The sequence below is a fragment of the Lynx canadensis genome, chromosome A3 (assembly GCF_007474595.2).
Source record: "Lynx canadensis isolate LIC74 chromosome A3, mLynCan4.pri.v2, whole genome shotgun sequence".
In the NCBI taxonomy this organism is placed as follows: domain Eukaryota; kingdom Metazoa; phylum Chordata; class Mammalia; order Carnivora; family Felidae; genus Lynx; species Lynx canadensis.
Genome location: NC_044305.1, coordinates 59843895 through 60132252, shown reverse-complemented (window position 1 = coordinate 60132252; position 288358 = coordinate 59843895). Strand labels below are relative to the sequence as shown.

The 288358-nt window shown below is 37.9% G+C and overlaps 4 protein-coding genes across 19 annotated transcripts; 1 reads left to right on the top strand and 3 right to left on the bottom strand.

The window, feature by feature from the left end:
* Positions 1 to 8276: 8276 nt before the first annotated feature.
* On the bottom strand, positions 8277 to 13102 carry LYG1 (lysozyme g1). The gene is made up of 5 exons (XM_030309024.1): positions 13060 to 13102; positions 11346 to 11450; positions 10228 to 10421; positions 8588 to 8720; positions 8277 to 8395 (listed from the first exon to the last, which is right to left on the bottom strand). The coding sequence occupies exons 1-5, from the start codon at positions 13100 to 13102 to the stop codon at positions 8277 to 8279; spliced, it is 594 nt and encodes a 197-aa protein (XP_030164884.1).
* Positions 13103 to 80106: 67004 nt separating this feature from the next.
* TXNDC9 (thioredoxin domain containing 9) lies at positions 80107 to 97294 on the bottom strand. 3 transcript variants are annotated; one of them, XM_030310415.1, is made up of 6 exons: positions 97144 to 97288; positions 95376 to 95411; positions 94944 to 95162; positions 87194 to 87312; positions 82941 to 83195; positions 80107 to 80697 (listed from the first exon to the last, which is right to left on the bottom strand). In XM_030310415.1, the coding sequence occupies exons 3-6, from the start codon at positions 95130 to 95132 to the stop codon at positions 80580 to 80582; spliced, it is 681 nt and encodes a 226-aa protein (XP_030166275.1). In that variant the 5' UTR covers positions 95133 to 95162; positions 95376 to 95411; positions 97144 to 97288; the 3' UTR covers positions 80107 to 80579. The 3 variants fall into 3 exon arrangements, with proteins under 3 accessions (XP_030166275.1, XP_030166274.1, XP_030166276.1); XM_030310414.2 differs by lacking the exon at positions 95376 to 95411 and having other exon boundaries at positions 97144 to 97294; XM_030310416.1 differs by lacking the exon at positions 95376 to 95411 and having other exon boundaries at positions 97162 to 97288.
* A 12509-nt stretch (positions 97295 to 109803) lies between these two features.
* On the top strand, positions 109804 to 191826 carry EIF5B (eukaryotic translation initiation factor 5B). Its single transcript, XM_032592771.1, is given in 28 exon segments — positions 109804 to 109854; positions 117059 to 117124; positions 130470 to 130501; positions 132946 to 133060; positions 133062 to 133072; positions 133173 to 133257; positions 133909 to 134581; positions 137123 to 137340; positions 137915 to 138065; positions 147818 to 147916; positions 148606 to 148695; positions 150698 to 150772; positions 155561 to 155847; positions 164697 to 164804; positions 164977 to 165087; positions 167647 to 167715; positions 168249 to 168321; positions 168324 to 168361; positions 181550 to 181681; positions 182099 to 182281; positions 182417 to 182578; positions 183955 to 184086; positions 185305 to 185436; positions 185544 to 185620; positions 185737 to 185901; positions 187737 to 187875; positions 189872 to 190033; positions 190402 to 191826. Coding segments are annotated over 28 exon segments (3729 nt in total). The 5' UTR covers positions 109804 to 109818; the 3' UTR covers positions 190510 to 191826.
* A 130-nt stretch (positions 191827 to 191956) lies between these two features.
* REV1 (REV1 DNA directed polymerase) lies at positions 191957 to 284020 on the bottom strand. Of its 14 annotated transcripts, XM_030310406.1 has the most exons (25): positions 283851 to 284020; positions 265181 to 265268; positions 263729 to 263832; positions 254608 to 254671; positions 253096 to 253222; positions 236702 to 236870; positions 231898 to 232050; positions 228312 to 229018; positions 225395 to 225502; positions 223897 to 224013; positions 219343 to 219451; positions 214902 to 215030; positions 212405 to 212559; positions 209885 to 210004; positions 204908 to 205128; positions 204471 to 204643; positions 198964 to 199066; positions 197673 to 197826; positions 197273 to 197475; positions 195799 to 196032; positions 194651 to 194771; positions 193390 to 193610; positions 193132 to 193288; positions 192781 to 192883; positions 191957 to 192440 (listed from the first exon to the last, which is right to left on the bottom strand). In XM_030310406.1, the coding sequence occupies exons 4-25, from the start codon at positions 254659 to 254661 to the stop codon at positions 192329 to 192331; spliced, it is 3750 nt and encodes a 1249-aa protein (XP_030166266.1). In that variant the 5' UTR covers positions 254662 to 254671; positions 263729 to 263832; positions 265181 to 265268; positions 283851 to 284020; the 3' UTR covers positions 191957 to 192328. The 14 variants fall into 14 exon arrangements, with proteins under 14 accessions (XP_030166266.1, XP_030166260.1, XP_030166261.1 ...); XM_030310400.1 differs by lacking the exon at positions 263729 to 263832; XM_030310401.1 differs by lacking the exon at positions 263729 to 263832 and having other exon boundaries at positions 265181 to 265265.
* Positions 284021 to 288358: the final 4338 nt, after the last annotated feature.

Below are 288358 nucleotides of genomic sequence, written 5' to 3'. Positions count from 1 at the left end.
CCACAAACATAAGCAACCTTATTGATAAGAATGTGGTAATTGCAGGGGCCTTTAACACTCCACTTACAGAAATGGATAGATCATCTAGACACACGGTCAATAAAGAAACAAGGGCCTGAATGATACATTGGATCAGATGGACTTGACAGATCTATTTAGAACTCTGCATCCCAAAGCAACAGAATATAGTTTTTTCTCGAGTGCACATGGAACATTCTCCAAGATAGATCACAAACTGGGTCACAAAACAGCCCTTCATAAGTATACAAGAATTGAGATCATACCATGCATACTTTCAGACCAGTATGCTATGAAGCTTGAAATCAACCACAGGAAAAAGTCTGGAAAACCTCCAAAAGCATGGAGGTTAAAGAACACCCTACTAAAGAATGAATGGGTCAACCAGACAATTAGAGAAGAAATTAAAGAATATATGGAAACAAACGAAAATGAAAATACAACAATCCAAACGCTTTGGGATGCAGCGAAGGCAGTCCTGAGAGGAAAATACATTGCAATCCAGGCCTATCTCCAGAAAGAAGAAAAATCCCAAATACAAAATCTAACAGCACACCTAAAGGAAATAGAAGCAGAGCAGCAAAGACACCCCAAACCCAGCAGAAGAAGAGAAATAATAAAGATCAGAGCAGAAATAAACAATATAGAATCTAAAAACACTGTAGAGCAGGTCAACAAAACCAAGAGTTGGTTTTTTGAAAAAATAAACAAAAGTGATAAACCTCTAGCCAGGCTTCTCAAAAAAGAAAAGGGAGATGACCCAAATAGATAAAATCATGAATGAAATGGAATTATTACAACCAATCCCTCAGAAATACAAGCAATTATCAGGGAATACTATGAAAAATTATATGCCAACAAACTGGACAACCTGGAAGAAATGGACGAATTCATAAACACCCACACGCTTCCAAAACTCAATCAGGAGGAAATAGAAGGCTTGAACAGACCCATAACCAGGGAAGAAATTGAATCAGTCATCAAAAATCTCCCAACAAATAAGAGTCCAGGACCAGATGGCTTCCCAGGGGAATTCTACCAGACGCTTAAAGCAGAGATAATACCTATCCTTCTCAAGCTATTCCAAAAAATAGAAAGGGAAAGAAAACTTCCAGACTCATTCTATGAAGCCAGTATTACTTTGATTCCCAAACCAGACAGAGACCCAGTAAAAAAAAAAGAGAACTACAGGCCAATATCCCTGATGAATATGGATGCAAAAATTCTCAATAAGATACTAGCAAATCGAATTCAACAACATATAAAAAGAATTATTCACCATGATCAAGTGGGATTCATTCCTGGGCTGCAGGGCTGGTTCAACATTCGCAAATCAATCAATGTGATACATCACATTAATAAAAGAAAAGATAAGAACCATATGATCCTGTCAATCAATGCAGAAAGGCCTTTGACAAAATTCAGCAACCTTTCTTAATAAAAACCCTTGAGAAAGTCGGGATAGAAGGAACATACTTAAAGATCATAAAAGCCATTTATGGCTAACATCATCCTCAATGGGGAAACAGCTAACATCATCTAACATCACAGCTAACATCATCCTCAATGGGGAAAAACTGAGAGCTTTTTCCCTGAGATCAAGAACACGACAGGGATGTCCACTCTCACTGCTGTTGTTTAACATAGTGTTGGAAGTTCTAGCATCAGCAATCAGACAACAAAAGGAAATCAAAGGCATCAAAACTGGCAAAGATGAAGTCAAGCTTTCACTTTTTGCAGATGACATGATATTATACATGGAAAATCCGATAGACTCCACCAGAAGTGTGCTAGAACTGATACATGAATTTAGCAAAGTTGCAGGATACAAAATCAATGTACAGAAATCAGTTGCATTCTTATACACTAATAATGAAGCAACAGAAAGACAAATAAAGAAACTGATCCCATTCACAATTGCACCAAGAAGCATAAAATACCTAGGAATAAACCTAACCAAAGATGTAAAGGATCAGTATGCTGAAAACTATAGAAAGCTTATGAAGGAAATTGAAGAAGATACAAAGAAATGGAAAAACATTCCGTGCTCATGGATTGGAAGAATAAATATTGTCAAAATGTCAATACTACCCAAAGCTATCTACACATTCAGTGCTATCCCAATCAAAATTGCACCAGCATTCTTCTCGAAACTAGAACAAGCAATCCTAAAATTCATATGGAACCACAAAAGGCCCCAAATAGCCAAAGTAATTTTGAAGAAGAAAACCAAAGCGGGAGGCATCACAATCCCAGACTTTAGCCTCTACTACAAAGCTGTCATCATCAAGACAGCATGGTATTGGCACAAAAACAGACATATAGACCAATGGAATAGAATCGAAACCCCAGAACTAGACCCACAAACGTATGGCCAACTCATCTTTGACAAAGCAGGAAAGAATATCCAATGGAAAAAAGATAGTCTCTTTAACAAATGGTGCTGGGAGAACTGGACAGCAACATGCAGAAGAATGAAAGTAGACCACTTTCTCACACCATTCACAAAAATAAACTCAAAATAGATAAAGGACCTGAATGTGAGACAGGAAACCATCAAAACCCTAGAGGAGAAAGCAGACAAAGACCTCTCTGACCTCAGCCGTAGCAATTTCTTACTTGACACATCCCCAAAGGCAAGGGAATTAAAAGCAAAAATGAACTATTGGGACCTCATGAAAATAAAAAGCTTCTGCACAGCAAAGGAAACAACCAACAAAACTAAAAGACAACCAACGGAATGGGAAAAGATATTTGCAAATGACATATCAGACAAAGGGCTAGTATCCAAAATCTATAAAGAGCTCACCAAACTCCACACCTGAAAAAAAAATAATCCAGTGAAGAAATGGGCAGAAAACATGAATAGACACTTCTCTAAAGAAGACATCCAGATGGCCAACAGGCACATGAAAAGATGCTCAACGTCGCTCCTCATCAGGGAAATACAAACCAAAACCACACTGAGATATCACCTCACACCAGTCAGAGTGCCAAAATGAACAAATCAGGAGACTATAGATGCTGGAGAGGATGTGGAGAAACAGGCACCCTCTTGCACTGTTGGTGGGAATGCAAACTGGTGCAGCCACTCTGGAAAACAGTGTGGAGGTTCCTCAGAAAATTAAAAATAGACCTACCCTATGGCCCAGCAATAGCACTGCTAGGAATTACCCAAGGGATACAGGAGTACTGATGCATAGGGGCACTTGTACCCCAATGTTTATAGCAGCACTCTCAACAATAGCCAAATTATGGAAAGAGCCTAAATGTCCATCAACTGATGAATGGATAAAGAAATTGTGGTTTATATACACAATGGAGTACCACGTGGCAAGGAGAAAGAATGAAATATGGCCCTTTGTAGCAACATGGATGGAACTGGAGAGTGTTATGCTAAATGAAATAAGCCATACAGAGAAAGACAGATACCATATGGTTTCACTCTTATGTGGATCCTGAGAAACTTAACAGAAGACCATGGGGGAGGGGAAGGGAAAAAAAAAGAGGTTAGAGTGGAAGAGAGCCAAAGCATAAGAGACTCTTAAAAACTGAGAACAAACTGAGGGTTGATGGGAGGTGGGAGGGAGGGGAGGATGGGTCATGGGTATTGAGGAGAGCACCTTTTGGGATGAGCACTGGGTTTGACACTAAACTTCATATATTGAAAAATAAAAATAAAAATAAAAATAAAATAAATAAGTAAAAGAAGTACTCAGCAGGAAAAAAAAAAAAAACCTCCTGGAAAATAAAAACATGACAGCAGAAATGAAAAACTTATTGGAAACTTTAGGAGACAAAGAAATTTTCTAGAAAACAAAAGGACTGAAGTAAAAAATATTAGAGAAAAAAATCAGAAATTTAGAGGACCAGTCCAGGAGATCCATGCTCAATAACATAGGACAGAGAAAGATGGAGGGAAGGAAATTATCAGCCAAATTTTTTATTTTGAAATTAAATTTAAAAGGACTGACTGAGTGCCCAGCATAATGGATAAAACCAGAATCTTACTAAAGCACATCATTGTGAGATATCAAATATGTGACAAGAGAATATTCTACAATCTTCTAGACGGGAGGACAGGATACATCATAAATAAAGGATTAAAATTGAAATGACATCAGGCTTCTCAAGACTAACCCTGGAAGCCAGAAGACCAAGGGCACAATGTCTTCAAAATTTTAAAGAAAAATTATTTCCAAACTATAATTTTGTTACAGGCCAAATGACCAATTCATGTGACAGTAGGAAAAATGAAAATGATACTTGTACAAGAAAAGTCTGGGAAAATTTACCTCCCATTCACTTTTCTTCAGGAAGCTCCTGGAGGATGTGCTCTATCAAAACAAAGGACTAAGCTAAGAAAGATGCAAAAAATGCAAGGAGCCACAGAGGACAGCTGCTAAGGGCTGATGGTGAAAGGGATCCCAGGGTGCTCTCAGACCCTTCTGATTTACCTCAGAGAGGAGATTTAGAATTGAATTGGTGTTAAGTACAGAGAAAACTAAGGCAGTACACAAATAAAGGGTGATTATTAACTCCATGGAAAACAAAAATTATTCAGGAAAGTACAGTAATCCTTGGTTACTACCCAACTTTTCTGTGAACTGATTGCACAGTGTCTGCTCTGGGACAACCATTTGTGTGACGAGATTCACAATCTCTAGGAAGAAATTCCTAGCATCTTGATGAAAATCTTGTACTTGAAAAAGAGAAAAACTAAAGAACTTTGACATGATTAAGATTTATTCTGGAACACCAGTTCCTCACACAGCCAGCTGTCAGCCCAGTGTTGAGTGATCTTTAACCAAATATTCTTTTCTTTTTGTGTTGTTAGGGACTTAAAAGTTGAACAAAATGTCAAAAAGAAAGAGCAATTTTATTATTGAATAAGCATAAATCAGAACATGGACACGGTTGATCATCTGCAAAGAAATTATACATATAGAAATAAATTCTATTCTATTTACACAGCCAAGAAGTTATAATCTTTTTATGCTGCTCTATTTTTAGCCTTTATATACATATGAGAAGACCTAACAGCACCATTGGCTGTATATTCTTTAATAGTTTATCCTAAACTCACCTTTATCAGAAGTAATAAAAATTTTCTTGTTTCTATGACACAGAGATGCCCAGAGCTCAACTATCATAGTGACAGGAGCATAGATACTCCATCTTCCTAGATGTTTACATTTCAAAGAGGTGGCTCCCAGACCTTTTTTTAAAAAATCCTGAGTTATAAAGTAGACAAAAGGCTAACTCAAGAAGAGGTTAAAAAAATGTGTACACGCACACACACACACCCCGTCATTTATATAAGGCCTTCACTGGATGAGAACATCCTACCCAGTGTAAACTGCTAGTTGCTTAGCATCACCTCAAAACACCAGTAATGTCCATTTCCCCTGCCAACCTCCTACCCCAAGCATTGTGGCAATAACAAGACAAGGAGTGTGAGGAGGAGGGAGGGAAAGAAGAAAACTGCTCTCCGACATTTTCAAATACCTCCTGCAAGGGACAACACCAAGCTCACCTGGACTGGCCTGAGACCTTTCCCCTTTAACTTTCTCATGTATAGCAGTGAACATCCCATGTCTCAGGAAACCCATCAGCTCCGGACAAACTGGGATGGTTGGCACCCTAACATCAGCTGTGAAGGGCTGATGGTGAAGGGGATCCCAGGGTGCTCTCAGACCTTTCTGATTTACCTCAGAGAGGAGATTTAGAATTCAGTTAGTGTTAAGTACAGAGAAAATTAAGGAAGCAAGCACATAAAGGGCTATTATTAACACCATAGAGACAGAAACACACACACACACACACACACACACACACACACACACACACCATACATATTAATAATCATCTAATTATGTGCATGTGTTCACTTAGGGAAAAATAAAAAGATTTTAAATGGAAGAAATCTGGGTTTGGATTTTGTTTCTGTGACTAAGGCAAGTCCCAAAACAGCTTTGGTTGGCAGTTCTTTGGTCTGTTCAACTGCATAAAAATGGTGTATCCTCTCAGGGCAAGTGTGAGAATATAGCACCTACCTAGTAAAACAGCTTACTTAGCCTCTGGCTTGAATTCAGGCCTCAGTTCTTCACCAAAGTTCCCACATCGATTTTTAGCTATCTCTTCTTTAAAGAAATTCTTATTGTGTCCCAAGTGTTGGTATATCTGTATCCCAATTAAAACAGGAGACTTTGTGAGCATGAATTTTGCCTTTACAGTTTTTAATACAGTGGTTGGCAGTTAGAAGGTTTTGCTCTACAAGTAAGGATTTGTTAGTAGCTGTATAATTAATACCCTATACTTTTACCAACTCTCATGCAGCTGAGCCTTCTCCAGAGCTCCTATTGTGATATCCTGGTGCTCCTAATTGGCTTTCTTTGACTGGAAATTTTCTCAGGAAGGACTCTACCAACATGTACACAAGTTACCCCTACTTACTGGGCATATGTGTCTGTAGTGGGAGCTGCATGACGCTGCCCTAATGGTGTGATTTCAGGAGGATTTTATTCACCCAAATATTTCACCTGTGGGCTGATAACCAGTGCCTCAGAATCTATTTCCTTTGTACTAATGAAATGTAAATCCCCAAAGAGGGTGTATTCATGAGGCTTCCTTAGTCATTTTTCCTTGGTGGGAACGTAGGTCTAGGAAAGCAGTGGGTGGAGAGGCTAAGAAGGAAGTGGCCCTGGGTTGTTCAGTCGGTTGAGCTTCCGACTTCGACTCAGGTCATGATATCACAGCTCGTGAGTTGCAACCCCACATCGGGCTCTGTGTTGACAGCTCAGAGCCTGAAGCCTCCTTCAGATTCTGTCTCTCTCTCTCTCTCTCTCTCTCTCTCTCCCCCCCCCTTCCCCCACTCATGCTCTGTCTCTGTCTCTCTCAAAAATAAATAAAAACATTAAAAAAAAAAAAAAGAAGGAAGTGGCCCTGGAGGAAGTCAAGGGCACCAGTGGTCATAGGCAGGTTCCACAGGCCCCTGACACAGAAGATGAGCACTTTACACGGCTACCTGGTATAGTCCCTGAGTTTGTACCTTGTGCACATGTGTGGTTGGCTGTTATCCCCAACTATACTGTATGATTTAGTTGATTTAGTTGAGCTAAGCACACAGTTGTTGCTTAAAAAAAAAAAATACTGTTTGAAGTGATGACAGTTGTTCTAGAATGACACACTGCAGAGTATTGATATCATGTAGTAGGGAGGAATGGACATTTATTACATTTATAGAACACAAACCTTTGAATTAAATAATTTACCAGTATAGTGTTGGTCAATATCCTTGAGGGCAGTTCTGACTGATGAATCACTATCCTATGGCCTGGCTCTGTTAGACTTAAGTGCCCCAAACAGGGAATAATCTAGGTGAGTTGGGGAGTATGGGCGCAGGAGAAGGTTATGTGGTCCAGGAAAGGAAAGGAAGAGGTAAAATTAAATGACAAAGAGACTGTCCTAGGGTTAAGCTAATGCTGCAAAGGAGCAACTCCTGAAACTTCTCCGCCCAGAAGATGGGGCTGGCCACCATCCCACCCTTTTTCTCTTTGAAAGTTTTCAATTAAAATTTATTTTTTTATGTTTATTTTTAAGAGAGAGAGAGAACAAGTGGAGGAGGGGCAGAGAGAGAGAGGGAGACACAGAATCTGAAGCAGGCTCCAGGCTCTGAGCTGTCAACACAGAGCCCGATGTGGGGCTCCAATTCACGAGCTGTGAGATCATGACCTGAGCCGAAGTGGGATGCTTAACCAACTGAGCCACCTAGACACCCCTCAATTAAAATTAAAAACTATGATTTTTATCAAGGAAATCAGTGATAAGAGTTGCCACATAGAATACCACATGCCCAGTTAAATTTGAATTTCAGATAAACTATGAATAATTTTTTAGGGTAAAAGTATTCTAAATATTGCATGGGACTTATACTAAAAAATCAATCATCATTTACCCAGAACTCAGATTTAACTGGGTTTCCTGTTTTTATTTGCTATATCTGGCAATGCCAGTCAATGAATACAGGATTCATTTTGTGGAAATCCACATTGCAGCTAACTTCCATGGAAATACCTTTAAGGAGACATAACCCTTAATTTACATACATACCACACCACAAAATGCAGACAACTCTTCCTTTAATGTGATTCATGTTATTTTGATGACCTTCAAGTCAAATTCAGATTCACAGTTACAAGCTCCATTGGCTAGTTTTATCTGTGTAACACTTGAGGCCTCCTGTTTGCTCTGAAGCATTAGAAGCCGTGTCTCTTGAAGTATTTGGCTCGTGCAAGGACATCATTGCAGAAGTCACAGTTCAGGTCTTGGCTGCTTCTGATGTAGCCAGGACCTCCAGCATAGGCACAGAGTCCACCTGGAATTTGTGAGATGGGTTAATGCTGACCCTATAGTCCCTCATTGCTTCAGGGTCTAAGCAGTTAGCTTAGATTCTCTTTCCTAATTGCTTCGTAGGAGGCAACTGAAGTTTGGGGGAATCTGATGTAATGTCTTGTATTTGTTCTTCTTACTTCATGCTGTGAAACCACTAACCCTGGGTTACACTTACCTCTCAGGTACTGGTCAGGGGTCCAGGTTGGAAACCTGGTCTGGATTTCTTTGATCCTAAGTGTCAGGACCTCAATTATCTGAGAAACCTGGGACTCGCTGATCCAGGATGTGGGAGCATAAAGGCCAGGGTCCTAGAGGGAGGCAGAGGAAAAGCTAAGTAAGCCAGGTGGGAGAGTGACAGGACTTCATGGGATCAGTGTTGCTTTTTAATTTCCCTTCTTTTTTCTCTCCTCCTCCTCTGGCAGAGCTAATGCCACCTTTAATCTCCCTGGGAATAAACAGTAAAAGTTACAAGGTTTGGGTAAGTGAAGCATGAGCAGACATTTTGCAACTGCTTCATTATAATGGTGAGAGGCAGAATTGAAAACCTAAGGTGACAGAAGTAGTGAACATCCCAGTCTGATGCCCTCCTTCAGTGTTTAAATGTAAGCCCTCCAAACCGGTCAGAAACGGCTTTTTCTATCTGTACTTGTAATTCTCCTTCCAGGTAATCTGAATGTCTAAAAGTACTTCTAATTTTTCTTATACATCTTTGGTTACCATTCCACATGAGTTTCAACATATTTAGAAGAAATGTCTGACTCGGGACAATTCCTTCATCTTCAAAGTAAATGGGCTCATCCTTTTCCCAAGGACAAGATTTCACAAAGGCAGAGCAAGGCATCAGAAATGATGCTGACCCTAACATCGCCCATGTTGGTATTGGTCCCTGTTTTGCATTTTCCAGCTGCCATGTGACTTTGCAGCAATGACTCCATCCTTGTAAAAACACCTCCTCACTTGGAAACGATGGAGTGCATGCCTTCCCCTTCACCCCATCCTCATCAGATTATTGGATGAGTCCCTAAATCAAAATGAGATAAAGTATTTGAAAGTACTTTTAAATTGCAAAGCGTCACTCCAAATAGTAATAGGAAACCAGTTTAAAGATCACTGAGGAGATCACATGCTCCTAAAAGCTAAAAAGATGACCACAGTACTTAAAGACTTCCCAACAATTACAATAATAATGTCAAATGCAATAGAAAAAAAAATCACAGCACCATTGTCTCCTTGTCATCCTTGATCCCCCCAGACACAATGAATTCAACAGTGGGGTTAATGCCCAGTTCCCTGGGAGTTTCTGTGAGACAAGTTGAGACCAGGCAGAATTAGTGCAAAAATAAAACTGGATCTTCAGAACTAAGAATTGCGTAGAAGAAAGAAAAGGAAAAGGAATTCAATATTTGCTGAGAATCTGCCAGATACTAAGCACATTTTCCTATTATTGCATTGAGTCTTCATAACAATTCTATGAGGATGGTGTCTTATAGGTGAGGAAACTGAGGCCTAGGGAGATTAAATGAGGTCACGTGGTTACAAAATAACAGAACAAGGAACCAGACTAGGGGACCACAGATGATATCCTGGAAACACAGTGTAGTTGATTTTGAAAAGAAACCATGGCTCAAAACAAAACAGTGATGCTACTACCTGCATCAGGCAGGGATGTGGCTCTCACAGTGCCAGGGAGCACCTTTCACTCTGTGTTCCATAGAACTGCACTTCAGGGTGTCCACAACAACAAATGTGAAGATGTCCCCTTAGCATCATGCCATGCAACACAACAGCCATATATCATAACTGACAAAGAGTTACCTGCACAACCCCGATTCCATCACCCACATTGCCCACATTGACCATAATGTTGCCACCATGAGACTCCCTGGACAAGACACCAGCGATCACTGCAGGATCCATGCAGTACTTTTGGCCAACAGTACGAATCACAGGCTGATATCTCAGGATGTATGGCATGTCTATTTCAGCCAGCCTTTCAGAAGCACGAACTCCTAAAGCAAACACAGAAGGAAGGATGTGGCTTGTGTGACTTATGCTGACATGGGAGCTCAAGAGGACAGAAATCACACTCCAAGGATCTGGGCAGTGGTCTAGGACCAAGAAGCCCATGTTTCAGTCTGGAATCCCTAGTGGACCTGAAAGTATGATTCTTCTTTGGACTTGAGTTGGTGTCCACTGAGGCAGGGTCCTTTATGGCTTCCAGTGCCTCTTGCTGGACTCTCAGGGGATGCTCTGGCCCACACAAGACAATTCTCTAGGCACAGGCACACTGGCCCCATCCTAAGTACCCCAAACATATATGCCTATCCATCAGCTACAATGGGCACCAGATGTGAAAGAGAGAATCCCCCAACCCCTTTAAGAAGTCCTTGTTTCCCTGACAGGTTTGCTCACTCTTGCCCACCTTTCCCTCCTAAAAGGACATCCAGATATTGCATGATCTTAAACCATTGTAGAATAACAAGGATGTTGGGCAAAATTAAAACTAATACTGATTTACCTGGCTGGCCCGTTTACCTTGTAAGCATTTTTTGTGGTTTCAAAAGTATTCTCATCTACATTCTACCGACCAGAGTTTACAACAAGACTGTAAAATAAGTACTTTAAAGTCCTTTCAGTAGAGATGGAGGGGGACTAAATGACTCATTGAAGAACCACAACACACACTTAGACAAGGTCTTTGGACTCCACGTCTAGTGCTCTTCCCACTACTTGGTAGTGTGGGGCTGTGGGAAATAGTGGGAGCCAAAGGATATGTTGAGAGGACCAAAATTTGTGAGGAAGGACAGGGAGACATGGGTTTGAAGTGTCGGGAGAAGGGACAAGATCCTGTCAAAGTCACCCTTGCCAAAAGGAGGCGCCTTCCGAGAGAAAGGGAAGTGGAGGGTGAGGTGGACATTGGGATTATAAAATACCACAGTAGTTCAGGCCTTGACGTTTTCCAATCCCACAAGATGCTCCAGGGGTGTTGAAGTTTCGGATGTTTCCATAGCATCCCCAGTTGCTGCTTTCAGATAAATCTACAAATTGAGAAAATTTCAATGTAAGGCATTGAACTAGACTCATGTTGATCATCTGTCCATGAATGAAGTACCACTAATAAAAAGAACTTTACCAAAATCCAATTACAAGAACTTCACTCTAAATTGAAACACTTTTGAAATTTACAGTATGGTGACTAGGAAATTATCACAGAAACCCCCTCGATACAAAATTGTCATCTCCTATCCTGCAGGCATGGGGAACTGTTGGAGCAGCTATACTCTTTGCAAAGCCCTGGGCTGTCCAATGTTGTTGAGTTGGTGTCTTGGAATCAAACCAGATGATCTCTTCCCTGTAACTAGTCCTCATCCTGTATCCTAGGGGAACTCTCAGTACTTCACCTTCAAATATTCCTGACCGGTTGGTCAGGTGAGATATTTATGGTTGCTCTGGAGAATCAGAGGGAAGTAAGGACTTCTCATTAGATTGCTCTTTTTTTATTTACTTTCTTCTTTGCTCATATCATCAAATCTTCATGATTTGCAAATCTTTGGAAATAAATCTACTACACATCATCATATGTGTATTGTATATTTATATAAATGCCTTTTAAAGTTCTATTTTCTTACTGAGAGCTTCTTGAGATTGACATCTGAAAATATTAATATTTTGGAGTACATACTTCTACTTTACAAACTTTTGATAAGTAATCTGAAAGAAATATGGAGATGAAAAGACCTGGTCTTTTATAAGTGTAGTAAAAGCTAAATGAGCTGATGTGTCTTTTTTTATTTTTTAATCAGTACATTTTTATATTTATAATTGGTGACAAATACCCTTAATATTGTAATTGGTTGTGTCATTCATTGCTCCTGCCCCATAGCCACTCCCTAGTCATATTAAATGCTCCTTAAAGTTCCTTATATTCCCAAAATATCTTGTTAAAATTTAAAAATACTTGTTAAATAAATGGATCAATCAATAAATGAATAAATGTAAGACCCTATCTGAGTAATCATCAGAAGTTACAGCTATGATAAAATTTGCTTCTCCTGAGAAACTATGCTTCCTCCTTTTATTTATCAAAAAATATGTACTTTTCCCTTTGCCCCAGCTGCAAGGAAACTTAAGACCAAATCTGAAATTTCAAGCATAGCAGCTATGTCAGCCTCAGTGGTTAGCTTAGTCACATGTTTTTGATCTCCTTCATGCTAGTTTTCTATTTGAAATTGCATTTGAATTATTACAGGAAGCCATCACAATTCTTCTACAGTGCTTATCAATGAGTACTTATCAATGATGTATATTTAAAGCCTACAGTACTTATCAATGAGTACTTATCAATGAATACTTATCAATGATGTATAAAGTCTATAGCACTTATAAATAAGTACTTATCAATGATGTATATTTAACGTCCAGCTTCCAGCAATGCTGTCTTAAGCCAAGCCTACATTCTGCGGAACCCCCTCCTTTGTGGGGCATCTGGAAAGAAGCTATTTTTCAGTGGCTGTTATTAAGTCCAGTATTTTTTGGACAGCTTAGAAAAAAAACATTTTCTACTGCAGTTTCAAGTATCAGAAATACCATTTTCTTCCTATGCTTACCCTTCCCATCTCCAAGGTCATGTAGGAGACCCTTACTCACCAGTAAGGGCAAGGAGACCCAGAAGCAGCCACAGCACAGACATATTGATGAGCTGATTCTACTGGTCCTAAAATGATTTTAGAATAGAAATTAACTCAAAGATGTGAAAACATCAATCGTCATCATAACAATATGTAATGTTTCTATGGAAAGAGGTAAAAAAAAAAAGAAAAACTTTTTCACCCATATCTTAACTAAGAAAATTAATTATTTGAATCATAATAAGAAAAGCAAAAGTAAGACATGTGCTCCATCCATCCTTTTAATTAGCTTTAAAATGATGATACTCCTCCTTGGTCCACAGGGACTCACCATACCACCAAGTTACTGGATAGTAATTATTTCAAGAAGACAAGAAACTTTGATTCTCAACACTGAGACTGACCTGAGTTCAGATGCTGAAAAACAAACTTTGGATGCGTGAGCCTTATCTCAGTTGTAGCCCTCTCCTTATGAAAAGATAATGTGAAAAGGAGAATCTTATATTAGTGTTTCTCTTCATTTGGGTTCTTTTTTGTTCAGTGTAGAGGAAAGGTTATAGTGCCTTCAGGATCTTGGAACATACTTTGTTTTGACTGGAGGAAGGAATTGGTAGACCTTTCTCACTGCTCTAACCCCCCAGCCTGGGAATCTCAGACCCCTTTGGCCACCTTAAGCCATGCTCCCCATTCCCCTTCTGCAAGACTCCTATACAGGAGAAAACCTGGGCCAGAACCTGGGAAGATAGAGACACGGGTTGATTCCACCAGCAAAGTCAAAATCCCATGAAGTCAGGTCATGGGCAGGGGGCCAGAATTGAACTTACAAGATGCTCACTAGATGGGAGAAGTGATAAATGGTCAGTATCAAGCACTTGCACTCACCCACTTTCTCTTTCTCCTCCCAACCATTTCTGTAACCAACTTCCATGTGTGCAAAGAGCCTTGGTTCTCCCACTAGCTACCTAACAAATACACAAATGTCACCTAGCATAGTTGACTCCAGGCAATGCTGAAGGAGCTGGCCTTCTGTCCCCAAATTCTCCACCTCCCACTAACCCCTCCCACTGCAGAGTGTTCCTCATCCTCTCCCTAGGTCAGCTGAGCCTGACTACCTATCATTTTGAAATATTACTATCATTATAAGTAAGAGTGTGCATAAAAATACAGCACCTGGCACTTTCTCATCTCTTTTGTTTTGAGGTTATTCTTTTTTTTTAATGTTTTATTTATTTTTGAGAGAGAGAGAGTGAGCAGGGTAGAAGCAAAGAGAGAGAGGGAGACAGGGGATCGAAAGCAGGCTCCAAGCTGACAGCAGCAAGCCCAATGCAGGGCTTGAACTCACAAACCATGAGATCATGACTTGAGCCAAAGTCAGACACTCAACCAACTGAGCCACCCTGGCATCCCTTGAGATTACTCCTTATGGGTGTTTCCTTCCAAACACCCAGGAAAAGATTATGTCTCAAGGTAAAGGAGAGGTATTAAAGAAGTCATTTGAATTAAGTCTTATACCAAGCAATTGTGTGCTCCTCAGACATGGCCATTTGTTTTGTTTTGTTTTTCTTCCCCACAACACTGAGATGGTCTCCCTGATTTCCCTTAGTTGAGTGGAAAATGCCATGCTTAGAAAGTTACAGGAACGTGGAATTTTAGCTGGGTCTGCAAAATTTCTCAGGTTCAAACACTCAACAGGAATTGTTTATTATGTACCCACTGAGCCTCCAACACTGAATGAGAGAGGACACTGAGTCCCAGGAAAAAGAATGGAGAAAGAGCCAGTTAGGTATAGGAAAAGCTCATACAGTCTCATCAAAGTTTGTCTTCACAGAGACTTCTCACTGGCTTTATGGAAAGAATCCTAAAGAAAAAAGCACTGCTGGCATCCAGATGCTAAACCCAGGGCATTTTACTCTTGTTGCTGCTTTTCCAGGGAACAAAAATACTTCCTCTTGGAAACCCAAGTGGAAAAGGACTTAGTTTTCATTGCAACATGAAAGCTACCTCACATTCCAAGAATGGAACTAAAGCTCTGTTGAGCAAGCACTTGAATGAAAAGAGGCTATGTAATTATGTGTGTCAATTACTTAGAAATACAAAGTTACTTTTATTATGTTTTAACTGCATCAGGAAAGAGCAACAGGTGACAATGGAAATAAACACAGCCTACTGAAATAACTCAAACTCTGTGACCCAAACTTACAGATGCCAAAAAGCACTCTGTGTTTTAGAAGGGACTGTTGAGGCATTGCTGGAGGGTGCTCAGGGTAACCAAGTGTCCACTGGTTACTTATGGCTAATTTCTTAATCCCCTGGGGCTCCCTGCACTTGAAACCATTATTAGAATGTCAAGCCAAGACAGCACAGTGCTCATAATTAATGCCAAGCACAGTATCTCTGGTGGCATCCCTCTTCCTCCTTCCTGAAGAGCAAAACAGTGACACACACCACAAGATGTCAACAAGCTGGAGCAGTAGCCTGATGGACACACTGGAAACAGACAACCTGAGCATCCCTTGGGGCCAGTTCAAGTTCCTGATGGCCTCTACCCACCTTCCCTCCACTGAATGCTTTATAATTCCCAAAGCACTGGCTAGGTTTGTAAGGCATAATAGACCATCTTCTCCTCCCTTAAGCAATTTTTCTGAAAAATGTGGAAATAAAAGTTTTTGGTCCTTGTAATTCTCTCACTACAGAACTCATGTTCCTTTTCCATGAATGTGCTCTCAGGTCTTCACCAGAAACCTTAAATCATAGCCACTACACGTCCTTAGGTCCCTCCAACCAGCCTGGAAAATGTGTTGTATCAGCTCCCTGAGGTGCTGATGAGGAAGCTGACCCTGCCGCATCGTGGCCCCCTGTTTGATGCTAGAAGAATTGAGGACTGCCCTACACATGCATGTTAGACAGGTCTCCCACTCCACACTGTCTTGTCGCCTGCTTTTACTGATAACTTGTCTTTCCGTCGGCTTGCTCCCTGTGGGCTGATAGGCCTTTCCAGTAGTATCTCGTCTTAGTCATCCACACTCTTGCTGACCTGTCTTTTCCCTCTCTCCTCACAGCAACACCCCAGCCCATTGCTCTGCAGATGGCTACCCACCAACAGGACTAAATTAAAATAATAGCAATGACAGTCACAAATATCAAATGTTTTCTACTATGATCACGTTTTCTTGAGAAAAATATAACTTTTAGAGTAAAATTTAAGGCTCCTTCTGAACTCACTTTTTGCAGAATTGCATGGTCTGTGAATATGTATGTTTCCTGAATTTGGATTATGAGCAGTTTACCAGTCCCAAAGAGCTTGGAGGTGTGATGGCATCTCTTCACTCTCTGCAGGCAAATCCTTTCTTCTCTCTCTGTAAGCCCTCTGTGCCCTATTCTCCTCATTTTGCCCATCTGGGCAAACTCTTCCCAGAGTTGAGAACTCCAGGAAGGCTCCTTTCCTGGTCCTGGGAGCTATCCCTGGCATATCTCTTTCTGAACAAAGATCAAATGAAAGAGACCATGGTCTCTCTGTTAATCTCCTTGAAGCTTGTCTCTCCTTTTACTTAGCCAGGCTTAAGCTGCTAAACATGTTCGCCTTAGCTCCTTCAAGGTTTCCAGAGAAAATAGGATTCTATTATAGAGCCATTATGTAAGGTGTATGAGGTTAATGCAACGTTGTCAGGAATGTGATGGTGGGGGAGAGATTGCTATCTGGCAAAATACCAACACCTCAATCCTTTGGCTTTGTTGTTGTTGTTGTTGTTGTTTAATTTTTATTTATTTATTTTCAAAGAGAGAGAGAGAGAGAGCAGGGGGAGAGGCATAGATGGAGGGAGAGAGAGAATCCCAAGCAGGCTCTCTGCTGTCAGCACAGAGTCCAACTTGGGGCTCGATCTCACAAACCATGAGATTATGACCTGAGCTGAAATCAAGAGCCACCCAGACACCCCAGTCAATCCTTTGGCTTTGAAATCACAGCAAAGATATCCTATTCAGCCTATTACACCTTCTGTTAAATGTACATCTATTTCTGTTCTTTGTTTTGCACAAATCCAAAAGTAACTCTATACTTGCATTAACAGAAATCTATCTTTTTATAAGTATTATAATGAACAGAAAAAAATCATCCCATCATCTACATAATCTTTTATAACTTGGGCTTTCCTGGCAAAGTCCTTAAGTTTTATCCAACTCCAAATTTTCTTGTTTACTTAGCAGCAAAGACACCATCATTACCAATTGATCACCATAGACTGGATCTTTCATTCTAAATAAGCCTGAAAGTAAGTTTCCCCAGTCCATCTTATACTCACCTGTCTTCTGTTACTTCTTGTCCTTAGAGGCAAGTCAGTCCCCAATGCTTTATATAGAGTCCCTGTCCTGCTTCCTCTTTTTAAAAGTGTTGACTTCATCCTCTTATGAAAAGAGTTATGGCTAACTCTCACAAGTTATAGTAATAATCACAATAATTACAAATACTTTGAACTTATATAGGGCCTTTTATTCAAGAATGTCCTGGCATTATGCAAACATTGACCAATTACTTTCCTAGCACACCTCAGAGGTGGATCATAGTTTGTAGATTCATGTTGATGCTTTCAGTCCAACATTTGCTTTTATTTGCACCAGTTTCTAGGAATCGGGAAAGGGAAGGAAGGAAGGAAGGAAGGAAGGAAGGAAGGAAGGAAGGAAGAAGGAGGGAAGGAAGGAGGGAAAGAAGGAAAGAAGGAAAGGGAAAGGAAAAAAGAAAGAGAGGGGGAAGAAAGAAAGAAAGAAAGAAAGAAAGAAAGAAAGAAAGAAAGAAAAGGAAAGGAAAGGAAAGGAAAGGAAAGGAAAGGAAAGGAAAGGAAAGGAAAGGAAAGAAGAGGGAAAGAAATTGAATTTGGAATGTCAAAAACTCATTCTTGATTGGTGTTTCAAGCAAGGAGAACCACACCTTAGACAAACTGAATTGTTTTTATATACGGGTAGTTCATAAATTTTGTTCCTAAATTCCTACCTCAGTAAATACTTTGAGAAGTTTTATATGAAGTTTCCAGGAAGGACTCTGCCCTAGATTGCCCAAGGGATGAGTTTCATAAGTAGAAGAGGGAACCCTCTCTATTACCAACCACACCCTTTGCCCCATCTCTACTGAATGACTTGATTTTCCCTCAACACAGCCCCATCATTTGCTCTATACCTTCCCACAGGCTCTTCCCCCTGCCTGAAATGTCCTTAGGGACAGGCACTATGTTTCATGTGTCTTTATAACCCCACCCTAATACCCTGCCTGACACATAGGAGATACTCAATAAAATCCCTAGAATAAATGGCTTGCTCATTGTTAACTTGTTTGTAATCTGTCTCCTCTGCATCTCCTGCCTTCTCCCCCTGCCTCCACCCTGACACAACTAGAATGTAAGCTCTGAGCAGTGACCTTGGCTGCTTCATTATGACCGAGTCCTCAGAGCCCAGATCAGAGTCTGACATATTATGGGTGTTTGGTACATATATGTTGAATCAGTCAGGGCATGAAGAATTCCTACAACCTTACCCAGCAAGATTCAGATTGGGTTCCCAATGCCAGGTCCCAGGGTAAGCTTGCATTGCTCATGACCCATGCAGGCAGCCCTGTGGATATTTCTATCACAGCACCTGTGACACTTTTTTTTTTTTTTTTTTGTCAGTCTGAAAACAACTGGAGAGCAAAGACTGGGTCTTTTTTCCTGTATCCCCTAAATAGCACATAAGGAATATTCAATAAATGTTTATGGAAAGAATAAGCGAATGAATTAATGGATAGGATATTTAAGACTGCAGCTCAGATTTTGGGGATTAGGATTTTGTTGCTCTCTACCAGTGGCTGAAATGATGAGGCCACAAGAATGCAGGGCACTGTGAGCAAGGACCCAGACCCAGAGACCCAGGGAGTCTGGACCCAGACCCAGAGACCCAGGGAGTTCCTGAACTTTAAATTTGGGAAGGAGGATATGAGAATGCTTGTCTCCTCTCTGTTATTGGCAGAGTTGGAATATAAAGCAGGGCAATAATGTGCCCTGAAGCCATATCCTTACAAAAAAACGGAGCCCTTTCTTTTCATTTTGTCTAGCACACACCAACAACTAAAATTTATTACAGTGTAAGGGAATATGGAAATTCCTTGACCCCACCTGCCCTGACCATGTCACTAGGGCTGATCTAACCCAGTATCCACATTAGTATCCTGGAAGGTTCTCCCTAGTCGGAGGCCAGCATGTTGCATGACAACAGCTCCGCAGAAATGATGCCCATATAAGCTTCAGGCTTGTTCAGCCCTCGGCCGGTTCCCATATGGATAAAAATTCCTTCCAAAGACCTGGTGTACAACAAACAGTAGGGGAGGTGGTGTGGGTATGGGGAAAAAAAGCTTGCTGCACTTAATCTTAAGTGACACTAAATAGGAACAGTGCAAAATATTCCCTGTCATGCTCCCAGAGCCAGGAGAGCAATGAATGCCTCTACAATTCTGATGCCAGTTCTCATGTGTTTTTTGTTGTTGTTTTTTGTTTTTTTGTTTTTTTCTTTTCCATACAGGCAATTCTGTGACACCAGTTGGGTGTCTGCAATTTAACTCAATTCTGACACTATGTACCTGGAGACAGCATCAGATCTCAGATTAAGGGTTCAGTCTTACAAGAATGCTCCCACCCCAGTTCAGACACCCATCACAAGACCAGGTTGTCACCTGTGCTTCTGACAGACAGACAGACTATAAATCTGAGGTTCTGAATCCTTGGGGTCAATTAATTTGCTAGAATGGCACATAGAACTCAAAGAAACATTTTACTGACTAGATTACTGGTTTCTTATAAAAGGATATAACTCAGGAATAGCCAGATGGAAAAGATTTGTAGGGTGAGATATGGGGACAGGGTATAGAGCTTCTATGCTGTCTCCAGATACACTCCTGTCCATGAATCTCCACCAACCTGGAACCTCTCCCAACCCCCTCGTTTTGGGTTCTTATGGCAGCATTACTTAGCCATGACTGATTGACCAGGGAGATTGAACTCAATCTCCAGCCACTCCCCCTTTCCCAGAGGTTGGGTTAGGGATGAGGGAACTGAAAATTCCAACCTTTTAATCATTCATTTGTCCCTCCTCCCACCCACCCTCCACCTTTCTTTCCAAAACCCACCTCATTAACATAATAAAAGGCACCTTTATTGTTCTCATTCCCTGGGAAATTCCAAGGATTTTAGGAGATCTGTACCAGGAATGGAGATGAAAACCAAATATATATTTCATTTCTTTTTTCTTTTTTTTAAAATAATCCAATGGTATCTTTATAAGCACTAGAAGAGATACCAAGATGCATACACACAGAGAAAAGGCCATATGAGTGATGACGTTTTGGGGTGATGGGGGTTCGTGGGGCCTGGAGCCAATGACCAAGAAAGAAGTCTTGAAGTTGTCTTTGGTGCAAAAAGGTGATTTTATTAAAGCATGGGACAGGACCCATGGGCAGGAAGAGCTGCACTGGGGTTGTGACCTGCTCCTCAGGTTGGGAGGGGTTCAGGGATAGAGTAAGTCTCTAAGGAATTTTGGAAGCAAGATTTCCAGGACCTTGAGAAGGTAGATATTGCTAGGGAAACACCATTTATTACCATTTAACAAAACCTTAGTCATGAGACCCTTAAGATGGATATTGGGGGCCATTAGCTTGGAGTATGATTGCCAGCATATATCTTGGGGCAGTTGAGATAAAGGAAGTAGACTTATAGGATTCTCAAGTTGGGATAATGTTAAGCTAAGGTTCTCTTTTGCCCCTAGCAAAGTGTCATCATTGAAGCAGCTGAGCTCCTGGAGGGAGGTCATTCTGCCAGTTACAAGGACTTGTCAGTGGGCTATAGGCAGTAAGGGAATTTAATTTTTCATTTGCTTTGGTTTCCCACATTACCGTGGCAAGCACTCAAACCCCTTTCCTTTGTTCTTGGGTAGCCAGGAGTGTCCAAGGAATATCACACATATTCCGCCTGGGGGGAAGGGGAGAGGTGCCAGCCTGTATTTTACCCTCAGCTTGCCCCACACTCCCTCATCATGAGGACACAGCAAGAGAGTACCCATCTGCAAGCCAGGAAGAGAAGGCTCAAGAAAATCCCAACCTGGGGTGACCAGTGGCTCAGTTAGAAGAGCATGTGACTCTTGATCTCGGGATTATGAGTTTGAGCCCCTTGTTGGGTGTAGAGATTACTTTAAAAAATAAATAAATAAAACTTAAAAAAAGAGAAAGAATCCCAATTAGCCAATACCTCAATCTTAGACTTTCACCCTCCAAAAACGTGACAAAATAAATTTATGTTGTCCGAACCCAAATGTATATTTCTTATTACAAATCACAATATTGCACTCCTTCACCTCACTCCCACCCCAGCCTTACTTCACAGACACAGGATCTTCTTCTTAGTTTGAGTCTGTGTATGGAATGAACTTAGCTTTCTTACTTTTACCTTAAGGCTGGGTTCTGCATGGTATCCCTCCAGAGGAACATAAATCAATTGACAAAAACCCCCAAAACAAATGGATAGTTTTACAGGAAATTACCTTGAGAGGTACCAAAAAGAGAATCATTCTACACATCACCAAACTTCCTAAAAATCCTCTTTTTTCATCTATCTCTCCAAAGTTTCAGAAAGTGTCTTCTCCCAACCATATTTCTTCTATAAAATGTCTCTTAAACAATATCTTTTTACCCATCCTTCTCTACTCCCAGTACTTCTTGGCATTTTCTAATACCCTAATAATGTAGTATTACAAGATTCTTCTGCATTAAAATTGAAAGCATTTACTGAACATATTGTGGGTGTCCAGATTGAATGGGGATTGGTGGCCTTGAGTGGTGAAAGAATTTGCCCAAGGCAGAACAAAGGAGATAGTTTATTGAATACACTGCAAGGGAGCAGCAGGCTGGACAGCAAAGAGAGGTTGTCTGCCTGGAGGCAGTAGTGAGGGGCTATAGTTATAGGGTAGAGAAGAGAGTATGGGAATGTATGGAATTTTCCGTCTTTTAGTAATCTTAGGAACTATTCCTGGTTGTAACTAGTCAGTTAGGGCCTATAGCTATTTTGAGGTGGGTCATTTAATGAGCCTGTTTGTGTTAGCTGGATGGTCACTGTGGGCCCTATTGCCTTGCTCAGGTTTCCACTTCTCAAGCCTGTTGCCTAAAAGCCAACATATCAGAATCTGTTACAAATGCCATCTCTATTACTCCTCACTTAAACGTCTGAGTTGACAGAGGAGGAAGGTATCTTGCTTGGGAATGGAGAGACTGAGTTAAGCACCCAGCTTCTCTCTTCCCCTGGATGCTGCCTTAGCATTTAGCTCTTAAATTCTGTACCATCTCTTTTAGGCAGGTGCTTCCTGGACTCCTGTTTTGTCAGTCTCCTGCCCTGCTCAGTGTTTAACCTTCCAACTACCTTCAGTCCTGAGTGAAGCTACCATCTTTGGTTGCTGCTATTCATGTCTCTGAGAAATGGCTTCTCATGGACCCTGCCTGTGATAATTTCCAATTCTTCTCCAATGTACCTGGGTCCTCTAACCCTAAAAATCCTAGTGGTCTAAGAGGGCGTTGTCCATGAAGAAAAATGATATCTTTATGTTTTAAAAGGACCCTCTGTCTGTCAATTAGATTAGAGGTGAACAAGAGTTGAGAGATATTGAAGAGGACCAGGTGAGAGATAATAGTTGCACTAGGATGATGGGTAACAGAGAGGACTAGATGCAGAGGACGAGGAAAAGAGAGGGGACATAAGCAACTAGCAGAATGGTGTTGAATCTTAAATGTGAAAGAAGACTAAGAATTGAGTTTTAAACATTGGAATTTGCAGCATGATTTTTCTCAGGTGTTAGAAATAAACCCATTGACCCAATCAAAGGAAGGATGCTGAGACTCGGAACATAGTGAAGGGAGGTTTTAATCAACGTTCTTGCATGAGTGGGTGTCTGATGGACAGGAACACTTGGGGCAGTTACAGCAGACAATTTATCTCCTAGCATGCAAGTCCCTCCCCTGGTTCCTCATTGGCTGAGTACTACAGAGGTTACAGCCTTACCCGGAAGTTGCCTATGCCCATGTAAGGCAAAAAGTAACCTGATTGGAACAGGAAAATGTACATTCCCTGAAGTGCCACAGAGACTATCAGTTCCTCCTCCCTTTGTTCTTTGGCGCATGCTCATTGCAAAGCCCCCCAAAATAAGCCTGCAAAATGGAGAGGGGAAGAAGAACCAGGAAGTGAAGTGTCTAAGGGTTTGAAACTCCATTGTTGGTGTGGTGGTGGTGGTGGGGTGTTCATACATACTTCCAATAAGTTGTAAACCTATTATTAATTAGAACAGCTTTTATTTGGTATTTCTGAAAATGAATCATCTCTCTTACCTTTCACACCAGGAATTGCCCCTATCTTCAATTTCCTGTAACACAGGTGAGTACCATGAGAGTACCCATTTGTAACTTTACCCTACCTCTTGTCCACAGTCTCTTGGATCAGTGGTGGGAAAATTACCTGAGATGAACCAAGAAGCAACTTGGAACCAAGAGAGAGATGTGATAATTTCTCTCCAAATTGCTGAAACCAAGGACATGTGGATTTGGTATTTGTTGGTAGTCTAGAACAGGGATGGACAAACTGCAGCCCAAGGGCCACCACTTGTTTTATAAATAAAATTTTATGAGAATACAGCCATGGCCATTCATTTACATATTGTCTATGACTGCTTTTGTGCTACAACGGTAGATTTGAGTATTTGTGACAGGTACCACATGGCCCAGAAGTCTACCTGAGCCTCTAAGAAAAAGCTTGCCAACCATTGGTCTAGAATTTCCATTTGGTCTGAAGAGCTAAAGCCAAAAAAAGGCAGCTAGAGAGAAAAATGAAGTAGCTGCACAGGAGGAATGAAGAGGAATAATTGAAGAGAATCCTGACAACATCCTAAGCCAGGTTCCAAAAGGCCTAACCACATTCCTGTTCTCAAGTTCAGTTGAGACATCTCAGTTGAGTTATACTACATTCCTGTTATTATTTAAAGTAATTTGAGTTAGGATAATTATAGCTGCAACTAAAGGGTACCATTATTTAATTTACCCACTTATTTGTCTCTCATTCATTCATTCTAAAATTTTATAAAGGGCTTATTCTGTGTCAGGCATGATGCTGGTGAAGAGCACAACTATGACCTTGCCCTTGTAAAGCTTATATTCTAATATAATGAGTTAGGCTTCAAGTGCCTGTGAGACATACAAGTAAAGATGTCACAATGGCATTTGGAGCTCAGAAGTGAGGCCTGGATTGATAACTATAAATTTGGGAGTCATTGCTATATAGAGGGAAGTAAGGGTGGGGAACTAGAAGACGCTGTTTGGGAAGAAACCATCAAGTGAGAATTGAAGTATGCCCTTTACCAGTCCCTGAATAACCCCAATATTTAGGGATTGAGTAGAGGGGGAAGAAAAACTGGAGAAGGAGCCCAAATAGGAGAGACCATACAGGAGGGGAAAACTAGTAGAGTATTGTTAAAAAGAAACAGCACGTTCAAAATGGAGTCAACTTATGTTAGGCCCCACCAAGACTTAATACCTAACCTAATTGCAGTTTCAACCTCTCCCAGGAGTGGAATTTTAAACCAACCAGTTTGGAATGTCCCCAGACTGGTTGGAATGACCCCAGTGAGAAGTCGCCTGCATGATAAGACCCCCTGCTCTTTTCCCTAAGGGAAGGTGAACTGGCCTTTTTTTTTTTCTTTTGGTAATAATTTCCTTGTCCTACCTCTTTAGGCCTATAAAAGCCTTCCAGGGGCGCCTGGGTGGCGCAGTCGGTTAAGCGTCCAACTTCAGCCAGGTCACGATCTCACGGTCCGTGAGTTCGAGCCCCGCATCGGGCTCTGGGCTGATGGCTCAGAGCCTGGAGCCTGCTTCTGATTCTGTGTCTCCCTCTCTCTCTGCCCCTCCCCCGTTCATGCTCTATCTCTCTCTCTGTCAAAAATAAATAAAAACGTTAAAAAAATTAAAAAAAAAAAAAGCCTTCCATTTTATGCAACTCCTCTTTGCCTTCTCTTTGTTAGAGGGAATGCTGCCAGATTCATGAATTGTTGAATAATAAAGCCAATTAGATCTTTATGTTTTCTCAGTTGAATTTTTGTTCTTTAACAATATTATATCACAGAGGCCAAGGACTTAGTGGTATCTTTGTTAAATGCTGTTGAGAAGAGAAGACTGAAAAGAGATTATTGCATTTAGCTACATAGAGGTCACTCAATACCATGCAAGAACAATTTTGATATAGGTGTATCAGGACTCATTTCATTGTAAGTAACTGAAAATTTGACTCAATAAATATTTATTAACTTACGTAACAGGATGCTCAAAGATAGGCTGTTTCAGAGATGGTTTGATTCAACAGTTCAGCAATGTCATTGTGCACCTGGAATTCTTTTGTGCCTTCACTCTTCTTTCCTTCCTTCCCTCTTTCCCTCCTTCCTTCCTTCTTTCTTTCCTTCCTTCCTTCCTCCCTCCCACCCTCCCTCCCTCTCTTCCTCCCTTTTCTTTCTTTCTTTCTTTCTTTCTTTCATTCTTTCTTTCTTTCTTTCTTTCTTTCTTTCTTTCTTTCTTTCTTTCTTTCCTTCCTTCTTAATTGGAGTAGCGTTCACACACAATGTTACATTAGTTTCAGGTGTACAACATAGTGATGTTTCAAGGTTTGTTTGTTTGTTTTACCTCAATACCTGGGGTTCATTGTCTTGCTGCTTTAAAGAATGAAGAGGTGGACACAGAATGAGCAGCAGGCAGAAGTTTATTAGAGTATAAGATTAGAAAGGAAGAATAGTAGGAAAGCTCTCTTTATAGAGAGGGGACATTCAAAAGTGAATGCCTGCAACTATAGGCAAGTGTCCTTGTTTTATAAGGTTCTGGTCAGCCCTCCCTTACCTTCCCCCTTGTTCCTTCTCAGGTCCTACCTTACTGGCTTGATAGTTCTAGGTGCTGGGTTGGTCCATTCATGATTGGCTCATTTTCATTGTATAAGGGGTAGTCTATGGCCATACTGTTCCTTGTTTCATATGTTTCAGGGTCTACTATACTTATTTTCAATTAGGTCTTTTGTCAGTTCCTGAAGGAGACATGAGGGGGGCGGTAGGTGGGTGTTAGTTACATTAAGAGGAACTTTACACCTGAGAGAGTTTGCTGTTTTCAGATGCTCTCAGCATTGTTCCAAAATATGTGTCTATCCCCACCCAGGGACCTCAGGTCCTAATCTTTCCCTCTCTGCCTATTTTATGCTATCTTTTCCTACCATAGTGATTCCCTACACATGTTCACTGCAAGATTGCCTACCATCTGTCACCACACAACACTATTACAATACCATTGACTATATTCCCTATGCTGTGCTTTCATTCCTATGACTCACTCATTCCATAACTGCAAGCCTGTACCTCCCACTCTTCCTTACCCATTTTGCCTATCCTTCCACTTCCCTCCCCTCTGACAACCAATTTGTTCTTTGTGTTTATGGTTCTGTGTCTTTTTAGATTCCACATATAAGTGATATCATATGGTATTTGTCTTTCTCTGTCTGACTTATTTCACTTAGCAGAATATCTTCTAGATTCATCCATGTTGTCACAAATGGCAAGATCTCATTCTTTTTTATGGCTAAGTGATATTCTATTGTGTGTGTATACACACATGCATACACACATACACACATATACCACATCTTCTTTATCCATTTATCTATTGATGAACACAAGCAAGGTTGCTTGCTTTCATATCTTGGCTATTGTAAATAATGCTGCAATAAACATAGGGCTATATGTATCTTTTCATATTAGTGTTTTCATTTTCTCTGAGCAAATACCCAGTACTACACTCTGCTTTCTTTGTGTCAGCCTCATCCTAAGGCTTTCTGCCCCACCACCCACCACCCACGATGGCTTCTGACTCCCAGGGTTAATGCTTTCTCTTTCAAATATAGAGAGTAGAGAGAGAATCACTTTAGCAACTTTCTAAGAAAAGTGAGATGAGGTACTAACTGGACTGAAATGTAGAGGCAAAGGGGGAGTATTTATTATTTATTTGTACAAAAGGGACTATTAGGGCATCTCTGAACACTGACAGGAGGGATCCTGCAAAGGAAGAGCTTGAAAATGCATCAAGGAAGTAAGAAATGGAGCAGTCTCCTTGAAGATGACTGAGAGTAGAATCTTGAGTTCATGCCAGGAGTTGGTTGCCTTTTGCTGGGAAAGGAAAGCAGAGTGACTGAGAGCATGGACTTTGAAATCCCAGAGCTCTGGGTTACCTGTGGCAAGATGATCTCTTTAAGCCTGTTTCCTTGGCTGTTAAAATGGTGATAATGCTCCTACCTCATGGGGAGGTTTTAAGAATTAAATGAGATAATGCTTGTAAATGACAATGGTATTTTTAACATTCTTTAGACCTTCTCTTTTCCATCTCTAATCAACACTACCAACTCACTTAAAGCCAGGGACAAACTTCTGGGCATCGCAACACACTAAAGGAAAGGAAGAGGGGAGTGGGAGAAAGACTAATATAAATTTATATCTGCAAAGCCTTTTCATCTAAAAGCCTCCAAATTACTTACCAAAGAATCATCAACAAAGCCCTCTGGAACTTTCCAAGGAGACAATTAAACAAGTCGTTCTCACAAGGAGATTGGCTGCCAGCAATGCTGTCAGCAGTGTCCCCTTCCCAGATAAAGGAAGGGCCAAGATGTCATTATTCCTCATTCTTGACAGCTTTACCAGACCATGGGCAGTTTTGGCCACAATGCCAGGAAAAAAGGATGTCAGTCAGAAGAAGCACAATCAGAAAAAGGGAACTGAGAATGAGCCATTAGTGCTAGCTTTAGACATGACTGACTTGCTATATTTTATTGTGGAACAGATCTTCTTGCATACTTAGTTTTCTTTTGGTGAAACAATAGAAAACCTATAAAACAAATGAACCAAAACCTTCCTCCTGCTTAGCTCACTGGATTGAGCTAAATTGTTTTTAAGTAGGGGTATTTGGAAATATGGGGAGGTATTTTTTTGAGTTGTCTCAGTTCTAGGGTGTTGCTCCTGGCATTCAGTGCCCCCTTGAGAAATGCTGTTGATTTCACTCAGTAGGAGCTTCCGCTGTGCCAGTCCTTTGAGGACTATGCTATTATACATATTCAAGTCCACGAATTCTCCTGGTGGCCTTTTGTAAGCAGTAGCTGAATGGGGCAGATGTTGTGGTGTGTTCTGCTTGGCATTTCCTTGGGAGAAATTGGCAGGTCTTCTTGCCCTCCCCCGAGGCTGGTCCTACACACAGGTTTGGGGTACAGTCTCACAATACAAGCCAGTACATACTGGGCGTGGCATGCACTTGCTTGGTAGGTAGGCCCAAGAGGGCTTTTCTGTTAGTATATCTTTGCAGCATTTCTCTGAGAGAAAAGGATGAAGTTTATCTGATCTGATGGGCACCTATAGAATCTTTATATTCATTTGAAGAGACCCTAGGATCATATCATAGATTATTCATAGATATCCATAGATTATCTTTCTCATAGATTAGCCAAAACATCAGGAACAATAAAATGTATGCAATTTCTTTTCATACATCGAACATGGAACTTAGGGACTTTTTTTCTATTTGTTTTCACACTGTATGATGCCATCCTTAGAGAACATGTCACAAAAAGTCAACATGTCACACCAAGCATTCTCACTGCAAAAGACCATATCATCCAGTTTTCTTTAAAGTCAATGAAGGAAAGCAATGGTTGAAATTTCAGCATAAGAGAAATTTGACTACCTAAAACTCTCAGATGGAAAAAGGTGCCATGTCTATATATACTGCGGTTTGCTGCAAAGACCATTCAAAACCTTGCTGTGATTCTGTGTGTGATTTCTGGAGGAGAAGTAGATTGATTGCTCTTGCTCAAGAGAAACCTCTGGTAGCTCTGGGGCTCAGAGAGTTGACTTGTTCTTAATAGTCAAACCCCAGTTCATTGAGAGGGTCTACCATGTTTGTCTTTTTCTGGGGGAAAAAAATCCTTTATTTTACATTCCTGCTTTTTATCTTTGGCTGGGCACATCCCTAAAGTGTGAAATTCCCTTGTGTGTTAAGAGCAATGATTTAATACCAATTTATAAATGTGTGGGTAATTAAATGCATTTAAACATGTAAACACATCTTTTATTGACTTTCCCCTTACAACTAATAAAATCTCCAAGAGAAATACTTTTCAAGTAACGTGGGCCTGAGACTACTTTTGCCTGAAAGCATTGGGGAGATAGATCATCTATGAATGAAGGCTGGCTCTTCAATGTGTTTTTGGTTTCTTTTGGTTTATATGAAGAAAAAGAATGGGCACTTGAATTATGAACTTGATAGAAGCTTTTTATGTATTTTATGTTTATATTCATATGACATCTTTTCTCTAATAAGTGAAAAAATATTGACTCCATGTAACAACAACAACAAAATAACAGCACAAAAACAAGGCAAAAAATAAATGTCTAGACTAGTTACAGAGATAGGCAATTCCAGGAAGCAAGTAACACCCTTATTCCTTCCAAAATAATTCTGTTCACCCATTAAATAAATGTTTACTTAGTGTAATGTGTACTTAGTCTACAATGTACCAACCCCTGGGCTTTATGACAGGAATAATAAGACAGCCTCTGCCCTCATGAAGCTCACTGCCGGATATGTGCATTTTTCTGATTTCTGTTGTGTAAAGGGGCTAAATTGAAGGCTCTTCCTGAAGCCAACATTAAACCTTTCATGTACAGATCATAAAACTCCATAGAATCCATCAGCCAGCCAGCAATAAACTGATGAGGCAATGCTAAGTAAATTCTTTATTGTCCACAGGCATGGGAGAGTGAGACAAATAAAACTCTTATCCAGGAGCCAATAAAGTCTTAGATGCTGTGACTCACGCAATTTGTCTGAAACATCCCAAATATGGGAACCTACCCAAGGGATCATTCGGTCACACCTCACAGTTGTGGATTACTTCCCAGGGTATAAAGTACTTTCACATGTGGAGGCATTACCATTACCCATATTTTACAGGTGAGGAAACTGTGATACTCAATGATTAAATGACTTATCCAGGTTACCAAATTAGCAAGGGGTCAATGGTTGAGTAAGGTAGACTTATTTGCCTTCAATCTTATGTCCTGTAACTCCCTAGAGAACATAGGGTTCCTCTCTTAAATTTAGTGGGCTCTCTGGGGAGTACCATGATTTGGGAACCAGCTTCAGTCAAGACCACAAAAGGTTGGATAGAGGTGATTGTCCTCTAGAGGATTATCCTCTAGAAGTGGTTGGATAGATGGTGACTGGGATCCCAGGGATAGGATGCATCCCTAACAAGGCTGGAGAGATTGCCATTGCCTCAGGTCAGGAAATGGAGCTGTGTGTCCCATATCTTGGGGATTTGCATTCAGGAATGGAGGAGACTGGATGCTCTGTATAGCTGCTGTAGAAGAGCATGGAATGAATTCCTGTGGTTATTACCCGAAATCAGTAATGCGGGAAGCCCACATCATGGAGTCACTACTACCAGCTGACCCTGGAAATTCTGAAATGAAGCCTTTTCTCAGTAGTAGGATTTGTTGCCTTGGGAAGCAAAGGTCTGAGTCTCAGGAGCTCATAGGTAGACAGTAATTCCAAGCCATTTAGGAATTCTATAATAGGAGCCACTTGACTAATCAAAGAGAGTGAGCAAATCCTATATTGTTTGTAGATACTCCTTTGAGAAATAACTGCCTGATTTATCTATGTCAGGAGCCTACTGAAGGCTGGCTAGGGCTTCCCATCCCCCTGGCTCAGAATTAACTTTAATTTAGGATGAGACGTGCCAACTGGCTGTTACATCTTGTGATCCCCAAATTAATAATTTATTATGGGATCCACTAGACTTGTGGAAATGAGTGTTATTGTTCAGTTCTAAAATTTCTATTTGGTTCTTCTTTGTATCTTTTTTTTTCTTTTTTCTTTTTCTGAGACTATTTTCAACCATTTTAGATGTGTTTGTAATTGGTGAAGCATTTAGAAATCCTTCAGTTAAGTCTAACATCTCTGTCATCTGTATATTGGCATCTGTCGATTGTCTTTTTGCGTTCCGTTGGAAATATTACTGGTTCTTGGAATTGTGAGTGATTTTCAGTTGAAGCCTGGACATTTGAGGTACTATGTATGAGACTCTGGGTCTTATTTAAACCTGTTTTTATTTTATTTTATTTTTTATTTTTTTTAAATTTACATCCAAATTAGTTAGCATATGGTGCAACAATGATTTCAGGAGTAGATTCTTTAGTTCCCCTTACCCATTTAGCCCATACCCCCTCCCACAACCCTCAGTTTGTTCTTCATATTTATGAGTCTCTTCTGTTTTGTCCCCCTCCCTGTTTTTATATTATTTTTGTTTCCCTTCCCTTATGTTCATCTGTTTTGTCTCTTAAAGTCCTCATATGAGTGAAGTCTTATGATTTTTGTCTTTCTCTAATTTCACTTAGCATAATACTCTCCAGTTCCACCCATGCAGTTGCAAATGGCAAGATTTCATTCTTTTTGATTGCCAAGTAATACTCCATTGTATATATATACCACATCTTCTTTATCCATTCATCCATCGATGGACATTTGGGCTCTTTCCATACTTTGGCTATTGTTGATAGCGCTGCTATAAACATTGGGGAGCATGTGTCCCTTCAAAACAGCATACCTGTATCCCGTGGATAAATGCCTAGTAATGCAATGGCTGGGTCATAGGGTAGTTCTATTTTTTAGTTTTTTGAGGAATCTCCATACTGTTTTCCAGAGTGGCTGCACCAGCTTGCATTCTCACCAATAAAACTGTTTTAACTGGCTTCCTCTGACATTGCTCCAAAAGGCAAAGGGAGAAGTGTCATGTTATTACCACTAGGTGGGGATGGAAGTTCAGGCTCCCCACTTGATGTCCACTGACACTGAGTGGGGTAGGGGTCCTCATTACTGCCTCATTACTGCTGTGCAGAAATGGGACGTTGGTTCCAGAGAAGGCTTCCACTGACATCTCCCTGATATCATCCACTCCCTGGAAGAGTGCCTGTCTGCTGTTCCCCTGATATTGATGGGGGGAGGCAGGGAAGCCTCATTACCACTGGGTGGTGGTTAAAGTCCTGATTCTCTGCTAGATCTCCTCTAATCACCTCTTTTGGAGAAAAAGTGCTCATTACTGCAGATGATGGAGTCCAGGCTCCTCACTTGGTTCCCAGTGACACTGTGGTGGGGACAGAAATTTATTAGCCCCATTAGAATGAAATTCCCAGCTTGCCCTCTGACACCACAACATGAGGAGAAAGTGGGTCACCTTGTTACAGCTTGGCAAGGGTGGAGGTCTATGCTAGGATTCACACTGCTGGCAGAGGTGGGGCTACAGTAGAGTGGTAATTGTATAAACATTGTCTCTCTTACTGGACTGTCCCTTTCCTGGTCTTAAAGTTTAATGGAACAGGCTTTTATTGAGAACTTTTTTTTGGCGGGGGGGCTCAGGTAGGGATGTCTGGGTGCATAGGTGTTTCCAGTTTGCCTGCTTCTTCAGCTTCAAGTTGGGCATACAGTAAGCAAAAACCAAACCAAAACCAAACCAAAAATAATCCCAAGAAACTCACTGCCATCTTATTCTTCAGGTCCTGAGCCAGTCTGGTTGATATGTGTATACCAAGGTTTTTAGTTGTACTTGGAGGGAAACAGGGAAAAGTGTATCTATTAAATCTTCCCTGAGGAAAAGTCCTCCATTTCCTTGCTTTTGAAGGGAAATTTTTTTTCACATTAATATCATTTCCCAAAGGTAGTTTTTAGCTTATTTTCTCACTTAATATTATATTGGTAGGACCCATGCACATGACATATAGCTGCATTCAAAGTTCAGATGGTTTCCAGTGACAGACTTGTGGTCAATGTTCTGCACTATCAGTGAAAGGCTGTTAGGCCCAGTTAACCAGCCACCTTGCTCAGCCCTCACACCCATCTAGAGATGATCCACGACTACACAGCACATTCCCCGTTGGTAGTATTTGTGTAGTCACTCATTCCCCTTCTATTCTCAAAGATGGAGATCCAGGGAAAGTTAGGTGCCAACAGTGTTAAATAAAGATTGAAGTAAGCCATGAATGTGGTCATGGAGATGTTTAGAAATCACTGTGAAGGGGTTGGGGTTTCCCAGGAAGGCTAGAGAAACTTCCTAATTCCTTACAAGAAAAGCCACCAAAAGTTCATGAATGGTGTTTTACTGGGAAATTATGCTAAGTTTGGCTGACTTTATAACATGGATTCCTAGAAAAAATCAGGGACATTCTGTTTTTAAATGTTCTGTTTAAACAATATGTATATAGGGGCACCTGGCTAGCTCAGTTAGCTAAGCATCCAACTCTTTTTTTTTTTTTTAATGTTTATTTATTTATTTATTTATTTTAATTTTTTTTTTCAACATTTATTTATTTTTGGGACAGAGAGAGACAGAGCATGAACGGGGAAGGGGCAGAGAGAGAGGGAGACACAGAATCGGAAACAGGCTCCAGGCTCTGAGCCATCAGCCCAGAGCCTGACGCGGGGCTCGAACTCACGGACCGCAAGATCGTGACCTGGCTGAAGTCGGACGCTTAACTGACTGCGCCACCCAGGCGCCCCAATGTTTATTTATTTTTGAGACAGAGACAGGGAGTGTGAGCAGGGGAGGGGCAGATAGAGGGGCATCCAACTCTTGATACTGGCTCAGGTCATGACCCAACCCTGGTGGGGCTGACAGCTTGGAGCCTGCTTGGGATTCTCTCTCTCTCTCTCTCTCTCTCTCTCTGTCTCTCTCTCTCCCAAAATAAATAAACTTAAAAAAATATGTATACGGTTTTATTTTTTTTATTTTTTATTATATGAAATTTATTGTCAAATTAGTTTCCATACAACACCCAGTGCTCATCCCAAAAGATGCCCTCTTCAATGGCCATCACCTACCCTCCCCTGCCTCCCACCCCCCATAAACCCTCAGTTTGTTCTCAGGTTTTTTTTTTTCAACGTTTATTTATTTTTGGACAGAGAGAGACAGAGCATGAACGGGGGAGGGGCAGAGAGAGAGGGAGACACAGAATCGGAAACAGGCTCCAGGCTCTGAGCCATCAGCCCAGAGCCTGACGCGGGGCTTGAACTCCCGGACCGCGAGATCGTGACCTGGCTGAAGTCGGACGCCTAACCGACTGCGCCACCCAGGCGCCCCTGTTCTCAGTTTTTAAGAGTCCCTTATGCTTTGGCTCTCTCTCCCACTCTAACCTCTTTTTTTTCTTTTTTTTCTTTCCCCTCCCCCATGGGTTTCTGTTAAGTTTCTCAGGATCCACATAAGAGTGAAACCATATGGTATCTGTCTTTCTCTGTATGGCTTATTTCACTTAGCATCACACTCTCCAGTTCCATCCACGTTGCTACAAAAGGCCATATTTCATTCTTTCTCATTGCCATGTAGTACTCCATTGTGTATATAAACCACAATTTCTTTATCCATTCATCAGTTGATGGACATTTAGGCTTTTTCCACAATTTGGCTATTGTTGAGAGTGCTGCTATAAACATTGGGGTACAAGTGCCCCTATGCATCAGTACTCCTGTATCCCTTGGGTAAATTCCTAGCAGTGCTACTGCTGGGTCATAAAGTAGATCTATTTTTAATTTTTTGAGGAACCTCCACACTGTTTTCCAGAGTGGCTGCACCAGTTTGCATTCCCACCAACAGTGCAAGAGGGTTCCCATTTCTCCACATCCTCTCCAGCATCTATAGTCTCCTGATTTGTTCATTTTGGCCACTCTGACTGGCATGAGGTGATATCTGAGTGTGGTTTTGATTTGTATTTCCCTGATGAGGAGCGACGTTGAGCATCTTTTCATGTGCCTGTTGGCCATCTGGATGTCTTCTTTAGAGAAGTGTCTATTCATGTTTTCTGCCCATTTCTTCACTGGATTATTTGTTTTTTGGGTGTGGAGTTTGGTGAGCTCTTTATAGATTTTGGATACTAGCCCTTTGTCCGATAAGTCATTTGCAAATATCTTTTCCCATTCTGTTAGTTGCCTTTTGGTTTTGTTGATTGTTTCCTTTGCTGTGCAGAAGCTTTTTATTTTCATGAGGTCCCAATAGTTCATTTTTGTTTTTAATTCCCTTGCCTTTGGGGATGTGTCAAGTAAGAAATTGCTACGGCTGAGGTCAGAGAGGTCTTTTACTGCTTTCTCCTCTAGTGTTTTGATGGTTTCCTGTCTCATATTCAAGTCCTTTATCCATTTTGAGTTTATTTTTGTGAATGGTGTAAGAAAGTGGTCTAGTTTCATTCTTCTGCATGTTGCTGCCCAGTTCTCCCAGCACCATTTGTTAAAGAGACTGTCTTTTTTCCATTGGATATTCTTTCCTGCTTTGTCAAAGATGAGTTGGCCATACGTTTGTGGGTCTAGTTCTGGGGTAACGATTCTATTCCATTGGTCTATATGTCTGTTTTTGTGCCAATACCATGCTGTCTTGATGATTACAGCTTTGTAGTAGAGGCTAAATTCTGGGATTGTGATGCCTCCCGCTTTGGTCTTCTTCAAAATTCCTTTGGCTATTCGGGGCCTTTTGTGGTTCCATATGAATTTTAGGATTGCTTGTTCTAGTTTCGAGAAGAATGCTGGTGCAATTTTGATTGGGATTGCATTGAATGTGTAGATAGCTTTGGGTAGTATTGACATTTTGACAATATTTATTCTTCCAATCTATGAGCACGGAATGTTTTTCCATTTCTTTATATCTTCTTCAATTTCCTTCATAAGCTTTCTATAGTTTTCAGCATACAGATCTTTTACATCTTTGGTTAGGTTTATTCCTAGGTATTTTATGCTTCTTGGTGCAATTGTGAATGGGATCAGTTTCTTTATTTGTCTTTCTGTTGCTTCATTATTAGTGTATAAGAATGCAACTGATTTCTGTACATTGATTTTTGTATCCTGCAACTTTGCTGAATTCATGTATCAGTTCTAGCAGACTTTTGGTGGAGTCTATCAGGTTTTCCATGTATAATATCATGTCATCTGCAAAAGGTGAAAGCTTGACTTCATCTTTGCCAGTTTTGATGCCTTTGATTTCCTTTTGTTGTCTGATTGCTGATACTAGCACTTCCAACACTATGTTAAACAACAGCAGTGAGAGTGGACATCCCTGTCGTGTTCCTGATCTCAGGGAAAAAGCTCTCAGTTTTTCCTCATTGAGGATGATGTTAGCTGTGGGTTTTTCATAAATGGCTTTTATGATGTTTAAGTGTGTTCCTTCTACCCCGACTTTCTCGAGTGTTTTTATTAAGAAAGGATGGTGAATTTTGTCAAATGCTTTTTCTGCATCAATTGACAGGATCATATGGTTCTTATCTTTTCTTTTATTAATGTGATGTATCACATTGATTGATTTGCGAATGTTGAACCAGCCCTGCATCCCAGGAATGAATCCCACTTGATCATGGTGAATAATTCTTTTTATATGCTGTTGAATTCGATATGCTAGTATCTTATTGAGAATTTTTGCATGCATATTCATCAGGGATATTGGCCTGCAGTTCTTTTTTACTGGGTCTCTGTCTGGTTTAGGAATCAAAGTAATACTGGCTTCATAGAATGAGTCTGGAAGTTTTCCTTCCCTTCCTATTTTTTGGAATAGCTTGAGAAGGATATGTATTATCTCTGCTTTAAATGTCTGGTAGAATTCCCCAGGGAAGCCATCTGGTCCTGGACTCCTATTTGTTGGGAGATTTTGATAACTGATTCAATTTCTTCACTGGTTATGGGTCTGTTCAAGCTTTCTATTTCCTCATGTTTGAGTTTTGGAAGTGGGTGGGTGTTTAGGAATTCGTCCATTTCTTCCAGGTTGTCCAGTTTGTTGGCATATAATTTTTCATAGTATTCCCTGATAATTGCTTGTATTTCTGAGGGATTGGTTGTAATAATTCCATTTTCATTCATGATTTTATCTATTTGGGTCATCTCTCTTTTCTTTTTGAGAAGCCTGGCTAGAGGTTCACTTTTGTTTATTTTTTCAAAAAACCAACTCTTGGTTTGATTGATCTGCTCTACAGTGTTTTTAGATTCTGTATTGTTTATTTCTGCTCTGATCTTTATTATTTCTCTTCTTCTGCTGGGTTTGGGGTGTCTTTGCTGCTCTGCTTCTATTTCCTTTAGGTGTGCTGTTAGATTTTGTATTTGGGATTTTTCTTCTTTCTGGAGATAGGCCTGGATTGCAATGTATTTTCCTCTCAGGACTGCCTTCGCTGCATCCCAAAGCGTTTGGATTGTTGTATTTTCATTTTCGTTTGTTTCCATATATTTTTTAATTTCTTCTCTAATTGCCTGGTTGACCCATTCATTCTTTAGTAGGGTGTTCTTTAACCTCCATGTTTTTGGAGGTTTTCCAGACTTTTTCCTGTGGTTGATTTCAAGCTTCATAGCATACTGGTCTGAAAGTATGCATGGTATGATCTCAATTCTTGTATACTTATGAAGGGCTGTTTTGTGACCCAGTATGTGATCTATCTTGGAGAATGTTTCATGTGCACTCGAGAAGAAAGTGTATTCTGTTGCTTTGGCATGCAGAGTTCTAAATATATCTGTCAAGTCCATCTGATCCAATGTATCATTCAGGGCCCTTGTTTGTTTATTGATCTTGTGTCTAGACGATCTATCCATTTCTGTAAGTGGGGTGTTAAAGTCCCCTGCAATTACCACATTCTTATCAATAAGGTTGCTTATGTTTGTGAGTAATTGTTTTATATATTTGGGGGCTCCCGTATTCAGCACATAGACATTTATAATTGTTAGTTCTTCTTGATGGATAGACCCTGTGATTATTATATAATGCCCTTCTTCATCGCTTGTTACAGCCTTTAATTTAAAGTCTAGTTTGTCTGATAGAAGTATGGCTACTCCAGCTTTCTTTTGACTTCCAGGAGCATGATAGATAGTTCTCCATCCCTTCACTTTCAATCTGAAGGTGTCCTCAGGTCTAAAATGAGTCTCTTGTAGACAGCAAATAGATGGGTCTTGTTTTTTTATCCATTCTGATACCCTATGTGTTTTGGTTGGCATATTTATTCCATTTACATTCAATGTTATTATAGAAAGATATGGGTTTAGGGTCATTGTGATGTCTGTAGGTTTCATGCTTGTAGCGATGTCTCTGGTACTTTGTCTCACAGGATCCCCTTTAGGATCTCTTGTAGGGCTGGATTAGTGGTGACGAATTCCTTCAGTTTTTGTTTGTTTGGGAAGACCTTTATCTCTCCTATTCTAAATGACAGACTTGCTGGATAAAGGATTCTCAGCTGCATATTTTTTTCTGTTCATCACATTGAAGATCTCCTGCCATTCCTTTCTGGCCTGCCAAGTTTTAGTAGAGGGATCAGTCACAAGTCTTATAGGTCTCCCTTTATATGTTAGAGCACGTTTATCCCTAGCTGCTTTCAGAATTTTCTCTTTATTCTTGTATTTTGCCAGTTTCACTATGATATGTCGTGCAGAAGATTGATTCAAGTTACATCTGAAGGGAGTTCTCTGTGCCTCTTGGATTTCAATGCCTTTTTCCTTCCCCAGATTCGGGAAGTTTTCAGCTATTACTTCTTCAAGTACACCTTCAGCATCTTTCCCTCTCTCTTCCTCCTCTGGAATACCAATTATACGTAGCTTATTTCTCTTTAGTGCATCACTTAGTTCTCTAATTTTCCCCTCATACTCCTGGATTTTTTTATCTATCTTTTTCTCCGCTTCTTCTTTTTCCATAATTTTATCTTCTAGCTCACCTATTCTCTCCTCTGCCTCTTCAATCCGAGTTGTGGTCATCTCCATTTTATTTTGCAGTTTATTAATAGCATTTTTTAGCTCCTCCTGGCTGTTCCTTAGTCCCTTGATCTCTGTAGCAATAGATTCTCTGCTGCCCTTTATACTGTTTTCAAGCCCAGGGATTAATTTTATGACTATTATTCTAAATTCACTTTTGTTATATTGTTTAAATCGTTTTTGATCAATTCATTAGCTGTTGTTGTTTTCCTGGAGGGTTTTTTTTTTAGGGGAATTCTTCTGTTTCCTCATTTTGGATAGTCCCTGGAGTGTTGCGGGACTTCGGGGCACTTCCCCTGTGCTGTCTTGAATAACTTGTGCTGGTGGGCGGGGCCACAGTCAGACCTGATGTCTGCCCCCAGCCCACCGCTGGGTCCACAGTCAGACTGGGTGTACCTTCTCTTCCCCTCTCCTGGGGGTGGGATTCACTGTGAGGTGGCGTGGCCATCTGGGCTACTTGCACACTGCCAGGCTTGTGGTGCTGGGGATCTGGCGTATCAGCTGGGGTGGATCGGCAAGGTGCATAGGGGTGGGAGGGGTAGGCTCAGCTCACTTTTCCTTCAGAGGTCCGCTTCAGGAGGGGCCCTGCGGCACCTGGAGGGAGTCAGACCCGCCGGAGAGATGGATCCGCAGAAGCACAGTGTTGAGTGTTTGGGTGGTGCAAGCAGTTCCCTGGCAGGAACTGGTTTCCTTTGGGATTTTGGCTGGGGGATAGGCGAGGGAGATGGCGCTGGCAAGTGCCTTTGTTCCCCGCCAAGAGGCGCTCCGGGGCTCAACAACTCTCCCTCCCGTTGTCCTCCAGCCCTCCTGCTCTCTGAGCAGAGCTGTTAACTTATAACCTTCCAGATGTTAAGTCCTGCTTGCTGTCCAAACACACTCCATCTGGCCCCTCCGCTTTTGCAAGGCAGACTCAGGGGCTCTGCTTTGCTGGTGGGCTGCCCCTCCGCCCGGGTTCCCTCCCGCCAGTCCGTGTAGCACGCACCTACCCTCTTCGGTGGACCTCTCATCTACGCTTGGCTCCAGAGAATCCTTTCTGCTAGTCTTCTGGTGATTTTCTGGGTTATTTAGGCAGGTGTGGGTGGAATCTAAGTGATCCACAGGACGCGGTAAGCCCAGCGTCCTCCTACACCACCATCTTCCCAGAAGCCTCTCCCTATATGGTTTTATTTTAAGTGTACAAAAAAGCTAGGTAACCTTAGTATTGGCTTATAAGTCCTGAAATGTAACCTGTGCCTTACATACTAAAGATCATTTTAAAGTTCCTGGTTATGAGCATATTACTACTTCTTTAAACATTGATTCCCTGTATCAGAACTCCCCAGGCATAATACAGCTTCTGACACTCATCATAGTTTATATTCCTCCTAGAATTTAGACATTAAATGTCTTTTTTTTTTAATTTTTTTAACATTTTTTATTTTTTTGAGAGACAGAACATGAGTGGGGAAGGGGCGCAGAGAGAGAGAGAGAGAGAGAACGAATCCCAAGCAGGCTCTGGGCTCTGAGCTGTCAGCACAGAGCCTGATACGGGGCTCAAACTCCAGACCCATGAGATCATGACCTGAGCCAAAGTTGGATGCTCAACCAACTGAGCCACCCAGGCACCCCTAGACATTAAATATCTAATTAACACCTTTTTGCTTCTAAGTCTAAAGTCTAAATGCTCTTGCAGCTCTACTATCAAGAAGTAAATTGGTGTAGCAGTTACAAGTCAGACAGAACTGGGATCTTTGCTCAACAGCTTCCACCATATTAAATTGGGCAAATTTCTGAGTCTCTTTCATCATCTGTAAAATGGGAATAAAAAAGTACCTATTTTATAGGGTTGTTGTGGGGATTTCTTGAGGGAAAATATTGTAAAATGTCAGCATAATATTAGCACAATTCCCTTATCACAATGCCTGGAATATAAATGTTAGTTGGGTTAAAAAAAAAGAATCTAATCATAAATTTTGCAAAGATCCAATTGGCTTTATTTAACAATTCATGAATCAGGCAGCTTCCAATCTAGCAGAGAGAAAGGAGCTCCAGAGAGCTGTACCAGGTGAGAGATTTTTATGGACCAAAGTGAGCAGAAACAAGGAAGTTATATGGAGCATTTGCTGTCTGGTTAAAGCAGGGTTATCCCTTATATGTGGCAAAGGGAAGTCTTTTAGCCAGGTCAGGTAAATTGTGCCAAGGAGGCAAGCACTGCTTGATTGACCATGGCCTTCCTTTTTTGGCTAAGCCAAGCATAGAAACTTAGTTAAGTTTTGGTTTGCTAACATTGGGTTTAGCATGAAGGATTCCATCTTGGACCTAATGTAGTTACTTTAACAGTTGTTAAGTATAAATGCTTTATTGGAAAGGTTAAATGGTACGTAAATAATAAAATAAATATTCTATTTCTTTGGAGCAGTGGTTTTCAGTGGCTGCTCATTAGAATCACCTGGGGAGCATTAAAAACATCTGGATGCCTATGCCACATTCTAGGCCAATGATATCAGACTCTCTGGGGGTGAGCCCAGGCATCAGTACCATTTGAGATTCCCCAGCTCTGGTAGGCAGAATAATGGCCTCCCAAAGAAGTTCACATCCTAAACCCTGGAATCTATGACCTGTTTTCTTCATGAGTGTTACCCAGCAGAAGGGAATTGAGGTAGCAGATGGAATTAAGGTTGCTAATCAACTGACCTTAAAACAGGTAGACTATATAGGATTATCCAGGTGGGCCCAATGTTAGCAAAAAGGCCCTTAAGTGTGGAAGAGAGAGGCAGAAGAAGCAGTGTCAGGGCAATGTGGTGTGAGGCTCCACCAGCCACTGATGCTTTATGAAGATGGAGGAAGGGGCCACAGCCAACGAATGAGTCGGCCTCAAGAACATGGAAAAGGCAAGGAAATGGATTCATTATAGGACCTCCGGAAGGACAGTAGCCTTGTTGACATTTTGATTTTAGCTCAGTGAGTCCCATTTCTAACTTCTGACCTCCAGAACTGTAAGGTAATAAACTTGTTGTTGTTTTAGGCAATCAGGTTTGCGGTAGTTGTTACAGCAGCAACAGAAACTGATACATGCAGCCAAGGTTAAGAGCCACAGCTGCAGTTTCTGTTGTCTCTCGGCCATCCATTGCCAAAATCTTTTCTCAAATCTTTCTAGGTGTGGCTTTGCCCAAGAGGAAGCGACTTGTCTCACTTGTTTCCAGTTCTTTGTTTGGTTGTTTCTAAATTTTTTTAATTGAGACCTAATTTACATATAACATGTGCAAACTTAGGGTGTATCTGTTGATTTGATAGGTTTATTTATTGCTATATGATTACCACCATAGTTTTAGGTAAAACCTCTGTGATGTCACATACTTACCATTTCTTTTTTGTGGTGAGAACAGTTAAGATCTAGTCTCTTAGTAATTTTGAAGTATATAATACAGCATCAGTGACTATGATTGCTATGCTGTGCATTAGATCTTCAGAATTTATTTATCTTGTAGTTGCAGGTTGTGCCCTTTAACAACATCCCCCAAATTCCCCCAGTCCCAAGCCCCTGTTCTATTCTCTGTTTCTATGAGTTTGGCTATTTTATTTTATTTTATTTGTTTATTTATTTTATTTATTTTGTAGGCTTCATGCCCAGCACAGAGCCCAATGCAAGGCTTGAACTCACAACCTTGAGATCTCAAGACTTGAGCTGAGCTCAAGAGTCAGATGCTTAACTGACTGAGCCACCCAGGCACCCAATCTTTGACTTTTTTTAGATTCCACATGTAAGTGATATCATACAATGTTTGTCTTTGTCTGGCTTATCTCAGTAAGCGTAAAGCCCTCAAAATCATTCATTGGCCCAAATGACAAAATTTCCTTCTTTCTAATGGCTAAATATGTGTGTGTGTGTGTGTGTGTGTGTGTGTGAATCACATCTTCTTTATCCACTAATCTATTGACAGAACTTTCCATATCTTGGCTATTGTGAATAATGGTGCAATAAGCATGGGAGTGCATATATCTTTTGACATCCTGCTTTTATTCCTTTTGGTATATACCCAGAAGTGGAACTGGTGGATCACATAGTAGTTCTTTTTGTGTGTGTGTGTTTGTTTGTTTGTTTGTTTATTTATTTATTTTTGAGAGAGACAGAGCACAGGGGAGGAGCAGAGAGAGAGGGAGACAGAGAATCTGAAGCAGGTTCCTTACTGTCAGAGCAGAGCTAGACATGGGGCTTGAGCTCAAGAACTGTGAGATCATGACCTGAGCCGAAGTTGGACCTTTAACTGACTGAGCCATTCAGGCTCCCCTGATTTTTATATCCTGCAACTTTATGGAATTTATTGCATAGTTCCAACAGTTTTTTGGTTGACTTAAGGATTTTTTTTAAATAAGAGAGGGTATCATCTATAAATGATAATAATTTTACTTCTTTCTTTTTGAATGTATATCTTTCATTTCTTTATCTTGCTCTAGGTAGGATTTCTAGTACAAAGTTGAGTAAGTGTGGTGATAGTGGACATCCTTGTTTTGTTCCTAATGTTATTAAGAAAAACATTTAATCTTTCACTGTTGAATATGTTAGCCATAGGCTTGTCCTATATGGCTTTTATTATGTTGTGATACATTCCTTCTGTATACAGTTTGTTGAGTTCTTATCTTGAAAGCATGTTGTGTTTTGTAAAATGTCTTTTCTGCATCTATTGAAATGATCATATGATTTTATCTTTCTCTTAATGTGGTGTATCATGTTTATTGATTTGCTTATGTTGAATGCTCCTTACATCCCAGAGGTAAATCCCACTTGATCACGGTTATGATCCTTTTAATGTGTTGTTGAGTTTTATTTGTTAATGTTTTGTTGAGAATCTTTGCACCTATATTCATATTCATCAAGGATGTTGGTCTATAGTTTTATTATAGTGCCCTTTTTTGGCTTTGGCATCAGGGTAATCCTGGCTTCATAAAACGAGTTTGGAAGTTTTCTTTCCTCTTAAATTTGTTTTTGGAAGAGTTTGAAAAGGATTGGCTTTAATATTTAAATGTTTGCTACAATTCACCAGTGAAGCTATCTAGGGCAAGACTTTTCTGGTTGGAATGTTTTTGATTACTGAGTCATTCTCTTTACTTGTTTATTGGTCTGTTCAATTTTTTTTTATTTCTCCTGATTGTCTTGGTAAGTTGTTATGTTTCTACAAATTTATCCATTTTTTTCCTAGGTGACCCAATTTGTTGGCTTATATGTTCATAAAAATCTTATGATCATATGTATTTCTACAGTAGTATTTGTAATGTCTCTTCTTTCATATCTGATTTTATTTGAATCTTTTTTTTTCTTAGTCTAGCTAAAGACTTGTCAATTTTGTTTACCTTAAAAAAAAAAACCGGGGTGCCTGGGTGGCTCAGGTCATGATCTCACAGCTCTGTGAGATTAAGGTTAAGCCCGCATTGGGCTCTGTGCTGATGGCTTGGAGCCTGCTTTGGGTTCTGTGTCTCCTTCTCTCTCTGCCCCTAACCCACTTGCATTCTGTCTCTGTCTCTCTCAAAAATAAATAAACATTAAAAAAAATTTAAAAAAACAACTCTTGGTGCACCTGGGTGTCTCAGTCGGTTAAGTGTCTGACTCTGGATTTTGGTTCAGGTCATGATCTCTCCGTTTGTGGGTTTGAGCCCCATGTTGGGCTATGCACTGACAGTGCAGAGCCTGCTTGGGGTCCTCGCTCGCTCGCTCACTCTCTCTCCCTCTCCCCCTCCCCCTCCCTCTCTCATTCTTTCAAAATAAATAAATAAACTTAAAAAAAAAAACAGCTCTTGGGGCACCTGGATGGCTCAGTTGGTTGAGCATCTGACTTCAGCTCAGGTTATGATCTTTATTTTTTTAATGTTTATTTTCGAGAGAGAGAGAGAGAGAGAGAGAGAGAACGAGTGGGGGAGGGGCAGAGAGAGAGGGAGACACAGAATCTGAAGCAGACTCTGAGCTTCAGCACAGAGCCAGACATGGGGCTCAAACACACAAACCATGAGACCATGAGCTAAGCCCAAGTTGGACGCTTAACCCACTAAGTCACTCAGGTGCCCTGTTTTTCTTTTTTGATTAGTGAATTCAGTCTATTTACAGTTAGAGTAATTATTGATATGCAAGAACTTATGAATGCCATATTATTGATTTATGGATGTTTCGTAGTTTCATTGTATCTTTTTCCCCCTTGTTTCTGCCTACCTTTGTAAACTGGTGATTCCATGGTGGTATGCTATGTTTCCCTTTCTTTATCTTTTATGAATCTACTCTAGGTTTTTGCATTGTGGTTGCCATTATTATCCTTAAAAATAAAACTGCCAGTTATTTTACTAGTAAAACTGGGTTTATTGGAGAGTAGTCTAGGATAAGCAAGCCATAGGCAAGTCCAGAGAAAACACTCTTTTATAGACATAAGGAGAAAGCTGGGAGGGCCATTATAAATGAAAAGCCTATTGAAGTAAACTGGGAGTTGAGGTATAGTGGTTTTTGTTGGCTGAGTTGTGATAGGCTCTCATCCGCAGGGCTGTTGCTGGGGGAGGAGAACCTTTCTTCCTCCTGCTGGATAAAGTAATAGCTGAAATCAACTGTAAGTCTCCACTCTTCCACTGGGGTCTCCAATCAGTGATTAGTGGTAGGGTGTGAGAACTGCCTCTCCTGGCCTCCCTACTAATTTTCACACATAAAACATGTTACAGGTAACTGTCCATTTTATTTTTTTCTTAAATGTTTATTTATTTTGAAAGAGATGTGCAAGTGGGGGAGAGGCAAAGAGAGGGGCAGAGAGAGAAAATCCCAAGGAGGCTCCACACTTGGCAGAGAGCCCAATGCAGGGCTCAATCTCTCATTGGTACATGTAAGATTGGTACAACGTGAGCCAAATATCAAAAGTCAGATGCTTACTCACTGTGCCACCCAGGCGCCCTGGTAACTGTCAATTTTATGTTGATAGCAACTTCACTTTGATCACCTAAAAAAAAGTCTACCCTTTTATTCCCACTTGACATTTTTTATCACAATTTACTTCTTTTTGTATTGTGTATTTGTTGACTAGTAGCTATAGTTATTTTTTATTACTCCTTTCCTTTAACCTCTATAATGGTAACTCGTTACCACATGATCCTATTACAGAATTATAGTTTTATATATCTGACTGTATTTTTACCGTTACCAGTGTGTTGTGTACTTTAATATGTTTTTATGTCCCTAACATCTTTTCAGCTTAAAGAAATTCAAGTATTCCTTGTAAAGTAGGTTTAATAGTGATGAACCACATCAGTTTTGTTTGGGAAAGACTATTGCTTTTTCTTATTGAAGTAGTTGACCTATGTTATATTAGTTTCAGGCATACAACAGTGATTAGACAAGTCTATATACTACTCAGTGCTCACTCCAATAATTGTAGTCACCACCATCTGTCACCATACAAAGTTATTACAATATTATTGACTATATTCCCAGTGCCACACTTTCCATCACTGTGACTTATTTTACAACTGGAAGTTTGTATCTCTTACTCTCTCACCTATTTTGCCCATTTCCCCACCCCCTCCCCTGTGGTAATCGTTTGTTCACTGTATCTATGAGTCTGTTTTTGTTTTTTGTTGATTTGTTTTGTTTTTTAGATTCTGTGTATAAGTGAAATCATATGGTATTTGTTCTTTGAGTTATTTCACTTAGCATAATACCTTCCAGGTCCATCCATGTTGTTGCAAATGTTGGCAATGTGCAAGTGGTTACTGTCTGTTTTCTTCTAGGAGTTTTATGGTTTCAAGTTTCACGTTTAGGTCTTTAATCCTTTTTAGTTTTTTTTTTTTTTAATGTTTATTTATATTTGAGAGAGAGTGTAACAGGGGTGGGGCAGAAAGAGGATAGTGGATCCAAAGCAGGCTCCACACTGACAGCAGCCAGCAAGCCAGATGTGGGGCTTAAACTCCTGAACCATGACATCAGACCTGAGCCAAAGCTCATGAGCCAAAGTTGGATGCTCAAATGACTGAGCCACTCACGCGCCCCTTTTTTGAGTTTATTTTTGTGTATGGTGTAAGAAAGTGGTCCAGTTTTGTTCTTCTGCATGTAGCTGTCCAGCTTTCCAGCACCATTTATTGAAAAGGCTATGTAGGGGCGCCTGGGTGGCTCAGTCGGTTAAGCATCCGACTTCAGCTCAGGCCTTGATCTCATGGTTCTTGAGTTCAAGCCCCGTGTCGGGCTCTGTGCTGACAGCTCAGAGCCTGGAGCCTGTTTCAGATTCTGTGTCTTTCTCTCTTGCCCCTTCCCTGCTTGCTTGCTCTCTCTCTCCCTCTCAAAAATAAATAAGCATTTTAAAAAATTTAAGCCTGTCATTCCCCCCATTGTATATGCTTTCTATCTTTGTCATAGATTGATCATATAAGTGTGGGTCCATTTCTTGCCTCTCTATCCTGTTCCATTGATATGTGTGTTTTTGTGCCAGCACCTTACTATTTTGATTACTATAGCTTTGTATAATAGCTTGAAGTCAGGGATTTTGATACCTCCAGCTTTGTTCTTCTTTCTCAAGATTGTTTTGGCTATTCGAGGTCTTTTGTGGTTCCATACAAATTTTAGGATTATTTTTTCTAGTTGTCTGAAAAATGGTATTTTTTATATCAACCTATTTGATAAGGATTCTGTTGAAGTTATAGATTGCTTTGGGTAGGATGGACATTTTAACAATATTCTTCCAGTCCATGAGTGTGGTACATCTTTCCATCTATTTGTGTCATCTTCCATTTCTTTCATCAATGTCTTAGAATTTTCAGAGTATAAGTTTTTCACCTTCTTGGTTAAATTTATTTCTAGGTATTTTATTCTTTAGGGTACCATTGTAAATGGGATGGGTTTCTTAATTTCTCTTTCTGTTGTTTCATTAGTGTATATAAATGCAAGAGATTTTTGTATATGAATTTTGTGTCCTCCAACTTTACTGAATTCATTTATTCTAATAATTTTTTGGTGGATTCTTTACAGTTTTCTATATATAGCATCCTGTTATGCACAAATAGTGACAGTTTCACTTTTTATTTACCAATTTGGATGCTTTTCATCTCATCTGATTGCTGTGGCCAGGACTCCCTATGCTATGTTGAATAAAAGTGAGAAGGGTGCACATTCTTGTCTTGCTCTTGATCTTAGAGGGAAAGCTATCAGTGTTTCACTAATGAGTATGATATTAATTGTGGGTTTGTTTTATACGGTTTTTATTACGTTGAGGTATGTTCTGTTTACACCTACTCTGTTGAGAGTTCTTTTTTTTTTTTTGTCATGAATGGAAGTTTAATTTTGTCAAATGCTTTCCTTGCAACTATAGAGATATCATATGGCTTTCGTTAAAATATATTTTTGAGAGAGAAAGCAAACACAAGCAGGAGAGGGGCAGAGAGAGAGGGAGACAGAGAATCAAAGCATTCTCCTGGCTCCAAGCTGTCAGTACATAGTGCAATGTGGGGCTCAAACACACAAACCATGAGATCCTGACCTGAGCTGAAGTTGGACACTTCATCAACTGAGCCACAAGTCACCCCAATGGTATGGTTTTTATCCTTCATTTTAATATGGTATATCACATTTGAACCATCCTTGTATCCCTGGAATAAATTCCATTTGTTTATAGTGAATAGTCCTTTTAATGTATTGTTGAATTCTATTTGCTAATATTTTGCTGAGAACTTTTGCATCTATGTTCATCAGGGATATTGGCCTGTAGTTTTCTGTTTTTTGTTTTGTTTTGTTTTGTTTTTGTTTTTGTGGTATCTTTGTATGGTTTTGGTATCAGGGTAATGCTGACCTTATAGAATGAACTTAGAAGATTTTTTTTTTCCTATTTTAGGGGCATGGGGGAGGGGAGAGTTTGAGGAGGATAGGTATTAAAACCTGCCTACACCCATTCCTATCCCCATGGCTCCAGCCGGCGTCCCCTTAAGAGGAAGGAAGGGGTCAGGCTGAGCGAGCAGGTGGTGGATGAGAACGTAACTCACCACTGCAGAGTCTTGACCAGAGTCAACCCTGAACTCCTCAAGAAGGAGAGCTGGAGGGACCCTGGGTTCCAGATGCTGCCTCTGTGGGTCTTGGCAGCATCGTTCCACTGTCTCCTAGCACGTAGCATTGTTAGGGAGACATTTAAGTCCAGCTTGATAGTCTTCACAGTTTAAGTGATTTGATCTTCTTGACAGTTGCTAACTGGATTTTTTTTTTTTTTTAATAATCCTTGGAGCCTGTTCACTCCTATTGGGGATTCCATCAAGCAAGGTATGAGATAAGCTGGCACTGCTTCTCTCCTTGGCATGTTCATATCTGATCCACAGGCCAGTTCCAATGCAGCCACATGTCCATCTAATCATCTGCTGGGTTTCCCATCGCTTGCCTTTTTGATTTTTCAGGCAGCAGTCAATAGACATGTTTGAGTCCCTCTCTCTAGGCTTCAGATGAAGGAGGCGGCACCCTCACCACTTGCCCTTGAGGAGAACTGATAGCATATCTCTTTCCAAAGAAATCCTCTCTCCCTCTAATTTCCAACAACTCTGCCAATTGTATACAATCCTAATGTGGGCATAGAGTTTAAGAATGATATGCCCGTTATTTATTTATTTGGGGCTTTTTTTCTTTTGAAATATTTCATCTCAGATTAGCAAATCACTTTAGAATGTCATATGTGTTGTATATCCTAGAACATGAAATCTTGAAATCCCAAATTTTCCAATTTAATATCCTGTTACACTAGCACTTTTTCAGTACTTAATAAGTGACAAATATTCTAAGTGCTAGAGGACTACTAACTTGCTTATCCCCCATAGCAACCTCATGGTGTAAGTCTATTATCATCGTCTGTTACAGAGGAGAGAGATGAAGAGTAGGGTGGTTAAGTAACTTTTTCGGGGGTGAGCAGCTAGTGAGTGGAGAAGTTGGGATTTGAACAACCATCATTGGTTCTGAACTTTGATTTGTTAAGAGCTTATTACCAATTCAGTTTTGTTCTGATTTTCTATTTATTCTTCATTCTGTACTGGAAGATTATAGGTTTCTAATAATTTCTCTATTTCTTCTAGTTTGTCCAATTTGTTAGCATATAATTTTTATAGTAGTCTTTTACAATCCTTTGTATTTCTGTGGTATTGGTTGTTTCCTTTCATTTCTGATTTGAGTCCTCTCTCTTTGTTGCTAAAGGTTTATCAATTTTGTTTCTCTTTTTTAAAGAACCAGTTCTTGATTTCATTGATCTTTTCTATTGTTTTTCTCTTTATTTTATTAATTTCCACTCCAATCTTGATTTTTTTTTTCCTCCTACTAACTTTGGGCTTTGTCCTTTTCCCAGTTCCTTTAGGTGGAGAGTTAGATTGTTTAAGGTTTTTCTTGTTTGTTTAGGTAGGCCTGTATCATTATAAACTTCTTTTTTTAGTATTGCTTTTGCTGTGTCTCATAGACTTTGGACTGTTGTTTCCATTTTCATTTATCTCCAGGTATTTTTTAATTTCCTCTTTGTCTTCTTTGACTCAATGGTTGTTGAGCAGCCTGTTTTTTGTTTTTTGTTTTTGTTTTAGTAGCCTGTTATTTTGTCTTCACATGTTAGTGTTTTTTCCAATTTTGTCCTCTGTAATTGATTTCCAGTTTCATAACATTGTGGTCAGAAAAGATTCTTGATATGATTTCGGTCTTCTTAAATTTATTGAGATTGGTTTTGTGGTCTCACATGTGATCAGTTTTGGAGAATGTTCCATGTGCACTTGAAAAGAATGTGTTTTCTGTGTTTGGGTAAAATGTTCTGTATGTATCTGCAAAGTCTGTCTGCTCTAATGTGTTATTCAAAGACACTGTTTCTTTATTGATTTTCTGTCTGGATGATCTATCCATTGATGTAAGTGGGATGTTAAAGTTCCCTACTGTTATTGTTAATGTCTCCCTCTATGTTTGTTAATATTTGCTTTATATATGTAGGTCCTCCTATGCTGGGTGCATAAATATTTACAGTTGTTACACACTCTTGTTGGATTAATTCCTTTATCATTATGTAATGCTCTTTTTGTCTCTTGTTGCAGCCTTTGTTTTAAAGTCTATTTTGTCTGATACAAGCATTGCTATTGTGGCTTTTTCTTTTTTTTTTACTTCCATTTGCAAGGAATGTCTTTTTATATCCTTTCACTTTTAGTGTGTTATGTGTCCTTAGATCTGAAGTGAGTTTCTTGTAAGCAGCATATAGATGGGTCTTGGGTTTTTTTTTTTTAAGTTTACTTATTTATTTTGAGAGAGAGACTGAGTGAGCAGGACAGGTGTGGAGAGAGAGAGAGAGAGAGAGAGAAGGAGAGAGAGAATCCCAAGCAGGCTCCGCACTGTCAGCTTGGAGCCTGACATGGGGCTCAAATTCATGAACTGTGAGATCACGACCTGAGCCAAAACGAAGAATTTGCTTTACCAACTGAGCCACCCAGGCACCCCTTGTCTTTTTTTTTTTTTTTTTCTTTTTTAATCCATTCAGCTGCCCTGTGTGTTTTGACTGGAGCATTTAGTCTATTCATGTTCGTTAGTTTTTTAATGTTTATTTATTTTTGAGAGAGAGACCGAGTACGAGCAGGGGAGGGGCAGAGAGAAGGAGATACAGAATCTGAAGCAGGCTCCAGGCTCTGACCTGTCTCACGAACCGTGAGATCATGGCCTAAGCTGAAGGTGGACGCTTAACTGACTGGGCTACCCTGGCGCCCCTAGTCTACTCACGTTTAAAGTAATTATCGAGGGGAGCCAGGTGGCACAGTTGTTTCAACATCTGACTCTCTTTTCTTTTTAAAAATTTTTTAATGTGTAATTATTTTCGAGAGAGAGAGACAGAGACAGAGCACGAGTGGGGGAGGGCCAGAGAGAGTGAGACAGACTCTGAAACAGGCTCCAGTCTCTGAGCTGTCAGCACAGAGTCCCAACATGGGACTTGAGCTCACAAACTGTGAGATCATGACCTGAGCTGAAGTCGGATGCTTAACTGACCTAAGCGTCTGACTCTTGATCTCAGCTCATGTCTTGATCTCAAGGTCATGAGTTCAAGTCCCACAAAAAGAACTTTTTGAGGGGCGCCTGGGTGGCTCAGTCTGTTAAGCATCTGACTTCTGCTCAGGTCATGATCTCATGGTTCATGAGCTCAAGTCCTGCATCAGGCTCTGCTCTGACAGTGTGGAACCTGCTTGGCAGTCTCCCTCTGTCTCCCTCTTTCTCTGCCCCTCCCCACTTTCTCTCCAAATAAAAAATTTGAAGAAAATTATTTATAGATATATGCTTATTGCTATTTTGTTCATTGTTTTCTAGTCGTTTTTGTAGTTCTCCTTATTATTCTCTGTTCTCTTGAAATTGATGACTTCCTTTGGTGTTTATGCTTGGATTCCTTTCTCTTTATTTTTTGTACAATTTCTAGTTACTTAAGGTTCATATATAATATCCTAAGTATACAGCAGTCTGTATTAAGTTGATGGTCACTTAAGCTCAAACACATTCCAAAGATACTACATTTTGGGGCACCTGAGTGGCTCAGTCAGTTAAGCATCTGACTTCTGCTCAGGTCATGATTTCATGGCTCACGGGTTCAAGCCCTGCATTGGGCTCTCTGCTGTCAGCACAGAGCCCACTTCAGATCCTCTTTCCACCTCTCTTGCTGCCCCTCCCCTGCTCATTCTCTCTCTCAAAATAAACTTAAAAAAATACTACATTTTTACTGCTGCCTCCACTTTTTATGTATACGTCATCTTTTGCAATATTTATTTTATAAATCCCTTAACTCATTTTTAGATATAATTGATTTTACTACTTTTGCCTTTTAGTCTCCATACTAGCTTTATAAATGATTGATCTACTACCTTTACTATATGTTTATTTTTACCTGTGAACCTCTTTTCTTTCCTAATTTTCTTCTAATAATAACAGCCTTTCCTGCTTAAAGAAGGATTGAAGAGTGCACTTGTGATGAGCACTGGGTGTTCTATGAAGTGTTGAATCACTATATTGTAAGCTCTATATTGTAAAGGCCTTTAATGTTTCTTATAAGGTTTATTTAATGTTTCTTATAAGGTTGGTTTAATGGTGATGAACTCCTTTCACTTTTGTTTTTCTGACAAAATCTTTCTCTCTCCTTCAGTTCTGAATGATGATCTTGCCAGGTAGAGTCTTCTTGTTTGTAGTCTTTTTCCTTTTCATATTTTTCCTTTGAATATATCCAGCCACTCTCTTCCTACTTGCAATGTTTCTGCTGAAAAATCAGCAGATAGCCTTATGGAGTTTCACTTGTATGTAACTAGTTGCATTTCTCTTACTGTTTTTAAGATTCTCTTTATCTTTGATCTTTGACATTTTAATTATTATATATTCTGGCATAAGCCTCCTTGAGTTTATCTTGTTTGGGGCTCTCTTTGCTTTCTGGACCTGAATATCTGTTTCCTTCCCAAGTTAAGGGAGTTTTCAGCTATTGTTTCTTCAAACAAGCTTACTGTCCCTTTCTCTCTTCTTCTGTGACCCCCATAATGCAAATGTTAGTATGCTTGAGGAAAAGCCTTTATTTCTCCATATTTGAAGGGTAGCTCTGCTGGACATGTTATTCTTAGTTGGCAATTTTCCTTCAACACTTTGAATATGTCATTTCACTCTCTCATGGTCTGTAGAGTTTCTGTTGAGAAATCACCAGATAGCCCAACTGGGGGGTTCCTTTGTAGGCTACAATCTTTTCTTCCTCCTCTGTCTCCTTCTCCCCCACTGACCAGTGCCTCCCTGCCCCCAACCCCGGCTCTGGCTGCTTTTAGGATTTTCTGCTTATCTTTGATTTTTGACATGTTCATTATAATGTGTGTTAGAGTAGGTCTCTCAAGTTTTTATTTAGATTCCAGCTAATTAGTATACAGTGTAATATTAGTTTCAGGTGTACAATATAGTGATTCAACACTTCCATAGAAAGTGCTCATTACAGGGGTGCCTGGGTGGCTCAGTCAGTTAAGCATCTGACTTTGATTCAGGTCATGATCTCACTGTTTGTGGGTTCAATCCCCGCATTGGGCTCTGTGCTATCAGCTCAGAACCTGGAGCCTGCTTTGGATTCTGTGTCTCCCTCTCTCTCTGCCCCTCACCCACTCATGGTCTGTCTGTCTCTGTCTCAAAAATAAATAAACATTAAAAAAATTTTTTTTTTAAAGTGCTCATCACAAGTGCACTCTTTAATCTCTGTCACCTATTTAACTCATTCCCCAACCCACCCCTTTGGATAACCATCAGTTTAAGTTAATGATATTTTAAGGGCCAAAATGCCATTACTAGAGGTCAAAATCCTTGTCAGAGGTTGCAATATGCCAAACAAGCACAAAGCTGAGAAGAACTACATTGAATTGGATAAGATCAGATAAACTTTACTGTTCTTTGCCTCTCACCCTTGCTAGCACAGCTCAGTGCCAAGATTACACTAGTCTGTGAGTTTTTTCCTTCAAGGACAAAGAAATGGCATGGTGTGCCTTCACATTTTGAACTTTCAGTATGCTACCCTAAAATTTTCAGTATGCTGCCCTAGAGATTGTTTTTTTTTCTTTTTTCAAATTTTCATTTAAATTCCAATTAACATGCAATGTAATATTAGTTTCAGGTGTAAAATTTAGCTATTCATCACTTTCATACAACACCTAATGCTCATCACAACTGCTCTCCTTAATACCTATCACCCATTTAACCCATGCCACTTCTCATTTCCCCTCCAGTAACACTCCATTTGTTCTCTGTAGTTGAGAGTCTGTTGTCTAGTTTGCCTCTCTTTTTTTTCCCCCTATGTTCATCAGTTTTGTTTCTTAATTTCCACATATGAGTGAGATTATATGGTATTTGTTTTTCTGTGACTGATTATTTTGCTTAGCATAATACTCTATCTCTATCCACATCATTGCAAATGGCAAGATGTCATTCTTTTTTATGACTTAGTAATATTCTATTGTATATACATATCACATCTTCTTTATCCATTTATCAGTCAATGGATATTGGGGTTCTTCCCATAATTTGGCTACCATTAATAATGCTTCTATAAACATCAGGGTGCATGTATCCCTGCGAATCAGTATTTTTGTATCCTTTGGGTAAATACCTAGTAGTGCAATTGCTGGATCCTAGGGTAGTTCTATTTTTAACTTAAAAATTTTTTTTAATGTTTGTTATTTTTGAGAGATAGAGACTGAGCATGAGCAGGAGAGGGGCAGAGAGAGAGAGGGAGACACAGAATCCAAAGCAGGCTCCAGGCTCTGAGCTGTCAGCCCAGAGCCCGATATGGGGCTCAAACCCCCAAATTGCGAGATTATGACCTGAAGTCAGACACTTAACTGACTGAGCCACCCAGGTGTCCCCTATTTTTGACTTTTTAAGGAATCTCCATACTGTTTTCCAGAATGGCTGCACCAGTTTTCATTCCCACTAACAGTGTAAGAGGATTCCCCTTTTTCCAAATCCTCACCGACCTCTGTTGTTTCCTGTGTTGTTAATTTTAGCTATTCTGACTGGTGTGAGGTGATATCTCATTGTAGTTTTGATTTTTCTTTTCCTGATGAAAAGATGCTTAACGTCAGTCATCATGTGTCTGTTGGCCATCTGGATGTCTTCTTTGGAAAAATGTCTATTTGTGTTGTCTTCCTTTAAAAAAAACTGGATTATTTATCAGATATGTCATTGGCAAACATCTTCTCCCATTGTGTAGGTTGTCCATTAGTTTTGTTGATTGTTTCCTTCACTGTGCAGAAACTTTTTATTTTGGTGAAGTCCCAATAGTTTATTTTGCTTTTGTTTCGCCTTCCCTCAGGAGACCTATCTAGAAAGAAGTTGCTATTGCTGATGTCAAAGAGGTTACTGCCTCCATTCTCCTCCAAGATTTTGATAGTTTCCTGTTTCACATTTAGGTCTTTCATTCATTTTGAATTTATTTTTGTGTATGGAATAAGAAAGTGGTATAGTTTTTTTTTTTTTTTTGCATGTTGTCCAGTTTTCCCAACATAATTTTGTTGAAGAGACGGTCTTTTTTTCCATTGGATATTCTTTCTTGCTTTGCTGAAGATTAGTTGACTGTATAGTTGTGGGGTAGATCTCTTTTTCATTGAGATAATAGGGTGATCTATTAGCTTAGTAAACTTGGACATCCAAGTCTTTCCCAGGTTTGGGAACTTTTCAGTTCTTTATTTAAATAAACTTCTGTGCTCTCTCCATCTTTTCTCCTTACGGAATACTAATTATTCTAATATTTATATGTTTGATGGATTTCATAGATCATTTGGGCTTTCTTTGCTCTTTCTCATTTGTTTTTCTTTGTTCTCTTCTGATTGGGTTATTTGCAAGTTCCTATCCTCTTGCTCACTTATTCCATCTTCCCTTGGTTTACATGGCATTTTTTCCCATTTCATTCATTCAATGAATTTTTCAGCTCCAGAATTTGTTTTATCCTTTTTTATGACTTCTTTTGTTAAATTTATCATTCTGTTTATGTAGTCCTGATTTCATTAAGTTGATGTGTGTTTTCTTATAGCTCATAGAGTATCTCAGAATAGTGACTCTGAATTCTTTATCAGCTTGATTGTGAAATTCCATGTAATTGATTTGTTACTAGAGGATTATTATCTTTAGATGATGACATGTTTGCTTCATTCATCATGCTCCTTAAGAGTTTTGCATTGCTGCTTTTGCATTTGAAGTAGCAGAACTCCTCAAATCTTTACTAGTTAGTTTCAGAGGGGATATACTGTCTGTTGGCCCTGTTATATCTGGGTTTTTCTCTAACTTTGTTTGGATGCACCTGCTCCATACTTCTTACTCCCACTGTGGCAGAATTCTTAAGCATTTTGATGTTCTCTGGTTCTTTGAACTAACCAGGTTGGCTGTTGGAAACCTCTCCTTTATTTGCCAGAAGGTGGCATTACCACCCAAGTTTGTGGTTTCTCCCTAGTCCACAGATTGGCCTGATTTTTCTGAGAGCATTCTATATACTGGAGCTCACTCTGGCTGTGGCGCTCAGGAACAAACACTAAGAGCTGGATACAGAGTGAAGTTCAGCACTCTGGGTGATGGCAGTTGCCTATGGGCTGAGTGGGAAATCCTAGGAGAGATTCTTCCAGGGGCTCATACCCTTTTCAACCCCCTTTGATATTCTTATCTGCCTTCTTGATCTCTTTGCTTCCCCCCAGTTTTGGAGGTCCCACCTCTGTATTCTTGGTGCTGTTGTAGAGAAATGGGTTTTTCCAGCAGTATGCTACCCAGCTGGGGTAGCTGGGCACTCAACACTCTACTTTACCTTTGATGGGAGAGCTCACTACCAACTAGTTCAGCCCCATGCTGTATTGCTTTGGGAGGACAGCACTGGCAAAATTCCTCTTACCTTCTGCAGTGTATCCAAATCTGCAAATTTTATTTATCCAACAATATGTTAGAATCTAACTCTCAGGAAGGCTGGACTTCTACAAAGTCTGTCTTGCCTGAGGGTGTCTTTCCCATCAGCACTCTCCAAATTTTACCTGACCATAGGTGACAGGGGTTGGGGCAGGTTCTCCAGCTCCTGCTGGCTCCACAACCTGTAGAAAATAGACAGTCTGTCTATTACTGAATGCGATGCCTATTACTGACTTCTCCCAAGTCCCTTGGTATGGAGTGCTGGATACCACAATTTACAAGTGGCACTTATGTTCATGGATGGATACCTAATTAGTTGTTTAAATGGGGAGAGGGGTATCTGGATGGCTCAGTTGGTTGAGCAGTTGAGCATTAGACTCTTGGCTTCAGCTGGTCATGATATCATTGTCAGGAGATTGAGCCCCGCATCAGGATCCATGCTGGGTGTGGAGCCTACTTAGGATTCCCTCTCTCTCTCTCTCTTCTCTTCTCTCTCTCTCCATCTCTCTCTATCTCTCTAGATAGATAGATAGATAGATAGATAGAAAGTAACTGGGAGACATCTTATGCGCATTATGTTGCTGATGTCACTCCCTGTTTCCAGTTTTCTTGACGAGAATTTTCCCCTTATTAGATTCAGCCTGCTCTAATTGTATTTTTGTTTTTATAAAAGATTAAACTTATTTTTATTGTGTAATTTAAAACCTAGAAAACACAGTTAAAATTTTTTTTTAATGTTTATTTATTATTGAGAGACAGAGAGAGACAGAGCATGAGCCATGGGATGGGCAAAGAGAGGAGGAGACACAGAATCCGAAGCAGGTTCCAGGTTCTGAACTGTCAGCACAGAACATGACGCAGGGCTGGAACTCACAAACCATGAGATCATGACCTGAGCAGAAGTCAGACGCTAAACTGACTGAGCCACCCAGGCGCCCCTAGAAAACACAGTTTTAAATAAAATGGGTTTCTCCATAAGGATGCTAAGGACTAGTACAAATTTAAGTCAGTTGTTTTAAAAATACATGAAGTAAGAATTTATATTATGTATAATAAAAAAAGGGCAAAAGAGCACCCCCCTCCTCCCTGCACAATACATTTAATGGAAGAAAGACTAGAAAATCAGATAGTTTCATGAAAGGGGCACATCTTAACTGTTTGCTTGGATGGAACTGGGAGGAGGAGGAGGAGACTAAAGAGTGTGGGGCCACTCAGAGAAGGAGTGGAAAGTAGTGAGGAAAGACCCTGGCAGTCAGCTCTGAGGGAAGGGAAGCCGCCTCAATGATCTGTACCACCAAAGAAATATCAAAGGGAGCCACATGTGCTCTCTCAACTCACCAACCCCTTCCCACGAAGCTAATCCATATCCTTTATTCTGTGGGATGGCTTCCCAAGTAATCCTTTTACTTGGAACATACTTTAGAACTGGAAGTGCTGAAGAATTTTTATGCTCACCCTCAGACTTTTCAGTGGGAGTGGTATATTCAGTGTTTTCCTTTTTTAAGCATACAATTAAATTTAAGATAGCTATTCAGTCTATTTCATAATGTGTAATATGTGCTTTACATTTTATAATCACACAAAACCTGGTGCTATGATCAAGATTTTTTTTTTAATTTTTTATGGAGAGGTCTTATTTAGAGACTTAGCTACACCTTCCTCTCTTGTGAAAGAGAGGGAAGAAAAGCACTGCCCATCTTGCCAGCTCAGAGCTCCACATTTTACTTCTGTGGGGCCAAAGACACAGGACAAGTTCTTCATAAATAAGGAATTTGGGGTATTAAGTTGAAAAGTCCAGAGATTCTGGACTGATTAGGAAATATTTTCATATACAGTATCTATACAACAAAATACTTTGCATTCATTAAAGAAAGGTAGCTCTACATGTACTGATATGGGAAAATGTACAAACTATATAGTTGAATGGGGCGAAAGCAAGTTGCAGAACAGAAAGTACTGAATTATCCCATTTTTAATAAAAAGTTAGTATGTGTTTATAAAATGAAAATTTTGGGGAAAATGCACCAAATCTTGAAAGATGTGATCAGTGAAAGAGGAGATTACAGGACATTCCTCCTTGTCATGTTTCATATTTCTATGATTGACTGTTGTTTACCTTCTTGCTCTTGTAACCAGAAAAATAATTAACAATAAAAATGGCCAATCAAGTCTTCCCCCACCCCACTTTCCTTTAGGCATTTAAGATATAGTAATTGGATCATGCAAATTCAATCATTTCAATGTTACCCTCAAATGTCTATCTTCTCTCAGCAGATCAACCATCAAAATCATTGTTAGTCTGATGAAAAGTGTGCAGGTTGCCTATTAACAGCATATTCTGTGAACAAGTGCAGAGACTATCCTGATCTCTGCAGGGTACCTCAGATCCCCCTCAGCAAGAGCAGTTCCAGCCTGCCTCTGACAACCTGGGGAGTGGCTTCTCCCGTCCCTTTTAAATTTTTCTAAAATTATTCATATCTCTTACCTATTCCCTTCTTGCACCTGAGTTCATTCCTATAATCCCTCAATATTTGGTTTCTGTCCCAGTCACAATTGTGACAGTACAATATGGGTTTTCCAGGGTAGTTACATTTTATTACATATTTTTATTCAATAGTAGTGATTCATCAAACACATATGATTTGCTTTGGGACCTTTGAAAACACTGCATATAAATAGGTTCATAACTCAATCAAAATCCATCATGTGGCCATGTTTTTCAATTTGCAGGTAATGAAAATGGGCACTGTGGAATTGGTTCCCTTGGTAATTGCTGATGACTTTTGCATTGCCTCTTCTTAGACTTCTTCCACCTTAACTCCTTTGCAGCATTTAGAACTGCTAATTAAATGCTCCTTTTTCAAATTTTCTTAGTTTTCATAAATCTACACCCTCCTTCCTCTGTAAATGCTTAATTTTTAAAAAATTCCTCTTGTATTCTTTTCTCTCCCCGCCTCATGACCACTTCTTTCCTTGGATCTCCTAGATTGGTTAAGAAGTACTCAGGTGAGTTATTTTAAACTACCCTTTCCTTCTTCCCACCTCCATCACCTGAGCACCACATCCAATCAATCCCTATACCCCACCCTTTTCCCAAAGATCTCCTGCAACTTTCTTGGTTGTCTTCCATGTTTTCTGGTACTGCCCTCACTCAGACTTACATCCCTTGCTACTGTGCTTCTAGTCTCTCTTTGATCAGTACTAAAACTGTGTCCTGCCTAGAAGAGGTTTCATTAATTTTTTCTTTCAACGTTTATTTTATTTTTGGGACAGAGAGAGACAGAGCATGAACGGGGGAGGGGCAGAGAGAGAGGGAGACACAGAATCGGAAACAGGCTCCAGGCTCTGAGCCATCAGCCCAGAGCCCGACGCGGGGCTCGAACTCACGGACCGCGAGATCGTGACCTGGCTGAAGTCGGACGCTTAACCGACTGCGCCACCCAGGCGCCCCGAAGAGGTTTCATTTAATAAAGCAGAGTAGTTATTTGACCACACTCATATAAAGGAGTACCTCTCCTCTAGAGCTGAACAGAAAAAGTAGAAAAACAGTCAAATGGACAGGTGAGTTATCCAAACTCAAATATCATATAAAGTCTGAAGACCTGGGTCAATGGGGCAGAACTGGTTTGAGCATTAAGGAATATATGACAGGTTTCTCAGGAGCCAGTTCCAGAACCCTACAGTCTCCAGCCTTTCCACTGTGTTAACTGGACTGGCCAAAGGGGTATCCTTTTGTCTCAGTGGATATGACTGAACAAGTTAGAGTTAAGTCAGTATTAGAACTTTCCTGTGGCTTTTGTTTGGACTGAGAAGGAACTCTTTTCATTGTTAACTAAGAATTGGGTAATACTCTTAGGAAACCTATTTGGAAAATAATATTTTAATGGCAATACATACTGCCTCACAATTGTGGCAAACATTGTCAAACTGTCTCTGTTAGTGTAATTCAGATAAGACAATATAAAATGGTTGGGGCAAGGGCTCAGGTGCAGGGGAACAAGGTGTATTTCCTCATCTGGTCTCTGAAAGGTTCACTGGTCAGTTGTCTGCATTCTCAGCATGTTACTTTCTTTTATTCAGCCACATTATTTATTAAGTTGGTCTTGAGGGGGATAGGGAGTAATGTCTACGCCCTACAGTGCACCTATATCCAACAATACACAGGACCGACAACTCCTCTATAACAGAGGATTGTCCAACCCAAAATGTCAAAAGTGCTGAGGTTGAAAAACCCTGACTCAAACCAACTTTGCTTTTATTAGCATAATTAGTGAACCTTTACCCAAAGCGTGAAGACTTTGGCTATGTTTGCTCTGGCATCAAGTAAAATGTGTTCTGCAGGGCTGCTTTGAATATTGAAATAGAATAACTAAACCCTAACATATTTAAAGGAAATAAGCTTACTTTAAAGGAAAGAAGCTTACAGGGGCACCTGGATGGCTCAGTTGGTTAAGCATCTGAACTTTGGCTCAGGTCATGATCTCACAGCTCTTGAGTTCGAGCCTTCCTTCAGGCTCTGTGCTGAGCTGAGCTCCAGCTCAGAGCCTGGAGCCTGCTTTGGATTCTGTGTCTCCCTTTCTCTCTGCCCCTCCCCCATTCATGCTCTGTCTCTTTCTCTCTCTCAAAAATAAACATTAAAAAGAAGCTTATAGACCATCTAACTCCCACCTCGACACCAACCTGTTTACAGATGAGCAAACTGGAGGCCAGAAGTAGATACCTTACAGGATAAAAGATTTAATTTCTTGGCATTTCAGTTTTCTCATTTGCAAAATGGGGGTGATAATTTTTGCCCTAATTACATAACACACTTTTTGAGGCCCAAATGGGAAAACTTAAAATTAAAAAGATATCTACATATATATAGGGCTTATTGCTATGACTACATAGCCATATACCAAGCCAAGATTAAATTCACTGCTTGGGATTCTCTCTCTCCCTCTCTTCCTCTGCCTCTTCCCTACTGGTGCTCAAGCCATGTGCACACACTCTCTCTGTCCCTCTTAAAAATATATATTACATATATATATGTTATATATATTTTTTATTAAGTTTATTCTGAAGTAAAAGTTCTACAACCATATAGATAATTTTTATCACAGTACTCTTAAATATGAAGATAGATTATATCTGCACAATCTGAAATGAGCAATTAGCAATTGTTTTTCTTTAATAATATTCAGAGATAATTGGTGTTTATAATAATGACCAGAGGAGCAAAGTCTAAAACTCTTGGAATTATAAATGTGAACACTAAGCAATGTTCAGTATATTTTTGGTATAAAGTCTATTTACAGACTTCTGAAATAGTTGAAAATGGGAATCCAAGAATTAAACATGTGGATCAGCTCATTTTCAGAATAGATTCTTTTGTATTAATATTTCTTGTTTTGTGCAATTTAATGGAGTATTTCCCCAGGCAATTTCCCCTTGCACTGATGGTATATGTAAAAGTAGTTCCGAGTCACTATTCTTTGCCTAAAATCTTTTTTCCCCTGATTCTTCGAGCATATATATGTCAGGAGAAGAATGAAATCACCAAGTAAGGGCACTTTCCATGTGTTCAACAAATAGCTTTTGGGGTAGGACTCTTGTTCCAATAAATCTACAGGCATTTAGAGGACCTTATACACACTTCAAAAACAACTGGGGTCTTAAATTTCATTCAGTGTCATTCTGTGTTCAAGATCTGTTTTCATGAAGCCAAATGATACTGAGGGTATATAAACACAATAGATCAGAGCTTTGGTTAGCATAAGCATTGACCACATGTTCTGGGTCAACTCAATCTCATTTATGATTTCCTCAAGAATCATCAACATTAGGGCTGGCCTCCTTTTGTGGCCTGAAGGCACAGGTATTTGCTGCTGTTATTGGTATTGTTTCAGGATTTTTGTTGTTTTTTTCTTCACCCAAACCAAATTCTGCTGCCTTCCTAAATGCATTTGAAATGAGGGTATTTGTAGTTATGGCAAATAAATGTCCCAAATGCCACAATTCTTCAACTCCATAACCAAAGCAGACATGGCTCATTAATCACAGCACTCTTTCTGGCCAAGATTGGATATGACCTCTGAATCTTATTACCATGCTCTAGTCAGCTACTACCTACCAATTAAAGAGAGTTGGCCATAGAGATGGTTGCATATCCACATGTGCAATTATCTGTGAATACACTAAAAACCATTGAACTGTGCGTTTTAAATAGGTGGATTGTATGGTATATGAATTATATCTCAATGCTGCCAATTTCTGGTCACTGGGGAAAAGAATAAAGTGTTTTGAACAGTATCCCCCATCCCAAAAAATTTGTCCAAAAAAGGAGTTGGCACTAAAGTGGAAACCTATTGGTCTGGCCGAGCATAAGATTTTTAAAGTTTATTTATTTATTTTGAGAGAGAGTGCTCAAGCGTGAGTGAGGGAGGGGCGGAGAGTGAGGTGGAGAGAGAATCCCAAGCAGGTTCCAACATGTCAGCTCAGAACCTGTTGCAGGGCTCAAACTCACCAACCATGAGATCATGACCCGAACAAAAATCAAGGGTCGGACACTTAACCATCTGAGCCACCCTGGTGCTCCCAAATAAGAGATTTTCAAAACACAGATACACTATCAACTGGAAAGTGTAGATATTCTTTTTCTTAGTGCAAGGCTTAATCCTTTCACAATTGCTAGAATCACACTTGTGGCGTGTATTGGGACCTCCTGGAAGCTTTGTTGAAACACAGACTGCTGCCTCCCTGAAATTCTGATTCAGTAAGTATGGGGTGGGGCTTGAGAACTTGCAATTTTACCAAGCTCCTAAGTGATGCTGATGCTGCCTGTCTTGGCCCACACTGAGTAATAGCATTGATTTAAATCACTTGACAAGGGGTCCCTTGGTGACTTAGTTGAGCATGTGACTTCAGCTCAGACCACGATTATCATGGTTCATGGTTTGAGCCCTGCATTGGGGCTTGCTGCTGATGCCCTCTTTGGATTCTCTGTCACCCGCAACCTTTCTGCCCCTCCCCCTCTCATTCTTTCTCAAAAAGTAAACAAAATATCACTTGTCAACATCAGAGAGCCAGGGTAAATGCAAATATTGTGTAAAAATAGTTCCAAACCTAATGCAATTGATTACATCATGTTCTTAGAGTGCAGTTACCAAGGAACAGAATGGCATTATTTATCCGCAAAGAGCAAAAACCTGTAACAAAAGCAAATGAGTCCCTTCCTAAGAAATAAAAATAGATGAGGAAGCTTAAAATAGAACTGAACTGTGGCAAACCTGAAGCATGGCCTTTAAATGCTACAGTGAAATATTAGATGTATTATAACTTCATTTTATTACCTGTTAGATTTCTGAATTTTTAGGTAGTTTCTGCATTGCTTTTTTTCTTTGAGTTGGATCAACCTTTTGATGATTAAGTTTCTCTGGGAAAGTCCCCGTAGGCTCTTTATCAAAGATAAATAAAAGTGCCAGTACTTAAGCAATTTGTCTTTTTAAAGTTCAGTTTACTTTTTATTAAGGAGTAAGTGGTTAGCTACATTACAAAATAACATTAATACAACTTTCAAGAACACAGCGGACTCTGTTCATAGGAATTGATGAAGAATCTCAAGTTTGCACCTTAAGAATCAGACACTGCTGAGTTCAGAAAATCATGTTTTGGCTACATATTCAACTTCCACACAAATTGACAAGGGAACACACTGCTGAGCAGTAGATGAACTGGGGAAACGGAAGACTGGTGGAGATTTTCGGAGATGACTGAGAGCTATCAAAAGAGAAACTCTTGCTCAGAGCCTTGATTGTCATTGATTCTCAGCTGATAGAAGTGGAGATGGGGGTGAAGATAATAATTGCCTAGTGAGAGTTTTCAGTCTCAACTTCTCAAACTCCGATACAATGTCCCAGCCAATGGTTCTCAAAGTGGAGCTTGATGACCACGGGCTTTTTTAAAGGTGCTCATTCCCTGATCTCAACCCTAAAGATTGATCCAGTACACCTGAGGTGATGTCTTAAGTCTTTAACAATTGACTACAATACTGTCCTAAGTATTGTCTAAGATTCTGTTGCATGTACACAGCAGTGGAACACACTTTGAAAAACCGTGCACTTGGGATTAAGGGTCACTATAACAGTTAGCAAATGCACTGACAGATGTGGCATATCCCTCAGGTGTGCTGGGGTTGAGACCTACAGCTATTAAAGGAAAATGGAGCTTAAAAATAAGAAAAAATAGTATCCAAAATCTATAAAGAACTTATCAAACTCAACACCCAAAAAACAAATAATCCAATGAAGAAATGGGCAAAAGACATGAATAGACACTTTTCCAAAGAAGACATCAAGATGGATAAAAGACACATGAAAAGATGCTCAACATCACTCCTCATCAGGGAAATACGAATCCAAATCACAATGAGATACCACCTTACACCTGTCAGAATGGCTAAAATTAACTCAGGCAACAGTAGATGTTGGCAAGGATGAAGAGAAAAAGGAACCCTTGTGCACTGCTGGTGGGAATGTAAACTGGTGCAGCCACTCTGGAAAAAAGTATGAAGGTTCCTCAAAAAATTAAAATAGAACTACCTTATGACCCAGCAATTTCACTGAGTTATTTATCCAAAGGATACAAAAATGCTGATTAAAAGAGGTACATGCACCCCAATGTTTATAGCAGCACTATTGACAATAGCCAAAGTATAGAAAGAGCCCAAATGTCCACTGATTAATGGATAAAGAAGTTGTGGTATATTGGGGTGCCTGGGTGGCTCAGTCAGTTAAGTGTCCGACTTCAGCTCAGGTCATGATCTCACAGTTTGTGGGTTTAAGCCCCGTGTCGGGCTCTGTGCTGACAGCTCGGAGGCTGGAGCCTGCTTCAGATTCTGTGACTCCCTGTCACTCTCTCTGTCCCTTCTCTGCTCACACTCTCTCTCTCTCAAAAATAACTATTGAAAAAAAATTTTTTAAGGATGTGGTGTATATATATATATATATATATATATATACACACACACACACAATGGAATATTACCCAGCAATCAAAAAGAATGAAATTAGCCATTTGCAACAATGTGGATGGAACTAGATAAACATAAGAGAAGGAAAAATATAATAAGATAAAAACAGAGGGGGGCAAACCTTAAGAGACTTAAAAATACACGGAATAAACTGAGGGTTGCTGGAGAGGCAGTGGGCTGGGGGATGGGCTAAATGGCTGATGGGAATTAAGAAGGGCACTTGTTGGGATGAGCATCGGGTGTTATATGTAAGTGATGAATCACTAAATTCTCCTGAAACCAATACTGCGCTGTATATTAACTAACTTGAATTTAAATAACAAAATAAGAATATGAAAAAAATAAGAAAGAATTTGGTGTTAGCATTATCTTTTTCAACTGAGATCAAGCAAAAGTCTGGAATAGTAGTCTGTGTTAAGAAGTTGGGACTATTCCTGTCTGCATTCCTTACTAAGCACTTCAGCACAATGAAAGGCTAGGTACACTTGGCACTAGGATTCAGCCTGGTCACCATTTAGGTGATGGTGATACTGGCACGAGTGAATAAGGGACTTCAACTCTTGTGAAGGTATTAGTCCTTATGGCAAGCCGATTCATTGTTCCTCAGCTGAGTGTTCCAGTTAATCTACCTAGTACAATTACTCTTTTATTCTTATGTTTTTACAGTCTGAACTAAGCATAAAACCAATATATTTTGGCTTCCCTTCATTTACAATACAAATAGAGTATTACATTATAAATTTTTTCCTTTTTTCTTTTTCTTTTTAGAGTTTATTTTTGAGAGAGAGAGACAGAGTGTGAGTGGTGGAGGGGCAGAGAGAGAGAGAGAGAGGGAGGGAGGGAGGGAGACACAGAATCCAAAACAGGCTCCAGGCTCTGAGCTGTCAACACAGAGACCTACATGGGGCTTGAACTCGGGAATGATGAGATCATGACTTAGGCCAAAGTTGGATGCTTAACCAACTGAGCCACTCAGGCGCCCCTAGAGTATTACATTATAAATGGGTATTTGATAAACACAGATGATTCAAAATTGTAAAGAATTTAAGATGCATTAAAAATTTTAATATAAATGTCCAAGAAATGAAGATTGTGCAGCAGCAGCTTCTGGGAATGACCTGCATGTGCTCGCTTCGGCAGCACATATACTAAAATTGGGAATGACCTGCACACAAGTCCTCAGTATGTGCTCCAGGAAAAGGCCCAGCAAGGGTGGTAAAACACCTGGTGGGAAACCCCAACCACCCTGGTGTCATGTGCCTCCCTCGACTTAGTCTATTACCAAAAAGACGTGGAAGAGGCAAGGATAAATGACACACTGAGACCATTTGTGCAGGAAGCAAAGCAGCCTGGAACAGAGATTCTGCATTGTAAACAGTGTGAGAGACACTAATCTCTTGTGGTTGGGAGAAGGGAAAGTGAATATATGTCATTGATACACACAATCTTGTATCCTATTCTTGCTAGCCTGGAACCCAGTACCGGTCTCTTCTAAAACTCCTGCAAAGAACAGTTTCAAGAATTCCTCTATTTAAAGATTGTTAGAAATTGTTAGAAAGGAATTGTTAGAATTGTTAGAAAGGATTGTTAGAATTGTTAGAAAGGAACCAACACAGGGTTTAAAAGAAAAGAAAAGAAAAGAAAAGAAAAGAAAAGAAAAGAAAAGAAAAGAAAAGAAAAAGATAATGGGGCTCCTGGGTGGCTCAGACAGTTGAGCGTCCTACTCTTGATTTCGGTTCAGGTCATGATCCCAGGGTCGTGGGATTGAGCCCTGCTTTCAGGCTCTGTGCTGAGTGCGGAGCCTGCTTAAGATTCTCTCTCTCTGCCCCTATTCCTGCTCTCTCTCTTTATCTAAAAAATTAATAATAAAAGAAAAAATAGGAAAAACAAATGACAGATAAAGATCTTTCATCAGAAAAAGTCATCAAGGGGCGCCTGGGTGGCTCAGTTGGTTAAGTGTCCAGCTTCGGCTCAAGTCATGATCTCATGGTTTGTGAGTTCGAGCTCCGCGTCCAGCTCTGTGCTGACAGCTCAGGGCCTGGCTCCTGCTTCGGATTCTGTGTCTCCCTCTCTCTCTGCCCCTCCAGTGCTCATGCTCTGTCTCTGTCTCAAAAATAAAACATTAAAAAAAAATTTTTTTTAAGTCATCAAAACCATAAAAACTTAGAACGATCCTATCCTCACATATTCTAAATCTTTTAATAAGTTATTTGAAGTTGGTTACAAGTTACCACTTATAAAACAAGTGGCAAAAACAGAGACAGGCTTAGGAAAATAGATTCTGGTTTAAAAAAAATGAGATCTCTGTCAGAAATGAGGTTAACACATTGAAGAGTGAAATAAAAGGAAGGGTGTTTTGGTTGTCTGTTACAGTATAACAAGTTATCCCAAATCTTTGAATCTTAAAACTACAACAAAATAATGCTTTTATAAATCTGCAATTTTTCTGGGTTCAACAGAGTTGGCTTATCTCTTCTTTATGAGGCATCAGATCAGGCAGTTCAACTGAACTGGAGAATCCACTTCCGAAATGGCTCACTCACTCACATGGCTGGCAACTTGTTACTAGCTGGTGGCTGAAAACTCAGCCAGGTTTGTTGCCTGCATGGGTCTCTCCACAGGACTACTGGGACCTATGGCCTGCAGGTGTCCACACAACATGGTAGCCATATTCTAAAAGCAAGCAAGCAAGCATTTAGAGTTAGAAAGTAGAAGCTGTTGGTCTCTTAAAAGAGGCTGAGACCTGAAACTTGCAGGGTTACTTCTTCATCTTCTATTGGTCAAAATACAGCTGACCCTCTGAACAACATGGGTTTGAACTACATGGGTTCACTTACATGTGGATTTTTTTTTTTATAAATACAGTGTGGTATTGTAAATGTATTTTCTCTTCCTCATGATTTTTAAAATATCTTTCCTCTAGCTTACTTTATCATAGAAATAAGGATATAGTACATATACAAAATATGTGTTAATCAACTGCTTATGTTATTGGTAAGGATTCTGGTCAATAGTAGGCTATTAGTAGTTAAGTTTTGGAGTAGTTATATGTGTTATAGTTATATAGTTATATAGTTCACATAGTTATATGTGAATCTTCTGCATGGGAAGTTGGTGCCCCTAGTCCTCACCTTACTCAAGGGTCAACTGTAGTTTACAAAGCTCACCCAGCTTCAAGATTAAGAGAGTGAGACCTTCACCTCTTAGAGGGAGGGGTATCAAAGCAAAGACATTTAGCTATCTTTAACCTGCCATAATGGCATATTGGGTTCAGAAAAAGAGATTCTGAAAAGTTGGGAAGAACTGTGGAGGACAAAGTTGAGAAAGAGGAGTGTATTAAACAATTAAACTGGGGCGCCTGGGTGGCGCAGTCGGTTAAGCGTCCGACTTCAGCCAGGTCACGATCTCGCGGTCCGTGAGTTCGAGCCCTGCGTCGGGCTCTGGGCTGATGGCTCAGAGCCTGGCGCCTGTTTCCAATTCTGTGTCTCCCTCTCTCTCTGCCCCTCCCCCGTTCATGCTCTGTCTCTCTCTGTCCCAAAAATAAATAAACGTTGAAAAAAAAATTTTTAAACAGAATTAAACAGAAAGGATTAGAGAGAAAATTATAGATACAGAGTACATACATAGGCATAATTAGTGACTATAAAGAAAATGGAAAGAGAAGGAAATTTTTAATATATAACTCAAAGGGATTTTCATATATGGCAATATTCCTAAAGAGAAATCCTGAATACACTTCAATTATAAAAATAACTAATAAAATATAACATTTTAAAAGAAATGTTTGTATTTTTGTTCTCATGGTTATTCGTATAAACCTTTATATAAAACCTTTCATTCTTCTCTTTTAGTGACTGTTGTTTCCCTAATTTGAACAACATTGAAGTTAGGCAGTAATAATCTTTTTTCTTTCCTTCCCTGAGCTTCTAATTTGAACTAATGCCCACCTATAAGGCAACTAGTAAGTTTATTCTAGATACTCTTTATCCTTTCCTTATTTTAAAAAGGGTAATGTGGGGCACGTGGGTGGCTCAGTCAGTTAAGCATCTGACTCTTGATTTCAGCTCAAGTCATGATTTCACACTTTGTGAGATCAAGCCCCATGTCAGGCTCTGTGCTGACAGCATGGAGCCTGCTTGGATTTCTCTCTCTCCGTCTCTGTCTGCCCTCCCCTGCTCATGTGTGCTCTCAATTGCAATCTCTCTCTCTCAGAAATAAATAAAACATTTTAAAAATTGTATTGTATCAGGGCGCCTGAGTGGCTCAGTTTGTTGAGTGTCTAACTTCGGCTCAGATCATGATATCACAGTTTGTGAGTTCAAGCCCCACATCAGGCTCTGTGCTGACAGTTCAGAGCCTGGAGCCTGCTTCAGTTTCTGTATCTCCCTCTCTCTCTGCCCATCCCCCACTCATGCCCTGTCTCTCTCTGCTTCTTAAAAGTAAATAAATGTTAAAAAGTGTATTGTATCTATATTGTCAGAGCACATAATGATTACACACTGTTCTGTAGCTCTTATTTCCACAACTTGAATTTAGTTTTTTTTAAATTGTGGTGAAATTCACATAACATAAAAATGATTTTGTTTTTTTAAAAATGTTTATTTATTTATTTATTTATCTATTTTTGAGAGAGAGAGAGAGAGAGAGAGAGAGAGAGTGCGCACACACACATGTGTGAGCAGGGGAGGCGGAGAGGGGGAGAATCCCAAGCAGGCTCTCTGCCACCAGTGAAGAGCCAATGTGGGGCTTAAACTCATGAACTGTGAAACCATGACCTGAGCTGAAATGAAGAGTTGGATGCTTAACCAACTGAGCCACTCCGGCTTCCCATAAAAATGATTTTGAAGTGTACATGTTAGTGACATTAAGTACATTCAAAATATTATACAACCAACAGCTCTATCTAGTTTCATGTTTTCATCACCCCAAAAGGAAACTCCATACCCATTACACATTCTCTCTACCCCCAGCCCCCTGCAAACACCTGTGTGCTCTATGGATTTACCTATTCTGGATTCCTGTAAATGGAAGCCTACAATATGTTACCTTTGTGTCTACTTCCATGTGGAATAATGCTTTTGAGGTTCATCCATGTTATAGTTTGTATTAGTATTTCATTATTTTTTTTGTGGCTGAATAATACTATAATGGATACATGAATCACAATGTTTATCCATTTATTCATTGATGGATTTTGGGGTTCTTTCCATCTTTTAGCTATTATGAATAATGCTGCTGTGAACATGCAGGTACACACATTTGTGTATTTCCTTCTGGTAGATTTGGGTTTCGTTTGCTCTTCCTTTACAATCTTCATTAAGATGTAATGTTAGCTTAATTTGAGATATTCTCTCTTTTTAAAAATAGAAATTATTTTTTTAGAGCGCTTTTATTATATTAAAAAAATTTTTTTTAACGTTTATTTATTTTTGAGACAGAGAGAGACAGAGCATGAACAGGGGAGGAGCAGAGAGAGAGGGAGACATAGAATCTGAAACAGGCTCCAGGCTCTGAGCTGTCAGCACAGAGCCCAATGCGGGGCTTGAACTCATGGACCGTGAGATCATGACCTGAGCCAAAGTCGGACGCCCAACCGACCAAGCCACCCAGGCACCCCTAGAGCACTTTTAGGTATACAGGAAAATTGAGTGGAAGGTATAGAGGTCTCCCATATATTCCATGTTCCCACTTATGCACAGCCTCCCTCATTATCATCATTCCCCACTGGAGTCATACATTTGTTACACCTGATGACGTACATTGACACATCATTATTATCCAAAGTCCATAATTTATATTAAGGTTCGTTCTTGGTGTTGACTTTTCTATGGGTTTGGACAAATGTATAATGACATGTAGTCATTATTATAGTATCAAACAGAGTCGTTTTATTGCCTTAAATGTGCTCTACCTTTTCATGCCTCCCTCCCTTTTAACCCCTGGCAATCCCTCATCTTTCTACTGTCTTCATCATACTGTTTCCCCAGAATGTCATGTTGTTGAAACCATACACTATGTAGCATGTAGCCTTTTCAAATTGTTTTCTTTCACTTTGTAATATGCACTTACATTACCTTCATGTTTTTTCATTGCTTAATAGTTCATTTCTTTTTGGCACTGAATACTACTCTTTGGCTGGATGTACCACAGTTTGTTTATTTATTCACCTACTGAAGACATCCATAGCTGCTTCCAAGTTTTAGCAATTATGAATAAAGCTGCTGTAAACATTCATGTGTACATTTTGCTATGGAAATAAGTTTCCAACTCCTTTTGGTAAATACCAAGGAGGGTAATTTCTGGATTATATGGTAAGAGCATGTTTAGTTTTATAAAAAATTGCCAAAATAAACTCAAAATGGATGAAAGACCTAAATGTAAGACAGGAAGCCATCAAAATCCTCAAGGAGAAAGCAGGCAAAAACCTCTTTGATCTTGGTCACAGCAACTTCTTACTCAACACATCTCCAGAGGCAAGGGAAACAAAAGCAAAAATGAACTACTGGGACCTCATCAAAATAAAAAGCTTCGGGGCGCCTGGGTGGCTTGGTCAGTTAAGCATCTGACTTCAGCTCAGGTCATGATCTCACTGGCCGTGAGTTCGAGCCCCGTATCGGGCTCTGTGCTGACAGCTCAGAGCCTGGAGCCTGTTTCAGATTCTGTGTTTCCCTCTCTATCTGTCCCTCCCCTGTTCATGCTCTGTCTCTCTCTGTCTCAAAAATAAATAAACGTTTAAAAAAAAAAAATAAAAAAAAAAATAAAAAGCTTCTACACGGTGAAGGAAACAATCAGCAAAACTAAAAAGCAATCGACAGAATGGGAGAAGATATTTGCAAGTGACATATCAGATAAAGGGTTAGTATCCAAAATCTACAAAGAACTTATCAAACTCAACACCCAGAAAACAAATAATCCAGTGAAGAAATGGGCAAAAGACATGAACAGACACTTCTCCAGAGAAGACATCCAGATGGCTAACAGACACATGAAAAAAATCTCAACATCCCTCAGCATCAGGGAAATACAAATGAAAACCACAATGAGATACCACCTTACACCTGTCAGAATGGCTAACATTAACAACTCAGGCAACAACAGATGTTAACGAGGATGCAGAGAAAGAGTATCTCTTTTGCACTGTTGGTGAGAACGTAAACTGGTGCAGCCACTCTGGAAAACAGTATGGAGGTTCCTCATAAAATTAAAAATAGAATTACCCTATGACCCAGCAGTTGCACTACTAGGCATTTATCTAAGGGATACAGGTGTACTGCTTTGAAGGGACACATGCACCCCAATGTTTATAGCAGCACTATCAACAATAGCCAAAGTATGGAAAGAGCTCCAATGTCCATTGACAGATGAATGGATAAAGAAGTTGAAGCTTCTATACCTTTAGCTTGTGTTCAGCTAGTGTTTTAATGAACTTTCCTTGAATACCCTAAGGGAGAGAGGAAGGAGGGGGTAAAAAGACACAAATAAAAGCCTATGCCACTCTTCAGATGGACTCTGTACTGGGGTATTTGTACAACGCTTGGTCAGAATATCTACACCTCTGCCTTAGCTTTTATTTCTTGCTTTAACTGAACATAGAGATTACACTGAAGTGAAAGCTTAGAGTCTTCTCTGGTCCTTTCAGACCATGCACTCTATCTTGGACATTCACAAGACTCCTGAAATTCTTCAGTGTAAAAGTGCAACTTTGAATGTCTTAATATTCCCAAAGAAATTCTCTCATCAGCTTTTCTTCACAGGCTTTGGTGCTCTATTGTATGCTTCAATTATATAATCTTTTGTCCCAAGTGGCTGCATGTTGCCCATTTACCTTAAGAAGTTTTTGAGGAATCCCTGCTGCTTTTCTTCCTGGGGTTCTGAGTTAGCAAAACAAATATGTGTTTCCCTGTGTCAGTCCTTCAAGTAGTGCCCAGACAGGTAAGAACAAACAATTCTTTGAGAATAAAGTCTACTCTGCTTTCTCCAGCATCAGGGAGTAGGATCCCACACTGAATGCAGGCTGTCTTCAAGACCACCAAACATTCAGAAAGGGGGTGGGACAAAGGCAAATAAAAAATGCCAAAAAGATTTCCTACTGTTTTTAAATTTTTTTCTTGATTCAGCATTTCCTTGGTTGTTAACTTTTGACAGTTTTCCATAATTATGTAAAAGTTAATTGACAGTTTATGCTTAATTTTTTTCAGTTGTCGGAGGGTGCGGTGGGGAGGGGAAAGTGTGCCCTTGGAATTGCCTACTCTACAATTTTTGCTGACCAGGATTAGACTTAGTTTTAAGGATAAATATACTAAATACTTCCAAGCCTTATATTGGAATTTCTCCAATCGTTTCCTGGTTGTCTGAAGCTTGTTTAGATTACTCATTACAACATTCTCTAATTTCTTGCATAATCATAATTTTACATATGGTTTCATTTCTTAAGAATATAAAATCCTTGGGGTACCTGGGTGGCTCTCTCAGTTAAACATCCGACTTTGGCTCAGGTCATGATCTTATGGATTGTGAGTTGGAGCCCTGCGTCGGGCTTCATGCTGACAGCATGGAACCTGCTTGGGATTTTCTCTCTTTCCCCGTCTCTCTTCCTCTCCTCCATTCTCTCTCTCTCAAAATAAATAAACTTTAAAAAATACATAAAATCCTTGGTTCACATTTTCCTCCCCTAAATATATTAAATATGCCATTTTATTGTATTGTGGCATAAAGTGTGGATAAAATTCCAGTGCTAACGCAATTTTTTTTCTCATATAAGTGACCTGGCCTTTTTGCCTGAATGACCAAACCTTACTTTACTCCTCCTTTAAAAGCCAGGAATTTTTACAAGAGTATTTCTCAGTAGTGGCTGTTCTCAATTTTACAAGTATGTGGGATACCTTTCCAACATGTAAGTTTGAATCTTTTACTTCAGTAGAGTTTTATCAAATTATCATTTTGGGAATGTCTTCCTATTCAATTCCTTTGGTTTTCTTCTTCACAAATTAATATATAATTATGGTGGATCTTCTTTGCCTGGCTTCCATATTTAACATTTTTCCTAGAGTCCTTTTAACTGTTGTCTATTTCCTCCTGTTATTTCTTCTCCTTTATTTGTGAAATGTTTTTGTTTATTTCTTTCCTAGCTCTTTTTCATATCCTCCTGTTGTCTTGTTACTTTTTTATTCATTGCTCCTTTATAGTTTCTATCACCTTTAAATGCTTTACTGAGATGTAATTCACAAAAGATACAATTCATTCTATTAAAGTATACAATTTAGTATATTCACAGAGTTTTACAACCATCACCAAATCAATTTAGGAGATTTTCACCATCCCCAAAGAAACCCCATACCAACATCCATCACTCCCTATCCCCTGACAACCCTCTTGTTTTATGCAACTACTAATTTATTTTCCGTTCCTATAGATATGAGTTTCCTGGACATTTCACATATACATGGGATCATACATGTAGTCTTTTGTGACTGGCTTTTTAAACTTAGCATGTTTTTAAGGTTCATCCATATTGTTGTACACATCAGTACCTTATTCAGTACCATATAGGTGTTTGGTCCATTTTAAGTTAAATTTTGTATATTGTGTGAGGAAGAGGTTCAACTTCATCCTTTCACCGATAGATATTTAATAGTCCCAATGTCACTGGTTGAAGAGATTATTCTTTTCCACTTGAATTGTCTTGGCACCTCTGCCAAACATCAATTGACTAAAAATTGTTAAGAGTTTATTTCTGGACACTCAATTCAACTCCATTGGTTTATAGGTTTATCTTTATGCGTGGCTATACCACAGTCTCAATTATTGCAGCTTTAAGATTTTTCACCATTTTTAGTTTGTTCTTTTTTCAATGTTTTAAGGTGGTTTATTGATTTGAGATCTTTGTATCTTTCATACTGATGTTTACTGCTATTTCCCTGTAAGTACTACTTTAGTGGCATTCCGTAAGCTTTGGAATTTTACATTTTTATTTTCATACAATCTCAAAGGATTTCCTACCTTGTGATTTTTCTCTGACTCATTGGTTATTTATGGAGTGCATTAATTTCTACACATTTTTGAATTTTCCAGATTTGTTACTTATTTGTAATTTCATTCCATTGTGATCAGAGAACCATACCTTTTATTATTTTAATATTTTTGCATTTATTGAGGCTTGTTTGTGGGCTCATCTGTCTTGGAGAATGTTCCATGTGATCTTGAGAATTGTGCTGTTGGTGTGGGAATGTTCTATAGATACAATATGTTAGGTAGAGTTGGTTTACAGTATTGTTCATCTTCTATTTTCTTGTTGATCCTCTGCATACTTTTTCTATTCATTGTTGAAAAGTGAGTCATATCTCTATTACTGCTAAATTATCTATTTTCCTGTCAATTCTGTGAAGTTTTGCTTCAGAATTCTGACAGCAAAATATAAAATTGTCAAGAATTTATGGGCTGTGTTGTGAGGTGCAGAGATGTTTAAAATTGTTAATGGCTTCTGATGGAGTCTCTTTTATCACTATAAAATGAGCATCTTTCTGTAGAAGGCTTTTTATTTTCAAATCTTTTTTGTCTGGCCACTCCAGCTCTCTGATGGTTATTTGAATGGTATAGTTTTTTCATTTTAATTTTGGAATCCAAAGTGTGTCTCCTGTGGACAGCATTTAGTTGGATTTTGTTTTTGTAATTCAGTCCAATATTTGATTGTTTAATTCACTTAAATGTAATGTTGCTATTTATATGGTTGGATTTATGTATTTTGCTTTTTGTTTTCTGTATGTCATCTTTTTTTCTTTGTTATTTTTCTCATTTCTTTCTCAACTACTTTCTAGTGTAGTATTTTGATTCTGCTTTTAATAATTTTTTGTATTTTTTTGGATTAGTTTCTCAGTGGTTACTCTAGGCCTTACAAGTATACATCTTGTCAGAATTTGCTTTAGTGGGGCACCTGGGTGGTTCACTTGGTTAAGCATCAACTCTTGATCTCAGCTTGGGTCATGATTTCACGGTTCATGGGTTTAAGCCCCATGTCAGGCTCTGCACTAATGACGTGGAGCCTGCTGGAGATTCTGTGTCTCCCTCTCTGCCCTTCTCCTGCTCATGCTCTCTCAAAATAAACTTCAAAAAAAAAAAAAATCTAGCTTTATAATAATTTAATTCCAGTGAATTATATAAATGTTACTCCTATAAAGCTCTCCTTTTTTGTTATACGTACTGCATCTCTAATATGTTAAAAATATCTCAATACATGCTGTAATTTTTGTGATTGTGTTTTAAGAGTTGAAAGAACAAGTATACACTTATAGTTTTTTACATTAGCCTTTTTATTTACCATTTCTTATTCTCATTTCTTTTTGTGGATTTATTATTGAAATATAGCTTTGCTCCCATCTGCTTTAAGGTGTCACAGTTATTTCTGTTATAGGTAACACCACAATTATATACATAGTTTTATAGAACTGTTTTTTTTTGAGAGCGAGAAAACGAGTGGGGGGGGAGAGAGAGAGAGAGAAAGAGAGAGAGAGAGAGAGAGAGAGAGAGAACCCAAGCAGACTCTGCACTGTCAGCATGAAGCCCAATGCGGGGCTGAAACCCATGAACCATGAGGTCATGACCTGGGCCAAAACCAAGAGTCTGACATTCAACCAGCTAAGCCACCCAGGTTTCCCCAGAATTGTTTTTTAAATCAGCTCAGGGAGGGGGAATAGGTTATTACAATGTCTTTTTATAATTTCCTACATAATCACCTTTACTGGCTTTTTTTTTCCTGTGAGGATTTGAATTACTATGTGGTCTCACTTCCTTTCGGCTTAAAAAACTTCAACATTTCTTGTAAGATTGGTTTCCTAGTAATGAATTCTTAAAATCTGAGAATGTCCTCATTTTGCCTTGATTTCTGATAGTTTTGTTAAAAGATTCTTGGTTGACAATTTTTTCCTCTCCAGTACTCTGCATGTCATCCCACTGCCTTCAGACTTCCATTGTTTCTGATCTGTTAATGGGATTTTCTTGTACATGTTTTCAAGAATTGTCTTTCAGTATTTTTAGTCTGACATGTATGTGGGTACAGACCATTCCACTTTATGGAAGAAACTACTGATTTTCTCAGTTTTTTCATAGATTTGGAATTTTTAAGCATAATTTCTTCTAACAAGTTTTCTGTTTTCCTTTTCTCCTTCTGGCACTCCCATTACACATATGTTGATACATTTCTCTGAAGCTATTTTTCTTCATTCCCTTTTCTCCTGTTCTTCAGATTGTATTATCTGCATTGATAAGTCTCCACATTTGCTGATTCTACTGTAAGCTAAAATCTACTGCTGAGTCCTTTTAATGATTTTTTTTCATTGCAGTTATACTTTTCAAGTCCAGAGATCTCCATTTGGTTCTTTTAAAATACTTTCTTCATTCTCTAGTTGATGAAATATTATCATACCTTTATCTCCAGCATGGTTTCTTTGAAGTTTTTGTCTGCTTCAATCTGGGCCCATTCAAGGGCAGTTTCCTTTTACTGTTTTGAAATCCCTTTGTCTATGGCACACACTTTACTGGTTCTCTACAGATCTTGTAACTTTTTGTTGAAAACTAGAGTTTAGATAATATAGCAGCTCTGGAAACTCATCCTTCCCTCTTCCCCAGGGCTTATTTAGTGACTTAGCCTATTTAAATCCATTTACCTTGCACTGTACAGCCTCTGATGCTCCTTTGCAAAGGGTACAGCCTGGGTATGTGGGATCACCCTGACTCCTCCCTCCAAACCCAAGGACAGTTTTTGGGTTTTTACGGTTTCTTTCCTTGATCTCCTTCTAAGAGCTCCAGTTTGTCTGCCTCTATTGTTATCACACTGTGAATTAACATCCACTAACTACTGGTGGACTTATTATTTTGGACAATGCCCTGGGGCATAAATTGCTATGGAGTTTGATCTAATTAAATTCATGCCCTTGTAGACTCTTTGAGGCTTGTTCTAGCCTTAGGACTACCCTTAGCTGCCTTTCATTCTCTGTTAGACTTATCACTGGTCTTCCCTTTTGCTTGTAGCTATCATGGAGTTACAGTCTTCTCTTGTTTGTCTACTCCCACTCCAAATTTCCTTTGTCTACAGCAACACCCTTAGGTTTGAACTAACCTCTCATTAGAGGATGCTATGGAAGCTGTTTTTATAGCTTGCTACTCCCTCAGAGTCAAGGCTGGGGACAGTAGCCTGCTTTTATAGGAGTGATACCTGTGGTCTATAAATAGAGCTGTGGGTGATAGCTCCTGGTCGTGTTTGCCTCTCCTGGCATGGATCCACTTATAAGCTGGGGCAAGTGATTAGAAAACAGTATTCTTGGTCTGCCATTCTTGGTGTAGATGTTCAGTGCTGTAAGTGGGGACTGGGTAGAGGAAGGAAGGTCCAGACCTCTTTGGTACTGTGACATGGTGGGGGTGGGGGTGGGTAGCATGAGAAATGCTAGGAGTCTACTCATCCTAGGGAGAAACTGTAGGCTGAAGTGGGAAGCTAGGGGCAGAAGGGTATGGGGTCATGGCTCAAATACCAGAGGGATTCACTATTCTTACCAAGCTTCAGTGTTTTCTTGAATATATGTTTCTGTAACAAATGTTTTTGTTTGCTGTATGCTTTTATGACAATTCCCAGAGACTTTAAGTGAAAAAAAAATACACATATATATATTTACCAGTTAGTTGTTTTCACTGAGGAGTGTGCAGATCTCATGTTGCCGTTCCAAACATGCTTCCTGATTATTTTTAATGCATGTATTAAAATACAAGTAATCAGAACTCTAAGGCAAAATGTTCAAAACCTGAAAAAACTTTCTGCTGCCATCAGTTCATTCAACATCAACACACAGCCTACAGAATAAATAAGCAGTTTTTTAATAGTTAAATATATTCCAGAAGTAAAGAGTGTTTATAATTCATTTACAAGTGAGTCTGTTACACCAGTAAATGTAATTTGACCTGTTGTATAAAGGAAATGATGCTGTGTAAGAATTAGTCCTGGAATAATTTGAATTCCTATTTCCAATCCAGTAGATTAAAAACACAATTGTGAATGGTATAAAGACCTAAGAATCATATTGTGATAAAATCAATCTCAAAAATAGAGAATCCAGACCCTTGCTGGATAATTTAAGAACTCAGTTTTCTTCAACACAAGTGCCACACAGAAAATATTAAAGATGTCTTTCAATGTGATGAAACTGTACAAAACTCTAGAATATGACCAATAGATGACCAATGTATCAAAACCAACTGAATTTAGAAAACACATCTAATTTTGAAGCAGAAATAAAAAGACAATTTACAAAGAATTATAATTAATTTCTAATCATCATCAGAGTCTGAATCATATTTCTTCCCTCGGATAGTTTTCTTTTCCAGCTTTGTGAAGTTTGTTCCAAATTTCTTTTGGCTCTGAAATGGTGGCTCCATTAAATTTCCACTAAAAATAAAGCAAATTTGAAAAGCATTTACTCTTTATAATTTTGTACAGTTGGTATGCTAACCTGCACAAAAAATTCTTTTCTTCCTAACATGGAATAAAGTTTTCTTTAATGCTGGTGTTACAGAAGAGGTATATTATTCACAATTATGGTTAAAAGTTTTAAACCTTATTTTGTATTACTAAGTCTCTTTTATCAATGTTTTATTTTCTCTTTTAGCATTAATTACTGATTAACATCTCAGAGAATGTACCAATAGAATTTCTGACTGAAAAGCATAGAAGGAAATGAAATTGTTTTTCCATCTGTTTTGGATATGCTGAACTTGGATTAGATTCTTGCCACTGTAAGAATGACATAGGAAAATGGTGCTCTATTTCTGATAGCTTGTTACGGCTGGTTTGATCCTGTTTAATATCTTATAATGTTTAGATAAACATCAAGAAAACTCATGGAATTCATTATCATTAACCTGGAATTGGTATGAAACTTCAATGATGCTTGAGAAATATATGAAATGAAAAAACAACTTCTTTCAAAAATATCTGGGAAGATGTCTGGCACCTAGATTCTGGTTTTGAAATACCATTTGCCACTGAGAGGAACCATGGTTCCCTGAAGAAACAGCCAATTCTAGGGAAAGTACTACATGAGTCCCTCTCTAAGACATCTTATTTGCACCAGAAAGCAAGTACTTAAAGAACTATTGAGACACATGGAAAAGACAAAGAAGCCTCCATAAGAGGGGCTCTCACTGACCACACTGGGGCAATCTGGGCTTCAAAGTAAATAATATTAGTAACCAAATATAACCCAATGGATAAGATAAGCCACTGCCCATTCTAATATAAATAAATGAAAAAGTGAATTAATGTGTAATATGGAAAAGTTCTTCCTAAATCATCATTTAGGACAACTAAATGATGTCTGGACAACTGGTTAACCAGTGCTCAGTTATTACCACCAGAAATGAAACAAACAAACCATCCTATACCTCCTGCTACAATACATTGAGAAGGAATATAACATCCCTTCCATCATGTACCTATGAAAAATGCATAGTCCAACCTAATCTTGAAACATGAGACAAACCCAAATTGAGGGATGCTCTACAAAATAAATAACATGTACTCTTCAAAAATGTCAAAGCATTGAAAAATGACAACAAGTTATCACAGGTTAATGGAACTAAAAATACACAGTAACTACACGCAACATTTTAGTATGCAGGACATTATTGGGACAAAGGTAGAATCTGAATAAGGTCTATATATTATAAAAACACTTCTCGTCTTAATTACTGTACTGTGGTTATATAAGAAAAAGTCTTTATTAGAAAATACACAAGGAAATATTTAGGAGTATAGGGACAATACATCTCCAACTCCTCCTCAAATGGTTTTGAAAACAGTATTTATGTATTCAGAAAAATGATAAAGCAAATGTAAAATTTTTAAAACTTGAGAAATATGGGCAAAAGGTCTATGAGAATTCTTTGTACTAGTTTCGAACTTGTTTAAAGTCTGAAATCATTTCAAAATTCATTTCAAAAAATGTTTTACTTAGTATTAAGAAAAGTAAAACCTAAAATTCCAATGTAGGGATAATTTAGGCATGTGTAGGGGAGATTCAGAGAAAAAGGGGGAGGAAAAAGAGGAGAGAACTTTCTACTTACTGAAAGGCACTAGGACTGTGGAATGATAATTATATAATTTTATCTGTTAATTTTGCAAATCAAAAACAGGCACAGAAGACTAGATGATATGCTGATTTATGGAATTAGATAAATTACTTGGAGAAGCAGACAAGGAGATGAATGAAAAATGTAAGTTGCATTTTTGATTGTTTTCAAATTGAGACTGTTCTTCACGGTAAGTCATTTAAGCTAATCACAGATACCAGATTATACATTTTATCAGATTCTACAAGACAAGAATAGCTACATTAAAAAATCTGATGTTCAATGTCATTTTGGGTTTCTAGACTAATACAAAATTAGTTCAATAAGATCTGTTAGGTTGAAAACTTTTATAGCTAGGTATACTCCAAGACTCAATTTTATCTCTAATGGATTTTAAGATCTAATGGATTTTGTTTAAAGTAATAATGTACTTTAAGAAATACATTTTTCATTTGTGAAACTTTTTGTTTCAGAAAACTTAGCTCCATAAATGTTGACATAAAAAAACTTCTCTAAAAACATCAACTGAATATGTCAATTAATTGTTTTGCTAAAAGTTACCTGTAATTGAGAATATCAGAACAACCCAGCCTCCATTCTAAAGTTTCTGTGGTGAAGTCGTCTGTATTTCCTAGGTCAGTAAATCCAACAACATAATCTTGTGTTTTTCCATCTTTTACCAGTGCTAGTGTGGGAATGACTTTGATACGCAGTCTCTCACAAAGGAAAGGTGCTTTTTCCACATTCAGCTTCAGAAATTTGGTCTCCAGATGTTTCTTGGATAATATTACCAAATGTCGGTCTAATATTTTACACCTGCAAACAGCATGTAGAAAATCAAAAGCTTAAACATACTTATTTAAAAAAAAATTTTTTTTAATGTTTATTTATTTTTGAGAGAGACAGGAGACAGGATACAAGTGGGTTAGGGGCAGAGAGAGAGGGAGAATCTGAAGCAGGCTCCAGGTTCCAAGCTGTCAGCACAGAGCCCGATGCGGGGCTCAAACTCATGAGCTGTGAGATCACGACCTGAGCTGAAGTCGGACGCTAAACTGACTGAGCCACCTAGGTGCCCCTAAATAAATATCATAAAGGTACATCTAATTTTATAGTTTTTCTATTTGAATATAATTTGGCAGCCAACGCATGCTTGTGTCGGATAACCTCATTTCTCTTTCATAGGTTAGCTAAATGATATAAGAGGGAGAAAAAGAATCCAGTATTCTAGAAGTCAGATGTGTCCTAATGATATTCATAAAAAACAAAATATTAAATATATACTTTAATTGTAAGTGGTTCATGAAGTTGTCATGTTCTTGGTAAGAACAAAAAATTGTCATTTATCTTTGTTTACTGGTGTTTCATACATGGAACTTGAAAGGTGACAAAACTGAACTTGACAGAACTCAGAGGAGACTTTTCAGAATCAGAAATGTATATACAGTGCCTTATTTGGAAGTCACAAAGACTGAATGGTGTCATTGAGAAAGAACTCTCCCAATTGTGCAACTTTCATTAAGAAGCATAAGGTTAAGGGGCGCCTGGGTGGCTCAGTCGGTTAAGTGTCTGACTTCGCTCAGGTCATGATTTCAGTTTGTGAGTTCGAGCCCTGCATCGGGCTCTGTGCTAACAGCTCAGAGCCTGGAGCCTGCTTCAGATTCTGTCTCCCTCTCTCTCTGCCCTGCCCCCGCTCATGCCATCTCTCTCTCTCTCTCTCAAAAATAAATAAATATTAAAAAAAAATTAAAAAAAAAAGCATAAGGTTAAGGGCTATAAATATGGTCATAAGATTCTAAAGAAATGAAAAATATCAGGAGTAACTTTTATTAAGCCACCTTCTTTTGAAAAGAAAAATGGAAATGACATTTTCTGTAAGTTAAAATGCACTTTAAATTGGTCAATCCTCTAGGGTTCCTAAAAAAGACTACTCTTAATAATAATCTTCTTGAGCAGTAGTTCTTTTTTTTTTCTTTTAATTTTTTTAATGTTTATTTTTGAGGCAGGAGAAGGGCAGAAAGAGATAGGGAAAGAGGATCTGAAGTGGGCTCTGTGCTGACAGTAGAGAGCCCGATGTGGGACTTGAACTCATGAGATCATGACCTGAGCCACAGTCAGACACTTAACTGACTGAGCCACCCAGGGACCTCTTGAGCAATAGTTTTTAACCACAGGTATTTATTAAAATTAACTTTTAAAACATATAGACGAACCAAAATTTTCTGGGAGTGGAGCTGGGAAACAGGCAGGTGACTCTCATGCCCCATAAAGTTTGAGAACTACTGCTTTAGATGATGAAGACATCAAATGTTTCACAGTTGTTATTAGCAGGCTTTCTGGGCACTTCTTGGTGTACTTATTCCTGAATTAGGATTGGGTGCAGCAAGTTTCTGGTAACCTGGATGCCTCATCACCTTTACCTCTGAAAGTATCTTTTCATATATCACCCATGTAGTATAGCAATGAGACTAGTGAAAAATGGTAGGAGAGAACAAATTAATAATTAGTTTCTGAATGAAGCACAAATGATAAATGAACCATTATATGAGAAATATGTTCTTGAAAACTTGTAGATAAATCAACTCCATGGTTTTACTGGAGTTATATGGAACCTATTTTAAATTAATCCATTTTTTTTAAACCCAGAAGCAGCAATCATGGTGTAGTTAAAACAGCATTAGGCTTAAATCCTGGGTTTAAATCCTCTTCTATCATTTAGGAGATGAGTGACATTAGGTGAGTCACTTAATTTCTCCAAGTCTTGGTCTCCACACATAAAGCACTGGAATTACACCTACTTACCTGAAAGGGTCATTGTTAATGTTCCAGGATTTTACACATCAAGTATCCAGCCTACTATGTGCCAAGAACTTTGATACCTATATCAGATCTATATATAAAACATTTTGATCTTTGATTTTTCTTTTCTTTTAAAGTTTATTTGAGAGAGAGGGAGAGACAGAGAGATCTCTGTGCTAAAAGCAGAGCCCGATGCAGGGCTCGATGTCACGAACTGTAAGATTAAGACTTGAACTGAGATCAAGAGTTGGATGCTTAACTGACTGAGTTACTCAGGCACTCTCTTTTTTTTTTTAATTTTTTTTAAAGCAATCTCTATACCCAATGTTGGACTTAACTCAAGACACCAAGATCAAGTCAGATGCTCTACTGACTGAGCCAGCCAGGCACGCCTTATTTTTCATTTGTTTTGAAGGTAAGTACTCCTGGTATTGCACTGTTTATACCCCCATCGAATATATTTACTGAGCACCTACAACTATGTGTTGTCAGCCATTGCTGCTCTAAGGCTAGGAACTTGGGGAGCACAGTTAACCACAATAGAGGCAAACTCTCTGCTTTCACAAACCTAACAATTTAGTGGACAAATACATCTAATAAACGTCATATAATATCAATCTTAGAGAGTAATATGATATTAACACATCACCTCATCATATATGTCAGAAGTTGGCAACTTGAGAAATGTGTACCAATGGGAGATGATAGAGTACCATGGTGGCAGAAGGTTTCTCTGATATTCTTTTCTTTCCTAATTCCTTCCCACTTTCCCTTACAGATTTCACAATCTCAACATTTTCTTTCCTTTTTATTACCTTAGTCCACAAATCCCAGGCAATCAATCCATGAAAAATGTTAATTAATAACCAAGTTACTGGGTGGTGAGTTTAAGACAAGGGCTGGGTGGGTTACTGAAATGAGGGAAGAGGGCAGGGCTGAGACAACAGTGAATGATGGAGACTCTACACTGGAGTGTATATCTGTCTGAGGGAGGCAGCTGATCTTCAGTATTAGCAAACTGCTTTCATACTGAATTCTAGGTTTGCTATTAAGTTAATTCGATTCTTTTAAAATTCTGAAATCTGGATTAAAAAAACTGTATCTCTCAATTTCTAAAAGTTGGCAACTAATCAAATTTTGGGGTTAAAAGAAAGAAAGGCATGAGTCCTCTGAGTTAAGATATAATCTCTTCTAGGGGTATTTTCATTGTACAAGGACTCTGCCTCCATAGAGAGGCTTGCAGACCTGGCCTCGCTAACATAAATCACTTTCCTCTGCTTTCGGCCAAGGCTGGCAGTCCCAGCGATGCTTCTAGTGAAAGGCTTGGCCAAACCATTGTCTCCCCATGAGTTGCTAGCTGAGGAGTGAATTCAAAGCTGGTGTTCAAAATGTTGGCCCCCACTCCCCACATCACACCTGTATCATAACAGCACCAAAATAAATAATTAATTAATTAATTAATTAATTAATTCTTGTGTTGACAAAAAGAAAATTTACATGTATGTTTCTTAGATGTTTTTAAAGTTATCTAGTGGAAATATAATTCAGAAAATAGCGAGTTCTGTGGAAATAATCTTGAATTTCAATAATGTTCATTTATACTTTTTTGTATCACAGGTTTTACATTAATCTTCAAAATAACAACTGTTTAATGGAGACTTGTACACAAGTACAAAGAACTTAAGCAGTTCCTCTTATTTTTCTTAATTTCTCTATTATGTTAGTAGTATATCTCTATTCAAAGATCTCATCATATTTTTAAAAATTCACTTGGGGCACCTAGGTGATCAGTCAGTTGAGTGTCCAACTTCAGCTTAGGTCATGATCTCACAGTTCGTGAGCTCAAGCCCTGCATTGGGCTCGCTGCTATCAGTGCAGAGTCTGCTTTGGATCCTCTGTGCCCCTCTCTCTTGCTCTCCCCACCCTCCACTTGCGTTCACTCTCCCTCAAAAATAAACAAACATTAACAAAAATAAATAAATAAAATTTTAAAAAGTCACTGATGGAAACAAAGTTACCTGAACGTGGAGTCCCTGTAGAAATGGCAAACCACTTTTTTACTCTCCTTGACTTCTTGAAAAAAGTCTCTCTCACTAGGTATTTCTCTGTATTCTCCATGTCCTTTTGAAAGCCATTCCTAATTTGGAGAAAAGGGAAATATTACACACTTGAAATATCTCTTCCAGTACCACTTCACATTTTGGGTCTAAATCACTGTAATATTCTGTAATGAAGTTGATTTTATCTTGTAGAAGGAAATGAATTCCTCTTAGTGATTTACTTTCATATGTTTCCAGTGTCAGCGCAAACACAGTCTGGGGCAATGACTATCTTTCAGCATGCTTTGTGTTTAAAACAATCGTCTGTCTTGGTACCTTCACACAAATGTTTTGTTAGAACTTCAAAAATAAAAATTTAGGCTCAAGAGACATAAGGGGTGCCTGGGTGGCTCAGTCAATTGAGTGTCCAACTCCTGATTTCGACTCAAGTCATGATTCCAGTGTCATGGGATTGAGCCCCTTGATCCATGCTCAGTGTGGAGCCTGCTTCTCTCTTTCCCTCTGCCCCCTCTCTTTCCCCTCCCCCACTCATGCTCACTTTCTAAAATAAATAAAATGAAAAGAAAGTAAATATCCATTTAATTTTGCTGCGCTTAAACTACTAAAATCAGAAGCATTAGATCCAAGTTACTGCAAAGCTTTGAAAAATAATGCTCATGAGACAAAGCTACTTGGTCTTTGTAGGGGAGGGGAAGACACAGGCAGTGGTTATTGCAGCTTTGCAGCTTAGGAGCCCTGTGGGCTCAGAGAGGCAGGAACCACTTCTATACTGGTCACCAATGGGTAGTATACTAGATAGAAAAAGTTGTCTTCTCATATGGTGTCCAGAAACAATACAGCACTCACAAGTCATCTAATCCAACTTCTCAACCCAACATATCAACCCTTATCAACCATGCCTGACAGACCTTTTTGTTTCTCAAGCTTCCTGCCACAGGAAAGATTCATCATCTCAACTGGAAGCTTGCTTCCTTTTTGAGGCAACTGATTTTTACACAAAGGACCACTGGGCATGCAGGCAGAAGGTATGGGCTTGAATAATTGTTCTACCATTTATTAGTCTAAGAATTCTAATTAACCTTTTTGAGTCTCCATTTCCTTATTTGTAAAGTGGAGATCACAAAGCAACTATCTCACTAAGTTGTGAAAATAAGACCATCAACATGAAAATAACTGCAATAGTGTTTGGCACATGTCCTTAAAAAGCATCTGCATTTATACTTTTAGAAGGGTTTTCTCACCCTGAACTACAGTATAACTGTAACTTTGGTCTGTGGGTCCCAGCTTGGACAGAAGATTAGAGAGAAAAGTTGTTATCTTTCACATGTCAGCCCTTCAGATGTCCTATCTCACCTATGTCTTTTCTTTTCTACCTCCCCCTTCATTTCCTTTTGGCTGTTTCTCAGATGAAATGATCTCTACATTTCTTACTCTTCTAGTTATCCTCCTCTGATCAGAGACTAATTCCTCCTCATCTTATTAAAAAGTGGCAGAGGTGTGAATAGAGCCCTCCAGAAGTGGTCTGCCTAGAAAAGGGGCACGAGTGTCATCTCTTTTCTTCTTCTGGACTTAAGCTAATACAGACAGCATTAATAGTTTTGGTTTCCATTTCACATTGACTAATGCTGAGCTAACACTCACAGGAGGCCCTGGTGTTTTCTCCTTATGGGATATTTCTTTGGTAAGCTTCTTTTAAAAAAAAATTTTTTTAGTGGTGCCTGGGTGGCTCAGTTGGTTAAGCATCCGACTTCAGCTCAGGTCATGATTTCACAGTTCGTGAGTTGGAGCCCCGCATCATGGTCTGTGCTATCAGCATGGAGCCTGCTTTGGATCTTCTATTCCTCTCTCTCTCTCTCTGTCCCTCCCCTGATTGTGCATGTGCACATGCACTCTCTCTCTAAAACATTTAAAATAAATAAATGAAAATTAAAAAAAAATTTTTTTTTGATAGAGCATGCACACCCCTGCACAAGCGGGGGAGGGACAGGAAGGGAGAGAGAGAATCTTAAGCAGACTCCATGCTCAGCACAGATCCTGACACAAGGCTCTATCTCACAACCGTGAGATCATGACCTGAGCTGAAATCAAGAGTTGGGAGACTTAACTGCCTGAGCCACTCAGGCACCCCCAATCAGGCTTCTATAAACAATTTAAACTCTCAAATACAATTCCTTAATAGCATGTCACATTTCATGATTTTTCTTAACTGACCAATAACATGTGCCCTTAAAAAAAGAATATTTTTTAAAAAGCTCTTTTTATTGGGGTGCCTGGGTGGCTCAGTTAGTTAAGCATCTGACTTTGGCTCAGGTCATGATCTCATGGTTTATGAGTTCAAGCCCCCTATCGGGCTCTGAGCTGTCAGCACAGCTTTGGATTCTGTGTCTCCCTCTCTCTCTGCCCCTCCCCTGCTTACACTCTGTCTCTGTCTCTCAAAAATGAGTAAACATTAAAAAAAATTTTTTTAAAAAAGCTCTTTTTATTATTAATTCCCATGTGTTTAACCAATAGGCCAAAGACCTGAACCTGTCCAAGTTCTTAAGAGGGAGGCAAGCCCACTCTGAACCTCTACCAACACATGGCATCTCTCCCAAGACACTCAGCACACCCCTGTGCTCTTAGCATAGTTTCTTTCACAGAGCATGTGCTCCCCAAGTATCTGCTGAATGGAATCAAGCAGGATGGGCACAGATCATGGTGCAGGCTGAGCCTACCCAAGGGCTGGCAGTGGGCAGCATCTCACTCTCACTTAGTGGCTAAAACCCAAGCCTTTGGATGGGCTCTTCCTATTTCTCGCCTGTCCTTTTCACCACCCAACTCATATGTCACTAGCTGTCATAACAGTAGGAGGGTGCTTGGCTGACTGAGGAATATTGATTCAGGTAGGCCTACTAAGTGCTTATGTCACTGCTTATACTGATTTCCTGATACCCACATAGATCAGTAAATCAAAATTACTATGCAATCTATATTACTCTTTGAAAAAGAGTATCTATAAAATCTATTAAGGCTTCTTATCTACTTCCTTAGGAAGCATTTTAATAAAAAAGATTAAAATGCAATGAAAGCTCTAAAGTAAGACCCTCTCAGTTATCCTATGACAAATTGAGATCATATCACGCACACTTTCAGACCACAATGCTATGAAACTTGAAATCAACCATAGGAAAAAGTCTGGAAAACCTCCAAAAGCATGGACGTTAAAGAACACCCTACTAAAGAATGAATGGGTCAACCAGGCAATTAGAAAAGAAATGAAAGAATATATGGAAACAAATGAAAATGAAAATACAACAATCCAAACACTCTGGGATGAAGCGAAGGCAGTCCTGAGAGGAAAATACATTGAAATCCAGGCCTATCTCAAGAAACAAGAAAAATCCCAAATACAAAATCTAACAGCACACCTAAAGCAAATAGAAGCAGAAGAATAGCAAAGACACCCCAAACCCAGCAGAAGAAGAGAAATAATAAAGATCAGAGCATAAACAAACAATATAGAATCTAAAAAAACTGTAGAGAAGATCAATGAAACCAAGAGTTGGTTTTTTGAAAAAATAAAATTGATAAACTTCTAGCCAGGCTTCTCAAAAAGAAAAGGGAGATGACCCAAAGGGAGATGACAACCAATCCCTCAGAAATACAAGCAATTATCAGGAAATACTATGAAAAATTATATGCCAACAAACTGGACAACCTGGAAGAAATGGACAAATTCCTAAGCACCCACCCACTTCCAAAACTCAAACAGGAAGAAATAGAAAACTTGAACAGACCCATAACCAGCAAAGAAATTGAATCAGTTATCAAAAATCTCCCAACAAATAAGAATCCATGACCAGATGGCTTCCTTGGGGAATTCTACCAGACATTTAAAGCAGAGATAATACCTATCCTTCTCAAGCTGTTCCAAAAAATAGAAAGGAAAGGAAAACTTCCAGAAACATTCTTTGAAGCCAGCATTACTTTGATTCCCAAACCAGACAGAGACCCAGTAAAAAAACAGAACTACAGGCCAATATCCCTGATAAATATGGATGCAAAAATTCTCAATAAGATACTAGCAAATCGAATTCAACAGCATATAAAAAGAATTATTCACCATGATCAAGTGGGATTCATTCCTGGGATGCAGGGCTGGTTCAACAATCGCAAATCAATCAATGTGATACATCACATTAATAAAAGAAAAGATAAGAACCATATGATCCTGTCAATCGATGCAGAAAAGGCCTTTGACAAAATTCAGCAACCTTTCTTAATAAAAACCCTCGAGAAAGTCGGGGTAGAAGGAACACACCTAAAGATCATGAAAGCCATTTATGAAAAACCCACAGCTAATATCATCCTCAATGGGGAAAAACTGAGAGCTTTCCCCTGAGAAACACAACAGAGATGTCCACTCTCACTACTGTTGTTTAACATAGTGTTGGAAGTTCTAGCATCAGCAATCAGACAACAAAAGGAAATCAAAGGCATCAAAACTGGCAAAGATGAAGTCAAGCTTTCACTTTTTGCAAATTACATGATATTATACATGGAAAACCTGATAGACTCCACCAAAAGTCTGCTAGAACTGATACATGAATTCAGCAAAGTCACAGGATACAAAATTAATGTACAGAAATCAGTTGCATTCTTATACACTAATAATGAAGCAACAGAAAGACAAATAAAGAAACCGATCCCATTCACAATTGCACCAAGAAGCATAAAATACCTAGGAATAAACCTAACCAAAGATGTAAAAGATCTGTATGCTGAAAACTATAGAAAGCTTATGAAGGAAATTGAAGAAGATACAAAGAAATGGAAAAACATTCCATGCTCATGGATTGGAAGAATAAATATTGTTAAAATGTCAATGCCACCCAAAGCAATCTACAATCGATCATTCATGCAATCCCAATCAAAATTGCACCAGCATTCTTCTCGAAGCTAGAACAAGCATTCCTAAAATTTGTATGGAACCACAAAAGACCCCGAATAGCCAAAGTAATATTGAAGAACATCAAAGCAGGAGGCATCACAATCCCATACCAGCCTCTACTACAAAGCTGTAATCATCAAGACAGCATGGTATTGGCACAAAAACAGACACATAGACCAAAGGAATAGAATAGAGAACCCAGAATTGGACCCACAAAAGTATGGCCAACTAATCTTTGACAAAGCAGGAAAGAATATCCAGTGGAAAACAGTCTTTTAACAAATGGTGCTGGGAGATCTGGACACCAACATGCAGAAGAATGAAACTAGACCACTTTCTTATACCATTCATAAAAATAAACTGAAAATGGATAAAGGACCTGAATGTGAGACAGGAAACCATCAAAACCCTAGAGGAGAAAGCAGGAAAAAAACCCTCTCTGACCTCAGCTGCAGCAATTTCTTACTTGACACATCTCCAAAGGCAAGGGAATTAAAAGCAAAACTGAACTATTGGGACCTCATGAAGATAAAAAGCTTCTGCACTGCAAAGGAAACAATTAACAAAGCTAAAAGGCAACCAACGGAATGGGAAAAGATATTTGTAAGTGACAAATCAGACAAAAGGCTAGTATCCAAAATCTATAAAGAGCTCACCAAACTCCACACCTGAAAAACAAATAATCCAGTGAAGAAATGGGCAGAAAACATGAACAGACACTTCTCTAAAGAAGACATCCAGATATCCAACAGGGACATGAAAAGATGCTCAACGTCACTCCTCATCAGGGAAACACAAATCAAAACCACACTGAGATATCACCTCATGCCAGTCAGAGTGGCTGAAATGAACAAATCAGGAGACTATAGATGCTGGAGAGGATGTGGAGAAACGGGCACCCTCTTGCACTGTTGGTGGGAATGTAAACTGGTGCAGCAACTCTGGAAAACAGTGTGGAATTTCCTCAAAAAATTAAAAATAGATCTACTTTATGACCCAGCAATAGCACTGCTAGGAATTTACCCAAGGGATACAGGAGTGTTGATGCGTAGGGGCACCTGTACCCCCAATGTTTACAGCAGCACTTTCAACAATAGCCAAATTATGGAAAGAGCCTAAATGTCCATCAACTGATGAATGGATAAAGAAATGTGGTTTATATATACAATGGAATACTACTTGGCAATGAGAAAGAATGAAATATGGCCTTTTGTAGCAACGTGGTTGGAACTGGAGAGTGTTATGCTAAGTGAAGTAAGTCATACAGAGAAAGACAGATACCATATGTTTTCACTCTTAATGTGGATCCTGAGAAACTTAACAGAAGACCATGGGGGAGGGGAAGGGAAAAAAAAATAAAGGTTAGAGAGGGAGGGAGCCAAAACATAAGAGACTCTTAAAAACTGAGAACAAACTGAGGGTTGATGGGGGGTGGGAGGGAGTGGAGGGTGGGTGAGGGGTATTGAGGAGGGCACCTATTGGGATGAGCACTGGGTGTTGTATGGAAACCAATTTGACAATAAATTTCATATTAAAAAAAAGATTAAATGCAATGAAAGCTCTAAAATAAGACCCTCTCACTTATTCTATGACAAATTCATTTTAAATTGATTTGCATATTAATTAAAAATCCATAAAGGCTGCATGCCTGAGATGATTTTTAATGATACTCAGAATATTGTTTTTAACTGCTGACAATTTCATTTAAGCCATTATGTATATTCCTCACTGCAAATCAGGTAGATTCAGTCTTTGTAGAAAAACATCCTGGTTATGACAACTTTTGTTAGTTGAACATTAGCAATTAGTAGTGTTATTTACCTGTTGTCATGAAAAAGAGGAATGTGTAGCAGAATCTCATCATGTATTACCTGAGATAATGATTAGCATTATATTAAAGTCTCCTGGTTTCAAATCCACATACATATACACACACCCTATTGTAGAAAACTCAAAATATAAAACTAGAAACTCAGTCACATTATAGAAGATTCCTTTTGTAGCAACTCTTCTAAATAGTGAGGGGATAAACATTATCAAAGAGATGCTGTAGCAGCACAAACAAAACTCACTGTTTCTCTAGAAAATTTAAAGCTCATGTTTTAGTCATAGCCAATTGAAGAGCAACCAGAATTGGTAATAATCTATTTCAATGTAAAGCAATGTAAACATTTTCAATCCAAATTAAATTTACGGATTTAACCCAATTTGTTTTGACTAGAGTCTACAAGTTGGTTTCACACTCACACTCTAAAGAGACCAACAAGGATAGAGTTGTGGCCACCCTTCTTTGTGACCCAGTATGCATTCTTTTGAATAAATAAGTCATGTATTTGTTACACTGGCAAAGCCTGAATATTTCTTCAATGTAAATTGCCTTACAGCTCTCACCTCACTTACACTGATCACAACTGAAGTACAACTGGCTTTACAACTACCCAAAAGGGGAATGAATGACTGGCTCCTTGTACTCCCAGTGCTCTTCCTAGTTTACTTCCTCCTCACCCAATAAATCTGAGCTCAAAAAATGACCTTGGACACATGTGGTTTCTTTTACTTGACTGAGGATTAATATGCTGAGCAGGCTAATTTTTAATGTCTCTTTAAAACTATTTTTTTCCCAGAAGATTGTTAACAGTGATCATACTTTGAAGTTAACCCCCAAAAATAAAAACCTTAAAAATGAGGCCTGAAATGTAACTACTGCAGCACATGTATATATAAGTTGTTAGGAGCATACTGTTAAAGTAATTTCAGAAAGCAGGGCAGAGAGGTTACTTGTTTCTGCTGTTGAGCTTTCCTTAGTGCCTCAAGTCTCTTTTCTTTGAGGCGTTCCAATTCATCCTCATCCATCTGATCCAGTTTCTGAATTTCAGAATCCAAATGTTCTTCCACTAGTTTGGTAGTCTGAAGCAATTGATTCTCCAGGACTTTTGAAAACATGTCAACAGATGTATTAGCTTCCATTCTTCTAAATGGTACAGTTTAGTCTTGGTGCTAGGGAGAAAGTTTGCAAAGTTGTGAGAAAAAAAAAAAAAGAGAGACAAAGTTTCCTCTCCCATTTCCAAAACTTCTAGCAAGTGTAAAATTTGTAGTCTACAAAGTGTTCTGACAACCCAGCATTTCATGTTACATTTAAACATTTTTACTTAAATGCTTTTAAATTGAATTGTCAATAGGTTATAGTCAAACCACTCAAAAATTACTTACAGCAAAGTTTAGGTGCTTCTGATTTACATTGTTTCACTACAATAAAGCAAAGACAAGTCTTTAAGACCAGAGAGAAATGGGTAGTTGGGAGTTATACCTAGTGACATATATTGACAGGGTTTTTTTTGTTGGTTTTTTTTTTTTTAAACCAGAAGAAAAGAGAAAGCAGAAATGACTGTGAATAACAGTAAAGTTTAACTGTACTAAGGTTTTACACTTACATATACAAAACAAACTTTGCTTCAATACAGAGTGGAGTTGAGCCAAAGATATAGAGAGCCAAAGGTCTCTACATAAATGATTTTTATTTAATCCCTGAGAAAGCACATTACAATTTATGTAAAGAACAGTGCCTGGTGTTCTCTCAACTTTAGTTTTCACTGCTATTCGCCTATAATCTAACAAACTCTATGAGGCTACAAAGATACTGGTGTTAATCTACTGACAGTGTTCTTAACTTTGACGTAAAACAGCATCACAACAAATATTAAAAATATTGATTTTCCCATCACTCCTTAATGTAAAATAGGAGTTTAAAAACAAAATCTAATCCAGATAGGAAAGGAAGCTCTATCTCAAGTACACATTTTACACAATGTAGTATTTTCTGCCAGCAACAATCAGATGTAAATTTTAGGTGTATCCCTGGGTTATTACTACAGAAATATAATTTATAATTTGCCTATCAAAGCAGAAATATGTTGAATCCCAATTAACTACGACACAGTTGAAAATACTACTGAAGAACCTTAAAACATCTTAATAAACCATGAACTCACTGATCCCCTTACTTACATATACAGCCTAGCCCACACAAACCGTCTAAACTGCCGAAGTGGAAAGAAGTAATCTTCTTGCAAACTTCACTTTTGATTCATCTTTCTTCACAAGGAAAAGCAGTTGAAAAGCACACTTGATTTCATCCCAGAGTTAGCAGGGCTAACTGCTCAAAAAATGTGTTAATACTGAATGAATATGTGCCTAGTTTCTGGTCAAATTATCGTTAAGTTTCAAAAGTCTTTGAGTTTTAAAAATCCAAACTGTAAGTTCCTCATAAATGCTATAATCTTTCAAGGAGCGGCATTTCAAATATGGTAAAATAATTTCACACTCCCTACCTCCAAAGAAAAATGTCAGTAAGATTGTTTCCTTTAGGGTTGTGGCCGGATAAGCAGAAAATTGGTTATTAAGAGACTGACCTACATGTCAGAACCTGTTTTTATTAGAGGTATAGAAAATGCTTATTCCTAGAGTTTTATAAGATGAATTCAGAATTTAATTCTGGAATAATTGGGAACAGAAGTGATTAATAAAAGCTGTTCAGGGGACAGGTGGCGGTGGTCACCGCATTTACAAAAGGGAAAGAAAGGAGGGGATGTAGCGGTTCTGATAACTTTTCATTCTTCAAACCACAAACCTCTGACTCTTTTTCAGTTCATCGAAAATGGTGGGAAGGGGCTTGTCTGTCCTCCAATTACCTGTTTCTTTGACTCTCTTCCATGCACCCGCCAGAACAACCTTAAATGCTCCCCAGGCACCTTCCCAAAAGCAGCCTCGCCACTCCCTGAGCCCCCAGGAACAGATGAAGGCCGAGTTCAGGTGGCCGCGAGTTCCACACCCCCCGGGGCGCATGCGCCAAAGCCGCCTCCACCTCACTGACACCGACATCGAGGCAGCGCCCATCCCCCGCCCTGGCCGGATGTAGAGTGAAGTGTCCATCAGCACCGGGAGGCGGAGGCCGGCTTTTTCTCACAATCCGCTGCCTCACCTGAGCTCTCGGGGATACCTGAGAAGTGAGGAACCAGTCGCTCCAGAAAGGCAGTCCACTGTGCCTTCACCCTCACAGCAGCTGCCGGTAGCTGCGAACCGGCCGTCACTTCCGCCTCCCCTTTAGCTGCGGCCCTCCCGCGACACAACCTGCGACACTCAAGGAAGTTGGGCGGGGGAGGAGGGCGTGCGTACGGTGAGCGCTTCTGCGCGTGCGCATCTCCCATTTCTCCACCCCCAGGTTTCCGATTACTAGCCTCCTTCGGAGTAAACGGCCCACGGAGGAGGGAGCAAAGTACGCTGGAAGTTGTAGTTTATAAGTGCTCAACCTCGCATCGTCGGACTTTCTTAGGCTCTGAGCATTAGGACACGTAATGTTACATCAGAAACGAGACAGCTATGGTCTTGCTCCAGAGTGACACTCCAACTTCCCTTGCATTGTGTTTAATGAACACATTTTTTAAAAAAAGTTGAGGTATAACTCAAATTATTGTTGCACTACATGGTAACTAACTTGGATGTAAATTTAAAAACAAAGTTGAGGTATAACTTACACAGCATGATTAGTTTTTACATAGATAACACCCATAATATCACCGTCCAGATCCAGGTATTGAACATGCTTACCACCCTAGTAGGTTCCTTTTACCTTCCTTAACACAAATTCTTAGAACTTGCTCTCGCTTTGAATGTAAAGATTAACATTTATTTTGGGGAATGGGTGTGTCCTTATTTTATTGTAATTATTTTTTTAGTGACTCAACAGACTTCATAATTCAGGGATGTTACCGAAAGTTACAATTTGTCCTGGATTTATCATGCAGAGTGCCTGTCGTTTGTTTATCATGGTTCTTTACTGAACTTCGTGCGTCTGAGAATACAAAGATACAGAGGTGGACCGAAAGCCCAAGGTTTATTTCTGAAATGAGCTCCAACTATCCAAGTCCGCGTTCCCCCTTACAGATGGAGCTGACAAGGGGAATTTTCGGCCTCATTGTCTGTGTCAGGGTTCTAGAACCCCGCGGTTATCACTGCGCGGAGGACGCTTGTGGAAAGGGGGCGCTCGGGCTCCCGCCTGAGGGGCGGGTGAACTGGAGACGCTCTACCCAAAGCGCAGCTCTCGATGAGCCGCGCCCTGCGTCCTCACGCCGAGGCGGCTGGGCGATGCGCTTGCGCACTCAGAGCTCACACCATATGTGCCCTGTCCCAGTGCGCGGGTCTGTGGAGAGCCGGGTGCGAGAGGCGGCAGCGCGAGGGGAACGGAGCTGAACAGAGACCAAAGTCGGCTGGGGGACATTGGGTCTGTAAGAGACCGAATAGAGGGGCTGGGGCTACGAGCGCCGCTGACACACGATGGGGAAGAAGCAGAAAAACAAGAGCGAAGACAGGTAGCCAGTGACTGGGTCTGCACGGCGGCGTCCGGCGCAGCTCAGGGGTTCGCGCGGGTTCCGCCGGCGCGGGGTGGACCGGGGGCGAGGCTCGCGACCGGCACCGCGGGGCCCCGGGCCTGAGTCCAGAATGGGGCGGCGCGGGGCCAAGACCCCAGTTCCGGGCGGGCGCGGAGGGCCTCGGCGGCGTTCTTCCAGTCGATACTTGGTCCCGTGGCTACTTCTCTCCCGGCCTGGAAAGAGGGGTCTCCCGCCACAGGAGCAGGGCAGTGGTTTCGGGTTCCCAGGGGTAGGGGCTCAGGACGCTTCTCTGGGCCGGACACGGCCCGGCCATCGTGGCCAGGGCGAGAGAGTTGTTTTTGCGGCGCTACTGTTAGCGACGGTGAGGAAGAGTTCTTTCTGTGCCTTTGTACCTATGAATACTTGGAGAGGAGAGTTCGAATATGTGCACCTAGAGCTAGTTTTTTTTTTTTTTTTTTTTTATTTTAAACTCTGAGCCGCTCAGGTGCGTTGGAATTACCCGGGGGTGTTTAACAGGTAACTCCCTCTTAACCTTTATTGTATTTGGGGACAGGTCTCAATTATTTAAGGGCTGGTTGTCCAGATTCCGTGCTTTTCAAAGCTTTCCTTCTTCCGGCCTGTCTTTTGGTCATTTCTTTGCTCTCTAAGCACCTCCCCCTAAAAACTGGGGAGGAGACAAAACCAACCAACCCGGGTCTCTCCTTTCTAACCACTTAAAAGGTTTTTGGGGGGAGGGAGTGTAAGGATATATCATAAAGCTACCTACCCCGAAATTTTTGCAACATTTCTGTGTGTCACATTCGATTGAATTCTTTCACTCTTCTCAAAGTTTACTCCCAGGGAGGGAACAACATCTGTTATATTTCAGCTTTGTATTCTACTCCCCAAACTAGTTCAGAGATTAGGGGGAGAGTAAGGTAAAATTAAAACAAAAACCACGACAACCATCTGTAATAGTCATTTTGACTCAAAAATGGATATCAGGTCTTGAAGTTAAAATAAGGTTACTAATTATAATTTGGAATTCTGGGTTGTGTGCTCACCTGACAGTTACCTAGCAGTCACCTAGCTGATGAGTGGAATTGAAAGACATCAAGGTGAATCTTGGAATTGGAGGAAGTTAATTGGCTTGCAGACTAGAACTTGCTAATCAAATCAGGTAAATTAGAGAAAATAAGCAGAATTCTGGGTGATTTCATGGGACAAAAATTTCTTTGCTTTTGGCCGGATGTTTTGACGCATAGGCTGCATTTTTTCTTCAACCGTGTGGAAGAAATAGATGAGTATAATAAAGCTTTGTGTACCAATTACCCATGGTTATTACATGACCATTTCTGTTTTATCCACCTGCTGGATATTTTAAAGCCATCTCAGTCCTTTCATGTGTAAATCTTTCAAGTGTATCTGAAAGATAAATACTTGAGGGGAAAAAAACCCCAATTTTATCATCAAGTCTAGGGAATATTAAGGCTTTCTTAAGTATTATGGAGTATCCACTCAGCTGTCCACTGTCTTATTTAAAAAGTTTTTTTTTTTTTCTCAATTGGTTTGCTTGGTTCAGGATTACAGAAGTCCTTTAAATTAAAAAAAAATACATGTATGTTAATGCTTTACTTTTTAAGTTCTTTCATAATGGAAAAAAGCTATTCATAGGGGAGACACTTATTCTTGTTTGTGTGTTTTTAGAAAAAAACTGTTACTGATTATAAAGATTTTCATGAGTGATGTAAAGTTTAAAGTGCAAACACTGGAGCCTCTTGTTAAATGATTGGTTTGGAAGTATAGGAGAAATGCTACTACTGGTTCCTCGCCCCCCCCCCCCCCCCCCCCGCCCCAGACTAATCTGTTGTCTTATATTTTGACTCATTTTGAAGGGAAAGTGAAGTCAATGTAATTGAAAATTTTATTTTCTCATGTGCTAGTATTAAGTCCTTCCCCCCCCCCCCCCCAATGTTTCATGGCCTCTTTTGCTTAAATGCCTTTCAGATAATAATGTAAGAAATCCCAGGGTTTTGCAGAGGTCCCCCTTGGACCAGAACTGCTTGGCCTTTTTACTTTGGCATTCCACGTAAGATATTTTAGTGGAAAGGAGAGACTGGGAAGATATTTGCGGGGAGGCGGGTACCAGAGAAGTTCCACTACTTGTGAATTAGTTTGCTTTGACCTTCTGTATGTTGAATACTGTTTTTCTCAAGGATATTTTGAATATTTGTAAAAGAGGGAAAAACAGACTGGGAAGAAGGTCTAGAAGGAGAGAGCCCTCTGTTAGGATTAACGTTCTTGTTTGTGTAAAATGAGATATTTGTCTGGTTTTACTCTTGTATAAAAATCCCCACTTTTAATGATTTTATATTCATTCCACCTGCCCTTCCCTTTCAAGCTATGCTAAATTGAAAATGTTTCTGGCCAGGTAGAACTGGGTGAGAAATGAGCAGCTGCTTACTAGTTAATCAAGATAGGGCATTGAGTCACTTTTCAGGTTTTGGAAAGAACAGAGAAAATACTTGTTTTAATTCTTACTTCCTTATGTTTAATCCTTATTTTAATTTCTCAGTCACTCAATGTTCATTTAAAATTAGGTTTTATTTCATCTGAGTGTCTGATTTTATTTGAGTTGCATGTTATCTTACCAGTGACTGACTTTTGTTCAAAAACTAAGTTCTAAAATTTTACAGCTTGGGTAATTCTGAGAATGAGATTTTGTTAAGGTATTCAAGTTTTCTTGCCTTTTTTCAGTTGACTGGATAAACTTTTTTTTTTAATGTAAATTTTCTGTAATGTTTGTTTATTTTTGAGAGAGAGAGCCAATGGGGGAAGAGGCAGACTGAGAGAGGGAGACAGAGGATCTGAAGAGGGCTCCACTGACAGCAGAGAGCCTGATGCGGGGTTTGAATTTGTGAACCCAAGACATTGACCTGGGCTGAAGTCGGATGCTTAACTGACTGAGTCACCTAGGTGCCTGCCCCAACTGGAAAAACTCTTGATGAGATAAGGACTAGGATTCAATATCTATAAATCATACAAAACATAAGGCCAGTATTTTTTTTAATGTTAATTTATTTTTTGAAAGAGAGAGGGAGGGAGGGAGGGAGGGGGAGAGACGAGGGAGAGAGGGAGGGAGACAGAATCCCAAGCAGGCTCCTTGCTGTCAGAGCGGAGTCCCATGCGAGGCTTGAACTCACAAACCATGAGATCATTACCTGGGCCAAAATCAAGAGTTAGACGTTTAACCGACTGAGCTACCCAGGCGTCCCAAGGCCAATATGCTCATAATTCTCACAGTCCTCAGTTTATGTAATGGGACCTTATGGGATCTTGTGTGTTCTAGTGACGTCGTACTTTTTCCATTTACACAATACAATTGATTTTCTTATGGATGTGTGTAAAGAAAAAGGATCTAAATTATTTAGTTTTTCATAATTAGCCTCTGTTTCTTCATTCTGGTCCCTTTTTTGTTTGTTTGATCCCCTTAAGTGTGGTAGTTATAAATTTCAGATTATAAGGGAGTTGATGTGTCACATTAATAGTATTAATTACCTTCCCTGCAAAAAAAAGGGGGGGGGGCATACAGAGAGAAGAAAGATAATTATTTCATGTATCCCAGCATCAGATATCATGGCGGTGGGCGGTGGGGATGTCATTCAGGAGCTAGAAAGTCTTTCAGGATTCCGTAGAGTTCTAGGGTATGTTTACCATCAGGTTATTTCTTGCTGTGATTCTCTACACCAGTAAATTTGCCAGTATAGTGACTCCACTATTTGTTGTTTTAACTCAGGTAATATTCCTGTTATTACTGGCAATTTCCCTGTTTTCATGGGAGTTCTGGCTGTCTTTGAGATAGTTTCCTCACCTTTAGGAATGTTCTAATGTCAGACATTTATCCTAGTTAATCAGGTATGATCAGGGTAGCAGAGTCCCTCCACTGTGGTAGAAAACATGGTTATCTGCTTAAGGAACCTGCTCAGAAGGAGCTCCAAGTATATCAGATACTCTAGAGCTGCCTAGAGAGGGAGTAAACCAAGTAACAAGTAGTCCAAATAGTCTAGTTCAACAAAGGCATTTATTTCTCATCTGTATATACTTAAATTAGCAAAACAAAATAAAACAAAACCTTCTTATCTCCTGGGCGGCTCAGTTGGTTAATCGTCTGACTTCAGCTCAGGTTATGATCTCACAGTTCGTGGGTTCCAGCACTATGTCCAGCTATGCTGACAGCTCAGAACCTGTAGCCAGCTTGGGATTCTGTGTCTCCCTCTCTCTGCCCCTCCCCCCTCCTCTCAAAAATAAATAAACATTAAAAAAATTTTTTAAAAACCTTGTGTTTTCATATATTCGATCATAAAAAAGATGTATAATCCAAGAGTTCTATTGGCTTACCTTGTTCCCTTACTGATACTTTAGGAAATTGATACGTGATATTTGTCATAGTTTGCCATACATGAATGAGAAAGCAGATAATAAACTTTTGTTGTTAGCTTGTAATAACTTTAACCTTCTATAGTGGTGATCTCTGGAGAGCTGATGCAGCTATTTTTGATGTTGCTTTCCTACTAATTGTGCTTTATTTATCTAAGTTTCTTTCCTTCTTGGATTTGATCTGTAAGGCAGGCAAAGCATTGTTTAGCTGAAGAACTGAGTGTCAGTGGTTAGGTCAGAACAGCAGTTCTCAAACTTTTTGGTCCTAGTACCCCTTTACATTCTTAACTTCCTAAGGAACTAAAAACGTTTTTATGTGGGTTATATCTATCAATACTTAACTGTATTACAAATTAAAAGTTCTTAAAATAGTTGTTATTAATTTAAAAATAAAACTCGGGGTGCCTGGCTGGTTCAGTTGGTAGGACTCTTTTTTATTTTTACACTTGATCTTAGCCAAAAGGCCGAGAAGCGATACTCTTTTTTATTTTTAATGTTTATTTATTTTTATAGAATGTGAACTGGGGAGGGCAGAGAGGGAGACAGAGAATACAAGCCAACTCCATCCACTCTGTCAGCACAGAGCCCAGTGTGGGGCATGATCTCACAAACCCTGAGATCACTACCTGAGCAGAATCAAGAGCCAGACGCTTAACTGACTGAGCCACCAAGCATGATACTCTTGATCTTTGAGGTCATAAGGTTGAGCCCCACCTTGGCAAAGAGTTTACTTAAAAAACTAAAATCTTAAAAAAACTAATGAACACATTATATATTAACATAAGTAGCGTTGTTAAGTAATCATTTTCAAAAAGTAATGAAAGGACAGGTATCAAACATATTTGCAAATTTCCTTACTGTCTGGCTTAGAAGAGAACTTGATTCTCATATGTTTGTGCATTCATTCTTGGAGCAGTATCGCACGTCATGTGGCCTCCTGAAAACTCCACCTTACAGTTGTAAGAAAATGAGAATAAAGAAGTGTAATAGCTTCTTAGTATTATTTTGAAAATAGATTTGATCTCTTGAATTAGTTTAGACCCCCCTGAACAGGTCTTGGGGACTACTTTGAGAACAGCTGATTTAGGGATTCCTAAACTAGATTTGGGCATGTGTGAGACATTTTCTAAGCTGTTGGACCATCATTAGTGTTTTTCTAACAGATGATAGAAATGCTTGAGAACTGCTCAAGGACAACTTAAGACATCTGTGGTCATGTTCATGCTCTTATGATTTTTTTTTTTTTTTATGCAGTAGGTGAACTTATCAAGGTCTATTACAAATCTGTTGGGATTGGTTTTAATTCTAAGTCCCATTAAGTTTTTGGATTATTTAGTATACTTGACATCTTTATGATATTGAATTATCTCATTCAAGAAATGTATTGTCTGCCTAATCACTTAAGTGCCAGGTATTGTCCTAGGTGATCGAAATAACGTGGTAAACAAATTGCTGATAAGACATGCTTCTCTATTTGGTTAATTGTAGATGAGTAAAATTTTATTTTTTTTTTATTTGAGTCTTTAGGATATTTCTCGTTTGGCTTATTCCTAGATATCTTAACAGTTTGGTTGCTGTTTATGTAATTTTTCTTTTTTGTTTAATAAGAAAATTTTTAAGATGGTTATCTTGTGTCTGACCAACTCGCTGAACTTTGTTACTAGAAATAGTGTAAAAGGTGAGGCCTGAGTTGTGGTTAGGTTATTAATTTGTGATAATATGTAAATAGTGAAAAGGGGGAGAACAGGGAGAGGATTACATTGCAGCAGCATTCAAATGACTTCTTTTCCTCTCCCATTCTAATTTATGCCCTGTGACAAATATGAACTGTTGAGAAATTATAGTACAAAATACACAGGTATTTTGAACCCTTATTAAAACAGTATTGAAATAATCATAGTAACCCAGCTTGCCCTAGCAGTAACCACATATTTATGTAACTTTAACGAAAGAACTTAATTTAGAACCAATAACCACATTGTAACTAGTTTGAGAATCTAGGAGGAAGGGAAACGTATAGAGATTCAAGAACTATTATGTAAATACAGATAAGGGGAAAGTGGGATTTAACATAAAAATATGTTTGTGGTTAGAGCCTTTCAGCTGGTAGGTAGACTCTGACCCCAGAACCTGTGGCTTTTCACTGTGCTGTCCTAGCTGATTTAAGAAATCTTGATATTCCAAAATACAGACTTTCCAATGAAAAATTAATATCTTCAAAGGGTCTTTATTGGTGAAACAACTATTAAAGATTAAGAACTCAAAAAAGGAGAATAGAAGAATGACAGCCATTGTCTATAAGTTAATCAGTGCCAAAATTTCTTTAAAGAATTTCTTTGTCTATCAACCAATTTAATTACATAATTGCTTTTCTCTTAGCCTGTATGTTTAAAGTGAAAACAATGATGATTTAATGTTTCAGTCCTTCCTGTTTCAGACATGGTATGTAAAATTTCAGGTATGTTCTTTAAGAGAAATCCCTATTTTTCACCCAGGTAGCAGTCATTTTTTAGAATAATTGGTTTTCAGTCCTCCTTTTGGTGATAGAAATGTACTTTCCACTGAGGTCTAAAATATGTGGCTTTTCTGTTTCTGAAACTTTATTCAAACCATAAACTTTGGATAGCAGTCCCTAAAAATACAATTGAGCACTGTTGGTTTTGTTGTTGTTGTTGTTGTTGTTATTTTATAAGCAAGGGAGAGGGGCAGAGGGGAGAGAGAGAGAATCTTAAGCAGGCTCTGTGCTGAACGTGGATCCCATGACCCTGGGATCATGACCTGAGCCAAAGTCAAGAGTCTGACGCTCAGTTGACTGAGCCATCAAGGCGCCCCAAATTGAGTACTGTTTTATTTTATTTTATTTTTTTTTTAAATTTTTTTTTTCAACGTTTATTTATTTTTTGGGACAGAGAGAGACAGAGCATGAACGGGGGAGGGGCAGAGAGACAGGGAGACACAGAATCGGAAACATGCTCCAGGCTCTGAGCCATCAGCCCAGAGCCCGACGCGGGGCTCGAACTCACGGACCGTGAGATCGTGACCTGGCTGAAGTCGGACGCTTAACCGACTGCACCACCCAGGCGCCCCTTGAGTACTGTTTTAATTCAGATTTATGTCATTAGGTTTCAGGTACTGAGCTTTTGTGAAGCTGATAGATAAGACTGATGACATTGTGGTTGGCATTTCTTCTAAGGCTAGAATCATGTGTTCTAAAATTCCATTATATGAATATACTACATTTTATTTTCCTATTCATTGCTTGATGGACCTTGGGGTGCTACTTGTTGGCTATTATGAATCATACTGCTATAAAAATACCTGTACAAGTTTTTGTGTGGACATATGTTTTCAGTTCTTTGGTGTTTATACCTAGGAGTTAAATTGTTGGGTCATAGGGTGACTCTGTATTTAACTTCTTCAGGAGCTGCCAAAGCTGCTGCTCCATTTTACATTCCAATCAACCATGTAGAAGATTTCCAATTTCTTGGGGTCTCTGGGTGGCTCAGTTAGGCATCTGACTCTTGATTTTGGCTCAGGTTGTGATCTCACAGTTCGTGGATATGAGCCTCATGTAGGGAGGGCTCTGTGCTGACAGGAAGGAGCCTGCTTGGGATTCTCTGTCTCCCTTTCTCTGCCCCTACCTCACTCACACACTCTCTCTCTCAAAAATAAATAAGTGTGTGTGTGTGTGTGTGTGTGTGTGTGTATTTAGTGTTTATTTTTGAGAGTGTTTAAAAATAAACACTAAAATTTATTATTTATTTATTTATTTATTTATGTATTTATTTATTTATGTATTTATTTATTTTTGAGAGAGAGAGAGAGAGATTGAGTGCAAGCCGGGGAGGGGGCAGAGACAGTGGGAGACACAGAATCTGAAGCGGGCTCCAGGCTCTGAGCTGTCATGTCAGCACAGAACCCAATGCCGGGCTCAAACCCGTGAACTGTGAGATCATGACCTGAGCCAAAGTTGGACATTTAACCGACTGAGCCACCCAGCCGCCCCAAAAATAAACAAATATTTAAAAAAATGTTTATAAGAAAAGAATTCCAAAAGAATCTACATCTCTTCATCAGCACTTTCTGTCTTCTCACTTTTTGATTTATAGCCATTCTAGTAGGTGTGAGAAGTGGTGTCTTACTGGGATTTTGGTTTGCATTCCATGATGGCTTAAGATGTTGAGTATGTCCTCATGTGCTTTTTGGATCTTTGTATATCTTGTTTGGAGAACTTTCTATTCCGATCCTTTGCCTATTTTTAAATTGATTTCTTTATTGTTGAGGAATATCAGTTATTTATATATTCTAAATGCAAATCCTTAGTGAGATATGATTTGCAAATATTTTGTCCCCATTCTGTGGGTTATTTTCTGCCTTAGGAGGTGGTTGTTTCACTTTCTGGGTTTTTTGGTTTTTTTTTTTTTTTTGAGTTTTAAGTAATGTCTGCACCCAATGTGGGGCTCAGACTCACAGCCCTGAGATCAAGAGTCACGTGCTCTACTGACGAGCCAGCAGGTGCCCCTGTTGTTTCATTTTCTTGACGTTGCCCTTTGTAGCAAAAAAGTTCCTAATTTTCATGAAGTCTGATTTATTTATTTTGTCTTTGGTTGCATGTACTTTTGGTGTTAGATCTAAGAAACTGTTACCAAATCCAAAGTCGTGAAGATTTACTGTTTCTTTTTTTTTTTTCTTGTAGCTTTGTAGTTTTAGCTCTTACATTTAGGCTTTTGAGCTATTTTGAGTTACATTTTATTAAGTGTGAGGTGGGAGTCCAGCTTAATTTTTTGCCTGTGAATATTTAGTTGTCCCAGCACCATTTGTTAAAGACTATTCTCTAATTCCTTGTTGAAATCAATTGGCCATATGTGTAGGGGTTTATTTCTGGACTCAATACTGTTCTCTCGATCTTTGTGTCCTTACAGCAGTACCACACTCTCCTGATTGCATTAGTTTTGTAGTAAGTTTAGAAATTGGAAAGTGTGATGTTTCTAACTTGTTTTTGAGGTTGTTTTAGCTATTGTGTGTTCCTTACATTTCCATACAGATGTTAGGGTCACTTCTCAATTTCTGCAACAAGAAAGAAAGGTAGTTGGGATTTTGAGTGGGATTGCATTTCATTCGTAGATCAATTTTGGGAGTATTGTCAATATTATGCCTTTTGATCCATGAGTGTGGGATGTCTTTCCACTTACTTAGGTCTTTACTTTCGGTGATTTTTTTTTTTTTTTTTTTTTTTTTTTTCCAGCAGCAGGCAAATGTTTATTAGAATATAAGATTAGAAAGGAAGAATAATACGGGCGCTTGGGTGACTCAGTCGGTTGAGCGTCCGACTTCAGCCCAGGTCACGATATCACGGTTTGTGGGTTCCAGCCCCGCGTCAGGCTCTGTGCTGCCAGCTCAGAGCCTGGAGCCTGCTTCAGATTCTGGGTCTCCCTCTCGCTCTCTGCCCCTCCCCCACTCATGCTCTGTGTCTCTTAAAAATAAAATAAACATTAAAAAGGTTTTTTTTTTAAAAAGGAAGAATAGTAGGAAAGCTCTCTTTACAGAGAGGGGACATTCGAAAGTGAATGCCCTCAGTGATTTTTTCTTTTTTTACAGTTTTCAGAGTTCAACATTTGCAGTTCTTTAAAAAAGTATTCTTAAGCATCTAATTCTTTTTTACACTGTTGCAAGTAGAATTATTATTATTTTTTTTATTTTTTATTTTTTTCAATATATGAAATTTATTGTCAAATTGGTTTCCATACAACACCCAGAAAGTAGAATTATTTTAAGTTCATTTTCAGATTGTTTATTACTAGTGCATAGTTTAAATACAATTTTTGTATAGTGATCTATCCTGTAATCTTACTGAACTGATTTACTAGCTCTAATGATATTTTGATGTGTGTGTGTGTGTGTGTGTGTGTGTGTACGTATGTATGTATGTGTATTCTGTGGACATGATCATGTCATCTGCAAGTTCAGATAGTTTCCTCCTTTTCCAGTCTAAATGTTCTTGGCTTATTTGTCTTGCTTAAAGCTCTGGCTAGATTCTCCAGTATAATGTTGACTAGAAATGGGGAGAGTGGATATCCTTGTCTTGTTTCTTATCTTAGGGGGAAAAGCTTTCAGTATTTACCCATTTGGTATGATGTTAACTGTGTTTTTCCTAGATGCCCTTTTTCAGATTGAGGAATTTCCATTCTGTTTCTAATTTGTAGAAAGTTTTTACCATGAGAATGTTGGATTTTGTTGAATGCTGTTTCTTCATTTACTGAGATGATCATGTGGTTTTGTCTTTTTTTCTATTCACATATGTTGGATTATGTTAATTGATTTTTCTATGTTGAATCAACCTTGCAATCCTGGGATAGATCCCACTTGCTCATGGTGTATAATCCCTTTTATATGTTTTTGGATTTGGTTTCCTAGTGTTTTGTTGAGTATTCCATCTTTTCCCTTTTAACCTTTCTGTGTAGCTGTTTTGGGTCTGTCTTGGTAAACAGCGTAACATTGAATTTTTATAATAGAATTTGACAGCCTATCTTTAAGGATTTAAAGTCACTTATATTGCTTGTATTAATGATAGATTTGACTTTATTTCAGCCATCGATTTTGTTTTCATTTGTGCCACTTCTGCCATGCTTTATTTCTATTTTTTTCCCTCTTATTCTAGGTTGGAACTTGTACATGCTATTTCTATTTTTTTTACATGGTTAGATTTGAAATTCTACCTTGCATATAGATAGTATTTAATGCTGTGTAAAACAGTACAGGGACAGTTGTGCTGTTATCTAATATCTTCATTTTAATTTATAATCCTTCAGTCCAGGTCAGTGACATTTTACTTAAGGTTAGATATTACTTAAATGCATGACTTGTCAAGACTGAACCTAGAAAAAAAGGTATGTACTTGGTGGATTTTCAGTTCTCAAGAATTAAATTGCTCTAAACTCAAAATAATGAAAACTAATTTCTTTTTTTAGACACATTAATAATTAACAAAGTCTTAAAGGAATGAAATGTTGGGAAGGCATTACCTTTCCAAACTCCAAAAATTATGAGACAAAGTAATAGGTGCCCGATTCATTCCAAAGTTTACCTTTTGTTTATGCAAGCTTGTAATTTTTAAATTTTATTTTTACTCATTTTTTTATTTTTATTTTACTTATTTTAGAAAGAGAGTGGGAAGGAGGGCGCATGAGTGGGGATGGGGAGGAGCAGAGAGAGGGGGAGAGAGAATCTTAAGCAACCTCTATGCTCCGCATGAGCCTGATGTGGCCCTTGATCTCATGACCCTCAGATCATGACTTGAGCTTAAATCAAGAGTCAGACTCTTAACCGACTGAGCCACTCAGGTGCCCCTGTAATTGTTTTAAATATAGAAGTTTAACTTCTAATATAAAAATTGCAAGCACACAGAAAAGTTGAAGGAATAATATAATGAACCCCATATACTTATCACCTAGATTTAATTGTAAATAGAATTTTGTCTCCATTTTTGTCATGTATTTTATTAATATCTTGACATTTCTCCCTGAATGTTTTTTTTAATATAACCACAATACCCTTATCCCATCTAGTGCAATTAACACAAATCCTCTAATATTTAATATTCAGTCCATATGTCAAATTTCTAGCTGCACAGTGGCTTTTCACAGTTTGTTCAAGGTTTACACGCATTTCATAGTGGTATAGCTCATAATTTTTTAAGTTCACACTTGCGTTATAGGTATCTGGCTAAAAATTTTTTTTCTTGTGTAGATTTTCTCTTCATGTTCTCATTTTGAACTTATTTAGAATTCTCAAAATTTGGTTATCTCAGTCTCTTGGTAATTAGAATTGAAAGGAGTTATTAAACTGATAAGTGGTAACTGCATTCTGTCCTGTTTGGTTTAAGGACAAAATCGTTTTGAAAGCCTGCAAACTTACTACTGAAAGAGGAATAGAGTGTTGTTATATTAATTCACTCTTAGTTGGGTTAATATGAAATATGTAATCAGTATTGTGAAGTTTTTTTTTGAGGTGAAATTAACATAACATGAAACTGATCATTTTAACTTAGTTTTATTTTTAATGTTTCATTTCTTTTTTTTGAGAGAGCGAGCGAGAGCAAGCCAGTGGGGGAGGGGCAGAGAGACACACATGCACAGAACTCAAGCAGGTTCCAGGTTCTGAGCTGTCAGCACAGAGCCCAACATGGGCTTGAACTTACGAACAGTGAGATCATGACATGATCCAAAGTTGGATGCTTAACCAACTGAGCTACCTGGGTACCCCGACCTTTTAAATAATGTAATTCTGTAGCAGTTAATACATTCACAACGTTTTGCTATTTCTTCTAATTCCAAAATGTTTTAGCACCTCCAAAGGAAATCTGTGCCCATTAAGCAGTCACTCCCCATTTCCCCCTCCTCTGAGCTCCTGGCAACCAAGAACTAATCCACTTTATGTCTTTTAATTGACCTGTTCTGGATATATATTTCATGTAATGGAATTATACCACATATGACCTTTTGTGTCTGGACTCTTTTACTTAGCATATGTTTTGGAGGTTCATCCATGTCCTAGAATGTGTCAGTACTTCATTTTGTTTTTATAGCTGAATAATTTCATTTTGTATATGTATGCCAAATAATGTTCATCCGTTTATCCAGTGATGAACATTTTTGATTGTTTGCACCTTTTGGCTGTTGTGAAAAGTGCTGCTATGAACATTTCTGTACAGGTGTTTGAGTCCCTGTATTCAGTTCTCTTGAGTATATACCTAGGGGTGGAATTGGTGGGTATATGGTAATTCTATGTTTAATGTTTTGAGGAACCACCAAACTTTTTTTTTTTTTTGAGGATAGTTGATGCACAATGATACATTAGTTTCGGGTGTACAACATAGTGTTTGGAGAAGTTTATACATTGTGCTGTGCTCACCAGAGGTGTAGCTACTGTCCAACACCATACAATGCTATTACAATATCACTGACTATATTATTCATTCCATAACTGAAAGCCTGTATCTCCCACTCCCCTTCATCCATTGTGCCTATCCCCTCCCCTCTGGCAAGCATCAGTTCTCCATATTTATAAGTCTAATTCTGCTTTTTAAGAAAAAAATTTCTTTTTTTTTTTTTTTTTTTTAACGTTCATTGAGTTTTGAGAGAAAGAGCACAAGCCGGGGAGGAGCGGAGAGAGAGAGAGAGGGAGACACAGTCTGAAGCAGGCTCCAGGCTCTGAGCTGTCAGCACAGGGCCCAATGTGGGGCTCAAACCCACAAACCACGAGATCATGACCTGAGCTGAAGTCTGATACTTAACCGACTGAGCCACCCAGGTGCCCCTGATTCTGCGTTTTGTTTATTTATTTTTTTTAGATTCCACATGAGTGAACTCATATGGTATTTGTCTCTCAATCTAACTTTTTTCACTTAACATAGTACTCTCTGGGTCCATCCATGTTGTCACAAATGGCAAGATCTCATCCTTTTTTTTAATGGCTGCATAATTTCATTGTATATGTACACCACAACTTCCTTATCCATTTGTCTATCGATGGATACTTGGATTGCTTCCATATCTTGGCCATTGTAAGTAATGTTGCAGTAAACATTGTGGTGCATGTATCTTTTTGAATTAGTGTTAATCGTTTTTGGGTAAATATCCAGTAGTGAAATTACTGGATCATATTTTATTTCTATTTTTAATTTTTTGAGGAATCTCCATATTGTTTTCCACAGTGGCTGTACCAATTTATGTTCCTACCAGCTGGGCACAAAAGTTCCTTTTTCTCCTCATCCTTGCCAACACTTACTTCTACTGTTTTTGATACTAGCCATTCTGAACGGTTGTAAGGTGATAACTCATTGTGGTTTTGATTTGCATTTGCCTGCAGATGAGTGATGTTGAGCGTATTTTCATGTTTCTGATGACCCTTTAAATGTATTTAAAAGAATGTCTATTCAGGTTCTCTGCCCATTTTTAACGGATTATTTGAGGTGTTGGGTTGTAGAGGTTCTGTGTTTATTTTGGATATTAATCCCTTATTGGATATGTTATTTGCAAATATCTTCTTCCATTCAGGAGGTTTTCTTTTGGTTTTGTTGATGGGTTTCCTTCACTGCACACAAGTTTTTTTTATTTAGATATAGTCCCAATAGTTTATTTTTGCTTTTATTTTCTTTGCCTTAGAGGAGACATATCTAGATAAATGTTGTTATAGCTTATGTTAGAGAAATTACTACCTGTGTTATCTTCTAGGAATTTTATGTTTTTAGGTCTTACATTTAGGTCTTTAATCTATTTTGAGTTTATTTTTGTGTATGGTGTTAGGAAGCAGTCCAGGGGTGCCTGGTTGGCTCAGTTGGTTAAGAGTCTGACTTGACTTTGGCTTAGGTCATGATCTCTTCCTTCATGAGTTCAAGCCCCACTTTGGGCTCCGTGCTGACTCTGACAGTTCAGAGAATCCTGCTTGGGATTCTCTCTCTCTCCCCAAATCTCTCTCTGCCCCTACCTTGTTTGCTCGCTCACTCTCTCAAAATACATAAACTTAAAAAAAAAAAATTGGTCCAGTGTCATTCTTTTACATGTAGCTGTCCAGGTTTCCTAGCACCATTTATTGAAGAGATTCTTGCCTCCTTTGTCATAATTTAATTGACCATATAAATGTTACTTTTGGGCTTTCTATTCTGTTCCATTGACCTGTGTCTATTATTGTGCCAGTTTCATACTGTTTTTATTACTACAGCTTTGTACTATATCATGAAATCAGGGATTGTGATATATCTCTCCTGCCCATGCCCCCTCTCTCCCCTCCCCCACCCAAGTTTGCTTTGGCTGTTTGTGGTCTTTTGTGGTTCCATATACATTTTAGTATTAATTCTAGTTTTGTGAAAAATGTTGGAGGAATCACCAAACTTTTAATAGTGGCTGCACCATTTTACATTTCTGCCAGCAGTGTGAAAGGGTTCTAATTTTTTCGTATCTTGGCCTTTGTTTTTATTTTTAATAATCATCTTAGTAGTTGTGAAATGGTGTCCCTAGTAGTTGTGAAATGGTGTCGCATCCTAGTTTTGATGTGCATTTCCCTGGTTACTAATGACGTATTCACATGTATTCACAGTGTATTCACATATGTATTCACTGTCCATTTGCATGTCCTTGGAAAAAGTCTGTGTAAGTCCTTTACTCATTTTTAAATTGTTTAAGGTCGAGTTTTAAGAATTCTGTATATATTCTGGATACTTGACCTTTATCAGATGTATGATTTGTAAATATTTTCTTCCATTATATGGGCTGTTTTCATTGTCTTGATAGTGTCCCTTTTACAAAAAAAATTTAATTTTGATGAAGTCCAACTTCTTTTTTTTGGCTGTTGTTGCTTGTACCTTTGGTATTGTAGCTAAGAATCTTATTGCCAAGTCCAGGGTCATCAAGATTCACTTTTATGTTTTCTTAAGAATTTTATGTTTTAGCACTTAAATTTATGTCTTTAACCCATTTTCAGTCAACTTTTGTATATGATGTGAATTAGAGGTTCAACGTCTTTTATATGTGAACATCTAGACCTAGTACCGATTGTTGAAGAGACTATTTCTTTGACTGTTGATTGGTGTTGGCACTGCTGTCAAGTCCACTGACCATGGATGAATGGATTTATTTCTGGATTTTTTATTCTTTTGGTCTGTGGTTAGCCTTATACCAGTACCACATTGTTTTGACTGCTGTAGTATAAATTTTCTTAAATGAAAATTTTCAAACACATACAGAAGTAGAATAATGAATCCACATGTGTCCATCACTCAGTTTCAAATATTACAGATTCATGGATGATCTTGTTTCATCTATATTCTACCTACTCTTTTATTTCCTCATCATTTTGAAACAGCCTCAGACATTTAAAAAAATTTTTTTTTAATGTTTATTTTTAAGATAGAGATCAAGTGCAGGCAGGGGAGGGGCAGAGAGAGAGAGAGGGAGACACAGAATCAAAGCAGGCTCCAGGCTCTGAGCTGTCAGCACAGAGCTGGATGCCCGGCTCAAATCCATGAACTGGGAGATTGTGACCTGAGCCGAAGTCAGATGCTTTACCGAATGAGCCACCCCGGCGCCCCAGCCTCAGACATTTGTAAATAGTATTTCAGGAGGTTACATAATCAACATAAGAAAGATTTACATCTTAAATTTTAAAGAGTGGTGCATTTCCATTCATTTGGAAATTTCACATACAGTAGAATCCTTGTCTGTGTTTGGATAAATGAAATGTCATTGTACTTTTCTCTCATGGGATTTTTTTTTTAACTGTTTGAATTTGTTTCAGAAAATTCAATTTGGAAGTTCTGTGATCAAAATAAAAGTTCAGTAATTGTTATTGCGGTAGTGTGGTTTTTATTAAGCTGCTGTGATGAACCTGCCTTCCCAATTGTATGAAAGTTGTAGTTGCTGTTCCAGAATAGAGTTTTTTCTTTATTTAATAATGCCTATTTGGAGTGTATTAAATTTCTTGGTCATTATTAGTTGTAGAAGGTATTGAGGTGAATTGGGCATAAAAAAAGGAGTTTAAATTTTTTTTTTCAACGTTTTTTATTTATTTTTGGGACAGAGAGAGACAGAGCATGAACGGGGGAGGGGCAGAGAGAGAGGGAGACACAGAATCGGAAACAGGCTCCAGGCTCTGAGCCATCAGCCCAGAGCCTGACGCGGGGCTCGAACTCACGGACCGTGAGATCGTGACCTGGCTGAAGTCGGACGCTTAACCGACTGCGCCACCCAGGCGCCCCCCCAAAAAAAAAAGGAGTTTAAAAGGATCTTACATTTTAATGGAACAAATATTCTTACGCACAGATAATACAGTGAGGAGATGCAGAGAGAATGTGGAGTTTAGTTTATAGGAGTGCCACCCTTCAGATTGCAGTTTTGCTTCTCAAAATTATTATATATGTGTCTTTCAGATCCCTTTCTAATTAAAACTTCCCTCAGAGCAGGCCAGATCAGAACGAACAGGAAAAGGAGTGTGCTGTATATTTGAGTTACCAGGGTGGATGACAAAGAATATCCTAGATCTTCATTTGCTTCTCTATTGCCTAGTAATTCTGTACACAGGTGCAGCCAGCTCTTTCTACTGATGGTGTTGTCCAGCCAGTTGGTTATTGACAAGTATCCTCTCCTGAGAGTAGTTTCCTGCATAAAAATTTTATTAATGTCTATTTGGTTATTCTGGGTACTATACCAAAGTATATTAGGTGGAAATAATACTTAAAAAAATTTTTTTTAGTGTTTATTTTTGAGAGACAGAGACAGAGTGCGAGCTAGGGAGGGGCAGAGAGAGAGGGATACTTAGAATCCGAAGCAGGCTCCAGGCTCTGAGCTGTCAGCACAGAGCCTGACGTGGGGCTCATGAAATGCGAGATCATGACCTGAGCTGAAGTTGGGTGCTTAACCAGCTGAGCCACCCAGGGGTCCCAGTGGATATTATACCTTTGACAGTGATTAAAGGACCAGAGTTACTTGTACAGAATATAGACTACAGGTTCACTTTCAGTGAGTGCTGAATGTACTCAAATTGTTTTTTTCTGAATGTGCTCAATTTGATCAGTTATTTTAGAGCTTAGATTGTGTCCTTTCTTAAGATATTAATTCAGAATATTGGCTTAAGTTATCAATAGTGTCTATACATATCTACGGGGGTAATACTAAGTATAAAACTTGTATTTCTTGTGAAAGTATGAGACTCAAAATACTCTTCTATCAAATAGTAAGAAATAGAAGATTTTTTACATTCAAATTTGTAACATTGACATGAAAGATGATATTACTGTGTTGTCGATTCTAAATCAGTGCTTCTCAAACTTTAATGTGCATGTAATTAACCTATGGATCTTGTTAAAAAAGAGATACTGATTTAGTAAGTCTGGGGTGGGACCTAAGATTTTGCATCTCTAACAAGGTGATATTGTTGCTGTTTATTCCGGATTAATTCTTTGAGTGGCAGTATCTAAATTGACCATTTTATTGTTACTATATTGACTCCTGTAATAGACTTCTTTTGAGTTCAGCAAGGGCTCAATTTTTCTAATAATTTTTTCAATTTGAACTAATGATTTTAAGTTTTGTGTTATAGCACCTTCTGTTGGCACAATGTTTACATCGTCTGCTCCTGATCTTTTTCATCAAATTTCAAGTGGAGGTTTGTAAACAAAAGCTTGGGTTGATATTCCGTGACAGTACAGTCTGATAAGGTGGCTATCTGGATGATTCATGACATGTTTATCTTAAATCTTTATTATCAAATTAAAATTAAGGGGCACCTGAGTGGCTCAGTCAGTTAAGCGTCTGACTTCGGCTTAGGTCATGATCTCACTGCTTGTGAGTTTGAGCCCTGCATCTGGCTCTGTGCTGACAGCTCAGAGACTGATGCCTGTTTCAGATTCTGTGTCTCCCTTTCTCTCTGCCCCTCCCCTGCTCACACTCTGTCTCTCTCTCAAAAATAAATAAACATTAAAAAAAATGTTTTTTTAATTAAAAATGGGTGCCTGGGTGGCTCAGTCGTTTGAGCATCCGACTTCTGCTCAGGTCATGATTTCATGGTCTGAGTTTGAGCCCCACATCAGGCTCTGTGATGACAGCTCAGAGCCTGGAGCCTGCCTCAGATTCTGTGTCTCCCTCTCTTTCTGCACCTCCTCTGTATGCGTACATGCTGTCTTTCTCTCTCAAAAATAAATAAACATTTTTAAAAAACTCTTTTCAATTTAGAAACAGCTAAAACAGAAGCCACTAGGGAGAATTTTTAGGCTTCTGAAATAACCCACAGTCCTGATTACCACTCCTGACACTCCCACCCTCCCCCCCCCCTTTCCCATCAAGGGTACACACTCCAGTTTGGAAAAAAATGCCCTGGACTGATTTTATATTTAGACACATTAGAATCGATAATATGTATGAATTTAGATTATATGTATTTTGGGGTCTGCAAGATGATGCTTGTGTTGCTCTTGTGTTGTCACTTTAATGTATCAGGTATTTAGAAAGTGGTGAATTAGGCTGAATTTTGTGGAAGGTAGTAAGATATGTTCTGTTTGCATTGCATTGTGCAATGAAAGTAGCATTTCATATGGTTTCATATCCCTTTTAAAGGAGTCAAAACTTAGTTTATAAGGAAATAGTAAGCTGGGGGAGCTCCCTCCTCCCCAAATGTGAATAGGTAGCTCTGAATTAAGTGGTTGTAGTACATAAGATAGAACTCCACTGGGGGAGTGGAGAGTGAGCACTTTTGGGTGTTGGTGGTTGTGGTAGTGATGGGAGCTAGTGAGAGAGCTATGACTATGGAGCTTTTCATTCTTTTGTCTTATTTTTCCTTTTTGCATATGTAACTGTTGATAATCAAGGAGTGCTGGGTAAGAAGAGATGGAGATTGGAGAAATGCTAAAAGACATCCTATGGAGAAGGCAGGATTCTGTTTTCCTTATTGCTATTGGTGCTGCTAGGATAGAGTTAGGAGTAGGAGTAAAGAATTGGATTCCTCGGTATGCTTTTCCCTAATTGTTGATAAGAGTTTTGGGAGAGATGAGCAGAAACCAAAGTAAATTGAAAAGTAGTAACAGGGTTAGGCATGACTGTTCCTTCCCCCAGCATTTCCCTCGGTACTTCGAGATTACGATCAATTTGTTTTTCAATTTAGGGATGAGTAGAGAGGAAGAAATGTTGTGTTTTGGATTTTACCCTTTCTATAGGTATTGATTAGAAATAGGAAGAAATACATAGGTGCTCCAATTATTTTTGCATTGTAATAAGTCATTCCAAACTTAGTGGCTTAAAGTAATAAAAGTCATTATCTCTTTGTTCTTAGGGTTGACTTGACTCAGGTGGGTCTCACTTAGGGTCTCTCATGTGGTTGCAGATAAATGGTGGCTGTGGTGGAATCATCTTAAAGGCTACCTTACCTGGCACCTCACTCACTTCTGGTGGATCATCATGGTGGTTCTTGGTTGGGACTTTAGCTGGAACATCTATATTTGATCTCTCTGTAGTCTGGACATTCTTATTAGCTTGGCAGTGAACATCTCAAAAGTCAGGAAGTAGATGTTGCCAGGGAAGGTTATGGGCCCAGGAACTATAGCATCATTTTTACCATAGTCAGTTGATCAGTAGCCCCAAGTTAAAGTGAAGGTGACAGAGCACTGTCTCTGAGTGTCAGAGAAATTTGCGGCCAGGTTGTAAAACTTCTACAGGGGGTGAAGAGGGGCTGGTAGGAGAAAGTCTTAGGAAGCTTGAAGATTTTGAATTCTGAAATAGTTTGGCAAGGGTTGCATTTTCTACATACTTGTCTACGTTTACATTAGACTTTAGTGGAAAATGCCTGTCATTATTAAATGAAATTTGCCAAGTGTGGGATTGAGAGATTTGCATATAAGGTTAATTTGCCTTTTACTTTTTTTCAGTGAACTTTTTTTGGATAGTGTTTTGTATCGTTAAAGGTTTTACTATATTGATCTCAAAATGAAGTATGTCTTTATTTTTATATATGATTTTTATTTAATTCCAAAAAGCCAAATACCAAAGTTGAGTATATGCCTGCACACACAATTAATAAATACCATGTTTTTAAAAGATTCTTTTATTGTAACATCATTTTAGTTATACATTATATCATGTTAATAGAAATTACAGTATTAGAAGATATTATAGCTTTATTCTTATTTTTCATAACGTATAAAAACGGGTAAATGATTTATATTAGGTTTACATGCTTTTAACCATAACTGTTTAAACTGATAAATGCACTGTAAGTTCTAAACTATTGTTAGAGTATTACTAGAAATTCAAATTAACATTTTTCAAGGTATTGATATAACAGATTTCAAGTGGTGCAGTTGATAAGTTTTGATAAATGTGTATAGTTGTGTATCCTTCACTGCAGTCATGATCTAGAATATTTCCATTAGTCCAAAAGTTCCTTTATGACCCTTTGTAGTCAATACTTTTTCCCTACAATGAATTGGCTTTTGGCCAGAAATCACTAGTTTTTTTGTTTTTATTTTTTTATTTTTGTCACTGTAGTTTTCCCTTTTCCAGAAATTCGTAAAAGTAGAATCATAGGGTTTGTAGCCTTTATTGGCTGGCTGAGTCACTTAATATAATACTTTTGAGATTATCCACGTCAGTATACATAACATTAATTCTTTTATCATTGATTAGTAGTGCAATGTGTGGATAGATGACAATTTGTTTATAAATTACCTGGTAGATGGATGTTTGGGTTGTTTCCAGCTTCTTGTGATTATGAATAAAGCTGCTATGAATATTTGAGTACAAGTCTTTGTGTGGACATATGTTTTCATTTCTCTTAGGTAAATACCTAGGAGTGGGATTGCTGGGTCCTATGGTAAGTGTGTATGTTTAACTTTAAGAAACTGCCAAACTGTCTCTTCCAAAGTGGCTGTGCTATTTTTACATTCCCTCTGGGGATGTGTTCCAGTTGGTCCACATCCTCTCTCAACACTTAGTATTATCAGTCCTTAATTTTAGTCATCCTGGTGGCTGTGTAGTGGCATCTCATTGTGGCTTTAATTTATATTTTCTTACATTTGTGACATTGACTATCTTGTTATGTGTTTGTCATTCTTGAATCTCATTTGGTTAAGTGTTCAGATCATTCGCCCATTTAAAAAATAACATCATTTAATATTGGGTTGTAGGAGTTCTTAATATCACAAATTCTTCATCAGGTATATATGCATTGAAAAGAAACTACTCAGTCAGCCTTGCCTTTTTATTTTAACAGTGTTTGGTTTTTCAAATGAAACTTTTAAGATAATTGTAGACATTCAGTTGTGAGAAACAATACAGAGAGATCCTTGTTGTACCTTTACCCAGTTTCCCCACCATGGTAACATCTTGTAAAATTATGCAATATCACAACTTGGATATTGGCCTAGATACAGTTCACTGACCATATTCAGATTTTCCCAGTTTCATTTGTGTTTGTGTTTAGTACTATACAGTATTATCACCTGTGTAGATTTGTGTATTCACTACCAGAGTCAAAGTATAGAACATCACTGTAGGAATCCCTCATGTTGTTCATGTGTGACCATATTCATCTCCTTTCTGTGCACCTCCCCTTCCTTGCCCATCCCTACTCCAGGTAACGTTGAATCTGTTCTACGTTTGTAAAATTTTTTCTTTTCAAAACGTTTTATAAATGGAATCATGTATATATGTAATCTTTGGGATTGACTTCTTTCCAGTCAGCCTTAATTTTCTTGTGATTCATCCACTTGTTGCATGAATTGATAGTTCTTTCCATTTTATAGCTTAATAGTATTCTATGGAATGGTGATGAACCACAGTTTATTTAACCATTCACCCATTAAGGACAATTGGGTTGTTTCCAGTTTTTGGCTATGGCAAATGAAGCCACTATAAACATTTGTGTACAAGTTTCTGCATGAGAACAATTTCATTATTCAGGGATAAATGTGTAAGAGTGCAATTGCTGGGCCAAATGGTAAGTACATTTTTAGTCTTACAAGAACATGACAGACTGTTTTTCAGAGTGGCTATACCAGTTTACATTCCCACCAGCAATGTTTGAGTGATCCAGATCCTGTACATCCTTACCAACATTGGTTATTATCACTTTTTTTTTTTTTTTTGTAGAGAGGGCATTCTGATTTGTGCGTAGTGATATTCCCAAATGCCTTAATGTGTGGAATATCCTTTATTTTCCATATGTAAATGCTCTTCAGTGAAATGTCTTCTTATGCCTTTGTCCATTTTCTAATTTAGATTATTTGGATTTTTATGTTAAGTTCTTAGAGTTATTTGTATACTTTAGATACTAGTCCTTTTCAGAATGTGGTTTGCAAATATTCTCTCCCTCTTTGTGGCTTGTTTTTTCATTCCCTTCAAAGATATATTTTTTATTATTATTTTTTAATGTTTACTTATTTTTGAGAGAGAGCACTTAATGGGAGAGAGGAGAGAGAGAGAGAGAGAGAGAGAGAGAGAGAGAGAGAGAGAGAGAGAGAAAAGCTGAAGCAGGCTCCAGGCTCTGAGCTGTCAGCACAGAGCCCAGCACAGGGTTCAAACTCACAAAGTGCAAGAGAGCATGACCTGAGCTGAAGTTGGGCACTTAACCAGCTGAGCCACCCAGGTGCCCCTTTTCATTCCTTTCATAAGGTCTTTTGCATAGCCAGAGTTTTTAATTCTGATGAAGTCCAACTTATTTTGGATTGAACTTTTAATTTCAGGAAGTCTTAAAACCTGATTAATGCTAGATCCCCCAAAATTTTTTGTAAAAGTTACATTTTCGTGTTTTACATTTAGGTCTGTCATGTATCTTGAGTTCATTTTTGCATAAGTAATGAGATTGGAATTCATTTTTTTTGTACAAATACATGTCCATTTGCCCTAGCATCATTTGTTGAAAAGACTGTCTTTCTTCTCTTGAATTACTTTTTACACCTTTGTCAAAAATCAGTTGGCCATACTTCTGTAGGGGCTAATTTGAGATTCCCTCTTCTTGTTGATACCTGTGTCTGTTGGTATCTGTGTCTGTCCATCTGCCAGAACCACAGTTTTGGTTATTCTCAAAATCTGCTAAAGTCATTATAAAATTTTTTTTATGTTTGTTTATTTATTTTGAGAGAGAGCACATACACAAGCCAGGGAGGAGGAGCGAGAGCAGCAGAGAGAATTTCAAGCAGGCTCCATGCTGTCAGCACAGCACACGAGGCTCAATCTCACGAACTGTGAGATCATGACCTGAGCTGAAATCAAGAGTCAACTTAACCAATTGAACCACCCATGTGTCCCTAAAGTCATTTTTTTTTAAGTCTTTTTCTAGAATGTTTTAGTTATTCTAGTTTTTGTTTTTTTTGTTTTGTTTTGTTTTTGTTTTGTTTTCCATATACATTTTGGAGTAGTCTTGTGGCTATGTCCCAAAAATCTTGCTGGGATTTTTATTGGAATTGCTTAAATTTGAATGTCATTTTTGGGGAGAATTTTTACTGTGTTGAATCTCCTAGTTCATGAACATGGTATATTTCCATTTTATTAAGTTCGTCTTGAATTTCTTTTATCACCATTTTGTGATTTTCAGCTTACAAATTCTATACATGTTTTGTTAGATTTATAGCAAAGCATTTTCTTTGGAGTCATTGTAAATGATTGTCATTTTTCCTTGGACTCCTCTTATCTTTGAGAAGACTTCAACAATTCACTTATGTTGACCCAGATCATTTGGCTGTATTTGTCAAGCTTTTACATTATACAGTTACTCTTTTCTTCCTTTTTTCCATACTGTACTCTTTGGAAGTAAATCACTGTGTGTTGCTCACATTTAAGTGGGAAATTATCCATTTCCTTAATGGTGGCATGTCTGAATAACTTATTTAGAATTCTGCATGGGAGACTTGTCTCGTCCCCATTCATTCATTCATTCATTCATCTCCATCAGTGTGTACTTGGGGACAATATTTTATATTTTAGTTTAAAATCTCATACTATATTAATTTGTTGCTTTTTTTTTAAATTTTTTTTTAATTTTTTTTTTTCAACATTTATTTATTTTTGGGACAGAGAGAGACAGAGCATGAACGGGGGAGGGGCAGAGAGAGAGGGAGACACAGAATCGGAAACAGGCTCCAGGCTCTGAGCCATCAGCCCAGAGCCCGACGCGGGGCTTGAACTCACAGACCGCGAGATCGTGACCTGGCTGAAGTCGGACGCTTAACCGACTGCGCCACCCAGGCGCCCCTTAATTTTTTTTTTAACGTTTTTTTTTTTTTTTTTATTTTTGAGACAGAGACAGAGCATGAACGGGGCAGGGGCAGAGAGAGAGGGAGACACAGAATCAGAAACAGGCTCCAGGCTCTGAGCCATCAGCCCAGAGCCCGACGCGGGGCTCAAACTCACGGACCGCGAGATCGTGACCTGAGCCGAAGTCAGACGCTTTAACCGACTGAGCCACCCAGGCGCCCAATAATTTGTTGCTTTAATTAAATTAATTTGTTCCTCTTGTTGCCAGTTGAGTGCTCTTTCGCTTGGTCCCTACGTTCTTAGTTATACACTCATTGTTTTGGGCAGGGGTGGGTAGGGAAAGATGGTAATCACTTGCTTTCTAGTATTACACAGTGATCCAGACTTACCTCAAGCCCAGAATCTGCTATTTTGCATTCTCACCAGCAATTGATATTGGCAGTTTCTTTGATTCTAGTGATTGTGATAGGTATGAAGTGCTGTCTCCTTGTTTTAATTTGTATTACCCTCATGACAAATGATAAGCATTTTATCTCTTTTTGTATTTGCCATTTATGTATCTTTTGGTCAAGTGACTGTTAAAATCTTTGTTCGTATTTTTATTTTTTAAGTTTATTTATTTTGATAGCTTGTGTGAGCAGGGGAGGGGCAGAGAGAGAGGGAGAGAATCCGAAGCAGGCCCTGCACTTTTAGCACAGAGCCGGACACGGGGCTCCAGCTCACACACCATGAGATCACAACCCTGAGCCGACATCAAGAGACAGATGCTTAACCTTAACCAACTGAGCCACCCAGGCACCCCTATTCATATTTTAATTGGGTTCTCTGTTATTATTATTGTTATTATTATTATTAGGTTTAAATTTCTTTTCCCATATTTTGGATACAAGTCCTTTAGTCAGTAGTGTTTTGCAAATACAGGCATACCTCAAAGATACTGCATGTTTGGTTCTGTACCACTGTGATAAGGCAAGTCAGATCAGTTTTCTGGTTTCTCAGTGCATATGAAAATTATGTTATAGTATACTGTAGTCTCCTGTGTGCAAATAATAGCATTATGTCTAAACGAATGTATGTAACATTAACTTAAAAATACTGCAGTGGTAGAAAATGCTAACCATCATCTGAGCTTTCAGCAATTCATAATTGTGTTGTTGGAGTAGAGTCTTGCCTTGATGTTAATGACTGCTGACTGATCACATTGGTGGTTTCTGAAGTTTGGGGTGACTGTGGCAATTTCTTAAAAGAAGGCAACAATAAAGTTGGTTAATTGACTCTTTCATGAATGATATTTTTGTGGCATGCAATGCTGTTTGATAGCGTATTTACTCAATGATAGAACTTTCGAAATTGCAGCAAGCCCTGTTGCTGCTTATCAACTAAGTTTATGTAATATTCTAAGTCTTTCATTGTCATTTCAACAGTTTTCACAGCACCTTCACCTGGAGTAAATTCCATCTCAAGAAATCATTTCTTTGTTTATCCATAAGACACAGCTCCTGTTAAAGGTTTTATCATGAGATTGTAGCATTTCAGTTACATCTTGAGGTTCCACTTCTAGTTCTCGTTCTCTTGCTGTTTCCACCACATCTACAGTTACTTCTTCCACTGAAGTCTTGAACCATGCAAAGTAGTCCATGACGGTTGGAACCAACTTCTTCCAAATTCCTGTTAATGTTGATATTTTGATCCCTCCCCATAAATCATAAATGTGTTTGTGACATCTAGAATAGTGAATCCTCCTCAGAAGGTTTTCAGTTTTGTTGTTGTTGTTGTTCAGATCCATCAGAGGAATCCCTGTCTATGGCAGCTATAGCCTTACAAAGTGTATTTCTTACATCATGAGACTTGAAAGTCGAAATGACTCTGATCCATGGGCTGCTTTGAAAGTTCAGAGTATCTGTGAAGTACAATAAAGGAAGGCATGCCAGCATTTTCTGTTATTGTGTGGTTTGTGTTTTCATTTTTTTATCAGTATCCTTCTAAGCAGAAATTTTAAATTTTAATAAAGTCTAAATTATCATTTCTTCTCTGATAAATTCTGGTTTTGGTTTTTGTTTCATCTTAAACCTCATTGCCAAACCCAGGGTCCACAGATTCTGCATCTTTTTTTTGTTTTAACTCTACTGCCTTGATAGTAAGCTTTAAGTGTTTTTTTTAAACACATTTTTAAAAAATGTTTATTTTTCAGAGAGAGAGAGCGAGCGCATGTGCGTATTAAGAGGGGGGTGGGGCAGAGAGAGAGAGGCAGACAGAGAATCCGAAGCAGGCTCCAGGCTCCAAGCTTTCAGCCCAGAGCCCAAGATGGGGCTTGAACTCATGAACCATGAGATCATGACCTGAGCTGAAATTGGATGCTTAACCAACTTAGCCAGCCAGGCACCCCTAAGTAAGTCTTGAAATAGGATAGAGTCCTTCAGCTTTGTTCTTCAGTATTGTGTTGACTATTCAAAGTCTTGTTTTTCCTTTTAAACTGTAGAATCAGTTTGTTGGTGTTTGCAAAGGGGTTGAATCTGTAGATCATGGTGGGAAGAATTGACATCTTAACTATATTGTTTTCTAGTTCATGATCATGGAACATCTTTCTATTTGTTTAGGTCTTGATGTCTATTTCTTGTTTGCTGAGTGTTTTATATGAATAGGTGTTGGGTTTGTAAAATGTATTTTCTATGGCAGTTAATATGATCATATATATATATATTTATTTATTTTCCTGTGGCCTATTGATGTAGTTGATAGCATTGCTTTTTCTATTTTTTTTTTCCAATTTATTTTGAGAGAGAATGAGGGAGGGACTGAGAAAGAGGGAGAGAGAATCCCAAGCAGGCTCTGTGCTGTCAGCACACAGCCCAACATGGGGCTCCATCTCATGACCCACAAGATCATGACCTCAGCTGAAATCAAGTGTTGGATGTGTAACAGACTGAGCCACCCAGGTGCCCTGATAACATTGCTTTGTTGTGTGTTAAACCCAACCTTGTGTTCCTGGAGTGCATTCAACTTGATTATGATGCATAATTTCTTTAATCTGTGGCTGGATTTGGTTTGATAGTATTTTGTTGAGAATATTTGTACACAGATGTTCATTTGTACCTTTTTTGGGGGATAGTTTTCTGTTTATTGTAAAATACACATAAAATTTACCATTTTAACCACATAATTTAGTGGCATTAAGTATATTCACAATGTTCTACAACTGCCTCTTCTATACCTTTCTAATGTCTTTGTCTAGTTTTGTTATCTGGGTAATATTGGTCTCGGTGTTCACTTCTCTCTCCCTGCCCCCCTCCCCCCCGCCCAAAAGAGTGTGAAGGATTGATGTTACTTCTTTAAATGTATCATAGAATTCACCAGTGAAGTCATCTGGCTCTAGGCTTTTCTTAGTGGAAAACTTTTTTAATTAATAACTCAATTACTTTACTTACTAAAGGTGTATTCAGATTTTCTAATTCTTCTTGAATCAGTTCTAATAGTTTGTCTTTCTAGGAATTTGTCCATTTCATCTAAGTTATTTAATCTGTTGGCATTTTCACAGTATTTCCTGTATTCAAATCTTGCATATCTGAAATAAATTCTAATTGGTTGTAGTGTATAATTCATGTTATACATTGTTGGCTTTAATTTGCTAATTTTCTGAAATGTTTTATTTGTTTTTGAGAGAGAGCATGTGAGCTGGGGAGGGGCAGAGAGAGACGGGGACAGAGGATTCAAAGCAGGCTCCATGCTGACAGCAGCGAGCCCGATGTGAGGCTCGAACTCATGAACCAAGAGATCGTGACCTGAGCCAAAGTCGGATGTTCAACTGACTGAGCCACCCAGGTGCCTTTCTAATATATTTTTTAGAGGATCTTGACATCTTTGTTTATGAGTGATATTTGTAGTTTCCTTATACTGGTTTTCGTTTTGGTACTGGGGTGATACTCGCTTCACAGAATGAGTTAGGAAAACTCTGCTTTTATTTTCTAGAGATTGTGGAGAAATGGTATCACTTCTTTCTTAAATGCTATACTAGTAAAATTACCTGGACCTATTGCTTGAAGGTTACAAATTACTGACTCAATTTGTTGACTAGATACAGGCCTTTAAGGAGGAAATAGGGGATATTATTATAGATGTGTATCAAAAAGAAAAAAAGATACTGTGAACAACTCTATCCACATGAATCTGAGAACTTAAATGAAATGAGCTAACTTCTTAAACTATCAAAGCTCACTAAGGTGAAATAGATAATTTGAAAAGCCTTATTCCTATTAAGGAAATTGAATTCATAATTTAAAATGTCATGGGAGCATCTGGGTGGCTCAGTTAAGTGTCCAACTCTTGATTTCAGTTCTAGGTCATGAGATTGAGCTCCACATTGGGCTCTGTGCTGGGTGTGGAGCCTGCTTAGGATTCTCTCTCCCTCCTTCTCCCCACCCCTGCCATCCCCTTTACTAAAAAAAAGAAGTCCTGAAAAATAAGTCTGCAGACTCTGATGGTTTTTCTGGAGTTTTCTACCAAATTGTTTAAAGAAGTAGTAACACCAATGCTCTATAATCATTTCTGGAATATAGGAGAGGAGACTGAACCTTCTAGATCTTTTTATGAAACTGGTACTACCCTGATGTCAAAGCCAGTCAGAAGTGGTACACACAAAAAAGAAAACTACAAGCTGATATCCTCATAAATATAGATTGCAAAAACTGTTAATGAAATATTAACAAATAGACAGGGCGCCTGGGTGGCTCAAATGGTTAAGCATCTGACTTTGGCTCAGGTCATGATCTCATAATGTATGGGTTTGAGCCCTGCATTGAGCTCTGCTTGACAGCTCAGAGCCTGGTGTCTGCTTCAGATTCTGTGTCCCCCCCCCCCCCCACTGGCCCTCCCCTGCTTGTGCTCACTCTCTCTCAAAAATAAATAAATGTACTTAAAAAAATTTAAAAATATTAACAAATAGAATTGAATACACATACATCTTGACAAATAAAAAGAAATAAAAAGAAATGGAATGAATTCAGGTGATGCAAGACTGATTCATGATTCAGAAACCAGTAAGTGTAATCTACCACATTAACAGGTGAAAGAAGAAAAATTATTTATGATTACACCAATTGATGCAGAAAACTTAAAAAAAAATTCTTTTGGTTATTTTTATGTGAAAAAGAAAGCTTTTGACAAGAATACATCACCCATTCATGATGAAACTCAGAAAACTAGAAATAGAGGGAAACTTCTTCAGCTTGAAGAAGAAGTTCCGAAGAGCCTGCTTCAGATTCTGTGTGTCTCTCTCTCTTTCTCTCTCTGCCCCTCCTTTACTAATGCTCTCTCTATCTCTCTAAAAAATATTTAAAAAAAAATTTTTTAAATACAGGTTTTGTGAAAATTTTGAAACACTGATGAAAGAAATCTGATTTAAATAAATGGAAAAACTTACTGTGTTCATAGATTGAAAGACAACATAATGAAGTCACAATTTATATTCAAATTCTAGCAAGATACTTTTCGTAGATGTATACAAGATTATTCTAAAATGTATTTCAAAAGTCAAAGTTAAGAATAGATAAAACAATTCTCATAATGATTAATAAGGGGAAGAAATCATTCCACCTGATTTTAAAACTTATTATGTAGCTTATTATGTACACTTAAAATGTGTAATTAACCTATCCTTTAAGAAAATGCAAATGAAAATTATTATGGGGCACATGGGTGGCTCAGTCAGTTAAGTGTCTGACTTCACTTCAGGTCATGATCTCAGGCCCCACATCTGCCTCTGCTGACAGCTCAGAGCCTGGAGCCTGCTTCTGATTTTGTGTCTCCCTCTCTCTACCCCTCCCCTGCTTGTTCGTTGTCTCTCTTTGTCTCTCAAAAATAAATGTTAATAAATTAAAAAAAGAAAAAAACTATTGTGATATTACCACTTAATTTATTAGAGTATCTTAAAGGGAAAGTAGCCATAATATCAAATACTGACTAGGATGTGAAAAAAATGGTTATCTCCATACGTTGCTGGTGTGAATATTAAATGGTAAACCCACTTTAGAAAGTAGCTTTGCTGTTCTTAAAAATCTACACATAACAGTATTTTTAATACCTTTATTTTTTAAGGCCATTAAGTCATAACATTTTTATGGTCTTGATGGAAAAATCTGGCTTGTAAAAACATGAGTCGAGTACAATAGAAATTGCTTTTTATTTCTGTAAATCGGTAATAAGTTTAGAATAAAGGATTGGGGGCTGTCACAGGAAACATTATTAGGACTGTTACAGCCTTATTAAAGGAAAAAGTGGTTTGCAGAAAGACATACCTACAGAAAAATATTTTTTACAGATTCCTTAAAGCTTTTAAAGCTTTTGTTATCACCATGGCTGCATTTTAGGTTTGACTCTTAAGTTTATTGAAATCGTAAGCTGTAGTTTATAGTGGGTAGGTATAGGAGTAGCACTGAAAATGTAGGTATACTCTAAAGTTTCAGCTTAGGGGCGCCTGGGTGGCTTATTTGGTTAAGCGTCCCACTGTTGATTTAGGCTCAGGTCATGATCTCATGGTTCGTGAGATTAAGCCCCGCGTTGGGTTCTGTGCTGACAGCACGGAACCAGCTTGGGGTGTGTTCATTCTCTCTCTCTCTCTCTCTCTCTCTCTCTCTCTCTCTCTCTCTCGTTCTCTTTGTCTCTCAAAATAAATAAATAAACTTTAAAAACCAAATTTCAATGTTTTGGCTTAAATCACTAATATGATACGCATGTTGTTTTCATGTCCTGACATTGTAATATGGTTTACTCTTTAGGACCTTTTCCTGAGTCTGGAGCAGCAAGTTCAGTACGTATCAAAGGAACACTTGAGAAACCATTGTGGTTAAGACTTAAGTTTTGTTATATATCACTGATATATTTTGTAGCTATGTTTGAGTTTTTCAAATAATGTCAGACACTTGATTATTTCCCATTTTTAGAGAAGGCAGCACAATTCTGGTGTCAGATTTGGGCTTGAGTTCCTGGCATACTATTTTCTAGCCTTTTGTAAATTCTTTTTATCATCTTTAAGCTTAACTTCATAGAGTTGTTGTGAGGAGTAAATGATACATAGTATGTCTAGTGGTTGAACAGCACAGTGCTTTGATATATGATAAGCACTCAAAAATTGTCAGTCTTTTATAACTGGCCAGAAGAAGCCTTTCAGACTCAACAGCATACAGATGCAGTCCTATATACTGTTACTCTGGAGATGTTTGTTAATGAGTGGTCTGGAAATATATCCAGTCACAAGCTATTCTGATGAGATGAATATAGTTCAGGTAAGAGATGGCAAATTTTTGGAGGTGAGGTGACAAGCTTCAATCATTAACCATCTTCCCATCTCACCCTGTTTTTATAAGCTGCTGTGGTGTGACATAGTGGCAGAGATGCCTTTGGAGAGTGCTGGTTGAGCTTGGCTAGGCTTTGGTTTCTGTTACTTAATGAGACCTAAGGATGGTTCTTGATTCTTTCCCTTCTATATACAATACATCCAGTTGGTCACTTAAGTGCTACTGATTGATCCCCTTAATATTTATCTTCTATCATCTTGCTTGCAACTACTACAAGTCAGGTGTTTATCATTTCTCATTATAATTAACTATAAAAGCTCCTACCAACTGGTTTTCCTGCTTCCTAACTAGTTGGGATTCTGCCCTGCTACTCATACCAAAGGTAGCTTTCTAAAATGCAAATTTGACTTTGTAAGCAGAGTTAAGAGCTCTGACAGTAGAATCAGAACTTCTGGGTTCAAATTCCATCTCTTCCTTATGTGATCCTAAGTTAAATTCTCTGTACCTTGGTTTCTACATTTATTAAGAAGAATATTTCAAATCGAACCCACAGTCACCTGGAAAGATGGCTAAAGATACACTGCTAAACTCCTAGCCCATTACTGGGTCCCTTGATCTTGGGTTGGATCACGAAATCCATAACTTATGAAAAACATCTCAGTTGGTTCAGATACCCCTTTATGAGTCTTCCTAAGATACCATGCACTTTGTCTTTAGGTTTTTGTACTCCTTGTGTCTGATGGGCACACCTACTTTGTCCAGCTAACTCTTGTTCCTCCTTCAGTACTTGGTTCCAGGTCTGTCCTCAACCAGGAAGGGTCTGACTTTCTGATTGTGGATTTCGTGCTTTAGGAAGTCATCTCTAGTGCTCAGTGTTCTATAATCTTCCTCAAATGCACTGTCTAAAATATAGGAAAAAGGTAATATATTTGTTGTAGACAACTATTATAAAAGCATAAATTTCTTCACTGCTTGGCATTTGGCATTTTGCAAATTTCTGGCTTACTGATTTGATGTCTCTTCTAAGATCCTTGGGAATAAATTTTATATCCTCAGTGTCTTGTAAATCTTAAAATTGTATTAAAATTATTAATCTTAAAATCTAAAAGTTATTCTTTTAGGAAATTTTCTTTACTGAAATGAAACATCTTTATAAACAAGGTCTGCAGAGTGGGGGTCATGATGCATCAAGTCTTTGTTTTCTTATTGTATCATTTATTTGGATTCATCTACCTTTCATATTTGTACATCTTTGACCTCCTGGATTTTCTGTAGTTTTTAACCGGAACTTAGTTTGATTTATTCCAGTATTTGTAGGTGAGGACATTGTGGGATAGAACCAGAAATGAAATCAAGAATGTAAAACATTGTGAGATTTGGTTCTGGGGTTTTAGATGTTTTTGTGTTTTATTTAGTGAATCATTTCTAATTCATTTAGATTTGGATGTGTGGTTGTCTTGCTCAAGGCATTCAAACTTTGTGCATCTTAGTTTTCCTGTTGGTAAAGTGACAGACTAGATGGTCTCTAAAGTTTCTTCCAGCTCTAAAATTTTTGCTATTCCAAGTAAAAATTGAATAGGTGTTCAAATATTTAGCTGTTGCTATTACAAATAAAGTAATAAGACTCATTTTATCTTTTAAGCTCTCTCCATTTTATAAATAATTCCTTTAGGCACATATAAACTTTGTTATCAGCAAAAGTTAATTTCTTTCTCTTGTTTACCTAGATTTTCCTGGACCTCCTGATTATAGTTCTTTCTGATTTGAGCGTGTTCTCGAAATAGATGCGGGAGGCTGATAAGTAGATACAACTCAAGTGTTGTCATGAAAGAACTTGCCAAATGATTTTTCTCACTGGGCTGCTAATGAGAAAAGTCAAAATGATATATGTCTCTGTTAATGTGGTAGATTATTTTGCTCTTGAGTAACATTTAGGTCTTCTTTGTTTTCATTTAAGTGCCAAGGATGACATTGATCTTGATGCCTTGGCTGCAGAAATAGAAGGAGCTGGTGCTGCCAAGGAACAGGAACCTCAAAAGTCAAAGGGGAAAAAGAAAAAGGAGAAAAAAAAGGCAAGACTTTGAGTAAGTATATTTTAAATATATTTGATTTTTATTAGCTTTGGTATTAGATTCACTTATTAAATTAATTTGGTGCCTCAAAATATATTTTAATCCTTTCTAGTGAAGATGATATCCTGAAAGAACTGGAAGAATTGTCTTGGGAAGCTCAAGGCATCAAAGCTGACAGAGAAAGTGCTGCAGTAAAGGTGAAAGACCCTTGTTACCTATTCTGTATCCTAGTGCCAGTTTTAGGGAGCTGCCTTTTAGAAGCTTTCGAGCAGTGTGAATATGTTAATTAAAAGTTTCTATAGTTTCTGCTGCCAAAGGGGGAAAACAATTTTTAAGAAAGAAATACATTGTAAAACCCAACACAGATACAAAGACATTTTATTTGGGATTTCAGAGGTATTTTGTGATATGTTGCTCGTTCACAATTGGTACATTTGGAGATAAAATGTTCCTGTCTCTGTCTCCAGTGTTCTTTGATCTTTCTTTTTCATTCTTTGAATTTGGATAACCTAAAGTAATTGGAAAGTGATAGACATATTTTTTTTCATTCAGCTTCCTTGTAGGCTTTGTGTACCATTTGAAGAAGGTAGTAAATGTGGACTGATGATTAGTACTTGTTTCAGAGCATCTGGATTCTGAAATTTACAGTGAATGTGAAATGTGCCTGAGGTCTAGGCTGGCTTCTGGTACTTGATTGAGTTTTATATTCTTGAAAAAAAACGACCTTATTTTGAAGTTATTTGGAGAATTTTTTCTATGCATACTTAATAAAGTACATGATTGAGGAGTCTCAGTTATTTTAAAACATAAAATAGAACTTAATATTTTTAACAATGGAATTGTTTTAGCCAACAGAAAATAATGAAGAAGAATCCACCTCAAAACAAGATAAAAAAAAGAAAGGACAGAAAGGCAAAAAACAAAGTTTTGATGATAATGATAGTGAAGAATGGGAAGATAAAGATTCAAAATCGAAAAAATCTGCAAAGCCAAAAGTGGAAATGTACTCTGGGAGTGATGATGATGATGATGATTTTAATAAACTTTCTAAAAAAGCTAAAGGGAAAGCTCAGAAATCAAGTAAAAAAGGGGATGGCTCAGAAGATGATGAGGATAACAGTAAAAGAATTAAAGAGCGTTCCAGAGTAAATTCTTCGGGTGAAAGTGGTGATGAATCAGATGAATTTTTGCAGTCTAGAAAAGGACAGAAAAAAAATCAAAAAAATAAGCCAGGTCCTAATGTGGAGAGTGGGAATGAAGATGACGACTCCTCCTTCAGAATTAAGACAGTGGCCCAAAAGAAGGCAGAAAAGAAAGAACGGGAAAGAAAAAAGCGAGATGAAGAAAAAGCAAAACTGCGGAAGCTGAAAGAAAAAGAAGAGCTAGAGACTGGGAAAAAGGATCAGAGTAAACAATCTCAAAAGAAATCTGAAGAAGAAACTATAAAATCCAAAGTGACCCTTGATGTTGGAGCAGTCCCTACTTCTGAAGAGAAAGGAGAGACTCCCACAGCTGCTGAAGGTTGGTAATATTATTAAGGAAAGGGCTGTAGGCTTGGACTCACAGTCTGAGTTTCGCCCCAAGGTCATTTTTTTTTAAGTTTATATGTTTATTCTGAGAGAGAGTGTGTGCTCACATGTGCGCAAGCAGGGGTGAAGTGGAGGGGAGAGAGAATCCCAAGCAGGTCTGTGCTGTAAGCGTGGAGCCCACTGCAGGGCTTGATCTCACGACTTGTGAGATCATGACCTGAGCCGAATGAAAATCAAGAGTTGGACACTTAACCAACTGAGCCACCCAGGTGGCCCCAGAAATTTTGTTTTTTGTCCTTGGTTGTAAAGGGACTTAAGTTGTAAGAAGAAGCGTTAAAAAACTTTTTTTAATGTTTATTTATTTTGAGAGAGACAGAGAGAGAGACAAACAGCGTAAGCATGGGAGGGGCAGAGAAAGAGGGAGACACAGAAACTGAAGCAGGCTCCAGGCTCTGAGCTGTCAGCACAGAGCCCCATGCCAGGCTTAAACCCACGAACTGTGAGATCATGACCTGAGCCGAAGTCAGTTACTTAACCGACTGAACCACCCAGGTGGGAAGAAGCCTTTTAAAAATTACATCTAGGGATGCTTGAGTGGCTCATTGGGTTAAGCATCCAACTCTTGATCTCAGGGTCATGAGTTCAAGCCCTATATTGGACTCCAAGCTGGGCATGAAGCTTACTTTAATTAATTAAGAAAGTAAGTACTTTTGATTTTCATTGTTAAACATTGATATATATATATATATAGTTTAAAATGTCTAAAATGGTTTGTGTACAGACTAGGATTTTTATAGAATTTCACTGTGAAAACAGTTTCAGTGCTGACAAATACTGGAAGGTCTAAAGTGATATATTCCTTTTGATGTCTCAGTATCAGATAATGAATTCTTTTCCTGTTTTTAAAAGCCCAATTTAATCTATGAAATACAAAAGCAAAAACATGCTAAAATTAATTAACATTTTTTAAGCAACTGTGAGCCAAGTTTTGTTTTCTTTTTTGGTAGAACCAATTAATAAAAAGTAAGCTTTCTAGCTAGAATTCTTCTTTTTCCGAAGAATAAAGATCAAATGATTCATACAGCTTGTTTAAAAAAATTTTCTTTTCAATGTTTATTTATTTTTGAGAGAAAGAGAGAGTGCAAGTAGGGGAGGGGCGGAGAGAGAGGGAGACAGAGAATCTGAAGCAGGCTCCAGGCTCTGAGCTGTCAGCACAGAGCCCTACGCGAGGCTCAAAGTCTCAAACTGCGAGATCATGACCTGAGCTGAAGTCGGACGCTTAGCCGACTGAGCCACCCAGGTGCCCCTCATACAGCTTTTTTTAAGACTAGAAAACTTTTAATGGAAAAATTGACATATCTTTTTTAACCAAATTTGTATTATCTGGACATCTTTGAAGAGTAATACCACAAAAGTAGCTTCATAAACTTTAATTCTTTAGCATAATGCTCTAGAGTTCTTAGAAGATAGTTATCTATATTTTTATCTTTTTTTTTTTTTAATGTTTTTATTAATTTATTTTTGAGACAGAGAGAGACAGAGCATGAGCAGGGGAGGGACAGAGAGAGAGGGAGACACAGAATCCGAAGCAGGCTCCAGGCTCTGAGCTGACAGCACAGAGCCCGACGCAGGGCTTGAACTCACGGAGTGTGAGATCATGACCTGAGCTGAAGTCGGATGCTCAACCGACTGAGCCACCCAGGTGCCCCTATATTTTATCTTTCTAATATCCCCTTAAGGTAGGCATCATTCCTATCCTCCTCTTCTTTAAAAAAAAATTTTTTTTATGTTTTTATTTTATTTTTGAGAGAGAGTGCGAACGGCGTTGGGGCAGAGAGACAGGGAGACACAATTTGAAGCAGGCCCCAGGCTCTGAGCTGTTGGCACAGAGCCTGACGTGGGGCTGAACTCACGACTGTGAGATCATGCCCTGAGCTGAAGTCAGTTAACCAGCTGAGCCACCAAGGCGCCCCCATCCTCTTTTAGAAGTAAAACTATCTACTAAATTTCGGCAGGAATTAAGATACCATGGATTAAGTGATACATTAGATACAGTATGTCTTCTTCCTGCTGACTGAATCCTCCTGTCTTATTGGATATCCCAGGACAATTTAGAGCAATGCTAGCATTGAAGCCAACTCAGTTTTTTGGAGCTGTTCTGTACCTCTCGAGAAACCTTACCCTGCTGCTGGCATCAACCTCAGCCCAATATGGTCTTTGAATTCTGGGGGCTGCTTATCACTGTGTTAGGAAACCACTTTTTAAAATTTTTTTTTTTTTTTCAACGTTTATTTATTTTTGGGACAGAGAGAGACAGAGCATGAATGGGGGAGGGGCAGAGAGAGAGGGAGACACAGAATCGGAAACAGGCTCCAGGCTCCGAGCCATCAGCCCAGAGCCTGACGCGGGGCTCAAACTCACGGACTGCGAGATCGTGACCTGGCTGAAGTCGGACGCTTAACCGACTGCGCCACCCAGGCGCCCCAGGAAACCACTTTTTAAAAAACACTTTGCCTCTGTTCTTTTTTGGTAGATGACAATGAAGGAGACAAAAAGAAAAAAGATAAGAAGAAAAAGAAAGGAGAGAAGGAAGAAAAAGAGAAGGAGAAGAAAAAAGGACCTAGCAAAGCCACAGTTAAAGCTATGCAAGAAGCTCTGGCTAAGCTTAAAGAAGAAGAAGAACGACAAAAGAGAGAAGAGGAGGAACGCATAAAACGGCTTGAAGAGTTAGAAGCTAAACGTAAAGAAGAGGTATGTTTTCATGAAGTTGTGTTTAATTTAAAGTCTGTGCTCTGTAAGATATCTTTAATCTTCTTATTCTAAAAATGTCATAGTTGTATGGTAATTCAATCACATTATTATTCAGATGTAAACAATAAGATGAAGCAATATAGAAAATTCTACCTTTATTTACTTAGGTGCAGAAGTTGGTTATATATCCACTCCAATACTTGGTCTACTCTCATATGATGTCAATTAATAATTATTATGTACACTGTTGAAGTATTTTCATTTGTGGCATCTGGGTATTTCAGTCAGTTAAGCATCCAACTCTTGATTTCAGCCCAGGTCACGATCTTACAGTTTGTGGGTTCGAGCCCTGCATTGGGATTCTCTCTGTTCCTCTCTCTCTGCCCCTCCTTTGCTCGTGTTGTCTCAAACATAATTAAGTAAACATTTAAAAACTAATATTTATTTTCATTTGGGTGTTCATAATGTAATACTTTGCATGTATTTCAAGAGCTTTGTTTAAATTTGTGTTCTTGACATTTAAATTTCATAATTATGTCAATACAATTTTTGTCTGATATGTACTCCTATGCAGGAAAGACTAGAACAAGAAAAGAGAGAAAGGAAAAAGCAAAAAGAAAAAGAACGAAAAGAACGCTTGAAAAAAGAAGGGAAACTTTTAACTAAATCCCAGAGAGAAGCCAGAGCCAGAGCTGAAGCTACTCTTAAACTTCTACAAGCTCAGGGTAAGTAGTATTTTTAACTAACTGAATAGTCTAGAAGCTTCTGTCATGCAGTTATAGGTCTGTAATTGTCAAAAGGAGAGTAGAAGTCAGAGAATTTCTATGAAAATGCTGTGGAAAAAGTCAAATAAAAATGTAAAGAAGAGGGACACCTGGTTGGCTCAGTTGGTAGACCATGCATCTCTTGGTTTCAGGGCATGCATTCAAGCCCCAGGTTGGGTATAGAGCTTACTTAAAGAAAAGTGTAAAGAATAGGTAAGATAATTACATTATTTAGGGAGGTGACTTCTATATGATGATGAAAATTTATGTGTAAATGATAGTATGTCTGTAAATAAGTTTTTGTTTCCCCCACAATAAACAAAGAGAATACAGTAAAATCAATCACCAAGTATCTGTTACTCAGTTTCAACAGTTGTCAGTATTTAACCATTCTTGTTTTCTCGCTCTCCACTGACTTTTTTTCCTCAAGTATTTTAAAGTGAATTTTAAACACCATATTATTTTACTCCTTTTTACTTTATTATTTTACTCCTATTTTACTAACAAATGAGGACTTTTTTTTTTTACATTAAGTAGATTTTGTATTACATATAACAAAATTAATTTCTTGATAGCATCTGGTTGTCTATGTATAGTTTTTCCCCTTATATCCACAGTGTTTTTTATAATTTGTTTGTTTGAATCAGGATCCAGATTAGATCCACACGTTGCCTTTGGTTGGTATGTCTGTCTCTCACTGATACTATTACCCATTCTTGGTTTTGGTATGCCATTTATTAGTTGTAGATACTGGGTTATTTGGAATTTCTCATATTCTGAATTTGTTTAATTGCATTCTCCTGGTATTGGCTAATAAACTTCTCTATCTGTTAAAATTTCCTATATCTAGCAGCTTGGCTTTTCCAAGTGGTACTATGTACTTCCTGTTGCCTCATGTCCGGAGGCATGTGATCTGGTTGTCTCACTTTTGGTGATACCAAGATTGATTATTGGGTTAGGTATTGGCAGCTTTGTCCATTATACAAGTAATCCACTGATTTTTCACCTAATAATTTAATATCCAATTAGTGATCATTGCCTGTATCAAGGAGCTCATTAGGAATTGCAAATTTGTGATATACTGTCATTCCTTTTGCATTTATTAGCTATAATCTTTGTTTAAAGAAAAACTTTCCCTGAAATACAGTTCACGCAGGAAAGCCAGGATAAATGCTTAATTATTTTCCTTCATTAATCCTCAGGATAATAAATTGATGTCTTAGCAACTTCCAAAGGTGATCAGTGAGTGTAATTTTGTTTTTTGGATCTGTATTATTTTAATGGGGTTTTATGTAATTTACATGTTTTTATCTCATGAAATCATTTATATTTTTTAATACTCAAAATTGTCCCATCTTTGGCCAGCGGGACCTCATTTAGGTTGGTCCCTCTGATTTTTTCCACACAACCACAGTATTCTTTGACCTCTACCTCACTTTCTAACACAACAAGGTATCTATGGTACATCTTACACATTTTCTGCCCTAGACCTGAAGTCACCTGTTTATACAAGGAGCCCTAGTTCTTTTAGTTTAGAGACCGTAATCTGGACGTGTAATTATGTTTCTGACAGATAAGATGATTTAAAATAGTTTCTCTGCTCCATTGAGAAGAATATTGAGAAGAAGACCTCTCTTAATTTCTTGTTCTTACATTTCACAGATTTTTATATGACTAATTTTGGTGCTTTTGCTATAATTACAGTAATAGGTACCATTTATTGCATATTTATTAAGTAACTGATATTGTCATAAACCTTTGACATTGTCTCTTTCCTTATAAGAATCTAATAAGTATTTTCATTCCCATCATTCGTTCCCAAACTCCAAGTTTAAACTGTTTGCCCAGTGTCATGGAGCTGAGATTTAAACTGATCTGTGTGACCACCTCTTTATTATGCATTATATGTTCAGCTGGCAGCAGTAAATGTAGAGAAACACAGTACTTGGATCAAAAAGTTTATTCTTAATTGGGGATGTAGTTTTTTAAAGATGAAATTAGAGAACAAATATGAGTACAACTAGCACCCAGATACGAGATTTGACTGGTGACTATTTGGATGTCTAAAAGCACTCATGTAGAAATTGGGATGGGACCAAGCAGGGAATAATTTTCCATTCTTAGAAATGTTTTATGGAGTAGTTTGACTTGTACTTATGAGATTAGATGAAAATTATAATTAAGTAGACACTGCCCCCAATGTGGGGCTTGAACTCATGACCCTAAGATCAAGAGCTAGCCAAGAACCCCCCCCCTGTAATTTAATATGATGATCTTTAGGACGGGTTTGGAAGAGATGGTCTCTCGAGTGGCATCTCTCCCCTTGGGCTCTTATTTTTCATAATGTTGCTCAATATTTGTCCTCTTACTGATTCCCTATGTATTGATAAAAAGTCCAAGCTCCTTAGCTTGATATTAAAGGCCTCCATAGTATGCTCATTGAGTCATCTCAAAAGAAGCTACAGTGTTTTGTTTCACCATATCTTTCAAAGCTACCTTGTTGGGTAAAGATCAGGTACCACATTCATTACCTAGAACAATATAAAACTTATTTATTGAGCCCAAAATGTGTTTGAGAGTGTAGGTATCTGCCGGTGTTTTCTGATAATTACTCTGAATTGTGTAGCAGATAGCATTTTCAGTCAGTTCTATAGCCTTTAGCCTATTAACTACTAACCGTATAGCAAGTACTTTACAAATAATTTGAAATTAATTCACTTCAGGCAAAGAGTTTCTGTGTGAATTTGATTGTAATAATCTCAGTTTGCAAGGTGAATGGAATATCTGAACACACACGTTGATGTTGACTACAAATATAACAGTTTATTAAACATTCCCTAACTCGAAGAATAGTCTGTTGATTAAGTCTGCAGTGTTGTTGTGACCACCCTTCAGTTCATCTAACTTACAGTTTCCCCTCCCCGGTCCCTGCTTTTACTTACTAGGGGTAGGCTGCTGGGCAGGGATATCTCTGGTCAACTGGATTATCTCCACATTGTCAGCTGGCTTTATCCTTTTATTTTAGTTTGTCTTACCAAATGATAGCTCTGATTTTATAATTCTGGCCAATCTCATTACTTACATACATGCGTTCATTCAGTACTTTAAAGTTAAGAACATTTTAAGTGATTTCCTTCTGTTAATGACTTCATTCAAGACCCCACAGTAAATAGTTTTTATTGTTTTATAAAATTTCTGCCCGGTGTGAGACTATGTCAGTAATCCAGCAAATGGAAAGTAACCTCTCTTAGGAGTTTGTTATAGGAATGGAGAGGAAGGATTGTAATAGAGAACCATTCCATGTCTGGGATTTACTAGTAACCGTTGACTGATGAAGATGTATTCTCCTCAGATTCAGTAATGTTACTTGCAGATCAGATTTGACATTGGTTTGTACTGCCATGTCTTAATTTGACAAATTTATTTGTTTGCTCTATTTAAGAGAAAATATGAAGTGTTCAAAACTGGATAGTAAGAACCATGAATTCAAATAAAAACAGATTTGTGATCTGACACTAACCTTTTCATTTTGGATAAGTCACTTTCTCATTGAATCTTACTTTTGACCAGCTTTTGACAGCTGTGAAGCTGGCCATAGTTGAAAAAAAGTAAACTTAATGACTTTGTTTTGTAATGGTAATGAAACTTCTGTTATACTTAGTTTTTTATTTGTATTGTAACAAATTTAGTAGCTTAAAAAGACACAAAATTTATTACCTTGAAATTCTCTAAATCAGATGTCTGATGTGGGTCTCACTGGTTTAAGGTGTTGGCAGGCCTGCATTCCTTTCTGGAGTTTCTAGGGTAGAACCAATTCCCTTGTTGTCTTCTAGAGGCATTCATATTACTTGGTTCATGATGCCCTTCTTTCATCTTCAGAGCCATCAGTATTGCATAATGCTGACTATTTTTCCATGGGTACATCATCCTCTGACTTCAGCCTGTACCTCAGAGAAAGGTTCTTCATTTTTAAAGGATCTCATGCAGTTGATTAGGTTGGGCTCACTTGGATAATCCAGGATAATGTCTCTCATCTCAAGTCCTTAGGCTTATTCACATCTGCAGTGTCTTTTTTGCCATGTTAGGTAACATATTCACATGTCCTGGGGATTAAGACCTGGATGTTTTGGGGCAGGGGGAGGCATTATTCTATTTACTATGCACTTAATTTTCATCTTATTTGTGAGTTCATTACAAAGAAAACATTTTGTGAGTGTCATGTTTTCACTGTATCTTTCAAAGACCAAAATACAGATTTTTAAATATGTTTATGTTAAATGTTTAAATAGGGATCAGTGACCATATTACTCTGAAACATGCTGGAGGTTACCTGATGCTATTTATTTGCCATGTCTTGTTACTTTAGTGCGTAAATTGGAGAATTCAAGACAAACAAGGCTGATTAATTATATTGATGATGAAAAGGCATATAAATAGTAGCATATTTTTCATTACTACTAAAGTATTTGGAAGAATAGGTGTTAAATTAGGATCTACTCTGGGGCGCCTGGGTGGTTCAGTCAGTTGGGCGGCCGACTTTGGGTCGGGTCATGATTTTGCGGTCCGTGAGTTCGAGCCCCGCGTTGGGCTCTGTGCTGACAGCTCAGAGCCTGGAGTCTGTTTCAGATTCTGTGTCTCCCTCTCTCTGACCCTCCCCCATTCATGCTCTGTCTCTCTCTCTCTCTCTCAAAAATAAATAAACGTTAAAAAAAAAAATTAGGATCTACTTTTAATTTCTCTTGTTTCTGTCAGATTGTTAGAGGCATTTATTCTGAAGTGAAAAGGATAGATTAAAGGTAGAATTTACCTTTTTTTCAACTGTGGCTTCATTTTGGATTTTCTAATTTTTATTGTCTGTTTCAGTTCATAGTCCAAAATTTATGGAGTAAGTAGAGCTAGTGAAGGTTTTTGTGGACCTTGTGGGAGATGTGGGAAAAGGAGTTGTAGAATTTCTGTCCTTTCAGCTGTGAAATTCTTTATATATTTTTACAAAATTTTTAAAGCTTATTTATTTTGAGAGAGAGTGAGCTAGGGAGCACAAGTAGGGGGAGAGGCAGGGAGAGAGACTCCCAAGCAGGCTCTGCATTGTCAACGCAGAGCCCTGCACAGGGCTTGATCCCACAAACCATGAGATGACCTGAGCCCGAATCAAGAGTTGGACGCTTAACCCACTGGGCCATCCACGCACTGCTGTAAAATTCTTAAATTTCTTTGTTCACTTTGAATTGCATACATTGTTGAACGATCATTATTTTTTTTTTTAGTGAGAATTTTTTAAATATTTATTTATTTTGAGAGAGAGAGAGAACGAGAACACAAGTGAAGAAGGGGCAGAGAGAGAGGGAGACACAGAATCTGAAGCAGGCTCTAGGCTCTGAGCTATCAGCACAGAGCCCGATGTGGGGCTCAAATTCACAAATTTGCGAGATCATGACCTGAGCCGAAGTCGGATGCTTAACCAACTGAGCCACCCAGGTGTTCCGAATGATCATTATTTTTAAAACAGAGTGGTGCACACATGGTTACTTCTTTTTGAAGAGAGGAGTCAGGGAAAGGGGTCTCTGATGTCTGAAGAGTTTGAAGGGACTCCCCCCCCCCTTTTTTTTTTTAACTTTTGAGGCCAAATAGCAGCTCCACTTAAATGGAACTTCAAAACATAAAGAGTAAAGTTCTGAGAGTACCTCATATTTTTTGGCCAGAGGGACAAGAGGGGCTCCTGGGAGCCAGAGAGTGTAGGGGAAATTGCAGGGTGGGGGAGAAGTGACAGAAGAATCCTATAATTCTGTTGATGAATGGACATAAATCCTAGGCTTACTATATAGTTCTGTGTGTTTAGAAGAGACCCAAAAAAGGATAGTCAAAACTTTAAGAACTAATCCATGATATAAACCAGTGTGCCCAAGACCCAGATTTATCTCTATGGCTCATGTATGTACCAGGTAAAATACTGATTCTAAGTATACTGTGGAAAGTCTGTTATAAATGTTCTAATTTCTGTAGCAGCCATTAAATAAGATTAAAACTAAAAGTAGATAAATTAAAAAGGAAATCTAAAGTATATTCAAATAATCCACAAGAAAGCAGGAGGTGAAAAGGGAAATGGAAAACAGAGGTAACAAATCAAATAATAAAATGATAGACTTAAAACCAACTGCATTAATAATTAAAATATGAATAGTCTAAAGATATAGAGACTGTCAGAAACCAAGAGCCAGCTAGCTATGTGCTGTCTGCAGTAAATCCACTTTAAGTGTACTGATATAGATAAAATGGTAAAAACAGATATCAAAAGAAAGCTGAAGTTGTTATATTAATCTGAAGTACTTCAGAACAAGTAAAATTACCAAAAATAAAGACCTACATTGCATATGATAAAAAGTGAATGCCTCATAACTTTATAACAATCTTATGTGTACCTAACTACAAGTTCACAAACATTCACCAAAATAGACCATTTTTGGGGAGCCATAAAATAAATCCTAAAACATTTAAAAGATTTGAAATCTTACAGTGTTTTCTGGGGGACCAAAACAGAATTAAACTAGAAATGAATAATAGAAATATATCTACAAAATCAGTAAATATTTAGAAATTAAACCACATTTCTTATTAACCCCTGAGCCCAGGAGAAACTCTTATTGAAAATTAGAAAATATCTTGAATTAGAAGAAAAAAAAAAAAGAAAACACAGCATATTAAAATTTGTGGGGTGCAGCTAAAGCAGTTCTTAGAGGGGAATTTGTAGTATTAAAATGCTTGTTTTAGAAAAAGAAGGTCTCAAATCAATAGTCTAAGCTTCCCATTTAAACTAAAAAAGAAAAAAAGGCAGAAAGAAAAATGCAGAAAACAATGTAGTATAAAACAAGACTTAATAGAGAATCATTGAAACCAAAAGTTAGTACTTTGAAAAGATCAATAAAAATGATAAACTTCTAGATTGGCTAAGAAGAAAAAAAGAGACAAGACACAAATTACTGATACCATGAGGAAAGAGTGGGGAGGGATATCATCATTACAGATTTCCAGGTGTTAAAATGATAAAGCAATATAATGAACAGCTCTGTGCTAATAGATTGAAAAGCTTAAGATAAAATAGGGCCATTCCTTAAAAGACACAAACTATCAAAACTTAAAATCTATCATGATGAAGTGGATTTTATCCTGGGAGTGAAGGCTGGTTCCATTTTGAAAATCAGTAAATGTGTTTAAAGAAGCAAAACTACATGGATGCAGAAAAATCATTTGGCAAAATTCAGTAAGCATATATGATAGAAATTCACAAAATAGAAAAGTTCCTTATTTTGCTAAAAGAGATCTACAAAAAAAATACACAATTGTTGCACTTAATGATGAATTATGGCTGCTAAACCCTAATATTGTAATTAAGGCAAGGATGTCCATTCTCACCACAATCATTCCACATTGTACTGGAACATCCTAGAGTTGTAATTAGGGGAAAGAAAGAAAAAAAAGTAAAAGACATACAGATTGAAAGGAAGAAGTAAAACTATTTACAGATGACAATTGTTTACATAGAAACTACTGTGAGATACCACTGAAAAAACATGAAACCCTACAACCAATAATCGGGATTAACAAAGTTACAGATAGGGCCAGCATGCAAATACCAATTGTATATCTGTATGCTAGCCATTAACAGCTGAAAATCAAAACCGTATTATTTACAATAGCACCCCACCCCAAAAATACATTGAAACAGTTATAATTCTAATATTTGTGGGACCTATATGCTGAAAACTATAAAAAAAAACACGAAAATAATCAGAGAACTTCGTAAATGGAGAAATGTTGCATTCATGGATAGGAAAACAATATTGTTAAGATAATCAGTTCTCCGAAATGATCTGTAGATTCAGTGCAATCCCAGTCAGCAGTAGGATATTTTATGAGTATCTATAAGCTATTTCTAAAGTGTGTATGAAGAGATGAAGGAGTTAGAATGGCCAAAATAATTTTGAAAAGAATATACTTGAAAGACTCAGAATATTGTACCTGATTTCAAGACTTACTGTAAAGCTGCAGTCATCAGTACAGTGTGATAATGGCAAAAGCAGCAATAAAGACAAATAGATCAATATAATAGTCTGTATATGGTCAGTTTGTTTTTTTCTGTCATAGGTAAAAGGCAGTTTATTAAGTAAAATACAGTATTAGCAACAACTGATACAATTGGGAATCTATATGCAAAAACAAAAACCCAAAAGCCTCGTCCTAAATCTCATTAAATAAAAATTAACACAAAAAAGATCATAAATCTAAATATAAAATGTACAACTATAAAACTTTAGGGGAAAACATAGTAGAAAGTCTTTGTGACCTTGTGTTAGTGATTAGTTTAACTTCAAAAGCATAATTCATAAAAGGAACAAATTTGAGGAAGTCCAGTTAAAAACTTGTTCTGCAAAAGACACCATTGAGACAGTTCAGAGACAGTACCTCAAAATCACGTATCTGACAAAGGATTAATATGCAGAATATGAGAAGATAACTCTGTATTCAACAATAAGAAAAGCAACAACCCTATTTAAAAATGGGCAAAAGATGGGGCGCCTGGGTGGCGCAGTCGGTTAAGCGTCCGACTTCAGCCAGGTCACGATCTCGCGGTCCGTGAGTTCGAGCCCCGCGTCGGGCTCTGGGCTGATGGCTCAGAGCCTGGAGCCTGTTTCCGATTCTGTGTCTCCCTCTCTCTCTGCCCCTCCCCCGTTCATGCTCTGTCTCTCTCTGTCCCAAAAATAAATAAACGTTGAAAAAAAAAAATTAAAAAAAAAAAAAAAAAAAAAAAAAAAAAAAAAAAAAAAAAAAAAAAAAAATGGGCAAAAGATTTGAACAGAAACTTAAACTATAAGCAATGAAAAGAATGTTTAACATTAGTCATTATGGAAATTCAAATTAAGACCACCATGAGCTTTCACTACATATTTATTGAAATACTTCCATTTAAAACATCTTTTTCTGGCAAGTATACAGAACAGTTGGAACTCACCTACTTTACTGGTTGGAATGCAAAACGGTAAAGCCAATTTGGAAAACAGTTGGCAGTTTCTTACAAAATTAAATACCTATTTACATAATGTCCCATCATTCCCACTTCAAAATATTTACCACAAGGAAATGTTCACATAGAAACCTGCATACAAATGTTTGTAGCAGCTTTATTCGTAATTGTCAAAAACTGGAAACAACTCAAATGTCCATCAGTTGTCTAAAAGATAATGGAACTGTAGTATATACTTAACAATAGAATGCTACTCAGCAATAAAAAGAAATGAAGTATTAGTACACACGAGGATGACTCTAAAATCCATTATGATGACAACTGCCCAGACTAGAAGGTTTAATTTCTGTGATATTTTGGAAAAAAATCTTTTGGGAAAGAGAACAGATAGGTGGTTGCAAGGATGTAAGTAGGGTTTGACTACACAGAACAGCCTAGGGTGATGGAATTGTTCTTCATCTTGTGTTTAATAACTCTGCTCATCTGTCAAAAGTCACAGAACTGGACACCAAGAAAGTAGAATTTTAGTGTATGTATATTTTACAATATCTTATATAAAAAAGATTTTTCCATGAATGTTCTTTTATATTTCAGGGTATGTATCTCTGGGGTGAATAAAATGTTACCTTTTCAAGTAGCATTTCTTAAATGATATGCAAATAGCATAAGTCTAAAGTTTTTCATTCTTATCACTTAGGTGTTGAAGTGCCATCAAAAGACTCTTTGCCAAAGAAAAGGCCAATTTATGAAGATAAAAAGAAGAAAAAAACACTACAGCAGCTAGAAAATAAAGAAGGTTTGTATACAAAGTGACCTATGACTTAAAAATATTTTGGGGGCGCCTGGGTGGCTCAAGTCGGTTAAGCGTCTGACTTCGGCTCAGGTCATGATCTCACGGTCTGTGAGTTCAAGTTCCGCGTCGGGCTCTGTGCTGTCAGTTCAGAACCTAGAGCCTGCTTCGGATTCTGTGTCTCCCTCTCTCTCTGCCCTGCCCCCACTCACGCTCTGTCTCTCTCTACCAAAAACTGAACAAACGTTAAAAAAATTTTTTTAAATTTTGTTTGACTTTCTCCTACAACATTCAAAACAATGTCTTTTAAAGAAACTGGAAATCAGAATTACATATTGAAACTTACTATACCGTATTTCCTATTATTGTTAATCATTCTCAGCTGATTTAAATGACAGGTTAATGGAAAAGTGCTTTTGTTCGAAAAACCTAGATCGTACCCAAAAACTATTCTTAATTATCATTCTTATTTTTTCTTTGTTTCCTTCTCAACCTTTTTGTAATTTTCCATTCTACTCCTTGAATAGAAAGAAACTCTGTTTCCTGTAAAATATATGACTGATATTTAAACATTTTCTAAACGTGCTGAAGAATTCAAGTTTGTACTATTGGTTTTTATTCAGTACTTAACAGAGTATCCTAACAAATTATGCACTGAAAAAGTATTGTTAACTTGGTTTCTGCCTTGTTTTCAGTGTCTGAACCAATAGAATTAAATGCTGCTGTAGAAGTGGTAGAACAAGGAGTACCAGAAAAGGAAGAGACACCACCTCCTGTTGAACCAGGCCAGTAGCACTGACTAATTGCTTCCTATTAAATAGCATTGGTGTGTCAGAAGTTGTCTAGTCATTATTAGTGTGGGGAAACCAAATATCTGGCAGGATGGTCTTTTTCATACTTCTTTTCTCTGAACCATTCCTTTCCATTTCCATTTTGAAAAAGTGTAGGAGATTTGAGTCAGTTTCTTTTTAATAGTGTCAGTAAAATGTAGAGAGGATAGAAGTTTTTAGATTTTTTCTGATGTTTTCATTTTGGGTCAGAAATCTTAGGTGGTGCCAAGAAGACCTGAAGTTCTTTATTTAATCCTTTGGAAACAAATTGGTAGCATTTTAATGAGAACTATTTAAGAGTCATAAAAATTGGCATTTTTAAGCCTCCTTGGAGGTCAACTTCTATTTACTAAATCAATAAGAGGATTGTTTATTCATTGTGTGTGTATGTGTTTTGAGGTTAGAGAAAAATCTTTGGCTTTTTTTTTTGTTTGTTTAAGATAAACATTGTTCTAATTCATTAGACTACGTATTGATAGAGCCAGAGGTTAACTAAATGTGTGGTAATAATATCAAGAGAAGCCCATATTGTAAAGTTTGGATTGGGAATAAAAAGCAAGAGAATGTCAAGACTGACCCACACTAGTGAAAGATATCATTTCTGGTTCCTTTCCTTCTTTCTCCCCTTCTGTTCTTGGTATAAAATGGATCATTTACTTGGCACAACTCAGCTTAACATGATGACATTAGAGGAATTCAGGTTGATACACTTAATAGCAGTCCATTATTTTAGGTGACATTTGTAGCAGGAGAAAGAATTGTTAATTTAGAAGGATGTTTTGGGTACATGTACCTGACTCATTTTCTTTTCCTCAAGATGACTCAACCAAACTTGTTGTCAAGTAATAATTATTACAGGGAAGCAAATACCACATGTCCTATGATTTGAGAATAGTTTTGCTTTATTGGATTTCATAAAAAAGAGTCATTAATATTGAGAATATTAAATCTTGAATTCAAAATTATACCTTTCTGGATACTTTTGGATTGTCAGCAGATATTCTATTCTTATTTTCAACTGGAGTAGAGGTGTAGCTTTGTACCTACAGCTATATAATTTAAGTAGTATTTGTATGTATCTGTAGAGGTTAAAGCAATAAAATAAGTAGTAAATTCTTAGGTATGAAGTAGAAGTTTGAAACATCAAAATGGAGATGCAGTAAGTCCCCTCTTATCTGCAGGGGATATGCTCCAAGACACCCAGTGGATGCCTGAAACAGCAGATAGTACTGAATTCTGTATATACTATGTTTTCTCCTTTACATACATAGATATGATAGAGTTTAACTTATAAATTAGGCACGTAAGAAAAGAACAGTAATGAGTAATAACATGAACAATCAGAATGATATACTGTATGAAAAGTTATGTGAATGTAGTCTTTCTCTTTTAAAATATTGTACTGTACTCTTCTTGTGATGATGTGATATGACAAAACACTCACATGATGAGATGAAGTGAGATGAGTGATGTAGGCACTGTGATGTAATGTTAAACTACTGTTGACCTCCTGACCATGTTAAGAAGGAGGATTGTCTGCTTCCAGACCACAGTTGACTGTGGGTAACTGAAAATGCAGAAAGCAAGACTAGATAAGGTGAGGGGACTCTTGTGAAATTTCATTTTTGCTCAAGAACCTAGGAGTACGACCATCTACCCTTTTCAAAATCTAACAAAACATTTAAATGTCTGAGTTTCTAATATTTTAATTATGTCAAATATGAAATCTGGATTAAGTGTAATTTCATGTATTCAAAATTCTGGGTAATTGTGCAGCATTTGGTAATAGTAAATTATAACATGCTAGCTATATTGAAAAAAATAATTCAAAGATAATGAGATTGTATATGTGTTTTTGCATAATGAAAACATTTTTAATGTCAGCATAATTTTCTACTTTTTTCTAAAAGCAATTCCCTATTTCTAGATGATTTCTAACAAAAATCTTTATTTACAGAAGAGGAAGAAGAAACTGAAGATGCTGGATTGGATGATTGGGAAGCTATGGCCAGTGATGAGGAGAGAGAAAAAGGTGAATAGCTTATAAGTACACATTGATAAATCTTGTGGTAATTAGAGGTGTGTATATTTAAAGGAATGGTCAGTCTTCTGATGATGAAAGCCATATGAACATTTCTGAGAATAAAAACTAGTCTTGATTTCTCCATTGCCATGGTTCCTAAATCCTTATGTGGATCCTCATTTTATGAATAAATGGTTTTTCAGAAGATCCTAGGATTTAAAATACATTTTTTCAGTGGCGCCTGGATGGCTCATTGGGTTGTGTCCCGACTCTTGATTTTACCTCAGGTCATGTTCTCATGGTTCACGAGTTCAAGCCCCACATTGGGTGCCTGTCTCTGCCTCTCTCTGTGCCCCTCCCCTTTGTGCACACTCTCCCTCTCAAAAATAAACTTTAAAATATGTATACATATATATATATATATGTATATATATATACGTATATATATATATTTCAGTATGATGTTATAAATGGGATTAGGTTATTAAAGGTAGCCTACCAAAAGCCCCTTTAACTTAAAACATAATACAAAGATAATGCAAGTAAATGGTACCTAATCAATGTGAATAAACAATTTTTCTTTGTCATTACTTTCTGTCATTTATTATTAAAGTCTACTTTCTTTGGTTTTAATTTCCTGATTTTTTCCCCCTAACTTCTTAAATTTTTTTTTTTTATACATTTATTTATTTTTGAGAGACAGAGAGAGACAGAGCATGAGCAGGGGAGGGGCAGAGCCCCAACGCGGGGCTCGAACCCACCAACGGTGAGATCATGACCCGAGCCGAAGTCGGATGCTCAACCGACTGAGCCACCCAGGCGCCCCACTAACTTCTTAAAATGGATATTTGTTTATTTAGAGTTTTTTTCCTTAATATATGTGGGTGGTTTTTTTTGGAAGTTTTCATTTTAATTACAGTTAATATACAGTGTTATATTAGTTTCAGGTGTATGATAATGTTTCAACAATCCTGTGTATCACCTGGTGCTCATCATAACAAGTGCACTCCTTAATCCCCATCACCTATTGAATTCACCCCTACCCTCTCCCCAGCCTCTGGTCACCATCAGTTTGCTCTCTGTAGTTAAGAGTATTTTTCTTGGTTTTTCTATTTCTCTCTTTCATATGCCCTTTGCTTATTTGTTTTCAGTTTCTTAAATTCCACATATGAGTAAAATCATGATATTTGTCTTTCTCCGACTGATGTATTTCACTTAGTGTTAGACCCTCTAGCTCCATCCATGTTGTTGTTGCAAAATGGCAAGACGTCATTCTTTCTTATGGCTGAATAATATTCTGTTGTATATATATATTCCACATCTTCTTTATCCATTCATCTATCAGTGCATACTTTGGCTGCTTATATATTTTGGCTATTGTAAGTAATGCTGTTATAAACATAAGGGTACATGTATCCCTTTGAATTAGTGTTTTTGTATTTTTTGGGGGTAAGTGCCCGGTAGTGTCATTACTGGATCGTAAGATAGTTTTATTTTTAACTTTTTGAGGAATCTCCATACTGTTTTCCACAGTGGCTGCACCAGTTTGCATTCCCACCAACAGTGCACTAGGGTTCCTTTTTTTCCACATCCTGGCCAACACTTAATATATGTTTTTAAAACTAAATTTTTCTTTAAGCTTTAGTCCTATTTCACAAGTTCTGATGATATTTGTAATTTCCATTTTAATATATTTTACCTGATTTATAGAAATGTAGTTTTTAATTTACAAAAGTGGGATTTTCTGATTATTGTTACTTCATTGAGATCACAGAACATAAATGTATCTTTTTGAAATATGTTGAGAGGGGCGCCTGGGTGGCTCAGTAGGTTAAGCATCTGACTTCGGCTCAGGTCATGATCTGGCAGTTAGTGAGTTTGAGCCCTGTATCAGGCTCTGTGCTGACAGCTCAGAGCCTGGAGCCTCCTTCAGATTCTGTGTCTCGCTCACTCTCTGCCCCTTCTCTCCTTGCACACTGTCTCTCTTTCTCTCTCTCAAAAATAAACAAACATTAAAAAAATTGAAATATGTTGAGAATTAATTTACAACCTAATACATGGTTGATTATTGTAAATGTTTAATATGTGATTGGAAGGAGTTTATATTCTGCAGTACTGTGTGCCTTGTTCTCTATAGAGTTAACCCTTGAACAACATGGATTTGAACTCCAGTTCACTCACATGCAAATTTGTTTTTTTTTTTATAAATACAGTGCTATAAATAATATTTCCCTTTAGATTTTATTCATAACATTATTATTTCTCTGGTTTCTTTTATTATAGGAATATAGTATGTAATACACATAGCATAGAAAATATGTGCTAATCAACTATTTATGTTATTACTAAGGCTTACGGTCAGTGGTAGGCTATTAGTAGTTAGGTTTTTGAGGAGTCAAAAGTTATACATGGATTTTTGACTATGCAGGGCGACAAACATCTCTAACTTCCACATTGTTCAAGGGTACACTGTTTTTAATCAGATTTGCTTATCATTTTGTTCAAGTGTTTCTTATTCTTTTTTTTCTGGAGTGCGTTTTTTCTCTGTTACTGAGAGAGGTGGGTTAAAATCTCCTGCCCTAATTGTAAATTGTCTGTTTCTCCTTGAGTTCTGTTAATTTTGTTTAATATATTTTAGTACTTTATTATTAGGTGAGTACACTCATTTTTTGATGGATTGATGCACTGATTTGTTATTCTGTTTTATTTATATTTTATTTTTTTATTTCTAGTAATGCCTTTTGCCTTAAAGTATACATGATATGGCTATACCAGCTTTGATTCACATGATATTTTTCTATTTTTATTTTTCTGTCTCCTTAAATAGCACATATTTGAGATTTTTAAACCCAGAGTGTCAATCTTTATATTTTACCTAGACCACTTAGCCCATTACATTTAACCCTTGATGGAATTAATGAAGTATACTTATTATCTTTATCTTATTTAGTCCTTATTCTGTTTCTTTTTTTCTCCTTTCTAACCGTTTTTGGGATTGGGTTTTTTTGTTTTGTTTTTAATTCCATATTTTCCTCCTTCCATGAGCTTGGAAGTTGTATACTCTTCCACTTACTTTTAGTGGTTACTCCAGGATAAAAGTATCCTTTTTAACAAAGATATTTGAACTATTAGTGTTTAATGTTACCCTCTTTCCAGACAGACAATGCATACCACAGAATACATGAAGAACATTTATCTACTTCTCAATTTATATATCATTATTCTCATTTATTTTAATTCTCTGTTTTAAATCCCATAATAGCTTAAGTTTATTCATATTGTAAGCTTTTTGTTGTGTTTCATTTCTTTTTGTGTCTCTGACCTTCCATTTGAGATTATTTCTTCTGGCCTGAAGAACACCTTTTAGAATTTCCTTTAGTATGAATCTGTTAGTGAGGCATTCCATTTTTGCTTTTCTAAAAATACCATTATCTCATCTTAATTCTTGAAGGGTATATTTATTGGGTGAGGACCTCTTTGTTGAAATTCTCTTTAACATTTTAAAGATACTATTCCCTTGTGTTAGCTTTCATGGTTTCTTTTGAGAAGTCAGATAACAGCCTAAAGTTTTCATGTGTCTTTGGCTTTCAGCAGTTTTATTATGATGTGGCCAGGGTCAGTTTCCTTTTATTTATTCTGCCTATAGAGCTTTATCAATGTATGGTTTTATGTTTTTATCCATTTTACAATGTTATGAACCATTATTTCTTCTCAGGGATTCTAGTTATGCCTATGATATACCTTCCTGTTATATCAATGTGTCGTCTTTTCTGTGTTTTTCACATAATTGAATTTCCATGGTTCTTTCTAGATTGTTTCTTCTCATCTGTCTTCTGGTTCACTAATTTTCTCTTCAGCTGTTTCTCCTCTCCTGTTAAACCCATCTTTTGGGTTCCTAGTTTTGTCTCCAGTGTTTTCTAGTTTTAGATATTCCATTTAACTATTTTTTATAGTTCTTTACTTTCTAAAGTTTTTAATCTTTTGCTCCCTGGATGTGAGAAACATAGTCATTTTTAAATTTTGGTTTTATAACCTCAATGTATAGACATTTTGTGGTTTTCTGTATGCTGGCTTCCATCCTGTGATTCGTTTTTTCATGTGACTCATTATTTTCATATATTGTGCTGGATATTATACTTGTAAAACTGCAAAATAATTTGAGGTCAAGGATGGTGTTTTCTTTCTCCAGAGAAAATTATGTGTACAATCCACCAGGAGTCTGAATGAACTAGCAATATGGAATCATCTTATTCCAAATTTAGAATTGACAGAATCTGGAGGTGATTGGCCAATAACAGGGAGGTCCTGTTTATTTTCTATTCATTCTAACTGCTAGGGTGCAGTTCCCCAGGATTTTACTCCACAATAAAGAGTAGTCAACCTTACCCCCCTGAGTCCTTAATAGGCCCAATACCTGGACCCCTAAGCACTGCTTAAGCTCACCTTCTCTAGAATCAGCAAATGAGCATTGCTTCTCTTCCTTTGTGCTAAGATCAGTGCAGAATCAGCAAATGACTCCAAGGGAAAGAAATTGTAAGCATTTTGTTCCCCTCACTGTGTTCCTTTTCTGTCTTTAGGTTGTCTTAGTAATATATTAAGTTTTTATTGTTAAATGGCAATCTTCATTGTAACATGTTGACCAATGCTTTGCTTTTATGATGCATGAAAACAATTTAGCATTAATGATGTTTTATAATGTTACTGCCTTACTTAATGCACCCTTAGTATTTCCCCTTAATCTTGACAGAAATCTCCATTTTTAACTTTCATTTATTTTAAAATCTTTCTTACTCAAAGAAGAAAACACGGTGCATATAGAAGTAAAAGAAAACCCTGAAGAAGAGGAGGAGGAGGAGGAAGAAGAGAGTGAAGAGGAAGAGAGTGAAGAAGAAGAGGAAGAGGAAGGAGAAAGTGAAGGCAGTGAAGGTGATGAAGAAGATGAAAAGGTGTCTGATGAGAAAGAAGCGGGGAAAATGTTAGATAAAAAACCAAGTAAAGAAATGAGTTCAGAATCTGAATACGACTCTGATGATGATCGAACTAAAGAAGAAAGGGCTTATGACAAAGCCAAACGGAGGATTGAGGTATTTATTTTCCCGTTTGCCTTTCTCTTTACTCCTTTCCTCCCCACTCCTCTAGGATCATTAGAACTATCCTCTGAACTAAAGACAATGTGGTACTGGCATGAGAACAGATAATACAGGTGAATGAAACAACTGAAAGTCCAAGAATAAACCCTCATCTTTCTGGCCTATTGATTTGTTGTCAAAGATACCAAAGCAATTCAGTGGGAAAAGGATACCTTTCTCAACCAAATGATGCTAGTTAAATTAATAAAAAGTTTAGTCTCTGACTCCACATCATACCTAAAAGTAATCTTAGATCAGAGATAGAGCTAAAGATGTAATAAACTAAAGGTATGAATTTAGAAAAAATGCAGAGGAAAATATTTATGACTTTGGGTTAGACAACAGGTCTTTGACACTGATCTAACCCAAGGACCTTACTCCCTGACCTAAGTCATAATGGTATACTGCTTCATCATATATTTCTTGTTTTCTCTAAATTTTTATGTGCTCTTTGAGTGATGGTTTACTTACTCTGAGCACATACCTTCTAGTCATAAACACTAAACTAGTGTTTGCCTTGTATATTTTAGGTAGTTACTGTGAGGCATCTGATCACTTTAGTTGTTTAAATCTGGTGGGTTACTGAGGCATCTTTCTATTTAGTAAAGTGTACATACCTACCAGGCTTACTATATTTTTCCTATGTAATGCAGTAGACTTGAGAGTTTTCTTCAATTCTGTCAGCTTAGTATAAATAATAACAATAAAAACTAGTTTTCTTGAGGGTGCTAAACTGTTTTAAAGCTAAAAATTATTTTAGCTTTTCTTTGTTAAAAGGGGTGCCTGAGTGGCTCAGTCAGTTGAGTGGCCAACTCTTTTGATTTCGGCTCAGGTCATGATCCCAGGGTTGTGGGATTGAGTCCTGTGTCAGACTCTGCTCTGAGTATGGAGCCTGTTTTAGATTCTCTCTGTCTCTATAATAATAACAATAATAATATAATATATATTTTTTTCATTTATAATCCTAATTTTTAAATTTTTTTGTTTTGATAACCTGTATGTCAGTGTTTGCCTCTTTCCTCTGTGAAGCCTACAAAGGGATACATTTTCAGAATTTCTTAAGAAGGTCTGTTGATTTAAGTTCAATTTCTCACCCTGTCACTATTGACAGTTTTAGGTAATATAATTCTGTTTTGGAGGATAGTCCTCTTCATTTAGGACATTATACAGCATCCCTTCCCCCCACCCACTAGATACCAGTGGCATTCCCTTCTCTTTCCCATTATAACTGCAGCTTCCCATAGCACCTACTCAAGCCAACTGTCTTGCTCTATACCCATTTGTGAGAGACAGTTCGTACTGTGATCATTTAAAAACAATGGGTGTAAAGCAGAAAGTAAAAGTTTCCCCATTATCTCACTTCCCAGACCTGTTCATAGTTCTGTACATGTTCAGGTTTTTTAAAATGTTTAATTAAAACTAAGAGGCACCTGGGTAGCTTAATCAGTTAAGCATCTGACTCTTGATTTCAGCTTGGGTCATGATCTCACAGTTTGTGAGACTGAGCCCCGCATCAGGCTGCCTGCTGACGGTGTGGAGCCTGCTTAGGATTTTCTCTCTCCCCCTCTCCCTCCCTCTCTCCCTACCCCTCCCCAACTTGTACTGTCTCTCTCAAAATAATAAACATTAAAAAAAAAGAAGTTAGATAATAAATTTTGTAGATACATATTCTTTTCTTCACATAATATGCTATGGACCTCTTAGCACAATAGCTTTTTTAAGCAGCTTTGTTGAGATATCTACATATCAAAGAATTGATCCATTTTAAGTGTACAATTCAGTACAATTTTGTAAATTAGAGTTGTTCATCTATTGTCACAACTCAACATTATTTTTATCACCCCAGGAAGATTTCTTACACCAATTTGCGTCATTCCCTATTCCTAGTCCTACATATACAGCAGTTCCTATGCCCACCCTCCCTGTCCCCTTATCTACAGTTTTGTTTTCCATGGTGTGGTCAGTTGCATTCTGGAAGCAGATGATCCTCCTCCTGATGTATTGTCAGAGGGTCAGTAGTTGCCTAACACTATGTCATTCACCTTACTTCATCTCATTACATAGGCATTTCATAATCTCACATCATCATCAGAAGAAGGGTGAGTGCAGTACAATAACATACTTTGAGAGAGACCATATGTACAGAACTTTTATTGCGGTATATTGTTATCCTCGTATTTTATTACTAGTTATTATTAATCTTTTACTGTGCCTAGTTTACAAATTTATCATTGATATGTATAGAAGAAACATGGAGTATATATAGGGTTTGGTACTATCTGCAGTATCAGACATCCACTGGGGGTCTTGGAATGTATCACCACCCCTTGGATAAGGAGGGACCGTTGTAAATTCAGTCATATAATATGTGTTTTTTTGTGTCTGGCTTATTTTACTTACCCTGGTTATCTGTGTGGTAGCTGTATCAGAATTTTGTTCATTTTTATTGCCAAATAGCGTTTTGTTGTATAAATATACCATATTTTATTATTATCTATTCACTAGAGGACAGAGTTGTTTCTACTTTTTGGCTATTATGAATAGTACTGTTATATACATGCATTTGCATATGAATCTTTGTATGGAAATGTGTTTTCATTTGGGGGGGAAGGGTGGGAGTATGTACTCCTAAGAGTAAAATTGCTGGATAATATGGTAAATTTGTGTTTAACTTTTTCAGAAACTGTTAAACTCTTTTCCAAAGTGGCTGCACAATTATAGATTCCAACCAGTTGAAGGTTCTCTGTATCCTCACTAATACTTGTTAACCTTTGTCTTTTCAATTATAGCCATTCTAGTGGATATGAAATAGTATATATCTTATTGTGGTTTTAATTTGCATTTCTCTCATGTTGAGCATTTCTCAGTTTGCTTATTGGCCCTTCCGGTATCTTCATTGGTAAAACATGTATTCAAATTATTTGTCTTTTTATTATTGAGTTGTAAGAGTTCTTTTAGTTTTTTTAAATTTTGTTAACGTCAGTTTATCAAAATTTGCTGTTATAGAGCATGCTTCTAGTGTTGTAGTATAGAAATCTTTGTCTAACTTAATGTCATGAATATTTTGTCCTGTTTATTTCTAAATTTATACCTTTAGTTTCTTCTGTCTTTAGCTCTACCTCTGATAAATTAAAAAATTTTTTTTAAATATTCATTTTTGAGAGACAGAATGTGAGTGGGGGAGGGTCAGAGAGAGGGAAACACAGCATCCAAAGCAGGCTCCAGGCTCTGAGCTGTCAGCACAGAGCCCAATGTGGGGCTCGAACTCATGGACCGCGAGATCATGACCTAAGCTGAAGTTGCATGCTTAACCGACTGAGCCACCCAGGCGCCCCTCTGATCTGTTTTAAGATACCTTTTATGCATGATGTGGGGTCATAGACAAAGTTCATTTTTTATTAATTTAACTAGCATCATTGTTTGAAAAGCTATCCTTTTCCCATTGCTTTGGCATCTTTGACAAATCAATAGGTCGGAAATATGAAGGTTTATTTGTGGACTTTGATTTCTGTTTCATTCACCTGTATTATCTGTTCTTCTGCTAGTACCACACTCTCTTTATTATAGTTTTATAGTAAGTTTTGAGATAGGGAAATCTTCCATTGTTATTCCTTTTCAAGATTATTTTGGCTATAATAGGTCACTTGCTTTTCCATATAAATTTTATGGTCAGTTTGTCAATTTCTGCAAAAATCTTGCTTAGATTTAGCTGGTGATTGTGTTGAATCTATAGATCAATTTAGGGAGAATTATCTATTTTAATATTATTGAAATAGGCTGATGATTATACATTCAGTTGAATCTTTTACAGTTTCTTCTAGTAGTGTCTTATAGTTTTCATAGTTTGAGATTTGTAATTCTTTTAGATTTATTACTAGGTATTTTACTGTTTTTGATACTATTGAATGGGATCACAATTGAAAAAATTTTTTTTTCGTTTCATTTTTCAGTATAAAGAAATACAGTTGAGTCTTATAGATTGATCTTGTATCCTGTAGCTATACTGAAATATTTTTTATTCTAATAATATGTGTGTTATGTGTTAAGCTAACACATTCTTTGTGGGGAAAGCATTCAGATTTTCACCATTAACTATGATGTCAATAGTGCCCTTTATAGGTTTGAGGAACTTCCTTTCTTTCTTTTCCTAATTTGTGAGAGTTTATATCATAAATGGAGATGGGTACTTTTTCTATGATATGTTTTGAGGTTGTTTTTTTTTTTTGTGTGTGTGTGTGTGTTAATATATGATGTATTAACATTAGTTTTCAAATGTTAAGCTAACACTTGCATTACTAGAATATATCCCACTTGATCCTGGTATGTAATTCTCTTTATATGTTACTGGATTTGGCAATATTTTGCTGAGGTTTTTGTGATCTATACTTATAAGTGATGTTGATCAGTAGCTTTGCTTATCATATGTTGGTCTGGCTTTGGTGTCAATTTAAAATTAGCTTCCTTAGGATTGGTCAGGAAGTCTTCCTCCTCTTTTTTTCTGCAAGAGTTTGTGAAACATTGTTTTTTTCTGTTTTAAATGGTAGGCAAAATTTACTAACAAAGCTTTTTTCTGTGGGGAGATTTACAAATTTCTAATTCAATTTCTTGTTATCTTTTTGTCATATTTTCTTTTTCATCTTGAGTCATGCTCAGTAATTTTTGTCTTTCTAATAGCTATTGTGTTTTATCTAGGTTGTGAGCATGAAGTTCTTCATTGTATCTTTTTACAGTCTTTTCAGTTTCTGTAAAGTTAGTGGTGTCTCTTTTGATTCTGATTTCGGTGACCATAGTCTTTCCTCCCATCCTCACCCCCTGCCGCCCGTCAATCTAGTGAAAGGTTTTCCACCTTTTTGATCATCTCAGAGATCCAGTTTTTGGTTTTCTATTTAGCCCTTTGAATATGTTATCCCATTGCCTTCTGGCCTCTTTTTTTTTTTTTTTTTTTTTTTTTATGAAAATTAAGCTATTAATCTTTCTTGGGTGCCTTTGTACACAATGAGTGATTTTTCTATATGAAGATATTTTTTTTAACCTTGATTTTTAACAACTTTAATGTGTGTTGATGAGGATATATTTGTATTTATTCTGCTTAGAGTTTATTCAGTGTCTTAGATATGTAGATGAAGGTTTTTCATCCAGTTTTGCAAAGTTTTCTGCCATTATTTCTTCAGGTATTTTTTCTGCCTATTTTTCTTTCTCCCTTCTTTCTGGACTCCCATTATATGCACATTGGTGCACTTGAGAGTATCCCACAGGTCTCTTGAGGTCTTTTCACTTTTCCCAGTTGTCTTTTCTTTTTATTGTTCAGATTATATAACCTCACTTAATCTATGACTTTTGATTCTTCTGCCAGTTTGCATCTACTGTTGAGCCCCTCTAGTGATTTTTTTTTAATTTGTTAATGAATTTTTTAACTTATAGTGATTTGTTTTCTCTTTGTTGATGTCTTCTGTTGATTAGTAATCATTACACTTTCCTTTATTTCTTTAAATATGGTTCCCTTTAGTCCTTTGAAGATATTTATATTAGCTGCTTTCAAGTCTTTGCTAAGTCTAATATCTGAGCTTCTCACCTTTTTGAAGTTTATTTACTTACTTGGAGAGAGAGAGAGAGAGAGAGAGAGAATGATGTGGGGAAGGGCACAGAGAAAGAGAGAGAGGAAGAGAGAATCCCAAGCATGCTCCACACTGCCAGCAAGAGCCTGATGCAGGGCTCATATTCATAAACCCTGACTGAGATCATGACCTGAGCCGAAATCTAGAGTTGGATGCTTAACCAACTGAGCCACCCAGGCGCCCCAAGGTTTCTGACATTCTGTAGACCACTTTTTCTTTTATAGGTCACATTTTCCTGTTTCTTTGTATGTCTTGTAATTTTTCATTTATAAGTAGACATTTTAGAGAATATAGCAATTCTATAGATTTAGATATATCTATAGATTTAGATATATCTGTATATTTAGAGAATATATGAATTCTTTTAGCTCCTTACAAATGTAGTGGTTTTAGCTATTTTTGTTTACTTGATCATTGAGTCTTGTGGATTGCTTCTGTAGTATGATGCTGATGATGTTTCTTCTTAGGTATTTGTTTGTTTTTGGTATGTTTCTTAAGCCTGGCTTCTTAGGGCTTGTACCTGATTGCTAATCCTAGTGGTCAGCCAAGTGACTTGTCAGTGGTTGTGCTTAAACACCTGGAGCTGGTAAGGATTCCACCATTTCCCAGTGGATCTGGCAGTTTACTAGTCCACTCTTTATGCATTTGTAAGCCTCTTGTTGAGCCGGTACTGAGCAATTTACTAAGGACCTGTCTGGTTTTTTCTGACAGCCCTCTGTAGGAACACAGCTTTCTAGAGTACCAGTGATAGATAGGATCTTATCAGTGCCTACTTTGGCTGTCTTGTTCCATATACTCCTCTGTTAAATTTCTGATTGATCCTTCCAGGTTATTGCTTGCCCCACCACTATTGAGACCTTAGTCTAGTTGCGATTTTAGCCTTTTCTCTTTTTTTGCCATTCACATCTCTCCTGTTTTAGACAGTGCTTTCAGGTATGAAACCCCCTGCTCCTCTATCTCATACCTCTTCACCCCATGGAGCTGTGGGAGTGTGGGGAGTATGATGGAACAAGTCTAGAGTAAAACTTCATAGGCTTCTGTACTTTCACAGGTGGGCAATAGATTTCTTGAATTAATGTTTTCTCAGTTTGTTATGTTGCCTTTGGTTGGTTTCTAGAGTCTTTCAGTGGTTGTTGTTTTGGTTATTTTGCTCAGTTTTGTTTCCTTTTGGGGGAGAGGATTTGCTGAGCCATTCATTTCATCATTGAAGAAGTCCTGCCTCAGTACCTTTACTGCTACAAATTGTAGCATCTTACGGAAAGATCCTAATTAGTCTGTTTCAGCTGCCAGAACAAAATTTCTCAGACTGGGTGCTTTAAACAACAGAAATTTATATTCTGATAGCTTTAAGGCTAAAAGTTCAAGATTGAAGAGTCAGAGGGTGGTTTTCTGGTGAGGGCTCTCTCTGGTTAGCAGATGCCTGCCTTCTCACTGAGTCCTCATATGACCTTACCCTGTGCAGGCTCAAAGAGAGATTTTTTTTTTCTTTTTTTTTTTTTAACTTAAGGACACTTGTCCTATTGGATTACGGGCCCCACCCATATGAGTTCATATAACTTTAATTGCCTCTTTAAAAGCCCCATCTCCAAATACAGTCACATTAGGAGTTAAGAATTCAGTGTATAATTTGGGAGAGATGCACTTCAGTCCATAACATTTCATGATTGCAAAACCTTGCCACCTATAACTTTCTAAAACCCATAGCAGGACTTTTGGATAAGAATCTCCAGTGTGGAAGGAGTCTCTAATGATTCTATGCAACCACTAGGTTTCAGCCTTGGGGTTTGAGGAAATATTCATTAAGAAATCCCCAACTACAGATGATTAAGTGGTTACTAATTTTTGCTGTTATAAAACAATACTGCAGTGAACAAACACGGTTGTACATATGCATTTCTGTATGTTTATGTCATTGTTTCAGGACAGATACTTTCAGGTAGAATTTCTGAGTTAAAGTCTAAACTACATTGCCTTCCAGAAAATTGTAATGCTACACCAAGTGTGGGAGGAAAAGGCAAATTTTCAACCATATCAGATCCTAACTAAGGTCATGATGTCTATATTTGAGTCTTACAGAGTATAAAGTTCTTGTGTATGACTCCTTGTTAGTAAATACATCTGACTTTTGACGTTCCAAAATGTTTTTTCATTCCATTTTTTGTAGAAAGATCCAGTGTCTAGTGGTAAGTTAGAAAGTAAATAATTTTTACAAAAATGGTTTTTAGATGGAAAAATAGTTTTATAAATTCCATCAAAATTTTGTTAGAAGTCTTATCTCCTTTAAATGCCCAGTTTACTATGCTCAAAAAGTTGGCCTTTCAAGGAGCTGCTGGCATGTGTGTTTTTGTTTGGTTTTCAGCTGAAGTAGCTAGGTATATGCTACAAGAGAAACACATGATCCAAGAACATGCCTCTCAGGCTTGATGAGTGGTATCTTAAGGTAGGAAATGTCATTAGACTCTTAGGCTGAGGATTAAATATACCCTCTCTTAATTGAAAGTTTTTTCGGTAAAGTTTATTTTAACTTATTTTGAGAGACAGAGAGCGCACACATGCAAGTGGGAGAGAGTGAGGGAAATAGATTCCCATGCAGGCTCCAGGCTTTTAGCACAGAGCTGATGTGGAGCTCAAATTAATAACCAGAGCTGAAGTCAAGAGACGCTTAACTGACTAAGCCACCCAGGTGCCCCTCAATTGAAAGGTTTATAGCATTTGTACACTATCAAAGTTTTCAAATAAATTGCCTTTGAAATATTTTATTTATAGTTTGAAGTTCTAATGAAATTGTTTGAATGCAAGAGTATATATATATCTCCTTTTATATAAATCCCCACATAAGTTAGAGGTTGTACTGTATACTAAGTATGATAGAAGATCAATTTCTTATATTCCATTAAATAAGCAATGTACAAAAGTGTTCAGAAAGTTGGAGCCAAAATTTTACATGATTTTTACTCTTAATTTAATAATGTTGCTCTGAAATCTATTTTAGCAGGTTTCCCTTTGTCCAAAGGTACTGTAAAGGGAATTAGATTGTAAAGTTTACATTGTAAAGTGCAGTTACATGTAGTTAAATCAACAGAGAACCTTGGATGAAGGTTCTGGCATTCTCTTGCTAAGGCAACATAATTTAAAGGATGATGGCAGTCAAGGTTTGAAATAATTTTGTGATTTTTTTTTCATTCCTAGAAACGACGACTTGAACACAGTAAAAATGTAAATACAGAAAAGCTAAGAGCTCCTGTTATTTGTGTACTTGGACATGTGGATACAGGGAAGACAAAAATTCTAGATAAAGTAAGAAAATATTGTTAGCTTTGATACTTCTTAAGTGAATGATATCTTATAAAAAGCTAATAGAAACCATAGCATATATAGGCAGTTCTGTTAAATAGGTTGCTACCTTCTTACTGCTTTTGCTTCTTTTTATATTTTGAAATACAAATCTGAATCTGCTATCTTATCCCAGCTTCGTCACACACATGTACAAGATGGTGAAGCAGGTGGCATTACGCAACAAATTGGGGCCACCAATGTTCCCCTTGAAGCTATTAATGAACAGACTAAGATGATTAAAAATGTAAGTACAAATGTAAATGTATTTTGCATGTTTCAATCTCTAACAAAAATTCAAATATAGGAAAAAAGGTTAGTATAAAGACCCACGTGCTCACTATTTATAATTAACACTTGTGCCACTTTGCTCTGTTTTGCTTCAGATCTTTTTTTTCCCCCCAAAAGAAAACATTAGATGAATAGGAACCCTCAAGTTTCATTTCCTTTCCTCTTGCTCCCAGAGGCAATCACTATTTTGAAGTTAGAGTATGTTTCGCCTACATGTTTTAACATTTTCACCATAGATCTCCATGTTTAAAAACTGTTTCCTCCCACACCCTTTTTAGCTTCTATCAAATTGATTGTATTTTCTTTATCTCCCTTATATTCTCTACTTTGGAGATATTCAGCTTATTTATCCAAAATATAACACAATAAAGAAAATCACATAAGATTAAGGTAAAAACTTAATGAATCATTATAAAGCAAAACCTTTGTGTAATCCATGTTAGGAGATAGAATCTTGGCAATTACCTCAGAAGACCTCTCTTATGTCCCTTTCCAATCAAAACACTCTTTCTACTCAGGAGGAACTTTTAAAGTAATCTCTACCTTTAATGTGTTAGAGGTTGCAAAATGTTGCTATTCTAAGCCTATTATTGTGTTTATTTATTGGATTACTTCTTTAGAAAACTGCCTGGTTTGCTGTTTGGTTACTCAGGATAATATGTATAGTGAAGGCAGAATAATGCCTAATCCTTTACCTTATTTACTAACTTTAAAAATAAAGAGTGACTAATTTTGTTCGGTTTTGTATTGCTATAAACTCATGGATTGAAACATATTTACTGTGTTTTAATTCATTTATTCTTGTGGTGAGATAGTCTCATCTTCATCTACTGATTTGCTACTGAGTCTTTTTGGTTCGCTTTTAGTAGTGTTTGGTTGCATCCATGCTGTTTGGTTGTAGCAGAATCTTCCAGGCTCATCTACATACCATGCTCCAGTCTTGGAACTGGGCCTTATAAAAAAAAAAAAAAGAATCCGTAATTCCATTATCCTAGAGCAGGTGAAAAGGGTAAATTTGGAACTGAGAAGTAATAAAATTGATAATGACACACATGATAAATATTACATGCTAATGTGTCTCTACTCCTTATTTTGTCTTAGTTTAGTATATAGAAAGGGTCTACAAATTTGTCTCCAGTTTGGGGAAGGGAGGTTTGGTTGAGATTATGTTTTATGAAGCTTGTTTTCTGGTAGATTCCTAAGGAAGGAATAATGGGAATAATATTCTTTGAGTTTTTGAATATTGTATACTTTGTGGCCTTCATCCTGGAAAGTCAGTTGGCTCCATATAAAATATTTGATTCTCATTTCCTTTCCTTAAATATCTTAATGTTACGCTGGTTTCTTCTCACATAAATTATTGCCTTTCAAGTTTGATCACAAGCTGGTTTTCATCCTTTTATAAGTAATGTGGCCTTTCTGCATCTTGGTGTTGATTGTTCCAGGTCAGTTTTCCAGTTATGTGGAAATTTTCCAGCTCCATCTCAGTATGTAGTTTAAAATATTGAGCACCATTTTCTTGAATTATAGTTTTTTAAATTCATAATTTAGAATTTATCTTGGTTGTAATTTATCTGGTATTTCTATGTTAGTCATTGGAGATTTTTCAACAGCTCATTCCACTAGTTGCCAGAAACTTGAAATCTGGTTTATTTTAGAACACAGTTAAAGAGCACGATTTTTATTAGACGTATATTAAAGTTCTCAGGATAACTTTTATATGACAGTTCTATTTTTTGTATTCCAGAAATACAAAATAGAAATAATTATGGTGCCCAGTGAATGTTGATTTAAGATCACCAGTATGCAAATATGAGAGGTTTTACATGATGAATCATTTTGACATAGAACAGGAGATAAGATTTTGAAAAATCATTTGAAGATTGACAAAAAGTATAGATAAACAAGTAAAAGTTTTGTGTGTGCGTGAGAGAGATTTGTTGGTCAGTGCCACACTTTAGGTTAAAGGAGAATGTGCATATCAGGCATGTTGTAATTTTTTTCCATTCATTAATGAACTTTTGTCCAGAAAATTAAGTGTTTATGATGTTATTTAAATAAAGCAGCATATGAAGTCTTTCTTAAAGATATTTCAGGTTGATGAGGTAAATTTTCTTTAAATGTATTTTAGGATTTTTTCAAAGCTTAGAATTGCTTTAAAGTTGGAACAGATACATTTTTCAAACAGCGAGAACCTCTTCTTGCATGTCACCTTTTTATAGATAGTCACTCTAAGATGACTGCTGTCATTTATTACTTACTGATAATCTGCTCAAAAATTTTTATGACCTTAACAAAGAGAATGTTTTCTTATTTCATTTTTTTCCTTGCAAAACTCCTTTTGATATTAATGAAAATACTGTTGTGCTTTGCTGCTTCACTCACTGTTTTAAAACCATTTTTTAGAAAAGGAAGTGGTGATATTTTTAAGTTTTCATGGCAGAATAATTGTTTTTATAAGAAACTTTATAAGTTTGGCTTCCTGAAGCTCTCCACTTTTCTTCACCTTTTCTAGTTTGATAGAGAGAATGTACGAATTCCAGGGATGCTGATTATTGATACTCCCGGCCCATGAGTCTTTCAGGTAAGAGCACTTGAAACCAAACTGCTTGAAACGATAAGTCTAAAGTTCAGTGAGTCAGAACGTCTGATTAATCAATTTTTGGGTTGTATTTTTAAGATATGTGGTCCCACTATTGATCCTATCTGTGCCTTACTGAATATGCAGTACTTTATTTGGATACTTGTATTTGTAGAGATCTTTTATACTTTGAAAGACCAAATCCTAATACATACTTGGTCTGTCTCCTGTGAAACCCATTATAGGTGGAATTTATCCTGTTGCCTCTTGGCCATATTCCTAGCGCAAAAAACTTGGCCAGTACAATTTGCAGAAATATTGGAGTAACTTCTGGAACTAACTCATTCCAGCTGATGTCAATTCACTGTGTCAGATAAGCATTTGCAAGTTAAGGGCTAATGGCACTTGAATGTTAATGCATGCACTTCATTTTGTTTTTTTTTTTTCTGTAGGTTTACAAGAAATTAAAAATTTGTTTAAGCAAAATAGTAATTTTAAGATTTCTACTTATTCATCTTTTCCCCTCTTTTCAACAGAATCTAAGAAACAGAGGAAGCTCTCTTTGTGATATTGCTATTTTAGTCGTGATATTATGCAATGGTTTGGAGCCCCAACAATTGAATCTATTAACCTTCTGAAATCTAAAAATGTCCCTTCATTGTTGCCTCAATAAGGTAAGCTCCCCTGAAAAATTAAATGTGAAGACATGGTTCTAAATTTTTGTGATTAAACAAATGTGCCATAGTAAACTTTCATATAAGAATATGTACTCATGCCAAGTTAAATGTATTTTGACAGATTTATACACACATATAAAACCACTACCATCGGAACATAGACCTTCTCCATATTCCCAGAATGTTCCCTCGTATTCTGTTACAGTAAGCCTACCCCCTTTGTCAAGCCCAAACACTGATCCTCCCATCAGATCAGTCTATAAAACAGACTGTTTCATATTAATGGAATTAAACAGTGTGTAATCTTTTGAGTCTGGCATTTTCCACACACTTGTTATTTTGCATTTATCCGTGTCGCATATACCATTAGTGGTTCCTTTTCATTGATGAGTAATATTTCATCATCTGAATAATACCACACTTCATCCAACTTACAAATTGAAGAATATTTGCATTGATTCCACTTCTAGCTTATTAAGGAAGCAGCTATGAACATTTCCACAGGTCTTTGGGTTGACATTTCTTTTGGGTAACTATTTAAAAAGAGAACTGCTGGGTCAAGTGGTATTTATATGTTTCACTTAATTAGAAAATGACATTTTCCCAAAGAGATCATACCACTTTATATTTTAGGATTTCAGTTCCGCAAATTCTTGCCAACATTTGTTCTACCTACAGCTGTTGTAGTAAGTGTGTAATGCTAAATTATTATGGTTTCATTTGCATTTCTGTCATGACTAATGGCATCAAGAATCTTTTCATGTATTTATTTGCCATCTCTCTCTTTGTGAAGTAACTATTTTAAAATCTTGGTTCATTTTTTATTAGATTGTTGTCTTGTGGAATTTTTAGAGTTCTTTATTGTTGATATAAGTCTTTTGTCAGTTATGCATATTGCCGGTATGTTCTTGTAGTCTAGGACTTGGTTTTTCATTTTCGTGATGATGTGTTTTGAAAAGCAAAAGTTTCTAATTTTGGTGAAGTCTGATGTGTAGGAATTCTTTATAATTTGTGTTTCTTATGTTCTGTAAGTAATCTTTAACCACCCCAAGTTTATGAAGAAAATTTTTAAGTGTTTCTAGATAGTTAACATTTAGGTCTGTGATTATTTTTAGTTAATTTTTGTGTATAGTATAATTTAAGGATCAGGGTACACTTTTTTCTACGAATATCCAGTTCAAAACCTTTTGTTGGAAAGATTATACTTTCTTTTTTGATTTCTTTTTATAATGATGTATAGTTGACACAAGGTTACATTAGTTTCAGGTGTACAACATAGTGATTATTATATTCTACATTGTTTTGCTGTGCTGACAAATGTAGCTACTGTCACTGTATATTCTACTATTATAGTAGCATCAACTATATTCCTATGCTGTATCGTTCATTATTGTGATTTATACATTCTATAACTGCAGTCCTATACCTCTTACTCCCCTTTACCCATTTTACCCATGCCTCTCCACCTCCAGCCTCTGACAATCGCATTGTTATGTTTATGGGTCTGTTTCTACTTTTTGGTTGTTTGCTTGTTTTTTTTCTTCTTCTTTTTAGATTACACATACAAGAAATCATATGGTATTTGTCTTCTCTGTTAGGCTTATTAACTAGCATAATATCCTCTGGTCTGTCCACGTTGTAAATGGCAAGATGTAATTCATTTTATAGCTGAGTAATACTCCATGTGTGTAGTGTGTGTGTGTGTGTATGTACATGTACATACCACATCTTATCCATTTAACTGTCATTGAACATTAAGTTGCTTCCATATCTCGGATATTGTAAATACTGCAGCAAACATGGGGTGCCTCTGTGTTTTCATATGAGGGTTTTCATTTTCTTTGGGGTAACACCCAGTAGTGGAATTGCTGGATTATAATGGTATTTAAATTTTTAATTTTTTGAGGAAACTCCATACTGTTTTCCACATTGGTTGCTCCAGTTTACATTGCCACCAACAGTGTAGGAGGACTTCCCTTTTCTACACCATCCTCACTGACACTAGTTATTTATTGTCTTTTTGATACTAGCCATTCTAACTCTGTAATAAGGTGATATCTCATTGTGGGTTTTGTTGTGTTTCCCTGATGATTATGATGGTGAGCATCTTTTCAGGTGTCTCTTGACCATCTGGATGTCTTATGGATGGAAAAATGTTTATTTAGGTTTTCTTACTCTTCTTTAATTTGATCATATGTGTTTGGGGGTATAGCATGGTAGATGGTCTTTATGTTTGATGTTAACTCTATTGGCTATATCAGTTGCAAATACTTCTCTCATTCCATAGGTTGCCTTTCGGTTTGTTGAAAATTTTCCCTCACTGTACAAAAGGTTTTCATTTTGGTGTAGTCTCAATAGCTTATTTTTATTTTTGTTTCCCTTGTCTTTGGAGACATAGAAAAATGCTGCTACAGCTGATGTCAGGGAAATTACTGCCTTTGTTCTCTTCTAGTTTTGTGGTTTTAGGTCTTACCTTTAGGTCTTTAATACATTTTAAGTTTATTTTTGTGTATGGTGTTAGAAAGTGGTCCAGTTTTATTGTTTTATAGCTGTCCAGTTTTCCCAGCATCATTTGTTGAAGAGACTGCTTTTCCCCATTGTATATTTCTTTCTCCTTTGTAACAGATTGACCCTAAAGCATTGGTTTATTTCAGAGTTCTATTCTGTTCCAATGATCTATGTGTCTGTTTTTGTGCCAGTACCATTCTGTTTTCATTACTTTAGTGTTGTACTATAGCTTGATATCTGGGATTGTGTTATTTCCAGCTTTGTTATTTTTTCTCAAGATTGCTTTGGCAGTTTAGAGTCTTTTGTGATTCTGTACAGATTTTAGGATTATTTGTTAAAGTTCTGTGAAAAATGCTTTTGGTATTTTGATTGGGACTGCATTGAATCTGTAGGTTGCTTTGGGTAGGATGGACGTTTTAACAGTATTCTTCCAGTCCATGAGTGTGGTCTTTCTTTGTATTTGTTTGTGTCATTTTCCATTTCTTATATCAGTGTCTTTGAGTTTTCAGAGTACAGATTTTTTACAGTTTTGGTTAAATTTGTTCCTAGGTATTTTATTCTTTCTGGTACAACTGTAAATGGAATGGTTTTCTTAACTTGCCTTTCTCCTACTTCATTATTAGTGTATAGAAATGCAAGAGATTTTTGCATATTAATTTTGTATCCTCCAACTTTATTGAATTAATGTAGTTTAATAAATTTTTGGTGGAGTCTTTAGGGGTTTCTGTATGTATTATCCTGTCATGTACTGATAGTGACACTTTTACCTCTTCCTAACCAATTTGGATGCCTTTTGTTGTCTGATTGCTACTGCTGGGACTTCCCATGCTATGTTGAATAAAAGTGGCAAAAGCAGACATTCTTGCCCTGTTCCTGATCTAAGAAGAAAAGTTCTGTTTTTCACCACTGAATGTGATGTTAGCTGAAGGTTTGTCATATATGGCCTTCATTATGTTGCAGTATGTTCCCTCTAAACCCACTTTGTTGAGTTTTTATCATGAATGGATATTGGCTTTTGTCAGATACCTTTTCTGAATCTGTTGAGATGATCTTACGATTTTTGTCCTTTATTTTGTTAATGTGGTGTATCAGCTTGATTGATTTGTGGATATTGAACCATCTTTGCATCCCTAGAATACATCCCACTTGGTTGTGGTGAATGATCCTTTTCAGTGTATTGTTGAATTCAACTTGCTCATATTTTGAGGATTTTTTCATCTGTGTTCATTAGACATTAGCATGCAGTTTTCTTTTTTTGTAATGTCTTTGGTTTTGGAATTGGGGTAATCCTAGCATCATAGAATGTATTTGGAAATTTTCCTTCCTCTTCTATTTTCTGAAATAGTTTGAGCAGAATAGCTATTAACCGTTTTTTAAATGTTAGGTAGAATTCCCCTTTGAAGCCATTTGGTTTCAGAAGTCCTAGACTTTTGTTTATTGGGACTGTTTTCATTATTGGTTCAATTTTGTTACTAGTAATTGGTCTGTTTAGATTTTCTGTTTCCTCCTGATTCTGTCTTAGAAGATTGTATGTTTTCCATTATTATTTCTTCTAAGTTGTCAAAGTTGTTGGCATATAATTTTTTTGTAATAAACTCATAGTCTTTTGTATTTCTGTGGTGTCAGTTACTTCTCTTTAATTTCTGATTTTGAGTCTTCTTTTTTCTCAATGAGTCTAGCTAAAGGTTTATTAATTTTGTTTTTTGTTTCAAAAAATGAGCTGTTGGTTTCATTGACTTTTCCTGTTTTTTTTTTATAGTCTCTTTCATTCACTTCTTCTCTGATTATTTCCTTCCTTCTACTAAGGGGCTTTTTTTGTTTTTGTTTTTCCATTTTTAGGTATAAGGTTAGATTGTTTACTTGAGGTTTTTCTACTTCTTCTTTTTTTGAAATTTATTGTCAAATTGGTTTCCATACAACACCCAGTGCTCATCCCAAAAGGTGCCCTCCTTAGTACCCATCAGAGATTTTTCTGCTTCTTGAGATATGCCTGTATTGCTATGAATTTTCCTCTTAGAACTGCTTTCACTGTTATCACAAAGATATTGGACTGTTGTGTTTTTGTTTTTCATTTGTCTCAAGATATTTTTTTTTAATTAAAAAAAAGTTTTTTGAATGTTATTTTTGAGAGAGAGACAGAGCACGAGCTGGGGAAGGGCAGAGAGAGAGGGAGGGAGACACAGAATCTGAAATAGGCTCCAGGCAGGGCTCAAACTCTGAACCAGCAAGATCATGACCTGAGCCAAAGTTGGGCAGTGAACCATCTGAGCCACGCAGGTGCCCCTTGTCAAGTTATTTTTAAAATTTCCTCTTTGATGTCTTTGTTGACCTGGTTGTTTAGTACCATGTTGTTTAGCTTCCACATGTTTGTTTGTTTTCAGTTTTTTTTCTTTTTTCTAGAAAAATGTAATTGATTTATATTTTTATACTGTTGTGATTCTAAAAGATTGATATTATTTCAGTCTTCTTAAATTTATTGAAACTTATTTGTGGCCTAACATGATCTTTCCTGAAGAATGTCCATGTGCACTTGAAAAGAATGTATTCTTTTGTTTGTGCATGGCATGTACTGTACATGTCCGTTAAGTCCATTTAGTCAAATGTGTCATTCAGAGATACTGTTTCTTTATTGATTTGTACCTGGATGATCTGTCCATTCAGGTAAGTGGGGTATTAAAGCCCCTACTATTCTTGTATTACTTGCAGTTTCTCCTTTACATCTGTTAATAATTGCTTTATTTATTTATTTAGGTGCATAAATATTTACAATTGTGGTATCTTCTTGTTGGATTGATTTCTTCATTATTCTGTAGTGTCCTTCTTTGTCTCTTGTAATAGTCTTTGCTTTAAAGTCTCTTGTCTGATATTAGCATTGCTGCCCTGGCTATTGTTTTCTTTCTACTTTCATGTACGTGGAATAGCTTTTTCTATCCCTTTTCTTTTACTCTGTATTGTTCAGGGCTAAAGTGTAGGCAGCAAATGGTTCTATTTTCTTTCTTTTTTTTTTTTTTAAGCTTATTTATATATTTTGAGAGATAGAGCAAGCACTCCACAGGCAGGGGAGGGGCAGAGAGAAGGAGAGACAGAATCCCAAGCAGGCTCTGTGCCATCAGCACAGAGCCCCATGTGGGGCTCGAACTCAATGAACTGTGAGATCATGATGACCTGAGCCAAGATCAAGAGTTTTGGAACACTTAACTGACTGAGCCACATAGGTGCCCCAAATGGTTCTGTTTTCTTAACCATTCTGCACCCTATGTTTTTTGATTGGAACATTCAGACCATTTACCTTTCAAGCAATTATTGATAAGGATGTACTTATTGCCATTTTCAATTGTTCTCTGGTTTTTTTGTAATATCTCTTCTTCCTTTCCTTCTCTTGCTCTCTTTTTTGTGATTAATGATTTTCTTTAGTGTCATGATTGGATTTTTTTGGTGTGTCTGTTAATGGTTTTGTGGTTATCATGAAGTTCATGTATATAACATCCCAAGTATATAGCAGTCCTGTTAATGGTCCACTTATGTTTGAGCATCGTCTAGAAGAACTTCATTTTTATTTACCTCCTCTACATATTAAATATATATTGTTATATTTTGCATCTTTTTTATTTTGTCAGGCTTCTTTCCTTTCATAATTTTGTTCTCTCATGGCCTTTTCTTTTCCATTTACAGAAGTCTTTTGACATTCTTATAAGGCTGTTGTAGTGGCAAAGAACTCCTTTTTGTTTGGGAAACTCTTTAGCTGTCCTTCATTTCTGAATGATAATCTTGCTGGGTAGTGTTCTTGATTGTGGTTCTTTTCTACTCCTTTCTGGCCAGCAAATTTCTGCTGAAGTATCAGCTGATTGCCTTGTGAGGCTTCATCTCGTTTGGAGCTTTCTGTGCCTCCTGAATCTGAATGTGTTTCCTCTCCAGGGGTAGGGACGTTTTTCAGCTATTACTTCTTAGGATAAGTTCTCTGCCCCTTTTTTTAAGTCTTCTCCTTATCAGGCCTTTATAACATGAATGTTTGTTTGCTTGATGTTACCCTGTTATCCAACAGACCCCTTACTCTATAATTATTTTTAAATTCTTTTTTCCCCCCTTTGGTGCTTTCCATTCCCCTGCTCTCCAAATCACTGATCCATTCTTCTCATCCTCAAATCTATCGAATCCCTTTAATGTGTTTTTCATCTGCTATTCTTCAACTCTGATTCCTTCTTTTTTATATTTTATATGTCTTTTTTGAAGTTCTGCCTGACTTCATTCATGGTTCTCTCCAGTCCAGTAAGCATCTTCATTACTATTACTTTGAACTCTTGATCAGGCATACTGCTGATCTCCATTTCATTTAATTCTTTTTCTGAAGTTTTATCTTTTTCTTTGTTTGGAGTATATTCTTTTTGTCATTTTGATTTACTTCTTCTGTTTATTTCTATGGATTAGGTGGAACGGCTATTTTTCCTTAACTAGAGGGAATGATCTTGAGTGTGGGTTCCTGTGTAGAATGTGCTTGGTGAGTTGGGGTGGCTATCTGGACTGTGGTGTTTATGGACTGTGGATCCTAGCATTCTCCATGCTAGGGCCACCCTGGTGTGATACTCAGAAGTGAAGTGGGTTCAAACCAGGTGTTCCTGGGGCTCTTCACCCAGAGGGCAGCACAGCTGGAGTTGAAATGGGTGGAAGCCAGGGGGTCCCAGGGCTCTCTTTATGGAGGGCACCCTAACATCACAACTAGAGCTGAAGTGGGTGTAACCGAGGGGATTCTGGGGCTCTCCTTGCAGAGAACACTGACAGGATAGCTGAAACTGAATGGACACAGGCTGGGGCAGTACTGTGGCACTCTGCATTGAATGCACTCTGAGTACAGCTGAATCTGAAGTGGATGCGAGCTAGGGCTCCTGGGGCTCTCCACGCAGGGATGCCCTGTAGGGTGACTAAAGCCAAGGCAGGTATGGGCAAGGATTGTCCTGGGTCACTGCACACAGGGGTGTCCTGGCAGGGCGGCTAGAACCAAGGTGGGTACAGACTGGGGGTGCCTTGGGCACTCCATGAAGGAGATTCCCTGGCGAGTTGTCTGGAGTATAAGCTGGTGTGGGTTGGGAGGTTCTAATATGCTCTAAGCCAGGGGAGTCCTAGCAAGTTGTCTGGAGCTGCAGTGGTGTGGGCCTGGGTGTTCTAGGGTGCTTTGTGTTTGTGTCACTTTGACGGACAGCTGCAGCTGTAGTGAGGCATGTAGTGAGGCTGGCTAGGCATGTCCTGGTATGCTGCACCGCACAGGAGCCATCTTGATGGAATGGCTTGGGTCGGGTGTGGGCTAGGGACTCAGGGCTAACTGAGGTGTTAGGCCATCTAGAATGCCTGGACCTTGCTCCTGTCCACGCTGCCAGGGTGGAGGCACTTGACAGTTCCTCTTGACCTGGAGAGAGTTTCAGCAGTTCCCCTGCTGTTAGGCAGGGTTCTGGAGCTGGTTCCTTTATATTCTAGATGTCTTCGCAAACCACAGCTTTTTTTTCTGCACCCCAGGGCAGATGAATCTACTCACAGTCCTTCAGTACTATCCTTCCACACAGAAGTTTGCAGTGTTGATGGGGGTCCTCTTTGTTTCTGTGTCTCTGTCTCTCTTGCCATTCTCTACATGGTCTTTGTTGTACAGAAGCTGTTAACTCTCCGTTCTTCTTCAGGATGAATTGTTCTGTAAATAGGTATAGTTTTAGTGTGTCCCTGGAGGTGGTGAGGTCAGTGTCTCCCTATATATTGCCATCTTGGACCAGCAGTTCTGCAATGAATTACTTTTGAATCTTTGTTGACTACTAATTGACCATGTACATATGTCCCTTTTTGGTATTTATCTTCTCTTCCATTGACCTGTATATCTATCCTTATGCCACTACTACCCTGTTTTGGTTATTATAATTTATAGTTATGTCTTGAAAGCAGGTATTGGTAATTTTAACTTTTTGTTTCTCAGAATTGTTCTGGTTATTTTAGGGTTCTTGAATTTTCATATGAAGTTCAGAATCTGCTTAGTTTTTACGAAAGGACTTTTGGAATTTTGTGTGGGATTGTATTTAATTTGTAGGTAAATTCTGTGAGAGTTGACATTTTATCAAAATTGAGTCTTCTGATAAGTGAACATGACATCTCTATATTTATTTACTTAGTTTTTTATTTCTTCTTGGTGATATTTTGTACCTTTATTGTCCATGTGTTAGACATATTTTTCTAAATTTATCCATAGTATTTTCATGGTTTTGATGCTGTTGTGAATAACATTTAAAATTTTGGGGTTTGTAATTTATATAGGAATATAGTTGATTTTTATGTATTCATTTTTAAATCTTGTGATGTTACTAATTTCACTGATTAGGCCTAGAAGCTTCTTTTGTAGATCATGTGGGATTTTCCATCTACATGATTATGTTATCTGCAAATAAAGGGTTTGTTTTACTTTTTCCCTTCATGCGTGTGCTCTGTAAATTTTCTTCTTCCTGACTGCACTAACTAGACCTTCTGGAACAATGTTGAATAGAAGTAATGACAGACTTCTTGCTTTCTGCCCTACCTTAGGGGGAAGTACTTGATCTTTCACCATTACATGTGATGTCAGCAGTAGGTTGCTTAAAGTGTTACTCTTGTTTAAGTGATGAGATGTTAAAATTTGTCAGATGGCTTATTCTGCTTAAGATATTCATGTGGCTTTTCCTCTTTATTCTGTAACATGAGTTACTGTTGATATTTTGAGGAGACTTTACTAACATTTTATTATGAAGACTTTTTTTTTTTTTTATAGAGCCATTTAAGATTTCATAGCAGTGTTGACAGGAAGGTAGAGATTTCCCACATACACGTATGCATAGCCTCCCAATATCAGCACCCTCCCTCCCACACCAGAGTGGTACATTTGTTGTAATTGATGAACTTACACTGACACATCATTATCACCCAAAGTCTATAGTTTAGGGTTCATTCTTGGTGTTGTACATTCTGTGGGTTGGACAGATGTATAATGACATGTATCCAACATTTTGGTATCATGTAATTTTCACTGCTTTAAAAATCCTTTCCACTTTGCCTGTTTCTTACCCCATCTCTCAGTCCCTGGCAAAAAGATCCCTGATCTTTGTACCGTCTGCATAGTTTTGCCTTCTCTGGAGTGTCATAGGTGGAATCATATAGGATTTTACAGTAAGCTTTTTCAGATTGCCTTCTTTCACTTAAAAATAAGAATTAAAGTTTCCTCCACGTATTGTCATGTCTTGGTAGCTCATTTTTTAGTTGTTTTTTTTTTTTTAATTTTTTTTAACGTTTATTTATTTTTGAGACAGAGACAGAGCATGAACGGGGGAGGGTCAGAGAGAGAGGGAGACACAGAATGTGAAACAGGGTCCAGGCTCTGAGCAGTCAGCACAGAGCCCGACGCGGGGCTCGAACTCACGGACTGCGAGATCGTGACCTGAGCCGAAGTCGGACGTTTAACCGACTGAGTCACCCAGGCGCCCCTCATTTTTTTGTTTTAAGATCATTTATTTTGCTTAATAATTCATTCCGTTGTCTGGATACACTACTGTTTATTCATTACCCATTGAAGGACATCTTGGTTGCTTTCAGGTTTTGCAGTTAGGAATAAAAGCTGCCATGAACCTCTTTGTGCAGGTTTGTGTGTAAGCATATGTTTTCTGGTTCTCTGGGTGAATATCAAAGAGTGTGATGGTGGATTGTTATGGTAAGAGTTTTAAGTTTTGGAACAAACTGCCCAAGTGGCTGTAACGGTTTGCGATCCTGCCAGCAGTGAATGAGAGTTGCTACATCTTTACCAACATTTGATGTTGAGTTTTGGATTTTAGTCATTCTAGTAGGTATGTAGTGGTATCTCGTTGTTGTTTTAATTTGTGTTTCCATAAGATGTGGAACATCTTTTCATATGCTTATTTGCCATCTCTGAGTTGTCAAATTCTTTGGCCCATTGTTAAATTGGATTCTTTATATTCTTATTTTTGAGTTTTAAGAGTTCTTTCTGTATTTTGGATATAGGTTCTTTATCAGATGGGTCTTCGGCAAATGTTTTCTCCCAGTCTGGCTTCTTGTTTGATTCCCTAGACTCACTTTCACAGAAACTTAGCATTTTAACGAAGTTTAGCTTATCATATTCTTTCTTTCATGGATTATGCCTTTGGTTGTGGTGTCTAAATAGTCCTCACCACAGCCAAGGTCATCACATTTTCTCCTGTTTTATCTTCCAGGAGTTTTAGAGTTTTATGTATTACATTTTGGTCTGTGATTATTCTGAGTTAATTTTTGTGAAGAGTGGAAGGCCTGTATTGTGTCTAAGTTGTTTTTTTTTACATGTGCATGTTCAGTTGTTCACTATTTGTTGATTACTTTTGGATTTTTAAATGTTAAACCAGCCTTGCATTACTAGAATAAACCCCACTTACTTGGTCATGATGCATTATCTTTTTCATGTATTGCCTGATTTGATTTGATAAGTTTTTGTTGATGATTTTTGTGTCTGTATTCATGAGTGACTTTGCTTTATAGTTTTGCTTTACTGTCTTTTGTCTGGTTTTGATATTAGCGTAATGTTGGCTTTGTAGGATGAGTTGAAAGGTATTTCCTCCTTTATTATCTGAAAGAGTTTGTATAGAAATGATAGAATTTTTTTAAATGTTTGATGGAATTCACTAGGAAGCCATATCTGCATAGAATCTCTTAAACAGGTACAGGTTATTTAGGTTTTTTATTTGTCTTTTATCAGTATAGAAATTTGTATTTCAGAGAACCAGCTCTTTATTCTATTGATATTCTCTATTGTTTTATTTTATATCTCATTGATTTCCAGTGTTAATTTTATCATTTGCTTCTTTCTTCTTTGATTTTCCTGTCCTCTTCCTTTCTAACTTCTTAAGGTGGAATCTTAGATTGTTGATTTCAGATATTTTTTCTTATCTAATAGAAATATTTGAGGGTAAGTTTAGCTCACTGTTATAAGCACTGCTTACATATTTTATGCTTTTATTATTTAGATCAAATAATTTTCTGAATATGGAATTCCAGATTTAAAAAATTTTTTCCCTTCATCATTATTGCTTTATGGCTTTTATCTCTAATAGTCCTTCATTTCCTTGTATATAATACATCCTTTTCTGTGATTGTTTTTAAGAACTTTCCTTTTAAAGGTTCATTAGTGAGATTTTGTAATGATTTTCTTAGATCTGTGGATTTATAGTCTTCATCTGTTTACAAAAATTAGGTTATTCAGAGGTTTTTCATGAATGACTAAGGTTTTCTTTCATTCTTTTTTCTTTGTATGCTTCAGCTGGGAGTTTTTATTGCTATATCTTCAAGGCCTTCAGTCTTTTCTTTTGTAATATGTAATTTACTGTTAAGCTTATCTAGTAAATTTTTATTTCATATTACGTGTTTTTTAAAGCTCTTCATATTTTTTCTTTAAAGTCACATATTTTATTTATTTTTTTTATTTTTTTTTTTTTAAATTTTTTTTTTTTCAACGTTTATTTATTTTTGGGACAGAGAGAGACAGAGCATGAACGGGGGAGGGGCAGAGAGAGAGGGAGACACAGAATCGGAAACAGGCTCCAGGCTCTGAGCCATCAGCCCAGAGCCTGACGCGGGGCTCGAACTCACGGACCGCGAGATCGTGACCTGGCTGAAGTCGGATGCTTAACCGACTGCGCCACCCAGGCGCCCTAAAGTCACATATTTTATAATAATTGTTTTAAGAATCTCGTATGCTAATTATATCAACTTTGTCATTTCTGGATCTGTTCCTACTTACTAATGTTTCTCCTTTGTAGCATTCAGATTGAGGAAGCTTCTTTATATTGTAACCCTAGACTTAGGAAATGGATTTTGCTTGTTTCTTTTTCCTACTAATTAGTTTTCCTGTCTATACCCATTTATCACACTTTTGAAAAGTGAAAGAAAATACATGATTTATTTAACAGAGTAAATCTAATGTGAGCAATAAATTAAAATGGACTGTTCTCTGAAATAGGATGCAATTATTACTATTTTTTTTTTTGCTGTAATTTTCCTAGTGATGATATTTGCTATATTTCTTATTTTTATTTACTAAACAAAACCATTTTGGAATTCCAGCAACATGTGCTAATAGTGCCAGGATAATTCTAGGATCTCATCTTTTGCAGACAAATGACAGCCTCTCATGAACTGGTTTGGAGGCTCATGGGCAGCTTGTTACCTCAGAAGTTTCTAGTTGAAGAAGGGCTGCAGTTAGGGGCACCTGGGTGGCTCAGTCAGTTAAGCATCTGACTTCAGCTCAGGTTATGATCTCGCAGTCTGTGAGTTTGAGCTCCATATTCGAGCTGTGTTGACAGCTCCGAGCCTGGAGCCTGCTTCAGATTCTGTGTCTCCCTCTCGCTTTCTGCCCCTCCTCCACTCATGTTCTCTCTCTCTCAAAAATAAATAAACATTAAAAAAAATTTAAAAATGAAAATAAATTAAGGGACTACAGTTTAAGCGGGTTGTATGGGCTTTTTGGTATAATAAAATATTTGAGTAATTCACACTCTTCTGAATATGTATAATATACACTAGGAGTTTTTAGGAACTTTAATTTAGGAACTTAATTAAGTTCCTTAGCATTCTGAATGTTTTCAAGATGTTTCTTATGAAAAATTTTTGTCCAGATTGATAGGTTGTATGATTGGAAAAAGAGCCCTGACTCTGATGTGGCTGCTACTTTAAAGAAGCAGAAAAAGAATACAAAAGATGAATTTGAGGAGCGAGCAAAGGCTGTTATTGTAGAATTTGCACAGCAGGTAAGAAAACTTTCCCTTCTTAGTGAAGAGCCTATGTTATAGAATATTTTTCCTTTTGTTATATTGTCCTTATAATAAAGCTAGCATTTTCACTAATACTGGTTCTGTTCCCCTATCACTGGCAAGTAATGATCTCCATTCTTTTCCCTTATCCCTTTTTAAGTTAGAAAGCTGATATTTCAAAGATCTGTCTTTGTAAAGTCTGAATGTTTAAATTTTAAAAATAAAGTTGACTGGGAAAGCCACTACTTTTCTGTGATACAACTAATACCTACAGGTTATACATGATCTGGAGTGTTTTTTAGGAGTTTCAGAAAGATGAGTAATTTGCTTATCTATTAGCTAGTCAGTCATGCTGTTCTGGATACTTCCTTCCAGTTTGGCCTTTTGGAATGATTTTGCTTTTCCTGTCTCTAGGGTTTGAATGCAGCTTTGTTTTATGAGAACAAGGATCCCCGTACTTTTGTGTCCTTGGTACCTACCTCTGCACATACTGGTGATGGCATGGGAAGTTTGATCTACCTTCTTGTCGAGTTAACTCAGACCATGTTGAGCAAGAGACTTGCACATTGTGAGGAGCTAAGAGCACAGGTGATGGAGGTAATGATCAGCTTTTCAGTTTATTTTCCCTTTTGTTTTTAACATGGAGGTCTTGGATGGGGATGTTTCCTACTCTTAGATTCAGTCAATATAGTGCAGCATATATTTCACTCCCTTTGCGATTATGTCTCTTAGGTTAAGGCTCTCCCAGGAATGGGCACCACCATAGATGTGATACTGATCAATGGGCGTTTGAAGGAAGGAGATACAATTATCGTTCCTGGAGTAGAAGGGCCCATTGTAACTCAGATTCGAGGCCTCCTATTACCTCCTCCTATGAAGGAATTACGGGTGAAGGTAAGCCTGGGTGGCAAGTGTTGACACACGGGGATGTGTACATTGTGTATAAGTTCTGCTGAGGTCCCTTCTTGACTTCGAGAGTTGGTTGGCTTAATATGCTCTCGCTCCTTGTCTTATTTTGAATCCCGCATACAGGATCATCTGTCAGAGTGGAGATGTGTGCAAGTTTTTATTTACCACCTAAGCTTTCCATGAAAACTGAAGTGTATTATTTTGGTTCTACACTGCTAAGTAGTCTCTTACTAACATTTTTTATTATGAAATAAAACATTAATACACAAAATTCCATAAGCATAGAAGACAAGTTTAACCAATTTTTAGGAAGCAAACAGGTAAAGAATCAGAACATTGCTGATATCCCCGAAGCCTGTGTGCTTCTTACTGATGTTAGTCCCTCCCCTCTCCCCACCCCTCCCCCCCAGTCCCCCACATTCCTAAAAGTTAACTGCTTCCATTTCCATGATAGTAATTAATATCCTTTTTAAACAATACGTGAGTGTGGGGTTCTCAAAAATCTGTATGGACTTTATATATGTGGAGTCCTTTTCCATTCCTTTGTATCTGGCTTCTTTTGGTCAAAAAATACTTTTAAGATTTATCCATGTTGTTCCCTATAGCTATTGTTGATTTTTGTTGTTGTGTAGTATTCTACTGAATGAATATATTATGGTTTATCTGTTCTGTTGATGGAAAGTGTAGGCTATCTCCAGTTTTAAAACTTTTATTATTACCAGCAGTGTCATTCCTACGAATATTCTTGTATTATCTCTTGGTGTAGTTGTGCAAGTTTCTCCAGGGTGTATGCCTAGGAGTGAATTGCTGAGTCCTCACTTACACTTAGCTCCAGTTTTACTGGATAAGGCCATATTGTTGTCCACAGTAAGTCTAACAAGTTATACTTTCAACTGCAGTATATTAGAATTTTCATTATGTCACGTCTTGTCAGCTCTTTGATGCTGTCAGAGTTTAAAATTTTTTCCTGTCTGGTAGCTCGTTGTTTCATTTGGTACTTGCCTGATTGAAATATGGTTGGCTATTATTTTGTATGTTTATTAGCCATTTAAATTCACTACTTTGTGAAATGTCCCTGTGTTCCAGCATTGTCTGTCTTTATTACAGAGTCATGGGATTTGTCTATGTAGTCAGGATACTAGTCTGTTAGTGGCTTGTATATATTGTACCATCTTCTACTCTGTGACTTGTCTTTGTACCTTTTCTGTGGAATCTTATGAAACAAATGTTTGTTTATTGCTTTTTATGTTTACTTTAAGAAAAATTTCCCTATCCCAGTGTCATGAAAATACTGTCTCTCACATCATCTTCTATTAACCACTTCCAAATAAATGTGGTAACAAATATTTTGATCTTTGTAGAACCAGTATGAAAAGCATAAAGAAGTAGAAGCAGCTCAGGGGGTAAAGATTCTTGGAAAAGACCTGGAGAAGACATTGGCCGGCTTACCCCTCCTGGTGGCTTATAAAGAAGATGAAATCCCGGTTCTTAAAGTAAATTACTTTTTTAAACCTCCAAAGCTATTTGAGTTCTGCTGGTGTGTCAGTAGGGCACATGCTGGTAATGATGAATGAAGTGGGCACCTTTGTCTTTGTGAAGCCTAACCTGGTGGCTCATAGCAAACAGTTGATGCTTTTAGATTACTTCAGTTTACACAGCCCTGTGAATGAACATTAATATTATATAGACTAGAATTTTAAGGTACACATTTTATTTAAATAAAAAATGAAACAAAAGCTAGAAGCTATTCATGTTTTTTAAGATCAGAATATGCAGGGGTGCCCGGGTGGCTCAGTCAGTTGAGCATCCAGCTCTGGATTCCGGCTCAAGTCATGATCTTGCAGTTCATGAGTTTGAGCCCTGCGTTGGGCTCCACGCTGACAGTACGGAGCCTGCTTGGCACTTTCTCTCTCTGCCCCTCCCACACGCTCTCTCAAAAATAAACTTTAGATACCAGAATATGCAGACAGAACTCAAGATAATCTTGAAGTCATTTTAAAATTTGCCTATCTGTAGGAGCAGATGTCCACCGGAATCTAGCATAGTTACACAGAGTCAAACTTTGAGTTTATGTACTCGCTTGCCAGAGAGAAGATGGCACTGTTCTGAGCACACGGCTCATCTACTACGCTGAGACCACTGTTATTCTTCAGGCAGCACCAGGTCACCACCATCAAGGAAGTGGCCACCTTAGAGCCAGTAAGAACAGGGCACGCATTCCTCTTTGGCCAGTACCAACTATGGCATGAACATAGCTGTTGTAGTTATTTCTGGGGAGAATGTCTTCATCCCTAAAGGAGCAGTGACTGAGGAAAAGGGTGCTGAGGTTAGGGTATTTCGGTTAAGGCTTAAGGCAGTCAAGCAGACCCTTTAGGCTAGCACAACACATTACATTTATGTAATGCTTTTTAACTTTGAAAAGATTCTCATTTCATTCAGCTCACCCATCTACCTTCTTTGCCAAGTACAGCAGAGGTTAAATAGATTTCAACATTAGTAATCTAAAGACAGATGTATGGGACACATTTCAGATATGGGCCCTGAATCTCCTTCTCCATTCCAGTACAGGTTCTGCTATGCCTTACTTTTTCTTAGGCTTGCTTTCATGTTTTCAGGTAAATACTTAATTAAAAAGAGAAACACAGCCTTAGTGTAAGCTGCTGATGATAGAGATATATTTACAACCTTGTCAAATCTAATTTCTTTTCAAGGATGAATTGATCCATGAGTTGAAGCAGACGCTAAATGCTATCAAGTTGGAAGAAAAAGGAGTCTATGTCCAGGCCTCTACACTGGGATCTTTGGAAGCTCTACTTGAATTTCTGAAAACATCAGAAGTGCCCGTAAGTAATCCTACCTGACTCCACGGGAGTCCGTGGTAGTCATGGTTTGTAGTGCTGTTTCCTTGACCTGACACAGGCCATTAAGCTCAGAAACTCCCTTTCTACAGTATGCAGGAATTAATATTGGTCCAGTCCATAAAAAAGATGTCATGAAGGCCTCAGTGATGTTGGAACATGATCCTCAGTAAGTAATTTCTCTCCTGCTGTGAAGGCTTTAATATTACCTATTTTCTTCAACCTGTCCTACCTGACATATTCTGTGTTTAATTGAATGATCTTTATTGTGTTTGAACCTTTCAGGTACGCAGTGATTTTGGCCTTTGATGTGAGAATTGAACGGGATGCACAAGAAATGGCTGATAGTTTAGGAGTTAGAATTTTTAGTGCAGAAATTATTTATCATTTATTTGATGCCTTTACGAAATATAGACAAGACTACAAGAAACAGAAACAAGAAGAATTTAAGTAAGTTCGTGATTTTACTTATTTTGGGTCTTCGAATTGCCAAACACAGGTTTCTCCCACTATCCGAAAGTAGAGCATTCCTGTGAAACCTTCTGTAAGCCGAATTGGCATATAGTGAAGAAGTAATTACTGTTAATTTATATGGAAAATTTTTTGAGCACTCCCTTCTGATACCTTAGGACACATCTTGATAACAGATAAAATCGAAATGAAGCCCAGATGCTCACAGACCTTGCTCACAGCCCTGGCAGCATGATACTGAGATGTTGAGTGTGGTTCTTGGGAAGAAGTTTGGTGGGGCCACTCTGGGGTGCCCACCGCCTCTTTAACGGTTCACTGCAAAACAAATGCTAAACATTTTTCCTTTTCGCCTTTTTTCATAAAAGCACAAATCCTCCTCTTTTGGTTAGGGAAAGCAGGTACTAACATAGGTCTTTATAAAAGCAAAGTGGTGTCATGTGACCTTTCAAAATGTAGGGGATACCTGTATCGGAAAGGTGTGTGGACAGTGGAAGCATGGCATTTGCTCATCTGGAAGAGGCAGCATCCTGAAATGATGTGTTATAAACCATAAATGCCCATCTGAGGCATTCTAGCAGTGTTAACAAATCCTCTGTGTAGCCTTTTATTTTTTAATTTTTAAATTGGCAGGTCTGGGTCTCATTATTGATTAGGAGTTGCTAAAATTATCTTGTTGGAGTTCCTTTTTGGGATTACATGGGAAGGAAGGAACAAAATTAGAACTTGGGAGGTGAGGAAATGAAATAAGGTGAGGTGTTCCATGGGAAGAGAGCTTGTTCCTCCAGCAGACCTCACAGCTTGCCTGGTATAGGTGGCATTGCTGCAGGTGATTGAGGAGGCAGCAGTAACCTTGACCAGGTTCCCTCCTCTTGCACCTCAGGGGAGACAGCCATGAACTCACGAGCAGTAGGGTGAAGTGCTGAAAAGCAGAACAGAGCAGGGAAGGCCTAAATCAGGAGGAAGAGCAGTGTGACAAGCAGTGTGGTTGGGGACAGCTTCCCTCCATAGGGTCTCTTGTTCAAGCAGAGATCTGAAGGGAATGACTTGAGCCTCCCAGACCAGGGAGTTGTCCAGGCAGAAGGACAGCACTGGGAGGCAGCCACATCGAATCTGGCAGAGAACAGTAGGAGATGAGGTCAGAGAAGTTGTGGGACTCAGTAGGCCCCTTGGAGGATTTTAGGGAGGCAGCAAGGAGTTTTATCAGGCTCCCAGTATTCCAGGCAAGACCTGAGAATGGCTCAATTTGGGGTACATATTTAAAGTGTACTGCCAGGTGAGTATTGGGATTTAGACTGGGATATGCTCCCTTGAAATCATGAAACCACAAGTGAAAAGACTTTGGTTAAGAAAACTACTAGACACTGTGAAAGACTTGAAGCTCATGCTCAGTAAGTGGCCTTTGGGTCACCTGGTTTGGGAACATGGTAGAGAGAAGGTGACTGGTTTGATGCCTGTGTGGTCCCCAGAGCCAACTGCCTGTGTGCCCGACCGTGGGTCCTATTGAGGTTCTCAGCTCCATCTAAATTTTGGGGCAGAGACTTCGCATGCTCCGGTGATGCAGCTTCTTCAAGACTTGGGAAGTGACAGCACAGAGGGAAGGAGGGGAAGGGGATGGCGAGGGGATGCACCCAGGACCGGAGACTGGACCGTTGTGGACACCACCAAGGTCATTCTGCAGCGTCCTTCCTGCTTTTCTGGCACCACCTGGAAGTGCTTTTATCTGACAGGGGAAGCCTCATATTCATATTTTTAGGTTTAAGTGATTTTTGTCTGCTTCAAAATTTAGTGTTTTTTTTTTTTCCTCCTCCTTTTAGGCACATAGCAGTATTTCCCTGCAAGATGAAAATCCTCCCCCAGTATATTTTTAATTCTCGAGACCCAATAGTGATGGGAGTGACTGTGGAAGCAGGTCAGGTGAAACAGGGGACACCCATGTGCGTCCCTAGCAAAAATGTAAGTTCTCGTTGTACTTTCAAATCAAGTATGGTCTCTTAAAAGCAGTAAAATGGGGAGGCCAGGAGTGGTGACAACAAGCAGAAGAGTTTGTCACCTTCTGTGATTTATCCCTTAACTACGAGTGTTCCTTAATCAGTGTTAATTCTTAGCACCAGGTATCGGTGCTTCAACAAAAGAAAGTTGCAAGGTACTTTAACTTACTGCCCTTTTGAAAACTTTTTGAAGTTTCAAGCCTAGGGGAAAATAAAGAACAGAGTAATGAACACCCACTTTCCCTTCCCCTAAATTAGCATCATACCTAAGAAAAATTAACATTAACTCAATAATGTCCTATAATTTATAGTCCTCATTTGCATTTCACCAGTTGTCCTGAGGGCCTTTTTTCATCATTGAGAGAGAAAGTGCATGTGCATGCACGCATGAGGCAGGGAGAGAGAATCCCAAGCAGCCTCCTTCCATCAGCACAGAGCTCAACGCAGGGCTCAATCTCATGAACCATGAGATCATGGCCTGAGCCCAAATCAAGAATCACACACTTGACTGAGCCGCCCAGGTGCTCTGTCCCAAGTGTCTTTAATAATGCCATCTGCTGACCTGGTCCAGGATTCCTTCAAGGTGCACTGCATTTGGTTATTATGGGTTTTAGTCTCAATAGGGACAGCCCCCCATCTTTTGGGGAGAGCCCTGTTCTTTTGCAGATCATTTCTCAACTTGGATCTGTCAGTTTCCTCCTCATTAGAGGGAAGTTACAATTAGAACAGATACTGCATGCAAAGATGCTCCTGTGTGCCTCGAGCCTCACCACACAAGCTTCCTTACTGTGGCAGCACCTTCGTTTACTGAGTAGGGTGCTGTTGGCTGAGGATAGCCATTAGAACCACGTCTGCCTTTGGATTATTAAGTAATCTCTGGGGGCACTTTGAGTACTTGTGAATATCCTGTTTCAACAACCTTTATTCCTGTAGATTTAATAATTGGTAATCCTTGCCTAAGTTTATAAAACTGTGATTCCCCCCACCAACACTTCTGTAAAGAACCTGTCTCTCCCCTGAACTTTTCATTAAGTATGTCATACACACTCGGTTAGCTTTTTTAAAAATCTGATGTTCTAATCCATTACCAATATTTTTGAGATTCCCCCCCCCCACACACACACCCATTCTGGTCAGTGGGAGCCCATTCAAACTACCTACTGCAGATTGCCCTGGACACATAACTCTTGGAGCATCTTCTTCCTTTCTGGTGCAGTGAGATGCTCTAGGCTCATCTAGTACTTTCCCTGCCCCAGACCTGGTTCCTTTAGTGGGAGATGGCACTTAGAAGTCATCTGAGCACTAGGACTTGTTGCTTCTAGGAGTTGTTGCTTTTATACCAGTTCAGTGGACTGAGGAAGGATGTTTATTTGCAGTGATTATCTCCTCTGTGGCTTTGGTCACACATTCTCTCTCTCCTCTGTCCCTTCATAAGCAGGCAGCAGAGTGGTTTTCTCCTGTACTGTAACTGAGATCAGGTTGCTCACAGCTCTCATCCTCAGAATGAAATGCCAAGGCTCTAACCTCGGCCCACTTGGCCCCACAAGATGTATCCCTGGCTGCTGCTCTGACATAATCCCTTTGCTCACCATACCGACCACTCCAAACTCATTCCTGATTCAAGTTTTAGGCCTGCCAGTTCTTATTATGGCACTTGTCATGAGAAAGGGTAGAACAGAGATAATAAACCACATTGAATTGATAGGGTACTTTTAAAGTTGTTTAAAGCATATGAATGATCTCCTTTTGTCCTTACAGTCATCTTGTGAAGGGCACAGGGGGTGTGGTGGGGTCATCCCTACTTTACCAGTGAAACACACTGTGATGAGGGATGAAGAAGGGTCACAGAGCCAAGGCTTTTAAACTAGCTCTTTTGCTCCAGTTTTTATTTTAGCTGTCCAGGTTGCAGTGCCTGTGACTGGCATGATTCCTCTGCTTATATTGCAGTTCTTATTTTACAGTTTGTTGACATTGGAATAGTAACGAGTATTGAAATAAACCATAAACAAGTGGATGTTGCAAAAAAAGGGCAAGAAGTCTGTGTCAAAATAGAACCTATCCCTGGTGAATCTCCCAAAATGTATGGAAGACATTTTGAAGCTACAGACATTCTTGTCAGTAAGGTAAGTGTCTTCATAGAAGTGGCCCATTTTAGAGAAATTGGGGGTCAACTCTTCTCTGGTTACCTTTGCACAGTAGCTCTCAGGGCTGGATGTTTGAACTTTTACAGTCCAGCAGGACTGGATTCTTCTTCAGGGCATGACCTATAACGCGGCCTTCTCTGTGTTGAGGAAGGGGCCTCCTAACAGAGAGTGCCTGCTAGGACTTGCAGAGATTTACTACTCTGAAAGGCAGACAGGTACGGCATTCCTTATTTTGGCCAAGGTTTCTTTTTAATGAGCAGTAGCTGGTGTCAGCCTTGGGCCACGTGCTTTTTTTGGCATGTGGTGGTTGCACTGTTGTTGACCCTGTTTGTGCCTCGGGCTTGCAGATCAGCCGGCAGTCCATCGATGCCCTCAAAGACTGGTTCAGAGATGAGATGCAGAAGAGTGATTGGCAGCTTATTGTGGAGCTGAAGAAAGTATTTGAAATCATCTAATTTTTCCACATGGGGCAGGAATTGGAATAAATGAAATATTATGTCATAATACCACCAAGAAAAAACAAGACAAAAAAATGGAACGGATGTATCTGGACACTGATGAACTTAAGTATGGAAGGAAAAAAATAGGTGTATAAAATGTTTTCCATGAGAAACCAAGAAACTTACACTGGTTTGACAGTGGTCGATTACATGTCCCCACAGTTCCAACGTGCCTGTTCACCTGCCCACTCCTTTCCCAATCCTTCTCTACTGGCTGCTGTTTTAAAGTTTGCCCTAACCCAAATTTGGATTTTTATTACAGATCTAAAGCTCTTTCAATTTTATACTGATTAAATCAGTACTGCAGTATTTGATTAACCAGGCTTCTGCAGATTTTGTGATTCTTGGGACTCTTTTGATGTAAGAAATACTTTATTTATGCATATCCTTCCCACAGTGATTTTTTTTTTCCCCAGCATTCTTCTGCCATATGCCCTTAGGAATTTTTTAAAATAGAAATTTAGGCATTCTGCTATTTCTTTATCTGCTTTGTGTGAAACCATGGTGTAAAGCCTAGCTGGCTGCTATTTACTGCTTGTATAGTCCTGAGAGTCCACTGTAATCAGCACAATTCTGAACTACCAATAAAGAAAACAGACATCCCTTAGGCTTCCATGCTAGCGTAGCTTCTCTCCATGAGTGAGTCATCAGCCTCAGTGTACTACCTTGTGTACCAGCACACGCTAACATTAGGATTTTCTAGGACACACTAGAACCAAGATGGATATAAAAATTCTACCATGCATACATTTCCTGATGGGGCAATCAAGTAGGGAACTATTTGGGCTTAGTGCTTCTAAGTTGTTGCAGAAACTGACTTGTTCATATCAGTTACTGGATTTTAGCATGTGGGAAGTCCACATGAAGATCTATTCCTTCCCCCATTATAAGAAATCTGTTAGTGTGAAATTAATTCTTCTAACAGATCTCTAGTAACTATTGAGAGAGCAAGCACAGTGTTGAAGTCAATGTGGGGTGTGTTTTAAAGAAAATGTTCCCAAGTGTTCACTGGCGTAGATTTATGAACTATATTTTTGAAGTATTACAGCATAACTAACATAGCATAGAAAAATACTTTATATACATTTGAAAATCTGTACCATTCTTCAGTACTACTGAAGTTTCTCTAGGGACGGTAGAGGTGGAGACACCACCGCTAAGCCATCTGTGGGACATAATTTTCCCAAGAAAAATTTAATAATTATGTGTGTGTTCTAATTTAAAGTATGTAAATCCCTCCACGTGGAAGAAGTAAAGAAGGTTTTCATAACATGCTCCTGTGTTCATGCTTGGGGACAAAAGTGATAAAATTATTTAGAAGCTTTACCCGGAACAAGTAGAATCCCATTCTGGGACCTCTCGGGAATTTCAGAGCTTAGCATGGAGCCTCTAACAGTCCGGCTTGAAGGTTTCTCAGCCTTTAAACACAATAAACAGTTCAGGATTTGCTTCCTAAAGGATTCACAAAAAGGAGCCTGTACAAAATATACATACAGTTCTTTATTAAACAACTGTAAACACTTCACTGTAAAAATCCATAAAACTTTATAAACAAACATTTTGTAAATAGAATCTATGCTACAGTAAAAGAACACAATTATTTACATGCAATACTGACAAATTTGGCACTTATTGAAAAGAAATGTACAAAACACTTGCTTAAAAAGAAATTTAAAATTATAAAAACTCAGAGCATTACTATCATGCACTTTGCAAATACCTCACAAGCACTTATGGCACAGCTAGTGGAGAGCACCAGGCTCCCTGGTAATATTTATGTAACTTTTAATGTGCTTCCATAAGTCTGTTGTAAAACCACCTGAACATTGTCAAGAATAAAGTCAAATGCCATATTCCAAACCGATTCCACCGACTGCTGCATCAACCTAAAGGTGGGTTAAGAAAAAACTTTAAGTAAAAAGACTCCAAGAATCAGTTTAACATCTCCTTAGGGTCGTAAACATTTTTAGGTAAGAATCAATTTTGGCCCAAACCTCAGAACACTTCAAAGTAGTTAGTATGGTTTGAAACTATATAAACCTCAAGGGGAACAATCTTTGATCTTCTGGCAGTTGCTTGGGATTCAAAACAAAGGTTACTCCCTTTTCACTAACTCCTTAGTTAACTGATTGCCCCCAAATGTCAAACTTGCTCTGTGCCTCACCTTAAAAGTAGCTGTGTGAGATGCCCCATTTTGTCCTTTAGATAAAAGTATTGAATAATTACCTTTTCATGTACTTTATTACTAGATCCAGTTTTTCCAAATCTTTTTCCTCTATTAGGTCAGTACAGTATTTCACAACTTGCAGAATGTCTTCCTCCATTGGATCTAGAGAGGAAAATCCTCAGTAAGGACCAGCCTGCTTGCATGAAGGAGAACTGCATCTCTACAACTACCCCCAACTTCTAGCCATCCAACCAGTGGTCTATAGTATAGTTTCAAAGGTTACAGGGTGGCTGGTTTTGGCTTACCAGATTCAGAAAAGAGTTGCATTTATATAGCTGAGTCTGGTTCAAGTTCCAAAATTTTAGAACCATTACCTCTCAGTCTGTGGCTGTCACACCAGCCAAGCCCACCTGAAATGGTAGTTATCCACTCTTTGAGCAAGGTCTTCACGTCACTGAATTCAACAGCTCCCGCTAGGTTGGGTGCTGGGGGTCTCACGTGGCCAGACAGCTCAGGCTGCAAACCAGAAGGGCCTGGCACACCTGAAGTAGAAGCAGAGAGTTCTCCCTGTTAAGAAAACAAATGACAAAAAGTGCTATATTTACATAACATCAAGTACATTAAGATCTGATCAAAGGTCAAAGCTTAAAAAGTATTAAAAATATTACCAGAGGTTTCTCAGAAGCAAGACCTTCATGTTTCAGAAACCCATCGATTAACTTCTGGGGACTCCCACAAGCCCCTGGAAGAGTTTTCACAGGGCTATTAAGCAACTTGTTTTTCAAAGGGCTCTGAATTTTTTGGGGGGAACTGACGGGATTTTTTTTCTTGTTCCGTTTCTTTTCTTTCATTGCTGCTGGTTTTAGTTGATGTAACGGATTCTTTGGCACTAAAAAAGTATGAACGTGGTATCTTCAACAACATATGTCTGGATAGTACCATGCAATCTTTCTTTTAAATACAGACGCTGCATGTGCACACACACACACACCAACACAGGCCTCTTACCAAGACAGTATTGGAGGCAGTAAACTGGATGAAAGCGCAGGCTGTAGGACACCCACTATCTGTGCCCACTTTCTTTGGGGCACTAAAAATCTTATCTTTTGGGCATTGCTTATCTATAAAGGGGGGGGGGAGCTGTAAAGATTAAATGAAAATTCAACAGTTCAGGCATTGTTGGAATACATGTTCAGAACCTTTCTTTCAGATTTTCTTATTTTTTAACATGTATTTATTATTGAGAGACAGACCAAGCATGAGCATTGGAGGGGCAGAGAGGGGAGGACACACAATCTGAAGCAGGCTCCAGGCTCTGAGCTGTCAGCACAGAGCCCGATGTGGGGCTCGAACTCAAACTGCAAGATCATGACCTGAGCCGAAGTCGGATGCTTAACTGACTGAGCCACCCAGGCACCCCTTTCATTCAGTTTTAAACCTATACTCTGATCTGTCAGTCTTGACATGTAGTCAAAAGACTTCTGGTGGTAACTCAAACATTTAAATTCATTCATTCATTCATTCATTCATTTTTATTTATTTGAGAGTGTGAGCAGTACAGGGAGACTCTTAATCTTAAGCAGGTTTCATGCTCAGCACAAAGCCTTACACACAGGGCTCAATCCCACAACCCTGACATTATAACCTGAGTGGAAATCAAGAGTCGGATGCTCAAAGGACTGAGCCATCCAGGTGCCCCCAGACTACTTTTAAAGTAAAGGTATGGAAGTCAGAAGTTACACAACTCCAGCTAGGTCTAGGACAACACTTACCTGCATCATATACTTCCTCTCCAATACAAAGAGCTCTTAACATGATTAGCAGCTTAGATGTTGGCCATTTATCTGCTACAATAATCATACCCTACCAATGACCTCATTTCCCTCATCTTCAGTTGTGTTACATGTCCCTTCCCACACTTATGCTTACCAGATGCAGCAGCTGACTGCTGGTGAACGGCATTCTCTCCCTGCCTTTGTCTTTGATCATATGCTGCCTTCAGCTCCTTCTGAAGCTCAGCAGGAAGGGCAGCAAACACCTCAGGGTCCACCTAGTGGAAACGAGAAGGTTCAGGGTCAAACTTGAGTTGACTCTATTTTTTCACAAAACAGACTTTGTTTTCAAATCATGCTTTTCTGATCTGTACGAATTCTTACTAGGGCCTCAATATTAAAGCTCATTAAATCCTCACAAGGTTTTAGGGTGAGAATAAGAAAATTCTGAGTAATAACTGACTTAAAAAAAAAAACACCCACTGCAGAACCACCAGGGCAAGAAACACCACTAAGAAATGAGAAGTGGGGCGCCAGAGTGACTCAGTCAGTTGAGCGTCTGACTCTTGATTTCGGCTCACAGGTTGTGAGATCAGGCTCAGCGCTGACAGCATGGAGTCTGGTTGGGATTTGCCCCCTTCTCTGTGCTCCTCCCTTGGTTGCACGAACTCACTCTCTCAAAAGAACTTTAAAAAAGATGCTTCCTCCCGCCCCCACCAAAAAAAAGAGAAGCAAACCCAAGAAAATAGGTTTACGTGTAGTACTTTTTTTTAAAAAACACCAAACTTAGATTGTGTTATTGTCTCTAGTCTATGATTATACATCTCCACCTAGCTATTTATTTTTTAATGTTTATTTTTGATAGAATGTGAGTGGAGGAGGGGCAGAGAGGATAACAGAGGATCTGAAGCGGGGTCTGGAGCCGACGGCAGAGAGCCCAACACAGGGCTTAAACTCATGAACTGTGAGATCATGACCTGAGCTGAAGTTGGACCCTCAACTGACAGAACCACCCAGGTGCCCCGCCTCCACCTAGTTATTTAAAATGTGGCCCAGTGGTCTTCCCTGGCCAAGAAAATAAGAACTGAATGTGTTTCTTACTTCTGGGTGGAAATTTTAAGCACCTACATACCATGTCCTCCTTCTCTGGGAGTCCATGTCCTTTAGATGATGTAGAAATGAGCCAGTGCCTTGGGCCCCAATGGATATGGGGCCCAAGAGCTACCATGAGTTTATGGTCCAAAGGAAAAGAAATGAGATCTGCCCGGAGCATATGTAGGGTGAAAGGTCCCTAATTTAGCTCACCTGTGAAAATGCTGGCAGGGCTATGACATTGATTCCTGCATCACTGTTAGATTCTTGAGGTTCTGGTATTTGTAACAAAACTGTCCCAACTGGTTGTGGCAAAATTCCTGTATTACAGCCATTTACTGGCTCTTTCTTTTTGTCGCCATGCAGCTCTCCTTGCTGAACAGCACAAACTTGCTCTACTTGTTCCCGGAGATCAGGTGGAAGTGCTTCTAAAACAGACTGATCAAGCTATAAAATACCACATGAGTCTGAAGTTAAAGCGTGTTCAGAGAGGAAGTGGTAGGAGTGTTAATGTAGCATTTTAATTTCAATTTGAACATCTCAGACAACATGAGGCGCAGAGAAGCAGGATAGGAAAGGTAACCCCTCAAAGCAGCACATTTTTGGAATGTCTTTGGCTTTTTGCCATTGGGGCCTCAGTAGTAATGTGGAGTCTGGAGAGACCAGCATACAACTACGGGCAGTACCACTGGATGAGGCAAGTCCAAATATACTCATTGTATCTGTACTACAACAGGGGCAGACAGAGCCTTTGTCAAACCTGGATCTCAGACCCCTCCCAAGGGCAGGGACAATGCCTACGGGGTACGTCACATTTTTGGAATGAATGGGACAACGGAGTCCTGGGTCAGAAGTTTACCTTTCAGACAGGAGACTATGCCCCCAAATACAAAAACTTCTAGTTCTGACAACAGCAAGTTAGAAAAAAGGGATTGTAGAAACTAACTTTTCTTTGGCCTACATACCAGAATCCTCTGCCCATCGGTGCACTTCCATTTAGAGATGGAATCCTATAAATGGGTAGGCCAATCTTCTACTTTGCCAGGATCAACTATTTTTGGATAACTCAACAGCAACCGGGACCCAATGCCAGCTGATTAGAGCTGTCCCTTTCCCAGCCTCACAGCTGGCATGTCTGTTTCCTTCAGCCTCCTACTATTCAGTGAAGCATAGAAATGGACTTTCCCAATATATATTGAAGTGCTATCTTAACCTTACAAGGAGCAAAAATTCCAAAAGTATTCCACGTTTACAGCCCATACCAATGGAATTACTCGCTTACGTTAGGAAAATCATTCACTCTACAGAAAGGATGGTCTGCAAATGCTGCAAGAAAAACCTTGGACATGGGCCCCTACTGATGATCACAAAGCGATACTGCTGAATAGAGTGGAGTCCCTGTGATTATTGCTGCTACAAAGAGGTAGAGTGGCTACTGACGGGCAGTTGCAGAACTAGCTTTCATCCATGTTCTACAACTTGCAAGAGTCTCTGATCTTTGCAAAAGCACCACCTTTCCCCTAACCTGATTATTTCCCATATGGAGTTCTGTAACACCATGAGCTGCCTGTGATCTACCCTGACAAGTACCCTCTCCCCTTCTCGGCTATGCTGTTACCTAAAAATGTCATCCCTACTTTAAAACTGCTGTTGCACTTAAATCACACTCAGAACTATAAAAATATACCTGGGAAGGTGATGGAACCTCAATACTCAGGTTAAGTCTTGATTTTAAACTGATGGGAGAATGTAGACCATTCCATTTCCCTGAAGACTCAGCTTTGCTAGTAACAGGATTGACACTTGATGTCAGATGTGTTGAAAAAGATGGCAAGAAAGTGCAATTTCTAGAGGCAGATGATATTTCCAGATCCATAGCAGCCAGAAATACTGAAAGTATAGAAAATACATACAGTAGCTTCTTCATATCATCGGGGACAGGATGGCATGGATTACTTTAAGCCATTTTAAGTAAAACAAACCTATTGATTCATCATAATCCAGAATGTCCGTTTGTTTCTTAAAAAGTCACAGAGCCATGCCAGACAACTGTTGTATTAATAAGAACCACACTGATGCCCACTGACCTTCTTTGTGCTCCTCTTCTGTGGATTTCTTCGCTTTCTGAACCTGGAAGAGATCCAGGACAGAGTGTGACCCGCCAGGAAGAACTGATGGACGAGTGGGGCATGAAGAAGGGTCTGGGTTGGTCGGAACCAACTGATTCACGTGAATCCCAACCTAGAACCAGAGTTGAAAATGTGTTTCCAGGAAAACTAAAGCAAGAATATGAATTCAACTAAGCAAAATTCTCAGCTATTCCTTTTTAGAAAGATCTTCTAGATCTATTTCTATAATAAAAAATTAAAGTATTCAAAGAGCCTTCTACATGATTTATTACAAAAACTGTATCTAAACTAGCTAGTGAGCAGTTATTCACCTCAATCTTGGAGTATCCATTTCTATCTAAATATACTGTAATCTCTTCAGAATCAGAAAAATCCAAAAAAGTGTAATACTATATCCCACTGAAGTTCTAATCAACTAAATTTTTAAGATTAAAAACAAAAGATCCTATAGGAACAGTCTACTTGCAACCTTACTTCCTTACCATTTTTCTGTTTTAAATGAAGAACTTTTCAAACAAGTGGGTTTGGGAGTGGGATGAGCAGTGCTCTGGGTACACCATGGGCTCTCGAAGACTGTACCCCCCACCCCGCCCCACACTACCATAAAGCCTTACTGTAATAGTATTTCAGGGAGTTTTGATCATGTCTGGTTTAGTAATTCTTTAATCCTTCCACAGATACCACACCAATAACTGCCTTTCACTCACATATGAGCACACACACAACAGAACCTACAAAGGTTTATCCTTAAGAAAATTAAGGTTTTTACATTTTTTAATATCCTCTCACCTATCCATCCCAAAGGCATGTTTGTGGTGGTAAATTCTCCCTTATAGAGCATCAACAGACACAGAATAAATTTTGGATTAAAAGGGACCTTAACGATATAAGTATTATTTGCAGTTCCACACTCTTCACAGTCCCATCTACCAATGAGAACCAGAAGCAGGATAATGTATGTAAAATAAGCCCTTGGTTAATTGAAAGACATAAAAATTCAAGATACAAAATTATTGTAGGCAGAAAACAAAACGAAGAGCTTTCAGAACAAATTTGACTCTTCTCTGAAAAATAACAAAATCAGGTCAGAGGAGAAAGTCCAGAGTTTTTCAGTTTCTATTCTGGTATCATATCAAAGAAGCTGAAAATCTCATAAACCCACTACCCACTGCCATGACCATTCTCAGATCAAACCTTAAGTGAGAAAAACATTACAGAAAGTCACAATTTTAAAATGTTATATACTCACCCCTCTCATATCCGATATATTTAGTTTCATTGTATGAAACATGTTTAGTGTAGCTTTTCCAATTATCTTTGCACTATCTGTTGCCTGGTCAAGAGTTACAGTCCTGTAAATGACAGAATTAACTTTAACGAAGCAAAAGCTACATTCCATATATATTCACTAGTACCTCACGAGTATGGAACAGTTTAAAGAGATATAGGAAAGCTGTAAAGAAAGTTACAAAAACAGTTTAAGTAATTAAGTAGTAAAGATAATCCTTAAAAATGAACACAAGAGTTCCCCCCCCCCCCCTTCAAGGAAGCCAGTATAACAAATTAATTACACTGACAGCCAGGGTGTAAAAGAAAAACCATATAGAACACTGGGACTTTGAGTTACAGGCTAATGAAGACCTGGCCAACTAAAAATAAACTGGAAAACATTTTTTAAAAAGATGTATTTTAGTTAATGCATATACAAATACAAACATTATGTTACAACTAAAGCATGAATATAAACATGAAGTTTTAGATTCCAAGAGAAGTCTTAGGTTCCAAGATTCTCTATGTTGAGGTATAAAAGATGAATCCCCTGTGTTTTAGTTCTTGATTCTACTTTTATCATGTCTGAAGTAAAGCCACTACATAATTTCAACATGTGAATGTGCATTAACAATTTCTTAGAGGCTCTAGAAATCAATAAAGAAATGCATGAACAACAATGACAAAGGAAACATGGTGGCACCCTGTCTAAAACCCAGCAGGACCAGAAGAGATCTTTAAGAATTCTTAGATCTTTAAGAATTCTAGAAGAAAGGAGACTGCATTATTAGGTGCTAAAAACTACTTTTATTGTATTTATTTTCTCAGTACCATGAGGACATTATGTACACCCATGAGAGGTACCAGTTTTTTAAGGAAAATATTTACATTGATTTGTTACCTTAATTACATTTATTTAACACAAATAAATACAGAAGAACTTAAAAGCAAGGTTTTTAGTGGACTGGTGGTTTAAACACATTTATATTTCTCCTGAACACCACTTAACTATTTTGAAATGAGTTTTAAATGGCATAAACTCCTAAAAAATCTAAACAGGAGAAGAGACAAGAACAAAGGACCCATGTTAACTGTAACTCAGAACACTGAAAGCGTATCAGTAAGTATTAAGTTACCAAATATGCCTGCTAAATGCCTAAAGCAAGGCACCAACTTCAGATAAGCCAATTTATGCTACAGAACCTCAGAAACACTCAGTGATTAGAGGTGCCAGGTACCAGTGAAGGGGGCGAGAAGGGACCAAGAATGTGCACATGCAGCAGACACATAGATCACCCCTCCTCTGGGATTTTGTACACGCCAATGTCGATGCTGAGAGCCAGGGGACATCATGCATGGCCACGGAGAGAGGGAGGCACCTTGCTCAAAAGCAGCATACACTCTTCCTTCCCACCTAGACTGCTCTTCCTATGGAGGAACCAGAATGCTGGCTGCCATCTTCACATGTGCTCGCCCACTGTAGGCAGGAGATGGGAAGATTTCATGTGGGGCATGAAATAAGACAAGATAGTTGAAGAAAACCTCCAATATAAAAGCAGTCAAAAGAGAAAGAAGGAACTGGAGAAACAAGTGACAAAGGGAATAGAAGAATATTTAAGAGATAAGAGATAATACTGCATCTGTGAAATAACAGATGCTATATTTAAATGTCCAAAGAATTTTTAAAAAATACTCAGAAGTGTAAAATGTTGGTAGAAATAATAAATTAATATGGACAAAGTACCTGGCACAAAGATAAAGACCAAACAAAATTCCAGAACCTGAGTTAAAGAGAAAATCCTGAAAGTTCCAGAAAGAACAGATCTGTAAAGAACAGGCAATCAGAATACTGGACTTCTCCAAAGTAATCATGAAAAAAAGGGGACAATGGAATCTTTAAATCAGGAGAAAATAATTTCTAACTAGAAGTTACAACTTTTAAGTCAACAAAACTACTGAGCATTAGCACAGACAGGTTCAAAAACAATTTATGCCCATGAACTCTTTCTCAATAGACACTAGGATGAGGAGACCAGGGATCAACAGATCACAGAGAAGGGATACCCCAAGACTCCCACTTTATAGTAGGTCTTAAACTAATCCTGATTGCATTTAGCTTGCTGGAGGGCCCCAAGTAAAAAGATCAACTAGGAGGGGCTTTGGAGATAAACTCAATGGCAAATTCACAAAAAAAAGCCAACAAACAAAACAAGATGCTCAGAACTCCAGGAAAAACAAGTTCAACAAAAAAGGGAATGAGGTCACAGTGGACTATATGCTCATCCACATACAGTGTGCACATGATCATAATAATGTTAACACTGCCTGGGGGCAAAGGAAATGTGCATACAGGGGAAACAGCAATAGGCAATGAAAGAGAAGTAGTGCAAGGGACTGTGTGTGTGTATAAAATTCAAATTAAAAATACATATACACAAAAGAACTCCAAGGGGGAAAAAAGTCTTTGCCCAAAGGAAAACTGTTAAGAGAAAATTTTTCCGCGTGATAATCAAGCCACAGATCTCAACCTACATATGGCTCTTTGACATGCAATTTAAAATGGAATCCTTTCTCTTACAGAATTATAACCTATCAGAGTCTGCAAGGCACATGATTGCCATGTATCTTTTGATCAGGGCCCATTACAAGAGGTAACAGAATCATGGACTGTGGACTACCACTGCTTAACTCAGCCCAACATTACTTCAGTGGGGACTACAGCAGGCGCCCACAGCCTGTTTCTGTAAAGAACCAGAGAATGAATTGCCTGTGCTTTGTGGTTCCTCTCACATGGTCTTCACTCTTTACAAACTTTCATATAAGAATCATTCTTGGCTCACAAAGACCACATAAAAACAGGCCCAAGGAGGGATATGGCCCACAGGAAAGAGTGTATCAACCCCTGAATTAGAGGAAATACAAGGTCAGTGTTATAATATTTCATAATCCCACACCTAAAGCCTTCCTCAGGCAGTTAGAACACTACCAAAATGTTAAGTTTAAGTTAATGGTTTATAACCGATCTGCATTTTGGTAACATTTATAAAATTACACTTGTTCTGATTCATTATGTGTTCTTTTTCATTATCATCTTATCCAAAGTTAGTATTTTAAGGGCACAGCAAAATGTACATTTTATACACAGGTGTTTTTTTTTTTTAACATTAAAAAAATTTTTTTTAATTTTTTTTTTAAATGTTTATTTTTGAGAGAGACAGAGAGACAGCATGAGCAGTGGAGGGGCAGAGAGAGAGAGGGAGACAGAATCAGAAGCTGGCTTCAGGCTCTGAGCTTGAACTCACAAACTGTGAGATCATGACCTGAGGTGAAGTCAGATGCTTAACTGACTGAGCGAGCCACTCAGGGCCCCCCCCCAATTTTTTTTAATGTTTATTTTTGAGAGTGGAAGGGAGGGAGGGAGAGAGAGAGAGAGGACGAGCAGGGGAAGGGCAGAGAGACAGGGAGACACAGAATCTGAATCAGCCTCCAGGCTCTGAGCTATTAGCAAAGAGCCCGATGTGGGGCTCAAAACGACAAACCGTGAGATTGTGACCTGAGCCAAAGTTGGACGCTTAACCGACTGAGCCACCCACCTAGGTGCCTCTACACAGTAGGTTTTGAACTGTCCTGTGGTCACCAAACAAAGAGTCCTCATCTTGTTAGAGACAAACACTGAGATACCTATGGAAGAAACAAGACTGTATAGGAAATTCACTTCAAAATCACTGGGAGAAGGGGAGGAAGGATGGTATCAGAGGAGCTGACAGCAACTGTTGAGATCAGGTAATGGGTTCATAATAGTTCTACTATTTCTACTTTTAAATATGTTTAAAATTTTCATAATAAAACTTTTTAAGTTCAGAACAAAAATGGAACAAATACTAACAACAGCAAGGAGGTATGTGCTTACAAAAAAGGCTGAATATTATCCTTCAACTGGGGGGGCAGGGGGTTCAGTATAATTAATCCTAGTTTTTCTTACTGTTATAATTATATTTTTGGAGTACCTGGATTCTCCAAAAAGGATTAAATGAAGGCTGATTTTCTTACTAAAATTAGACAGAGTGAGCCCCCAGGTACTGCTGATGCACCAAAATATACAATGCTAAGACATTTAAAAATGCATACATGACAAAAGGATACTCTACTGCCAGTTCTCTTTCTAAAGAAAAATTAGTTTTTGGATGATCCTTTTCATGTACCTTGTACAAAGCAAGTTCTAGGTTGCATTCCCAAGAAAGGTATTAATAAACTAGATCTGATTTTCTCATAGAAACCATGTGTAAAAAGATCACTCTATTCCACAGTTAGGGCCTCATAACCAACTTGTTATAGAAAAGACCACTAACACTGTATTTAACTAATACAGCATTTAAAATACGGATACATCAAAATGTTTATTAAAATAGGTTAAATACAGGAGCGCCTTGGTGGCTCAGTTAGTTAAGCACCCAACTCTTGGTTTTGGCTCAGGTCATGATCTCACGGTTTGAGTTCCCGTCCTACGTCAAGCTCTGTGCTGACAGTGCAGGGCCTGCTTGGGATTCCCCCTTTCTCTCTCTCTCTCTCTCTCTCTGCCCTGCTTGTGCTCTCTTTCTCAAAATAATAAACATTTAAAAAAATAGGTAAATATAATAAAGATTACCAACTACCCCAAAAGGTATTTTATAAACGTGTTGTTTAAAGTACAATTTATAACCCGTTTTCATGGTGAACAATGCATGAATGATAAAGCTAGAATGTGCCTGTAATGGAGGGCAGTCCTCTTGTACTTGTGGCAACATCACTATACACACAAACATTTTAATTTCTATGGCAGGCATTAACTAACCCTTAACTTTTTTTTTTTTTTTTTTTTTTTTTTTTAAACAATTCCTTATGTGTGGCTTTCAGGGTCAGAAGTCTCAAGGCTTTGGTTGATCTGACAGATAAAATATAGTGTACCATGTGTTAACAAAATGGCACACAAAATTAGGTATTTTCATATTTGTCACAAACTTCACAGGAAGTTTTATATTAGTGGCCCTCATATTTAATAAAAGGGGGTTTTAAATGCTTTCTACCAATTTGGAGAGACTACAATAATCATTTCAGACACAGAAACTACACCTCCCTAAACAAAGAAAATGTCTCATTAAAATCACTTTCTGAATCACTGTACTGACCCTCACCCCTCCAAGACCCTGTCACAACTGTTGCCACAGTGGCAGGTCTTAGCCTTTCCCTTTCCTTCTGTCCGTGCACTGAAGTCAACAGCCTGAAGACCCTGCTAAAGGTCAGGCACACAGGTGCATGTCAGGAGCCAAACCTGAGGGCAGTGACACAGCTGCAATGGCCTTGCGCTGAGGCCCAGCGCTGCAGAGTACCAGATATCCTCTGAATTCAGAGATCTTTATTCATACTCTTCCTTGGTTTTCTTCATTTTCTATTAATTGTAATAACCTGCACCAAAATATCAATTATCCAAACTCTTTTAAATAAGCTTACCTGGTGATATTATCACAAATTCCATGGCCTCCAAATTTTGCAGTTTCTACAGGGGCCCCAGGCTTTCGTATCATGATTTTGAGCATCAGGCGTTTACCCTTCATGCCAGCAGCTTCAAGTCGTCGCTGAATTTCTTCTGAGAGATTCAGAAGAAAAGCTTCTGCTTCTTTTGGCTATGGAGAGACAAACACAGCAGATCTCCCATGTTATTTTCCTACATACCAAATAATTCTCAAGTATTTTCACTTTCAAAACCAAACATATATACTCTTTATATCCTGCTAAGTGTCTGTTAAAAACAAATATTCTGCAAGCCACGGAAGCAGCAAGAGTGTAAAGTCTTCACTTCAAGCATCAAGAGTCTACGGACTAGTTGGAGAGGGGGACTATGTGAAGAGATAAGAGTAAATGGATAAAACTCGTTAAGAGATCAGTACCTGGGTAAACCTTATTCCATAGTTGATCTCAGCTGAAATAGATTTTCTTTCCTTTTCAGTTCGAACTGGTCTATCATCCAAACCACGGCAGAACCTATAAAGCATCTGACCTGTTTTGGGACCAAATTCTTTTTGGAGTTTTGCCATTGTCATATACTGCAAGTCTCCACAAGTTTTAATTCCCAAAGATGTCAACTTGGATTCCATTGAACGTCCAACTCCTAGAAAAGGAGATATGTATAGTTCTATAATTCTGCACATAAACCATTAAAAACAATTCAGCAATGTTAAAGAACTATTATTCACCCAAAAAACTAGTTTAAAATAATTTCTCTTAAAATTTTTAAGTGACATAATTGAAGCATCTCAAAGATTCAAGAATTTTTTAGTGCAACTGCTAGTAAAGGTATTTCTAGAAACTACTTCTCAATCTGAGTTCTACATATAGGTGAACCTTCTCAAATATGTGTAACTAGGTAAGTTCTCAAAGGAATGCTATCTTTATTACTGAGTAATATTAGGATTTCCTATTTACAGAATCAACTAATGAAGTTACAGACCTATTTAAACAGGTCTACAGTATGACCTATAGTATGACCTAGTGGGACTCCAAGTGTTAGGAATTCTACCATGATTTCTGTGACAGCCAAACCTCTCGACACTTTCAGCCTCACTTGCTATGAATGGAAACTAAAACGAGAACCTTCAACGTAGGTCCAAAACTACAAACATTATTGCTGTCATACTGGACAAAGTGACCTGGGGATGAAGGTTCCTAAGCAAACAAAGTGGCAGCGGGGACAAGATAGATTTCTTCTGTCAACAAAGACGATCTCCCTGAAAAGGTCTCAGCTCTCCTGCATGCAGCACAGTCCCTGTCTCCTTCTCTTCCAGATGCAAGGTCTGAGCCTCACCTGGAGGATACTGATGAGTTGTCACTCTCAATTTGCCCAAGATCTTAACAAAGGTACACATATCTAAGAGAGATATTTAAGAGTAACCTAGGAAACTAAAATTCTTGTCACGATGGCTCTGCACCATCAAATCAGTAATTTCCACCAATGAGAAAAAGACTGTTTCTGGTCTTCTGTAGGAGCTTGGTGGAGAGCTCAGAGTGAAGTCTGCTATGTTCTGCTCATTACTTGATTATCATTCTTCCAGTGTCTATTCTCTCAATGGTCTTTGGCAGAAGGACAACTGGTCTAGTCCAGGCTCTGCCAGGAGAACTTCTTTGAAGCAGTTACCAGGATTAGGAGGCTGCCAACTTTACAAGAGATCTATGGCCATGGAGGTGGGGAAAGTTATTCCCTCCTGAAGTTAGATGAAAGGTGTTAAGGGTGCTGCCTCCCATCAGTGCCATTTTAAAGTTCAAGTAAGAACAGAGAACAAGAAAGAATAACAGAGTCAGCTTTAACAACAACAAAATCTACCAGAGGAGTATCATTCACAAAAAGGTGAAATTCTAAGTGAAACCTATCTGAATATTTTTCATGATGGGGAGGAGAAACTCAAGAAAGACACTAAACTGGCCAAAGTCACACATGACACACTATTCGTGTTCCCTCGGAGAACTGGAGAGTTGTTGATATGTTCTGACTTGCAAAATCAGCAAGAGGCAATAATCCTGGATTAATTCTATGTGTGCTGGGGTGTGGCAGTGGGAAAACCTATTGTTTCTGAACAGTATCTTCAATACAGCAGAACAGATTATTAGCCAGTAGGTACAAAAGAAAAGCTATCATATTAAATATCACCAAATTAACTACAGTCAACCTAATCTAAGTACACTGTCCCTCTAGGGAAAAACAAAAGACCCAGTCTGCTGCAAGCTTACCTAATGAAATGGAATGGCCCTGAAGTTGAACAGGAGAGAGAAGCATGTGGGGGCGGCAGCCCACCTCTAACCCCTACCATACTGCGTGGGGAGGAAAAATTAATCAGCACCAAAACCCTAAGAGGACTGCTAGTTTGACTGCATCATGTATTTGAAAGGAAAGGAGACACCTCTAAGGACAAAGTAATAGGGTCTTGAGGCTCAAACTGAGTGCAGCCACCTAGAAAGGAAAGTGAAAGAAAATATGCTAGCCTAGAACCAAGTGAGAAGAGGAAAAAAAAAAAAAAAAGAGATGTGGAAGCTCCCGGTCCAGCCACTGGGACAAAGACTTGTTATCTGTCCTTGAAGCATAACTATTATTCTAGATTAAAAACAGCCAGTAGTATCTCTTCCCCTGGCATCCAGACTTGGCACTGACAGTGCCATAGAAGAATAAAGTTTTCATCATCTAAATTAACACTGTTTAGGAGAACTTTTTGTGATGATGAAAATGTTATCTGTGCTGTCTAATCCAGTAGGCACTTGCCACATGTGGCTATTAAGCACTGAAATGTGACTAGTGCAGATGAGGAAATGAATTTTATTTTACTATAATTAATTAAATCTTAAATCTTCCTAGCTTCACTTAGTTACTGGTTCCCGTATCAGAACAGCGCACATCTTTATGTACACCTACATGTTCATGGTATTTCTCTAAGAATGGCATGAAGAGATGGCAACCGCAGGCTGGGTGCTCAAACCCAGGTGCAGCAGGTCCTTCAGTTAAGGGCGCACACATAAGGTGAAAAGCCTTGCAAAGATCCAAAGAACTCAAAGAAGTGGCTATTGTATTCAAATAGCTGTTGGGGACAATCCTTTCTTTAATTAAATAAAACAGGTCTCATTAGGTAATGTTAGTGTAACATATAATCATTTTTCTGTAGAGTCCCCTAAAACATAAACTTATTGGAAGTGTGTTTTCTCTTTCTGAGGTAGCTACAGTAATTGTATATATTGTGCTAGACAACTGTGTGCCATGTATACATTTATGGGCACAGAGGGCCAAAAAGAGCTTGCAGAGGACAATGGGGGAGGTGTGTTCATTCATCCTGAGTTTCTTCTGGTTATTGGCCAGAGAGCTATCATATTAAATATCATATTTTCCACAAGATGTTAATAGGCACTATCTATTCATCCTCAAATATCTTTGGGAAATGACTGCTTCCTAACAAAAATATGGTTACTGCAACAATTCTCAACTTTTACTATGTGTGTCTCCACCAGGGATGGTACCCACACACATGTGAAATCTTTTTTTAAAGGAACAGCCTGTATTCTGTGGAGCACACTTTGGAAAAAAGATGATTATAACGCCATCTTCAAGACAGGCATAACAACAGCAAAGTGACATTTTGCATACCTGAAATGTTCTAAATTTATCTGATTAAGAATTTGGGAATTTGCTAAAAGTTGATAGACACATGGAAATCACATGAAGAATTTTGGGCGGATACAACCTGGTTTTGAAGACAGGAGGCCACATGGGAAGATGGCTTGCCAGAGGGAGCCAATCTTGCCACCCCTCACTATATTTCAGACATCCCCTAGGAAATTCAATGCTGTGCGTAAGAATTCAACCAGGACATGGAACTTCAAAAACTTGCCCTTCAAGAAATAAAGTCCCTCTGGCCAGGAAACAAAAGAAAGTGAGAGGGAAGACTGCCAGTTTCAGGAACTAAAAACTCTATTTCTTGTAAAAAATAAACAAACAAAAGAAAACAAAAAACCCCAAACAAACAAAACTAACAAAAATGATTCAGTTTAAAGAAGATGGTGTGATAGACTGAACTGTGTCTCCTTCTAACACTCAATACCTCAGAATGTGACTATAATTAGAGACAGGAACTTGAAAGAGGTAATTGCAGTAGTAAGGTCATATACAAGTGGGTCCTAATCCAGCATGACTGGTGTCCCTGTAACAAAAGGTTAGGACACAGACGCATAAAGAAAAAAGACCATGTGACAACACAGGGAGAAGATGGTCAGTCTACAAGCCAAGGAGAGAGGCCTCAGAAGAAACCACCCTGCTGACAACTCAATCTTGGACTTCTAGCCCCCAGAATCCTGAGAAAATAAGTTTCTGTTACTTAAGCCATGCAGTCTGTGGTATCTTGTTATGGTAGCCTTAGCAAACTAATAGAGATGGCTAATAAAAAAAAAGCTTAAACTCCCATTTTTTTTTTTTTTCCTAAGTAGGCTTCAAATCCAGCATGGAGCCTAACAAAGGGCTTGAACTTATGACCCTGAGATCAAGACCTGAGCTGAGATCAAGAGTCTGACACTTCCCCTAGAGACATTTCTTAGAAAGAGGTATCTATCTACTGGGGCGCCTGGGTGGCTCAGTCGGTTAAGCATCTGACCCCTGATTTCAGCTCAGATCATGATCTTACAGTTCATGGTTTTGAGCCCCACCGGAATTGTCCTACACACAAAAAAAATTAGATCTATTCCAGGCCTCAAAAGGGCAACTGTTTTTCAGTTATATTTGATGATTTGTCTATGGAAAGATTTTTACATGCTAGGATTGTTAGCCACACAGCAACCACACAAAAATATAAAATAACTAAACATCCTGGCCCTTAGCAGAGAAAGGTGGAGATGGACATTTTACCTCAACCTCTGAGTTAACAAAACATAACACTTCATCTTTAGGCTTTACTCTTCCTAATATGATTCGTACATTTTCTACTTTTCTTACTAAACTCAGAAACCTGTCACAAGTGCAGCAGTATAATTTTATAAATAGGGGTATCGATTCTCAAACTTTGTAATTGGCCTAGAAGTACACAATTTCAATTATGATTTATTTAAGGGGCGAAACGTCAATTTCATCATATTTAAAATGACTTCTTAGCATCCCCTGATCTTGTCACTTGAGAAATACTTAAACTAAAAGATGTGAGAAACAGAAGTAAAAGGTAACATGCAGGTCCTGGTAAGGAATTACTCATTGCAGAATTTCAAATTCTAGTTTTCATGGCACTCAATCATGGATAAAAAAATATATAATCATGTTTTGGAAAAGAATTATGTTCCAAAACTATGAAAAGCACTAATAAATGTTTACAATAAATGAAAGTTAAAAAGCACAGATCTGTATTTACCTGGTAGATTACTAACTAGCTGACCTCTGATAAAATCATCTACTTCTTCTGGTTTTAGGTGGTACTGCCCATCTGGTTTTGCTTTTCTAGTTGCCATTCTAGCAAGAAGAATATTAGAACCTATAAAGTTAAAAAAAAATGTTCAAGAAATATTCATAATTATTTTTAAATTTCTTAAAAAAAGACATCTACAGACAAATTACCTATCCAATTTCTCTCAAAAACAATGAAAAACAATTTTCAATTCTGATCATTTCAAACACAGTACAAAACTGGCAGAATTTTGTTAAGTATGACAGATTATAATCCACATGGTTATTGGATAGGGGTTTCCCTTTGTTCCCAACTGAGTGTCATTTCAACACCTCCTATCCCTGGTAAAGGAACAGAAAAAATAGTCCTAATCTTATGACTGGAAGTTTACAGGCACTGAAGGCAATGATCAGAAATCAGATCATCCCACCAACCAATGCATCCAGGCTAGGCAGGGAAATAAAGCCAAAGGAGTGCTATTGGAAGGGGGGTTATGGGGGCAGGGAGAGGCGGGGGAAGGGAACCCAAGGAACCCGAAGTCTCACTATATAATCAGAACATGTGCAGGATAGGGGCACTTGTACCCCAATGTTTATAGCAGCACTTTCAACAATAGCCAAATTATGGAAAGAGCCTAAATGCCCATCAACTGACAAATGGATAAAGAAGATGTGGTTTATATATACAATGGAATACTACTTGGCAATGAGAAAGAATAAAATATGGCCATTTGTAGCAACATGGATGGAACTGGAGAGTGTTATGCTAAGTGAAATAAGTAAGGCAGAGAAAGACAGATACCACATGTTTTAAGTCATATGTGGATCCTGAGAAACTTAACAAAGAACCATGGGGGAGGAGAAGGGGAAAAAACAAAAAGTTACAGAGAGGGAGGGAGGCAAACCATAAGAGACTCTAAAATACTGAGAACAAACTGAGGGTTGGTGCGGGTGGGGGAGAAGGGAAAGTGGGTGATGGACATTGAAGAGGGCACCTGTTGGGATGAGCACTGGGTGTTGTATGGAAACCAATTTGACAACAAACTATATTTAATTAAAAAAAAAAAAAAAACCATGTGCAGGAGAAATTGAGGGTATGAGCATCTTGAAAACAAAGACAGATAGTGACAGTGAGGTCCCAGGTGTGGTATGGACATGGAGAAGTAATGCAGAGCAGAGGAAAAGGCTACCTGGGACAGAGATGGTATCAGGGGTCTGTGAGAGGAGGGTGTCAGGTAAATTGCTATGTAAATAATAAAATCTCCAGAATTTATGGAAGACTTATAAAAAGGATATGCCTCAGTCTTACAGAAGACTTACATAACAACTATGGGTTTTCCTAGGGTAGATATGTAGATATTCATTAAGAGAAAAAGTTCTGCAAAGTCATACTAAAACGATAAAAGTGGTGAGTTGTGGAGAGGGGGCTGAGGAATGGAAGTATCATGTGGGATTTTTGTTTTAATTATGTGCTTAAACTTAAAAGAATGTACTGTACTCACATTGTCACACCTGTAAATTAGAAAGAAGTACAAGTTAAAACAAACAAAACCCATGCCAGATACTGGAATACAGAAAATAAGCCCTAAATGAATATTGAGAAGGATCTGCGGGCCAAACATGGGAGGATAAAGGTAGGCCAGCTAGTAACAGGAAGAATGCTATGAATGTATTAATCATGTTTTTTATTTTCTGTATCTTATGATACCATGTTCTGACACCTTTAAAATCTTGCTGGCTGGGGAGAGGGCTAGCTGGTTCCTAAGGACAGCAAACAGCTGTCATATCAACACCTATCAACATCTCTCATATGCAACCCAGCCACCCCCAACCATCTCATCAAGCTCACACACAAAAACAGTGTTTTCCTCCCCTAAATCATCCCAGGGCCAAGGTACCAGGGGACTAGAGATCTCCGCATATAGCCCTAAAACCACAGGATTATCCACAGTAGCCAATTCAAGGCTGTTTGCTCTGCTCTGTCCAGCTTTTCCCACAGAAACCCCAATATAGGCTCTGGCCTACGATTTCCTCTCACCCTGCTTCTGCCTCCTGACCAAAACTGGGGGCTTCTCCATGTGGCCCTGTGTGGTATGGCATGCCCCCTCCTCCTCTCAGGAAGTGTTAAAAAAGAGTATGTGTTTTTTAACACACATGTAAGAAAGAAAGTGTTTTTTAAAGAGCATGTTTACAAATATTGAATTCAATTCTCCCCATTTTTTGAAAAACTAAAATATTCCAACTTGTTTATCTGAAAGATATCATTATCAATCACAATTTCTAACACTTTTATCTCACGTATTACACAAATATGAGTGATACTAAGAATAGTTTTAGAAGTCAGGGGCCTATGTGGTATGATAAAAAAAAAAAAAAACACCAAAATCTAAAAAAAAAAAAAATCACTCTTAAATATTAAACGATATTCAGTGATCACAAAACAATACTTTGAGTAAAATGAATCATATGAGATAAGCTGTACACTAACCAATTCCAACAGAGGCAGCACATTTGGTCTGGTCTTTGATTTCCATGCGGACAGCATTTGCAAATTCATCAGGAGTAAGTCTGGTCTCTGCAAGGATCTCAGTGATGTCTACCAGTGCTTCATCACAACTCACAGCTTCGATGTTATGTGTGTAGCTATCAACAAAAGAGCAAAGGCAGTGAACCAGGCGCAGCCTGCCATCTAGTAGACACTAATGTTGCACCAAGTCCAGCCTTCCTATGGCATCTTTCTTCACATTTCCTAATAAGACTTAAAATGCTAAACAGTATTAGCATTTTAATTAAACTGACCCAAGTACCACTATTTAGTCACCTAACTTTTAACTGTAAAACGAATTAGTATTTTCCCATTTCCTATAACTACCAAAAATACAACAGAAATTATTATTCCAGTTTCTCTATACTGTAAAATTCTGAACATCTAAAAATTAGTGGGTGAATTAGAACTGTCAGAACATCTAAAATATTTTCAAACATGGTTTATCAGAATCCCAAACGGACAGAAAAATTACACAAATCAAATTAAGTAACTGATGATTTCCTCAACAAAAACACCATAATTAAATACTTTTCATTGTAGCAGACCTGGGATAGGGATATAGGATAGGATATAAAGGATATAAAGGTCAATCACCCCAAATACCTGTCTAAAAGAACACAGATGACATTCCTGAATGTAGAAATACTTTGGGTTTTGGTTATTATCTACACAAAGGCCTTGTTTTAATTAGCTATAGAAGAGGAAAAGAAAAGCAGAGTTGTCATGTGGCTCCAAAGCTAATCAAATATGTGGACCACAAATGTAAGGCAACTGGAAAGGCCTCGAGGTCAAAAATGTGTCTTTAATAATCTACATGATAAGGTATACTATGCCTCATCTCACCCACATCTTACTGCAGGTTACAAATCAGGTTAATGAATATTGAATATCTGTATTCATTTAAGAAATGAGTGTTTTGTTTACACTTAAATAAAGGTAAGAGCAGAAGGGTGCACCTGATCTGAAGAATTTTGCTTCAGAGTGAAAGCTAACTTGAAACATGGAGAATATGAAGCCGAGGCAGGATTTCCAAAGAGTGAAAGGAGAACACCACTGAATTTTTTCCCATAGCAAAGCCACATGTCACTGACAATGTCTGCACAAACTAAAATTATCTCAGGACTAGTATGTGTCATGGCTCTCTCTCAAATCCTCCTGATGTGAGATTCAGGCTGACAGTTGCTTGAATGCCTTGATACTCAAAACACAGTTGTACCACTACCCAGCTCAGTCATCCATTCTCAGCCCTTATTTGGATGCTTCTATTGACCCCAGCTCTGGAACAGGATTTAAAAACTTGGTAACACCAACATTCCCATATGTGGGATCTTAAGGACAGCTGTGATTATAAATGGCTTATCATTCAGCACTCAGACCCACAAACTAATGCCAGAAACCATCATCTGTTCCTTTTATTTTCTCTCTCTTGATCAAACAGAGATTGAATCTCATTCCTCTCTGTAGGACCAGCACCATCAACAACTGTCTGCATTTAATAGATAATAAATATTCAAAATAATGCGTAACAAAGGAGAGGAAGAGGTGAAGACAGAGGTACAAGAAGGATCTCTTAGAACATTAATATACTCCAAAGGTCAACAGACCTTGGCCTACTGTCCAGATAGTTTTGGTAAATCAATAATACAGCCATGCCCATTCACTAATACTTCTGTCTGTGGCTGCTTTCACAGCCACAGGAGCTGGGACAGACCTTTTCTAGCCCTTTATAGAAAAAAATATGCTGACTGCTGCTTCAGACCATACATGGCCTGCAATATATTTATTTTAAATTTTGAGTTTTGAATTAATATTAAATATACCTACACCACAACTAAAAATTAACCTCCTTTTCTCAAGCCAACTAATCAACCACCCTGAAACTATACTAAAAACTAACTTTTGGCATACCTAATGATTTTAGAAGATAAATGGTTTTAGAGTCTCCACTTGTTAACCCATTTATCTAATCATAAACGAAACTATAATTCAAACATAATAAAAGAAAAAAACCAGGTTAAAAAATACCAATCTTTCATCTGTCTGGGTTAATGACTTTAGAAGATAAATGGTTTTAGAGTCTCCACTTGTTAACCCATTTATCTAATCATAAACGAAACTATAATTAGGTTAAAAAATGCCAATCTTTCATCTGTCTGGGTTCCAAGGGAAGAAAACGAGAGCCACTTAACTAAAGTTATGCAGGCAGAGAACCCGTTTATACCTATATCAGGAAGCACCTGAACAGTTTGAGCAGTGCAAACATGTCCCTTAAGATTGAGCTACTGATTATTGGAATTGCTGAGGAATGGGACACTGAAAGAGGTTAAGAGTCTAGCAAATATGACCCTGCCAACCCTAAAGAAAGCTGGATTCTCTTCATTATTAAATATAAGAAGTAAAAAAACAGACATGAAAGTGACTGTGGTATATGCTGTACCTTGCCAATGTTTCATACATTGTTCGTGCAACTTCCTTATATGCATGAAAATCATATGGAACAGCTTGAAGATTAGGACAAAGTTGTTTAGCTTGCCCAAAAAACATTCCATTCTTAATGCCAACTTGTCTAGAGAAAGAATAAAACACAATGAATGTTATACTAGGAATAACTTTCAAATGCAAAATCAAATATCAAATGTTGACAGTATGTCCCCATGCCAATAATATATACTTTTCGTTTAACTCAATTCTCATTAGGGATAAACAACAAGCATTAAGGAAACTTCAAGTTTGTTTCCCCCCCAAAGGAAAAATGCACAATTGACTGATTAGCGTAAATGACATGTGTGAATGTGCCAAAATATGTTATTAAAAGACCAGGTTTGGCTCTTGTCTGTATGTGAAGATTTCTCCTAAGACTCTGACCTCTGGCCCCTTTGCAGAGATGCCAGCATGCCATATGCTGGTGATATCACAACCACCACAGAGCAGGAATGTGCTGTCAAAAAGAGGTTTTCTTCCCCTAACACATGGCACGGTTTGGCCAGGGTTCATCCCCCAAAGACAAAGAATATAAACGAAAGAACTACACAAAACAGTGCTATGTGACAAACAGACAAAATGTACTCATCCTATTACCACCCAATTCCCAATTGACCAATTCCATGCTCCTGAAGTGGCTCCACAGTGGTTGAGATGCCAACAGCATTGTATATGGTAGGACATCACTCTGGGCAGGAGCCAGGGTTCCAGAACTTTGAGGGACCTAATTGAAAATGGTAAATTTTAAATCTTTTGCGTGTCTCAATGCCCCACATTACCTTTGATATTTGGAGCATTCAGCACAAAACTGTAATTATGGAATTATATATAATTAGTAAAATTCCATTTTACCACTCTGTAATGAAACCAAGAAAAAATACTAAAATAAAAACACAAGCAAAATAATAAGCACTGTTTCACCAGATTACATACTCCTGTGTAAATACATCAGTTATTCTATACATTTTTCAATAAATATTTACTAAGTGCTTACTCAGCATGGTAGTGTGCCCTGTTTTGAGAAACAATATACAAATACTATGCTTCAGTTACTCAGAAACCTCTGGCACCCTCCCCATCTCACACCACCGAAAGCCAAGAAGGAAAAGAATCCTCCAAGCTACTCAGAAGTAAATGCAAAATCATATGCATTTCTGATGGACACAAAAACAGTAATAAATTACTGACTTCAAAGCTCCTAGTAGACGAGAAGTATCTAATAGGAAGGAAAAATGACAGTAAAAGAAGTGCTGACTGACAAACAGTATGGCAACGAAAATTTTCTCATTCATTCAACAAAAATTTATGTCTGAGGTATTTTGCGAGGTGGTAGGTAAAACATGGTAAACAAAACAGACCCCATGACGTTCACAAGGATTACCCTCCCTACACTCACCCACCAAATAATAGATCATAGTCAATGGATCTTGTTTAGTAAAGCAAGGATGTGTGTGTGTGTGTGTGTGTGTGTGTAAAAGTTTTAAAGTCTATATACAAACACATACAGTTTAAGACATTTTCAATAATGCTACATGTGTAGGTTCAGCATGCAAAAGCTAAGCTTACAAATTAAAGGTAATTATTCATTATTGAAAGAATGTGTTACATAACTGCTATATACTGTATTCTTATATTTACAATAATTGTATTTTCCTATTTTTTCACTTATTCAAAAATTTTCAAGGATATGTTACTTATTAGCAAAACAAAAGACATCTATTTATGTACTTGTGCACATATACATCTTGGAGAGAAATGTTTAGGAGCCACTAAACACTAGGGAAGTTACAAACAAAAAAGGAAAACCTAAGGGAACCTAAGAGGGTTCCCATAACTAAGGGAAGGAAGCAAAATTCTCTTGAGTTGGTAGTTGGGAAAGTGGATTTGTTTCATATAAAATAAATGAATAAAGGCAAATACAAAACATTATAGTGATCCTTCACTACAAGTGGTTTATCTATTCCTGTCAACTAGATCCCACAGAGAATAAACTACCAATACTTTATCAGTGTGTGCCACAAAAAATTGTTTATTTGCAGGTTTACACTGCACATGTATGTCACTGCCCATTCAATATGCTAATAGGTATCCACATCACTATAAGAACAGTAAAGCGTCCTTACAAAAGTGCATGAAAACAGAGATTTAAAAATGATTGATCTTAAAAAATATGTGATTCTCGGATATTCATAGATCACTTCCTATTCATCCATATATCTACCTTCTCACTTATGTATAAATCTTGCTCTTTCTGTTAAGTATGAGTAAAACTAAACAGTAATGTATATTCTAGCCTTCGTATATACATTCTACCTTTCCATAATTTCTACCCTCATGTGTACATACCATCCTTTCCTGACCTCATTATTAGTCTGTGTCTTTTGGAAACTCAACAATGGATAAAACTGGGAGGCCCATCCCTATATCCAGTCCCTACTCCAACCCTAAAAACATTTCTCTGATGCAAATGTGAGAAATTTTTAACAAATCTTCTCGCCTAAGGAAAATATAATTATTGGACAAGAAAAGGGTATCCAAGAATTGTTTTCTAGAGACTTTCTATCAACAGCTTTCTACAAAAGGAAAATCACAATAAGAGATAAAACCCCACTCTTATGGGTTTTTCTTCCCCCAACTTATACTCAAATTCATTTTCATCACTTATGTTTCTCCTTAAACAATTACCACCTCACTGGCTTGCTGCATAGTATTTGGACCATATTATCGTAACACCAATTATTCTGTAATACATTCAGCTTGACAATCACTATCTTTGATGCAATACGACTGCAACATCCAAACACCAAAAGAAGCCTAGAGCTCCTAGAGCTCCTCCTACAGCTGTGGCTACTTGTGTCCAAAGCCATCAGGAACAGGAAACACTTTTACCCCCAAGGCAGCCTTGCTACCCTATGACCAGCACTCAGCCTGGGGTGCTGAATGAGAAGAGACACCCTTCAGAAGCAATAGAGAGGGTGGGGCTTTCACTTCAGCCTTGAGCAAAACTCAAACACCAAGAGAGTATTCCTGAGCTTCCCCATGCCCTCCACATGTGAACACAACTGTCCAGACACCAGAGGCACAAGTCATCATCCAACAACTCAGTGGGGAAAAAAGCCAGACTTACTGAGCACAACACAAAATCAGCTCTAAACTGCCTGGCTTAATAAAAATATAACAATCCAGAATGCATTTGTATCTGACTTATCATTTTTATTAAAGTAAATTTTCAACTCTTGGGCTGCATTATCAACAATGAAAAGGTTAAAACATAATTCTGTCAATAAGAAAGGCAAAGTCAGTCTAGGAGTAAAAGTTTCACAGGTCATAATTGGGAAGTAATTTAAAATATTTTATAATTACGTATGTTTGATTTCAAAGGTTTCTTAAGTATTCTTTTTATAAAATAACTGGCAAGATTTTAAACTATTTCAGTTAGATGATGTTGAAATATCTTTTGTTCCTATTAGACTTGCTTGAACAACCCCAACTTTTAATTAGGACTGAAAAATGTTACATATATCAAATCATTATGCTATACACCTGCAACTAATATAACGTTACATGCCAATTATATCTCAATAAAAAAGAAAAGTATGAATGACAAAGGCATAAGTAAAAAAGACTGAAAAATATAACTGATGTAGGACTCTGTTTTTATAATTGTTAAATACTTTAATGCTTGCCAACGATATGTAAATGTTATAAAGGTAGAAAGTGTCAGTTATCAGGAAAGAAAAAAAAAGAGGCAGCTCTTTCAAATTAATCATTATTACTCTAGTTTTAAATGATTTAAGTGTGAGGAACACATACATAATGTCTGTTTCTTCCTGTACTAACAGAGCCCACTGTAATGAGAGTTTAAGGTTACTGTAAGATAAAAACCTACACACAAAGTTGGTACTAACAAGTTGACAACAGTCTGCAATTTTAAGTGAGGAGATTATTGGGTATGCCAATACGCAATTATTTACTTGTAATTTAATAGACAATCAAGTTTTAACAAAAAATTTTAAGAAAATATTATGTATTACGAGTTTTAAATTGCAAGGGATTTTTCTTAGCTATAAAAAGGAGTGATCAGAATAGATGAATAGTAAAAAATATCTAATTCTTTAATTCTATCCTTCAAAAGACAATGGTCTGAGAGTGACAATGCCCAATTTCTTTTGGTTTCCACTGTAGGACCTACCAATTCATCAGGAAAGTAAGGTATTTATTTAAAGTTATCTAGCATTTGTGAAAGGAAAAAAGGAACTGAAGGGACTAAGCCTTGAAATATTTCTTTCCATAACATGTAATACAGGGATGACTGGCACGTCTGAATCCACTTCAAAAGAGTCTGTAAAAATGATTAACTATCCGTAAGTATTACAATAGACTTAATTTCCACATACCTGGCTTCGTAACTACAAGAGGCAATTTCAGCCTTTGACAAAACAGAATCAATCCCATTTGCTTGTGCAGAATCTTGATTCTCCCACATTGATGAATCTGGTATCTTTGCTTTAAAAATAATAAAATTTAATAATTATACATTGGAAACTCATTTTCCTTAACTTTCATTCAAGAAATGTATTTTCCATTCCTTTCATATATAAATGCATAGTAAATTCCAAATAGTTATATCCACTGGTATTGGTCTCCTTACTTAATAAAAGAAAACTTATAGCTCTAAAATGGTTTGCTTCCATTTATACTTCATCAGCGGTCAGACAAAAATGTGTAATAAATTGAAAGTGTTCACTTTAGTAAAGATTTTGAGTTTTTTAGTTTTTTTTCTTTTTTACACAATATATCAAAAGATAAATATAAAACATTCTTCAACAGTCTCTTGAGATGAAAAGGATGAAAAGTTATCAGGAAGATGAATCCCTCTTTTAGCCTTGAAAGGATTATACAGCTCTCTGTAATGGGAAACTTAAGTTAATGGAAAATACACATTTCTCTGAATGTTCTTTGCTATTTCCTAAATAAACTACCTCCAAAGCTTAAAGCTACTGAACAACATGCTCAACAAACACCAATTTCCTGGAAGTCATTCGATCCAATTCAGTAGGTCGAATACCAGAAAGAGGTTTCATCCTAAATTTAAGGTTTTTCTTTTGAACACACATCGGGTAAAAGAGCTTCACAACACTGCCCACCTTTCAGTAAGTTCTACTCAATGGCTTAACAATGCATGTTCAATTAAAAACATTCAGGTGTGATCAGAATACCAATTGCTTTACACAATACAACTCTAGCCTAAACAGTACCACTCACTAGTATCTTTTAATATCCAAACCCAATTTACAGCTTCACACAAGATTATAAAAGCACCTATCAGGAGAGTACTGACTGCACGCCATTTTACCTCCTTTAGCACCTTTAGCTTCACTAGCAATTGAGAAAGATTAAAACACAACTTCAGTTCTTGGTCTCTTGGGATATTAAGTTCCAAGACTATGTTTTAAAAACATATATTCTTGAAACACAATCTCAGCCATAGTTCTAGTATTATGAACAAAAATACCAGTAGTTAGTAAAACAAGCCAAGATATACCACTTCAATTAATTCTAGACAAACCTATTTTGAGTATAATATATAACTAGCAAACCCAGGATTTCTCTTCTGCATATTTCAGAGACACAATGTTCCATGAAAAATCAGCCAAGTTAAAGCACCCCCAGGAACACATGGCAAAGTATCTGGCTTTATGGGCCAAAATAAGTCTTCCTGATTTGACTCCAGAAACTGTCAACGTCTTTTACCCAACTATGCAACCCACGTAAGTATTTCTGGATTCCGGCACCCAAACACACAAAGCATAAACCCAAATCAAACTGAAAGGACTGGTATCTTAATGGGCTCAAATCCCACTTGCCTCAAAAATTAAAACAGCAGAGTATAAAATTTAAGCTATGATTTCTGATATATTATGATACACATATGCTATACTATGATACATTAAAAACAGAGTGCAGAGCAGACTTCCCCATTTTTCTGAAGCATCTTAGAAGGCTAAATATTATCAGCTTTCTTAGTCCATTATTCTAAGCTGAAAATCTTTAGGAAATTTCAGGATTGTCAGTATCATAGTTCAAGAGAGGCTGCTACTGAACCAACAACAACAACAAAGAGAGCTGAAGCTTGAAGAGCCACAACCAGCTGCCTTTCACAAGTATAACCATGATTATGTATGCCTTGAAAGTTGGGGAGTTAGGTGACTTCTATTTGAAAGTCTAGTTAAATAATCTATGATACTTGTCTGGAAAAATCACAGGAAAGTCATGCTGGAGGTGAGAACAGTGTCTGTGCTCCCTGTGCTCCCAATGCCCTGCCTGAGAGGCAGCACCTCGGGTTTCTCTTCACTGGGCTGGCTGACCTTTTCCACAGTGCAGCAGAGTGCAGGGATCCCTCCACGAGCGCAGTGAGTTGCTTCAAGGGAGATTCAGGGAAATTCAGGGACACACTGTCCTCACTGGAGGGCAAAGTAGAGAACTGCTCATCAAAACTTGACAAACTAGACGGGCACATGGAGAATGTGGAGGAACGGTTGGAGAAATCAGAGGCCGGGACCCAAGTCTGTGAAAAAGAAATCGCTGAGAATAAATCTATGACTAAAACGATTTTAAAAACTGTTGTTCTTTAGAATGAACACTGAAGTTGTTGAAGGGGTAAGAAAACATCTGCATCCTGGAATCCAGGAAAGGGTAAAAGGCCCCAACCACAAAATCTTGAGTATAAATGGATTCCAAATAATGAGGTCCCCTCAATGAGAAGCGTCACTGCTGAGTACTGTTCAGGAAGCAGCTTCCAAAGGAAGTCATGGATGGAAAGCCCTTGGTTATGCTGGTGTATTTAGACAAAGAATTTTTTAATATGACGAATAAGAAACTAAAGTTTCTATCTATAAAAGGCTAAAGATGCTATTTGTTCTAATACTTTGCCTAGACGTACAAGGTGAAAAATCATAACTGATTTTTTTGTTTTAAAAGCTAGTGTGCAGAAGCCAAAGATTCTAATTCCTAAATTGATCCTCGATATTTTAAAATTTGATGTCATGTCTTATAAGGACACAGAGAAAGAAAGATCAGGGAGTAACAAGGAAAGAAGAACAAAGGCACTGAAAAAACAAGTTCTAAGTACAAGGTTAGTTGCAACCAAACTTTAAGAACAATCTGTTCATTTTATGTTACAAATATTTTGGTAAGCTCCTAATGGGTCAAAGGCTTAGGACATAAAAGTGAATGACATCAAGTTAAAGAAAGAATATAAAATGCAAAGTATTATATTCACCTGTTCTAGTGACAGAAAAACTATTTTTGACAGTTTTCAATGTCAAGTGAAATTTCAATATTTCTCTTAATATTTACCTTCCAATTTCCTACCCACATGTAGAGGTGGAGGGGATGTGAATTATAAAAGGTCATTACAGTGTTATGAAAATCCAGTGGCTAAACTGACGAAGATAATTAAGTAAGCAACAACTGTATTCTGTTAATAAACTGTGTGTGGTCAGATCACTTGTGAAGGAAGGAAAGATGTAAGAGGACTAGTTCTCTGCTACTCCTAAGGGATGTGTGCTTGCCAAGGCCAAACTTCCAGGCAGAGACTGCTGAAATACAGATGTGTGTAGCAAACACAAGATTCTACCCACCAGAGAAACTGAGTACTGCATAACTGACAGACATTACTGAACGGTATGTCCATGGTATTTTTTCTTCTTTCAACGCTCATTCAGTAAGTTTTTCACTGACTGCCCAATGTGACAAGTATGCATTTCCTTAAGCTACTTACTTGTTTTCTAGAAACCAACCTAGCACAAAACCATACTACCAATACTTAAGAAACTACCCGTATTGCCACATACCACAATACAACTAAATCTTAAGCTCAATACTGACTACTTCAAGATCTATTCATGACACACAAAATGTTGGAATGTCAAAAATCTCTTAAAAGATTTAAATAACCAAGAGAAAGGAAATCTGGAAAATACAGGTACACATGAAGCATAAAGTTCTATCTCTAGTTATTGTCTTTTGTATTCATACCATGTAAACAGATAATCACAACCAACAAAAAGACTGTAATTCCAAAAAACTCCTCAGATATGTCCAGTGGCTTTCCTTCTGCCTTAATTTCTATGAGATCATTTCTAAAATAATCCCAAATTCTTATAACTGAAAACTAGGAACCTGAAATAATCAGGATGAAATTTAACTGCTTGCCTTCCATTCCACTGTATATTTCTGACTACTTTCTGATTAATATTCTTCTGGAAAATTAATTTTTAAAAACTTTTGGCTTTGCAGACATTCAAGAGGAAACTGATCAATGACAAAGAATTTAATTTCTAATCAAATATTTCTCAGGGAATTTACTCAGGGGGAAAAAACAGACATAAAAATGTTAATACTGTGATCAGTATAATTTATGATTTTTATTAATAGCAAAAAATTCAAAAGCCAGTGAGGCAAGAAAATGTTCAAACAGGTTCAACAAAGATATGGGGAATGATTCCTAGTATTTATCTTCTTATTCCAATAAATAAAGTCCTACTATTTCTTATTCCACAGCCTCACACAAATCTTTAGTGTCTTTACTGTTGATCAGTGACCAAACAACTAGTAATCAACTTGAGTCTAGAGACCACCACAAAATGATGTCCATGATTTTATTTTTATCCCAATCTAAATATACACAAAGCAAACTAATCACACCCTATAAAACATTCTTTTCTATCCCAGGAAAATATCATCATCCAATTCAACAAAGCAGGACTATAAACCAGTCATTTGTACTGCATGCAGATTTTGCTTTAAGATGTCACTGACACCTTTAAAACCCTTGAATGAAAAAGCTAATTATTTCAACTCTTTCATTTCTGTAATGACAATACCAGCAGCAAAATCCAGACGTCTTCAACAGGAGCATTATGACTTCAAAGAGAGCTCATTTGTACCTGCTTTGCCTTTCAGGATTTTATTCTGGTAATACTGCCACTCCAACTGGGGGTTAGCGCCAGGACGTAAAGGTGCCCTTCCTGTGCCTCTGTTACTTGTAACAGCCACTGGTTTTCCTGTGAGGAAAAAAAAATTATTTTTAAATCTAAATATAGGAATGTTAACATGGCAATATGTAAAGGAAACATTTTCAAAAGTTTTAAAAATATGACATATTTTCTTTAGCTTTAGACATTAGTCCATAAGGAGCTAGTATCTTTAAACATTCTCAATCACCATACAAAAATCATCTAAGTTTCTCAACACCCTCCAAAAAGTAAACTATTTATGACAATATGATACATTTATTCAAGTTAAAACGCTATCACTTCCTTTCCCATGATTTTTGTTTGGTTTCTTACAGTAGAGAAGAGTCAACTCAGATCCTAGATTCAAACTGGAATGGTGGGAGAGGGTAAGAAAACCAACTACATCTGGACTTTTTATATTTCTCGTATCAGAAAAGTAAGGTAACATCCAATCTTTCAATTTTACAACAAGAGAAACAAATATATATGCAAAGGGACCACAATCTGACCTACTATATAATAAACTTGAGAATACAGTCCCTCAGTTTTTGGTTTAGTTATAAAATCTTTCAGGTATCATTTCCTTGCGTATGCATTAGGTTACAAAAGAACTGTAACTTCTTAAAGCAATAGCATGCATCATTCATATATATGTTACTGAATGCATTTGTTGTGAGGATAAAAAATACTACCATCAGAGTGACTCATCAGGCTAAACTCAATTCTTTAAATATTCTAAACTCCCTTAAAAGCTGAAGCAGTAGCTATTCATGACACAAATAAAGCCCTGGTGTTAACCCAGCAGTTTCTGTGCTTTCCTGAAAAAGAACAGACTCTCAGAAGAAAATGCTAATAGTTACATCTTTCAAGCACCGACAGAACTACTGAAAAATCCAGAATAAATGTTTTTAAAAGTATTGATTAACTCACAAATATCTGAAATTCCATTAAAACAAAGATGACAGCATATCTCAGCAATATTCAATAATGCAAAATTATTCTCAAACCAAAAAGTTGGAATGTGCACTAGCATCATCAGAACAGTTAATCAAGTTATTTACCCAAGAGAAGGAAAGCACATGGACCCAAACTGCGGAAGATGCTACCATAAAATTTCTATTTAATAACCAAGTAAGAGTATGTAAAAATATAGAAAATGCCCAATGCAAGTACCAGTCTTATTAGTCTTAGATGAGATCTTTCAGCTGAAGAGGAGTATTCTTCCCTAAAAGACCTAACCTCCACAGGGAGAACAAAATGTTTCTAATTTCCCTTTATCTTTCTTGATAACTGAGTCAGAAAACTTGGAAGCAAGGATTTATTTTGCCAAGGAAAATGAAAATAATATTTCTTGAAGGTTTTATGATCCCTTAGAATATATATTTATAACAATATCAAGTTTTCTTAAAATATGAACAAGAATACAGACCTTTGAGATCTGGTCTATTTCGTATACCCACTGATACAAAGAAGCAATCCATATCAACATGCATTATACAGCTCTGATGCCTGGGTGAACTCAATACTGACATATTTCCTAGAAGGAAAAAGAAAATGTTCAAACCCGAAGCTAATTTTTAATATCAAAAAAAAAAATCAGGTCTATTTAATTTTAAAAACTGTACTTTAAGTGCCTATAAGTTGAATGAAGTCTCAAAAAATACAGTATCTATTACAGAATATTTCAATCACTTCAAGCAAGGTCAAACGTCAGTTTCTTTGGCTCTAAACATAATCCAGAGATATAAATTTAGTTTGCAAACATAATTTGAAATCAATTATGAAGATAGCATGTTTTCCTAATCTATATTGTAATAATTATTAAGTCTTTCATCCAAAGTATGTCTAAAGACTTAAAGTTATTTCTGTGTGAATATTTTATTAAAATGTATAAAAGTACTTTCATATAGTTACGTGGAGCTAAGTAACTTTAGATGATCAGTATTCCATATGCAGTCTACAAATATTCCTTGATAAAAAAAACAGTAAAAACTGCCAGTATAGAGTGCTTGGTACGTGTCATGCACTGTTTTAAGAGGTTTACATGCATTTATTTAAATTCTCAATATGATGAAATATATAATCTTATTAGGTCCATTTGATAGATTAATATTATGTTATGTTAATGACTGTGTTATGCAGCCAGTAAGAAGAAGCTGAACTGGATTTCAACTCTAGGCAGTCTGATTTGAGCCCTGGAACCATCACATTGTTGCTCTAGATATATTTAGAAAAAGTCTATAAAACAAATACCTACATATAAATCTGTAGGTAAATATATACAATTTTCCTCCTTTAGCCATTAAACACTATTAAAAATCAGCTCTGAAGCATATATGCCACTTTCAAGAAAAGGGTAGTGTCCTCTCCTAAGGACTCTGCCTTCTAATCACCCTGAGCTATGTATTTTGGTTTATCAGGGTTATTGCAACCAATCCAGCCACAACTAGAGCTTTGTTCTTTATCAGTTCCATCCTTAGACCTTTTTCCTAGTCCTCTAAAATATAGAATTCTTGGAAATAAGAACTCCAAGCTTTTAAAAAGTTCTAATCTCAGGGCACCTGGGTGGCTCAGTTGGTTAGGCGTCCGACTTAGGCTCAGGTCATGACCTTGTGGTTCATGAGTTCAAGCCCGCGTCGGGCTGCATCAGGTTCTGTGCTGACAGCTCAGAACCTGCTTTGGATTCTGTGTCTCCCTCTCTCTCTGCCCACCCCCCCACTCCCGCTCTGTCTCTCTCAAAAACTAAATAAACGTTAAAAAAAAAAAAAGTTCTAATCTCATAAAAAAGTTTTCTGTTGATAGGTTTAAGAATACTAGTACTGAAGGTGTTAAGTCTTCAGAATAAGCTTCCAAAACCTTACATTTTTACTCCCCAATGGTTCAGACTACTACATTTACCAAATTGTGACTGTGAAAGCAGTGTGAAAGCACCAAGTTCTCACTATGTGCAAGGCAACAAGCCTTTGTTCGTGTTATCTTCCCTTAAGTTCAGAAGCCCACAAAGTGAGCACCATGGACCACCTATCACTCCACCGTGAAGGGGAAACTGAGACCCAGAGAGGTGAACTGGCCCATGGCCCTGCAGAGTCAGAATTTGGATTAAGGATACATTATTGAACTCAAGCCATGCACTTCCTTGCTATCCTCTGTATTATCTCAAGAAATGATTTAGAAAATAAATCTTAACAATTATAATTTTATAAATATATATAAATTATATAAATTATTATATAATTATTATATATTATATATATATTATATTATTATTTATTATATATAAATTATATAAATATTATATAAACATAATATAAACCCCAAATAACTGCTTTAAATATTCAAGTAGTACAGAATACATATACCAAACACCTACTGAATGCTTTCATACAATATAAAAATTTATCATTTTATTCCATTCATGAAACTAATTCATAATAATTCTTTGCAGCTTTCAAAATTAAATGACCTTTACCATATGAGGCCAAGGGATGATGAATGGATAATCTAATACCTGTAACATTATTCTGAAATATCTCATAAGTAACACAAAGTATTTAGGACTACATCAAACACAACAAAACATAATAGAAAAAAACCCACAGGGAGAAGCTCTATCACTGTCTAGGGCAGAACCATGAGCTTCTCTCTGTACCTCAGTTTCCATAGCTATAAGTTAAAAGGTAATATGAGATAATCTGAGATATCTCTCTAAAAAACAAAACAAAACCATATATTCTATAAAGTTTCTAAAACCTCAAACCAGAAACTAATTAGTAATGACTGCATAGAAATACAGTCTGTAATTGTTGGTTTTGTTTGCTTTTGAAGACAAGAAAAGTATTAAAAAACAAAATACAATTAACCCATCTACTATTATGTGAAAATACTTAATCTCACTACAAGTTTACCACTGTAGTTACAGTAGTTATTAAGTCAGTTCTTTAATAATTTAAAAGTCATTCAGATGCCAGCTTCTAGAATTAAGTTACTCTTACCAAACCAATTTATTCTTACAAGAATTTGAGCACTGGATAGAATTACATGTTATATTTTACACAGTTCAAAATTTCAACAACTGAGGCATGAATGCTCAGAATCCCAACCTTGTTACTGTTTAAGTTACCTGAAAATATTCAGCTAGCCAACATTTAAATCTAAATTTGTAAAAAATATTTTAATAAGGAAGAAAGCTTTCTATAATCTGCTATACTTACTGTTAACTTACATGCCCCGATATTCCTAAAGACTTTTATGAGAGCTTAGTACTGATCAGAATACCAGTGACACCTTAAGAACAAAATGGTCAAGTACTATTGTTTCTTAAGAAAACAATGTTAGTAAGTATCTACCTGTGTCAGTTACAACAAGTGCAGACCTGCCTGTTTTCATTTTTTTTAACTTTTCCCTTCCTGGAAAGATACCACTACTTTGTCTTTGTAGGGTATTGACAAACTCAGTCAATTCACACTTCCACATTGATATGTGATGCAGTCTTGAGTGGGAGTAGAAGTCTGAAATAAAATTGCAATCTGAAGGTTTGGATGGCACTGAAGGTGCTGCCTTGCTAAGAGCAGGTACTGAAGTGCTTTTTGTGCTTGAAGGCCCCTGAACAGCGGAGTGGTGAGCACCATTTATCTTAGTGTTACTGTGCAAAGATGATAAGGAGAAGGAATGAGTTCTGTGTGGATTCCGCACAGCATCTGTGTTTCTAGTGCTCTGTTGCAACTGATGCAAAATGCAGTCTCTGAAGTCAGTGCTGCTCTTCTCAGCCTGCTCCTCCTCCTGGGCAAAGTCTGGAGAAAGCCTGCTGGCAACACTGTTGCCCATGGGCACCAAGCAATCCTGCATCTGTAAGGCACCATTAGAGCTAGGAGTATGTCCATTAAAAATGGCAGTGCTGTCTCTGTGATGCGGAATTCCGTTTTGTTTCCTTCCTGGAAGGATGTGCTCCAGCTCCGCAAAACTAAAATCATTATTGGCATCTTCTTCATTCCAACTGTTCATTCCATTGACTTTGACTTCATTTTCTGTCTCAATCTTCTTAATTATGTGATTTCTACAGACAGAAAAAAAGATTTAAATTGATATGTGACTTTCAGGCTAAAACAATTTTTAATGTAAACATGGTCTTAAGTGATGCACACCTTCAATATTTCTCCCCCTAAAAATTGAAAAATTAAGCCATAAATTTTATATTCTTTCTCTTCCAACTAAGATAATTCTTAGCTAAACCAAAGTAGCAAGGTAACTATGAAAATCCTAGAACATAAAGTCTTTTAAGTTTTGTTCTTTTTTTTTCAAACTTCAAATACTCCCAAAGAAGAAACACAAAAGAATCTCAGGTTGAAGAAAAATAAAAACTATTTTCAATTATTCTTCCCACTAAAATTTAAATGGAACCTGTAATCCCTAAATACCCACAGTAGCACAGTATCTGGCATTTACTAGGGAGTCAATAAATTATGGGAGTTAACATAAATAACTCCCATAAAAATGGATAAGAAACTTTATCTGAATTAATATTCCTAGTTTTAGTTTTATGTAAGGCATTGTTCAACACATTAAATATGATACTGCTACAATCCTAGGGCCAGTTAGTTTCACTCAGGAAGACTGACAGACTGTATTTACTAATCCCTTAATAGGCCCAATGTCATGAGTAGGTAAAAAGAACTAGGTTAATGTGTATGGGTAATTCAGTAAAATGTATACCTAGTAAAATGAGGACATCTGCTTATTAACAAAGGAAATGGCATTTCATTTCTTAAAAAAGCATATTCAGACACCAGGGTGGTCCAAGGCAATCTGATCAAGTTTCTGGAGGACAAGTTTATAAATGTAGGACCTATGACAAATGTTTTGCTAAATTCACATTCTGACTCCTCTAGATATTTGCTTGTTAATACTCTATAATAAAGACAAATTTCATTTGCATTCACAAAAATGATCTAAGTAACAAAAACAAAAACCTGAATTACAGAACAGCAATTCATTCTACTTAGAAACACCCACACCATTAACCCAATTACAGTTCAGGCTCCAGAGAAGGTTGCCTGATACATGATACCCAGGCATTGGTGAGGCTGCCACAGTATTACCAAGTTTAATCTAAAGTCTCTCATCCTAATACCAACACAAGAGATTAGCAGTAACAGTATGAATAAACAGAAAAGTCACACATGAGACAGATGCAAAACATTACCACCCATTTCTGGGTTGGCTCTGGCTGAACCATCTCATGGAATATGACAGGCAATTCTGATTAGGTCCAATCTTCACAGATGATCATGCCAGTGAAAAGGGAAAATAGAAGATCAGGGAGCAATTAAAATAAAAGAGGAAGGAAAGAAAACCTCATTTGCTACATGTCTGGCCCTTGAGATAAAGAGAAAGCAAGGGAACAAGAAGTCACATAAAAGAACTTCAAAGAAATTTATAAAACGTACTGAATATACTAAAGAATAAATATTATGGAAAGCAACAAAAGTGAGTTAAGTCAGAAAAGCCTGACATCTAGTTTTCTGTGTGACAAACAGTAAGATTCTTCTCATGTATACTAGCAACATATGCAACAGAATTACAAACACTGGCAAGAAACACATTCTTAATATACATTCTTTCTGTACTACAGTTTTTCAGCCTACACAAATGGATATTCATAAAGTAGCTGTAATGGAAATACATCATTGGGAGACATACATTAATTAGGCAAAAGTGTACATGTATTAAAAAGTACAATCTAATAGGTAAATTCCTGCTAAAACTGACACAAGGGAGAATTAAAAATAACAACCACCTAGTTCCTATTTTTATTACTGTAAGAGAAAAATACGAAGTTGCACATTTGGAAAGATTTTCTGATATTATTTGTTGTGCACCTTGATGGTGCTAAAAAAATTGAAAGGGTTAGGTAATGTGAAAAACATGAATATGCTTATAAGTGAATACAAGATAAAATACAAATGACAACAACAAAAACTACTGAAGGTAGTGATATCAGATCCTCCCAGCTTAATTGGACTTCTGGTCTTTAAATATATATATATATCCAACTCCCAAAGCAAGCAATTTAATAAATAAGGAGAACACTAGCGATAATAAACCACCTGATATACAAGTTAAGGCAACACACCAATTAATCATGAAACCAATTTACCCAAGATAACTGCAATTAAAGCTTAATCAATATATTTTTTTAAATCTGCCACATGGAATAAAGTCTAGAGTTACCTCTAGCTCTAACACTGAGGGTCACCAACTAAATTTTTACCAATGTAAATATATTTACATATGTAAAACTGCTATGAATTTGGAAAATTTCAAAAATAACCTAGAAATGTTAACACATTTATTATGTATATAGCACACAACAAAAGCATACTGGTGCAATTAGCTTGGTTTTTGAGAAAGCAACATTCTACAGCAAATTACTTATGTGGAAGTAATTTTGGGCAAATCCATGGAAAATTTTACTTCCAGTAATTTAAGATCCATTAGTATAACAGGGGAATCTACACTGATTGGGAAAGCTTCCTTATTTACATTTTATTTATGAAACTTTCATGATAAAAATAAATTTAATTTTTAAGTTTATTTTTTGGGAGGGCACGTGTAAAAGTGGGGGAGGAGTAGAGAGAAAAGGGGAGAGAGAGAGAATCTCAAGCAGGCTCCACAGTGTCAGCACAGAGCCCAATGTGGGGCTTAAACTCACAAACCATGAGATCATGACCTGAGCCAAAGTGGATGCTTAATTGAGCCACGTAGACACCCCCAAAATAATTTTTAGGTAAGATACCTTTAAACATATTTTAACATGTTTAATATAGATAAATGGCCATGTTTTGTATTTGTTTCTATTTCAGCAAAGCAGGAGCAGTACCCACACCCACTGCTAAAACCCAGCTTTGCAGCATTCCCCAATCTAGAGAAACTTACACCCTGTTGTTCAGCTGTTTGGATACACTGCTTGGACCCGGCACAGGATCCTCAGGTTTGCACACAGGATTAAAGTTGAGACCCTTCTGCATGTTGGACTGCTTGCTGTACAGCTGATAGGGAATGTAGGACAGGAGTCGTCCAGCTTTGATGCTGAAACAAAAAAGTAAAACCAACTTAAGAGTTTAATACTTGAGGAAAAGAAGTTTCATGAAAAATAAATGTTAACAACGGAGTTTTTCACCAACAATGAGCCACCTATTCTCCTAGTTTATTTCTTCTCCCTCTGTTTTAGTGGCCCTAATGCAACATAATCTTACTTAAACACTTAAGAATAAGATATTCCTTTAAAAGTCAATGGCCAACGACATTACATGAGGGGAAAAAGAAATAGAGTAAGATGACAAAACTGCAAGCACGAGTTCGACTAGTCAATACTTTAATCCTCATGACTTTAAATATTTTTACCACAACTCCCCCTCAAACAATTCATATAGAATCATCAAGATTTTCTCAAATCTCCTCTAGTAAGCTTTTCCAGAATAACTAAAATGGATAAGAATTCCCAATTTCCACACCATGAGCTCAGGAAGGGGAATAAAAGGTATAAAAATACGTATACAACTTCTTGCCCTCTCTCCTACAGGGTACAGATTGGTTTTTTATTACAGATACTGAAAATAAGCTATTTGTTTTTGAGCTCTTGGAGACCAAGAATGTATTTTCTGATAAAATACTACCTACAAGTCATTGGGGAATCATCTGAAATGTGTCTGTTGGTTTGTTAGTCAAGTAAAAATAATTTTACAAGAACTGTGTAATACTGTGAGAAAAAATGTAAATGACACCATTAAAAAAAAAAAAAAGCCAAATCTATACCAGAAATTAGTCGTATACATTTTCTATAAAGAATAAATTGAGGCAAGATACAAAAACACAAGAGAAACGAAAGAAATCATGAGGCGAAACTGCTGTCAACTTTTATGTAAGTGAACTGAATAAGCACTCTAATCTATACAGTTAATGTAATTAGAAACATTTTAGCCCATGTGAAGTATGGGCTCTTCAGAGTATCGTTTACGTACGTGGCAGATGTGCTAACATATTATAGTTTGGGAGCTTAAAAAGAAAGGGCAGAGTTTGACTGGGAGCCAGTTACCCCCAGCAGGAGACCCCAATGAGCTGGTATAAACTGCAACAATCACCATCTCTCACTGCCAGCAGACCCACCTGGGAACCTAACCATAGGAGGCAGGGTCCCCTGCTACAAGAGACTCAACACAAAATGAAGAACAAAAACAAAATCAGCCTTAATAACTAAGGACAGCATTTTTAAACTGTGCTCCACAGCACTTGTCAGGCTTGAGGAGGCAGTGGGGTGAATCACAGCAGCTTCTCATTAACTATCTTACCCTTCAGATATCCACATTACATTGTCTGAAGAAAAGGATGAGGACAAAAATTTGAAAATCCCTAATTTATACTATATAAAAGTATAAGATTTGCAAGGCAAAGGTTTCAGTAAAATAATCTCATACCTAAAACTTCTCCATTAAAGGACTCCCTTGCCTCTTAGAAGTCGTGGCCTTATATTCATGCCCACATTAACTCAGGTTTAATGGCACATACACAGACACCAGGGAATTCTAATCAAAGCAAAGCAATCGGGGCGCCTGGGTGGCGCAGTCGGTTAAGCGTCCGACTTCAGCCAGGTCATGATCTCGCAGTGTGTGAGTTCGAGCCCCGCGTCAGGCTCTGGGCTGATGGCTCAGAGCCTGGAGCCTGTTTCCGATTCTGTGTCTCCCTCTCTCTCTGCCCCTCCCGCGTTCATGCTCTGTCTCTCTCTGTCCCAAAAATAAACGTTGAAAAAAAAATTTAAAAAAAAAAGCAAAGCAATCACCTCAAACACTTAGAAGTGGTAGTTGCTGTTTAAACTGCTCAAACTAAAAACAGGAAAATTATAGAAAAGAGTATCATTTGTCATCCGTTAAATAACTAAAATAATGTTTAAAATTTTAATTACAATAAAATCTCATAAAAACACTACTGAGAAGAGATGAACAAGACTGGGATTACAGTATGAAAGAAAGAGTACTGTAATTGCGCAAAAGGATTCCATGCTAGTACATGCAGACACTGGGCATTTATTTTATATATTAAGACATATGCCCAGACTGATCCATTTCCACAGGGCCAACTCATCTACATCAAACTTAATTAAACGGAAAAGAGCAGACCCAATTAGGAGTCAGAAAGATCTGAATTCAGAATCCTGCTGTTCTTGGATATATCTTATTAGCTCTGCCTTCTCATATATAAAATGAAGCAAACAGGCCATATGATAAGGATGTCCAAAGTAACTTCAGTTATTAAAAAACAGATGATTAAGCCTGACTTCAAACCAAAATAAAATCCACTCAGGTGAACTTTAAAACTTGTAACTGCCTTAAGTTGCTTTTTTGATTGTATTCTCTCTAGTTATATTCAGGGCAAGAAGGAAGAGTAGGTATTTGAAAAAAAAGTTCTAATGTAAACTCCCATTTTCTAAGCAAATCAAGTTCCACTCAGCAAGTGCCCTTTTCAACCCACTTTCCTACTATCTATGGATCTCCACCATTCCCTCCAAAGTCAAACTAATATCCTCAGATCAAAATTCTAGCCCTAGCACGATGATAGGATTGTCTGCACATGACAACACACAGTACAACTGTGGAATGATACAAACTTTTTTCATATTAAATATAATTTATTGTCAAATTGGTTTCCATACAACACCCAGTGCTCATCCCAACAGGTGCCCTCCTCAATGCCCATCACCCACTTTCCCCTCTCCACCAACCCCATCAACCCTCAGTTTGTTCTCAGTATTTAAGAGTCTCTTATGGTTTGCCCCCTTCCCTCTCTAACTTTTTTTGTTCCCCCATCCCCTCCCCCATGGTTTTCTGTTAAGTTTCTCAGGATCCACATATGAGTGAAAACATATGGTATCTGTCTTTCTCTGCCTGACTTATTTCACTTAGCATAACACTCTCCAGTTCCATCCATGTTGCTACAAAAGGCCATATTTCATTCTTTCTCATTGCCAAGTAGTATTCCAATGTATATATAAACCACATCTTCTTTATCCATTTGTCAGTTGATGGACACTTAGGCTCTTTCCATAATTTGGCTATTGTTGAAAGTGCGGCTATAAACATTGGGGTACATGTGCCCCAATGCATCAACACTCCTGTATTCCTTGGATAAATTCCTAGCAGTGCTATTGCTGGGTCATAGGGTAGTTCTATTTTTAATTTTCTGAGGAACCTCCACACTGTTTTCCAGAATGGCTGCACCAGTTTGCATTCCCACCAGCAGTGCAAGAGAGTTCCCGTTTCTCCACATCCTCGCCAGCATCTATAGTCTCCTGATTTGTTCATTTTAGCCACTCTGACTGGCATGAGGTGGTGATACAAACTTCTTATACTGAAAACCACACAGCTCCTTTTTTAAGGAGACACATAGCTAAAAGCCACATTCTTTGATCTGATGTAATGAAGGGTCAGGTCATGAGAAAACAGCAAAAGGCACTGGTGACATATTCCAAGGATAGGCTGTCAACCTAACCCCCCAAGGTTTAAAAAAATTTTAATCTCTAAGATACATATGGTTTTCTGGAAGCCAAATGCACTTTCTAAAAATGCACTTTTGGGGCACTTGGGTGGCTCAGTTGGTTAAGCGTCTGATTCTTGGTTCAGCTCTGGTCATGATCTCACGGTTAGTGGGATCGAGACCCGCATCAGGCTTCATGCTGACATGCTCTCTCTGCCCCTCCCCTGCTCAAGTGCATGCTCTCTCTCTCTCAAAATAAATAAAATTTTAAAATGAGTGAATAAGCAAATAAATAAATAGATATATACTTTTGACATTTTGGAATTTATTTTTTAACAATTGCTGATGTTTACAGAATAAAAATAAAACAACAAAGGAACTTCTATATTTTGCCTCTAACAATGTGCCAGGCATTATGCTAGATAATTGCACAAATTATTTCTAGTTCTCACATAATCATATCATGTCAATATTAGCCTTCTTTTACAAATGAGGATTTTAATATTTTCACTTTTAATTTTCATACATCTAACAACTACTCATATATATATATACACCATTTCAAAATATAAATTCACTTAAGTTATGGCTCATTGCCAAGGTTCAGATGACATATTTAAACTTAGGAAATTAATACGAATGGCCGCTGATTTAGAACATCAATTCCAAATCAACAGAAGAACCATAATGTAACAACTAAAAGATATTAATACCTGAAACTGCTCTTCCTCTTTGTCCTGAGTACTCCAGGTCCACAATACCCTGGTCTTCTTCTTACCTCTTAGCATGTACTTTTAACACAGGATAGAATTTACTCATATACCAAGCATACTGTTTATTATGTTTTCTTCAATAGAACACATAAGCTCCAAGAGGTAGGGATGGGATCTTTGTTTGCTTCATCGATAATTCCCAAATACACAGAGCACCATCTAGCCCATCAGAGATGCACAAGCATTTGCTGAATGAATACCATGCTTAGCCAATCCCTTCCCATCACTGCTTCCTGCTGCTTACCTGAGTCATCTCCCCTAATTCCTCGTAGCTAAGGTTGTTGCAAGAACACTAACATACTAGGCTACCTAAATTATCAATGTGAGGTTAAAGAGTACACTGGTGTTAAGACATTATTTTTCACTCTTAAGAGGCAATGTGTGTTTATAATATAAAGTATTCCAATTTTAAAAACTTATTAATTAAAAATTAAACTTACCTTTCCACAATCCATTCTGGCCGAATTACTTTTTCTCCCTTTAATTCTTTAATTTTGGCATTTGGAAGATTTGTGGCAATAATGTGTGTTGTTTTGGATCTGGAATAATACACATGGTATTGACCTCCATGCAACATCATTAGCTTTCGCAATTCCTCAGCAGAAGGATCTGTAAAATTAGTATTAAAATATGTTAAAGAGTTTTTTATATAAGTACAGCCCTAGCTGAATAATCCCGTAAAAAGCCCAATTTGAGGAACATATCACTGATTTCTCCTGGGCTGTGTTGTCAGTAAACAAAATTGGGAGGTAAGTCACAAAGTGATAAGGCTATATGGCTTTAGCACATCCTCTTCCCTGGCTACTGGAGACAGTCCACCAATAAAAAAGCACTTATTGCTAAGATGTGCCCAGAGCAGATAGGGACCTCGAGTAATGAATCTACACTAATAACAGAGCAGATATTTTAAAACTTTTGATCAACATTTTGCTACATGACCTTGATATTGGTTATCTTAGGTTTTAAAAAATTAACAAGTATAAAATCATTTATAGATCAGTTTACAGAGACTCCAATTAATCTTACACCTACCTCCTTCAGAATAGTACAACAGTTGGTAAATTACTCATACTTACTATGAGCAGACTTACTATAGGGCTATTAAAAGACTTTAGCCCTATGAAGCTTAATAACTTTTATTTATTTAAAGTTTTTTAATTTATTTTTTGAGAGAGAGAGAGAGAGAGAGAGAGAGAGCGAGCGAGCAGGGGAAGGGCAGAGAGAAGGAGACAGAAAGAAGTCCAAGCAGGCTGGGCACATCAGCAGAACCTGAGGTGGGCTTGATCCCATGAACAATAAACTAAAATCAAGAGTCAGATGCTCAACCAACTGAGCCACCAGGAGCCCCAATAACCTTTTTTTATTTAATATAAAAATAGTTAAAATAATATTATTCAGTTTCTTAATATGAACTTTTACCAAAACCAAAAAATAACCAATACAAAAAAAAAAAAAAAAAAAAAAAAAAAAAACTTCATTTTTTTTCCATTTTGTTTCAAATTAATGTTTCTTAAACTATAGAAAAATACCTTAAACAAGAATCAGGGTGACCTATGCTTTCCCATAAAAAGTCGAACTCACTAAAGTTATGTTATGACCAGTATTACTAGCATCACATTAAACTAATTATTTTCAATAGCTTGTTTCTTCCACCTATTATCCTAATGAAAGCTCTAATCATACCTTCCTCAAAACAGCTGTATGGGGGAGGGGGTGTGAAGAGTGGGGAAATGTCACTGGAGGCTTATGTATCTACTTGTTATTCAAGCAACAGATTTTCTTAAATTCATATGATACAGATCAAAGTATTTAAATAAATACAATACAGGTCAAAGTATTTAAATAAACACTTTTATTATGATAACTATGTAATTAGGGGAGTTTTAGTCTTTAGAAGAAGAAAAACACTAACAAAGGACATTTAGATATGACAGGTTTTGTCTAGTCTTGGTAAATTCTTATAGTGTAGAATTCCTATGATGCTACTGATTGCACATACTACTACTGTCCCACAGAAATATAATGTGAACCACAAATGCAAGCCACATATATAACTTAATATTTTGGATCTATTAGGTTAAAAATATTACTAAAATTAATTTTACTTTTAGTAAAAAGTCCTCTTTAAGAGGCTTACTAGAAAGTAAGCTTACTTACTAGTAAGTAAGCCTCTTTAAGAGGCTTACTAGAAAATTTTATTGTTTCAACACGTAATCAACATAAAAAAATATAATTTCATATTTTTTTTAGACTAAGTGTCTAGCACATATTTACATTTAAAACATATGTCAATTTAGACTAGCCACATTTCAAGTTCTTATTAACAAATGTGGCTAGGGGCTACCCAAATTTAACAGTGCACTAAAAAGAGAAATGAAACAACTTTTAAATAAAATTAATTCAAAATTCATAATGGAAGGTTTATAGGGCTTAAGGATCACAAAAAATAGAGCATCACAAAAGCTTAATGTAAAACAGTGAAAATTAAGCAGTCAGAAATCTGCAGTTTACTTACTTTATTTCCCTAAGATTAAAGAATTTGGTTGATATAAAATAATAATAAAAAGTACCAAATTAAAGGCTAGGTACAACGTAACCATATGGACAAATACCAAACCCAATAAAAAGCAAGGTAATGCAAAAAAGTACTTACAAGTTAATCTTGTAAATTAACTTGGTTAATCTAAACCAATTCTAACTGTATTAAATGATTTAAACAGAAAACAGGCTGACAGAACACATGACTTCTGTAAACAGATACTTGTGAAGTATGCCCCCTCTACTACTTGCTCTCTGAAATCAAACCACTGCAGAATTTTGAAACTGGAAAACATGGACCTACTGGATAAAGTTGAGGAGGTTCCCTGAAGTCCAATTTTGCAAACTCTTGCATATTTTTCAGTGTGAAGTGGACCATTAAAACCAATCTAGTTAAAAGGTTAAGATCCCATGAACTCTGGTGTCAGAATGACCTGGGTTTAATCTTGGCTTTAATATTCTTTAGCTGCATGACTTTGGACAAGGACTTAACTCCTTTAAGCTTTCTCCTCTTCACAAATAAATAAGTCTGGCACATAGAAAGCACTAGGTATAAAAACTGTTATTGTAAACTATAATGACAGCAGAACTCCTTTCAAGTAATGTATGACTTGAGGATCCTGCCCTAGACCCTACAAAAAATCATAGAAGACACATATATGCTGACACTCAGTAGCCCTAATATTTTAAACAAACAGAATTGACAATAATGCACTAAGGAAAGCAGCCAGGGACCGTTCCACCAGTCCAAAGAGCATGGCATGCATGGTGGCTGCCCTCATTTTCATTGCTTTTTGATATTTTAAAAACCGTATTTCTCTCTGGCTTTGTTTCTTCAGCAGAACATACTCCTACATTAAAAGTTCAAAAGAATATAAACAGCTCTGAAGATTTGCACAATAAATTCATTTTTGTGCTTGACACTCTCTTTAAATTCAGATGTGGGCTAATTAGAGAAAAATGTTTGGGAGACAGTATCCAACCCCATGAAATCTCCAGGACACTTAAGTTTTGTGTAACCCCATTCCTGCAATCTACTACACCAGTTAGTTTTCTTCAGACTACTAGTAACAATCTGAAATTACCCTATTTGTTTACCTGATTTCCCCGTGGAGCACAAGCTCCTTGAGGGCAGGAACCTTGTCTGTTTTATTCACTTCCACATGTCTGGCACAAAGCAGGTATCAGGTATTATTTTTTTACACATTTACTGAATAAATTGGCATCTCCCAAGCATCAAAGACTCCTGCCTGGAGTTTTTACCTCAATAGCAAAAATGGAGTGTAAGCAGTATTATCACTTCAATTCTCAAAATATTTATTCAGTAATTCAACAAATTAGGTCATAATAGCACAAGGTCCAAAGCAAGACTGAGCGTGTTCAAATCCTAGCTCCATCACCTGCTAAGCTGTGTGAACCTCAAGCAAGTTACTTAACTTCCCAGGGCCTCACTTTTCTCAGATGTAAACTGGGAATAATAGTGCCACAGAAGGCTGTTGTGGAATTAAGAGCTAAAAATTATAAACTGCTAAGAAAAATGCCATGCACACAGTAAGAATTATGTGTCAGCTATTACAAGTATTATTACTGTTCCCATCTCTATCCTAAAAGCAGAAAGGAAAAAAACTCTTATGGCTGAGACCACTCTCTACCTATAAATCACTAATTTTTTTCAATTTGTAATCCCACCTATAAATCCTTCTCTTGTTGCCCACCCTCCAGTACCTTTTCCTTCAAGAAAGACCTTGACATACTGGCCAGAATAAGAAAATGAAAAATCAAACCAAACCAAAGTATATTCAGAGAAATTTTATCCCCCAAATCTTTACAACTGATGTTACCCTCTTGAGAATTTCAGAACTAAAAGACCTTTTAGAGATCTAATAACCATTTCATTTTCCACATTGGTCTAAATAAACTTAAGTTAAACCAACGGGACCAATTTAAACAATAAATAAAACTATCCCTCAACCCTCCCTATGCATCTTCATTGAACATTTTATTTTTAAATACATTAGAGTATTAAAAAATAACTTAATCACTAACAAACATCATCACCACAGATTACCAATGATATCTTGGGTAAAGATCCATTAAATAAAAGAGCATGTCTCTGAGGCTCAGCAGCTCCCAAAAATGACTTTACCAAAGGAAGGGGGAAAAAAAAAAGCACTGGTTCTAACAAATGATTTAATTAATTACGTATTTATTTGAGTGCATGTGCAAGCAAGAAAGGGGCAGAGAGAGAGAGAGAGAAAGAAGGAATTGTAAACAAGTTCCGTGTTGTCAGCACAGATCCTATGTGGGGCTCGATCCCATGAACCATGAGATCATAATCTGAGCCCACATCAAGAGATGTACGCGCTACTGACTGATTCACACAGGAACCCAAAAATTTTTTTATAAAGGTACATATGCCAAACAAATTATTTCCCTGAAGATATACTGAATTTTTCAGCAAGCAAATTATTGTTCATCAATGCACCTGAAGTTTCTTATAAATAGCATCAACTTTAGGCAGATTTATAGAAAAACAAAAGATAAGAGAGGAGCACCTGGGTGGCTCACTGGGTTAAGCGTCCGACTTTGGCTCAGGTCAGGTTCTCACAGTTGGTGAGTTTGAGCCCCCTGTCTGGCTCTGTGCTGACAGCTCAGAGCCTGGAGCCTGCTTCAGATTCTGTGTCTCCCTCACTCTGCCCCTCACAGAGAGCTCATGTGCTCTCTCTCTCTCTCAAAAATATATAAACATTAAAAAATTAAAAAAAAAAAAAAGATAAGAGAGATTAAGGTAACTTTCCAAAGTCACACACAGCTAATGGAATAGCTACAATTCAAGTCCAGGTTTCTGTCTCCAAAAACTCATACTTAATCAGCCTTAACATGCTGCTACACTGGATAGAAAGGCCTGGTTTCCAGCTGCAGTGTGACACTTAAAAGTCATGACATATTGGACAACTGACTCATCCCATTTAGCTTCAGTGTCCTCATTACAAAATGAGAGGCTAGACTAGTTGACATTTGATTCCTTACAAAGCTATTGTATAACTGTATGTACTAACCATTATCTCCAGCAAACAAGAAAGAAAGCAAAGGAGGGAGGAAGAGAGAATCCATGTGACAGCGCAGAGCCCCATGAGGGCCTTGATCTCACAAATTGTGAGATCATGACCTGAACTGAAACCAAGAGTCAGATGCTTAACTGAAAAAACCCAGATGCCCCCCAATTTTTTAAAGAGCAAAACCCTATTTCAAACGAACCCTTACAAAAAAACAAAAAAAAACAAAACCCCAATACCAAACAAGTAAGAGTAATATAAGACTTTATTTTTAAAGTTCAATCTATATACTTACTTATACTTACTACTTTGTGCATTCCAGCATAGTATACTTACACACACTTACATATACTTACTATTTTGCATTCCAGCATAGTAGTGAGAAAATCCTGATTCACACACATTAGAACTATTAATATTTTCAACTATTTAAAAGAAGTTAGGGGCGCCTGGGTGGCGCAGTCGGTTAAGCGTCCGACTTCAGCCAGGTCACGATCTCGCGGTCCGGGAGTTCGAGCCCCGCGTCAGGCTCTGGGCTGATGGCTCGGAGCCTGGAGCCTGTTTCCAATTCTGTGTCTCCCTCTCTCTCTGCCCCTCCCCTGTTCATGCTCTGTCTCTCTCTGTCCCCAAAATAAATAAACGTTGAAAAAAAAAAAATTAAAAGAAGTTATATTCCAAGGTCTATGTAAAAAGTACATAACCTAACAACAAAAGGTACAAAACATTTCTAGTAAGTAGTATATTTGAATATTTGTTTTGTGTTTTTAGTGTACTTAAAAATACATACAATTTTAAGACTGTAAAACCTTTCAAGTGTTTTGGAACTGAAGTTAATAACCTATTTAAAACAACTAGCAGTTTTAATCAGGCATGCAAGAGCACTTATTATATCTGGAGACAGGAACCTTATTTAATGAGTGATAGTATCCTCAGTACCCATATTTTCTTCTCTTCTTTTTTTTAATGTTTATTTTTGAAGGTGAGAGAGAGAAAGAGACAGAATGCAAGTGGAAGAGAGGCAGAGAGAAAGGAAAACAGTCCACACAGAGCCCAACACAGGGCTCGAACCCACGAACTACAAAATCATGACCTCAGCTGAAGTCGGATGCTTAACCGACCTAGCCACCCATGTGCCCCCTCATTTCAAGCATCTCACTTAGAATTTAGTAAGGATTTCACAAATGCTTTTTTTTTTTTTAACACAAGATACTCTATCAGATAAAAATTTCTGTGGGAACAGAGAGCTGACAAACATTTGACTGAGTTGAACCCAGAAAACTACATAGGATTTTACATTCAGATAAGCTGAGGAAAATTGGTGAGCAAAGCTGTTAAGGAATGGGGGAGAGCTGTGGCCACAGAGTTGAAAGCACACTTTTCAAAGAACTAGGAATAATCTAGTTTGAGAGCTATAGGATGAATTAGCTTAAAGACCACACTGAGAGAACATGGCAGGGTTTGAATTTATGCTCTGTGAGTCTTCGAGAAAGAACTAGGACCACTGGATGGAAGCTATAGGAATGCATGCACATTTTAACTCACTAAAACGATCATACCTGCTCCAAAATGAACTGGCTTGCACCCCAAGACAGTATACCATCACTGGAGTCACTGCAAGAGGCTGAGTGGTGGCCTGTCTCTAACTCAGCAATACTGAAGATGTAATTCACACACAGAAAATGATTAACTTGAAGACTTAAATTCCCTCCTAATCCCAAGATTCTGAGTCTGTGATCTAAAACAAGGGTCAACAAACTAAGCCCTTGGGCCAAATCTGGCCCACCTGTTTTTGTAAATAAAGTTTTATGGAATACTACTCTCATTCATTTACATACTGTCCATGGCTGCTCTGAGGGCTATAATAGCAGAGCTGAACAGATGCAACAAAGAGTACATGGCCCACAAAGCTCTGGTCCTTCACAGAAAAAGTTTGCTAACCCTTGATCTAAAATACAGCCAAAGACTACTACTTCATGAAAACAAAAACAAAGTACAGTATTTGTTCTAAATATTTCCATTATCCACTATTTCAGATACTACTCAGAGAGGATAGGGTAGGTTATGCTGCAGTAACATATGACCCCAAAATTGCAGTGACTTAAAACAAAGGTTTATTTTTCACCCATGAAACATTTCCATCCTCTGCCATCATGTCCATGGAGCTGTGGCTCCATGTTATCTTTACTGACATCCAGACCGATGGAGCAACCTCAATCTAGAACACTGCCAGTCATTGTGGCAAAAGAAAAAGAGGGTATAATGAAGCACGAACTGACTTTTAAAGCTTTATCCCCAAAATGATATATACCATTTCACTTACATTTTGTGAACATGGCCAAATCTGACCTCAATAAGTAAGGAAGTAAAATCCTTCCCCAGGGAGGGGAAGCAGATTTTGGTGAACAAAAATACAATCCACCACAGAGTGTATTTGGAAATATTTATGTAAGTAATTTGTCTTCCCTACTTCTACAACCTATACCAGTAGATCTATACTGATGTTCAGCCTAAAAACAAACAAAAAAGCAAAACAAACAAAAAAATTTAGCAAAAATTACTAAGCAAACAACTTAGTAATTTCATATTTCCTAAGATAAATATTAAAACTCAGAATTACTTAAAGATTACTCTCTACTATAAAACATGCCTAGAATAAAATATCTGAAAATAGAATACATCACTCATACATAGTTCTATGCCCCCAAAAAACCACTGTAATGTATTTGCTTCTTTCATGTTTTTTCCTGTACTTTTCTGTTTGATTGTCCCCTACTTTTCATTTTACATTCTACCCTTTCACATTTACCAAAAATTTTCCTATATTATTATAAATTATCCGTTGTTATCTTTTGAATTGTTATTTAATGTTTAATTTATTTTGAGAGAGAGCGCGTGCGATCGAGTGTGCGCACAGGGGGAGAGGCAGAGAGCCAGGAAAGAGAGATCCCAAGCAGGCTCTGCTATCAGTGCAGAGCACATGGGGCTTGATCTCACAAAACCGTGAGGTCATGACCTGAGACGAAATGAAGAGTCAACTGCTTAACCAACTGAACCACCCAGGTTCAGTTTTAGGTCACCTTATAGATGGTATAATTTATACCTAAGTTTCTATTCTTATACAGTGCTTTGCTTTCAAACAAAACAACATGATTAAGATTATCTTTAATATTAACTTATAATGGAAGGCCAGTTAGGCTTATGGCCTTAGAATATACTCTCAGAAGAATTATTGAGCCAAACGTTATAAGCATATTAAAGTCTCCTCATGTATTTCATAATGCCATTTTCCAAAGCCAGTATACCACCTTACACTCTTGCTCCATCAATGAAAGGGTTGGCTATTCTCATCCATCTGTTTATGTATTAGGTATATTCACATAATAATTTTTTGAAATTAAATAAATTTTGCACAAAATTTATCCTGCTTCCTTATACATTTCTCTAATAGTGAAGGTGAACATATTTACATGTTTGTGACTCAGGTCTATTTCCTGAAATAAATGGTTTCTGAAATCTGCCCTTTAATCTATTGGGATCTGAGTGTTTAATTTCTTATGATTTTGATGGATAAGCTTTTTTCCAGTCATCCAATTTGTTGCAACAAATTATACTGAATAATCCTACCCTCTCCCCCACTTATCTGTGGTTCATTACAACTTAGAATATTTAAAGCAGTGCTTAAGTGCTAGGCTGTTCTAAGTGATTTATAAATATTAACGCAGTAATTTATAGTAAGTACATATATATATATACAAATGATATCTAATTTACATACCAAATTTATATACAGAGAATTTATTTCAGAGCAATTCTAAACCATGCATCTGCCTATTCTTACACCAGTTACGTCAAGTTTTAAATGCTTATAGCCTTCCATAATAGGTTTTGACATGTCAGAGCTAGTTCTCTCCTCACTGTTCTTCATCATTGCCTTAAGGTACACTATTGTGGGGGAAACAAAACATAAGTCAGATAATTTGCTGTAGCAGGTTGGCTAATAGCTAACAGTACTAATAACAAGGACAAAAGGGTTTGAAGAAGTATTGCTATTGCAACAAAAGGATTTCTGGCATTCTAAAAACCCAAACTATTCACCAGAACTTCTTATGTAAAATAATAATGGGTGTTCTTAATGACAATGAAGGCACTCTAGGATCCTAAAGTATCTTCTCAAAGTTTAAAATTATATTCCACAATACTCCTGTAATTTTACAGAACATTATATAAGAATGTTTTGAATGCAACTGAAGTTCAGAACTAAAGACAACCCTAGTAAGAGACAATTACACACAGTAAAAGTAGAAGGCATCTATCACAGGACCACAACTTAGGCCTGACGTTCTGCAAGTGAAATCCCACCACAGCAAATAACCACTACAGAATGCAAAAAGAAACACATGAAGACCACTCTCATGTCTCTAGGCTCAGTTTAGAACAGTTTTGGTTATCTGGTTAAAATAAATTCTAAAAACAAACTTTAGGGACGGCTGGGTGGCTCAGTCCATTAAGCATCTGACTCTTGATTTCGGCTCACACAGGCCATGATCTCACGGTTCATGGGTTTGAGCCTTGTGTCAGGCTCTGCACTGACAGTGCAGAGCCTGCTTCGAATTCTCTCTCTCTACCCTCCCCTGCTCGTGTTCCCTCTCTCTCAAAATAAATAAATTTCAAAAAAAATTTATTATCTTGCACAAAAGCTTTCCTTGATACATCTCTAATGAGAAAATATTCATCATGCGCACCATTTCATTCTGTATATCCAAAGAGCTTGATTTAATGTTGGTTGTGCTACATACATGGTAGAAAGAAGTAAACCAAATGGCTGCTTACACCTCCTTTGGTCCTACAGTAGTAATATCCTTCATTATTTCATTATTTCATTTGAGTCTCACAATCCTATAAATTAGAAAAGATAATTTAGCACGGTTACTGATAAGGAAATAGAAAAAAATTAGGTGACTTGTCCATAATCACTTAGCTATTGTGCAGACCCTTTTTGTCTTCTGACTCCCAACTGTTACTCTTCCTCCAGCAGCTATGCTTACTCTCCTGACTCCTTTCCTACCTAACTACCTTAGAGTTACCACATTCAACTATAAGCCACATACACTTAACCAAACAAAAATTGAAGAAAAGATTCAAAAGCCTAGAGAGTCGTAACTATCAAGTGCAAACACCTATTAGACACTGGACAAAAATAACAGTGGGTGGCATAAAATAATACAGTAAGTCTCTCCCATGTTAGAGGTTAAATTCCTGTATCTCTGATTTATAAGATCAGAGTCTCACAGAAAATGAAAGAAAGATATGTATTTACAAAAAAATAATTTCTGGAAAGCATACATTTCTTAATAAAAATTAGATTTTTCACCACTAAATGGGGCTCTTTTCCTAAGACATCACAAGGTTCAGAAAACACCAAAGTAAGGTTAAGGTCATTAAAGTTTTCAAACAAATCCTTATCACTTGAAATGTAAGCCTGTCATACTTGGATATTCCCTTGTTCATTTTGCAATGCATGCCAACATGTTTGCCTGCCCACCTATTTTTTCACAAATCTCAGCAGTGCCAAAGCTGTTGGACCTGGTCTTTTATCTACATATTGAAAAAAGTACAAAATAACCAGAACATCTCTTGCCATATTAACTGTCCTGATCCCATTCAACAGAAGATAGCAATTACAGTTCACAAGATTTGGTACTAGCTCACTCTGGGAGCTTTCACCAAAATAAGCATGCTCAGGGCCTATCTCCCAGAGATTACAATTCAGTAAAAGCCTACAATGTAGCCTATTTCTTAATTAAAAGCTATAAATTCAAGAAGACGGAGTTGAATTAACATATGAATGAAAAGATTTTAACAGTATGATGTACAAATACAAAACCCTGTTATTCACTCATTTACTCAACTAATATTTATTAGCCATCTTACAATGTACCAGGAATGGCTCTAGGCCACTGGGCTATAGCAATGATCAATAAAAACTCATCTCTGTGCTCCATGGTAGTACTTCTATTTCACTGGGCAGACAGAAAACAAGTCAAATAAATGATACCAGTTCAGGTACAAATAAATTCTATAAAGAGAAATACAGCTGGACAAGGGGTCACGAAAGCAATTGAAGGGTAAGGTACACCTATCTTGGATAAGTGTGGTCAGGGAAAGTCTCAAAGGAGTTGACATTTGATCAGAGATGTGAATGATGAAGACCTGGGGACATGAGATGGAATAGCAAATTTAAGGCCCTACAGTGCTACCTCTGTAGCCCTCATGTTTGTCTAGGGGCTACTACATAAAATGGGCTTTCTGACTCCAAAAAAACTTAAAACATAAAGTAAGACCTGACAATATAAGACTCAGGTATCAAAATAAATGTTTCTAGTAGTGCTGCTATGAAATTTAAATACTATGGACTGGCTTAGGAAAGGAGGCAAAATCTAATTTAATCTGAGTCTTAATGGATGAGTATAATTCCAGTTCACAGTAGTGAGGAAAGCAGCTTTTCACAAGAGGCAAAAGCACAAATGGAAGCGCAGAAACAAAAGTACAAAGAAAAAACCTAAAACATCAGAATAAGCCCAATGACCAAAATTAGAGAATATAAAGGTGAAAATGTACATTACGATCATGACAAGAATGCCTTTACCCTTCCTCATTTAGAAAATGCCTCTTTATCCAGACTGAGCTTAAAAAGTCAATCCCTTTATGAAGGATTCACTAACTCTCAAAGGCAGTAACTTCTCTTCTGTGTTGCCATCCACCTTCCTCTGTATCTCTCAGAGATTATTATCACCACAAAACCCACATTATGCATCAACCACCATCTCTGTTCAAACCTAGTTACTAACACACAAGCAGCATAGAAAATACATTTGTTCAATCAATTAAGGTGGAATAAAATGGGATGGAAGGTCCACAGACTAGAAAACTCAACAGAGTAAAGACGTCAATTCTCCTTAAACTGATCTCCAGGCTTAATGTAATTCCTATCACAATCACAACAAGGTATTTATTTTATAAACAAAGACAACCTTATTCTAAAATTTATATGGAAAGGCATAGGCCCTCAGAATAACTAAAACAATCTTAGCAAAGAAGAAAATGGAAGTATCATTCTACCTCATGTTAAGGCTTACAATACAGATAATCAAAAACCAGGTGGTACCAGTGAAGAGAGACACGCATCAATATAATAAAACAGAGAATCCAGAAACAGACCCAGATACGTCCAACTAATTTTTGATAAAAGTGTGAAAGTAATCTAATGGAGGAAAGATAATATTTCAACAAGCAGAACTAGAGCAATGGGATACCCATAGGCCACCAAAAAAATAAGTAAAAATTAACTCAAAATGAATCATGAACTTAAAACATAAAACTATGAAAATTTTTAGAAGAAAACAGGTGAAAATCTTTGGGATCTAGTATTAAGCAAAGACTTTTGAATTGAAAACACAATCCATAAACGTAAAGATCCATAAACTCAACCTTATGAAAATTAAAAACTTTGCTCTGCAAAAGACCGTGTGAAAAGGATGAAAGACAAGCTACAGACTAAGAGAAATATCTGCAAACCACACATCTGACAAAGGAGTAGTATCTGGAATATATAAAGAACTCTCAAAACTGAAGAGAATATAAAACAAATTAGAAAATGGACAAAGATGTGTACAGAGTTTCACTGTCAAGGACATACAGATGGCAAACAGACGCATCAAAAGATGTTCACAATCAGTCATCAGGCAAATACAAATTAAAAGCACAATGAGACACCACTACACATATTAGAATGCGTAAATTAATTTAAAAAACAAAAACAAAAAACCAAATTGTCTTTACGAAATGCTGGTGAGGATGCAGAGCAATTGCAACACAAATAAAAACCACAATGAGATAGCAGGACACACCTATTAAAATGCTTAAAAAACACTAAATGCTAACAAGAATGCAGAGAAATGGGTCACTCATAAATTGCTAGTGGGAATATAAAATAAAATAGCACAGCCACTGAGAAACCATTTGGCAATTTCTTTAAAAAACTAAACAGGCAACTACTGTATGTATGACTTAGCAACAGCTCTCTTATGTTCACACAAAATCTGTACACATATGTTCAGAGCCAAAACCAGAAAATAATCCAGATGTTAAATTATTTTTAATGTTTATTTTTGAGAAAGAGAGAGAGAGGAAGAGACAGACAGAGCCTGAGCAGGGGAGGGGCAGAGAGAGAGGGAGACACAGAATCTGAAGTAGGTCCCAGCCTCTGAGCTTTCAGCACAGAGCCCGACGCCTGGTTTAAACTCAAGAGCGGCGAGCTCATGACTTTAGCTGAAATGAGACACCTAACTGAATGAGCCACCCAGGCGCCCCAATAATCCAGATGTTCTTAAACAGGTAAATGTTCAACAAACTGTAGAACACCCATATAATGGAATACAACTCAACAATAAAAGGGAAAAAACTACTGATATATACAATGTATATGAATCACTAGAATATTATCTTAATTTTAAAAGCTAATACTAAAAGGTTGTATACAGTATGTTCTTTTATGTAACATTCTTGAAATGAAAAAAGTATAGAAATGGAGACTAGGTTAGTAGTTAAAAGGACTAAAACGAGGCTGAGAGCCTTTTGTCTAAAAAAGGGCAGCATGAAGAATCTTTGTCGTGTGGAAACATTCTCTATCTTGAATGTATCAATGGCAATTTGCTGGTTGATATTGTACTATGGTTTACAAGATATTACCATTGAGATAAACTGGGCAAATGGTTCATAGTATCTCTGTAGTATTTCTTATAATGGCATGTAAATTTACAATTACCTCAAAAAAATTTTTAATTAAAAAAACAAAAATAACAAAAACAAAAACAGGATGGAAGGTGAAGAAGTTAATCTTGGCAGGGAAAGCATCCTTTTTTGGGAAAAAAAGACAATGGGTTGACAGAAGCACAATAGCCAAAAGATGTAGAATCTTTTCTTTAATCTCAAATTCAACAGTAATTGGTTTGCAAAGGATGGGAGTCAACAGAGAGAAGTTCAGGTGGCACACCTGGGAGCTTTAAAGGAGTCAGGAAAACTTGGAATGTTGGGTGCCTGCGTGGCTCAAGCGTCCGACTCTTGGTTTCAGCTCAGGTCGTGATCTCATGGTTCGTGAGTTTGAGCCTCATGTCGGGCTCCGCACGGGCAATGCAGAGCCTGCTTAAGAATTCTCTGCATCTCTCTCTCTCTTTCACCCTCTCTCTGCCCCTCCCCTGCTTGCTCTCTATCTCTCTCTCAAATAAACATTAAAGAAAAAGAAAACCTGGAATGTTAGTCTATGGGGAGCATGATTAAGAATCAACAATACAGCATTTCCTACTTCTCTTACTGCAGCTAAAGCACTAATTGACTATACTGCTAATTCGTTACACAGAGGCTGTTGATTCTTTTATCTACAGAGTATTCACTAAAACTGAAAATATTTCTAAAAAAACTGTATCATCACAACCTGCAAGTCCCTATGAAATTCAACATAATGGAATTTTACTTGTAGAATTATAATAATGTTATCCAAACAACAGTAAAAATTATTATCCCTATCCTAAAGAAAAGGATAGGGAAAAATAATGAAAAGGATAGGGATAAAACTGGGTCCAAATAAAATGAGTCCAAAGAGAAAATGTCTTATGGTCACACAAAAATTGGTAACAAAAACAGAATCAGAATTCCCGATTCTCAACCAAGGGAGTGATTACTATAGCTTTTATTTTCTCCCTCACACAAAGGATCTCTTTCTTAATAATGAATAAGGGTACCCTTGTAAACTGGGGACTTCTGTAACTGGCTAATGTAACAAGCGATGTTTCTTTTTTTAAAAAACATTTTTAATCTTTATAATGCATCTCAGGAAAGTCAGTGGAACCTGAGTGTTCCAGGATACTTAAGCAGAAAAGTTGCATGTTGTGAACTTTCCCAGAGCTGCACCAGCATTCATTGTGAGGTAACATTCTTAGACTAAAGATGCCTGATAAAACTCAACCAGGAAAATGTTTTCAGTTAATTAAAACTTAATTTTAATTCAATAAATATTTCCCGAGTGGTTAATGCCCAGAGACACCAGGATACAACAGTAATGAAAATGTGAAAGTGTTTCTCTCGCTCTTATCCAGTAAACAGACAACTAAAGAAAGATCCAATAAATGCTAACAAGCCATAGCCCCAAAGGAGAAGTCACCTATCCCAGTAGGAAGACAATCAGACAAGTTAGAGGAAGTGACTTATAAAGAGACCTTAAAGATAAGTAACACCCCGCTGAGAAGCAAACAGAGAGACATATAACAGAATGACACAAATATTTATAGCCATTCACTTAAAAAAAAAAAAATAAAGTGATCTTAAGAGAGGAATTCTCAAGAGATGAAAACTTTAGTAATAAAAGCTGACAGCCAACAGACAAGTGATAACTGACTTTACAGACCAGAGAAAGAGAAAAACCTAAGCTGGCTATGTGGAAGCACACAAGAGTCTGTTTGGTGCCAGTGAAAGCAAGAGAAACTCATGAAAAAGAGGCACTGGGTATCTCCAAAAGTGGTCATGTGGATAGGTTCTGAAACAAGAAGTTTATGGTTTAAATTTTAAGAGACAAATTAGAATTCCAGATGTCCTCTCCCACCCAAAAAGAAAAAACTATCCTGTCCCTTCCAGGGAGTAGACTCAATAACAAAAGGAATACAGGAGGGGAGAAGTGGATATAGGGGATGAAAAAAAAAGAACAAGATTAAATGAAATTCTGTTTTCTAAATTGTGAGAACTGTGGCCTCTTTCTTCCCCAAGCTAGGTTTATATACCCTTCTCTAAGCAAAATTCTGGGAAATCTAACACACACACCACACCCTCCTCCCCCATCAGCTCAAAAGGATCTATGCAAATCCACCGATGAAATGGCCCTACCAGATGCCACTATACTGAAGCTCACAGTGTACATGTCCCACACACGTGTGATGAGCTTCCAATCAGGTGGTTAAGAAAGAAGACTATTTTTAACCTCATTTGGCTTTTTCAAACTTGATAAAAATTAAAATAAAAAACACAATGGCAGGTATAGGTGGGATGAAAAGGAAATGTCCAAGACAATAAGCAGAGGATTTTATCATTTTTACATACAAGATAACTAAAAACAGAATTTAAAGCAAATCACACTCAATCTTAATGAAAGTACATGCCAAAACAGGATACCTAAAAAGTAAAAAGTACTCAACCTGTATATCCATTAACATAAATGGCAACTCCACTAAAAATCGTAGATGAAGTTCCATCCTTCTGTAGAGCAGCATCTGACCGAAACTGTTCCTCCAATTTCTGGACCTTGGCAGCCATATACCCACCCTGGAATTAAAAAAAAAAAAAAAAGTAAACCAATTACAAAGGTTGTATTTTCTACCCCCCCCCCCAATTTTAACAGAAATTTACATTAAAAAGAAAAGGACCTTATTCTATGCTAGTGACCAAGGTATAATGACATAGGATATAATTATAAATATTCACCATTAAGGCAAGGCAATAAAACAGGTTTTTCTATCAACTCCATTCTTAATTATTTTATCACATTCTTATAACAGTTACTTTAAAAGTGGGAAAAGGTAAGACAAGAATAATGAATTTAATGCTACAAAATATTGTTCTTATCTACAAAATCAAGCAGAGGTTACACAGAAGTTTAAACCAATTAAAAATTTGACAAGTGGTCAGTAAGAGTGTATTTTCAATTGGTTTCCACTATCTTCTGAATACAGGAAACTTAGAATTAGTAATTTAAAGCAAAATGAAACAGTTCAACAAACGAGTACAGCTCTCCATACATGTAGATAATACAATAAATGATTCAGTGGCCAAATTCTGATCTAATCAATCTACTTGACAGCAGTAATAATTTTCATTAGAGAACATCAACCTCGGAAAGAACATAAAAACATTATTTTTGCTAAAGACCTATACAAATCTATGAACTTAGCTACACTTTTCCTGAACATTAAACTTAATTATGTGATAATTAAGCTTAATTATGTGAATTATCGATTGTTTTTTGATTTTACTTTACTGATAAAGAACTGTCCATTAAATCTTTAAAATACAGTCATAGAAATCTTGAAAGTAGTACTTATTTCCTCCAAAATGGAAATTATTTTGCTGGTTTTGATTATTCAGGTATTACATGCTCATTGTGGAAAAAAAATTTTTTTTCAGAAAATATAAAGAAAATGTAAATTAGGTATAATCCCATTCACTGTTAACATTCTGGGATCTATTTTTAAATTTATTACTATGTCTCAGAATATGCACATTTTACATAAATAGGATCACAGAGAATAATCCTTTATAAAACACGATTTTAGTCAAGGCCATCTCGAGTTAAGAAATAAAAAGCTAAATAATGGCTGAACAGTGTTCTACTGCATAGTGATAATTAACTTGACCAATCGTCTACTACAGTATATCTGGTATTTTCCTGTTTTTCAGTATTACTAGCAATGCTGCAATAAAATTATCACAAATAAATATTTGTACACCAGAACATTTATTTCCTCAAGATAAAATAAAGTTCGTGTGTTAAAAAGTTTAAACAAGCTTTCAATACATTGTGAAAACTCAGAAGAGGTGGTATCTAGAGTGATTTACAATTTTAAAAAATGACTTAAACCACACTCCAACCTACAAGAACAAAAAATACCTAGACAATTAAATATAATTATTTTTATTCTTTTAAAACACACCCATTTTTCCCAGCCATCATTTTCAGCTCGCCTCCTCCCTCCACCTCGTCTCATGGTGGAGCGTCTGTATTAAGGGGGGAAAAAAAAAACTGTCAATTTTATAACGTAATACTAATTGACATTTTATTTCAAGTCAAGAAAAATGACAATTTAAAATAAACTCAAATATTCAATTTGTGAAAGTTAAAACTTTTCCCAAAGCATAACATTCTCCTGCTTCACAAGTGAGATTTGTACCTAAAACACCCTTCTATAGAGAAATATCATGTTTCAATTATAACTATTATAAATTTTTTATAGCAAAAACATTTATGCATTCCTATGCACCAAACCTAATACACACTTGCGTAAAACATCACCACATTAGACTAACATGGCCATGCTTGTTAACATTAATTAGTATTAACAGAACCCAAGAAAACATTTTCCTTCATGAATTGTCCTCTAATACGGCTCTTAAACTGGCTTTACTATTACATACTAGACACTTAAGAATACAGTTATAGTGTAATTCATCTATTATGCAAAAACTCCTAAAAGAAGTCAATTAAAACAGCACATCTTAAGGGAGATAATGTAGAAGGATTATCACTTATCACAAACTATTAAACTGGCATTCTCCTTAAGGCTACACTTGACCCACTATGCTGTTAAACCACCCAAATGACCAAATAATGGCTTATCTCAAGTGTTAGGTGCCTTAGTAGCTAGCAAGGTTATCAAATGGTTCGGAAGTCAAAGCAGGCACTAAATGAAACTCCTTATAAAACTCGTCTAGCTATACGGCTACATCTTGAGACCCGACTGCATTATCCTTCACAAAACTAACTCGCCCTCTATTTAGGTTATTTTTCTTCTACTACATAAGTTAATAACAATTAATATGTTACAGAAGAAGCTCTGTACATTATCCAAGTCAAATTAGCTGTGATATGGTTTATAAGAATTTGTTACTGGTGAAACCTTAAAATATGACACTTTAGACACACACATAAGCATTTTCTTTCAAATATTTCTATACTTGATATATTGTGCAATGTATAGTTTTTCCTTGCTGACATTTATATTATGAATGTTTACTGTCAGCTTTTAAAAGGGGCCTAAAAGATATGTAGAGACCTTCTCTTAAAAAGGTAAGTCCGGGGGCGCCTGGGTGGTACAGTCGGTTGAGTGTCCAACTTCGGCTCAGGTCATGATCTCACAATTTGTGGGTTCAAGCCCCGCATCAGGCTCTGCGCTGACCGCTTGCTAAGAGCCTGGAGCCTGCTTCAGATTCTGTGTCTCCTTCTCTCTCTGCCCCTCCCCCGCTCACGCTTTGTCTCACTCTGTTTCTCAAAAATAAATAAATGTAAATAAATAAATAAATAAATAATAAATAAGTAAGTAAGTAAGTCCTATAGAGAGACAAGGGGCATGAGCAAAGAGCTCTGTGAACAAGAGGCAACGTAATTAATCCAGATTAGGGGATGTGGATGCTGGCAGAGAAGAGTTGGTGTTGTTTTCAGTTTGACAAAGGTAGGGGGCATGGCTACCCAATGTGTTCATTACGAGTCGTAGAACTGCCATATTGCTCTGCTAAATAGTTCTATTTTCAAAAGGTACACTTTGTCCAGTCCCTCAAGACTTCTCCCCTTATCTTAAAGGAGTAGGGGAAATGTGTTAACACAAACTTCGTGACTTCGTATTAACTTTGAATCTATACATCTGCTCTTAATAAGTAAAGAGTCTGGGAGTTCTGGCCCTTGTATGTTAGGAATGCTCACAAAACTTAAAGGGAACAATTAATCAACTGAATGAAAAGTAAGTTAAAGAATATATTATTCATTTAAGATCTACTGGGTAACTACTGCAAAAGGCCAATATGAGAAATCCTAATCAGTGGTTTCATGAGGGTAGGAAAGTATGAAATAGAGTTGTAAGTTAAAAAAATTTTTTTTCAAGCTTCTTCTTCTATTTCAAAGTAATAAAGCTATCCCAGACAAATGTTTAAGCTTTGAAAAAGTAAAAGACTGAAATTAGTAATTTCTTCATTTCAACTAATTTGAGTACAGCAAACTCCTATTGATTGATTCAGGATTCAAATAGACTGAAAAAAGGGAAAAAGAAACAAGAAACATTTCATTTTATACATTCAAATTCTAGTTTTGAGAAAAACCCATAACAAGCAGTTAACTAGGTTATTGGGATCAATCTTCCTGGTGAGAAAGAAGAAAACTAAACAAAACATTATTTTTTAAAAAACAAAATAATGAAAAATTACTGGGCCCAGATTTAGAAGATGACAAAGAAACCCTGCCAGCTCACCTGTCCTCCCCAGGTTGGGACAGCTTTTTCCTCTGAAAGCATGTGGCAATTATAACAGTCTGGGCAATGTTTCTGAACAAACACAGCACTAAGGGAACAACAGTTGGAATTCAAGGGTCCTCCAAGCATATACATCTCCACACTTGGGATTGGAATCCTAGGGGTAAGTAAACTGCAAGTAGACAAACCAAATTTTGCCAAAAATGTAGCCTGCCTTGGATTATTTCAACCTCTGAAAGTAAATTAGATGATCTTAAAGAACACAAATACATGGAGGTCAAATAACATGCTACTAAATAATGAAATGAGTCAACCAAGAAATCAAGGAGGAAAAATCAAAAAATACATAGACACATGAAAATGAAAACACAATGGTCCAAAATCTTCGGGATGCACCAAAAGCAGTTCTAAGAGGGAAGTTTATAACAATACAGGTCTACCTCGAGAAGCAAAAAAACTCAAATAAACAACCTAACCTTACACCTAAAAGAGGTAGAAAAAGAAGAAAAAACCCAAAACCAGTAGAAAGAAGAAAAAATAACAATTAGAGCAGAAATAAAATAGAAACCAAAAAAACAACAGAACAGATCAATGAAACCAAGAGCTGATTCTTTGGAATCAAGTGTTTACCCAGACTCATTAAAAAAAAAGAGGGTGCCTGGGTGACTCAGCTGGTTAAGCATTCAACTTCAGCTCAGGTCATGATCTCACAGTTTGTGAGTTCAAGCCTCATGTCAGGCTCTGTGCAGACAGTTCCAGGCCTGCTTCAGATCTCTTTCTCTCTCTCTCTGACCCTCCCCTGATCACTCTCAAAATTAAATAAACAAACATTAAAAAGAGAGGGGGGGTACTCAAATCAACAAAATTAGAGGAGAGGGGTGCATGGGTGGCTCAGTCGGTTAAGCATCTGACTTCAGCTCAGGTCACATCTCGCAGTTCGTCAGTTTGAGCCCTGTGTCAGGCTTTGTGCTGACAGCTCAGAGCCTGGAGCCTGCTTCAGATTCTGTGTCTCCTACTCTCTCTGCCCCTCCCCTACTCACACTCTCTCTCAAAAATAAACATTAAAAAAATTTTTTAAAGAAAGAAAAGAGAAATAACACTACAGAAAAATAAAGGATAGTTAGAGAAGATTATGAAAAATTAATTATAAGCCAACAAATGGGACAACCTAGAAGAAATAGATAAATTCCTAGAAACAGTAACTTCTCAAAACTGAATCAGGAAGAAATAGGAAATGTGAACAGACCTATTGCCAGCAATGGAATTGAATCCGTATTCAAAAAACTCCCAACAAACTGAAGTCCAGGATCAGATGGCTTCACAGGTGAATTCTAGAAAACATTTAAGGACGAGTTGATACCTATTCCAAAAGCCAGAAGAGGAAGAAAAGCCTCCAAATTCATTCTGTGAGGCAGGCATTACCCTGGTAACCAAAACCAGATAAAGATACTACAAAAAAAGGGAACTACAGGTCAGTATCTCTGATAAGCAAAGATGCAAAACTTCTCAACAAAATATTAGCAAGCTGAATATGACAATATGTTCAAAAAAATCATTAACTATGATTCATAATGGGATTTATCCCAAGTATGCAAGGGTGGTTCAATATTCACAAATCAATCAATGTAGTACATCATATTAACAAAAAAAGGGAAAAAAATCATATGATCATTTCAACAGATGCAGAAAAAGCATCTGACACAGTTACAACACCCACTCATGATAAAAATCCTCAACGTAGGCTTAGAGAGAACATACCTCAACACAAAGGCCATATATGAAAAACCCACAGTTAACCTCATACTCAATGGTGAAAACCTGAGAGCTTTTCCCCTAAGATCAAGACAAGGATGCCACTCCCACCACTTTTATTGAATATAGTACTGGAAGTCCTAACCACAGCAGTTAGGTAACAGAAAAAAATAAGAGGCATCCAAATTGGTAAAGAACAAGTAAAACTTCCATTATTTGCAAATGACATGATATTATATATGGAAAACCCTAAAGACTCCACCAAAATAGTACTAGAACTGATAAATGAATACATTAGGATTGCAGGATACAAAATCAATATACAGAAATACATTGCATTTCTATATACTAATCATGGAGGAAAGAGAAAAATTAGTAAAATAATCCCACTTACAATAACACCAAAAAATAAAAAAAAAATAAAATAAAATACCTAGGAATAAACTTAACCAAGGAGGTGAAAAACCTATACTCAAAACTATAAAACATGAATGAAAGAAACTGAAGATGACACAAAAAAATGGAAAGATATTCCATGCTCATGGAAGGGAGAACCAATATTGTTAAATTTCCATACCACCCAAAGCAATCTACAGATTTAATAGAATCCCTAGTAAAATACCAACAGCGTATTTCACAGAACAACAACAAATAATCCTAAAATTTGTATGGAACCACAAGACTCTGAATAGACATAGCCATCTTGAAAAAGAAAAACTGTAGATATCACAATTCCAGATTTCAAGATACACTACACAAAGCTGTAGTAATCAAAACACTATGGTAGTGGGATGAAAACAGATACAAAGATGAAGGAACAGAAGAGAGAGCCCAGAAATAAACCCACGATTACATGGTCAATTAATCTTGGACAAAGGAAGCAAGAATGTGCAATGGGAAAAAACAATCTTTTCAACAAATAGTGTTGAGAAAAATAGCAACATACAGAAGAATTAAACTGCACCAGTTTCTTACACCATATACAAAAATAAACTCAAAATGGATTAAAGACCTAAATGTGTGACCTCAAACCATAAAAATCCTAGAAGAGAGCACAGGCAGCAATTTTTCCAACAATGGCCATAGCTACATTTTTCTAGATAGGTCTCCGGCCTCAAGGGAAAGAAAAGCAAAAATGAACTACTGGGACTACAACAAAAATAAAAAGCTTCTGCAAAGCAAAGGAAACAATCAACAAAACTAAAGACAACCTACTGAATGGAAGAAGATATTTGCAAATGACATACCTGATAATGGATTAGTAATACCAAAAAATCCCAAATTACCCAATTAGAAACAGGCAGAAGACATGAACAGACATTTCTCCAACCACAAACATATACACATGGCCAACAGACACACGAAGATGCATAACATCACTCATCATTAGGGAAATGTAAATCCAAACCACAATGAGGTATCAATTCACACCTGTCAGAATAACTAAAATCAAAAACACAAAAAACAAGTATTGGCAAGGATGTAGAGAAAAGGGATCCTTTGTGAACTGTTGGTGAGAATGCACACTGGTGCAGCCACTGTGGTAAACAGTATAGAAGTTTCTTAAAAAATTAAATGATTTTTTACAATAAATTATATGATTTTTAATCAATAAATTATATGATCCAGTAATTCCACTAGTGGGTATTTACCCAAAGAATATGAAAACACTAATTCAAAAAGATACATGTACCCCTATGTTTACTGCATTACTTAGAAGAGCCAAATTATGGAAGCAGCCCAAGTGTCCATCAACAGATGAATGGATAATGATATATATACACAACGTAATATTATTCAGCCATAAGGAAAAACGAAATTTTGCCACCTACAATAACATGAATGGAGCTAGAGTATTAAGCTAAGTGAAATAAGCCAGTCAGAGAAAGATAAATACCACATGATTTCAATTCGTATGTGGAATTTAAGAAACAAATCAAAAAGAGACAAGCCAAAAACAGACTCTGAGAACAAACTGATGTTTACCAACCAGAGGGGAGGTGGATGGGTGAAATAGGTGAAGGGGATTAAAGAGTATACTTATCATGTAATGTATAGAATTCCTGAATCACTATATTGTACACCTGAAACTAATATAACATTGTACATGAACTACACTGGAATGATAATTAAAAAAAAAAAAAAAGATGATCTGGAATGCTCTAAACCATCTGGCAGAAACAATGTAAACCCTGTACAGGGAATGACAACATCCTAAACACATGTTTCTGAAAACCATTTTGAAAATATAAAGTCTGGCATACAAATAAAAATAACCAGGCACACAAAGTAGTAAGATCACATGAGTGAGAACCAACAGAAACAAAGTAAACAGACCTACACAGACTCCAGATACTGATTTTTTTTAATATATGAAATTTATTGTCAAATTCGTTTCCATACAACACCCAGTGCTCATCCCAAAAGATGCTCTCTTCAATACCCATCACCCACCCTCCCCTCCCTTCTACCCCCCATCAGCCCTCAGTTTGTTTCCAGATACTGATTTTAACCCAGTTAAAGATTAACTATGCTTACTATGTTCAAGGAAACAAATAAATAGCTGCCATGGGTGGGGAAAACAGATTTCATTCAAAATATTCAAAGGAGGACCAATTACATAAAGCCTGTCTTTTCAACAGAAACAATAGTGCCAGAAGACTACACTGAAAGAAAATAATTACTTAGAATTCTATACCCAGAGAAAAATTCAGTCAAGAGAACATAAAGGTATCTGGGGCAAATTAAAAACAGAAGCTAATGCCACCAGCAAACTTGTACTACAGGAAATCCTAAAAGATATCCCTCAGGTAGAAGAAAATATTAGCTTGGAAGATCAAAAATACAGGAAAAATGCAGCAAGGAAAACAATAAATATCTGGATTAATCAATGTTAAATACTGACTAAATAAAAGTGCAGTAATGATAGTCAATCTGTTATTTTTTGTAGAATATACAGCACAGTGGATCAAAGAATTATGAATAAAAGAGTAGAAGAGGAAATGTTTCTAGTACAGGCTGTGCCACTAACTGGTTTCACTGATCTCTGGTACATCTCCATTTCTCTGGGTCTCAATTACATTGCCGGGTCTTTAAGAGGTTTGGGTAGTTGACTACTAGATTTACCATAAATTGAATTTATCTGAGAACAGCAGAGGAATTCCAATTTGGGAAACTCCTGTGGTAGCAAGGTATAGGCAAGCCTGTTAAGGGTTTGGGGCGGGCTGTATTTATGGGCAAGGATTGTAAAGAGGGGGAAGCCCAGGTGGAATCCAAGCAGTAAGTTCACTGGCTTGAGGATGAGGAGAGATTTTTGGCAGACATTCATTGGTCAGGAGAGGTCTCCATCTTCTGTAAATCAGGCATTTACAGCAAATCAGTGCCTCAGTTCTTAAGTTCATTCCTCTGAGGGCACGTGCCTGAGATTCTCCATTTCAAATCCTCTGGTTCCATTTTAGATTAAAATTCTTCCACAGTTCCCTTTTGTACTCCATACAAGACACACAGAAATATTTTCAGAAATTAAATATAAAAATTAACATTATATCCATATACTTCAGCAACATACTTCAATTTTAGAAATTACATTGTGTAACAGTTTTGATGCTCTACATTTATTTATGCAGACCTCCTAGACTTATTCAGAAAAGACTTAAGGCAACCAGTCCTATCAAATTCATTTAAATAATATGTATAGACCAAGATGGCCTGTGACAGTGGATTGGGGTAAAAACCTAACTAAATCTGGTGTTTGCTACATACTGGGAGTGGCAATTTATCAGCCCTGTCACTGTTGTAGACAACAGTAGTATAACTCTTCTTTTGTCAGACAAAGATGCTAGATAGTTCAGTAGACAGCTGTAGATTACTTCTCATAGCATAGGTAATTATGGCATGTAAGAAATAATTCAGATGTGTATAGGAGAGACCACATTAAACTACTTATAGATCAAAGCTAATGGAATATTACTGTGTATAAAGCACCATATTATACTAAACAGTACTGAGATAAATAAAATTAGACATTTTAATATAAATTTTAAAACTTTACAATCTAAAAGGAAATGAGCACCAATTAAGGAAATACTAACTAGCCCTACAAACGAACTTAAGAGGAAGATTTCATGCAGAAGAGTAGGGAGGACAAAAAAACAAAAACAAAAACAAAAACAAAACCAGGACACAAAGAAAACTACATAACCCACATCTAAGATGCTGGCAAAGAGCAGTATCAGACCAACCTGGCATGCAGCAAAGCCCCCTGACAACCTAACCTGTAAGGTCAGTAAGAGACAGGAAGGTGACAGGTGAAGATGACAGACAGGTGACAGGAAGTAATAAGTAGGCTTATCAGACTTCTGTTCATATGTACACAGCATCAAAGATTGTTCATACTTCACTTACTTCAGTTAGACCCACACTCCTCTCCTTTCTCATACTCAAAACATTGCAGAATGAAAATATGAACATACTATGTATATAAAATAATCAATAATCTTGCACATGATAGAAAGCCAACAAGTTCTTATTTAATAAAGAAAATAAACTTCTATGTAGGAGATAAAGCAAGGTAGAAATAATAATGTCTCTAGTATAATGTACCCCAATGTATCTATATTTAAAACTGTACCTTGTATATTTAATTGTATCTGTTTTTTATTCTTTTTTTTTAAGCTTTTATTTTTAAATAATCTCCATACTCAACATGGGGCTCAAACTCATGACCTGAGATCAAGAGTCACATGCTCTACTGACTGAGCCAGCCAGGCACCCCTATTTCTCTTATTTTAAAACATCTTTCCAAAGAATCACAGTCAGATTCTGTGTTTAACAGATAGAAATACGATATGCTCCCTCCCCCCAAAATGGTACACAGACCAGATTAGCAAATGATACACACTTTTGATGCTAACAAGAACCATCCAACAGGTGGGATTAAATGTAAGTCATTTAGGGGGTTCTAAACACTACAGTGCTTTTTTGTAGTGTGAAATCAGGAAACAACATAAAAACCTATTTGTGGAAAGTGGTATGCCATGAGGTCAGGGCTTATGTTTGTGCTAACCAGTATAGAGCTTCAAAAAGAGGCACTTATGCCTCTCAAGACATATTCAGGGGAATAGTTCTCCACTCCAGATGACTGATTTGTTTCTTCAAATAGGACTTCCCCTAGAATGGAGAACAGTAAGTCAGGACACCACAACTTGACAGAAATAACCCTCAAAAACAACACACATGCTCTGTTCTTATCTTCTCTGTTCCAAGCATCCTTCTGACTTACAACATGTCCTCTTGACTAACCCTGCAGAGAACGCCCTTTATCAACAAGTCATCCAATTATCAAGTCACACTTATAAATAAAAATTGGCCTTCTAGATGAAACTCTTGCCGACTACGTTCCCCATCTAGTCCCACGACCTTGAGGAAAGTGATAAATGTTTCTGAAACTGTAATACACAACCTAAAATAACCTATGTAACCTATGGACTTCTCCTTATCCAACAGCATCAACGCCGAAGTCAATTGCTGGGTTTTTAAAAACTAGTTAAAAAATGGATAAAGAATGAACTCATGTATGCAAAAGTACCCTTATCCCTAGCATTTAGGGTATGCCCTCAATAAACATTAGCTGCTATTATACTAATCTACTGCACCAAGTCACAAAGTGAAAATCAAATGAGACCACCTGTATGGAAACTCTTTGAAGATTATAAAGTACACAATATCATTATTTTAAATGTGCTATCCACGGTGTACAACATAATAGAGCAATATATTTAGTGACACAAGATCTAGGCTTTAATCCCAGTTCCACCACTGCCTATCTGTATGACTTGGGATGAATCCAAGAGCACTGAGCCTCACATCCGTTCACCTATAAAACAAAGTTTGACCGGTAAGTGCTCAGTAGAATCCCTGTGGAACTATGCACTGCATATATGGGATGAATGTGGTAGGGAAGAAACAAAAGTTTGGGGCAAAACAACAATCATGTAAGGTTCCACTCTCTAAAACCACTTTAATTTTGGCAACCCTGCTTTGTAAGTTTTAAATTATCTGAGGTCTGAATAAGAAAAAAGCTCAAATTGAAAAAGACTGAAAACCAAAACTAATGAACTAAAAACTAAGTCTGAAGACTTCTGGCTGTGTTCTGTGTTCCCATATGTGACTACAAAAGAGGGTGGAAATGTTCCACCCCCTGAAAGATTCAAAAGCTAAAACTCACCTATTAGACCTCAAGTAATAAAATTATAAAGACCAACAAAATGAGAGGCTGTCAGTGCAGTCATGCCCAGCCCCCAGTGTCAACACAGACTAACAGCTAGGCAGGTGAGACACGTTTAAGGCAAATGGGACAGCAGCTATATCTATAATGAGCTCGGGGACCCTGAATGCCTTGCAATGCTAAAGATTTCCTGACTCTTCCATTCTCTTAACAGGGGTATTAAAAAATCCTATGAAGAGTCTCATGAAGGATCTACTTATGAAAAAATATATCAAAATTACTTATTCATACCTTTCTCCTAACTTTATTTCATCTTTTGCTGGAGCACACAGTTCACTCTGGACTTCCAATATGCATTTAAGAAGCTACTCAAATCCTGCTAAAACAAGAAACAAACAAACAAAAATTCATTCTGTCTTCTTTACTATGATTACTCGGACTTTGACATCTACCCACGTCACCAAAAAAAATCATTTTCATGCAAAAGTGGTATTTCATCTATCTCATGAAGAATTATTAACATTACAGGGTTCTAAACACATACCAGCAAAATCTCCACAACATATCAAGGAACTGCCCAAATACATATTCATTATTAGTGTTAATCTGTTGGTTATAGGTCTGTAACTCTAAAATACATAGGCTATTAAGTAATGAAACTGACTCTGAGTGGTTTTTACATAGTCTCATTACTCTAGTCATATGTACATGTATGGGTTTATCTTCATTCAATAGTTATTTAAGAAATAGGTGCAGAATGAATTGGAATATACAAATCAATATGCAACAGATGAATGAATCTGCATATTATAATAGTATATTAATTCATGAATATGACACAAATGCAAAGAAAGCAGCCTGTAGCCACCCAGACCATCACTAGGCAAGTCTGAAATAAAACAAGTTTACCCTTGGCTCCCTACCATATCAATACTCAACATCTCTTCTTCAAGGCCTCTTTCTTTAGTCTGCTATCAATTCGCTGCTAACAACTAAGAAATTGGTAATAACTGGTATTCCAGGGACACATGTATTTAAGAAGACTTCTCCATGACCATTAAATGGGGAAAAGCAGTCTTTTTGCCAAAGGAAATGGAAAACTGGATATCCACATGCAACAAAATTAAGACGGACCCTTATCCTATACACATAAAAAGTTAAAATGGATCAAAGACCTGAACAATAAAACTTCAAAAAGAAAACACAGAACAAAAGCTTCATAACATTAAACATGGCAAAATATGACCAAAAAAAGCCAACAAAAGGAAAAATAAACTGGGCTATATCAAAATTAAAAACTGTGCAGCAAAGGACACAATCAACTGAGTAAAAGGGTAACCCACACAAGAGAAAATATTTTAAAATCACCTAATCTGATATTTAACATCCTGAATATATAAACAATTTCTACTACAATTTAACAATAAAAAGAAACTGATTTTAAAATGGGCAAAGGATTTAGGGGCACCTGGATGATTCGGTCAGTTAAGGGCCCAACTCTTGATATCGGCTCAGGTCGTGATCTTGTGGCCATGAGATCGAGCCCTGCGTTGGGCTCTGCACTGTGTGTGGAGCCTGCTTGGGATTCTCTCTTTCCATCTCTCTCTCTGTCCCTCCCCCATTCACTCACACACATGCACACTCTCAAAATAAACATTAAGAAAAAAATAAAAGGGGCAAAGGATTTAAACAGACATTTCTCAAAAAAAAAAAAAAAATACAATGGCCAAGAAGCATGTGAAAAAATGCTCAGCATCACTATTCATTAAGGAAACGCAAATCGAAACCACAATGTGATACTATCTCATATCTATTAGGAAGGCTACTATTAAAAAACAGAAGCTGGGGCGCCTGGGTGGCTCAGTCGGTTGAGTGTCCGACTTCGGCTCAGGTCATGATCTCGCGGTCTGTGAGTTCGAGCCCCGCGTCGGGCTCTGTGCTGACAGCTCAGAGCCTGGAGCCTGTTTCGGATTCTGTGTCTCCCTCTCTCTCTGCCCCTCCCCCGCTCATGCTCTGTCTCTCTCTCTCTCTCTCTCTCTCTCTCTCTCTCTCTCTCTCTGTCAAAAATAAACAAACATTAGGGGCGCCTGGGTGGCGCAGTCGGTTAAGCGTCCGACTTCAGCCAGGTCATGATCTCGCGGTCCGTGAGTTCGAGCCCCGCGTCAGGCTCTGGGCTGATGGCTCAGAGCCTGGAGCCTGTTTCCGATTCTGTGTCTCCCTCTCTCTCTGCCCCTCCCCCGTTCATGCTCTGTCTCTCTCTGTCCCAAAAAAATAAATAAACATTGGAAAAAAAAATTAAAAAAAAAAAATAAAAATAAAAAAAAATAAATAAACAAACATTAAAAAAAAAAAAAAAAACAGAAGGGGCACCTGGGTGGCTCAGTCAGTTAAGCGCCAGGCTTCGGCTCAGGTCATGATCTCACATTTCGTGGGTTTGAGCCCCACATCGGGCTCTGTGCTTATAGCACAGAGCCAGGAGCCTGCTTCGGTTTGTGTGTCTCCCTCTCTCTCTGCCCCTCCCCTGCCCACACTCTGTCTCTCTCTCTCTCTCTCTCAAAAATAAACAAACATTAAAAAAAATTTTTTTTTTTAAAACCAGAAAGTAAGTGTTGGTGAGGATGTGGAGAAATTGAAACACTCGTACACTGCTGGTCTGTTGGTGAGAATATACAATGATGTAGCTATTATGGAAAACAATATGGTGGGTTCCTCAAAAAATTAAAAATAGGATTACTCTAGGATCCAGCATTTCCATTTCTGGGTATATACCCAAAAGAATTGAAAGCACAGCCCCAAAGAGTTATTTATACACCCATGTTCACAGCAGCATTATTCACCACAGCCAAAAGGTGAAAGCAACCCAAATGTCCACTGACAGATGAACGGATAAACAAAACATTGTATATACATACAGTGGAATATAATTCAGACTTAAAAAGGAAGAGAATTCTTACAAACACTGCAACATGGATGAACCTTGAGGACACTATGCTAAGTGACATAAGCCAGTAATAAAAAGAGAAACACTGTATGATTCCATTTTTATGAGGTATCTATAGTCAAAATCATAAAGAAAGAAAGTAAAACAGGAGTTGCCAGGGGCTTAGGGGGAATGGGAATAGAGAGCTACAGTTTAATGGTACAGAGTTTCAGCTATAAACCAAAAAGCATTCTGGATAGTGGTGATGATTACACAACAACATGAACGTGCTTAGTGCTACTGAACTGTCCACATAAAAATGGTTAAAATGGTAAATTTTACACATGATTTTCCCACAATCAAAAATTTTTAAATGAAATTTCTAAGAATAAGCAAAGAAAAAAAAAAAGGACTTCTGACATTGGAAACATTCCATAGGCAGCTGGGATTACAGAGACCGGCAAGCTAACAGGGAAGAGGGCAGTACAACACTGGGAGAGAGGCTACTTCTCCAAGAAATCTATATAGCAGTATCTGGAACTTTTTCCTCAGAGAGGGCACTGGGAAGGCATTTGTAGAACTAATTTACTAGGACCAAGTACTGTCCTTAACTAAGGACAATGAGTAACTAAGTAAATGAAGTGCTAGCACGCAGTCACTAACACGACTTGACAATGCCTGCTTCAGTGTGCTCTTATTTGTCCTTAAATGGTAAAAGCTTTAATACCAGATAAACAGCTATTTACATAATACTTAAACAGAAAAATACAGCTGTTTTGAGGTTTTGGTCTGACTCAACCAGAGACCATCACTGTCTACAGCTCTCAGCCTGCTCAAGTTACAAGGGCAAAAGAGATTCTTGAATTTCATAAACCAAGGAAGTAGAATCTTCTCGACCTGTCCAACACACTAGCCATGTTTTTGACTTCGAAAAAACTCATCAAGCTATTAAAAACAAAAATCAGACACCTGGGTGACAGACATTGTACCCTTGTGATAATTTCCAAGAAGCACAACTAATGGCTCTAGTCTTTACCATGTACTCACTTGTAGGGATTCAAAACCAAACTGACAGTTTAATGTCCTAAGAACACTGTGTGTATAAAATCTCTTTGAAAATACATAAAAATAAAATGTCAAGATAGTTCAACCAGGTATTATTCCTAACCTAACAGGACCCTTTTAAAAAACTTTTTAACCTGGCTCCCTCACCTTCATTATACAGAGACATTTTCCTATTACCAACTGTTTTCTGCTACAATAAAACAATTCCTGTTCTATGAGAGATATGATCTTTTTTTAAAGTATTTTTTTCTTTTTAAAAAATGTTTGTTGGGGCGCCTGGGCGGCTCAGTTGGTTAAATGTCTGACTTCAGCTCAGGTCATGATCTCACGGCTCGTGGGTTCAGGCCCTGCATTGGGCTCTGCGCTGACAGCTCAGAGCCTGGAGCCTGCTTCAGATTCTGTGTCTTCCTCTCTCTCTGCCCCTCCCCCACTCACACTCCCTCTCTCCCTCGAGAATAAACATTAAAAAAATTTCTAAAAATAAAAATGTTTATTTTTGAAAGCATACACAAGCATGAGTGGGGGAGGGGCAGGGAGAAAGGGGGAGAGAGATCCCAAGCAGGCCCCAAGCTGTCAGCACAGAGCCCAATGTGGGGCTCAATCTCACGAACCATAGTATCATGACCTGAGCTAAAATCAAAAGTTAGACACTTAAATGAATAGCCAACCAGGTGCCCCAGGAGATACCATTTGATAAACACCAAAAAAATACAGAAATCAAAGAACTTTAATCCATCAAATAAAAGTGGCTACAACATACAAAGGCACTGTCTAAACAACAAATTATAGACTTGGGTACATAAACTTTTTCCAGAAGTGAGTCTGATCTTTCCACCTTTTCTTGAGAAATTTGCTATTACTCATCCAAGTCATGATTTGTGTTTATACACTGCTTTGTTACATTGCCAGTATTTGGTCTTGCTAGGTGTCCCTTTTCAAAGTTTTCTGTGCTCTTATGATAAAAGAACTACATGTTTACTGCAGAAAACTGAGAAAATAAAGGGAAGAGAAAATTATATTCTCATCTTTTTAAAAATTCACTCAACTGGTATCTTCTATTTCCTTCCTTTATTAAAATTTTTAACATTTAACTTTAAATTCTTTGAATTTAAACATACCACTAGTAATATTTTACAATTCCATAGTATTTATATTTTTTCCAAAGGGACCTTTACATTTACTATTTATCTTCACAACAATCTGGAGTAGGTAGGCCAAATACTAATTATTCTGTACACAGTTGCCTCCTAGTGTAGAAAGACTAAAGGCTGCATTGCTGGTTTGTGATGCAAAATCACACTTGTACAAAACTGTCATCCAACCTTCAAGGGGAAATTGAACAATACTACCAATACAATAAGCTTCTGAAGAGAACACTCATACTGGAAAAAAAAAAAACCACTCATAATGAACTGAACCAGACAAATACAATTCAACAAAATAGATGCTTCGAATCCAGTACCTGTCTGGGTCAGATACAGTAGCTCCCAGACATGTATGGTACATATGTAAAGGACAAAGGAGGAAAATAGGTCCTACAACAAACAGATTCCATCTAGACTGCAAATGTAAGTAGCCCATATTCATAAGTAGAGATTCAGATACAGTATCAACTTTGTTAACTGGTTCTCTGATCTAGGTCACAAGCAGTCAGATGCTAGTTCATTTGTGGATAGTTGAACCTAACGTAGTCTCTTGTAGTTTTTAAAAGGTACAGGATTTTAAACGTCTATTCATTTAAGAAAAAAAGCTTTCAAAATGAAAGCATTTATATTATGCAACTGTCTATATATCCAGAAACAAGATGTGCCTATCCGCAGAAGTGGCTATCTAGTAAAGAATTAACCTTACTCAAAAAGAGGTCTAGCCTTTAACCTTGGTTCCTGGGAGGTAATCTCTAAGCCACTGGAATGTCCTGTATGATCAATGTCTTTGTTTAGTAGCCAACCACGAGCCACTTCAAATAGTCTAACAAAGTGATTTATGATGGATACTTTGGGTCATGCATTATTAACTTTCAGAGACAGGAGACTAAAGATCAGCCACATGGGTAGCCAACCATATCTGTATGACCAAACTCCAATAAAAACTCTGGACATTAAGGCTTGGGTAAACTTCCTTGGTTGGCAGTATTTTGTGTGTACTGCCACTCATTGTTGCCAGAAGTTAGTGCTGTCCTAAGGCTTCAGTGAGAGAGGGCAACTGGAAGTTCCACCTGTGTGCCCCAAGTGCCTTCTCCCTCAGCTAGTTTTGATCTACATCTTTTACTGAGTAAATCATAACCATGAGTACAACAGCTTTCAAGAGTTCTAGTGAATTATTGAACCTGAGGGTGATCTTGGGGCTCCGCAAAATTGCGGTTGGTAACAGAAAGGAGAGTGGTCTTGAAACTCCTAAAGTTTGGAGTGTCAGAATGATGTTCAGTAGTCATTCTTTCTTCCTTTCTTTTAGTAATAGAACACTTCTCCCATTCCCCTAAGTGGGAAGCAGAGTTACCAACTGAGACTACATTTCCCAGGCTCCTTTAAAATCAGGAGTGGCCATGTGACTAAGTTCTGGCCAGTGAGATACAAGCAGAATAATATATATAAAAAAATATGTGTCATCTTCTGAAAGGAAAGTATTTACTCTTTTTCTGGTGTGCCCCTATGAAGTAATCTGGCTTCAATGTGAAATGAGAACAATACTTAAGGGGATTGCTAAGCAAACAGAAGGAACCTGGGACCATGAATAACCTTAAAAAAAAAAAAAAGAAAGAAAAACAAAGGCAGTCCCTCACCCACTACAGACTGCCCACCTACTATTACAGGAAAGAGAAAAACTTCATTAGTGTTGTGTTTGTATCATTGTGTTTGTAAGTTTCTGTTACAGCAGCTAAGCCTGTACCCTAATGTAAATACATTTTAACATTTTCATACTATGATTGAGAGTCAATATTTTAATAGACGACAGAGATAAAAAGAGAAAAACAAGATATATAAGAAAAATATTTGGATATATTAAAACTGAAAATGCATAACAAATATTTGTAACATCCCACTCTGAGACTGATCTTATTAAAAGGAAAGTTTCTATCCCACAGAATTCAATATAACAAAGAATTTTCTCTTATCCTCTTTGTTATAACAACAAAAATACAAAAAGATGAATGATTTAACAAAATCAGTCATCTGAATACAAGTTGAAGGAGGTGTTCTAGAAGAATTACTAATAATTTTCCTCCCTGTAATTACAGATTTCCACAGAAAGGAAAGAAATGAAGACTGATATTTTAATAAAGCACAAAGAACTGCCTTCTCTGACTTTCCAGAGTGCAGCAAAATTAACTGGTTTGTAAACACCTTCCCTCAATTTTTCTGACTTTCTGAACTCCAAATCATGTGGCCCAATTGCTTATTAAACAACTCCACTAGGATGTCTCACATGCATTTCAAGGTCAGCATGTCCAAAAGTCAGCCTCAAGCTACAAAGTAAAACAAAAGGAAGTTCTGGAGATAACATGACTTAAAAAAAAATTTTTTTTTTTTTTTTTTTTTTTTTTTTAACATTTATTCACTTCTGAGACAGAGAAAGACAGAGCACGAGCAGGGGAGGAGCAGAGACGGAGACACAGAATCCGAAGCAGGCTCCAGGCTCCGGGCTGTCAGCACAGAGCCTGACACGGGGCCCGAACTCACTGACCACAAGGTCATAACCTGAGCTGAAGTCGGACACTCAACCGACTGACCTACCAGCACTGCTGGAGATGACAGAATTTTAAAAAAGTCTAGAAGAAGGAATAAAAAGCCAGTGATCTTCCTTCTTCTCTAAGGAGAAGTGGTATATTCTCACAGGGAAGCCAAGTAATTATCCACAGAAAAGTTCAAGGTTGCAGTAAATCAAAGGCCAGAGTAGAAGCTCAGTAACAGGGACAGAACATAACCTCTCCAGATATGGAGGAGATAATATCAAAGAAATAGGGACTACATCTTCAGTATTTCTCATACTTCAGCATGGAGCAGAATATTTTGAAGGCCCAGTTAACACAGACTGCTGGGCCCCCACTCCAAAGTTTCTCATTCAGTAGGTCTGAAGTGGGGCCAGGAATCTCCATTTCTAAAAAGTTCCCAGGTAATGCTGATGTGGCTGGTCTGAGGCACACAAGAGGAGAAACACTGATTCTGCCTGCAGTGTATCTAGAGCGGTAATTGCAAAGAGAGACAACTAGAGGACAAGTTCAAATGAGACAGTATACCAAGTAGAAAGTTGGTATAATGTACACTAAATAGAAAGAGTATCACAGTCCGAGGACTAAATGAGTAAACTCACCAGATCAAGGTTTTTAGATTACAGGTAACAAGATCTCTCCTGTCCTGTTCCTTGCACTCCTCCTCTCCCCAAATTCCAGGTCTAATCTAACAGTTTACTCTACATTCATTGAACATTTACTATAGTTTACAGTTTTCAAGGTAAATAAATAAAGTATAAACCGCAATCCAACATTATCTATTAGAGAAAAAAGACTTGTGTAAAACTACAATACAGGAGCGCACATTAGAGGGAATGTCAAGAAGGAATAAATGCACAGAGAAAACAGCAATAAATCTCATGATGGAGAATACGTCCAAGAAGGCTTCACTGAAGAGGTAGATATGCACTGAGAACAGTGAGTAGGATTTTAATGGGCAGAAGAGGGTGAGAGGGTATTTCAGGAAGAAGGAAATTCATGAGCAAAAACACAAAAGAAAAAAGATGTTTATGGCAACATTCTGGATTGACATATGGGTAGACGTAGTGATAACTTATAAGGTAGTTGAAGAAATATAACAGAAGGCTTTAAATATCATACTAACAAGTTTGAACCTTATTTTGTAAAAGTTAGGAAAGAAAGAGCAAATTTGTGTATGTAAATGCTGGAGGATAGGGATGACTGCACACAGACAGGGAGAGGTTCTCCCTCCTGAGCCTAATCTACACCAAGATCTATAAACCTGGCTTTGCAAAAGTCCTCATCTTATGTCTTCTATCCCTAAATGTATTAGATCTCCAAATTCAGAAGATATGCCAGCATACAATAATGACATACAACTAAAAACAAATTCCTCTGAATAAGTGTAATTCAAAATTGTGGTCAAACTCACTCTTTTCCAGATCTGCTAGTTTCATCTGTTACAAATCTCTTTTCCCACAAATCCTTCTATTAAATGTAACTGTGAGTGAAAATAAAATAAAGGGAGTAGAATGTTTAAGAAATCACCCCTTCTGTACTTTCTGGCCTCTTTTCCTTTGCTTCATGCCAAGAATTCCCAATCATATATAAAAAACAACAACAAAACCCACTAATTTTTAAGATAATACGACATTTCAAATAGTAGATGCTGCATTCCTCAGAAAACACTAGAATTCTTATTCAATTAAACAGTTTATTTATAACACTCCCTACTTTAATAGACTATTTCTGAACATTCAGTAAGTTCCAAGAGAATGTAATATAACCTTTTTTCCCCTTAAGTTTATTTGTTTTGAGAGAATGTACACGCACAGGGGAGGGGCAGAGAGACAGAGAGAGAGAGAGAGAGACAGACAGGGAGAGGGAGAATCCCAAGCAGGCTTTACACTGTCTGCCCAGAGCCTGACGTGGGGCTTGATCTCACAAACCATGAGATCATGACCTGAGCCTAAATTGAGTTGGACACTTAAGCTACTGAGCCACCCAGGTGTCCAAGTATGTAATATAATCTTTAAATTTTTTTTTCAACGTTTTTTATTTATTTTTGGGACAGAGAGAGACAGAGCATGAGCGGGCGAGGGGCAGAGAGAGAGGGAGACACAGAATCGGAAACAGGCTCCAGGCTCTGAGCCATCAGCCCAGAGCCCGACGCGGGGCTCGAACTCACGGACCGCAAGATCGTGACCTGGCTGAAGTCGGACGCTTAACCGACTGCGCCACCCAGGCGCCCCTGTAATATAATCTTTAAATGACAATCAGAAATAAGATTTTCTACTGGGCATAAACAATATGCAAAAGAATATTATCAATCTTCAACACTGTACCTGAACAGCTAGTAACTTCTACTCAAGAGCTAAAATTCAAAATGGCAGTTAAGTTACTAAAACACTTTATGACACTAACAACCAATGGATACGTTATCAACACCTCCACCTAACAAAAATCTCACCTCATAGGTTTAGATTTTCTCTGACTTAACACTAATAACAACCTAAGTCTAAAATTACAAATTCAAAAATACCAAAAATAAGTATTTTCACAGCCAAAATTGCTGAGCTTATAAATACCAAAAAGCATGTAGTTTATAAACTTACCTACAATTTATGTTAGTATGAGACTCAAAAGAACATTGAGCCAGGTTTTAAATACAATTATATTGATAAAAGAATGTTTTAATTTTCAATAGAGAGCAATCTTTCAGGGATCCTGGGTAGTTCAGTCAGTTAAGCATCCAACTCAGGTCGTGATCTCGTGGTCGGTGAGTTTGAACCCTGGAGCCTACATCCTGCTTCGGATTCTGGGGTCTCCCTGTCTCTCTGCCCCTCCCCGGCTCACACTCTGGCACTCTCTCTCTCTCTCTCTCTCAAAAATAAACAAACATTAAAAAAATTTTTTTTAAAAGAAAGCAATCTTTCTACATATGTAAATATATTCAAATACAACCTGTTACAATTTTTTAGTAATGGAGATCACTGGGCTACTGGCTACTACTACAGAGATATGTTCTAGTTTCAATGGTCACAAATTAGACAAATGTCTGTTCTCACTTCTTCAGCTATTATTGTATAATACAAATTCTGGCTGCCTTTGTCCCTGATTCATAGGACGGAGACTCTAAATCCTTGGAATTTCGCAACTGATAGAGAGAAGTGTCTTTGTTTTCCTTGTTGGGCCCCTAGGACATCTTCTATTATGAACATATAACTCCCAGTGGGCCTCTAGTTTCAGGAATAGGGTTGGCCATACTTGAAAGGCCAGTCAAGTGATTAAAGGATTGGGGTTTTGAGGCATATGATATCAGCCTAACATCCTGGAAGAGGAGGGGGCTGGAGACTGATTCACCGTATGGCCAATTCAATCAATCATGCCTATGTAATAAAACTCCAATAAAAACTCTGGACATGGAGGCTTGGTTGAGCCTCCCTGGTTGGTAATCACATGTCAATGTGGCAAGAGGATAACATGTCCTGAAGAAATGGAAGCTTCATATCTGGGACCCTTGTAGACCTCTCTAGGTTGTGTCTTCATTTGTCTTGCCTTGATTTGTATCCTTAATAATAAAACTGTAATTTTAAGTACAGCACTTTCCTAAGTTCTGAGTCATTCCAGCAAATTATCAAATTTGAAGGGGTAGTAGGAACTCCCAAATTTGTAGCCAGTTGGTCACAAATACAAGTGGCCTGGAAGCCCTGGAGCTTGCAAATGGTATTTGAAGTGAGGAAAATCCAATGGACAATGCCCTTAACCTGTGATGTCTACCCTAACTCTGGTGGTTAGTGCCAGAATCACACAGCTATACAACAGGACATACCATCTCACTTCTCTCTTTTAGGAACTGAATGAGAAAAAGCCAAGTGAAAGCACTTTTTAAGGCATAAAGCATTACAAAAAATAAAGGACATTTTTGGTTATGCTCTTAAACATACTAAAGAACAAACTGTTAGGGGAGCCTGACTAGTTCAGTCAGTTGAGTATCCTGACTCTTGATCTCAGCTTGGGTCTTGCTCTCAGGGTTGGGAGTTCAAGCCCCACATTGGGCTTCATGCTGTTTGTAAGGCCTACTTAAGAAGAAGAAACTGTTAAAAAAAATTTTTTTAAATTCAGGATTGTCCAATTTAATTTTTTTAAATACTTAAATAGAACTTATTATAAGAAAAAATTCAGAACTCTGATGAAAAGCATTTAAAAGAGAATCATAATTTCAAACACATAATTAAGACTAATGCCTAAATGATAAAAATGTATTAAGTCCGTTTTTAGTAATCTCTAGTGTAGAAATGATGGGAGTTTAGAAAATGTAAGATTCAAGCTATTATTTTCTGACTAAATCTCCAAAAGCTCATTTTAGCCTTGGTTATGATCAGGAATGACTGAAGCCAATAAGCAACATTTTGGTTACTCAGACACTGGATTCAAGTAAAAATTATTCACATCACAATCAATTTTATTGCCTACCTCTAACCTTTCATTCAAGCATAAAGCCACGAGACCAGAATGGTCTTTAAAGTATTACTCAAGCTATCCTACATGTATAAGCACCTACCTACTGGCATGAGAAAGCATACTTCTCTTTTTTTTAATTAAAAAAAAAATTTTTTAATGTTTATTTTTGAGAGAAAGTGCAAGCAGGGAAGGGGGGGGACAGAGAGAGAGAGAGAGAGAGAGAGAGAGAGGGAGAGAGAGAGGGAGAGAGAGAGGGAGGGAAGGAGACAGAATCTTAAGCAGGCTCCAGGCTCTAAGCCATCAGCACAGAGCCCAATGTGGGGCTGGAACTCCTGAACCGTGAGATCATGACCTGAGCCAAAACCAAGAGTCAGACGCTTAACCGACTAAGCCACCCAGGTGCCCTGAGAAAGCATACTTTCTATCACACTATAGACTACAAGTATTTTTTCTATTACTTCAAAGCCAATGATAAAAAAACAAAACCTCAAGGTATTAAATCACAAATTTATCAGAACATATCGTTCAATTCTCTATTCTCTTGAACATAAGATATTAAACATACATTGGTCTCAAATACATTGGTCTAAACACACTGGGTGATTAATGGAGAGCAGTTCAGAATAATTTAAAAAATGATCTTATAGTAAAAACAACAGCAAAACAAAACCCCTAAGTTCTAGTACTATTTCTTCCTTTTTTAACATTTTTTAAAAGTTTATTTACTTGAGAGAGAGAGCACGTGTGTGCACAAGTGTCAGAGAGGCAGAGAGAGAAGGGGAGAGAAAATCCCAAGGGGCTCGATTTCACAACCATTAGATCATGATCTGAGCAGACACCAAGAGTCGAAGCTTAACCAACTAAACCAGCCAGGCACTCCTCTAGTACTATTTCTTCTCTTAATAGAATGACTCTTTGGGTCTCATTTTCTTCCAGAAGAATATAAGGAAAATATAAACTGCAAGGTTCATTCTAGCACCGGCATTCTGAATCTACTTAAGTTCTACTTAAGTGTTGAGAAGTCAACAAACTCATAATTTAGATATTCTTCAAATTTTAAAGTCTTTTTTTTAAATTTATGTTTTTTTAATTTATTTTTGAGAGAGAGAGAGACAGTGCAAGCAGGGGAGGGACAGAGAGAGAGGGAGACACAGAATCCGAAGACAAGCTCCAGGCTGAGCTAGCTGTCAGCACAGAGCCCAATGCAGGGCCTGAACCCACGAACTGTGAGATCATGACCTGAGCCGAAGGCAGACGCTTAACCGACTGAGTCACCCAGGCGCCCTTCAAATTTTAAAGTCTTGCAAGTATGTCAAAAATACTTAAAAGTTTACCATGGTGTAAAAACATTCTACCAATGTGTCCCTACCTTTTTTTTTTTTTTTTTTAGGTTTCAAGGCATTTTAATTGACTGAATGATACCCTCTTATTAAAAACAAAGATGGTGAAAATTTGTTCCATAATCAGCAGAAACAGATCTTTAATTTTTATTAAGTATTTACTTGCTACCTGAAATTTTAGCCTTAAGCAAATTTAAAGGTACAATGTTTTCTTAAATCTGATGCCTCGCATCTATCAAGCAAAACTTTTTCAAACTATTTACATAGGTGACCTTCCATGACGGACATGCTTTGACTTATTTGTGGCTCTGTAATAAGATGAGAAAAAAAATAATTTTGCCTATCATCAACTTATTAAAACGTTTCTCACTTACAGAACATTTAGGCATTTAAGTATAATAGTTAAATCAAAAACAAAAAACAAAACTTAGCCACAAACAATGAAACTACTTGCAGTTACAGGAACACCACACAGAAATAACATGGTAAAATATGATGGCAAGTTTCCAAGTAGAAACCATGAGGTTTTTTTAGTGTTGTTTTTAGTTTGAGAGAGAGAGTAAGCACAGGTGGGAACCTTAAGCAGGTTCTATGCCCAGCACAAAACCTGATGCAGCGCTTGATCCCGTGACCCTGGAATCATGACCTGAGCTGAATTAAAGAGTCAGACACTCAACTGACTGAGCCACCCAGGCACCCCCAGAAACCATATTTTTATGTGCCTCAGAGAAAAGTAGTTATGACCTTGAGTTATGGACTCAGGTAGTAGACTGAAATCCTGGCTCCTTTCATAACTGTGTGACTGCCCAAGGAACATTATCTAAATCTGTTTCTTTATAACTGTGCTACCTCAGAGTGGTTGTGAATACTGAATGAGGCAATGCACTCAGCAAAGAGCCTGACACATAGTAAGTGTTCAATAAGTTAGCAATTATTATTAAATTTTGGAACAAATGTTACACAGAGAAGCAGTATTTTGAATTTTTTTCCTAAGTTTAAGGCCCACTAATAGGATCCTATTTGTTAAAGTTCAGAGTAAGAAAGAAGTATGTTCCTACAAAGAAGCACCTTAATAAAGATACGTGGACTGAGTAAAAATAACTGGTATCAAGCAAGTGCAGTTACTACAGGCAGAATCTTAGTTTCTAAGAACTCAAGTTGCATTAGCTCAAATCATCTATTATTACAAAGTTACTGTTTGTTAATTCTTTCCTCTCCATTTCTGTAAAATATTAAAGGAAAAACAAAATCTCATTATGAAAAGATAAACAGAAAGGGGAAAAAAGATAAGAAGTAGAGTTGGGTCACTATAAGCTCTTATCAAGAGCCAAACACAATGGGGGAGGGGAGGATCCGTAACAAAAAATAACAGAAATTGAATGCCAAAGATGATAAACACCCCTCTTTCCCAAATACTACAGGACTCATCCTTCAACTTGATCTTCCAGGATCTTCCGTCTTGGGCCTCCAGCAAGTCCTTTCATCACCACAGTCCCATCTCCAGCAGAACTTCAAAAGGAAATATGTAAAAGCTACTCTAGTGGGCAGCTGCTGAGATAATCTCTCCTAGCATCTTCCACAGATCACAGAATGAAAAAGCTGACTTACACATTACGACCAATACTGGTCACCATCCTCAGCAGTTTATTTTTTAATCCATTCTAGACATTCACGAGATGTATTTATTTTAAAAATAAGTTTACAGGGGCACTTTGGTTGGCTCAGTCAGTTACATGTCCAACTCCTGGTTTCAGCTAAGGTCATGATCTCAGTTTCATAAGTTCGAGCCCCATGTCAGGCTCTGTGGATTCTTCTTTCTCCCTCTCTCTTCCCTCTCTTACTCATGCTGTCTCTCTCAAATAAATAAACTTAAAAAATAAAAAAAAAATAAAAAGGAGTTCCATTAATACAACTTTGGTAGCCAAAAATACCAGCAAAAGTCATAAATATAAAATTAAATGATTGCACGTGTCTCATGCAAAAAAAAAAATGCTGAGTGAATGTTCCAAGCTAACATCAAATACTGTTCCTATAAACTATAAAATAACCTTGTTCTAAGTACTTGACATATATTAACTCAATTATTATTCAGCATAATCCTATAAGGTATATACAGTCTCCATCTCACAGATGAGCAAACTGAGGCATCAAAGGATATTAACTTGCCCAAGACTACAGAATCAGTAAATGATAGGAGACAACATTCTGACCCAAGCTGTCTGACTCCAGAGCCATGTTTAAATTAAGTATACCATTCATTCATTTAACAAGTTCTTTTGAGCACCTACTATGTGCCAGGCACATTTCTGAGCACTGGGAACAGAGCTGTGAGAACAGTAAGACAAGGTCCCTGCCCTCTAGTGGGGGAGAGGCATTGGAGCAAACTGATAAATAAGTCAACAGTGTGACTTTCACCAAACAATAAATGCTATGAAGAAAAAGCAAAGTGAAAGAATCAAAAAGTGGAAGAAAGATCGGGGCTGGCTTGTATTTTAGGGATCAGGGAAGGCCTCTCTGAGGTAATGACATTTGACGAGCAAACAGAAGATGTAAAGGCAAGATAACCACCAGAAGTAAGGTGTGGCCCAACTAAGAGAACACCAAGTTTAACACTGGTAAGGTAGTAACAGTTTGGTTAGTTGAAAAAATGACAAAAGGACCAGGGAACTGGGGCACGGTGACGAAGAGTCAAGTTGTGGCAGCTGACAAGTCATGTAATGCCCTAAGGGTAAACAGGAAGCTTTCTCAGAGGATTTTGAGCCTAAGGATGACAATAGGATTTATGTCTTTAAAAAGACCATGGATTCTTATGCAGGGATCAGTCAGGAAGAAAAACAAAACAGGGATACCAGGGAGGGCACTGTTAAAACAGTCTAAGGAAGAAATGAACTCATAGTGGATTTAGTACTGTTTGTAAGTAGATGAGACACTAAAGGAAGAGCACACAACCCCAATCATTCCCAAAAAGGACTGTTTAAAATACGAGGGGCACCTGAGTGGCTAAGTGGGTTAAGGTTCCGACTTCGGCTCAGGTCATGATCTCGTGTTGCGGTTCGTGGGTATGAGCCCCATGTTGGACTCTATACTGACAGCTCAGAGCCTGGAGTCTGCTTTGGGTTCTCTCTCTCTCGCTCTCTCTGTCCCTCCTCCACTCACACTGTCTCTCTCTCAAAATAAACACCTACTTATAAAGAAATAAATAATAAATAAAATATGCTTCCTCCCTTCATCCTTCATTCCTAACAACTTAAAAGATTCCTTTTTAATATCCAAGTTAATGCTTCAGTTGGTGCTATATATAAAAGAAAAAAAGGTTAATACATATTTCCTTCAATTAGAAGTACTGTTTAATGTAGTCTATTATGGATAATATGCCACATACACTTGTACATTCTTGAGAAGCAGAAAGAGATTTACTACTCTTTAGCTAAGGGTTGGTTCATTTATTCAGAGACAAGAAGTACCTATCCCCTCCTCTGATCAGTTCTCCTCTCATGCTTTGTTTCCAGCATTTCCTGGCTCATTCTAGATGGTGAATTGCAATAAAGAAGCATACCAAACCAAGCAAGTATGTATGTATTTATTGAGCAGCACTGTATACCAGGTACTCACTAGATGCCTTACATTGAAAGACTCATTTAATCCTCAGCTACCTACGGTAAGAAATAACATGAGGAAATTCTATACGAGGGGAAAAAATCAGATAAGAGTAACTTAAACTGTCCAAAGTCACAGAGCTAATAAGCCAGAATTTAAATCTACATCTAACTCTAAAGTTCTTATCTTTCCACCACAACAACTGCCAAAGAAAGGACTATCAGATGTATCATATGTAGTCTTCCCAATTTATTATTAATGACTAGTTTGTTGCTGGTGAGGACAGGGTTTCTCTCTCTCATGGAGAACTGAGTTTTGAAGTTGGGGTGGGGAAGACGGAGTCGTCCTACTTATTCAAATATTATTTTGAAAAATTATTTTCCACTTGAGGTATCATAAACATTAACCCTAAAACCTACGTTTTTGGGGGGTGGAGAAATCTTAACATATGTATTGTTTACAATAAAATGTGAGTAAAATTCTGACAAAAGACGAGTCTGGTACAGACTGAAAGAGAAAAAGAGACTATGGATAAAAAGATAATCACAACACATGTAGAATCTGAGTGGCAAATAAACAGCCTAAGAATTGAATGGCGATCTTCCTAGACCTGAAAAAAATTCCTGGAAAAGGAACTTTAGGTGAACCTCCCAGAGTCCACCACAGGAAACAGGGAGGGAACCACTTGCTAGCAGCACTTGCACCGGCTAAGACAAGGCTATGTGGGAAAGGAGAGATGGGAAGTCTGGAAAGCAGGTCGACCGTACCCCCACAGGATGGACTGCGGTGTACTGCTCCACAGCAAGAACCAAGGCTGTGGTGTGCCCAACCCTAAAAAAGAAACGGCTAATTCCCCAAGACTAAAGTGGAGAGGCCACAGAGACCAGGCAGACACACGGAATGGAGAACTGTTACATAAAAGTCCTTAGAAGTTAGTTACAGGTCCTTTTATGGGATGTGGTAGTCTACATTATTTTCACCTAAATGATACCATTTCTACTCTATACGTGACCTAAGAAGGCGTGAGAAACAGAAATAGTAAACTTCCACCATCCGCAAGTATTTTGTTTTAAACAAGGAGTGGTATATTAAGGTATTTCCTCACAGAGTGTTTAGGTAGGAAGAGCAGTTAAATATATAAGGAAAAGCCCTTTCGGTCCACACAGGGACTTAATCATTTTAATAGTGAGTGGAAGTGTGAAAAAGGGCACTTGTTAAGGACAGTTGGGGAAAGGTGCCCTGCGTATTAAGGAAACAGGGAACAAGGAAAACTAAGTGAATAAAAATTGTCTTCAGACAGTCCAACACCGATTTCGGGCCCCAATGCGGGGGAGGGGTGTCTGATATAGGGGTCACGGGAGGTGGGGGAGGGGATGGCCTGCGGCGGGGAACACAAGCGTCCGGCCCCAACAGACATGAAGAGCCGACGACCAAACGCGCGCATGAATGAATGGCGCGGGGATGAATGGCCGGCCCAGGCGCCGACGCAGGAAGGAGTTTGCGGCGCGGTGTGAGCGGGGCCGGGGGTGGCGTCCGTCGGCGGGACGCAGGGAGAACCGAGGGAAGGGCCGCCGTGCGAGACTCTTTGGCGCGGCGCGTCTGTGGGGCGGCCGTTTGCGGGAGGCAGGGTCGGCGGCCGCCGGCCGGCCGCGCCATGGCGGAGGGGGAAGGGGAGGTCACGCGTTACATAACCCGGCAGCTGCCGCGCTTGGGGACGCCGCGGGCCGCCCAGGCCGCGACAGGACGGCCTGCGGTGCCCGGGCTGGCGCGCCCTCCCCGGCCCCGCCTCAGGCTGTCCGCGTTCGGGCGGGTCTGCGGCGCCTCTGGGCGACGCGTGTCCGGTCCCACCCCTCCCCCACCCCCGCCGCCGGCCCGGGGGTCGCTCACCTTCCGCGTTGCCCCGGACCACCATGCCCGGGCACCGCTGCCTGCTCGGCCTTGAGGGCTCCGGTGCCCCTACCGCCGCCGCACAGTACCCTTGCAGGGGGCCGGGGGGGAGGGTCGCGGGAAGGAGTCACACCGCCGCGCCGCGGCCCACGCTCGCCCCACGCTCACGGCGGCCGGCCCTGCGCGCGCTCCGCGGCTGCTCCCGCCCCTCCCCGACTCCCGCGGGCGCGCGCGCCGCAACTCCGCCCCGCCCCTCCCCCTCCACTGCTTGCGCGCTCCCTGGCTCCGCCCCCTCCGCTCTCCTCCTGAGCTGGCCTGCGGGGCGCGCTAGGCTGGCGAGCGACAGTCCCCGCCCCGGCTCGCATTCATCCCTGAGCGGCGCACGCGCCTGGCCCGCGCCCTGTCCCGGGCGACCCGGAACCGCGGGCGCAGCGCCTCGGAGCTCCGCGATAGCCTGCCTGGCCACGCCCCGCCCTCCCGCCACCGCCCGCAGGGGGCAGCGCCTCTGCGGCACGTGACCGTCTTGCTAGCGGGGGCGGAGAGGCGTGCGGCGCGGGCCCGCCTTCCGCCGCGCGCAGCCTGCCCTACACCCCACAAGCTGCGGGTCTCCTGCTCGGCTCGTCACTCCTGGGTCGCCTCGCCCGAGGAGGCACTGCTCTCGCTTCAGCTAGTGCCCACCACCGCCCCGGTCCCGCGATGGACTTCCCACTCTGGGAGGAGACAAGTGCGGGGACTGACCATGCTTAAAATCCTGGCACTGTCTGAAGACGCGAGAAACACACGGTCCCCCTCCACAAGCAATTGATTTACAGTGACATCTAGCGGAGAAAGGGACACACACGAACTGACACTTTCCTATGTCAGGGAGCAACCGAGAATCATGGCCCACGTAGGGGGAATGAACACTGCGCCACGGGGTTTAAGTGATTCAGCGCCAGCTCCCACAGAGACGCAAACACCATTTCTTGTCCCATGAGTTCCCGCCCAGGATTGCACCTGGATATTTGTAAACCAACGGCGGTATCCCATCCCACGTGCAGCGCTGGGGTTATACGCGAAAGCAATTTTCTACTAATGTTAAAAAAAAAAAAATCGTACATTTTGTATGCTTAAATACAATTTTAATTGAGGGCCTTCCGGCAAAAGACAATTGTTCCATAAGGACCATTTTCCCACCCCTTTTTGGCTGTGTCGCTTTGCCAAGAGATCCCACATTGCTATTATAATAGGCTTTATTGTTGGAATGAACAAACATGAAACGAACCTCTGTGCAAAGGCTCAACACTTTTTTTCCTTATTCCCTCACCTCAGATAATTCGAAGAGTTTGCATGTACTTAGGAAACAGCACTCTTTTGAAGACTGATTTTGCAGAGCTGAGACTTGTTTACTGGTAGTTCAGAAGATATTCGAATGACTTGTTTCTTTTATTCAAGCCTTTTTGGGTTTTGCCATTTTATAGACTTGTAGATGCACTTCAGCTTCGGTATTCTTGTCTCTGACCCAGCAAAAGCAAGGTGCATGTTTTTTGAGACGTCATAATTTAATACATTGGCGTAATTTCAGAGGGCTCACAATTAGTTGCTCAGTGCAACTAAGGGTATCCTCATCTGCTGAGATCCCACAGAAAAACAATGGTAAGCCCTTATTAATTTTTTTTAAATGTGTATCTCTAAATGGCAGCATTCTGTTAACAAGAAATGACAAAACTCGATTTTCAAATTGGAAAATAACCTGGAAACTACAGGAAATGTACCATTTATTTCAATTGCAATTTTCTCTATTAAAAGATTTTTTTTTGTATTTTCTCAAGAAAGAAACACAAACATGGAGCAGTTAACTGACCTTGGCAACACCTCTATAGAATATAGTAAGATAGTATGACTGCATTTTAGTGCTATTAGAAAGCCTCTGATAAGGAAGAAAAAAAATACCATTCCTCTTTAGATAAAAAAGGACAAAAAGATGAAGAGTACATGAATAAAATGTATACAAACTCTAAAATCCTTCATACAACCTTTCCAGGTTTTTTTTTTTTGCCCATTCTAGAATATTCTGTTATGCTATCCCATAATATATTACACAATGTCTGAAGAGCCTTTTATTTCAATTTTGTCCAGTCACCTACATTCATTCCATTGATTCTCATGGGGACTGTCTTTCCCAGTCTAAGGGGAGCTGGTTTGACCTTTGGGTAGTGCAACTGAGAGAGCCACTCTGGACTCCCACACTTGAGAGATGCCTTGGGACACTCTGCCTTATTTCTCTTTTCTGAGCTTCATTAAAATTTATTTTTGAGATTTCTATCATTACTGACATCTCAAGGGGCCTATAGAAGTGCAGGCCCTTGTAGGCACAGCCCTGGGAAAGGATGTAGCTCTGTTACCCTTTAACCTCTTTATTTGGCAGTCAACTTTCCTTGAAAACATCCACATCTAGTCTCTCAAATACTAAAAGCAGAAAATAAGAACATGAAACCATTAAAAAACAGAGATCTGTACTCAAGTCCCTTGGGTGATCTACTCACACAGCAACTCCTGTGATTTACTCATGGGAAAGATGAACATGCTGATCATTGTAAGGCATTCAGCACATTATGCTGAAAGATGAAATAATAACAAGGAAGAATGGGCACAAACCTACAGAAATTTAGAAAGGAAGTTGGAGTCAGAATTGGATTACTGAGACTTAATTCTTCTAAACACATTATCTGTTTTTACAGAGTAAAAAAAGACCATGGACAAGTATATATATATCTATAATTAAAAAACATAGTTCACAAAATTCAAGATGATTTAACAATTAGTTGTGATAAGCATTCTGAATGCCAGTTACACTTGGGTCACCAGGGAACAAATGCATTTCCCGCTCTCAAAAAGTTTCCAGTATAGGAAGGGAGGAGACAAATCAGTAAACAGGCACCTGCAGTACAGGTTCAGAGCTGCTACCCAAGAGTGTTCTATGGGAACATAAAAAGGATGTCAGCAAGGCTTCCTAGAGAGGGTGACATCTCAGTAAAAACTGAGATACTGGTCAATTTGGCTAGGGAAATGCCACTCCCCACAGAGGAAGCAACATGTGCAAAGGCAGAAGGGAGGGAGAACCAGGAACATTCCAGAAACTGCATAGTGCAAAGCACAGAAGGACATGGGTGGGGAGTATGCTGAAAAAAGGTTGGAGAGGCAAATAGGGGTCAGATCATGAAAGGCCCCTTAGAGTATACGAATGTGTTTTGACTGTATTCTAAGGGCAATAAATCATTGAAGGGTTTTAATGAATAAAGTGACTTTCTAGTCACTCTGGCTCTGCATGGTAAGTAGGGGTGGAGGCCGTCAGGAAGGCTTGTGTTAGTCTAGGTGCCCAGAGGCAGGCACAGAGGAGGGAGTGGTTTGGATCTGACAATGGTAGAGGTTTTACAAAGCAAGTATAATGCATGGAGAAAAGGGCAAAGAAATCGAAGATGTATTCAAGGGAGGGATTATACTGATTGATCATGGCACTGAGTCTCAGTAATTTTGTTTCACAGCATTCCTAGGCCAAAAGAAATACTTAATAGTTTATGAAGGAAGTAGGGCCAAACAACTTAATAAGCATTTGTGACATAACAACTTAATAGGCATTTGAAAAAATAATACACATAAAGTGAAAGCAAAAATAATATTTGAATTTCATTTTTAAATAACCATCATTACTTCCCAATGGGAACTATATGCCCATTGGGCAATGTAAAACTTCTCAAACTATGCGATTAGGTTGGATACTGCCAACCTCATCTCCCATTCCACATTGGCAAAAACCTTTCGTACGTATTGCGTCATATTGCATTATAACAAGAGGTACATTCTGTCCCATTACCACTGATACTAAGTTAAATCCTTGGCTAGGTGGTGACAGCCAGATCTCTCCTTTGCAAAACCATGTTTTCCCCTGTGCACACGGTGGAGCAGTACTTTTTATCAAGTGAATATTCTTCTTAACAATCTTTTCACTTAGCGGTTTCAGCATTCATGGGTGATCTGGACTGAATCAGTTGTTTTATTAGGTTGCAAAGAAGTGATTTTCTAATTTCATAATTTCTCCCACATTGAATAGCTGACATTTTGTCAACTGGGGATAAACTCTCATTTCTCCTTGAAAAGGAGGGCAAATGCTTAATTCCTTCCCTTTCATTACCAATGTTCATAGAAAAGTGTTATCTAAGAGTTACCTCTAGTGTTGGTAAATGAGCCTTTTCTTTCTCTGTTTTTCCTTCTTTTTCTTGAAAAATTGAAAGGACTCATAAATATTTATTTATTTATTGTAATCTTACAGTTGATTATATTCATTCTTTTTGATGTGTAAATTGTTCCAAATTTGGACAGTCATAACCCCTTCAAGTTGGTGCCTATGTCCTGTAACCCACCCCAGTAGTTGTTTAAAGTAGTTTTTGTTTGTTTTTGTTTGTTTGTTTGTTTAATGTTTATTTTCGAGAGAGAGAGAGAGAGAAAGAGACAGAGCACAAGCTGGGGAG

Bases quoted from the DNA above. Each gene is read 5' to 3' on its own strand.
- REV1 (XM_030310406.1), bottom strand. From the start codon at position 254,661: ATGAGACGAGGTGGAGGGAGGAGGCGAGCTGAAAATGATGGCTGGGAA. The intron at 204,644-204,907 runs GTACTGATCTCT...GTCTCTCCATAG, and splicing joins ATGGAATAAGGTTTACCCAG to CCAAAAGAAGCAGAAGCTTT. The intron at 196,033-197,272 runs GTATATTTTTAT...GGTATTTTATAG, and splicing joins AGGTTCCATCACCTTCCCAG to CTTGATCAGTCTGTTTTAGA.
- TXNDC9 (XM_030310414.2), bottom strand. From the start codon at position 95,132: ATGGAAGCTAATACATCTGTTGACATGTTTTCAAAAGTCCTGGAGAAT. The intron at 87,313-94,943 runs GTAACCTCTCTG...TCTCCAAATTAG, and splicing joins AAGCTCAACAGCAGAAACAA to GAATGGCTTTCAAAAGGACA. The intron at 80,698-82,940 runs GTAACTTTTAGC...CTTTATTTTTAG, and splicing joins TCTGATATTCTCAATTACAG to TGGAAATTTAATGGAGCCAC.
- LYG1 (XM_030309024.1), bottom strand. From the start codon at position 13,102: ATGTCTGTGCTGTGGCTGCTTCTGGGTCTCCTTGCCCTTACTG. The intron at 10,422-11,345 runs GTATTTTATAAT...TGTTTGCTTTAG, and splicing joins TCAAGGCCTGAACTACTGTG to GAGTTCGTGCTTCTGAAAGG. The intron at 8,396-8,587 runs GTAAGTGTAACC...CACAAATTCCAG, and splicing joins CCCTGACCAGTACCTGAGAG to GTGGACTCTGTGCCTATGCT.